Genomic DNA, 234,189 nt, shown 5'->3' with positions numbered 1-234,189 from the left:
ACCTGGCGCCCTCAGAGAAAGATTTTCACATCTGGGCAAAAGACAGTACAGAAGCAAGACTGAGTGACAGACACAAGTTGGAAACGTAGGCACTGATTTTGATTAATTTATCCCTTGAGTCTGGTTTTATAACTATAGCTATTGATTTGTTTTATTATTTAGTGGAATATGTAGCAATCAATCATATTTCCATCTAGCTAACCATGATTATTAATATTTTAAACTAGTTTTAAGATGGATTGGCTGGTGAGTGCAATGGGTCTGCTCTCTAAGCCAGCAAGAACGGAGTATGCCCAGGTTACATGGAATGAATTATTGCCACTGGACAATCTGATGAAATCTACATCAGCCATTAGAATATAAATCCAGCAGTAGGAATACAGTGCTGTCAGGGGACAAAGATTTCCTGCTTTGAATATGAATACACTGGCTTTGCCTCTGCATTTATTGAACAGAAGGACATAGTTATTTTGTGACAGTAAAAGTATAGGAGTTAAATCAGTGAAGTTCACATAATGGTAGATGGAAACCTTACAGCAACATATGTATTTTTAACACAATGTATGTGGAAAGCCGTTACCTTCCTGCCAAGAGCGAAGTTCAGGATTTGGTGTCGCAGCAGCAGGAGTCAGCAACCTCACAACCAGACAGCAGTGTGGGAAAGCATTGTGCTCAACTACAAGGGATGTGTTCATTTGCAGGGGAAAGACTGAAAGTCTTGGCAGGTAATTAAAAGGGGAAATGATTTTCAAATACAATATTTTGTTTTGAAATGCAACTGTTTTTTTCTATTGGATGCCAAAAATTTCTGAAGAATGCAGTATCCTCTAACTAATTGTATCTGTGCTCTGAGGGAAGAAACAGAGCTATTGTTCTGCTCACAGCATGAGCTATTTATATATTAGTCTGTGTTGCACTCTTTTCTGTAATGATCGTCTTCCACCTAAGCAAATCTCCAATCCATTTAAAATAATCAAATGAAGATAGTTTCTTGCTTTCTTATACCAAGCTGGTATTCATATAAAGTATCGTCCAGGTTACTTGGATTTAGTACGAAGTAATACTTGCAGGCCTCTAGGCTAAAAAATCCTCACAATTCTGTAAAGTCACTGAAAGACCAAACCCCTTCCTCTTTGAATGAATGGAAGCAGGAAGTAGCAACAAGAAGGTGGTCACCCTTGCAAGAAACAAAAAGCGATATACTACTTCTGCTAACAAGAACTGTAGCCATTTCTGTCATGATTTGAGTAACTGATAACTGGTCATTGACTTAGTGGCACTGTACATTTCAGACAGAAACAGGGAAAGCTACTATTTGTTCTTGTAAACCTTGCTTGTTTGGCAAGCAGGAAAGAATTCCCAATGTGCAAATAATGTGGTGTTCACCATCTACACTTGAGATTTGCATTTGTGTAGCTATGCTGGTCTTTGGGGACTGACCAACTGCTAGAGAAATTACCATTACTGGAAGGTCTGTGTCACCCTGTGCTTGTCCCTTATCTCTTTATTTTGTCATTTTATAGCATATAAATATTTATTATATATGACATGACATATACATATGACATACCATTGTCACTCTTTTCTTCCTATTCCTTTATGTTGCTTAACCTTTCAGTTCCCATATGTAACTTCACATCCTATCAAAATGCTACTTAAATATTATTTCTCATTTCCTTACACATCATTTCACTAAATTTTGAAGATTATTTATCATTCATATAGATAATAATTTATGTCTTTACAATATCTGAGTTGATGCTTTTATTTATATCTGGCATTTCTGGGACTTGGACATATAAAGTATCTACCGGTTGTGCATATTTTTGGGATATGGGGCATTGTTTTAGTAGAAAATCTAGTTTCAGTGCTTGATTTTTCTTGATTTGTTTTTCTGTAGTTGGAGATTGCTCCAACTAGTATAAATGAAGTCTTTCCACTGACTTCAGCAAGAGTCAGGTTAATCCTTTTAGAAGGAAGTTAATAGCACGGAGAGAGACTCTTTCTGTATATTTCTGCCCAGGTTTGCAAACAAATGGCTAGACAGTCCTTTATTTCTCTGCTGCTGCTCTGAAAGGCAGGACATCCTGCTTTTCAAAACCAAAGATATTAGGCCTACCCCAACCCAGTACAATTATCATACTCAGATAGGAAATGGTGAGGTTTTTTCTGTAGATTGTCTAAAAATGAGGTTTCTGCAGTAGAACATAGGTCACTGTGAAACACTAGCCTCGTGAAAGAAAGATTTTTTTTGATATTTCGTTTATATTTTGTGATGGAGACTAAAACCAGTGAAAAGAATTTCAGCAAAACAATGAAGATCTGCAGGTAATGAAAGCTGGTCACTTGTGTATGCACACCTCTGCTGCTGCTCCTTTTCAAGTACCATTCAGGGATTCACTTCTCCCTTTATGAGACAGAAATCTGAAATGGCAGGGGAAGAGCCTTCTATTCTTCTCCTCTGTTTCTTTCATGCAGGTTCAGTGTCTTGGACAGAATAGCAAGCATCTCTTCTTCATTGCAAGTAAATTGCTTCATAGAAATTTGCAGTCATTACTCACTGAACTGATTAGAAATGCCATCAGTGCGTCTCAGAACATTTGTACTGTTGCCAATTCAAAGTACTTAGTGGCTTTGAAAATAAAGCACAAAATACACAGAGACTCCTGCAGTTACAAGATTATAGGTGTCAAAGTTCTGATTTTTTTCTTATTGTAATGGTTGCTCTCTCCAGAGAGTTTTAGGACTTAAGTGAAATTGCTTTCAGTCATGACACCTGGTTACTTTCCTATAATCCTGTTACATAAAAATGAAGTTTGTTCTAGCAAAGATGGTATCTATTCCAGTGAAGATGAAACCAGATCATTCTCAAATTTATGTTTTTAAGCCTGGACAGGAGGGTGTGGAGAGACATGGGAATAAAAGAAGTGGGACTGGAGCTAAAATGTGATGTAGAGAATATGAAGAGTATGAGAAAAGGCACATGAAAATAGAACCAGTAGACATAGTGGATGTTGGAGATAAAATTAAGTACAGGAAATCTGGGGACAGAGTGAAGTGGGTTGAGGGAAACATAGGCTACTGTAGGGAGGACTGAGTACTGCGCACATTGTTCTGTGCGCCGCAAGTCAAGGCTACACGATAGTTGTGTTGTTGATGTGTGGAGAATTCCTTATATATTCTAGAGATCCCTGTGCATGCTCAGAGCAACTACTTTTTGGAGTTTTTTGTGCACTGGCAGCTGGCTGTCAGGACTGCTTTCAAGTTTATAATGGCAGCTTTTGAGATGTCAGTGGCAGATGTCTATGCAAAACAAGCACTAAGGTAAGAGAAGGGGGGCAGGACGGATGAAAGAGAATGCAAGAGAAAAGATACAGAAAAAGAATGCAGGAAATTAGGAGGTAAGTAGATGTAGGGCTTTATCTGACAGTCTAGGCCAAAGGCTTTTACTCTCTTACAATCTTAGCAACACTAACTATGCAGGGTAGATAGGTAGAATTAAGACGTTACTTTTTAATGCACTACTGCCCCAGCTAGTTGCCCTACCCTTCTGCTGAAGTTGTTACACCCTGAGGGAGAGGAGACGGGAACCATACCTGTTTCCCTGTATAGCGTGGCAATTAGCTTTAACCACTAGTGAGGGCAGTGAGGCAGGTGAGTCAGATGCCTATAGTTTCTTCTGCCACACCTCCTACGAGGACGGTACCCTCTGGCAGATGGGAGGGAGAACGCGGTGTAGTCTGTAATTTTTTTTAAATCAGCACAGCCAGATCAGTCAGGCTTCTCTTCACTAATTTTTGCTGTCCTATGAATCGTCCTGCTTTAAGGCAGCTGTGTGTATATTCATATGTTGGTGCTAGATTTGGAAGGCTGCAACCAAGTGAGAGAGAAAAAAGGGTGGCATAAAAATGGAAGGGTATAGGTGGCAGCTTCTGCCTGCTCATGGAAAGAAAAGCTTTCTCTTAGGTGCCAGTGAGAAACTTTACATTTCTGCATGTGCATTTAAGGTTGAATTTTGATCCTGGGCTGGCTTTCTTATGGAGAACCAAAAAAAAGAGACAGTCGATTAAACTAGTATGTAACATACGGAATATTTCTGACACCGAGAAGATCAAAGTGCACCATCAAATGAGATGAATAATTTTGACAGATGTAAAGATAAAAAAAGAAGAGGCCACTCATAAATTCCAACTGGTTTAATCGTGGAATTCCTCACTGATTTCTTTTTGTGTAGCTTCTTGTTACTTACTTTGCCAAATCGTTGATTGATCAACTAAACTGTTCTCTAAGTCAAGCACAGCATTTTTTAAGGTCTGTTTCAGCACAGTATAAAATAATTAGAGCTATAAACAAGAAAGAAGCAGGAATGCCACAAACCCCCACATATCTATTACTTGTCATCTGTAGAGTCTAGCTGTTACCACAGAAGCATGTTAAAATTAAATGCTGAGCTTTATTTAACATACTTATTTGTTCTGTCCTTCTTTGCCTTTACCATTCTTGTTTCAAAGCTCTTTTGTTCACTTCACAACATGGCATATTCATGGTCATGTAGATACTTATAATCCACAATAAATTGCTGTACAATTATACTTAGCTTTTAAAAACAAGCAAATGTTCAGTTGGAGCTTTTGTAGCCACTACATAGGTGGCTGTTACAGTTCATGAAGTATTTTGCAGGACAGATATTAATTTCCAGCAGTTTGTAGACCATACAGAATTTAGGATAAATGTCTACTAGAAATTAAAAAGCAAAATAATAAAAAAGAGGAGGGAAGTATGTAATTGAAATTCGATATTAGCATGACTTCGTGTCATTAGCATTGTCATGCAATATTTTGTTTTAAAAATTAATTTATCTTTTTTATAATTCATCAAACCAGTTTATTTTGCCCACCAATAAGCTCTCCATAGAAACAGTCGTATCTTAGTAACATACCAAGAATAGAGTTCAGGGAATACACTGCATCTGTGTATACTACCCTTAAAGAGACATTTGTAGTTGTTAAAGGGAATAAAGGGAAAGTTAAAAGGGAAAGTTGTCTTTCCGCAATTGTAGTGGCCACAGCGCTGTAACGCAACATGTCTCGGTGCTTCCTAGATTGATCTCCTAACATGTGAGATACAGGTCACTTCTACCTGCGTTATTCCTTGGCCTTTGTGGGAGCATATCAGCAAAGATGTCAAACTGCTGTCCGTTACAGCTGAGGTTTTATTTTTGGTTTTGTTTTAATCGGATACTAGCGAATGAACTACACAGACACTCTTTGCTTTTGGCCATTGTCAGCTGAATTCAAAACTGTTTTGGCTACTGCCTGATTTTTTTCCTAGTCTTTCTACATAGAAAAATCTTGACAATCTTATCACTGGTGTCACCCTGTGCGGATCTGTAGTTGCTCTGTTGGGCACTACTTTTCCACCATGTCAGAGTCCAGCTGGACGACTCCAGATGACCCTAGCTTTACCAGCTCTCTTACTGTTTTGCCTCTCTCCTTTTTGCTCTCCCGTGGTTGCTGTAGGGCCCCTGTTTGTCCTCTGGCACCTAACTTTGTTCTCTCTGTTCCTTCCCCGCGCAGCGTGCTCTCTGAACTGATCCAGGGCAACGATTACAATGACATTTGAGCTTCTCTGCAGCACCGTGTCGATATTTACACTGAGCTGATTATTAGCAAGTTAAGCATATGACTACACTGTAAAACCTACTTAGTTTAACCGGTGCGTCAGGGGAAAAGAAGCAGGAAGCAAAGAATGGTGCAGGGGCTATGTATACCTTACGTGTTTGACCTGGGCCTTAGCCCCAGATTGGGTGGGAGCCCTGCTATTATTTTGTCCAGTTAGAAAGGGACAAGACATGCTTTTCAGCTGATTCTTAGACCGCTTTTTAGTTTATTAATTGCTGCATCCCAGCCGAGAGTAATGTCTGCCTTGGCTGGAATTCTTCTCTGATTCAGAATAACCCAGGCCATTTAACACTACTGTAGAGGAGAGGGTGTCCTAATCCTGGCCCTCCACAGAGGCTTTTAAGATGTCAAGCAACAGAACATCCTACCTCAGGTTTTGATTAAGGGAAAGAGTAGTTATCAGTTTTGGTTTCAGGCCCAGACTAACTGAGGGAATGAAGACAGAGTCAAGATATCTCTTGTCTCAGCATGCAGTTATTAAAAGAACATGTCTGGAGGCAAAGAAGAGGCCTAGGAACCAGGAGAAACCAGGCCGATTTAAAAAGAAACTCTCTTTCCCTCTCTGTGGGGAGAGTGAGGCAGAGAGGAAGCATCTGCTGAAGCATGGTTTTAAAAATTCTGTATTTGTGTAGTTAATCAAAATTTGCAGCACCGGCAGGCGAGCTATTTCAGAATAAGAAATGGGGACACTGGGAGGGGTCTTTTTTTCGTTCCAGGGGGATGTTAGGGTACTATGAACCGCCGCTGATGTTTTAGGAGGCTGAGGTGTGAAAAAAAGCAGAAGAGTTTTAGAAGCCATGGGGGCTTTTACACCCTTCTCTCACAACCTATGTTTGCCCACCCCAGCCTAGAGATGCTCTTCCCTCAGTTCTCTTTGGCTGCGGCATCTCCATGCTCAGGTCTTATGTAGCTGTCAGTCCTCACTCTACAGCCTGCATCATCTTTCGGCAGCCACAGTTTGCTTCCTTTACCTTCCACGCGGATGGTAATGGGGCAGATAAGGGACCTTTTCCTGGTGGTGAGCATGGATGTGGGAAAAGGAAGAAGACAGAGCACTGATAGGAGAGCAGGAAGGCCCGCAGCAATATTGAAAGGTGGTCTATATGGAGGGAAGAGATTCAGCCTAAAGCAGCTGGTCTCCTCTCCTAGGCCCTTAGCGGAATTGGCAGATTGCTGCCCTCCGCAGCTGTCAAAGGCTGTGTCTACGTTAGCAATTTGTCTCAAAGCAATAGTGCAGTTTGGAGGAAAATCCTGTCATTGTCTCCATTTACCAGGTGGTGTTTCAGTTCTCGGAGTGGTTTTGGTGCATACAAACTAAAGTCCTTAAGGAGGAAATTAAAACAGAAGCTCTGCTTCAAATCTGCTCCACGTGCACCCTAGTGCTAATGGGGACAGTAGGTTCCAAAATAGCGTGTGAGCTGCACAGTCACAAGGTCCTCCAGCACATACCTAACACTTCTTCTCCTCAGAAAGCTTTGAAACACATGTGTAGCGGAGGTGTTTGGCTCCAGGGACCAGGCTAAATATAATCCAGAATAAGCCCCCAAAACACATATCATGGAAAAATGAGGTGCCTCAGTATCAACTGTTTCATTCTACTGATCCACTCCTAATGTGCTGAATTACTTTCTCACGAAAATACTGCCTATTTTGCCTGTACCTTGAGCTGGCTTTGGGATATGGCAAATCTAACATAAACATGTACCTAGAATGTTTCTTGTATCTGGTAGGGGGGATGTGCACCAAGTTCCATTATATATGTTAGCTTTTAAGACAGTGCTTTCATCACTATTAATGTTGCTCATCTTAACTTGAATGGAAGAGATACAGGAAAATCTGCCAGCAATCACAGTAGTAGGCATGCTGGTACCGTAGCCGAGGATACAGGGAGAGCTGTGGAATTGTACCCCAAAATGGGTAAAGGCACATGGGCTGAAAGCTGCATTTAGTAAGATGCCTATCCACCAAGAAAGAAAAAAAAAAGACAGGCATTGCTGCGTGAATAACTGTGACAATATAATTGTCTCCTAAATGGAAGCTACTACATGCCTGCTACAAGAATAGAAGAAACCAAACAATGTTTAAGCCAGAATGATGAATAGATGTAGCAGTCAATACTTACTAATATAATTACAAAATGATATAAATTCTTAACTGTTGTATTGTCTTCTTTTTTCACTTTTCCTATGATTTCCATTTATTTATGAGCTTCTTTATTTGCATAGCTCAGTGACAACACTGATCTAAGCTCCTGCAAGTACTGTGTGCTCTGTGCTGCTACTGTCACAGTCAAGGTTTAGTTGTAGCTACTCCTAGGAGCCATAATGTGCCCCCATCCCTCACATATCCTACTGTGAATTGAAAACATGTTCTAACAAAATGTTATGAAAGAGCATGCAAGATTACAAAGACATTTTTTGGTATGGAAAATTCTCGTGTTCTTTAGGAAGCTGTGATTTGTACAGTTTAATCTTTTTTTCTTACCATGTCAGATAAACCTAGACATTCTGCTCTCAGATGATAGCATGTTGGGAGATCTGAGAGAAACAGGGAGCTGCTGGAACATATTGCAGAAGCCTAAAGCACTTAGCAACAGAGAGAGTGTGGGATGCAGCGACAGAAGCCAGAATGTGGAAACAAGTGACATCGAGGCGGCTGTTTGGGAAAGAAGAGCTTTTACTTTGTGTATAATTTCAGTAATTCTAAAGAACTTCACAGTGTGGGAGGTCACTGTGGTCTCTGACTCTGCATATATTCTTCTCTGTGTGACTGTTTTTCAAGCTCCTATGATAATTATTACCCAAGAGTGCTGGATGTATTAATTTCCTTTTGTATTTCCTGTTTCTCTCAAAACCCAGAGAAGTAAAATTAAGATACTTGTTTTGCTTCAATTTATGCTGTTAAAACATACGCATGTGACATGCGCTATGAAGAGATGCGTATCAGGAAATAGCTTGATTGCAGAGCTTGATTCTCCACATACTAATATAACTCTCTTTCTGCATACAGTGAAGCAGCATTCTTATTTTGTAATAGGTCCAGTCTTTAAAATCATAATGTGTTCTGGAGTGATACAAGCATTCACCTTGATGACTTTTAGTGCTTTGTACTAGAGCATCCTGGTAGTGTACACTAATGATGGATGTCAAATAACTAGTAAAGAGAAGATGGCTGAGGTGCTGACCAGGGTAAACAGGGTTGAGATAAAGAAAAATGTCTCCGACATCACAGGGACTTTTAGAAGGGGATTCAGAAATCAGACTGTTTCTAAGCTCTGCAGGTCCCACTGAGGTAGAAATGATCTGGAGAACTGGAATTTTACTCAGCAATTGCTGGAAACTATTTTACGGAATGCATATGCATATGCATCTGCAAATGCAAAACCCTCGCTTCCTCTGAACAGTTATTGTGCACTTTAAATTGAGCGGTTGCACAGCTGTAGGGTTGAAACAAAGGCCATAGGCTATACAGGATGCTTAAGGAATTCGGAAACCTTATCATAAATGTTACATTTTGTATTTAATGAGGGTTGAACTAGCCATTAGCTTGTATTTTCTTTTTCCTCTCTTTAAATCTCTCTTGTGGTTTGCATTATTCAGTAATCTAATTGTGACCACTTTTTAGGTATTCTCTACTGAAAATAATAGTCAAAGGAAATGATAGAGATGTACTAAATTGTGATAATAACAGAGGTGCTACAGAAATGCACAGAAGAGAAAACAAGATTAATAAATTCATATATAATCATGATGCCTGAGCAACTATTAGTATTGAAAGCTAACAAATTTAACTACTCATTGAATAGTCCAGAGTAGAATAGTTTCAGAGTACTGTTGATATTCTTTAACCCCACATGTGACCTGTCATTGGGTAACCAGCCTTTTAAAGGGAATTGGATTCAGCCTAAATAGTGATCAACTGTTTACTTCCAAAATGCTGCAGTAATTTCAGTTATTAAAATGCAGTAATCACCTTACACTAAGTGGCAAAATGAAAAAAGTAAAATAAAATTAAATGAAATAAAAAAAGGAGACAAAATGAAGTCAGTAGATCAAAGCTGGGTAAGAAACATATTACCAAGAAAATTAATAAATTACAGAGACATCCCTAGACTGTAAGGGAGGTGTAGCGTAGGCAAGGCATTATCAAATCATTCAGGCTACAACAGGGTGAACCTGAAAAGTCATCCCATGACACTTACAAACAGCGATCTCTTCAAGCCTTCCAAAACACACTGGGACCTCTTACAGCTCATTAATGAAGAGAAGATGATCTTGGCCTGAACCTCCCTAGCTCCCTTTGCTTAGGAACAACGCTGAAGAAATGCTCCGCCATTTATACCCTCAGGGCAAAACACTTTCCTTGAGGAAGTTTCCCACAGGTCCCTGTCTGCAAACTTCTCAGGGACTAAGCGCCAGACTGTGTCTCTACATTTTAATGTCTCTTTTCCATATTAATAGCTGCTACAGAGCCCCAGAGAGGAAGGATCACCTGTTGAAGAGGTTTAAAGACCTGAAATTCCAGCACCATTGCTAAAACATATGCCTTGACCTACTCCCACTTCATGTTTTTCCTTTCTTCTTACTTTCTTCTTCTATTGCTCTCAGCTACTGCTTTTCGCTTCTTCTAAGGAAGACTATTATCTCATTATCTCAGATCTCTGCTGTACCCAGCATACATAATTGCCACCATCAACCTTGAATTCTCTGACTCAGAAAAAGTAAGTCAGAGGCTTGAGGGAGCTCCACCTGCTCTGCGGAGATCTGCCAACCCCCTCACCTTCCCATTCAGCACTCCCACTCTCTGCCTTCTACTCCAACTGCTTCTCCGACAAACATCTTAAATAATGGAATTTGTAGGAGCAGTAACATTAGCCCCCACCTTTGCCTCTGCTGAAAATCTTCATTTTTATTTTTAAATGGTGCAAAAGCTTTTCCAAAGACAAAAAAGAAACATTTCAGGATGCTACCGATACCATATTCTTCACGATAACAAATAAAGACCCTTTTCCCTAGAAAACTTGCCGGGAACCTGCCTTTTAATGTGTGAAGGCAGCCAGCATCACTATCACACAGGGAGCTGGTGCTAGATACTCGTCAGGGTTGCTGTTATCAAAGGAAAGTTTGCCCGGTTTTAGATCTGAGAAACTGAGGCCTAGGGTCTGCCACAGCTAACTTAATCTTGTTGCTTGCCCAAAAACCCAAACCGCAACAAGCATACATATGAAAGTGGAAGTATCTCTTTTAGGAAGAATTCTAAACAAGGTATTATTTTTTCTTTTTCATGTATTTGCCTCTTCTGTCCAGACTGTCTCTCACAGTTCTCCTGAGCAGCCTCTGGGGCTGTACGTGAGAGACCTACTTCCATCAGTGTTCAAGGCATGATTTCTCTTCTCTTAAGGGAAGACTCCCCTCCTGAGACCCTACTCTTAAACATCACAGGCACTTAGGATGCTGCAGCCCACTTTCCTTTCTTTTCCTCTGCTGTTCCTTGTGACTTCTCCCCTTCATCCCTTTGTTCTGTCTTCGCCTCCTTGCCCAGTGCTTTCTGTGGATTCCTATATTCTCTCTGGGCTCCCTCCTCTTCTCCCCCCAAAAAAGAATACCAGTTGCATGCTCTTTTCCACCCAGTACAACTACAACAGAAGTTGTACTATCAGCTACTACAGTTCCTTCTCCCTGTATGCCAGATGCCACATCTTACAGCCCTTGAGCTTTCCAAGGCAAATCGCAGTCTCTGACTGCATCCCACTAGCAACAGTCTCTCCCATCTTGTCATCTCCGTATTTTTATGTTCCCAGATTCTTTACTTTGTGCACCTGTGGGACTATGAATACTGGCCATTAAATGTGCACCCACACTATGCAAAGTAGTACCTTATCAGAAATACACAACATGATCCCAGATACACTGACTTCAGAGACAGACTGTTCTGGTACGTCCTTCTGCTGTAATTACATTGTTTTCGTATTTCCACACAGCACAGCGCTATGCCAAGTGGCTAAGCCTGTTTAGAGCTGGCTCAGATGCTGCATCTGATGTCAGATCAGGCAACAGAGTCATCTGACCTCTCACTGAAATTGGGATTTGGCGTTATAGCACTGGTCAACTCATTTCCTTTTCATCTTACACTTCCCTGAAAACACACCAATTTGCACTGTCCCTGAACTATCAGGCTCTTGCGAACTATAGATATATAGGTGCTGAAAAGCCAGAGAGGAGAAGCACATTCTTTGGAGCATGCAAGTTGCTGAGTGACGGGTAGGTGGGTATTGCTGGGATATCTGAAAGAACAGCAGGAGCAGTATTATAGTAGGATGGACATTATTCTCAGACATTCTTCAATATGTGTTTTAAGAAATTATTACGGGTTCTCTGGAGCAACCATGCACATCTGCAGCACAGATAAGGGCAGGCTCTCTATTCTCTCAGTCCCTGCAAATGATTGTAGGAAAACAGTGTGAACAGAGCCATCACACTGAATCTTCCCGTCTGACTGATCTGCTGCCTACCAACCGAGCTGCACAGACAAGTGGTCTCTGGCTTAGGGTCAGCATTTACATGTAGATGGTCTATGGAGAGTAGCCTGGAAAAAATGGAGGCTCCTAGGAAGAGACCTGATGCATTAAGTTTGTTATTTTAAGGAAATAAACCAAAGATCTAAAGAAAAGGACACTGTAATTCCAGAGCTGAAGAACACTTTTTGTAGCAGAGCTTCATGATGTGGTCCTTTTTTCTTCACTAAATCATGAGACAAACTACAAACCAGGGGCATAGGCCCTATTTGTAAACTTTAACCTTGAAACAGATACGACACCATATGCAACGCATTGGTATGTTTTGTTAGGTATTTGTAATCACTGCAGTTTTGTCATCTATGTTAATGGCACTGAGGAGACACTGAAAATCTTCTCTTTAGCTCTTTAAGACAGACAGAAGATGTAGTTCTTTGACAAGTAAGAAGTGTTTAATTTGTGGCATAAAGTTTGTAAGCAATTTCTCTCTCCTCTCTCTGCAAAGAAAAGTGGAGGTAGCAGTGGTGTCTTTGGAGGCTTTTTCTTCAAGTATAGATATTTTAAAAAGCAGCTCTCCAGAAATTGCATAGTTCTTTCTCATATCGCTTCAAAAAATTTTGTTTCCTAATTAGCAAAGTAGGCTATGGCTATATTAACAAGGAAAGCAGTGCAATCGGAGCAGATCTGTACTGTCCCAGGGACCAAATGTTCACATAATGCACATTTTGGGGTTTTTACTTTGAACTTGTTCTAGTCTGTTCCTAGAGACTGAATCTCCAGTACCAGTTGGAGGATGTCCGGTGTGCTCACGGAGTGCACATTTCAGCTTAGTTCCATTCAGAGGGAGTTCAGCCCATGCACTCAAGATCACTCCATAAGATGAAACAAGTGCAGGAGCTGGGAATGCTTCAAAAGTGCACTCTTGATCACAACCAGATTGCTAATGTAGATGCACCCATAATCTCAAATCTACAAATTAGCTTGGGATTTTTTAATTCATGTTTGATACCTAGTGATTATGTTTCTGATGACTAAATTATATTTAAGTTACCTTTGTGCTAACTCAGATGGATGTATAATGCTTTAGTTCAGTGAAGTTGCATCTACCTTCTCTAAGGAATCACTCTGTCAGTCTTGTAATGGAATTACACAGGTACAACATAAAAAAATTTGCTCCTTTAAGGATAATTTATTAAGCAACTCTATTGCTAACAATACAGAAGAAGGAATAAAGTCTAGCTCACTTTCATTCTACAAAGGTAAATACCATGCCTTTGTCTCTAAATGTAATAGATATGCCAGAGTATATAAAGTAGATCCACTGAGTAAAAAATAGCCATTTTAATATATCCATATCTAATAGATGAAGCGCCATATGTCCACATGAAAGCATTCTAGCAAAATTTGGTAGCAAGCAAAACTTGCTACCAAAATTTCATCTACATTTGTGTGGCTAAGGTCTACACGCCTTTTATTACTGCATCAATTAAACATGGCAAAGTGCTGATAGCAATTTCTGGTTTTCCTAAAGTGCCATCATATGGAGAAAAGGCAATAGTTTGATCTTTCTAGTTTGGAATTCTGAGGGAGAAAAGGGTAAAGATTACAATTTTATTTAGAGTATCTCTTGGATGAAAATAAAAAATGTAAAGAACAGACTGATAGTATGCTGACCAGAAATGTATGTAGTTGTATCTATAATGTATATCATTGTCTTTTGTGTTTTATAAAATGGCAATACAAATTGCTGTGCTAAAGGAATGGATGGTACTATTAGTATATTTGTAAGCAGCTAATAGATGGGTTCAGAGTAATCTTTGGAGAATGGGAAGTCAAAGTCTCTTGTTCATTAGAAAATGGATACTGTAAGGGTTGTCAGCTTGGTGGTTTAACACTTCAACAGAATGAAAAAACTGCAAGAATTAGGACCTATTGCCTTTTTTCTCTAAAAACCTATAATAGGGATATTGCAAACAGACCTCAAAAATGTCATGTATAAGATCTCAAATTAATAAGATGATCGAAGGATTCTTCATCCTTCACATAACTTTCCAAAAATCACATCACTGTTAAATAGGGATTCCCAACAGACTATATATATTCCAGATTAGTTGCCGATACTGCTTTATTCATTTTTGCTTTGTTATGTAGCTTCAAAGTGTATGTTAAGGCTCACAAGCTAAACTTTACTGAATTACAAATAACCAAGACCTTTATTCCGTTATTGTTTTGGTATTTTATATAGGTATGTATCTTTTACTGCTTCCCTTTCTCTGCATTCCTTTTTGTTCATCTCAAAAGAGAGAGCTCTCAGCCTAAAGTTTCATGAGTCCTGCTCAGTCCTGGAATATTACTGCATCTGAGTTCTCTCTGCATCAGAGAGAAGTTCAAATGTACAGCTAATAAACTTCACTTACTCTGCCTATTAAGAGAGGTATGTTTACAATTTTGTGGAGGGTCTTTCAGTCCGAAGAATAAGGATTAAATTATCTCATTCTGATTGATAAAACAGTGTTTCCAAGTTACTCTATTGACATGTAATATCATTTTAATAAAGTTTTATAAAATTCTGAAGTATTTTTAAAGTAGACTAAATGTTGTTAAATATAAGCCCTAGCCAAAACTTCCAGTAAAAAGACAATCTGAATAAAATCAAAACAGAAAAAAATCCTAGGCATTAGATAGATAGAAATAATAAAAATGCATAGCAAACAAGGGTGGCTCAGAAAAAGAAGAAAGAAATATAAAAGTATTAGCTATTTCAAACCTATTGCAGTCAAAACTAGAAATCACTTGCCACACTGATTATGAGATGCAGGACCAAACACCAGGAAGAGTAATTTTTTTTTTTTATTTAATAAAGGCACTCCACTCCCATTAAGCATTTGCATACTATTATTCCTTTTGAAACTAATAGTGAAAATAATGGTCTGCCCTTTGAAGTGTTAAGGAAAAAAGGGCTAAAGGAAGGCTTACTTCAACCATATTAGCTCTAACAGATCTACTTCTGCTCTCCAGCTTAATTTCTGCAGGCTTACGTATCAGTGACAATCAGTGGTTTACCACCAAAAGAAGTCAGAATCCCTGCAGGAAACACCTGCACTTCTACCCATTCTTGTCAGCAGCTGGTTGCAAGTCTGGGATTTTAATCTTCCTTCTAGCAACTATTTACTCTTCTTTAGTGTCATTATACTTTTTGATATTGTAGCTTTTCCTACAGCCCTACTAGGGATTTAATGATCCAGTATCTGCATTTCTATAGATATACTGATAAACATATAATCCTGTTTCTGGACAGTTTTTATTTTATAAAACATAATCGGGCAACAGCACCAATTGCTCTAAAAAGAAATTATTCTAATTTTTACTTAAACTGAAATAAAGCCAACATGCCCATGTTCCACTCTTCTAGAAACTAGACAAATAACCTTCCCACATGTATGTAGAATGCAAAACAATTACTTGTTCTCAAACATTAATTTTCTAAAATTCTAAAGTACTGAGATAAAAGCCCACAATGACATAATTACATATATCATTATTAGAAATAATATTGTGAGAAATAATATATGTCAAGGTAATATAATAATATCTGCCAAAAGCTCAGAATGGTATATATTACTAGAAAGAATAACCTAGAAAATATAATTACATAGAATAATAAAAAAAAGTATTGTTGAAAAATATGAAATATCCAAATAACTATGTGAAGACAAAGATATTTTTTCTACTTCCTTGAATAAGCAAGGCTTAATAACCAACAAATAACTACTCTTCCACATTGAGTAATTTTCTACTGCTGACTTTTAAGCTGCTAAATCTCCTAGTCCAAGGTCAGGCTACTGCCCGAAACAATTTCTGTCAGCTGCTTGAACAAACCTCAATCAGCAGATACTTTGACCTTGGAGTGAAATATTCTGGCAAGTGAATGAGAAACTAATAAGAATGGAAAATGGAAGCAATGATGCCAAAAAGTTTCATACTGTAATGCAATAAGAAATGGCCTGAACAGAAATGCATTGATCTAAAAATATTGGAGGTCATCACCAGGTTATTTTAGGTCTCCCTTTGTTTGTTGCCAATGGTTAATTCCTAGAAGAGTCTATTTTGATCCTGTGAGTACTCCCAGACCAAATGCACAACAGAGAAAGTGTTATGATAAGGATCCATTTGGCTACTCAGGAATTATATATACAAACAATAGTGTTCTTTCCCCAAGATTATTTCTGTCTATCTACAGCATTTGTAGCAGCTCAGAATTATAACAGCAAATGTGCAGCAGGAGAGCACGAATAAAAATACACTTCCATATTTGGCTTAAAGAGAGATTTGGGGAGGTCTTCAGAACTAATTTATTTCTTGGAATAGGCTATGCTTCCTCGCATTTAAAGTTTGTCTTGAGAATCTTTATGACATGAAGAAAATGGATGATGGTTTTAAACAAAACATGTCACTACTCTTTTCCAAAATCAAATCTTAACTACTAGATGCCTAGCAATCAGCTAAACCAGAATTCATTTCTGTGCTCCCTCTCTGCTGCTTCTTTTCTCACATTCCATAGAAAATAGAGCCGTCTTGCCTGTCTCTCTGCTCAATAGATTGGATGTTGTCTTTAGCTCAGGCCTCTCTCTAGGTTTTTATACATACAGCTAAGTGTTCTGCATTTTTATTGTGTTTCCAAGATGCAGCTTTCATGCACATCACTAAAAATCTTGTTCAGACTTTCTCCTTTTAATGAGTGGAAGGGATTTACAGGGCTTTTGTGGAAGACTTCTTTACTATTGCTCTAAACTAGCCTTAGGCATAGCTTCTTCATTAGAAGAAGCCCTACAGCTTCCTGAGGTTTGAGACAAGATCTTTGAGTGAGACAAGAAGTTTACCTCCATGGTCTGTCTAGTGAACCAAAATTAGTACATCCTCAGAAGAAATATTTGCAGGTCCCTGGAAGTCCTTCCAAAATAAGCTATATCAATTAATGTCTACTTGAGTAGAATGTACTTGTAAACTGGAATAAGGCATATCTTAATCAAATAAAGAAAATAACAGAAATTTTAGGCAAACTATCTCATTGAAGCAATAGTTCTATCTTTTGGAAAGTCACTAGTGGACTTTAATGTGTCCAACTGTTACCTTAGGTACTTAAGTCCGTAAAGCAGATCTCAGAATCTGTCGCGTTTCAACTTAAAACTCTTACAAACTGCTGCATCTCCCTTCCCAAAGACTGGTTAACCCACTCAATGCATAACAATACAGCCTGAGTGGGTGACTCAAATCTCACAGATTGTTCACACAAATATTACACATTCCTACACTTACTTTGGAGGGGAGAAAAAAAATCAACTCAACAAGATCACTTCTCCCATATAACACATTTTCTGCAAATCAACTGAAATTCATCTATATGCCTAAGAATATTTCCCTAATGATAAAAAGAAACTGAGAAAACCTTTTTGTGAGCATTCACACTCACATTAAAAAAAAAAAATTACTTCTATATTATAACCTGAAAGCTTACACTTCATCTCTAGAATTTGGCACTGAAACCTTTCATATGATAGAACCAAAACACAGTGACAACTGTCACCCCAAACGCGAACGCAGCTCTGTAAGAACCTGGCAGTTGCACAGTTCTCAGTCATGGCAGTTCTTTCTCGTGTTGATCACTCTTTTCCCTTCCTCTTACTACACTGACGCACTAGATCAGAAAGGAAGCCAAGAACCGTTTTTGAGTAAAAACTTAGCATTTTCCTTCTCTTAGCATTCACTTGTGTTAAAACTCTCCCAGATCTGCTTTTGGTGTATCTTAAAGGACCATCAGTTGCTTGTCAAAAGATTCACAAGCTTCAGCTACTTTATTAATGTATGTTCCAGAGTACAGAGGCCATTCCATTGTTTGCCAAATTTTGTATACTGCTCAGTGACAGGAACAGGGCTGGAATAGTGTACAAACGTGTGTCACCATCTCAGCAAAGGACTCAATCTGCTGCTTTGTTTGAAAAGCTATCTGTGTTGTGTCCTAAATAAGCCATTTCCACCATCTTTTCACATTTCCCTACCTTTCCAGTCAAGCATGTACCTTCCTAATTCATGACGTTTCTTCATGGTAGAGGAAAAAATACAAATGCTGTCAAAATATGACAGTGTGTATCTCACCTCCTTACTAACTTTTCCATTGAAAGGCAGGTGGTAGCCCTTAGTTAAGGTAAGGAATCCACAAATTCTGTTTGAATATAAAGGCAGATTTAAGCAAGGCATCTGAGTCTAAAGACACTCACTATCAGTAAGCCACAAGCAGCTCTACCAAACAGCCCTAAAACATGACGGACAGAAGGATGGGAAGGAAATTATGACAGTATAATCCCTAATAGCTACCCATAAAAGCCCTGTATTCTTATATCTGTCTCATCAGTTGTAGGTATAGGCAAGTGCCACAGATTGCAATAGCAATAAACTTGCACATCTGCTTCTCCTCTCTGCTTCCCGTACAGTTAGTTATTTCAAAGGTACATTGATTCCAGCAAGTGGTTTGCCTCTTGTAAGCTTAGTACAAGTTCTTCCTTTTTCTCCTCCCATTGGACAACTTCATCACATTTATAAAGTGTGCTCCTGGCATTCAGCAACTTAGTTCACCTCTTCCAGCTATCTGATGGCTTTTTAAGGACCTTTATCAGGCAACTTAGAGCTATTCTTTTGTATCTCATCTGATTCCCCTATACCATGTGAATAGCAAACGCTGTACTGTCATATAAGACATTTTGTTTCCTTGACCTTGTTGTCCTTGCCTAACTCACAAACTGAATTTCTCCATAAGAATCAGCACACACCTGCCACTGCTTCTTTCTCTAGTTACTTCTCTTTTTTAAATGCAACAATTTACTCCCACTCAAAGGGGGAGAACTGTGGATTCTCACTGGCACTTAAAACCAGGCAGGCATACCGTAAGTAGAGTAAATGCAGATCCCAGTTCTGAATATGCTAGTCCATAAATATGTTAAACATTATTTTAAAGTCCCATGTCTTCATTGGCCTATCAGCCTGAAGACACAAAGTGATGGCTCAGAATCACCTCAACTCAGACTTTTTTTTCTAAAAGCGTCAAGGAAGAGATGACATAAATTTAGCTCTTTCATCTCTGGGAACTGTCAAGTTACCTTGCAGAAGCCTGGTAATACAGCTTCCATGACTGCCTCTGTCTGTGAATATCAAACAGCAAAATCTATAGGCACCATAATTCAGGTGTACATGTGCTACAAGCATCCTAGCAAGGGATCTGAACATGCATCTCAGAATTACTCATAGGAAACAAACTTTGACTGATGTACTAAATAGGACTTGGCAGACGTTACCTCAGCCCCTGCACCCTGATACCACTGGACACTCTTCCTGCCCAACTCTGCTGTGGTCTTACAGCGTTTCCCCCCTTTGTTTGCTCTTAGTAACCACTGCTGTTCACACAAGTGGAACTGACACACGAGAAGTAAGCAGGCAGCTTGATGAGTTAGCAGCAAAGTTTTTCCCCTTTCCGACTCAAGCATACTCTTAGCCCTACAGCTATGAGAGCAGACACTTCCTATATGGGTTTTTACTAAGTTAACTCTTTGTGGGTCCTTCTGTTTCTGAGGCAGCTTCCTCCTATCTGACCTGGCAGTATTAAATCACAGGTTGCTATGACCTCTCTGCTTGGGTCAATGGATTTACCTAAATTCCATTTCTTGGGATCCTGTCTGTGCCAACCCTCCATAAGCTCACCTACTTTCTCCCTAATTTTACCATAATTCAGATTACTATCTAAATGTCCGCCTACCAATGATGAATAAATCATTAGCCTTCCAATCAAAAAATCACATTTTTTTAGGGTGTAGGGACATATGTAATTCAAAGAATCGCTATAAACTTTCCAAGTCATACAGGTACTGGTATGTAAACTCCAATTTTGAGGAAATTCTCCTATTGTGGTTGCAACTTCAATAGCCATCACTCTCTTACTGTTTTGTATACATCAAGCTTTCCTCTGTAAACATCAGATTATGCACACTGTAGGCTTCTGAAGAATCTATAATCTTTTGGAAGTTAAAAAGTTCTATTCATTTAACTATAAGCCTTTCTGACTTTTGGACCCATTAAATGTTTGACCCATTAAATGTTAGATGGAGACTATCTGAAGTGTAAATTTGAGTTTTCTGCAGAACAGTAAAACAGGAATCAGTATCGTAAGCATCCAAAATTGAAATAACATACACGCCATCATGCTTGCTGCGGTGTGGTTCCTTGCTGTGGTTCTCCACGGCTTTCCACGCTGGGTGCTGAGAGGGTCAGAACTGCCCTCCTTTTACACTAAACCTCCACGTAGCGTAGGGAGTGCATACTCGGACCCTGTCGAGCTCTGGCCCAGGAATTTTAGACTGAACACTTTTCATGAGCTGGCTGATCAGCTATGCCCTGGTTAAGCTCCCAGTGGTTAAAGCTTTATCTTTACATAGTTCTGTAATCTTCCCCTTTGGGAAATGGCTATACTCCCTTTCTCTTATCATTCTCTTTGACTCAGTTTGTTTCTGTGGCTGAAACACTAACTCAAACTGCTGATGTTACATTCAGTACACCATCTGCTAGCCAAATATTAGAGATATGCAAAGTTTTACTCAGCAGTCTCGTTTCCAGTCTCTCAAGTTCCCCTTGAAGCTTCTAGGCACTGCTGCTTTGTTAAGGGCACGTTTCTTCCTCCCCCTGAATGTGAAGATCAGCCCTTTGGGATACAGCACCATCTAGTGAAGCAAACTAGCTCAGAGCTTCATAGGGACTTGAAAGGGATGCCACCAGCAGCACTCACAGTGGCACAAGCTGCCTTTCACAAGAGGCCAGTGTTTATTAGTCATCTGGAATCCATCACAGGAAGCTCTTTGGTTAGCGTGGCAAAGCACAGGCAAAATCTTTAAATGTAGCAGTAATTGCTCCCCAAGCCAAGTTCTCGTATTTCAGTTGTCTTGTAAAATTTGCCTCTGTACCCAGTGATTTCTAAATCCCAGCATCAGCACCTTTGTGCCATGTGTTTTCATTGCAGGGTTTTCTACTGCCTCCACAGAAATCTGAGGAACCCGCTCCCTCTTGCAGTCAGCCATTTGCTCCCATCTAAATGCACAGCCACTGTCGCTGGAATTAACTCCATGCATATGAATCCCCTGTAATGATTCCTGCCAACACCTTCCCATAGTCACACGATACCTGTAGGGCGATGGATCCACACAACTCCCAGCAGGTAACAATACAAAATCAGTGTGTAACATGAGTCAGACACGTTAGTCATAAATTAATTAAAATTTTTGCATATTCCCCATAGTATCTAAGTGATTCCCACATCATTTCTCTGGCCTGGCTAATGCAGTATTTTCTGGTTCCCATCATTCAGCATACCGATGCTGCATCTCTCCTGTCATTCAAAGGATAGTTCCTTCACTATCATCTATGAATTACCTGCATGCACTTTTCAGGTACTTCTTTGCTTTACCCCTCCCTATTGATCCTTTTCCATTCAATGTCAAGAAACTGCCTCCAACTGGCCCTGGCTGCTGGGATTCATTGCCCACTCACCACATTTCTAAGCTTTCACTTTCATGTTTTCAATTAAGCTGTCCCTTATGCTCATCATGACGATGAACACAGCAACATAGCCAGTTTCCTTCACATCCCTCCCAAACCCCTTTACCATAATGCCTATAAGGAACTTGAAAACACATAGGCTGCTATGACTGCCTCCTATAACATTGATGAAGACGGCCTGGTCATTTCCCAGTTTGCCACCTTATTGTTTTTAATAGACAGATAAAACCGTTTAGCGGGTTAGCACACTTTCTTCTTTTATCTGTAGTCGTGCAGTAGGCTGGCTCAGTGATGCAATCAGCAAGTTCAAAACGACATCCCTGGTGAAATACGTTATTGCAAAACCATCCCATAAGGTACGTCCTGCCCTCATCCAAGCTTCCTCCAGCAGCCGTCGCACAGCAAACCACCTCCGTACTGCAACGCCTTTTGCCAGCGGCGGTGCTAGCCGCTGCCGTGACGCTTCTTCGACTGCCTCTCGGCACTTTGCAGCCTCAGAGAGAGAATCATAGAATCATTTAGGTTGGAAAAGACCTTCAAGATCATCCGAGTCCAACCATCAACCATGCCCACTAAACCATGTTATGGAGTACCCCGCCTATGCGCTTTTTGAATACCTTCAGGGATGGCGACTCAACCACTTCCCTGAACAGCCTATTCCAATGTCTGACAACCCTCTCAGTAAAGAAATTTTTCCTAATATCGAACCTAAATCTCCCTTGCCGCAACTTGAGGCCATTTCCTCTCGTCCTATCGCTAGTTACTTGATAGAAGAGACCAGCACCCACCTCACTACAACCTCCTTTCAGGTGGTTGTAGAGAGCTGTAAGGTCTCCCCTCAGCCTCCTTTTCTCCAGACTGAACAACCCCAGTTCCCTCAGCCGCTCCTCACAAGACTTGTGCTCCAGGCCCCTCACCAGCTTGGTTGCCCTTCTCTGAACACGCTCCAGCACCTCAATGTCTTTCTTGTAGTGAGGGGCCCAAAACTGAACACGGGACTCGAGGTGCGGCCTCACCAGTGCCGAGTACAGGGGAACAATCACCTCCCAGCCTCTGCTGGCCACACTATTTCTGACACAGGAAAAAAGCCCTCTCACCCGCTGGCGTTGAGGTGCGAGGACTCGCGGCTCGCACCCCTCCACCTGTGCGAGACCCCTCGCTCGCCCCCCGCCCTCCCGGGGGGGGGCTACAACCCGACCCCTGCCCCGACGACCCCTTCGCCGGGGTCTGAGGGCAGATTTCATCCCTGAAGCGGGTGGGGGGTTCAGCGGGGAGCCGTCAGCCCCGCAACCCGGCCCCAGAGGCCTCCGCCGCCCCGCCGGGCCGTTGCCCGCGGCCGTTGCCTGGCGACGCCGGCGCTTTCCCGCCGCGGCCGGGCCCGGAGCATGGCGGAACCCGCCGGGCCGCCCCCGCCGGCCGTTTTCTTCGGGGCCGTAGCGCCGGGTAACCCGGTGGTAGACAGCTTGGAAGCCGAGCTGCGGGACGTCCTGGGCTCCCTGCGGCGGCTGGGAGGCGAGGGGGAGGCCGAGCCGCAGCAGCACGACCTGCACCGCCGCGGGTAGGGGCCGTCTCCTCATCGTCCCCGCGTCGCCAACCGCTCCGGGAACCACTCGCCGTTCCCGCCTGCCCCTGCCTCGAAACCTCCCCTTCCCTCACCGCTCCCCTCTTTCTTCCTTCGCTCTCCGCCTCCAGCCCCTTCCCCTCGGCCTCCCCTTCCCTCACCCGCGTCCCACAGGCCGGGCAGCCCCTTCCCTCCCTGTTGTCCACCTGGCTCAGCTGTGTGCCAAAACGCCCGCAATCCGCCCTCCCCCCCCCCCCTTTGTTTTTTTAATAATTACCCCCCCCCTCCAAAACCTGAACACCCCCCATTTTTCAGCACTTCCTAGAAGTGAAGGCTTCATGGGAAAACACAAGGTGGTGTGGAAGTTGGCAGCACCGCTGTTGGCTGTATCAGAGCTGCCTGAGCTTTCTGGTAGGAAAATCCCTTCCCGGCGCTGGAGCAACTGGCAGCCCACCAGCATGTGGTACTGCGTGCGAGGGTGAACACGTGTGGGCACGTACGTGCCTTCAAAAGATGCGCTCGCAGTAGGGCTACATGAGGATAACGCCACACAGCTCTTTTTGTGCATATGTCTCTGTCTACGTTGGTGTATTTTTATACACATAGATGCAGGCAGAGCATATGGCAAGTATAATTGCGCATATTTGTTTGCTCGCATACATGCATATCTGTGGGTATGCATAAATCTAGATTTTGTAATGCAGTTAAGACAGAGCAACTGGAATGGGTGTATGATTCATAGTGCGTGCATATGTCTTGTACAGACTGTGCATTTCTCATGTAGCTCTCCCTATTGCATTTAGGCACATTATGAGGTAAGAGTTCAACTGCTTCTTTTAAGGTAAATGGTTGGTTTTCTATCGTTATCATCTGAGCAGTGTCCTATTCTAAATTTACAACATAAAACCCAAAAGTTTCCCAGGTTACCAAAATTGAATTCAAAACCAGCACAGGAGTTAGGTTACAGAGTGGTTAGTTTATCTCTTAGGTGCAGCTTCTACCCTTATGTATTTCACTCAGTACTTTCCTAGATGTAGTCCACAAATGACCCTTCCCCAAAGGAGCTGTATACGTTTTCAGGAGGTACTCAGATTCTGCAGCCTGGCATTTGTCTGCACTGGAGATATCTCCTTTTCTAAGCTATCTGGATTTCTAATTTATTTATGTGGCATGTTCATCTTCATGTCTAGGTCTAGATCTATCATACAGGTATCAGTCCCCAGGCTTTTTCCTCTAGTGTTTTGAATCTCAGTATGTTGGCTTTTTATATTGCTTCAGCAGCTGATTTCAGTGCTTTGCTATTTTTAAGCCTTTCTGTAGCTTCAGACTTTTTTTTTTGCTTTAGCTGCTCTGTACTCTTTACTTTGAAAGTTATCCCCTCTAGGCCCCTTAGAAGAAGGAATGCCACTCAGCTGCTTCAGACACCAACAAAATTGCTGATAATGAACACATTTATTGTATCTTCTACACATTCATCGTATCTTCTGGTTGGGAGTTGGGCACCCTGAATCTGATCTGTTTGCAATGTCATGCCAAGTTACCAGTTTTGTGAACAGTGTCTCCAAGCCTTTCTTTACTTTGCCCTCTGGAATATTTTGACCTGATTAGGCTCTGCCTTATTCAAACTGGTATTCTGTGTGTGTGACCCATGTCCACACATAACCTGGTTGGCATGAGAGCATTTTCTCATCCGAAGAATTCTGCAGTGTTCATCATGGAGTTGAGAACTAACGCTACCTCGGTCTTGATCACAGAAGTTACTGGTAGTGATGATCCATACCAAAATTCCAGAGCATTGAGAACATCGTGTAACACGAAGCTCCCAGTAGCTCTGCATCCTCCCATGTTCTTCATTTGTATAGGGGCAGTACAGAGGTAGAAGACTGAAAATCTGATTATTAGCGTATGTTCAGGCAGCTAGCAAAGTCATGAGTATTTATTTGTGATTGTGAAATTTCAGGGTTGTTTCTCCCTTGCCTCATTGTTTGATAACTCAAAAATGGAGTGTGGGCTGCTTGTAGAACCAGCCTTAGTCTAGTTGTTCCTAAGAATTTCTGAAGGTAATGGCTATTACAGATGCTTTCCTAAATGCTCTAAAGACTGCTTGCTGTGTCATTTGTCAAGCTACTTCTCCTGGCATGGGTTGACATCAAAGTGTTCTTGTTATTTGAGGAGCAAGAAAACCAGCTTCCACATGGCAAGTATGTTCAGTTTAGAAAAATAAAATTGTCAGCTTCCTTCCTCCAATGCTGTCAGCCTTTGGTGTTGATAAGTCAACAGTAAGGCTGTAATTTAGGTACTTAGAATGTTCTAATGTAAAAAATAAAAATTACCGAGGACCTGCCCTGTACTGGAATCATGAATCTTTTCAATCAGAAGAAGTAGCAATCAAAAGTATTTTTCCCTCAACTAAACAAGAAGCTGTTTTACCCCAATTCTCTGGGCAACGGGGCCATCAAAAGATTACCTTGAACTATTGATTTTCTCTCATGTAGTGTGGCTTAGCCACCCTTATTTAATGACATCTTTTGATCAGTATCAGAGAATTCTTTACTGCCTGTAGTAAAGACTTTTGGCCCAGAAGTATAGCCATGTGGGCCTTACTTACCCTGTGCACACTATTATAGGTTGACCTTAGGGAAATTTTTTTTATTATTCATAGAGTGGTTGGAAATAATGAAACTTCACCTCTGAGCTCCAACAGCGCAGTATTTTTTTAAGAATTCACTTGCTTAACTTGTTATTCTGGTGTCCTACAGCCTGTTTAAAGGAAAGGCTGATGAGCTGTTTGGGAAGTGTCTCACCTTCTTTGTCTGTGTCAAAGAAACATTCCTGTGTCATGAACTTACTTGTAGTTAGTCATGGCATTGTAGCAGATATGGTTTACCTTAATCTTCCCATTGAAGTTGAAAGTCTAGTCAGATTTGTCACTACTTTACTAAACTAGTTTATTACAGATTTGTTAGTCGCTTATCACATCTAAGAATCTCATGTTAATATGAACATTCAAAACAAAAAATGAAGATGACCGTCACTGGGGACTTTCCAGCTGATCAGTCTTAAAGAAATTTATTAGTCTCACCTTCCAGAGCTTTATCCACAGTCATTCTTACTATCAGTAACTTTACAGCCCTACAACCTGATAATTACCTTTTTTTTTCCTTCTTTCTCCCTCCACCCCAGAGTATCCATCAAACCTCTTGGACTCTGTAAGTCTTTTCCTAACCTTCTTCCTTTGATGGTCCAAGGGAACTCTGCTCAGATGCGTAACAGAGTCCTTCGCTCTGCAGCCTGTTTTGGGTTTGTGTGGCCGGGTTTTGATGGCAGGGGAGGGGCTGCAGGGCCAGCTCCTGTGAGAAGCTGCTAGAAGCTTCCCCGGCTTCAAGCCGGACCCACCTCTGGCCCAAGGCCGAGCCCATCAGTGACAGTGGTAACACCTGTGGGAGAGCAGATTTAAGAGGGGAAACCTGCAGTGGGGGAAGAGATTGGAGTGTGAAGCCTCTGTGCAGATACCCAGGTCAGTGAAGAAGGGGAGGAGGGTTGCTGGAGGAGGGGATGCCCCTGCAGCCCATGGTGAGATGGCAGGCTGTGTCCCCCCAGCCCATGGAGGGGAGCGGGGGAGCAGATGCCCGCCTGCAGCCAGGGGAGAGAGGAGCCCATGCTGGAACAGGGGGGACGGATGCCCCCCAAGATGGCCGGGACTCCGTGGGAAAGCCCGCGCTGGAGCAGGCTGTGCCTGAAGGACTGCAGCCCGTGGGAAGGGACCCACGCTGGAGCAGTTCGGGAAGAACTGCAGCCTGTGGGAAGGACCCATGTTGGAGAAGTTTGTGGAGGGCTGTCTCCCATGGGAGGGACCCCACGGTGGAGCAGGGGATGAGGGAGGAGTCCTGCTCCTGAAGAGGAAGGAGCAGCAGAGACAACGTGTGATGAACTGACCCCAACCCCCATTGCCCATCCTCCTGCGCTGCTGGGGGAGGAGGGAGAGAATTCAGGAGTGAAGTTAAGCCCAGGAAGAAGGGAGGGGTGGGTAAAGGTGTTTTGAGATTCAGTTTTACTTCCTATTATCCTTGTTTTGATTTGATTGGTAGTAAATTAAATTGATTTTGTTTCTTCCCCAAGTTGAGCCTGAGTTTTGCCTGTGACCATAAGTGGGGAGTGATCCCTCCCTGTCCTTGTTTCGACCCATGAGCAAGTGTTTCTTTATATTTCCTCCTCATCTCACTGGGGCTGGAGGCGGGAGTGAGCGAGCGAGCGGCTTTGTGGTGCTTTGTTACCGGCTGGGCTTAAACCATGACGTAGCCTCTTTGCAGATTTATGCCTACTAACTGGAGTGGGTACTTCTCTCAGTATAAATCAGCAGCCACCCAGGCTGTTAATTGCTTATGGATGGACTAGGAGGCACTCATTCCCCATTTGGAAGGTGCTCTTCGTTAAACTGGGCTATGGTTTCCTTTAAAAACATAATGCCTTAGAATGTTTTACCCAGATTGTTGCTTTTGGCCTAGTTTGTGCTGTTACTGCATTTTTCATTTAGGATACACCTCTAGAATGTCCTACTTATTTCTTCGCTACTTACTTTCAAGAACTAAGAATTGTGCCGAGATGGTACTTTTAGAAAAAAAGGATTATGACTGTTGTAATTCTTTGGTGTAAAGATCATTTTGACTGGTTTCTCATACAGCCATCTGTTTCACCTTGAAATGTGAAGGTGGCTTACAGCCTTCTGTGTGGAAAAAATTATGGTACTTATTGTGCTTTTTTTTTTGCTGGGAGTTGTCTTACAAGCTGAAATGAAGAGCTGTCTGTGAGACTGTGAGAATGGATTCCAAGTTCCTGAATGTCAGAAAACAGTTTAAGAAAGTGTCTTGCATTCTAGTCTACCATCACTGTCTTGAGAGATTGAAAAGTTCCGCTACCTCACACTAGTAAGGATAAGGTTTACATGTGAGAATTCAGCTAGAAGGTGATTTTCAAACATTAATTCCTCTCTCTTCAGTTGTTTTCCTTCCTTATAAATTGCTACCTATGAATAATTTAGCTGTTGTGGTTTCACAAGGCACTCTTTACTGAGGTTTCTGTACAAGTGATTTGTTAAGAGAATAAATGTAAGAGAGGCCTGGAACTGTCAACACTGTCAATACTATTAATAATTTGGTAACAGGATTCTTTTCTGAAAAATCCCTGTGCTTATTATCAGTCTGTCTGATCAATTATTGTTTTCCACTTTGAATATAGCTTTCTTGAAGAAGTCTAGGGTGGGCAAGTTGTACACATGAGGGCACTAGCCCATCAAAGAGCAGTCAGAAGGGACTATAATACTGGTGTGATGTAGTCAGTTCCTCTGTAGAGGAGGCTAACTGCTTAGAGCCAGTTACCTTTTATGGGAGGCTTGCTGGTTCTGCCAAGTAAGTAATTTGTTAGACAAAGTCATCCTTGATGACAGCTGTGGCTAGAATAACAGGCAGAGGCAACAGAAGAGCATTGCGACTATTGCCATAAAATCCTTTCTATTTTAACCAATGTGTCATTTGCTTCTCTCTGAATCCTACCCTTTATGATTTAAAATTCCTGAACATTTCATGCCAAATGCAGTTCATGCTAGAGGCTTTGTAATGACTTTCTTTTGTGATTCGTGGTATAGCTCTGTATACCATAGCTCTGTATACTTTATAGCTCTATGGTTTATTCCATGGCTACCAGTTCCCAACTTTGCTGCTACCTGGCATGCATTGATATTTTGGGATCTTTTTTCCTGCTCTTAGCATTTGTAGTTTCCAGTCCAATAATTGCTGTGAGCTGTAATTCACTGAGTTTCTTTAAAATATCAAATTGCTTCTTCAAACAGAATTTTTCAAATACTAGCTGAAAGGTGCGGCAGATTTTCCCCTTGTGACCATGTTTGAAAAATGCAAGGGGATTAATACTAAGACATTTTAATAAGAATTTACACAGAAGAAAATTCATCCTATTTTAAACGTGTGTTAAAAACTCGTGACAGAAATGAAACCCAGAAATGTCCGTGGCTGCCTGTTAAATCCAGTTTTAATGATCACTTGTTTTGAAGTATGTAGAGGTTCAAATAGATTTGGAAGAAAGGAGTTTTCACAATTTGAAGTTTTCCTGATTTGTTTACTTGTTATATCTTGTTTACAGTTTAATCTGAAACCTTTTCTCCTGTATCTTTTTTAGAGCAAATACTTTGTTTAATATTTGGATCAAATATAAGCCTCGACTGCCAGAGTGGTATTACAATGAAAAACTTCTGAAAGTTGGTGATTCCCTTGCTCAGATCAAAGTAAGTCATATGAAAACAGAAAAGGCTCAGTCACAGTCTTTGTTTCATTATGTTTCTATGCCACTTTAATTTTTAATCATATTTTCACTGGAAGCTATTTAGAAAGTAACAAAAACTTTTACAAAATAATTCCAGTGAGAGCTGGTGGTTTGTATCTCTTTCTTATTATTGTAAAATTGCTCTGATTTTTTGATATATTTTCTATATCTGTATTTTCTATGCACCCATTGCCTTTTTAAACACCCCAAAATCTTTCTTTAATATTTGTTTGATGTTTCAGCGTGGTAGAGTACAATATCTGACTGTGCCTATAGGTGCTGCTTAAGTACAAATTGATAATGAGAGCAGTGGTGGTTTGTTCCACTGAAATGTCAACTCAGTGCTCAGTTAACCAAACATGAATGTAAAGAATGGTCAGGGGAGGAACAGAGAACAAAAACCAGAGTGCAATTACACATCATACAACTGTATGTATCAATGATGCTCCTGCATCTTGAATTCTGTGTGCACTTCTGGTCTCCTCCAAAAAAGTAAATTGCAACTAAAAAAGATTCAGGAGCTAGATTGTTGAAGACTTTGAGAGTATTTGGGGGATGTTTCATTACGTGATAACTCTTTTATTTTTATACTCTTACCTAGACACCTGTTATTGGCTACTGTTGGAGAATGTCTGTTATTAGCTACTGTTGGAGATGGGATACGGGGCTAGTAACTATTGGTCTGACTCAATAAGGCTGGTTTTATGTTATATTCTTACATAATAATTGTCCTTTGTGTCTGCTGGGAAAAAAGCCCTCAAAGGTGTGCTACTTATTACCTCAGCGATATTTGTGTCAGAAGATCATGTCGTAAAATCTGGGGCTTTCAAGGGTAATTACTAAACAACACTCGGAAGCAGCTCAGAGATGTACAGTTGAAAGCTAGTTGCAAGTCATTCCTTTTAGGATTGAAGAAGGGTGTGTGGTCCTGAGTGATACAGTTATAAAGCAGAAATACTGAAGGATTACAGAATTATAGGTTAATTTATTATAAAGGTTCAGTACTTGAAAAGTTGCTTGAGAGAACACACTATAAGTTTGTAGAGAATTAGCATAACTTAGAGTAAGGGACAGCTGCTGAATAGATGTTATCTGTTTAGTGTGATTTTGTGTTTGTAATGATCCGTCAGTGGATTTTTCTACTTTTTGGCACAAACATGAGAAGATATTTATTTGGTCAATAATACTTTCTTAGCTTAAAACTCTGGCTATTTAGTCTGTCTGGGTTACGAGGCAGTCAAGTATATATTTTAACTGTGTCCTTCAGTCTTTCAGGCCTATGTCAGGCATAGATTTTTGATATTAGTCTTTGAAAAAGTTGATTGTAATAGAAAAATTGTATTTATAGCACAAAGTTTAGTGAAAGCCTATAACTTATTAGTAGATTTCTTCCATGCTTTTGGATAGGTTTCTGTAAGTTCTACTTAAATTTTGAACATAATGGGAATAAGAAGTTAAATGAAGTTTGTATCTTTTTCAGAATGGGAGTATTCAATTTTAATTCCCCCCCACCCTGGAAAGAACAGATAACTGACATTGCGTTTAAATTGAAAATAATTTTTAAGAACAGTCTATTGACTTTTGCATTAGGAAAGCAGTTTATTGCCAGTTGTCACCTGTATTCACCGTTTTTCATTCTGTGCAGCAGATGACACTATTAGATTCTGTCTTTTCCCCTAGAAAAGAAGAGGGCATAATTGGAAATGTATCAAGATAGCTTGAGGGGCCATCTTTTGGAGGAACACATCCAGTGAAACTGTTCTTCCACTATTATGTCCTTTGCTTATGGAATCCAGCAAGGATAAATGCTATTTTATGCTATTTATGGAAAGTGTATATATGTGGCTACTAGGTGAGCTTTTCCACAGACCACAGCAAAGGTATGAGTATTATGCAGATGTTACAAAGTCTTGCATATCTTTCACTGCATCTGCCCTAAAGAATTCCACAGAAGTGGCCTGCCTTCTGAATAAAGAACAGCAAGTTGAAGCTAAACTTCAGCAGCACTCAACACTTATGGGTAGGTTGCAGAAGGCATATAGAAGAGTCCATAACTGTGGATCCATTGTAATTGGAGGTATAGGCTCATGGTGTAGGTTTAGGAATACTCACAGAAATTCTTAAGCTTCAATAACTGCATTTGTTAATAGCTTCTTTATTGACTAGGCAATTCCATTCATGTTTTCTTCATGTTCATGTTCTCCTCAAGTTTTCATAGCTTCTGGGCCCTAGGAATTGCTTAGAATATTGCATGAAGCTTTTAGTGCTTGGGAACTGCTGCTCTCACAGCATACTCAGTAAGGTTATTTCAAACGCATCAAACCCTTCTCTATGTACTTTACATTGGCTTCCTGTAGCACAACTCAAATGTAGTAATTTGGTCCTTATGTTCAAGGTGCTTAATGACCTGGCCCTAGATTGCAGAAAAATAGTCTAGAATTCTGAGTAAAGACTTCTGCTTGCGACTTCAATCCTCCAGTGGAATGTGGTTTTCTGCAGTAAAGATGAAGTTATCAGTGTCGTTGAAAAAGTTGTTTTGCTGGCCAGCCTAAAACTTCGAAATGAGCTCTCTGTGGAACTCACATTTCTATGTGCGTTTCTTTGACTTTACAAACTTAGTTTTCATTCTATGAATTTTTTTCCCTGGAGAAAAAAGGAACTAAAAACATGAGATGGATGTTAGTTACAGATTTTAATGCATTACTGGAAAGATGAATGTGGTGTAACACCAAGTTAAGCAGGCTAGAGCCTATTCCATAAGTATCCCTCTTGACTCCTGGTTGAAAACTACTGGTGATTATTTCAAATTTTAAGCCACCTCTATGTTATATAATACTTAATGGTGCGTAGTCTTTAAAAATGACTTATTGAATATGAGTAGTCAATGGGTAAGCAGCAACTTAACTTTCTGTCCTCCTGCTATTTTTTTAATGCCTTCTCACTTTAGATTCCTTCCTATTATACATCTGCTATGTATCTTTTAGGACACACCTAAATTCATTATGTCATATATCTGGAAAGGAGTTAGCGCATTAGTCATCATACTCATCAGTACTGACTCATTTTTTTTCCCCTCCCTCTCTGCCTGTATCTGCCTGTTATCTCTGGTCATATACATATATTTTAAACTGTTTGGGAGAGAAATTACCTTTTTGTTCTATATCAGTAACTAGGTTAATAGTATTCTGATACATGACTTTGGATTCAAAGAGTTATCACAGCCTGAATCTAGCTACTAGATGATACAAATGACTGACTGCCCATAGCTGTCTGTGGAAAGTAAAAGTTTCTGTGTATGGCTGCTGCTTTCACACAGCGAAGAGGACAATAGGGCCATGTGAGTTAGACTCCTCAGATGATTAAAAATTCAAGGTAAGTGTTAGTGTGGTGGTAGAAATTTATATTAAAAAAAGTGAGTGCGAGGAAATACTTCTGAATTTCTGTGATTAAACATTAAAGGATCATTTTGTACAAATACACATTGGTTACTTTTTCCCCCAGAATTTATCATGATTGGGGGTGTGTGTGTGTGTGTGTGTAGAATTAGTGAAGTTGGTAGAGAAACCTCTAAATAATCTTTGCTGCAGGAAGTGGTGGAGGTGATTCAGTAAATGGCACTTCCTCATCTGAGTCAGAGCTGAACCATAGACTCAGCATGATGTTAGAGTGGCTCAACGTGCTGCTGGGGAGATCTATTTTGAATGAGACATAAAGCTCAACATCCTGTTTCTTAACAGTTCTTAAAGACCCAGTGGCAATTTCTGGTCTATTAATGCTGACTTCTTGGCCACATGTAAATTCCAGTTGTCACTTGTTCAATTTTTTTTTAGTGCGTCTTATTCTTCCTCTTCTCTTCATCTCTGCTTCTATTAAAAAAAGGGGGTTGACATCAGGGAAATGGGAGAGAGAAGTGATGATGTCTGTATATTTTTTTGTAAAGTTCTACATTATGAAGTACTTTTCTCAGAAGTGTAGTATCATTATCGTTATTTTGCAAAGCTGCAGGACATTCCAGGAACCCTTTGAGTTTATTACATTAGCCCAGGATCATACTTTGCAATTGTTCTTTGATATGTCATATTTATGATTAAAATAAACAGAAACTCCCAAACCACAAGCTCTTCTGTTAAGTACTTCAACCTTTTATATAGTGAGTGTTCACATGAGAAATTACATTGCTAAATGTTTGTACAAAACTTTAGTGTTTTACTTCCAGCTGCTCTTTCACACTGATAAATTTTTTTACATAAAGATAATAAAAATAATATGTTTTATAGAAATAGAAGTGTAATATACAAACTACAAAAAGAACATATTATTCTTTCTTCAGGAATATAAGTTGGCACTTCTGCAGTGCTATGGAAGATACCTTCAGCAGTTCGTTTCTGTAAACCTTGATGATATAAATGATGTGCATCAATTTAAATCCACCTTTTTTCCAAATGGTTTCAGAGACAAAAATGCAGCACTTACGGTAGGTTGTTTTTTTTTTTTTTGTTTGTTTGTTTTTTTTTGTCAAAGACATTCACAGATTCAAAATAAGTAGCCTATTTTATCTCCACAAATGTACTTCATATTAATTAAATATTAATATTAACTAATCTTTAATAGTTTGTCAATATAGATTGTGTTGAGATTTAACAGTCATATGTATGATGTGAACATCCAGAGTTGGTGTACATTTCTGAGGATATAAGTGCTTATGCTGTTGTGGCATAAGCCAACTATTATCAACTTAATGTTAAAAAGGCAACTTTTTCTGAACGGGTTATTCTGTAACTGTCTACAGCATTTTTTGCTCTGAAACAGTTGCTATTAACTGCTGTCAGAATCAGGATGTGGGCAAAACTTGATAACTGTCCTGCAATTGTAGAAATTTCTGTGTGGTGTGATCTAAGAACTGGGCGGAGCACAGGAGAATTAAAACATTGTACTGTAGTTTGTACTATAAACGTGCAAAAATACTAAATGTAAAAAAAGGTCATGACAGTAAAAAAGCAGCAATGCATTACTATCAATAGCTTATTTGCTCACTACGAACAAAAGAGGCAGCATGCTGAATAGTTTTATAAGTGCTCTAAGCTCTGGGAAGCTGAGTGACCTCAAGAGTATGTTGGCATCTTTTTGTGTTAATTGCATATCAAGGTAGGGGCTTGCAATTTATCATTTCTTATCCATGGAAGAGAGTGCTTGGGTAGGTATAGGGGGAATGCTAAAAACGTGTTAGATGTTACCTTAAGCAGTTCTTTGCTGAGAAGCTCTGTTTTCAGTACATGGTGGATTTTTCAAAATAAACTAATGCAAGTTATTCTGTGATCAAGAACAAAAAAGGAAACTGCCTGCATCTCCTGTGTATTGAGCTAATCAAATTCATATTCTTCTAGTCAGAGTTAGATTGTAAATAGGTGTTTAGTGAGGAGAAAGAAGCAGACAGTTCACTTAAAAGCTAGAAGCAGATGTCATGATAGAAGAGATACTCTGTTTATATCTCTCTCTCTCTCTTTCAAACGTAGTTCAGCTTCCTAGAGAGAATATGATCAAAGACTATGTTAATCCATTTTATTTTGGTTTTTAAAAAAATGCCTTGTAAATAAATTTGAAGTTCCAGAGATGGTTTCTCCTGTTTTCTATATGTCTGCCTAGACCTTGAACCAATCATAGTGCCAGATGTTATCACGAGTCTATACTAAAATGCCTGTTTTATAACTTGGCATTTAGATACTGAGATATCCTTAAATTTTCAGATATGGAATCTAGCCTGACAATGATCTCTACAATTGGAAATCGATAATGATAATGTGTCAAATGATTACATCTAAAGGCTTTATATGTAAATTTTTTTTGCCAGGTTTCTGCAGCTAGCTTTTGTTTTTTAATGTAACACTAAGGAGATCATAGAAATGGAGTTCCAGGGCTTGAAACTTCCAGTTTCAGTGAGTTAAATGCAAAAAATAATACAATTTCAAATATTACCAGGTTAGTAGGCTTCTGAGAGGTTGATAGGTAACTGACTGGCTGTGTCCCACTTAGCTTGCTTTCTCACATGTTGGTTTCTTCAGGTGATGCTGTACTCTAGATGAGCCTGAGATCACATTATGTGAGGTATTACAAGGAAGAGAAGGAGCAAAGCATCTGTAGAAAAGAAAAGTTATGAGTGAGAAATAAGATATCTGTGATACAGATGGAGAAGTGCAGAAAAGTTAAGACTTGCCTTAATTTCCAGAGGACTTCTACAGAGAAGCCAAGAATTAAATCCAGATTCTTTGAATATCGGTTTAATGCCTCATTCAACCTTTCTTCCTACGCCCCTTTCAGCAGCTCTAGTACACTAGGTGCATTTTTGTCCTGTGACACAGTGGAAACGGACCCAGGCTAATGGTACAGCAGCCTTAAAGCTTTAGCACTTTCTCCATATTCTAATGCTCCTTTCAGTGTCATGCTGATTTTTTTTTTCTGGTATGCTTGATCTTTTCATACTTACCATTTTGTTCTACTTTGCTGATGTGAAACTGACATATGCATCTATTTTAACTGTATACATTAATTTAATGTATGTTTCCATGTATTTTAGTTCCGTGCTTTGCAAGAGAGAAATGTTTGCATTTATCAGATGATTTGCAGCCGTGACAGAAATCTTCAGAATCAAGAGTCCCTGCAGACTTGTTTCAATGTCTTGTCCTCATTACGACTCACTATGCAAGTGGCTCTACCTCAGGAGAATTTGTGTTGGCTTATCTACAATGGTACCTCAGGCTTTCCATTTACATTTCTTTGCTAAGCAAACCTGTGGAGGGAAACTTTATACTTATTCTTTAAGGTCAACCTAAGGGTAATGAATAAATCTCTAGATAGTCTTCAACCACAGCAGGTTTTTTTGTAATTTTTTGTTTTTCTAAAATAAGGGATTTTTACATTGAAGCTTCTACATAGTATGCCTTTTTCAGGTGGACTGTTGTAAAAGTAATAGGTTTTTCATCATAACTGATCAGAGTGTACTAATAAAATGAAATCTAACAGTATAATAAGGGCATTTTTTGAGTGAACTCTAATTAAAAAAAAAAAGTCAAGATTTTTTGGTCAATAAAATGTTTGTGTTAATGAGTTTTGTTTGGTTGGGGTTTTTTGGGGGTTTTTTTTCTCCCAAAAAGGGCATTGCAGATGTAATGTCAATCTTTTTCTACTTATATCTTTGTATTTTTTTAAATGAACTTTAAGGCTAGAGTTAATAATAAAACTATTCTAAAAAATACTATATGACATTTAAGAATTTGAATCTATATGATTTTAGTGTGCTACTTACAAATGCTTGAAGTAGCAAAAAAATTGAGGAAAAAATGGAACTTCTGTGAACTAGATACACAGAGAATTGTGTATCAAGATTTTTATTTCAAGAACAACAACAGTATATTTTTGCTTTAAAAGGCAATGTTATTTAGTCAAAAGTTAAAAGACTGTTATTAATTTTTTCTACTGTGGTCAATGGTTGCAATATAAATTGAGGAGATGTGTTTTTAATTTAATTGTGGAAAATTTACTTTCTCCAAGGTATAATTGGTCAAAATTCTTACTGGGACTGCCATTGCCCTCAGTCCCTACTTTTGAGGTGTGTTTTTTTGTTTGTTTCTATGGGAGAAGAATTAAAACTACAATATACTCACCTGCCATTCTCAAGTCCCACTACCTGTGTGCGAGGCAGGTCTTTGTACCAAGCCTAGCCAATAGTCTAATCTGATTAGAAGTAGGCAATAACTCAGATTTTCCCCAGTTACTGAGCATTTTTCTGCAATTTCTGGAGTAGATTTTGTGCCTCATTACACATTTGACTGATAAAAAGAAATCTTCCTAATGCTTGCTCCATTCTTGCTTATTGGCATAATAACACCCTTCTAGCTAAGACAGTTGATGTTGTGATGTCTCCTGCTGCCACAGGTGTCCCTTTCTGAACATTTAAACAGACAGAAGAATAGACTTTTTTTTTTTTCCCCCAGAACTGCACTATCTTTTATACTTCCAGGGCTGATTTTTGAAAAGCAATTTTGTGACATAGCCTAAATTAAGTAAAATTTTGACAGGATTTTATTTGTAAGTCACTTTGATGCTCTTGAAAACTCTAGTCACAATCAATTTTCTTCATTTCACTTATCATACTTAATATCACATAATAGTGGTGTTGTCTGCGAGGACAGTGCCATGACAGACTAAAAGAATCATGTAAGGTAAGGTCTGTGAGGAGAGCTAATATTTTCTTTAAAGAGGATAAAAATAAGATTTTTTTTTTTCTCTATCAGTTACTTAAAAATTTGCTATGTTGAGACAATGCTGATTTTCTGACCGACTCTTACAAGTACATTTCAAAAAGATTTCATTCTTTTGTTATACTACTTCATTGTGTAGGTATTTTTGAAGCTAACATCGCCCAAGAATTTAAGGGCTTCATCTTCTCTAATTTAAAAGTAGTTACAGAAAAATCATTAGTTTATTTTTCAGCCTCTGGAGATAACCCAGATATTAAGAAAAATTTTCAGTTGGTTAGCTTAACAGATTTAATGTAGGATTATGGAACTTGCCTGTTTTTCATTTATTTTAATTTATTTTTGCAGGTACTATTCATATTTACACCATATGCAGACATTTGATGATGATAGGTCAGTCAGCTAAGGTATGGCAAAATAAATAGAAACATTTGAAAAATTTGCAGAAGATTGGAAAATGCACCCGTATTTTGCATAACACTGTACCCTGACTTTTCTATTTCAATGTCATTGCCAATAGCAGCACTTTGTCACAAGGGAATAAAATGTCTAGGTTGCAAAATGGCCGATTTCTAAGCCCTTCTGCCTTTATGACTCTGTTCCTTCCTCAGCTGTGGGATAGACCCCAGCATAATGTCTTGCTGGTCTTAGAGATGGGGTATGTTAGACTGTTTCAGAGGATTCTAGATGCTTGGTTTTGGACAACTATAGCAAGTCCCAAGAATTGGCCTTTTGTTTCTTAAAATGTGGAAATGTACTGACACCTGGTGGCTAGGTTTTTAGTTGTAAATGCTTGATAAAAATGATCTGGCCTTCACCCTGCCCTTTTCTTTTTAACTATGAATGTAATTTTTGTTTGTCTTGGCTTTACTTTTTTCTCCTAGAACTTGTACATAGTCTGACTCAGCCTTAATCCGGTATATTTTCTTATCTGTTGGTTATATTAATCTTTCATGGAGCAGGAAAGATATTTTTTATTTTTTCTTTGAACATATTTTATTGAACTCAGAAGTGATTTAGCACCTCCTTTAACAGAGGAGTTGATCATAGGTATTTCAGATTCTTTAAATTCAGACAAAAAGAAAACTTGTATATTGACTTAATTTAGGAGTAAGGTTGTGCATATTTTGTGTACCTCAGGGAACAGCTGACCCAAAGAAAATACAAGGGGAAGATATTGTTCAATCAATTTAGTAGGACTAATTCTTAAAATTAAACTGCTGCAATGACTATGTTGGCCCTAAAGTTAAGAGCCAATAGTATAGTTCCATAGTTGTAAATTATTCTAAGCGCAGGCTGTCACCAAAGAAGGCAGACTCCATTGCATCCCAAATAAGCTTGCCGATCTAGCTGAAAACTAACTTAGAAAAAAAATGGTCACCAGAGCTGATACAAAGGAGAGGGATAACTCTCAAGAGCAGATGAGAGAGAAGGGTTGGACCTCTGTCTGGTGGCAAGGCTGTAGTGAACTGGAGTGGATAAGGTAGTTTGGAGGCTAAAATATAATGCTTGACCACAGTTTCAGATGGGAAAAACCCGATAATATGCAGGAGGAATGCTTTGTAGTCAATAAAACATGTTAAAAATTAATACAATTTCTGTGATATCCCCCCCCCCCCCCCTTTTTTAATTTGTCCTACCAGGTGAGGATAAGTCTTTGTATGTGTCCTTTAGTAATAGGAAGTATATTTATATAGGTTAAAATGCATTCAGTTTGAAACTGGATTTCTTTAATACAGGTGCTGGAATACTTACTGTGGGCCAGTATATGTATGGAATCATCCATTCCACTCTTATCTGTACATTACTTGACATGGAGAGCCACCCTGTATACTGCAGTTTCTCAGTGTTATTTTGATTGTCAAGCCAGCATTCATGGAGAGGTATCCTGATTTATCATACGTAGTATTTCAGATGCAATCAAATGGGAAATAAATATTTATTTAAACATTGCTGCTTATTATCAGATCATATGTGTTTAGAGTTCTGCCCATATTCCAACATTTAACTGCAAAGTGGAGGTGTGTCTCAACATGTAAATGAGTAATCAGTTCAAAGTTAAATACAATAGTACTTTTAATATAATCGTAGTCATAGACTTCTAGCATTAAGTAGTGGCTAGCCCCCATGCATATATCCAAAAAGTATTTTGCTAAGGTTTTCTTTTCCTTTTCAATTGTTGTTCGTGACCTGGCTTTCATTGCAGCTCTTTGCAGTTGTCTGAATTTAAGAATGATGTGATTCTAAAATTAAATACCAACATACAGAATATGAAATGAGTATAATGTTTTTTTTCAATACTTTGGACAGATATTTGCTCGCCGTGGTCTGATTAAAATTGATGAACTGAAGCAATTAGAAAATACCAGTTCTTCGCTGGAAAATTCAGAGACAAAAAGGGTTTTTAGAGAGGCCACTCTAAAGGTATCATTCTGCAATTAATTATAAATGGGTAGAGTAGTTACAATCTCTATGAAAAGAACACATAACACAGTTATTTACTTACTTTTTTTTTTGTGTGTCAGATGTCAGTAATGATTTTCAAGAGAGCAGTATATGAATCCAGAAGAAAACCAAAAAGCTTCTTTCGACCTAAGTTAAGAGTTAGCCTGAAAGAAGGACAAAATGTAAGTCTAACATTTTGTGTAGTCCTTCTCTTTGTTTATGATTTGCATGTGATGAATATGTGGTATAATTCTGTATAATACACATGGTGCTATTCACAAGAAGAAAGTTTTACTTTTTCAGTTTCATAGGTAACATAACTTATTATTAAAACTCAGGACAAACTTGAAAGGAGAGAAGGTGTCGTAATTATTACTTTAGAAAATACTGATTTTTGCTAGTGTTTTTTTTCCTTTAGCTATAAAAAAAAAGAGAAATCTTGTTCAAATTCATACTAAGTGTATCAGAGTCCTGAGTTTGCCCTGCTGTGTTAAATTACTGTGAAGATAAAGGTGTACTTTGGAAAAAAGTTACTGTGTTTTTAAATGTTTTTGTACTTGCATTAGAGAACTCTCTTAGGTCTTGAGAGATTGTTTTTGAAGGCCACTTACTTTTTCTGCAAGGTACTGTGAATTAGAGAAGGGCATCCAGGATACATAGTAGACTTTTAAGGAAGTAATGAATTTCCTCAAATTTCTCTCTTTCCTTGTGTTCTTTACAGCCAGTATCAAAAAGGAGTGATCCATTTTATTATAAATAATCGAAGAAAATGCTTCTTTTGTGTGAGTGCATTGTCCCTTTTTTGGTCAGCATGGAGACTTTAATATTTCAAACTTTAGTAGTTAAGTTTATCTTTATGCCATTATGCTACTATGTGGGTTTGTAACGGTTACGCATCTTACTTAGATTGTATCATCCATTTTTGGTCATAGGTCAGTAGGTCTTTTGAATTCAAGACCTTTCCTAGATGCAGGACTGCACAGATAGAATAGAAAGTTCTCATTTTGATTTTACTGCACCAAAGAGGATGCTTCTATCTGAGTGGTTATTCCCTCTGTGATGGACAGATGGTTGTTCTGCTTTCCTACTGTTTGCAACTGTGATTTAAAGAAATTTAATTCCTGCAGTATTCCATAGGAAGCTGGTGGAGAGGAGCGACTGAAAGTACTAATCAGCAAGCTCCCAAAACCACACTCTTACTGAGTACTGTTGCCTGCTCATTGGGATGCTTTGCACCCGTGTAAGCAAAAGATTGCAATCTCTTTGCACTGTAACACCCTCTTGTGATAAAAAGCATTATTATGTGAAATGTTGTTAGCTGATGGTGATATAAATATAGTTAGTCTGGCTTTATGGAATAAATTATTTTCTTTTGCAAATACTGCATTATGAAGAATTACTGTTATTGCAGTATCATAGGAGTAAAGATGTTGGTTGCATGGGACTTCTGGAAGTCATTTAGTCCAGCCTCTGACTTGAAGCATGAGTTTTGCCAAAGATATATCAAATCAGCTGTGGCTTTGTCTTCAAAACCTTCAATGAAGGAGATTCTGTAGTCAATCTAGATAACCTCTTTCAGTACTGCACTACCCTCCTAATTAACATACTTTTCCTAATGTCCAGTCTGCAAGTCATCCCTGATGCTTTCAGAGTCATCTGAAATGAAGTCATATAGTGCAGTCCCCCAAAGTTGAAACTGTGGTAATTACTCCTTGTTGTACTATCTGTTTCTACTCAGAAGAGTTTGGCTTCTTTCCCTTGATAAGTCTTCTTCTAGTACTTGTGAGCAGCTATTAGGTCACCCATTAACCTCTTCTTTGCTAGACTAAGGCATCCTCAGCCTATTCTTTTACATTTTATGCCCCTAACCATCTTGGTAGACCTCCATGGGACCCTGTCCTGTTTCTTAGCATCCTTCTTACACAGAAGAGCCCCAAAGTGGACATAGTACTCTAGGTGGAGCCTCACGAGTTCCAAGTAAGGGAAGGAAATAACCTCTCAGTGTGCTCTACACTTCTAGTGTAACCCAGTCTGCAGTTTGCTGCCTTTGTGACAAGAGGACACTGCTGGCTCAAGTTTAACAACCAGATCTTTTTTGACAGCGCTGCTACTCCAAAAGTTGGTTTCCAGTCTGTACAGATGTGTTCCTCCCCAGATGTAGAGCTTGGCACTTCTCCCAGTAGAACTACATCCTCAAGTTTTTCAAGGTCTCCTTGGACTGAAATTCCATCATCCTTTAATTCTCATGATGTAGATATAGATCCATTACATAGGTACCTCATAATATAATTGCAAAATTGGGGAATCTCTTTGCATGTTTTGAAAGGCAAAAGAAAAGAGATACTACAAAGTGACATCTTTGTCACAGTTTATCTGATGCTAGAACAGATTCAAACATTTAGAGCTGAATGAATAGGTTAAATCTGGATTTTTTTGTTCATAATTATCTAATTTGTTCATAAAATACTTCGGGATAAGCTACACAAAAACATGTACTGCACTAGGTACAGTAAAAGCCAAATAATTTGAAATAAGAATGATGTATTTTCTGTTTTAAATAATTGTTTAATAATGATATAATTTTTATTGAATTATTTCTTTGCCATTAATCTATATTATGTTGGTTTTTTTAAAGAAAATTGGTTGTATTAGAAAGACTTACCAGAAGCAATGAGATTGCTCATTGGAACTGCTTATGGTTAATATTAAAATAATGATGAAGTTATACCTATGAGTTACAGATATGATGTGATTGTACTGAACACTTCTGTTACATAAGTTATTCATCAAAGCTTTTTAAAAGATTATCTGATACTTCAGTTTCAAATCATTGACTTGAATTGTAATTAATATTAAACAGCTGTGTGGACAGCACAATTTATCTGTTCCAAACCTCACTTACTGGAAATTTCCCATTATCCAAGATAGGGCCCAAACCTCAACATGTTCAAGTATGTGTGGTTTGCATATATAAAGGTACTTTTCAACTTTCTTAAAGTCAATTGATTCTGGAAGACTTAAGTACTTCTGAATGGTGATCATCTGAAAGCCTTGCTGAACAATTAGGATATTAGGAACTCAGCATGCTTTCAAATAGGGTGTTTGCTCATCAGGCACCTGCCCTGTAACTAGGAACCCATGTCTGTCACATGGTAGGAATCGCATGCATCTGATCTCCAGAAGCTTGACAAATCTTCAGTAATTGATTTTGTTCTGCAGTGTCTGTTTGACTTCCTGACAAAACTGAATGCCTGAAGTTAACAACAAATTGCTAGAAATTACACTGTTCATAACTCCCCCACCAAAAGTCTTTTGCTTCTAAAATGTGCTAGAACAGTTTTCATTATCTTATTTAAGAAGGAATCGTATTGAATTTTCATATTTGTTTCTGCATGCCTTTTGTAGTCTTACAAGATTTGTTGAATGATGTAAAATCTGAAAGCACTGTTTTAATAATTATTTCAGAATATTTTGTAGGTTTATTAAGTGTCAAGTAAATGCAAAAATATGGGACATTTAGTTTTGCCTAATGTTTTGACTTTCCAAACAATCTCCTTTAATTATAGAACATCTACAATGTAATATCACAATAGAATAGTTATATTTAGAGCTCAGTCCAGCATGTTACAGGGCACATTATGCTTGGACTAGCAAAAAATTAAAGCTTTTCCTTCTCTTCTAGTATGTATGCAGTGGAATTTGATTTTGTACTTAAATCACCTTGAAAAATGGAAACAAGCTAGTCTAATCTATTTAGTTAAAGTTACCTTTCATTTTGAGTTTCTTCTGCACCAGTGCAATGTTTGTTTTCTAAACATTGACAAGACAATGCTTATGCAAAAATATTAGTAGTAGTAAATTACATGCCCATTCTGCTCTGCATTTTGACGAAGGTATTTAAACAAACCCTGCAATTTGTGCTTAGCCTGTCCTGGAATATACGTGATGTATATTGCTTTCTGCTTGCATAGATCTGATTTCTAGATTGGGATTATAAAAACAAATCCGCAGTGTGGGGAAAAAGATACATTGAATACAATGACACAAGATATTAAAAAAAAAATGTATAGTTTGCTTTGAAATTTTTTTAGTCTGTGAACATCATATTATGAGGATTTACTAAAAAAAAAGAAAATTTGTTCTGGAGTTATTTTGTTAGGATAATGTGCATCACAGGATCACAGAAGGGTTGAGGTTGGAAGTGACCTCTGGAGATCATCTGGTCCAACCCCCCTGCTGAAGCAGGGCCACCTAGAGCCGGCTGCCCAGGACCATGTCCCGTTGGCTTTTGAATGCCTCCAAGGATGGAGACTCCACAACCTCTCTGGGCAACCTCTGCCAGTGCTTGGTCACCCTCCCAGTGAAAAAGTGTTTCCTGATATTTAGAGGGAACCTCTGGTTTTTCAGTTTGTGCCGCTTGCCTCTGGTCCTGTCACTGGGCACCACTGAAAAGAGCCTGGATCCATCCTCTGTGTACCCTCCTTTCGGGTATTTACGTACATTGATGGATCCCCCTGAGCCTTCTCTTCTCCAGGCTGAACAGTCCCATCCCTCTCAGCCTTTCCCCATAGGAGAGATGCTCCAGTTCCTTAAACATCTTGGAGGCCCTTTGTTGGACTCTCTCCAGTATAACTGTGTCTCTCACTGGGGAGCCCAGAACTGGACCCAGTATGCCAGGTGTGGCCTCACCGGTAGAGGGGAAGGATCCCCTCCCTTGACCTGCTGGCTGTACTTTGTCTAATGCAGCCCAGGGTACTGTGAGCCTTTTTTGCTGCAAGGACGCACTGCTGGCTCATGTTCATCTTGGTGTCCACCAGGACCCCCGAGTCCTTCTCTGCGAAGCTGCTTTCCAGCTGGGTGGCCCCCCAGCATGTGCTGGTGTATGGGTTTGTTTCTTCCCAAGTGCAGGTCTTTGCACTTTTCCTTGTTGAATGTCACGAGGTTCCTATCAACCTGTCGAGGTCCCTCTGGATGGCAGCATGACCCTCTGGTGTATCAGCCGCTCCTCCCAGTTTTGTGTCATCTGCAAACTTGCTGGGGGTTATGGGAGGCAGTGCCAAAGGCCTTACTGAAGTATAGGTAGACAACATCCACTGTTCTCCCCTAATCGACCAGGCGAGTGATTTTGACGTAGAAGCGTATGAAGTTGGTGAAGCATGATTTCCCCTTTGAATCCATGCTGACTACTTCTGATGGTTTTGTTGTCCTTTGTGTGCCTCAAAATGGTTTCCAGGGTTAGCTGCTCCATCAGGATCCAAAATGAAATATATTTTGTGTTTACTTTTACTATAGTCCCAGCAGAAACAGTTCCTCTTTCTTTGGAAAAGACAGGTAGCTATAGTATTGATGAGGCTCACTTATTATGTAAGTTATTTGAAAACAAAAATAACCCTTTAGCTTTATTACTCTAAATGCTGTCAGATATTGTACAGATCAGTCTTTTTTTTCCATCAGGTACACATCTGAGCTTGTCTGTAAGTATTACTTTGGAAGCTAAAATAAAGGATGAGGATCCAGCAAAGCAAGAAGGAAATTCCCAAGTTTTTGCCTAGTTAAATGTGCCTAGAAACCTATCTAAAGGGGTTTTATTTGGGAAAGTGCTGAATAAATAGAACTGAAATGTTGATGGATTATAAGCAACATTTCAAAGTACTGTATCTCTGATTTACTTTATGTCTGGTAGTGGTTTGGTAACCATGTAAACAGAACATTGAAATAAAATTTTAAAATATTTTCTTATATAGATTTCTGATTTCTTAGCTGTCAATAGTGCAAATATATTTTTGTGTGTTCTGTCTTGTACTTTTATGCTGTTTGAAATGTGCAAGTGGGGGAATATAACTGTTTTACTTTCACTGTAGTGCTGAACATCCTGATCTTTTTCTGATTTTCTGCAAAGTGTGTAGACCTTGGGTCTTTATGGTCAAGTCTGTATCATTATAAGGAGAAATCTGGGTGGCTTTAAACTAAATGGCTTAATACTCTCAGTCATAATTTCTATTGTATTGTTTTCTAAGTAAAATACCATGCAGTAGTGTGTCTGGTTGCTATGAAATTATGGCACTTCTTAAGTACTGTACTTACTTAGCATGAGGCTTTGCTATGCCTTTGAAGCATGAAATTCATAACAACAATATATTTTACAGTAGTTTATTTTCTGTTTTAAACGTGTACTTACTTTCTGATGGACAACTGTTTTGAAAGACATCTTGCTTTACTCTAACTCGGTTTAGATATTACAAGGCTTACATTACCTTTTCTTACTCAGTTGCCATGGCCTCGCACTACTACTGAACGGCTGCTGACAGAAATGTTTGATGGTGTTGCAGCTCAGTTCCTTGCCATCTTGGAAGCTTTGTCTGATAGTAGCAGGCGTGTGTTGCACCCTGCTCCACCTGTTCCTGATGAAATTGAAATTCGTGATGTCATTTCGGAGCTTTTTTTTGCAGGCCTGGAAATCCTCTCAGGTAACAGCATAAAGAAGCAAAAAGAGTGTTGGTGAGGAGCCCAGACCTCCATTTTATTATTTTTTTCTTTGCTATAGAAGAGAACTTGCCTGAAGGCATATGTTTCATTTCTAACAATAGCACCTGTAAAAGCAGGCAATCTTTCTTATCTTCATAAAATTTAAGATAAAAATCTGGGTTGATCTCTGTGGTCTATTATATCAGTAAAAATCTACAGTAACTTACACATGTCTTTTCTGAATACAGTGGAGTTCACTTCCTTCATAGCAGCCCATAGGGTGCTGTGCCTTGGATTTGTGGCTAAAACAGCGTTGATAACACACCAGTGTTTTGGCTATTGCTGAGCAGTGCTTGCAGAGCATCAAGGCTGTCTCTCCAACCCTCCTCCCCGCCAAGGCCAGTAGGCTGGGGGTGGGCAGGAGGCTGGGAGAGGACACAGCTGGGACAGCTGACCCCAACTCATCAGACAGCTCTTCTGTGCCATAGGATGTCATGCTCAGCAATAAAACCTGGGGCTAAGGGAGAGGATGGGGGGACTTTAGTGGTCATGGCGTTTGTCTTCCCAAGCAACTGCTGCATGTTCCGAGGCCCTGCTTTTCAGGAAGTGGCTGGATATCTGCCTGCCTATGGGAAACAGTGAATGAATTCCTTTTTTGCTTTGCTTGCACACGCAGCTTTTGCTTTTCTTGTTAAACTGCCTTTATTGCAACCTAAGAGCTTTTCTACCTTATTTTCTCCCTCTGCCCTGTTGAGGAGGGGGAGTGAGAGAGTAGCTGGGTGGGGGTCTGGAAGCCAGGCAAGGTCAACACACCATGGTGTTTCATGTATTTTTTTCAAAAAAATCACTCAGATTTAAAAACTTGAGAAAAACGTTGGACTTGATTCCTTCCAAACCTTTTTTGCTGGGCCCTGGACTGAATATAGCTATAAGCATAGAGATATTTTGTTAATAAAAGAATACATAGAGACTAAATACACTTCAGAATCATATTTCCTTGATATGATTGCTGGCTAATTGGAATATGACAAGTCAAATACAATGTAAACTGATTTAACGAATTGTCTTTATTAAAGGTGGAGTAAGCAGTACTGGTATTCAAGGAAGTGATTGCACTGATAATTTTGGTATAATTAATGCTTCATCAACCCTTCTGCAGTTGATACTAACAGGTAAACCAGCTTTGAATTTTCAAAGGATTCTGTGCCCGGTGATGCAAATGCTTGGTGAGGAGAATTTGTTTTCACGTTTAGTAGCAGTTCTGTGCATAAAGGGACTGCAAAATGCTGTCCTGTTTGCGTGAGAAATGCTTGTTTATACATATAATGTTAAGGCATTCAAAAGGGGTTATATACAGATATCATTACGATTTTCTTAACCCAAGTATTATTTAAATAGCATATAGTAATATATGGACATTGTAATCGCAGTTCATCTAGATGAGTTAATGCCCCTAAACAATCATTCAAAGGCCAAATTCTGCAATGATGTCCTGGTACGTTCTTATGGAAGAGAAGTGGGATGCAGTAACAGAAGGACTGTCATAAGCTTGTTGAGATCCTTGGACCAATCATTGTGCTGCTTTGGAAAATAACAGCTGTCTATTACTAAGTTAATATTGCTAACTGAGTGACCACGTGGCCAAGTAATATGACAATGATTGTGGCATATTCTTAGGACTGCAGGACACTGCTGACTGTATTAGCTAAGTCACTTGCTTAGAGTTCCAAGGACCAGGAAATCCCTTTTCTGCCTTATTGTGATTTGGATAAACTTGAAGAGTGAGAAAATAGACTCTCTATATGTACACGCACATTTTCTGATACAGTAATGAGAAACGCTCATGTAACTTGCAAAAAATTGTTCATGTTTCTATGCTTTTTTAAAATCTAAATTTCTGGTAAGAAGGGTCATTATGGGGTGATACCCAGATTTAAGATCTTCCTGCAACAGGAAGGACTAGATCCTTGATATTCTCTACACAGCTACATTAATATCAATAATAGTACAGCCTCTTTGGAATGTAACAGGACATTACCGATGCATCATTAAAGTAGTATGTAAGCATAGACATTACAGCAAAATAACAAAGCTATTGTATCTTGTAGAGCTATTAAAACTTCCTTCAAGATTATGCTTACTGTTCAAAAACATATGTGGAGTTTTATCTTTGTATTTATCAGTACCCAAATTATTAAATTAAACTAAACTTAAATTAAAATTCTGATTATACATATATATATATATATATATATATATATATATATATATATATAAACCAGATAAAATATTTTTGTCATCACTGCAGGAGAAAAGAGGGTGTCTGGAGATGCTGCTGTGAAATTCATAAAATTAGCTTTCAGCTATGAAGAATGGGATGTGTTTCATTCTGCTATTGAATTTGTTGTTAATTTTCTTCAGGTAATCCGGATGCTGTTTAGACATTCTTTATGTAGTCTTTTCCTATGAGCGTAAGGAAGAGTCAAAGTACATATTTTTAAGACAAACTTCTGTTGTTTTTTCTCTCAATTAGGCTCAAGATGACCCAACATGGAAGAAAGCTGAAATGGAACTCAAACTTCTTACACTGATGCAACCTTTACTGTTTCCAAGGAAATTTAAACGTGGTTTTTCTGCTAGTGAAAATAATACTAAAGAAGCTAGGATGCCTCATGGTTCTGAAAAGAAGCAAACATTTAGAAGTGGGTGTTCAGTTATAGCTGTGTTTGCATTTCAAATATGTTTTTCAGCAAGAAATTTTGTTTATTATTTAAAAACTATGTAATATGGTGCATGCAGTATTCTATGACAAAAACTAGCAACTGAGAAACTGACACCTATTGAATTTTGTCCAGTTTTCATTTGCTAAAACATAACTTCATACCATTTCCCTCAAGTATGAAAATGCCTCATGTATGTTAAACATACATCAGGTTATATGCACAGAAGTAAAATGAATGGATGTTTTCAGACAGGTTTTCAGGAAACAAGTGAAACAGATGTGTTTGACTTATGTAAAATTTCTTGACATCAAAGCAAGAAAAACTTGTTAAAGCAACTGTAATTTAATTCTATGACATTCCAAAAAACTGCAAATATCTTAAACTCTCTGTTTCCAAAAATAGAAATGCTCACTTTTCACAGAAGTGAATAAACTTGGGAATATCTGTCCCCTTTGTATTTACTGTTTATTAGACTGTATTATCTGTTGGCATAAATTGGTAAGTCAGTTCACTCAGATGTTATCAAACATAGGTTTGTAACTAGAAATAACGTCTTGCCTTGCCTTTTCTTTCTTTTCTATAAACAATGAATGCAGACAATTCCCTAAAGCATGGAGAGCCTTCTCATGATCTTATTATTTTGGCAACAACAGTGTTTTCCTATGTCTCCACATCTAAGCAGGTAATACCAGAATTAGAGACATTTCTTCTCAATGACTCACTTAATCTGTAATGAATGCATATAATTGAAGACCAAAGGAATCGGTTGCACGATTAACAAACTGCAAGAATATAAAAAATGTACTTATGAAATGTGATCATTTTCTGTTTTGTTTTGGTTTTTTTTAATATTTGTTTTTTGGTTTGTTTTTTTTTTTTTTGGTGGTGGTGCTATGTAATCAGGCTACTTTAAAAATGTTTAATAGATATTAAATCTATTTGGAAGACCATAGGGCTAACTGCACATTTCAGTTAATCAAGCAGAGATTGAATTTCTGTAAGTATATTACTTTTAGGTGGGCAAATACACTCAGCTGTAGAAAACACTTTTGCAATATTTGTAGATATGGGAGCAGTTACCCTAAGGAATGATAATAGCAGCGGTATGCCTGCAATTTAAGGTAAATTCTCACTGCAAACAAGCAGCAGCAACAACAAAACCATAGAGAGTGGGACTTTTTGTGCTGAAGTCTCTAATACAGAATAATCCCATTATATATCTGATGGCTTATTCCCAGAGTAACCACTTTTAGCTTACTTGCTCAAACTGAGACTTCTCTTAATGTGCTACTGTGAGGGGGGGAAAAAATTACAGTGCAATGTCTCCACTAGCATTTACATTAAAATAGTTTGTGATCCAAAAGACTAATGAAAAATTTTCCTTAGTAAAAAAACCTGTTCTCCTAACATGGCATACATCTTAACTGCAAAATTTATTTTAGATATAACTTGAATATTGCCCCAGTTTGGGTGTAGCTGGGGCACACACATTTTTAGCTTTAGTGTAATATTTTCAGTCGAAATATCTTGCCTGTGAGGAGTTATACCTTTAGACAGCATGATTTGTCAGCTTTTTGACGTGACCGCTGTATCATGGAGACAGGTTACCTGGATTTAAACTCTTCTGGTTCTTCTACACTTTCCCACAAATCTCCTCGGTACCTAATCTGTCCCAGGAAGAAGGATGAATTCTCCCCTGATTAACAGAGAATTCACTGATGGTGAAGTTACATGATATAGCTGAGCCAATCTAACAGCTTGCTGCCACAAAATAAGTGGCAGAAGTCATCTTGATTTACTTCTTTTTTCAGTCTTTTTCTCCCCCCACTTCTCAATATCTCTGAAATCTTACACTCATACACATACAAGTATACAGATAGTGTGGATATAGCAGGCTTGAGTTTCATTGCACCTGAGATACTAGTCCAACTCTGGTATAAATGGGGATAAAGGTGTGTACTGATCCTTAATCACTCTTCAGAATGTGTTTAACACAGTGTAGACAGACTCTATTGCCTTTTAAAATGTATTAATTAGGAGGTTAACTGAACAGAGTTTTGAATTTGATAATTATTCTTTTCACAAGATGCAGATATGTTTTAACATTTCTTTCAGCTGTTAGATACTCCACTCCAACCTTTTTTCCAGTTGTTAAAGTTGTTCACTGCTCCCTCACCTGAGATGCACCAACAACCCATGGAAGTATTCTGTCAATGCAAAATGAAACCTAGTAATTTAGATCATCTTCTGCAAATATTTAAATACTGCAATAAAAAAAAAAATTAATAAAAAAACCCCAATCTGTTAAATTTCATTACTTAGTCTCCCCAGGATGTATCGATTATTCTAGCATTTCAAAGATAGTTAATTTGCTTGTCTCTCCCATGTAACTTTCATCTCACTGCTTTCCTTGTATGTGTTACTTTAAAGAGCTTGACAATAAAAAAAAGAAAAAAAAAAAAAACCAACCCACCACTAAAACCACTTGTATTGTTGGGAGAAGAAAAGCTTAGGTGGTCTACCAGAAATTACTTAAAAATATTTCTTAAGCTTTCAAAATGTTGTCATCCCTCATAAGGAAGTTAAATATGAAAAGGGTTTATTTACTTTGGAAAATTTTGAGACTGTTTATGTATGGAGTGTTTATATACATACCTGTTTCTACAAATACATTGTTTTTTCTTTCCAGAATATCCAACCTGACAAAGAAATACTTGTTGATGTACTAATGTTTTTGTGGCAGAGGTGTAAAACAGGACTTCAGCGAATCCAAATGAGTGGAAGTGACTACTTAAAATACATCCACAAATACAAAGCTTACCAAGTACTCCTTTATTTTAATGTATCTCTCTTAATATGAATGCAATCTGTTATAGTAAAGCCAAGATAAAATATTGGTATCCAGTCTAAGTACATTTTCTTATGGTAAAATGCAGATAAATCTTCTTCACTGAAAATGAGAATTTGTATATACACTTTGAACACACTGTGCTCCCATATGCCAGTATCAAAATATCTCTTAGCCTTTTCCCAGTAAAGTAACCCATTCTCTGCCAGTGGGCCATGGTGAAAAGAAGTGAAAATAGTGAAAGCATTCGGGCATGAAGTAAGAAGAAGCATTTGGTGTGTTGTGGTGGAAAATATCAATATATTTCAAGAAAGTTCCCTAGGTCTGTTGAAGAAAGTGGCAAAAATCTCACAGCTTAAGAGAAGGGGGTCAATAGTATTTGGTCCACTGGATAGAGCCCCAGCCTTACCTTGAGCTTTTTCTGAGACTGAGAGGCTCTTGGTGAAATGCAGTCTTCTGAAGGATAATTTATACTAGTTTCTCTGGGCTGCCAGTTGATGCTAACCAAACAGTTTCTGGAGGAGGTAATTTTGTGGCCCTGATCCCAATAGTAAAATTGTTCAGAGATTCCCCAGAATGTAGTGTGCGGTTATGTTCCTCTGCGTGTGGCACAGGAGCATTCTCTTTTGTAGTGTTTAAGTGGGAACATACGGGAATAAATGAGAGGCAAATGATCAAATCTGCTGGAAGGCTTACCACACTATGACAAGTGTCACTGTATCTTAGTCTGGTGGCACTCAGAAAAAGAAGGCAAATCCAAGAAAGGTTTTGTGTCCATGTTTATCAATCTTTTTAAACAATTTTGAGTGCAAAACCCTATCTACCTCTGTAATACATAAATATCTTCCAAAAATTTGTCTTGATTCTGTCTTGATTCTTTTTCTTTCCCCTCCCCCCATTTTTAGTGGATTCATGTACTCTGGATAATAAATGAAGTAATTCAGAAGAGCAGTATAGCAGACACTAATGTTGTAATGCTGGCAGAGATAACCTTACATCTAGCTGCAATATTGGAAAACATAGCTGATTCTACAAGTAAATCTCAGAAAAAAGCAGGTAAACCTTTCAACAAAATTTAGTTTTCTTTCAAGAATGACTTTCAAGATTGGAACTTTTCTGAGTTGAAAACTTTGACCAATAAACATATTTAAAAATTACTGTAAAGAGATTGTTGAGAGTAGAATGATTTTTTTGTACACACAATTTCATCCATGATCAGAGCTAATGAAACCTGGTTTTCAAAGGATTTATGCCTTATTTCCTTACATTTCCAGTTGTACTGAAGTAACCCTATTTTGAATCACATCTTTTATGACTCACCCTCCTCAGAGGTCTTCTACATGTCTTTTAGCCCCTTCAGACTAGCTTCAGATCACTCCTATAGTCTCTGAATATTGGCTAGGCAGATGGCAGTATGCGCTGCAACTCATTTAGAGCATTCAAGTGGTGGTTGACTAGTGGCAGGCCAAACAGAAGAGGGAAATATTGAGGTCATACTGAAGCTTTTGCTTTTATTGGGTTATTACTTTGGATGTCTTGTCTACACAAGTCTTGATTTTTGTATAAGAATTCAATTATCTTTGAACTTGAACTTATGTTGGCTGACATTCTTGAGATATAATGCAATCACAATCACATTAAACAAATTTCCTTCCAAAACCTGTCTAATGCTGTAAAATATTAATATTTAGACATACTTTTATAAGTTCTCTGTTGTTGTGGATGTAGTATCTTGAAATATGAATCATAGTTCTCATAAATGTTTTACAGTAACTAGAGAGTAGATTTTAAGGACCCTTTTAGAGCATATTTAGGAACAGAAGAAAATGACAATACCTTTTGCTCTTTTGAAAGTAAGAAAATCTTGGAACGCTGCTATTCTTTATAAAGGTAGAGTAGGTATTGTTTTCTGTGATGTTATGAAAATCATACTGTTCTGACGGAGATTGGATGAAACCTCATTGTAGCATCACTGCTATTCTTTTTCATTCAGTTAAAATATGTCTTCTTGGAGGAAAAAAAGCTGAATAGGTAGGAGCCATTGGTCAAAACAGGCTGATAAAGAGCCAGTCAAGCACATGTTTATGCTGAGAAGAGTCTTTTTACTGAATGAATGCTGAATGAATATGCATTTTCTTATTTATGAGAAAGAGAGAGTGAACAAGCAGAAATAAACAGGCAAAAGTGGCACAAGGAGTACAGGAGTGACTAGAAGGATGTCCCTCTCAAAGGGCAAAAAATGAATTTATTTTGGTGAAAAAATAAAATGTTGATGGGTTATAGTGCTGTAACAAAGAACAAAGAAACTGCTTCCTCTTGTTTTGGAAAGGAAAACACAGTTCTGGATGCATTTTTGTAAATGAAAATAATTTAAACAATCCAAATGAATGGTAAAAGGGTGATAATACCCCTTCAAGGAATATTAAATTGAGATAGTATATATAATAAAAATATAACCTCACGTATTTAAAAATTCTTCTGTAAGTTAAATTAGCATTAAACCCACTGTGAATTAGACAACCATAGATTTGAATTGATTTAAAAATGGAAAATTGATATGAATGCTACAACAATGTGAGAAACTACAAAATGAGACCAAGTTTCATTGGCTTGGATATAGTGTTGCTGTGAAATATAGGGTACATTTAAAAATACTAAGTTATTGGATAACCATATACTGAATTAGTATAATTGTACATATGTAGCTATTGTGTTTAAACCCTGAAAAGCTTTTCAGGAAACAATATCATTACTTCTTATAGTCAAGTACTGCAGAACTGAATTCTTGCCAGACTCTTAAATTAGTAGTAGAGCTAATCAAACGGTACAAAATTTTCTGAGTATATTTCATTTTTACTTTCTGATTTTCTTCCCATAAAAAAGGAAAAAGAAGTGCCTTAGTCTCGCAGGATGAAACCTGTGATGTGCCTGAAATACTGATGGTAATGTCTAATTTGTTTTCATTAATACAGTGGTTTTTGAATAGCATAAGAACACTTATTTCTGCTTGAAACTTTTCATACAATTTTGTATTTAGTTTTATAAAGCTGAAATGTTTCACACAATCATGCTAGTGCAGAGGAAAAAAGCAAAGATATTTTTTCAAATGAAATAAAGTCTGAGAGTTTTCCTGTAGTCTTTTTTAGTAATCTGTGATATGGAAGAAGTTTTATTTGAAACTTTTTTTACGGTGCGGTCATACTGATTTCCATTGTACACTCGTTTTTATGTCAATGTGTAGTACCAGCTTTACATGGTTTAACAGGACTTTTTTTAAAGATTGTACAAACTTTAGTCCCTGCTTCATTTAGGAAAATTTTTTGGATTGTGCTTTTGCTTGTTTGTTTTTGCAAGGGTGATGTGGAATAGATGGAACATCCTGAGTGTCCTTCCTTTGTTCAGTGTGTTCAGTGCTCAGCACTTTGCAGAAATGTTCAATCAAATAGTTCAAAATTACTTATTAAAACACATTAAGAAGAAAAGACATACATTAGTCTGAGGATTCAGGAATTTTGTCAATGATATGTCTTAATGCTTGCACACATGGAGGAGCTTTAATTCAGTTACAGTCTACTTAAAGGTGTTTTTTTCTGAAAAATCAATGTTTTCTTAACAGCATCTAATGGAACACTGAAAAACTGCTTGTGAAAAATACTGTGTTTGTCAACTTAATTCTCAAAGTTCAGTTTCATTCTGCTGTAAACTCTGAGTTAGTAAATTGTTTTTTGAGAGCTGAAGGAAAATCAGTCCTAAATTAATAAAAAACAACTTGAAATTTAAAACATTGATATTAGTACATGAAAGCATGGGGAACAGTGCCTGTGTAAAGATTATTTGACAGTGTTTAAACTGCAACAGCTAAAAATAATAGCACTTTACTTTTGATAGTCCATATTATAGCTTTTAATGCTGTTATCTAATAAAACATGGTTCTATGTATTTTCATGTCAGAAAAGTCCTACAGAACAATTACAAGTTGCTTATGAAAGTCTTGAAAATGCAATTAATGGAATGAACACATCTCGCTCAATGACCCTTCTACCAGATGGAAAGTCAATATTTGACAACTGCTGTACAAAGGTAAAGTCTACAAAAGGCTAGGCTGCAACAAAATCGATAAATAATATATTGGATTTTGATGACACGACTCATATTTTCTTCATACTTAGAAATCTTAGCATTATCAAATGTACCTCATCTTCCTGCCCCATGAAAGAAGAGAATAGAAAAAATAGATCTCTGTGTAGCAGAAATAGCATTTTTCTCTTTCAGTATTAAACTATGAACTCTTTTAGGTTTTCTTTGCCATTTCCTTTTGGAAAGAATTATAATTTGTATCTTTCTCCTATAAAATAAAAGCAGAAGTCCTTTTCATATTTATTGTTTGCAACTGTTTATTATTAAAATTAATTTTTGCTGTTGAAGGGAGTTCAGAATTTCTAAATATTATCATTCTACACCAATATGATCTTTGTTTTGTGGACTGGTAACACAATAAAACATTTTTCCGCAGTTTCATATTTATTATTAATCCATTTTCCTATTGATTCTCAGGTTTTGTCTAGTTTTCTTTGTCCATTATCCATGCTTTCTCTGTCTAGTCATTCTCCTTCCTTACATGCTTTTTTGAATGACTGCATATTACAGATATGACAAATCTCAGTGTTTGTTAATTTACTGAAATAATAATATCAGTATCCAGACAAATGCAGTAAGCTAAGTAATAAAAGTTCGTGTTTGCTTAATTGCCACTTCTTATTTATTAGGTGGACTCAAATGATCAGAATTTGAATTCTGTTTTGGGATGTGCTAATGATAAGACAGGAACAGGTAATGGTTTTTTAATGGATTTACACTTGGAGCTCATTCAGACCCAACATCGAGTAGCTGTGAAACTTCTTAAAATGACGCAAGGTAGGTTTTGGTAAAGCTAAATGGTCTTCATAGCCTGATTAGAGTCCTCTGTTAATATATTTTGTAATATTAAGAAAAAAAAGGAGTATCTACTTTCTGAAGAGGAGCTGATGTTGGGCAGTTTGTATGTCACGTACAGACAAAAATAATGTACTGAATTTGCAGAATTTAGATTTACCACATGATACTAGTCTCTAACCTCTACTCAACCAATGCGAGTTAAACTTTGCTAACAACTACTGGATTTGATTCCTAGACAGTTTGTTGTGGTATTTCAGTTGTAATATTAACTGTTACAGTGCCAGTAAGGGAGAATTGGGGGATGCTCTGCAAATTTTTTTTCTGTAATGCTGATTTTCTCTCTGGAGAATGACTTGAATAGTTTATTCAATGCTCTTTGTAATCTGAATTTCTACTCCTGTGAAGTTGTCCTTAGCTCTTCCCAGTCAGCAGATATCCCACTCTTGCCAAATGCCTTCTGAAGAAACTCTAGTTGGTCTCCCATTCCTAGTGGGTTTTTTTTTAAATTAAAAGCTAGTATTAGTATGACACTGTGGAGCTCCTCTGTGCACTGCTCCCTATGATCAAACAAGATCCTTCTTTTCCTGTGATGTTAGTGTAACTGCTAAAGATGTTAGAGCATGAAGGTGGAATATTTTTAGTGGCATGATCAGTCCAAGAGTTTCGCCTTAAACCAAAGCAAAGAACATGGGATGGAGCAGAGCTTTACTACAAAACTACATGTTAACTCCTCTCACTGAAATTTTCTCAATAGCACTATCAGAATGAATAACTCAGGATTTCCTTCCCACATAGGTGCTCAAAAGGATAACAGAAGTCTTAAGTCTGGCAAGTCTCATGTGAAGAATAATAAAGATTTCCATTATTTAACAGGTAAGGCTTATTAATTAACATTTTAGAAGTATAATAAATTATTGCTTCTGTTTTATAAATGTCTTAAAATATCTATTTTACAGAGGCACTTATAATGAGAAAAATAAAAAAGAATAAGCTATCCAGAGCAATCTTTTTGATGCAAAAGGCTGCACAGAAGTTCCCTGAAGAGTTAACCACTTCTTCCCAAAGGCAGCTACTGGAGGTAATAAAAAAAAATCTTATGGTAGAAATTCTGTCTTATTATTATAGTTTTACATGTTCTGTAGAATTAAAACTTGGATTACTCCTTCTTATAAAAAGAAGAAAAAATGGAAGGAACTTGAGGGACATTGGGTGTTTTTAACTTCTGTTTTCAAATTTTCCCTGAGAATTTTCATTATGATGAAAGACTAAAGTAACTTAAAACAAGGAAAGAGTACAGCCCCAAATTTTGTGCATACATGCAGATTGTAGGAAACCTGAAAGTAGATATGATCTTTCTTTTTATGCTTAATCAGCTAGACTTTGCAGTTATGAACCTATGCCTTGCCAAAATGTAATGCAGATTTCCTTCTCCCCATTTCAACCTTCAACATCCTTCGTTTTCCGAGATCTGTAAGAGTCTTAGATTACTTTGGCTGGTGATGATGACATGGGCTTCTTTTTATTCTTACTAGATAAACAGTTTAGAAGTTGGAGATTTTGGAATTTATTGAGGCTAAAAGTAAATTCTTCATGGGCTCATTTCGAAGTCTTTTGAAATCAGTGGGAGTCTTTCCATTGAGCTTTGTACCAGCATCTTCCATGCAAATTGCCTTCTTATCAGTGGGGCATAAAATTTCTTTATAGCCTGTACAACAGATAACAGAACCTGCAATTGTCACTATGTAATACATGAAAAAGTATTTTAAACAAGAAGTTACTAGAAAGTGTTTTTAAGTGCTACAAATTTGGAAGCATGATAATTAACACACGTATCTTTTATATCAGAAGAATGCAAAAACTGGGTCAGAAAAGACATATACTAAAAATCTCACATATTTGTAAACCACTAAAAATCTCATATATTTGTAAAATATGTGGTATTTATGAATATAAGATGTAGTGATATGGTATGAAAGTTGGAACTGGAGCGAAGACTTACAAGCAATTCCCAAGAAACATGTGGTTATCCCAAACAAACATTTGCAAAGGCCTTATACTGACCTTCACTATATTTTGATTCTGTGCACTTTTCACAGAGAAAGATGTAGGTAAAATAATGTAATATATTTGCAGCCAGTTGCCAGAAAATGTCAGAACTAACTTTGCCTGGACAAACTTAGCATGATCTTTGATATTTGTACAATGATGAAATATTTAATTACATGCTTAATTAAGTTTCATCCTTGAGGTGGATGGTGGTCACTTCATGAACAGCATATCCATACCTTTGTTTTCATGCTTCTGTGTAGGGGATTTTGCCTTTTTTATTGTAGAATATCCAAGAGGTCTATACAGAATTACTTATATCTTCTGGTCTTTTCTACTGTACTCAGCACAATATGATATAAGTCTCTTCTTATTATGCTGCAAAATAGGAAAGCAGGGGTTTTGGTTTTTTTTAAAGAAACATACAAATAACCTTTTCTCATGCAGTAAACCACCAGGCAGGTATGGAAGCTTCTGAGTCATATGTGTATACTCGTTTATATCACACTACTTAACTACTTGAGCTACTGTGTCCCCTTTATTTATTTATTTGTTTTTTTTATTTCTCTCACAGTTTCATTCTTCCTTCCTGTCCTATATGTCTAGTTGGACATCCAGGTCTTTACAGAATTGGGTACACTGGTAGTTCTTGTTGGCCAGCTGTAAAATTGAATTAATGTGATTAAGCTAATACTACAGGGCAAGTCTGTGGCAGAGGCAGGGATGAAATGTGTTTTTTTTATAGTGACATTTGGCTTCCTCAGCCATAAGATTATTCTTTCTCCTCTTGCAACACTGCCACATATATAATCTCCCAAGTTCTGCAGTTAATGAAGTACAGGTCACGCAGTACCACTCTCAGTCACAACACTACCTTTATCCAAACTGGGTTCCATCCTTGCACTAATAAGAAATATGTCCTCAGAGAAGGACTCTGTAATTCTTTTAATTAAGAATTGTATCATAGTACAGCTTACCATAAAGAAGTACAATTTTTAAGGAAGCAATGAAGTTTCTAATTACCGATTGCAAAAGTTGAATGGTTGTGTGAGGGAAAGAGTCATTCCATATCTCTTTATCTTATATCCTTCCTTAAACATTTCTCACTAGGATGGATGCAACCCTAATCTAAAGGGGGAGGGAGTGGGGTGAAGTGAGGGGCTGTGCAGATGATTAGCTATGTGATGTGATTAAAGCTCTATTAAATCTTAGCTCCCTGTCTCACTGCAAATCTGTGGCTAGTTTTTGGTCACTTTTGAATGTGAGATACAAGGCTTATTCAATCTGTGATCTGACCCAGTATGGTTGTTCTTACAGCCTTATGAATGTATGAGGACAGAAACAAGGAACTCTTAAGGTGCAAGATTATAGGACTGTCACTTAACTTGGCATTTTCTTTCCAGTTTATCTTTCAGACTCAATTCGGCCTAAATCCTTGGTCCAGTGTATAGTACTAAAAGACTTCAAATAAAAACCCTAGTTGTAGGAATATGTCATCTCTCTTCTCCCAAAAGCATGTAATTTGTCCAAGGCATCCTCGATCTCTTCATCTCTGGGAGCTGGCCTTTTTGGCTTTGATTTGCACTGGACAGCTGCCACAACTAAAGATACATAAGTACAAAGTACTTAATGTTAAATTTCCAGGTTAAGTTTCTCTTACCCTGACAACACAAACAAAGTGAAGAAACCTACCCATTTGCCATTCAGTCCAGTAAGAAAAAATGTACCCTGATCTCCAACCAAATGGCCACACAATCACTATGTGCAGGAGGCCCACACATTTTTGGAAGACACTAATAGACTGTCAGTCAGCTCTCAGCTCTCTCCAGCTAACCAAGGGAAGTGGCTTAGCCCTACTTTTTTCTGGGCCTGCATTCTCCTCCCTTTTCTTTATTTCTGGACTTTATTTCTTTCCTCTGTTTCTGGAGTACAGAAAATTGGTCTAACCACTTCCACAGCTCCTTCAGAAATTCCACAGGTTAGGTGTCCAGCTCTCTCCTAAATAAGAGTTTATCTTTTTTGTTTCTTGTTGGAGCTAATCACTGGTTGACACTAATTGCTAATCAATGTTATTTGTGATCACTCTCTTTTCCTATAGGGCCTTCCAAAATTGGATACACCTCAGCCCTGCCTCTTTCATATGCAGCTCTGCATTCTCTTTATTGTATATTATGAAATTAATCTGCGTATGTAAGGCTTACACAAAGTACCACTCATCCTCATTTAGGATGTAAGATGATATGAAAAATCTATAAAAATTTTCTACACAGTAGTGAATTTTTGTAAGATCATTTTGAAAACCATTTATAAGTGTTAAATCTGTCTGATTGTTATGTCTTAATAGTTTTTCCCTTTTGTTTTAATTTAATTCATAGGAAGCACTAACTTTAATTGAGCAAGTTGAAGCTGAACAAAGTGCATTGTATCACAGTCTCAAAGAAGCTTTGAGCAGCAAGAAAAAAAGCAGAACTCCTCCTCCTCCTCTATTACTTTCTAGATCACATTGCTCCATGACATTTAAACCAGCCCCATTCTCTTCAGATATTCAGGTAATGTTTTTCATGATGACTGCATAAGAAATAACTAAACAATACACAGGAGAGCAAAAGTTGTTTCAACAGTGGTTATACCATCACAGTTTTCTCTGTTGTTCTTGGGAATATTATGTTATTCTGACCTAATTAAGTAGGCTTTTTTTTTTTCCTCTGAGTCAATTGCGACTCACTGTTTTGATCTTCACATTTACATGAAACTTTCTTCATTTCATGCATCATGTTCCTTGGTGCTTCTGTTGTATAACACTTATTTATTCTTCTTGTGAAAAGTTCATTCTCTTGCTTAGGGGCTGACATACTCCTAGTTACCCCCTGAAAAGATGCAAGGCTGTTGCATCATGTGATGCAAGAAAGTACCACACACAAGTGTCTGTTAATGAAGTGCTGAAGTGCCATAGTTCAGGTGGAAAAATCTACCTCCTATTTAACATGTAGAATCACAGAACTACTCGGATCATAAGGGATTTTAGGAGAGGTCTCTAGTCCAACCTTCTGTTCAAAGTAGGGTTGGCTGTGAGATTAGACAAGGTTGCTCAGGGCTTTGTCCAGTCAGTTCTGAAAACCTCCAAGGATGGAGACTGAACAGCTTCTCTGGGCAACCTGTTCCAACAGGGCAACTTGGTCATGGAGAAAACTTTTTTCCTTATGTACAGTTGGAATCTCTCTTACTTCAGTTTAGGTCTATTGTTTTTCATCCTTCTGCCATGCACTACTGTGAAAAGCCTGGCTACATCTTCTTCATCACTTGCTTGCAAGCACTCAAGGGCTCCTGGTAGGTCCCCTGGAGCTACCTCTTCTCCAGGAAGAATAAGCCCAGCTCTCTCAGCCTCTTCTCGCAGGGCTAGTGCTCCAGCTCCTGACCATCTTGGTGGTCCTCTGCTGTAATCACTCTAGTTGTTCAATATTTCTTGTTAGCATGATGGGCGGCAGGAGGGAAACTGGACATGGTATCTAGATGTAGTCTAATGAGTGCTGAGCAGAGGGTGATAATCACATTCCTCAATCTCCTAACTGTACTTCTGTTAATACAGTTCAAGATGCTTTTAGGCTGCTTTGCTGCCATGGCACACTGCTGGCTCATGTTCAGCTCGCTGTCTAACGTGACCCCCAGATCCTTTTAGTGCTGATCTCTGGTCCATCAGTCCCCAGCCTATATCCTTGCAAGGGATTCTTCCTTCCCAGGTGCAAGACTTTGCATTTGTCCTTGTTAAATTTCATGGGGTTCCTGTGGGCCCGTTCCTCTGGGGTCTCTAAGTCCCTCTGAATAGCAATCCTGCCTTCAATGATATCAACTGTTTTCCCTCAATTTGGCATCATCTGCAAACCTGGTGAGTGTGTGCTCACTTTTTTCCTTGGGTCATTGCTAAAGATATTAAACAGGACAGGTCCCAGGATAGTGCCCTGCAGTGCTCCGCTTGTTACTACCCTCCAGGTAGAGTACAAACCATTAACAACTACTCTCTGAGTCTGACCTTCCAACCGTTGTTTTACCCGTTTATCTATTCACACCCCCATACTATATCATCCTAACTTGGATATAAGAATACTGGGAGGCAGTGTTGCAAAAAGTGCCTTGCTAAGGTCGAAATAAATGGCATCTACTCCTCTCCCCTCTGCAAATCAAGTAATTTTGTCATAGAGGCCAATCATGGTGGTCAGCCACAATTTGCCCTTGGTAAATCCATGCTGACTGTTACAAATCACCTTATTGTCCTTCATATGTCCAGAAAGGGTTCAAACAAACTGAAGTATGAAAAATTCACTAGCTGCAGTTTTCTTGAGAGAAATTTTCAGAGTGATTTTGAAAGCTTTTTCAAAATAATGATGTGTATAAAACCAGTAGAAACTCAAATCTTACTAATAGTGGTAAGAATATTTCTGTGAATGGTTGTTTTATAACTTGCAGTTTTATTGCGGTTTGATTAGTGAATTTCAAAGTAATTAATTAGGGTAAAGTTCTTTCTTTTTATCCCTAATAAAAATAAAATTAAAAAAAAATTAATTCTTTAAAGTCTGGTAGTTCATCTGTTTTGGAGCGTGTTAATACTTCATTTTGGTCGATACAGGAGAGTGATTATAACATGTTGGGCCACTAGATGGCACAACGTGATTATTAGTCTTACAGTTTGAGCCCAGCTAGTCTAGAAGAATTTTTTTCTAAAGGCACACATAGCTGTTGAGCGGACGTGAAAGGTATTGTTTTATGAAGAACTTTTTAACTGGAAATGGATACTTAGGATTTAATTACACATACATAGTTCTTGTACTAGAAGTCAAAGTATCTCTAAAATTTCCTGATCTTAAAGTTGCTCATTTGCTGAAAACAATCTCCTCTATTTCAATATCTCCTTCTGAAAAAGTCAGGATTCATTGCAAGATAAATCACATCTATTACAAGAAAAATGAACGTTTTAGCTGTGCAGAATTTTTTTACGTTGAAAAATGACCTCATCTGCCAAACCACAGGTCTGTTTAAATGTCTACTGAAGGTAAATAGATTTAGTACAGTTTTTTTTGTAGAAGTTTAATGCAAGAGAACTTCATCAGATGCATAACTTACTGAAATTCATCTGCCCAGTTCTGCAGAGATGAAATCAAAATTAGTTGCCATGTTTGATCTCACTGGACACGACTGAGCAGTGATCCAGGAATGCATGCTCACATTCTTCCTTGGTTAAAGATACTGGAAAGTCTAGATGATATGCCCAATGTGATTATCAGCAGTTTGATGACATTAAACACCCATTGATTTCAACAGGAACTAAGAACATGGCTTGTTTAGAAAATATTACTGCATTACTTCATATCTGCATTTCTGTTGCCTGCTTTTAAGGATCTGTCCTCAAGTAGTTTGCTGAATCACAACCTGATGTCAACTTCAGAAGAATACCATTGCAAGGATCAAATAATGGATGTCTATATAAATAATATATAAATAATAATTTTATTTTAATATTTATTTTATTATTTTAATAAAGTCTAGATGACTTTAAATCTACAGGATGACATATAGAGGAGTTTATGCTTTAGGATAGGTTTGAGGTATAGGGTAGCTCAAGGTAGGAGATAGGATCATGGAGAGTCATCTGCTTTTATTGCCACTGCAGTATACCAAGTTCTCCAGCTAAATCAATTAATGTTTCTAGTGCAGGTAGACTATACGTTTTTATAACTAAGGTTTGGTTTTTTTTTCAGAGACTGTTTTCACAAAATTAGTACATTCTACATTAGGCAAAAGTTGGAAATGCTATTATGTATCAATTAATTTTGTTCTTGTTTTCTTCAAAGGTTTCGTGGTACAGTATTTTGGGCTCTGTAGCAGGAGGAAGTAATATGAAAGTAAGGTTAAATAACAATAAACTTCCAAATGCAGGAGAAGAGGTAAGACAGAAGTAGAACTCCTTTAGGTCATTCTCTCTTCCTTCAAAAAACCCCAACTTTCTAAATGTATACATCTGATGTCTTTTTTTGATCAGGTAACTGGCCAAGCCTTTGACAACCCTTTTGATCTTTATTTTAAGCAATTGAAATTTTTCTAGGCTGAAGGCATACCAAAACCCAAAAAACGTTCTAGGAACCTTTTTTGAATAATGAATTAAATGATTCAAAAGCTTCATGTTAGACCAGTTTCTGTCCCTTCTGTTATAAGTCTGTTTTTTGAGCAACATCTAAGAAATACAAAAGGAAAAGAAAGTATATGATGTATTTATAGTGTGCCCCAGTCACTACTCCTTCCAGGGATTCAAAAAAAGAGAAATTCTAAAAAGATAGAAAATTTAATATTTTTCTTAATTGTGTAACTTCTATCAGCTATTTCTTCTTAACAAGACCTTACCTTACTTAATTCTGGCAACATGATAATATAACTCCTTCAATAACCTTCATGTTCAGACACAACTGACTTCTAGGTTCACGCTCGTTCCCTTTCATGCTGTGAACATGTGGCATGACAAATCATCCCACACATCTTTGATTACTTATGACTGATCATGTGACTGTGTTGGTACTCTTTTATATTATCTCTTCATTACAATTTGACGTTTTATTTTCTGAATTTGTTTGGGTTTTTTTGGGTTTGTGTTAGTGTAGTTTTTTTCCCTTTGGATCACACTCTGATGTTCCTGCACAGACTGAGTGAGTTCTGTTTTTCACTCACTTATGCATGCTATTGCATTGTCCATCTGAAGGATGACTGTGATCCATTGAAATACTCTGCATTTTGGGGTTTTAAGAAAGGGGCAAAAAAGCTTCAGCACATCTTCAGCAAATGTTACTGTAGTCTCAGACCTGAGTGATCATTTTTATATCTGGAAATCTTCATGAAAAGTTCTGTTCTCTGCAGGGCAGGTCTCTGTTTTGTGACAGGAGAATGATCTCAACCTCTTTAGCCCAGTGTTTCAAGCTTTCCTGGTTTTGTGAGCAAGCTCTATACTAACACCGATAGTCTTGTCTTTGGTGATGGAGAGGAAATCTTTCCTTTTGCGCCTGTTCCCCTATCTCCTCCTCAAAAAGGAAGGTGTATACAAAAAGCAGGTGTGTGTAGCTACTGGCAGGAGAGGCTTTGATGTTATTCTTAATATTCATATTATCAAATCCAGAGAATCAAGCTTCCTGCGATGTCCAGTGAGCTGGTTTCAATATGCTATCCTGCTCCAGGTGAATTAAGTGTTTCATTGGAGACTTTCACCCCACTGCTAGATGTTCTTTCTGTGGACTTGCTGCAATCAATCCAAGCCACTGACTGTCTTAGCTCTGGCAGGCACTGGAGATGCGCAGACCTGTGGTTAACCATATGCCTCAGCAACGGAACTTCTGGTTGCTTTAGGATATGCTTTTGCAAAATGCTGATCTGCAGGCAAAGTCACTATCTGCCTGCTCCATGGAAAAGGTTTGGAATTCTTGGTGGTGGAATGATCTATCAACTTATCAACATGAGAAAAGCTTGCTCTAAAGGGATACTACAGACTGTCTTACAGTAATTTCTGGTCTGCTGCTTCAGGATTCAGACCCAGCATTTGAAGGGATTTCTGTTGTTCAGAGGTCTCCTTATGAAGGCCAGACAGTATTTGAATAAGAGCACTGCAGTGATGCTGCATTATGATGATCTCGTTTCTCATGTTGTGCCTCAGTCACTGTGTCGCTTGTTTGTTATTTAAGACCCTAAAACTTCCCTTTGTGTAAGTTGTCCTGGTTATGGAGGGGAAGGTGGAAAAGCCTGTTAGGAGTGAGCTGTGACATTAAAGTGCAGGTGGGCAATTACTTGAAGGAAAAGCAAAGAGAAGATCTTGAAAATCTTGTTTGTTTCACAAACTCCAAAGTCCTGTTAATGGTGCTGAGAGGACCTGAGACATCCTCTGCCCATAAGAACCTAATATTACGTGGAAACGTGACATGTCTGTTAATCTAGGTTGTACTTTGATTGTATCCAAGACCATTAAATAATTTATTTACCAATAAGGTTTTAGAATTTGAGATTTGCTTTTGGTATGTACAGTGGGTGTAACTAGTAAGTATTTTTATTGATAGATACCAGCTGATGGGAAAAGCCTCTTGGAAGTACAAGGCTTAGATCCCAATGAGAAATACATATTTGCAGTCGCAGCATATTCTTCTGATGGAAAACTTATTGGTGATGGCATTGGGGAAACGACTAAGCCAATCCTTGCTTATCTACCTCTTTCTGCTACTACTGTTCGAGCCTATCTAACTCAGGTAGGGTTTGATAATAAACACATACATACTTTAGTTTGGTTGTAATGACTTGTTTTCACTGGTAGCTCTAAAGCATCTGGTAAAAACTCAAGACTTTCCTGCCAAAAGCTTGATAAGCACAAATCACAATTTTAACATAACAAAAGGTAAATTTGAGTAACTCAATTTTTAATTGAAAATTATTGGAAATTCCAGTTTAAGGGGAATGATGTCTATCAGCTAGTTTTCTTATTCCTGTTTTTCACTCTGCATTTAACTTCTTTTTTATAATTTTTTTTTTTTTTTTTTCATTTTTGTGGTTGACACCAAGTGTTAGAAATCATCTTATTAGTCATTACAGTATGGGATGAAAAATGTGATTGAACTTACCAGGTATCAAATCCGACCATTTTCATATTGAAATTATTTTTGTAGTGGCTTGTGGAAGACCACAGAGGCTCTGTCAGACCTTTATCATAATTTTCTGTATTCTTAATAAAGAAAATTTAAAGCAGATTGTGGCAGGAAGTGAATTGTCTAGCCCTATAGATCAGATCATGGGGAACAGTTAGAAGAGTTCCTAAAAACTTCCAGAGTAAGAGGTATCCACATGAATTTATGCCTACTTGTGCGGCTCCGTTTACATCCCATTATCCAGAGCAGCAGGGCATTCTGCAGTATTAACAAAAGGAAAATAAACCTAGATGAAATAATATGCCTTCAAAAACTGCAGTACAATACCTGTAAAGCATTCCACAGAGGGCTGTTAGACCCTTGGTTAACAGTCAGAAAGTCCTGTGCCTTCTCTGGCACTAATTCTGAAGGCAAACTAATATTAGTAGGATCAGATTGCTACTACAGGTGTTTTATTCAAATACGTCAGAATATACTTACAGAAATTGTAAATTTACATGTTGTGGGGAGGTTTAAAACCTTTCTTTATACTATAATCATATTTGGCTTGGTTATTTGATGAACATGGAAACTTGCTAATTTTTTTTCTTTTGTTGGGTTTTTTTTTTTTTTTTTTTGTAGGTAGCCTATCAGACTGGCAACTATACATTAGCCAGAGAAGCATTTTCACCACTGTGGGATTATTTTGTTTCAAATTCTTCTCCACTGCCTGCCAATGCAGCTGTTATTTCTGCAAGTAGTAATTTGACTATATCTGAAAACAGGTAACTGGTAAAAACAAAATTAAAATACTAGTTAATTATAGATGTGAACATTTTATTTTAAAGAATACCAGGTTGTGAAATTTTATTCAGACTTGTGATATGAAAAACATTCTGGAAAAAAAAAAGGTGAGAAATATGTTATAAAAATATAGTTGTTTATAATTAGCAGAGGAATTTTTTTTTATTTATGGAACTGCTAGCATTTACACACCTAATTCTTTATGTTTGTTTTCTTCAGATAATTGGGAAACATTTATAAAGTGGCTATTAATTCTGTGTGATGCATTTTCATATGCAAAATAAGTAATATGCCCTGGATTCTTGACTTTCCAATTAAGATAGCAGTAGAGTTCAGAAATTGTGAAAATTTTGTCAAGAACACCACCCAAAATGGGTAAAAGCTTGCTAATTTTGTTTTGGGGTGGCTATATAAATGTGCCAATAATCTTTGCGTATACTAAAGTGCTTAGAAGATATATTTAAAATTAATTAATTTATAAATAAATTTCAAATGCTCAACCATAATATTATGGGTTATTCATGATGACAAAGCCCAGCTAGAAATTTTGCGATTACATTCACTGAAATTCAGTAGATCCAAATGCAAAAATAGATCAACACTTAATTAATTCCCAGTTAAAAGAAAGAGACCTGTATGAAATAACAGACATGAAATACTATAATAAAAAATAGCTTTAAATATTAGTCAACTGCTTATAATTTGATAATGAATTATCATCCAGTATAACTGAACACAAATCATCATCTTGTGTGGAACTCTTTTTAGACTAATTCTTCATTAGGAAAGTTTTGGCAAACTTGTGGAAGAGGTATGAAAAAATTTTGCAGCATCTCCATTTCAATTTGACAGACTGGCTTAGTGTTGAAACCATAATGACAAGAAGCAACCTTATTGCATGTGTGTTAATAGTTCTTGAATGTGTCAAGAATTAAAGAAGAAATAAAGAAATGAAGATCTTTGTTTCAAGAAGTAAATACAGGGGGAATTCGTAAAAGTTTTGTCGGAATACTTCCATTTCCTCTTTACAGACAGAATAACCAGTAATCAGCTATCCTGAGACATATAATGTAGCTAGCGTTTTCTCTATATTTTTTTAATATACTTGCAGCAGAGCCCAGGGTTTTCTCATGGTAATGCTGTTTGGACGCAAGCAGATAGTGTAGGCTTGTGCGTGCTTTGAATCCTGTTACAGGAGAAAGTAATGTGTCTAAACGTACTTCTTGTTATTTGGGGCTCAGCCAGACCACTGGTGTGTATCCTGTCTGTCCTTCAAGTGCCACCCCGTGTCTGATACTAGGCATACAGATTGACCGAGGGTCTTGATGTTACATGCCATAAGAGCATTTGGGATTTACCGGCAGCCTGTGGACTGCATCGATGCAGGCAGATAATCACTAGACATCCTATTTCATGACTATGTGGATGTTTTAAATCCATCCCTGGCCTAGGCAATAAAGCAGGAATGCAAGTGTGGTCATTGTGCTTTTATTTTTGCACTTGTTTTTCATTAATCTTTTTTCCTAATCGGTTCTTTTTTTTTTCTTTTTAAACACATGCAGCTCCAGAGATAACATTTGAATGAAGCCACTTGCAGATAAATCAAATGAAGACAGAAAATTTTAAATAGCTGTGCAAAGCAGTTTCAGGGATTTTGCTTTTCTAACAGTTATGTCCAAGCCTAATTTTTTTTTTTTTTTTTTTTTTTTTTTTTTTTACAATTAATATGGAAGATTCTCAAAGCTGCAGTATCAGAGCTGAAATAAGGCAGTTTCAGTTCTACTGATTGGTAGCTAAGAAATTAGATGGACTAGGCTGAAAGGACATAGGACTTAGAGACAGTAGAGGGAGCTGGAAGGAAAGGAAACCTTTTGTTTCCAGATGGAAGCCCTGTTGATACCTTGGTAATGTCAAGTATGTGAATGTGCCTATTTGATCTTCCTTCTTGAGTATCAATCTCTTTTAAGAAATACAATGGAGGAGAAGGAGGAATTCATTTCTTATACTTCAACATCATAGGTTTTTTCCTGTAACAAAAACATTAAAAAAAACAACAACAACAAAAAAACAAGGACAAAATGCCCTTCTACCCCCAGGGAAGAGAAAAAGCAAACAACAAAAAAGCAGGCAGAAGAAAAGAGATTCTTTTGAGGCTTGTAATACAAGACATCGGTGATGAAAAGGAGTCTGTTACCAATACTTGGTAATGGACTTCACAACTGCATGCGTCATTGTCAGAATACAGAAAAATAATGTGTAAAAGGAGACAGTTAATAAATAAGTTGTAGCATCTCAAGTTTCAAAGTAAGTTTCACTGGATTAGATGAAACAACTAAGGAAAAGCTGTCTTAGGATGGTAGAAGGTGGCCAACAATTTGAAAAGGAGTCTTATACCTTTTATATATTTTTTTATGTTAGGAATTTTAAGCAATTTTTTCAGTTTTACGTATAAATCTTATTTCCAGAAGTAGCTACAGTAATCCTTTTTGTCCATAATTTTAAAATTAAAGACTGCACTTTAATATAATGCCGTTTCAGGCATGCAATATCTGAATCATCATTAACATGCTTTTACCGTTCTTTTGCTTTTTTATTTTGTAGGTTACGTTTTGAAGCTGTATCTCAGACTTCTCCTATTACCTTGCACCTTTTTCTGAGGAATATATTTGCTGTCTGTGACATTAATGTTGTGGAAGGAGCACTCTTCTGTGATTCCATCTGTTCCAATGAGATACTTTATAAGGAACAAGTATGTGTGGCTTAATATACTGGATTTGATTTTACTTTTTGATCAGCTTTATTTCATCATTGCAAGATAGATGTTGCAATGTACTAATCCTATTTACAGAATACTTCATTTTCTGTGAGTTATCTGGTCTTTCTTTCTGAAGTATTTTAGTAGCTATTGGTTATTTTGTATCCTGGTAGAAAGATGGTTTCTGAATCAGTTATTGCCTAATCCAAAGCCCAGTGATTCCAGCTGAGGAAGGATTTTCTTTGACTTCAGTGGTGGTAGACTATAATTTAAGAAGCATAATCATTGTTATTTTTGTCCTACTAAGATGCATCTTGGATTTTTAATTCTAAACATTTCTGATATTTAATACATGTATTTCCATTAATACTGAACTTCTGATGGAGTTTCATGGTTTAATATACTAAGTTTCTTTTATTTCAGACTTATAGTATAAGGGCATGTTAATGACACAAAAAGCTTTCTCTTTTATTTGGATGGTCAAGCTTTGCCTCTTGTATTATTACGTTCCTATTCTCCTCTTTCTTTGCTGAAGTAGTTGTCTCGTAAAAATGTGAGCAGTTGATTACTCTGACTTTACTGGATCTGCTTACACATGCAAGGACTGCAGCAGGTAACTGGAAGGGAAAGGAAGGAATTGTTATCCTCTCCTTACCTAGTCTGAGAGGTCAGCATGTGAAATTTCCATTCCACACAGGTTGAGGTTGTTAACCAGGCTTTGTAAATCATATGGGTAAATTCAGAGGGCACAATTAGGTCAAGGACAATCATTTCCTTTAGAATAATGTATGATGTTGTATTTGTTTATATACTTCTAACAGGTGTCAAAGTAAATTAATTTTTAGACTTTTATCTTACTTGCTGCTTATACTGCTTTTTAAACTGCCATAACATCTGCCTTCTTTCACTCTCAAATGATTTAAAACAACAGAATTCATATTTGAATCAAAATGTGGTTTTCTTTTACAGGTTGCTAGATTAGCAGAATGCGAAAGAATGACTGTGGCAATTGAACTTAGCAGTTGGTTGAATGATTCAAGTTACACCCTGCAGTCTGTTGTACAATGTTATGGTCTCCTTGCCCCGATTATTTATCACAAGATTTCTTCAGTGCCAGTAGTTCAGGTGAGAGCATTTTAAGACAAAGCAGCTGGCATCCAAGTCCTGCTGTTGTAGTGACTCAAATTAAACTTATAGTGGAATGTACAGCGGGAGAGCTAAATATCTAGGTTTTAAGTTCTTAGTAGCTGCTGAAAGAAAAGCCTTTTATGGTTTTATGTGTTCCTAATGCGTATATGTTCAGTGTAAGCTGCACAGATTCTACTCTCAGATATGCTAAAGTAACTGCAGAATATTGATTGTTTCTTCAGGATGATTTGTTGGTATTTTTAAACTATAGGAGAATCTATGATGTAACTTCTACTTGAATGCTATTTGCAGATGGCAATTTTGAGGAAAGAAAAACAGTATTTGCCTATGGCTTTTTTTTGGAATGTTTGCTTCATATACAGTTTTTTTTTTCTTCCTAAAAAAAGAAGGCTATTCAATGTTTTGATAATGCAGTCTTTAGTTTCCAGGCATGTGCTCCTTTCCAGAAGCAAGCACCTTCTCTTTGAGAACAGAGTACCTGAATCCTTTCCTGCCATTTCTGAAGCAGCAGATGTGCTTTTTTCGATTCAGCAAGGATACAGTAGAAACATGCAACTTTTTTCCCGTAATTAGGTATTTTTGTCAGGGAGCAGCAGTATGAGCATGTTCGCTCTGTGGGGAAGGATGAGGTGACTGCAGTGCAGGCAAGGCACAGACTAGCAGCATCTGAGCGTGGCAGACAGCGGGGCGTTGGTAAGAGGATCCACCGAGAGTCCAGAGAAGGTGAAGTTATTGGGCTGGCCCAGGGTCCATGCAGGAGGAAAAGTCAGGAGCTGCAGGAGCTGGAGCCAGAGACTGGAGACAAGGCTCCAACACAAGTGCAAGGTTCATCCAGGAGACGACTGAAGACCAGCACACCAATACCAGAGCTCAAGCAGGGACTGAAGGCTTGTGTCTGAGCTTAATTGGGACTGCGGGGCCCCTGGGCAGAAGATGTGAGAGAAGGCCACAAGTGAGGCTGCTCAGGGAATGACTATCGGGGCGCTCAGGGCCCTGAGAAAAGTTTTTAGGAGTGTTTAGGAAAAAAAAAAATCTATTTACATACACGGATAGCATCTTGCTTAAGAAGTCATTGGCTGTGATGACCTACTAAAGGCATGGCATGGCATGGCTAGCCACTGGAAACAGCTCCTGTTTCAGATTTCCTAATTAAAGGGGAAAATAATTTAGTTGCATGTTCTTTTCATGTCTGATAGACAAAAATGGGGGAAAGAAGTCTCTTTATTTTTAGAGCATACTGGAAACATTTTTCTTTCATTTAAAATTCTGACCAGCTAGATATATTTTTTAGCAGTCCTCTACTAGGAGTATGTCATCTCACTGAATTAAGCATTCTTTGATTTCATGTTAATTAAATCAGCAAAAATATCCATCATGTATCTGTAATTTAATATCTGTGATTTTATGTGAACATGTCATTTATTCCAAAAGGCTGTGGTTTAAATCCTGACACCGTTAAATTAAATGGAAATTTTATTATTGGCTTTTATAGGGCTAGCATTTCCTCCTATCCATTAGATTGCAAAGTATTTTTAAAGTTTGCCATCAGATACAATAGGCGGTACAGAGGTACAAGCTTGTAAGTGTGTTGTGGGCTCCAAACTTTGTTTTAACCCTTGTATTTACAGATCCTCATTAAGTGCTTGGCTGTCCTTCAAGAAATTCCAAGTGCTGCTTTGCAGAGGAGGCAGGAAGGATGTTATGAGAGTATTCAGCACATGATAGCTTGTACTTCATTTTATACAGCAAAGGTATGGTGTGTATTATTGTGCTTACAGCTTAGTTTAAGATATAGCTCCTGCCATTTGGAGAAAAAAAAAAAAAAAAGATTTAGTAAGCTGGCTGTCAGAGTAGTATCTTAGAGAACTGGCACTCTTAAATAGTAAAGGTATAGAAATATTTATTAGTGTCTTTGTACCAGTGCATTTTATATAATAATGACGTTTTGACTTTATAATTGAGAATTTTCATTTGTTCAGAAAATAGACTGTAACTATGAGTCCATGACATGAAATCTGTATTTTATATCTTTGTGTGTATTTTTACATTTAAGGTAGTACTATTTTCAGTAAGGCCTATATGTAATATATAAATTTAAAAGTTTAATTACTGCAAATAGGCCATATTTGTAGTTTTAATCAGATTAGCATATCTGGCTTATTTGCGAAGTAGATACAAGTGACTTTATACCATTTAGTCCCACATGCTGGCAGGATACAAACACCTTGACTTTTAACCATAATACATATCTGTAGGTCGCTTTATGATTCAGAAACTCAATCTATTTAGTGAGATAAGGAGAGAAGTGGTACCGGTAGGATTTTTTTTCCTGAGGTATAGAGAGTTAAAATACCCGCCACGATAAACGTATGCTGCCGAAAAAGTCAGCTTTCCCCTGTCTTCGGGTGCACCTCGGCTAAGGCTGAGCTGTGGCTGATGCTGTATCGGTGATCCCTCACCCCGCTCTCTGTAGGAGCCGGATCTCTGCGCTCACTTCACAAGATCAGCCTCAAATATCCTTAAAAGTGCACTGCAAGAAGACCCGGTCTTCATTCTTTCTGTGAAGAAGAGTTTTTTAAGCCTTAGCGTTGTCATTTTCTTCATATTAATCAATTGTGTCATGGCCGTGAGGGCAGCGTCGGGCCACGGCGAGGGCCGGGGAGCCAGGAGCTGAGGGCGATGACATGGCCGGCCAGGGCAGCACCCGGCCGTCAGGTTCAACCAGGAGCCCCGATCGTCGGGGGAGTTTGCGGTGACGAGGCAGGTCTGAGCCGAAGCCTGGAGGTCGATCCGCAGGCCGGGATCGGGTCCGGTGAGGCTAGCTGGGGCCAGGCACAGCCAGCAGCGGGCTGGTCCACGGCGATGGGAGCAGTGTGAGGTCAAGCTGAGGGGTCAGCCCGCGCGTCAGGAGTCGGGACCAGCGGACCCATCGCCAGGCCCAGGCACGGCGTGGAGCGCGCGTGGGGACCGGCGTTCCCGCCACGTAGGAGCTGGCGGGGACGGTAGGCTGAGGCACGAGCTGAGGGCGAGCTCCTGGCCCCATGGCGGGAGGGACAAGGTGGAGGCTATCAAGGCCAAAAAAGCCTATTAGGAACCTCGAAACCTTGACATGGTGCGTGTTTGTTGGTGGATTCCCCAGCTAAATGGCTGCTTATACTGCTCGGGGGTTTTTTATTTTTTTTAATTTTTCCCTTAGAGCTAGCATTTCAATAGAATAGCATACGGAATATCAAACAGAATGAGTGAATTGCAAGTGTTTCTGATTAATCCATGGTATATGGTTTTCTGCTGAGTTACAGTCAGGCCATGTACTGTATTTATCCTAAAGTGATCTATACGCTTATGTTGTATCCCAAAGACAAACATCCTAACGTGAAGTTACCTTGCATATAGCAGAAGCACTTTGGCCTTTAGAGCTCTATCTAGAGAAGATAAAGCCATCTAAAAACATTCCCTACACTGTTCATTTATAAATTCCATAATTTAAAAAATAAATTTCACCAGTCCTTTCACTAATACAGTTGGGATTTTCAGATGTGCACTTGATACCAGAGAGGTAAGTGAGGATCATTTAGTTACCCTTTATTTTCTTTGATAGCAGTACTGCCTGAGAACAGGGAGAATGTCAATCACAGCCATAGATACTTCTGGTTAAATCTTTCTATTCTCTGAGGGATAGGTTAAGCAGAAGTAGAACACATAGATAACATATCTGCAATTCCAATTATTTTACAGGTCTATAGTCTTGTTTTTTATATAGAAGGAAACATAAGTATTGGCTAATTAACTTCCATTTATAATATTAATGCATTTTGACAATTATAAGTAGAAAATAATGAAACATTATGTGTTATGCAAAACAAAAGTATATAACAGGTGATTCTCTAATAGGTACTACGTTCCTGGAAAGAATATGAACTAGCAGTAATTATTGTTAACTACGGGAAAAAATTGTTGGATTCCTCACCAACAACCTCACCCTGCCTGTCAGGAGCTCTAGAAACTGAAGAAACGGACACTAACAAAGAAGTTAAAGTAATTGCTCTGATTTTTACTTTTTATTTTCTCTAAATACTGTGTTCTATTATTTTGAAGACTACATTTATAAACTTTTTGTTTTAGAAGTGATTGTATAGAATAAGAGTTTCCTTGTCGAATAAGAGTTCCCAGAGTACAGCTGAGAGGCTTCTATTTAATTGTAGCCATCTTAGTTAAGACCAGTTGCAGACTGCAGTGGGTACAGGGTCTCATCTTGTTGAACTAGAGAGGGGTTAGCAATACTACAGTTCAGAGCCATGAGGATCCTGCAGATATTTATACAAGCATCCCCAACTGATCTTCACATATAGTTTCCAGGAATGCTTTATTGGACAGAAAAAATAATTAAAGAATTGTATGAGTAAAGAGGAGCAAAAATATCCTATACTATGTAGACATTTAGCCTCTCCTTTCATGTTGCAGCTGCTTGAAACAGAGTCATAATAAGAGAGTAACTTAGGAATTGTCTAGACTGAAAAATATTTCTCGACGGAGGAAGAACTTTCAGCCACAAAGACCTTAATACTTAAATTACAAAGAGATGTAGCAGGTTGTGAGGATTTCTTGCAATTCAGAATCGGAGTAAAGTGTTGATTTTCCATACTTTTCTGTCTGTTTTTTCTTTAAATCATTTTAGAAGAGATTTTAATGGAGAGGAGATTTGAAAAAGAGGAAAGAAAGTAGGAATAATGAGAGAGGAAGAAAGGAAGCAGTGTGAGCATGGAACAGAGATATATTAAAGAGAGGGTCAAAAAGTCAATCAGCTTACAGGGAAGGATTTCTGTAAGAAAATTTGTAGGACAGTAATAGGATCCAGGACAAAATTTTCTCCGTTGTTTATTGCTGAGTTTGTGTTAGCTGCTCCCAGGTTCATACCGAAAAAGAAAGGAATCTAAGATCATAGGAACAATATAATATCTTGAGCCAAGTAGGGCTGACTGAAAATTACACTTTCACTGAAGTGAAAAAAAAAGAACTTTCTTTCCAGAGAAAGATTTTTATTTCTGTAGGCAGTAAATAATCTACAAAAGATTACTTTTTTCTGGAAAACAACATATTTTGTCAAACAATCTGTTCAAATATGTTGTTGTAGTAGTAGCATGTGGGACTTCCCTAAAAATTTATTTGGTGGCAGAGCAACTCCACTCACTCCCTTGCAGACCTTTCAAGAATGAATCATGACCAGGTTTTTGAAGCCATACTAAAAAATTTATGAACATCAATTTCATTTCACTTGAATAGAAAAATAAGACAATACTGATGAAATTATCAGATACAGAATTAGAAGACTTGGGATCTAACCTAAACTCCTCTATTGATCTGCTGGTTTTAGTTAGGTAAAAGCTAAGTTTTCATAACTAAGTATTGGATATTTCAGACCCCTTCTGCAAAGACATCCCATTTAGCTGCAATGGAAAAAGCAACAGAAAATCTAAGTGCTCTTGAATCAAATCTCCTCAGACTGACAAAACCAGGTGGGTGTACTATTAAAACACTTCTCACCTTTTTCTATGGAACTTTCTATGGTTTATTTGTAAAAATTATTTACCTAAGAAGTACTTTTATTTCATGTATCTTCCATGATAAATCAACCAAAATCATAATTTCGGTGGTCTTATTTATACCTGGTAGTGATGTGTATAATGACTTTTATTCATCTTTTTCATAATTTCCACCAAAACACTCATTCCTTCTTAGAAAGGAATGGTCTTTTTTGTTCTATTCTGCAAATATATATGTTCTCCCAATCTGTGTAAATTGGGTTCCATGTTATTTGGGCTTGCTTTATCTTCCTAAATCAGAAAATGCAGTGGCAAAGACCATTGTCCTTTTACAGCATGCCTTACTATCCTTCCAGTGCTAGTAGTAATGACCACTGCAGGAAATTTTAGTGGAGAAAAGGCTTCCTGAAGAAAGCTAACAGAAATTATCCTTTTTGTGAAAGGAATTGGATGTATACTAACATTTAATTACCTTGTAACTCAGGAATGAACATATCAACTTATATATATCTTATATCTTAGAGTCTGGATTAAAGCACAAGAATTTTCAGGCTAATAGTTCTGCCGAACTTAGATGAATTAATAAGTAGGACTTATAAAGGAAATTTGATTAGAACTTAAAGCCACTACTGATTTTTTCCCATTATATCTACATGGCATCTTGTACTCCTTGGAGCATGGACAGAATCATAGAATAATTTAGGTTGGAAGGCATTTATTCCAACCCCCTGCTTAAAATACATACAATTAGATCAGGTTGCTCTGGGACTTGTCCAGTCAAGTTTTGAATGTCTCTGAAGAAAGAGATTTTGCAACCTTGATGGGCAACTTGTTCCAGTAGTTGACCACCCTTATGGTTGAAAAGATTTTCTTTGTATCTATTTGGACTTTTATGATTTCCAGCTTGTATCTATTGCCTCTTGTCCTATCAGTGAGGACAGTCTGTCTCCACATTTTGTATTCCTCCTGTTAGGTACCTGTAGACTCCTCTCAGCCTTCTCTTCTTAAGACTGAATAAACCCAGTTCTCACAGCCTCTTCTTGCTTTGCCATGCACTCTAGCTCCTTATCATTTTGGTGGCCCTTCACTGGACTTAACTCCAGTATGTCAGTGTCTGGTACTATAGTGTCCAAAACCAAACACAGTTATCTCGATGTGGTCTCACAAGTGCTTAGCAGCGGGGAATAGTCACTTCCCTTGACCTGCTGGCTATGCTGTTTCTAATACAGCCCAGTAAGCAACCGGTCTTTGCTGACTCATGTTCCAGTTATCGCCCATCATCTCTGTATATGCATTTGTCTTAGAAGAGAAAGCATTTCTGTAATAAATAGGATAAAAAGAGTGACGCAAAAATTCCATTCATCTGTGCACTGATCGTTCATTTTTTGCTGCTGACATTGATGCCTGCATTCCTGCAGAACAAGATACAGAATGAATTCTGTAAGTTAATTGAAAATTACATTGATTACTTCATAAAATGATGTTCCATTCTTAATAGGAAGTTAAATTAATGGGTTGATCAGTTAGAGAACACATTTTCAGTAATTGGCAAATACTTGACGGCTGAAGTCTGCTCTGTTGCTGAAGTAGTGTATTCATCAATAAGTTTCAGGATACAAATTGAAGAGGATTCTTTTGCTGAGGCCATGCAAAACAAATAACAAAGCTTACAGCTATCCTTACAAATATGTGTAAGTGGTTTAGGACAATGTGCATACTCGTAGGGCATGCTGTTAAAAATATTTTGGAAAAAAACCTTGTCATAGGCAATTCTTAACAGTGGATCAACACTTAGCAATCCATTGATGATGGTCTATGAGAAAAATGAAAAAGAGCTGAATCTGCCTCTTTCATAAGAAACTGAGAAAAACAAAATATTTCATACACAGTACGATTTAAATTTGGAAATTTCAAATGTTTTCCCATTTAAAACTTTTTGGGAGGTATTATTCTTTGTGAAAATGCTCATTTGAAGCAATATATTTTTGAACTTGTCAAATAGGAGAGAGTACTATTAAAGGGTGTGACTTGTCCTAAAAATAAAATAAAAAAAAAAATCTGTTCGTCCTGCTGGCTGTCCTATTTAATTGGACCTGATTTGCATTCAACAGACTTCAACTAACTGCTACCACTGGAGGGTGTAGCTATCGATCCACTATCACAACTCGTTGTTCCAGAGTGCATTTTTAACCTCGCTTTTTTCAGGGACTAGCTGCATTGATCTTTTTCAACCACAGAACTTGCCCAGCAGAAAATTTGTAGCTCAGGTTTCTTTACTGAGGCAAAATAGCAACTAGCAAATGTAACATTGTTCTGGTGCTCATCAGCTGGTAACGCAGTTGTGTTCAACTCTCGGAAGCTTGAATCCAAGTTATTGTTCTCCTATATATTAGTTATACTATTTATATCTATATATTGTATATATTATTTACACCTATATTTAATAAATTATTTATAGAATAGAAATATAAATACTTAGGTGAAGAAAAAAAAAATTCCTTTACCTACTTATGCTATCCGTATGCTGAGCATGTATGTAAGCATTAGTCACCAGTAGCATCATGCATACAGTTCATGCTATATAGCTTTAAATACATTTTTGGACATGTCCTCACTGCACATCCTCCTCCACAGATGATTTGTGTGGACCTTTGTTAGACCTCTGATGAACTGCAGACATCCTGCTCATTAGTCTAGTAGCTGGAAGTTCATCAGTCACATCCATAAGCTCTTCATTATTTAAGTGGCACAGCTACTTATGTTAGAAGAAAAGAGCAAGCTTTTGAATTTCTCTCTGGATGACAGTGAGAGATTTAAAAGCAAACTCTGTGCTAAAGAAGGATTTTTCTAGTCTTCAGTTATGATTCCAGATAGAGTTTCTGTTGTACACTATCACTGCTTATCATAATGGATTTGATTTGGTTATTGATGTAGTTCATGGATCAGAGCTTACAGGACAGGAAGATCCTTTGTTCCTCTACCCTGTAATTTCATGTTGGACATCAAGCAATGCTTATCGAGAAGGTAGGATAATTGGTGTTTATTTTAATTGTAAAGGCTGCTTTACTTCAGAAGGTTGCCAGTAAAGCTATTTACTTCTTGCTTGGAATAAGGTCTCAGAAACTTTCTCTTAATTTTGTTCTCAAATATACATAATCAAGTAAAACAGCTTAAAAGAATTTCTTAATATAGTCACATTTAGAAGCGTATGAAATACTTGCAACAAATTATTTTAGATGTTGATGTTAAGTATATGAAATTTAATATTTTAAGTAATTTGAATAATGTTTATTTTCTAATAACCTTAAAAACGAGCTCATTTTTTTTAAAGTTGTGTCGGATTTTCAAAGATTCTGTTTGTGTGGAATGTTCTTTTTAAATTGAGATACCCCATTTCTACATTAAATTATGTTACTGAAAGAGGAATTCACAAAAGTCTGAGTACACTTGCATTTTTGAAAGAGGATTTAAGATTCTGGTATGTAGCCTTTGCCACTGCCTTATTTTTTTTTACTGATGTTCAAAATATCAATGGAGCCTAGCCTGTAAAATTAGCATAGCTTTCAGATAGGATAAATACATGTTTATTTCTTGATGGTAAAAAATTATGAAGGCAGCCAAACAGCAAAAGCAGTTTGCAAACAATTAAAAAGCTGCCTAAAATCTAGGCAACGCAGCTCCACTGCTGCAATGAGAACTGTGATGCTTGTACACTAATGTGACTGTCACTGAGAAGAGCAGCCTAAGTGAATAGGATGCAGTTACTGTGTTTATACTTTATTCTTTTTTCAGGGTTTTCAGGCATGTGTACAATTAGGCATGTTGAATATTGTTATAAAATATTTTTGCGTTATGTACTGCATGATACAAAAATAGTTTCAAGCCTGTTTTCTCAGTCCCTAGAATGTTTGTCATTCTAGGAGTGTAAATAGAGTGAACTTGTGATTCTGGATACTGGGTCACAAGAAGGAGTATTTAGCAACTGCTGTTGCATATCATGACCTATCTGATTTTGGTATCGGTATGCCTTTTCTTCATCAGCATGCAACATGAGATCAATATGTGCTTTGAGACATACATAGCTGTAATTATAGCTGAATTCAGAAACCTGTTACAGCATAAATACAAAACCTGTGTTAATTATTTGTTACTTTATTGCAGTGATGAAATTCAGGAAGAAATCACGTTTTCTTGAGTTCTTTGTTCAAGTTTTGCACAAAATCCTGAACGAAGAGAAATTTCAATGTGTTCTGGAATGGGCAGGCAATGTGCAAGTTTACTTGAAGAGGTAGATCTCTATTATAGTAGTGGTGAAAAAATACTACTTAGGTTCACCAATGTCACAGTTACAGCAGAAACTGTAAATTGTACCTGGTAGAAGACCCATCTGGAGCCATTTCTATGGCTCCTAGTCTGCAGAAGTTTCATGAACACAGAGGATTATATAGCTACAGAAAATACTGTATTGTGACCTCTTTATACATGGAGACTTCTCCCTTGGCTGTATGTGTTCAAAAGTACTGTCTACCATCAGCAGTTTCTTTCCAGGATTTTCCTTTTCACAGACACCACTTGGTAATATGGCCATTTGCCATATTGCTATGAGGCAGTGGGATAACTTAGAGAAGTACGTTGGGTTAAATCAAAAGCAAACTGATCAGGGCCTACTGTAGTGTCTAAAAAAAAATTCTATACTGAAAAGATAAGCAGAACCAAATTGTAGACACTTACTTAAAAGGATCCCAAAGAAATTTAACTATAGCTTTGTTAAACCCGCACACCAGTATTTCTAAAACTTGAAAGGCAAATAATCAATGAAAAGGAGATACATTATAGGGAACAGGAACTGCTGTTACAAAAGACCAAAAAATTTGGACATGAAGAAGTTCTTTGCAGAATCCCGTAGTAGAATTTGGGTACTGAAGCAAACTGTTTTGTTTTACTAGGAGTTAGGAAGGTGAGATAGTTATTACCTATAAATTCAGATTTCTATAATAAACCTCCAAAGTGAGCACCTCCTATTTTCTGAAGGAGAAGAAGGAAAGAAAACCTGCTGAATTTAAAACTCCCAATGAAATAGGAGTTGCATGTGCTCTGCTCTACCTGTTCCCAAAGATAACCCTTTAACTATGAAAAGAGTTTAACATGATGATGATGATGATGATTTTAACGTTTTTGTTTGTCAGGAGGAACGACCACCTTCTTGGTATCAATGGAATTTCAACACAAGAAACACTTTCTCCCACTCTGCCAGAAGGCATGGATAGATACACTACAGAAGCTGTGGAGTTTCAGAAAGTGAGTTTTATTTTTCAGGAGTCATGTATGTCTTCACTGGGCAGCAATACCATAAGCACAAAAATAAATTTTTAAAAGCTGTCTCATAAAAACCTCATCTAGAGACATGCATAATTACTAAAATTTGGGATACAAACTTTAGTCCTCAGCTCACCTCAGCACGCCTAAAACCAGGAAGAAATGTTGGCATGGGATTTATCTGAAAGACCAACAATTGTGAGGAATTTGAGATTAGTCAGAGTAATGCATTCCAAAATCAATGAAAACTTGCCTTTCATCAGATCCCTTTAAAAAAAACCAATATGTTAATAGAAAATGCCTTGGGTACCATCACATTAAGAAAAGGAGATCAGTTTAGGCCTTTTGATACAATATGTTGTACTTACATTTTTTTCATGAGTAGTTGTTCATTAATAACTCCTTGTGCAGATATTCTAATTGCACAATAAAGGCTTTTTGTACAGAATTCTTTTAAAATAAATTTTTGCTTTCATTGGAAGGTGAGAATAATCTTAATGGATTTGTATTGTTTTGGAGGAAGAGTTTTCTTCCTCATAATCCTCTAGTAATGCTGTAACACTGCTAGCATCTGAGATAGATTAGGAAAAGGGTTTTCTGTCTCAGTTTTTGCATTGCAAAGTTTTACTATTTATAGTAATAGGAAAAGAACTATTGTTATTTTTGAGATGAACAACACTGGTATATGAAAGAAAATATTTGGGGACCTGGCTGGCTTCTTAGTGTCAGGCATTTGAATATACCTTCCAGAAAAATTGTAAAGCTTTCTGGAATATTAAATATTTCTTTTGCTGTCTTATTTTGACAAATAGTTCCAGAATTTATTTTCTGTTCTCTTCCTGCATAAACCAAACTGCTGTATACCTTAAGTAATTGATAATGTAGGTATAAATAAGTATTTGAAATATATTTAAGATTTTCATGGAAGATTTTTTTAAAGACTATGGAGACCTCACCTTTAAAGAAACCAGAGGCATCAACTTTGAAGAAACCAAGAAAAGAAGCCTTGAGTCCAATTCGAAAAAGACAGACTCTTAGACAGTATTTCATGAAACATCCCAACATAATGGAATCTCCAGAAGCACAAAGGTAAATGAACACAAGTTGTCAGGTTCATATACAGAACAAAAATATTTTGTCTGATATTTAGTTTACAAGTGTGTATTTTAAAACTTTTTTCTATCAAAAGGACAAATTTGTTCACAGTCCACTTACTCTTCTGTTTTAGTTTGGTATAAAATTGGCTTCCACTCAAGAGAACAAAATCTGTCTCATTTCTATTTCAGAGAATAACTGTTGAAGGTTTTGAAGTCTTTGTATTAATAATCAAAGACTGTATTTCAGTTGTGTTAGCCTGAGCATGTTGATTCGTCATGGTGGAAAAGCTATGTTAATCTGCATACTATAATGCTTTTCAAACTCTGTTGGGGAGCTTACCTGTTAAAAATCTAATAAAGGATGTTTATTTGTTCCTGATGTTCAGGTAGTTTCAGAGTGGTTTTTGTTATCCTTTTGCTAGTCTTTTTGGATTATGTGTTCTGTAGCTTTTGGAAAACTGTTTCTTGAGAGAAACAAATGAAAATTCATTCACCTCTTCTTTTGGCAGATAATTGTATATATTTGGTTAACTCACTAGTAACGGTACCTTCTGATCTAAAAGAATTTGTATTATTGATTACCTGGTGCTTTGGTCATTTATGCTTCCAGCAATTAGCAAGTAGAAAACTAGAAATAGCTGAATATAAGCAATGACATAGCTGATTTGGGAAGTCTTTTAAATAAAGAACCTCAAAAAATTCTTCCATACACTATCTTCTAAATATTTACCTAAACTGTCCATTTTTCCTCCTCGACAGAAAACACCTGCCTTGCTTAACGTGTTTTTCATGGCTTTCAGTGGGAGAGAGGATGTTTAACTTATCCTGGGCTTTTTGCTTTTTCAGCTACTCTTTCGTATCTTACATAATAACATTGCTGTATAATACAATCATCATTGTATATGGTATACTGTTCTGCCCACATTTTAAAGGTGGAAAACAGGCAGAAAAATAATTTAGATTGATAAAGGGATTAGTTTACAGTTTCTAAAAAAGAAAAAATGAGATTTGATTTGACTACAGCACTGTATGTGTGCCAGGTAATACAGAATTGTTGATCTGGCAGAGAAACAAAAAAAAAATCTATGGCTGGAAATTAAAGCCAGGCCTCCAAATTTGAAATAAAATGTTTTCTTCACACTGAGGATGATTAGGTACCAAAACACAGCAATAAAAAGAATGATCCAAATTTATAGTATAATAGTAGACCCTCCATCTCCTGAACAGACTGTGTGAAACATATTGTATTTGCTATAATAATCTGTTTGGATGATTCAGGTACAAAAAACTTCAGACACAGAGCTAAACTCTTTGTAAGTACTAAGACAAATATCTTATGGAAGTTGTTAAAATATAAGCTAGGATTTAGTGTGTGTTAAGTGCGCTTAAAGAGGGAAAACACAATTGCTTTTCTTGATGGCAGCAAAAATCCTTTTGCTAGAAATACGTCACATGCTTCTGAGTTAATACAAGTCTGTGGGTATGCAATGGGATACTTCTGTGTGTCATTACCAAGATTTTCTTTTCTAGAGCTTAAAGAAAACACAGTTTCATGTTTTGCTACTTCATTTATTTTGGTTTAGGAAATGCAAGAAAGAGTTGCAAAAAGTAGCTCATCGCACCTTAGTGGTACTGCTGAATCCAATTGTGAGTAATTACTTAAACCGAAAGAAGTTTCATCAAATATGTCTTGAAGAGATGCCCTGGAGGTCTCAGATGAATATCTATCTGGCAGTTGCACACTACAACTTATTTAAAAAGAAACTGGAAGAGCAATATAACATTGGAATTTGTGGTTCACAGCATCTGGACAGGTATACCTTACTTCGTTATTAGTGACTGCTATTAATATAGGTTATTATGTTATTGCCATTAATGCAAACAGATCTGAATTACAATATCATCAGTCAGTTTGTCATATGAACAGTTCAGCTTCCAAATGCAAATTGATTTAATATGTAACAAGTTTTGCTTTCCATCATATGGCTGGTGATGTGCACTTTTTTGGTTGCTCGCTTGGCTGGTGAGATGAAAGTTTTGAAATATACTATACTGTGCTATTTTTTGATTCCTTATAACTTTTGGCTATCATTTGTTAATTCTGATTCCTAAAGCTGCTGGAAAGTAATCAAAACTCACTTTTGAGAAACGGAATTTTGTTTGTGTATATCAAAATCCTTTTTAATGTTATAGCTGGGGTTTTTTTGTGCTTTCTTCTTTTTCTCCCTTTCTGCAGTTACAATATTTTGGATCCTGAATTATTCTCATTAAGTAATTCTGGCACTGTAGTGGTGAGAGAAGCTGTAGAGAGTAACATGAGAACACCAATTCCTCCCCTCCTTAAAAAGTCAGGAGTGACTGAAGAACAAACTCGTAAGAACTTCTAAGGGGTGAACAACTACAATCAGTTTCAACTTAACTTTTTCTTTCTCTTAATTTCTGCCTTGACCTCCATCATTAGTCCTCCACATCACCTTTGGAAAAACACTCAAGCCTATTCAAAGATAAGGTGTTTCTGGATTTCAAAAGTGTCCTCCGTATTTTCTCTTTTTGGCATACCTAGTCTAAAAGAAGTAATAGTCAATAATGGGGCATTTATAATAACTCTGAGCATTGTTTATTGTATGGATAAATACGTTACTTTTTATTAAGTGGTTATTCTTTATCTTTAGTAACAAGTTTATAAATTGTAATAAATCAGTGATACTAGCTTTTGGTTTGCAGAAGCCACACTACCTAGACCTATTAAATTGATAATATTCCAGATTATTCTAAATGCAATGATAATTGTGATCGGTTTCTGTGGTTGTTAATTGGTCTGTAGTTTCCTTCTGATTTCCTAACAGGTCAATAATTTCCTGGGTAATTCTGTAAGTCTTTCTTAAAATGTTAGACTGATTTTTTAATTATCTTTCAAATTTTAAGTAGAATAATTTAGGTTTCCTTCTCTACTGCTTGCTCCCCAGTGTTTTCCTGTAGCAGAGGCTACCTCAGGGTCAACTTTTTATCTTCTACCACTTTTACTTCAATTCTGTCTTTCACATTTGACAGTTCTATCATCCCAGCTATTTTCATTAACATACTTTGAGGTTTCAACAGGAGCCAAAAGGCTCCTCTTTGTAGGTAACTGTGAAATACAGGACTTTGATTACTTCAGATGTTGGTGATAACATACGAGTCAATGCAAAGCAGTCCTCCTAGCCACCATAAGTTCAAGAAGAAATCACAAGCCTGGTCTTTCAAGTAGCGCTTGAGGGAACACATTCTTGCCACAGCTGTAGCGAGCAAAATTCTCCTATCATTCCGTGTAGGACTTCCTTAGGTAGGAATCAACCATCCTCTTTGCCTTTTCCAGGGAGGTGTGACAAAAACTAGCAGTTGAATTCACTGGTTCTCTTTGCAACAGCTTACTTTTAGTTATACTCATTTGTCTTGATACTTACAAGTCACTGAGAACTGAGTCACTGAAAGTTGCTGAAAACTAATGAAAATCCTGTTTACTACCTCCTAGCCTTTGCAGCAATTCTGAATGAAAGAATTTCATGAAGTGTGTAGTTTGTCATAGAGTTCAGATACTGTTTAGCTTGAAATTAGTTTCTGCCTGAAACCTATAGCTCAGTTATTACTGTATCCCACTACCATGACCCTTTGTGTTTCGCCTTGGAGGATATTTGGTATTGAATAAAATAATGAAGCAATTCTACACATACCACAGAATTTGTCAGAAATCTTCCCTTCTTCCTAACTTCTCCTTTTAAGAGGCCTCAGTTTCAGAAAGGTTCTTAGGAGCTTGCCACACAGTGATTTCTTCCTAAAACTTAACTTCTATGAGGGTTGTGTTTTGGCTTTGAGGCTGAAAACTGTTTGGTACGTGTTATTATTTTGCTCAAACTTTTTTTTTATCCCTGCTTCTCCCAATGCTGAAGTAAAAGCATCTTATATTTTAAATATCATAACCTTATAAATATGATAACCTTCACATTGGCATTTCCTAACATTTAAGTGTTTAGCTGCCACAGGAAAATCCTAGCAGGCTGATAATATTTTTTTATTATTATTTTTTTGAGAACTTTAACTCGTTTTTAACCAGTGAACTTTTTTTCTTCAGGCACAGAGAAATCTTCTGAGCACAGCATTAAACTCAGTGGAACAGATACTCCTCAAACTCAAACGACAAACGATACAGAAATACCCATCTCTTATTCCCCCAAAGAATACAACCAGTTTCTGCCAAACACCATTTTATTGCAGCATTTTACAAAAATCTTTTTGCATTTAAGAAGAGCGGTGGTAAGATACACTTTCTTATTAAACATTTTATTTATTTCTAAGCATTGCATTACAGTACTTACTACTTTCTACATTTAAAAAACCCACACTTCAGAAACTTCATAAAAATTTCAGTGGGGAGAAAGCAATGATTTCTCATCTTCCGCAAAATATCCAAGTGCCGTGTATGAAATGTCAGGCATATCACCTATCATAATGCATATTTCTATCAAACATATAATAATTTTTATAAATTTTTTATTTTTCATTTAGTCTTTGTAACTTTCCTTCTCATGTTTGTTAAATCTTTCTGAAAATACTTGCAGACTTACCTTTCCCTTTACAGGTCTTAGTGAATGTCTCGGTAGTATAAACAGAAGGACCAGTGATTGAATGGAAATGCAGACTGACTACTCCTCCCATAAACCCTTCTAAAACCAAGTAAAAACACATGTATAGGTGGTGTGAATTAATTTTTATTTCTTATTCTCACACCAAAAGCAACAATTAAATTCAATTATAAATTAGTGCTTCTATGAAAATTTCAAAATTAAGGTTCTATAATACTTTATAAAAATTGAAATATTGAATGATTTGTTATTAAGGATGATCCATAGACTTCAATTTTGAAAGATTACTTATACCCAAGCTTTGCAATAAAAGAAGGAAGCTTTTAATTTCTTTATTTCCAAAGTGTAATTATATTTTGAATGATATGAATAGGTTCTTGCTCACCGTGGTGGCCACTGGACGTTGCTTCAAAATGCTTGTCGAGAACTTTGGAACTATACTCAAGAATTACAGTTGCTTGCTAACCATTCATATTCCCATACGGATGCATTTCCCATTACCAGGGATTTTCTTAGGAACACCATCTGGTTGCCTTTTTATTTGGCATCAGACATGATCATTGATATGATAACTGAACTACAAGCAAGCAGGTCTCTTAAGGTAAAAATTATTTTTATTAAGACAGTATACTCTTTATTATCACATCTTCAGTAGAGAGAGTTTTCTTTCTCCTGCATTATATTCTGTTATCTCCAAGTTATTGTCTGTAGCAAGTTTTTAGAGGATTACAGTATTTTCTAATCTTTATAATTTGATTTGTCCTAAAAAAAGTTTGAAAATAACAGGTAGAATAATGTTTCTTCACTGTAGATTGTGGATCCTGAAGGAGACTTCTGCATTCCCAGTTGTTTAGGAGGTATTATGGATGAGAATGGTGGTTCTAGTCTCCATCCGCAGTCTCCCCTGGATGACGTGAACGTGGTTGACTTGAAATGGATATGTAATCTGATTCTTAAAACAATAGAATTGTTATATCAAATGAAGAAGTGGGAAGCACTGGTACACATAGCTGTACAATTTAACATATTTACACAGTAAGTTACACCAACTCTAATAAAAAAATAAAAAGCAACACTATGTAGTTAAATATACTGTTATTTTGCTTAATTACTATACTTTGCTTTTTTCAGTGAGAGATACACAGAACAAGTGAGTCCGCTGCTGGTGTATGCTCAGAGGCAGCTGCTGGAAAGGATACAGCAATTCAGTGGCCCAGACAGCCATGAATCTCATTTCATAAAATATCTGTCTGATAATGCACATAAGGTGAACCACAGATTTCTATTTTGGGCACTGACTCTTAATGTGAACTAAATATGGAGAAGTACTTTCACTGATTAGATTAATATGTTTTTTCATAATGTTCACAAATAGTAAATTATAATGAATTAATGGACATAATTGATTGAATTGCATGAAGAGGCTTATATGACGTGATTCCAACAGCAGCAGAGGTCTGGACTTGATGACCCAGAGAACATTTCTTCCATGCATAATGTACCCATTCCATATTATGAGCCTAAATGTAATTTCATGTTAGTTCTTGATGCCGCTCTTTTAACCTGAAAACATTTATTTGGATATTGTGCAGTCTTTGTGATTAATTAAAGTTAAATACAAAGAGATTGCTTTGTTTCTGCATTGGAACACTGCTCCTAATGACCAAAATTAATCAAACTGAGTTAACCTGAGCACTGACAATACCAATAAAAAACTTGAAAAACTTGATCACCACCAAAAAAAAAAGTTCCTCATTAAAAGCCGTGGCTCTATGTATTTAGTAAACTGACATTGCCACTTGGAAATTTTTCATGGAATTAGCTATTAAAAATTAGGATTTTCCTTTTTTTTAACCTAAGGTTTATTTCTAAGAAGTTTTGCTAAAGTCAGTCGCATGGTTGATACTTTTAATACGTTTCTATTACTAATATAAACACAGGACTTGAAGGAGCAGGGGGGGAAGTGGGATTTGGAATTCCAAACGAGTTTGTTCTGAACACAAACATGAGGTTCAGGAGCCACTGCCTGGCCTGGAGACAGCACGCTGCTGCCCAGGGCGTGCAGGGGCTCAGGAGGCACCCCTGGCTTGCGAAGGGCGGCTGAGGCGCTCCGTCTGGTCTCCCTGTAAGGCTGTTCCCTGCTGGCTTCTTTCAGGCTCTGCCCTCGAGAGCGGAGTCCTTTGTCTAAAAAAAGGGCAGTGTGGCAAACCATCGCATACTGCTGTAATCTGAGCAATGTGGACAATTAATCATAGTTTTGAAGGACAACTTGCAGCATAAAGACTAATGTTAGTTAATAGTAATAAGGATCGTTCAAAAAAGACATCGTCAAGTTAGAAATTTGGAGGGTATGGCTACATTTCACAATGCAGTGCCATTCAGAGAGTCTAGAACTAGCTCTGAATTGGTTCCTTTGCTTCTGAAGTGATGTAGCTACATTAGCAAAATAAAATGTCTGTGCTGGATTAGCCCTTTATAGAAGTCTGGAAGTTTGCTTCTCTGACGGGGTTAGACTGCTGCTGTTATCTGTATAGAACTGTTTTGTATATTCCTATGCAGCATTACATTGTGCTTTACAGGCAGTGTGCTCTTCAGGCATACTTATACTGACAGGTTCTTTGCAAGTATGCATTTATACACACAAAAAAATGTGAAATATTTGCTGAACATCGAGTTGCTCGTGATTATGGCAAATACCAAATAAGATACAAGTTTACTTCATTAACATCTGAACACTTAAATCCAATATTTAGGTGTTGTGAATATTTCACCTCTTGCTGACAAGGGTACTAGTTATGGGTCATTGGTGTCTTTGTCAATTAGTCCTCTTTTATTTTGTCATATGACTGAGTATTTAGATACTTAAGTTTAAGCACCAAACATTGATTTTTCTGAATATTATTCAATTATTATGAAACAAACCTTGCTTTTTAGATGAGTTGCAGAAACTACATAGGGCAGAAATTACAGCTGCCTGTTGCCCATTCTGCTAGTGAACGGATTTTTCCTGGATGCTTTTTCTATCCTGAGATGAAAAATGATTACACAGGTCAGAGCACATTTCAGTATCGTGAGTTCTCTTTTCTCCCAAACCCTTTCCTTTTTTTCATACTGGGATATTTCTTTTTTTCTTCCTTATAGTAGGTCTTCCACTGCTCCTACAATCTGTTTCTTCTAATATAAACTCAGTTTTGTCTTCAGATTATTATTCTTGATATTTTGGATGGGTAGTAATGTTGTCAAGACCTTTCCAAATATATTCAGACTGTATCTGAAAGCAGAGAAAAGCAGTTGTCATCCAGATGCCAGATGACCTACAGTATGTTGAGTGAGCTTGGTGGTCTTGGCCCAGTTTTCCATCAGTATTGCTGGATATTCAGCAATATACCCAGAAGTTAATGTGAGCATGCACTGTTATCTATAGAATCAATAGAAAAACTGAAGTGAACTATAAGGTGACAAAACACCTCTTTTACCCACAGTTGTTCTTTTCAGTCAGGATTAAAATGTTATAGTCATTAATGGAAGTTTGTAAAGCATAGCTCCTCCTATCACAGATACGTCAACGCATTGTACAGAAGGCTTTGTGTTGAATTCAGCTGAGGAAAGTCATTAAACAATAAATAATGCTGTACGTAAGGAGAGCAGGTAATATTATGCATTCAGTGGAGAGAGCATGCCAACTCAGAGGTTTAGTCCACAGAAACTATGGTAATTGTAGTAAATAGGATCGGCAGTTGTAGTAAAAGATTTGTTTCCAGACGTCAGACACCAGAATTCAGAGCAGAGAGCTGACCTGAGCTGAGGCATGCCCAGGGCAGATGGAATTCAGGGAATACAGATGTCACATGACAACTAAAAGGTAACACTGAAAAAGATGTAAATGCTCAGATGTGTTCCTGGTGGTTAATAATTTTGCTTTAATTCATAATCCAACAGGAAACAAAGGTGCCAATTATGTTAATACATTTTAGTTTTGAAGTTGTGGAATTGTTTAAATATATGTTTTGCAGGGTGATTTACTAAAAATAGGTATTTATGTAATGCAAAATTGTTTCCTTAATTATTAATTCCTTTTAGATCATAGTCAAGCAAAAGCCCTGGTTCATGTACCTCTTGATGTGAATGATACACTGAAATGTTTTAGAGAAACTCTACAAAAATCTAAATATCACAGCAGAGCACTGAGACACAGCAGAAAACTGCTTGCATTGTTTCTTGCACACACACAAGGTGAGTTATTTATTGTAGTGTTTCTCACTTAAAGCGTATATGCAGTTAAAATAGTAAAGAGTGAAAGGAATAGTTTTTTTTTAATTCAAGTTTTAGGTGTTATTGACAATTAGAAAAAACATAGAATATAAAGTTACATATGACGTTCTGTAAGCACAAGCTCTAAGCCTGATTTCCTATGATTTGTGTCTCACAGTTGGATGGTAAATTTTTTTGTCACGCAGCTGTGTCACTTGTCTCTCTGCAGCCAAACCTCTGTCAGAGGACTGACTGGCAGATCTTCCCAAGTTTATTTCCTCTAACAGAGCACTTATTTTCATTTGGTTGCACTGACCAATGAGTTATGTCCAATGAGTTTAATTAGGAGACACCCAGACAGAATCATAGCATAGGAAACCAGATAAAAATAGAGTACACAGGAATTGTATATTTGTTCAAGTAATGTGGTGTGGAAATATTTGTGGTGCTGGAAATAGTATAATACTTTTCCAAACTGATCATATAAACCACTTTTCTGGTCTAGAAAATGCTGGAAGAGCAATCAGCAGTCATATCTCTTCAAATAGAAAGCTGGAATTTAATGTGGGAGATGAACTGATATTTCTACCAACACCATGTGACCTTTCTCAAGAAAAATTTAATTTCTCCTGTATGGTTGAGAGTAAACCCATACCACAGTCACAGCTTTCAGTAATTATCTCTTCCTATGAACAAACAATTGGTAATTTTTTTTTCATTAATTTCTGTTTACAGCTAAGATGTAATATCATTCTACCTATCTGTGTTCATATATGTTTATTCCGGTGTTATTTTCCTCTGTCAGACAGCAGTAACTGTCTGAAAGCTGGTTTCTAGAAATAGACAACCTTCTTTCTGTTGATTCAGAAAATCTGCATTAGATCCTAAACAAGCCACTAGTTGGTTCATAACCTCTACAGTTATGTTATCTTATGAAAAAGCATTACTTCAGTGGTGTTATACTGATGAATCCCAAATTAAAAATCTGTAGTGTAATGTTTAGCAGATTAATTTTAATTCCATGATAGTGGTTTTTTTTTCCTACCAAACAGACCTTTTGGATTCTGTGCATTTGAATTTGAGACCTGGTTGCTTGGCTTACAGCTTACATTCTAGTAGGGCTTTACTCATACAGTTACAGCTCAGCACTACTACCTGGTTTTGCTGTATGACAAAATAGGTGAAATGTAGCAGGTCAACAGATGCCGTAAGTGGTTTTGTTAGAAGTAAGGGATCCAGAAATGAGCCAGGGATAGGGCTACTGTGCTGTATGCAGGCAGTGTTGTTTAGCAGGGCCAGTGGCCTGCTTCCCAGTTTATCTCTTGAAGAGGAAGAAATTTGACAGGCTGAAAAAGGTCTGAAAAAACAAAAATACAAAAGTTTAGGTAAACAGGTCCATAAATACATCCTACTCTAGTTTTTAAAGTTAGTAGAAATAAGAAATTTTATATTTGAAGGTAAAATATACAAGCCTAATAAATCTTTCAAAAATATTCATGCATTGAATTACATGTGAATGCATGTCTACTTCTCATGCAAAATTTGTTCAAGATTCAGTGACTGATTTAATGACGTGACAATATTTTTTTCTAATTGATTAAAAAATAAATAACAGGAATCCTTGAAATAAACAACCAGAGAGACCTCAAAGTTCAGGCTCTACATGAACTTGGAAATCTTCACTTTTACACTGGAAACAAAAGGTATATAGTTACTGGATTAAAAAAGAGCATTGTTACATTATTTTTTAATTGGCATTCATAAACCCTTCACCTGTCTTGTAAGTTCTTGTGCTGTCCTCAAGTCCATGTAACTTCTTTCATCTAACTCACTATTAGCTATATTTTCAGAGGCTTTTTTTCTGGAAATTGTTTATTTTTCTTAGCTAGCTAATTGCAATTAAGCAAATTAATTAAGCATCTCTATGTGTTTTTAAGTAGCAATATCTATTGCTTGACAATTGAATTTTAGTATAAGTCCCAGTAAGTCTGTTGACCAGGAATGGTATCTTTTTGTATTGTAGAAACTGTATTTCAGTTTTTGACCTAATCAGAATTACTTATATCTCATGCAATAAAAGTAAAAGGAAGCGAGTCTTCCACTTTGGAAAATGTCAGCAATATGATGAGAACATTTTTTATGTGTTACAGAGCTGCTTTTAAATATTGGTGTCAAGCCCTTGATGAAACACTCAACATTGCTGATGCTCTTAACAACTGGCAAGAGTTAGGTTTTCTAAAAAATGCTACAGACTGCTTTGCAGTTGGAAGATCAACTGATATTAGTCAGAAATTTCTTTCTCAGGTTGGAGTTTGGGGATGTTTACATGCAGCAGTCTTAGTGGCTAAGATAGCTCAGTAAGTATTTTATCTATATGTGTACTTCTTTCATATTTTAAACAAATTGCTCATCCAGAACAGTAAGCAACTTGAAACTAAAGTAAAACCACTAAGGAGTTGCTATAAAAAAGACTCATCAAAAGCAGAGGAGTTTTTTCTTTCAGGAAGAAAGTTGGTCTTTTGGAGAATATTGTTTGTTCCCTTTTCTTGAGTGCTCATCTTTGATCGTAATTGCAGCTGTATATTATATGGAGAGATCATTGAAATAAAATGATAAAAAGTCATAAGCACAAGGATTTTATGGTCATATTGATTTTCAATTGAAATATCACATCTCCCAAGTCATTGCACATATTAAATATTCATGTATCTTGAGGGCAGATTTACTGCCTAAAGTACTCATTTTCTGGTGAATTACAACTAAATGAAATTTGAATTACTGTATTAAAGTCTAGCATCAATAAATATTTCTGTCCAGTACTCTTTGACTGCTGGTAAAACACTATGGATGTAATTCTGAGCTGTTTCTCAATGTATTGTACAATATAAAAATGTACAAAATATGAAATTTAGAAATATCTAAACCAGGTCTAAATGACCTTAGAAGCATTATACCCATGAAGGGGCAGAGCTTCATCTGAGTAACCTGTCTTACCTGAGAAGCAGGTCATATTAATAGCACTGTAAAATATCTGTAAACCAAGGTAGCTTTGAAAGTATTAGCATGGGTATTTCAGGATGAAATGGCATTGCCACATTCAGAATTAGCACCCAAGAGGAAAAGGAGTTAAGTTTAAGTTGATCCTAAACCACAGCTCTTCCAATTCTGAGCTGTGGTGTAGTCTTGGGTCCCATTAGGCAAGACCCAACCCCTAGCTGCTTTTACAGGGGCTTGTGGCACATATTTGGTGCACTGTGTACTATCCCTTTACTGCTAATGTGTCCATTCCAAATCCTGATGGGGATCTGGAGGGAGCTATCCTCTTGGCTTCTCCCTCAGGCGGATCTTTTTCTATTCAGACCTGACTTGGGCTGTTAAACATCTTTCCTTTGAGTTGCTCTTTCTAGAGCAATTTAGTCTCAGGCTGTAAAATGCAGATTAAAGGATTCTAATATTGTATTAAAGATTTCTAATATTGTAGATCAGATGAGTACCCTGCTACCTGGATGGCTTAAAGCTCTGATGAAGTACTCTGTGGGATTCATTTAATCTATCTAGACACCTACCATGTGAAAGTCCACAGGTGCTAGTTATCTTAGGCTTCCTTTATGGAAGGAATTCCACTTTTAAGGTGGGAATTGCTTGACCTGCTTTATCTTTCTAGTTTGTTCTGAGATGAGTTTTGCCTTTCGATTGCCTGTTTCTCTCCCTTAACTTTAAAGAGAATCTAGACAACTCCCTTTGTCTAGGTCTGTCTTTGGTCAAATGCTTCTTTCTTTGCATGGCATGGCTGTGCACCTATCTACAGAACAGGCAGCTGTTTTCCAATATGGAAACCATCCAGATTATGTTAGTATCATTATTATACTAAATAGAAAAAAGAGTTTGAATAATTTGTATTGATGGGCACATTCCTATTTCTTATTATTTGTTGTACTTTAGGTATATAACGACATCAAAGATGAGATTAAGAACTAAATACTGCTATTTTTCTGCTATACTTTTTAAGGTAAGAATACAACTTCAGTTAGAATTTGTGAAGTTGACAAATTGCTTCTAAAATTTAAATCTCAATAACCCTCTATTAAAATATTTCTCTTTTCATTTTGATTGTAAAGGAAAACTGGAGATCAGAGGTAATTGACAATTTATGCACATCAGATTAGATGTTTTTATTCTCTGTTTTTTAACATTATTCCTGTATTATAGCCTAAAAATTATCACTTCAATAAGAGGCTAGTGTCTTAGAGAAATAATGAAATACTGAAAAGTGAAGATGGCTAAAATATTTGGCAGTCAAATATATTTTTCTTCTCTTGAAGTGTTCTGCTTAGGAAGAGCTGGATGGCATCAACAATAGCAGAGTGCTCCCTCTCAGATCTGTACAGAGTCTTCACAGATTGTCATAAATTTTCAACCAGGAGAACAGACTCTTCAGAAAAAGAATTTTTTTTAATCTTTTTTAGCATTGAAAGATACTGGTTTGTAATACTAAAATCTCAGCTCTGTAGGAAGTTTGCTCTAAAAATAGAGGATAGTCAAAATTATTCGGTTTCATTTACAAAGAAAATAAGATCATTAAAATTAAGTTTGCAAACTTTCAGAAACCAGCTATAGAGGAAAAAAGGGTTTCAGTTTATTTCTTTTAAAAGGAAATTTTAAGATACCAGTAACAAAAGTGATACAGGAAAAAGAACTGCAAGTATTCTGGCAGTCATATTCCACTGGGGTCAATGCTTACTCATCCAAGCGCAGCGTCAGGAAGTTAGCTGGCTTCTTCCAGAACAAACCAATGCCACTTTCTAACATTTTGTGCCAGCCATGGTTGCGACTGTGTGACCTGTGCTAGGTTATGTTTAAAACCTCGTTAAGTTCAGCAAAGGGAGAACAAGTTGAAGAATTAAAGGTAAAGGAGAATTTTGACTAGCTTCTAGCACTGTAATTGCTGGTGGTACAAAGCTGAACAATTTTGATTCCTCCTTTTGACAGAAATAGTAGTAAGCATTTGCTCCAGTTGTATAATGGTAGAAATAATTGTGACTGGGCTGAAGTGGGTCTGATATTAATTGGGATAGGAGCAGCTTGCAGGCTGAGCGTCTTGAAAAATATAATCAATTACTGTCACTGTATCTTGTGAAGTTCAAGCCCATAATTTTTTCCTTGATTTGGAAAGCTTTTCTAACCTTATTTAAATTCCACCTCTGGTATAGGCTGTAGGCTTGTTAATATCTCAGATCTGAGTATGTAAATGCATATTTCTCTAGCATATCATTGCTAATTACAGCAAGATAAACACAATTGGGAAGGAATATCCAACATCAGAGACCATGTTAGCACTCCTCCCTTTTCAAAGGAGGAACATTTAAGTTACTTCCTTAAAGTTCACATCAGTTTTAAGTTATATGATTTAAGCTGCACTAGCTGACCTAGTTAAAGGTGTAACTAGGGTGGAACTAGTTTTTAACTGGCCTTAAAGTCAGCAACTCTCCCAGAAACAATGGCTGAGGTGATGACAGGGCAAGGACTTGCTAAGTAAAATCAAACTAGCTTTCGTAGCTTGTGGGGAAAATAAAAAGATTTTTCCTCTTATGGAAGACATTTTCCATGAAACATCTTCGGACTGGTAAAGAAATGTTTGAACACACCCCCAGAATCATCTCAAATTTTTCCTATGCATTTTCCTTGACTATGGAGATGTTTGAATAAATTATCAAGTTCTTTCTGTCTGCTGATCAGAGGCTTATCCTAAGAATTATCTAAGAAGTCTTTGTGAGAACCCCTAGTGATTTATTAGGTTTTTTTCCAGTGCTTCCAGAGATTTCCTTGGGATGCTTTGACTTGGAATCTGAGAGAAACGCTATTTGCTCTTTAGGAAGATTTTTCATTATCTGGGGAGTATTTGCTGAGGAATCTTTCCTGATTATTTTTCTACACCTAGATTAGTTTTTCTCTTGCTTGTTCTATGAAATACTGTCCTTAGACTATTTACAGCCTGTTCTTTTTTCCTCCTTCAAGTTCACACATAAAGCATTTTTTCTGAAACAGATTTTTCATGGGTTTATCTGGAAAAAACTGGATACTTAAGACATTGAGTTTCATTTATGAAGTCATTTATGAGTCTCAAGGGTTGAAGTTTATTATAGTGTTTCACTAATGCCTATACTTCTTTTCACAAGTAGTTCATTATTTTTACTTTCAGACCCTGTTTAGAGTTTCTCTTCCACATCCGACATCTGACTGTGACTTTGCACAATATGAAACAAGTATGCTTATTCCTGGTATTGACTTGTTCTCTGATCGCTACAGAGCTGATATCTCTACTGTAGTGGCAAGTCTGAATTTCCTTATGTTTGAACTACATTGTGCAAAACAAAATTTAATAGTAAGTATTATTTTTATACTCTGGAAATCAATTTTAAGACATTGAGTCTTTTTTTTTGTGTGTGTGTGTGAGTGTACTTATGAGATACCTCAGAAGCTCTAGCAAAATACCTGTATGGTTAGGTTCTGTGGCACTGCAATAGAGGCAAGGTATAACTTGCTGCCTACAATTTTTAGAATATAGAGGATACTTGTTTATTCAGGAAGATGACAATACATGGTCCACTAAGCTTAGGCATTTTAGAGGAAATTTCCTGTTGTATACAGTTTGAAATATACCATACTGAGAATTACTTTAAATGTGGTATGTCCAGAATGCTTTCAATAATGTTACTTCCACATTCAGTAAATAAAAGTCCCTTCTGCTTTTCTCCTTCTCACATTCTCTTATTCTTCTGTATGGAGTGTTTTTACAGCTTCCCTCTTATGTTGATCATGTGCTTATTTCCTCCATTTAATGACTGACCACTTCCACTTTAATAGAACTTCTTTCAAAGGTGCAGTGCTATACATTAGAATAAATAGATTGAATTGCTTACTAGTACTGAAAAAGGTGCAATTCTACCTCTGTTCCTGTTTGGGCCTGTATGCTCTAACAGATTTTCATGTCAGGCGATTATTGTATACCTCTATAAATCAACTCTCAGCATGACAGAAAACTCCCCAGCAGAAAAAGTAGATCGTTTTCTCCTGCTTTAATGAGTTGAATCCACTTATTGAAAAGTCCTGCGAGTGACAGAGCCAGTGCAAGGGAGGGGAAAAGATCACGTGGCTGGCGGCAGGGGAGTAAGAAAAGGTTGGGGTAGAGATGGAAGAGGAGTTAGAGAGGAGGAGGCAGCAAGATGTTACGCCCTTTTTGTCAGCGAGCCATTCGTTGCATTGATTTCTTCTGGAACTTCAGGCTAAGTGTCTGTCTTACCGCCTGTTGTTGCTTCTTCCCACCATCCTGCTTTACTGGAGTTCACTTTGTTGTTAAGCTTTGTCTGACTGCCCTCGCTATGGGAGATCAAGTGAGATCAAGGAGCAGTTACCTGGAGGCAGGGACACTCAATCTGACTGCTTGCTTCACGTGGCCGTGCACATTTTTGATTCTTTCTACACTTGTACTAGCAGAATATAGATCCAGGTCATAGATCATGGTCAAAGCAATTGCAGTTTCAGCAGGATGAGAGCTTCATTTCCACTGAAGGCTCAATGTGTGGGAATGTTTTGGATGGTGGGCACTAAGTTGATTTGACACTTAAATCAAAATACATCAAGAATCAAGTTTTATTAAAAATAAAACTTCAAAGACTAATTCTGTTGAACTACCTCAAATATCAGTTGGAAACTGTATGGGTACAATCAAAACATTTGCCTCGAGCATTTTTAATCCAAATTCAGAAGTATTAAGCTACTTTATGAAAACTAAAAGTGCTTTTGACAAAAAAGTAACAATGCTGTTAGCATTTTCCAAGCTCGGGGACATTTTAAAGTGAAGAAAAATGTAAAAGCTGAACAGTAATTAAATTTTGGAAGTTCTTTTATTTTCAATAAACAAATACATCTGTTATGAAAGAATGTGCTTTTTCTGAAATATTATATAATAATAAATACAGTGTTTGTATACTTTACTAGAACTCAGTTTTAAAATGTTTTTTGTTAGTTGCCCCTACAAAAACTTTCAATTTGAAATGAATGCAAATAAATTTGTCCATAAGCCTCATCACCATCCAGTTTTTTTACAACTGGTATCATTTCACTTAGTTGCAGGATTTCATTGTGTTTATTTTATAAAGCTTACAGAATTCTATTATTCTGTTACTTATACTGAAAAAATTATAGCATCAAAATGCAGACAGTTTTAGAAATTCTTTATATGAATATATTTCCAGTAGGTTTACTCACTAATGGTATAGTAAAAAACCCCGTCTTGAACACAAGGAATAATTTGCGGAAACTTCAGTTTCTACATTGTGAATCACATACAAGGTAGTATAAGGGGCTAGCTTTAGCTAGCTGAAGAACTTTTCAACACATTCATCCTTCATAGAGCGTAAGAGAAGTAGTGGTGGTATGTGGCAGTGAAAGCAGTACTCCTATATTATCTCTATATTTGTGATATATAATTGCAGTGTACATTTCTATAATTGTACCCTTTATGAGTTTTATAACTAGATGACCTAATATTTTCCTACAGATTTTACCATTGTTCACATTATACCAATACATTGTTTCTGAGATTTGTAAGGACCCAGCTAAATGTATTGAAGGAAGAATCTTCAAGGTAATCAAACAAACTTTCTTTTTATGACAGCACATTGTATTTCAAATAAGCATTTCATTTCTTTGTTTAATGTAGTAAATTTAATATTTCCTCATATGTGACTACTATGAAAAGTAATGCTTTAAAGTCCAGCTGTTGCTTAGTGTTTCTTAGCACAATAGACTGTAGAATAGGACTACTTTCTAAATGCCGTTATTATTTATATTCTCAATTTTAGTAGGATGTAGAGTTATTTATACAGTTTTACGGTTCATGTCCTACAGAGACTGTTAAGTACTTCCATCCTTTGTTCCTATTCTCCATTTAACAAGCATCCTCCTTAACGATACTATCATAAGATTTTTCCTCTCAGATCCAAACTTTTTACTTGGTATTTTTTTATCTTGTTCCATCGTTCTTTTAAATGTTTTCTTAAGTGCAAAACATAAATGACTTTTTGTCTACAATGTTCACTTCTGGATTTATCAGTATCATGGTGGAACCAGGCTGTCAGACTTCTGGGAACAGACTTTTGTCATTTCACTAATGTTTGCTTGTTGGTTTTGTTTTGGTTTTTTTAATCCCTTTTTTTAAAAGGGTTCTAACTTGAAGTAAGAGTCAAAGTATTATTGGTTTTAGGTATTTTCAGGAAGTGCTGGTACAGGTTAGGGAGAGTAGCTGACTACTACAAGACTAAGATGAATAAAATCTATGAAACAGATTTTGATAAGAGGCTGATCTTGTACTGATACTCAAAGCTCTAGCCAGATGAATTAAGTTCTTTTCCTTTGTCAGGAGCAAGTTTTTGAAGAATACCTTTTTGGTTTGTTTTTTTTTTCACTTTTGTTTCTCAAAGTGAAAGACCCATCTTTGAGATTTCACTTATTTACTATAAAATGTCAAAGATTTCTTTCTATTGAAGAACATTCTCCATCAATGTACTACTACTCAGTAGCCAAATCCACTTGAAAACTACCTTTGAATACATTTTATTTTGAGCAAAAAGAATAACTGAAAATTATTTACGTCAAAGGCTGTGTTATTTTTTCACAGGTTAAAGTACTTACAGATATAGGATTTTTCACGGAGGCCTTTCATGAACTGGCTTTGCTTAACTGTGGAGAGAGAATTCCATGGAGAATACCTGCAGGATACAGAAAAATTGAACAAATGAAGGTAAACAGCATTAAAGTATAACATTGAACTGTAACACTCAATTCTCTTCATGAAGCTGCACATACTCCACATCTGCAGGTTATTACACATTCCTAAAAAATTCCAAATTTCTTTCAGTAGGCAGGTCAAATAGTAGGCATTGAATGACATTAATTTCTCTCACTGAACAGCAGGAACAAAAATAAATTTTGAAACCTGCGTGCTGTCTGTTTTATACAGTAAGTGATGCAAATATACTGCTGGAAAAATAATGAGTGAGTTCATATGTAGACATAAAAAATATAGATAGAGTTCTTGCCCCATTAATGGAAAAAAAAAAGCCAGGAGCAGGGTAGCTGAGGGGGAGCTGGAGACCGGCCCTGCTGTGGCATCGCTGGGGCAGGGACTGACGGTCCCGGGGGGCTGACGTGGGGTCCTGGGACCTGGGCAGGGTGGGGGGAGCCCCCAGAGATGCTGGGCCGTAAGAGCTATTGGTGCCCTCAGAGCCTTAATAGTCACATCGCAGCAGGTCAGTCTCTGATTTTCTCCATATCTGAAGCCAAATGGTGATCTTACCTTGATCACTAATGTGCTACAAGGTTATGAAGCTGTTAACAATTGACCTGGGCTCCTTTGTCTTACCTGTGAGCATACCTGTGCAGGCAGATACAGTCCACAGCTATCAGGCAAGCCTCCCCCATAACAATTATGTAGCCTTTCCTTGTTTTCCAAGTCCATACCAAAATAATCTAATGAGTTATTACTAGACAGATGTAATCAAGGTCTCCCTTACCTGGGTGGTGCTTTTGGGAAGGTGTCACCCCATGACAAAGTATGTGTGCCAGCACTAGGGAGCTGGACTGAACGTGTGACAGAAGACTAGTGGGAGAGGTAGGGACACCCCTTTTGATAGCAGCGTGGATTTAACTTGATTGTACAGCATGTTCTATACATGCAATAGGAGGATATTTATAATCTGGTTGATAATTACAGGCTGGTGCTGAAAGGGGAATTCTTAACCCACCTCCATGACTTCACATTTGGTTCCCTTACCCTGTGTTGTAGACAGTGAAGCTGGCACTGCAGAGCAAATAGAGTTTAATGAGCTAATTTGAAGGGAACTCTCTCCCCTTCCACCTCAGCAAACCCTGAGAGGGAGTTTCCAGCCGACCCGTGGCCTGACTGTCCTTACATTGCAGCCTCACAATAGCTATAACCAGCACAGAGCAGCAGTATCTTTTTTGGCAATAGCCAACAAATCTATGAATAAGCTAATTAATAAGGGGATAATTACAATACATTTATGATAGTATGTCAAATGTTTGCATTTATAAAAACAGAAATATGGACAAGCACTCCTTCTAGAACAACCTGCAGTGGTACTAGGTTTTAAATTAAACAGGAATTTAATAAAAGTAAAATTAAAGTATTTATCAAGAAAGATGACCTTTTTAATTTGCCAATGACACTTTCATACTAACTGCATGGGAAGATAAGAAACTGAAATCTAGTGTTTTTCCTTAGAGCATAAGCTACATTACATTCTCGCTAGGTTGAGCCATTAAGGGTTATCAGCATCCTCACTGGAGTTGCTTCTGCGAAGCTTCCCTGTTCATGGCTACAGTAGAATGCATTTACTCCTTACTGCTGCTAGTCAGGTTAAAATGCATCTTGATGTCCTTTCCTTAGTCTGTATATTGTCTGAGGAGCTCACAGAGTTAGGCTGAGGTCTGGTTGATTTGTCACTTGTCTTTTTCTAACTGGATTCACACGTGAGTGTTTGGGTGAACAGCAGAGGAGGTTCAGCATTAGGTGTCTGGCTGGAGTGTGATGTGTGTAGAAGCTAAGTACTTGCTGGTCTTCCGAACAGCTCTCAAAATAAGAAGGACCCATGTTCCAGGGAATGATGGAGATGATAGAGGGCTACATCTGGAGTACAGAATTAATAAAAGAGTCAATAAAAACCCACATAGAATCCAAGTGACAGTTGCGTGTAGAGCTCTCAGTTATGACAAAGGCTGGAAATGATCTTTAGCTCTGCCTTTTCCTTCCCCTCAGTAGACTGATTTGTCTCCTGATGAAAAGGAAAAGGGTTTTTGAGCAAGGACTAGAATTAGGGTTAGGGTTCAGAAAATTGAAGCATATATAAGTGAAGAAATAGTTGTTTTAAGAGCCCTCAAGGAGTCTGAGGTCTCAAGTTGATCTTGGCTTGTAGCTCTTCTTTTCATTCCATTCACAGATCTGTGCTCTGGTCAATAGCAGAGGAGGCAAGTGCTAAATCTGGAGTTAAGTTTGGGATTCAGAAATGTAAAGAACATGAAGACAATTGATGGTTGGTGTCTACAGAGCTCCTAGAATTTGGAAAAGGATTTTTGTTGGTTTATGCCTTTTTCTTCCCTTGCTTCAAGTTGAATAGTCCTGGTGAATGGCATAGGTATAGGGATAGTTTTGGGTCTTGGGTTATGGTTCAGAAATGTAGAGCCTGTAGAAGCCCAGTAGTTGTTGGTATTTTCAGAGCCTTCAAAGTATAGTTGGAAATGCACTACACTTGTCCACTGCTCTGCTAACACACTTATTTTATACTCATATGGTAACACATTACTTATTTTTGGTTTTGTCCATTTTACAGGCCTTACTGAAGTTTGACTCCTCAAAATCTCTCCTGACTGTTACAAATTTACAGGTAAAAAAAATCTGAAAGAGCTAAAAATTTTATGCTAGACATAAATATTTATTTCTCTGGCAACAATTAGAGATTATTTGGTTCAGAAAATATACTTGTTATTAGTAAAAACCAGTAAATAGACAACATACTCTCCTCAACAGTTTACCATTTCCTAAATTTTAAATTTTATGGCTGACCTTTCAAGGGAGAGGCAAGTACCATTATCACCATTTTTCAGATGAGAGACCAAATATGCACAAATCTGTGACTTGTCTGTGCAAAGCATACTAGTAGAATTATTCAGGTTTTGTCATGATATGTAGGGTCTGGTGTTTATCCTGCTAAAATACCAAGAACATCAGTCATCTAGCCTTATAATTTCTATCAATCAGAGCTGTCCTCATAGATTTGTCCTAATTCAGAATGGGGTTGAAGTCTATTTCTGGGGGGGGGAAGGTGAATCTGTAAACCAGTTAATGAACAGTCATTTCTCATTTTAATTAAAATCACATGTTCATCAATGACTTCTTTTTTGTTTTTCAGTTTTAATCATTTTTTTTCATTTGCCTTGTCACAGATCCATTGAGCCAGTAGAGGTAAATGTTAGCAGAATGTGGAAAAGAAGCTGTACCATAAAAACAAATTGATAAAGTAGAAAAAACCCCACTTTTTTCCTCCACTTTTCTCTCTTTTGTTTACAGGAAGCTTGTGTGTCTCCTACAGCAGTCGATATTATAAGACACAAATGAGATGTCTATCTTGACAGCTTTTGATCTAACTAGTTTCAGATTTATTTTGAAGTTGTGCTTTATCTTGAGCTTTTGATTTGAACACTTCACAGTCTATATGGGGCTCTTATTGGTCTCCTTATGATTTTGCAAAGCTGTGTAGACTTTCAACTTCTAAATTTATTAATCTAAAGTGAGAATATTAAAATCAAGATAAAACAAGGGTGCTATAATGAATAACAAAAAGATTCTATGAAATACACTACAATGGTCTCATACAAGAATTTTTTTCCTTGCTTAATCCTTTTAGTTAGGGTAAATTGTAACAACAGACTTTCCTTTGAGTTGAGATTTCTGAACTACAGATTTACCTACATATTTTTTGTGACCACCTTAGCTCAAAGGGTGCTATGGACAATGCAGAAAACTAGAACTCAGAGTAATAGCTATAACTTCATAGATGCACCTTCTAGTGGAAAACTGATCACTGAGGCTGTAGGAAGTGCTACTAAGGGGTGAATTAAGTTTGGAAAGGAAAACAGCAAGTCATCCATAATGGCTAAGACCTTAGTACTAATATTAATGTTAATTGTTGATAAACATTGTTACTGATAGAAGCAGAATATGCCTTGAACAAGAAAAATGTAAAATATATCATTTCAAATAGTCCCAATTGTTAACTTTTTTGTAGGTACTGGAAGACATATTTAATTGGAGTCTGTCTTTAACAATGGTGCCGCTGTGCAACCAACAAATTATGAATAAATTAACATTAGCTAAAATGCATTTCATCATTTGCCTTTCTGCCACAATAAATAATATACCTGAAAAAGTAGAAAAACACATCTATTCTGTTGATAACAACAGCTTGAAGGAGCCAAGCAGAATTACAGCATCACATGTAAAAGGTAATTACAAGGGTGGTGGAAAAGTGCATTTATTCTACAACTTGTTTCAAGCATAGATTTTCCACTTTTAACTCCATATGCATTAACATGTCATATTATAAAGAATATTCATATTAAATGTTGCTGGGAAAATCAGTCATTATTGAAATAATAAGCATTAAGATTTTTGAATATTTTTTTAGCTAATATCTCTAATATTATTAGAGCTGTATTCCATTCTTCCTCACTTATTTTGATATTGAAAGTCCCAGTTATAAATAGAGAAAAAAGGGGCATATTCATCAAATTACTGAGAATGCTTTGGTTCTGCATCTATTAACCTAGAATCATAGAATCATTTAGGTTGGAAAAGACCTTTAAGATCATCAAGTCCAACTGTTAACCTCTGAAATTTCATCTAAAATGTATTTTACAGTTGAAACTGATAAAAATTCAAGACAACAGGAACAAAGAGGCACAATGGTGCAGCTCGTTGACTGTAAAGATGAATTAAATATGGCCATGCTGAAGGTAATTTTGGGTTTTAGGAAAAAAGGCTTAAGAAACTGCAGATTGATCTAAAAACATTGCTAATGCTTTCAGTGTAACAAATTATGATGGGAGGATGGCATGAGTAAGACGACTAGAAATTTCTCTTTCCAATCTGATTGTAATCTTACTAGCCATACATGAAGTCTTGGTGTTTTGGTGCAGTTTTTCAAACGGTCTCCCTGGGAAATATTGTCATGATCAGATCTCAGTATGACTGTTTCAGCATCAAGGGTAAAGACTGAATGGGATTTCAAGGATAAAATCATCTTTCAGAGGCTGGCGCCTGTACAACTTGTCAGAGACCCTTTGATGGGGCAGCATGCTCTACATATAAATGGAAAACTATTCTCTACCATATGTAAATGTGACAAATTTTTCATGTTCCTCTTTCTTATACTTTATTTTGGAGAAAACATACCACAGCTTATTAGCTTCTTTGTTTGAAGGGAGTTGGTTTGTTTCTTTATTTGTTTGTTTCTTCATTTAGTATTTGTTTTGTTTAATTGTAATTCATGCTTGGCAGTTTCGCATCACAAAAAGACCAAAATTGAGGGCTGACATACTCTTCTTTCAGAGGCATCTTCCGCTTTGGACGTATCTACTTTTGGCCATTGTTACAAACAAAGTAATGTACAAAATACATCTGGAGAAATGGAGGATGATTTCGTATGGTAATTGGTATATGCCATACACTAGAAACTTGAAAGTTGTAGTATAGCTTGAAAACAGCATCTTGAAAATAACTAAAATAGAAATGTTAAATTAATTTGAATGGGGCTTGTTTAAGAGACATATTTCTTACCCTTCTGATTTTTCTTTAACCATTCTATTCTTTTGGGGTTTTTTGGGTAGAGCTCTGAATTCATTGAGGAAACTGGTCAAAAAAAGATATTGGATGATACAAACCGTTGAATTATTTTTGAATTCTGCTGAGAACTCTGTGATTGAGATTTTATTTAAAATTAACTTTCTTTTAGACTTGGTTTTTACAGCTTCTTACACCTTTGTTTGTCGGAAAGACTGTAAATTGCAGTTGAACTTTCAGGATACATACTGCACTCAAGGATCTGTCAAAGTATAGAAAAGAACGTAATACTTGAAACGTGTTTGGTGTTGTATTTTAATGTTATATTTTATTGTTTAAAATTACTAAGCATAGTAAGAAGTATAGAATAAAATTACCAAGTATAGCTGTAAGATAATGATAAGAATGCAAAATTATTGAGTAATATTACTAAGCCTTAAAATATGTAGTTAAGCATAAATTGCAATAGTACAGGTACAGTTAAGATGTTGCTACTTTCAACACATTGAATCTGTAAACCTGAAAAAAGCAAAATTAACCTCCCGTGCTATTTATAGAAAAGGCGTATTGTATTCAAGTTGATTTGGTTTAGGGTGCGATGGATAGTAGGCTGTAAGAGAATAAAATACTTTTTAAGAAATTTTTATTTCTTTCATTATTATTTGAAATCATACAATGCTGTGTTCTTCTCTAGGGAATTTTATTGACAGAAGCTGAAGAAAGTCTTAGCCATCTTGTGCAGAACATACAGGACAAATACGATGGGGAGGTATCTCGGTGTTCTGCTGAAGATTTAGAGGCTCTTATTGAGGCCAAACTTCAGCTTGCTGCTATTTCTCAGCAAAGGCATCAAGCAGCTTTCAGGTAAGTAATATTATGAACGCCCTTATGTTGCACAGCCTTGACTGCAGAAGATTAAAAAAAAAAAAAAAAAAATCCAGCAATTTTTTCTTTGAATTCTTTACATCTACATTAATATTCTAAATCTTAGTAACCAACCATAACAACCCCAGTAGTATATCTACAAATGTAAGTTACACTGGAATTTCATTTTTTATTATTGCTTTATTTTACTTTTTAAAAGATCATCAGTTATTGGCCTATGATTTCTCTGAGGTGTTTTTGTGATAGTGTTATACAAAAACAAAGAAAAAGCTGCAATGCTCACTGTTTTTGTTAAAGTCTGGATATGTTAGGTCATGCGTTTTTTATAATTTTAAAGTGTACAGCAAAGCACTAATGTTACCTCTGAACTCCTGAATTCTGCTTTGTTCTAGAATGCCCTGTATTACTGTCCTAAAAGAACATTTCCTCTTGATGTACTTATTGGTGTTGGATTAAAATGTTAAAATTATATTTTTAAAATTAATTTGTTTAAAAAGCATTGATATAACCTTTAACATATTAGAATAGAATTTAGCAGGCATTAGTTATTTGTTAGCGATAGTGTGTAAAATACTATTGTATTTACATGATCTGCCAGATATTTTCTCCAAATTATAATTTCCAAATTCTGTGATTTTGGGGGGGGACTCTGAATTCTTTTGGAGAACTTAATGAAATTACAATTGTGCAGTTCTTTGAATATATGGGGCATACAGAAACTTATTAACTCTTTAAGATGTTAAATTCTGAACGTGTTTTTGATCTTTTAGCTAGGAGGATTCTTCTGTTTAGCATACCTGTGATTTTAGATTAATTTGTATAAGAAGGCTAATAGTTTAAAAATACATCATTTTTATTAGTGTCAAGCTCTTTTTATCTAATTTTTTATTAGGTTGAAAAATCTTTGAGGGTACAAATTTTTAACTAGAGATGCAGCGTATAGAGGTGTAGCACTGTTACTTGCCAGACTGTATTGAGATTAGGTAGAATGTAATCAGTATTTGTAACTTTTGTTAGGTCTAATCTGACTGAATACATGAAAATTATTACAGTAAATGTTACATTTTAATAAGCACCAAGCAAAATGCAAAATTAACATGTTTTTATTGTTGGAATACTGGTGAAGATTGCTGTAATGCTCTTACTGATGAAGCAGTAGGTGATTCAGCAGGTCAACAGAAAAATCAGTCTCAATTTTTTTTTTTTTCCTTTTTACCCAATTAACAAAAAATAAATGTTTTCTTCTATGTCAAAAGCAAACTATCTTCATTCTCCCAGCTGTCTCAGATGAATAAACAAACCTCCAAATCAGAGAGCCTTTAAATAGCACAATTCCTTTTTAGCTGCTATGGTAGAGCAATAGAAAAATAAAATTAACAAGGACAGGAGCTTCACAGTGCTGTATAGAGTACTGAACTGAAGACAGTAAGAGTGCTGCAGCATGCTCTTTCACCTGGGTTTTGTTTATGTTATTTTGAAAGATAGAAGTTTCCCAAAAGTTCAGATATTAGAGCTGTAATAATTTAGTAGAAATGTCATTAGTGAAGATGTGAAGTAAGAACTTGTAGGCTATTTGTGGACATTTCTCATTGTGAAATATCAATATATTTCAGTGCCTTTTGAATTAGATTAATTTACCATAAATTTGTCAAAGAGAAAACAACAAATCATTGGACAGTGACCTCATCATGCTTTTGAGTGCCATGTGGATTTTATAAAATTATTGTATTAGTAACTAAGGACCAGTATTCCAGACTTATGAAATATCCGGTGCATAAACCTGGTTTAGCTTGATCCTAGGTTTGCTAAAAGCTGTTTTAGTAGAGTTCTGACACAGACTCTCTCGCCCTGCTAAACTGGTTCCAGTATGCAGGCCATTTTTGGTGCAGGACCCTTCTTTTTGACTTGCAGTTATATCCTGAGTGTAGTTTCTCTTTGGCTTATAACTTGCCTTAGACTGAAGAAACTTTTTTTAGAGTATCAAGGGTTCCAATGGATGTCAAGCATTTTATGGTTCCTTTTTTGGGAGACTCAAATTTTTCATAGGTGTTTAATGGGCCTTATATATTGATAGTGGGCAGATAGCAGGAAAAAACCCCCACCAACAAACAAAGCAAGGGTTTGGGATTTTTTAACCTATTTTGCAATTTTATTGCACTGCCATCCATGGAAACTGCTGATATATCTGCCTCAGATACAAATGAAACATTCCTTCAGACAGCTGAATGTTTCCTGCCTGCCAGCCTAGAAATCAAACTTTGCATGATATTACAGAAATTCATCATTTTTTTTCCTTTGGCGAAATGACTTAGTGGTGAAATTGTTATAGTCAGCTGTACTTCCCTATTTTGATCATCTTGTCACTTTCTGATTCAGCTGATGAAAGGATGTGTATTTTGTCAGGGGAAATATATAGACGCATCACTCTTACTGACAGCAGAAGAGGGTCACAAAAATTTCATCAGGGGAAGCTTCTACATTACAGCTTCTGTCTTGCAAAAAATTTATGCCTCAGAATAAGTTTATGTATAGGACTAATTCTGTTGATCTCAAGGACAGTACTTACATGGTGTCCCCTCTAAGTATGTGAGCTTTCTAATTACCCAAATACATGCTTGTCTGCTTAAAACAATACCTATAAGAGTCTTTGGGCTTGTGGTCTACATTTTACTCATGAAATTTATGTGTAAGCATATAGGTAAAAATGGCCTCATTTTCAGAATTGCTAAATGTTGACAACAGCAGTAAACTGGAGGCAGTGGTGCTCAGGAAGTTAGGTTAATATCTCTTAAAAGCCTGCATATACTCTTGGGTGCTGCACCTTCTCCAACTTACTTGAGAAATGTTAGCTGTAGCATCTCAAAGAATGTTTTGAGAAATGTCAGGTTTTTGCTGTAATTTTAACCTTGATGCCTGGTTTCAGGGGAAAACTCTTCTTAATAAAAAGAAAGAAAAGCAGTTGGGATATTTCATTGCGTTATCCTTTCTGTCTGTGTTGCATTTATAAGCAGATTCTGTTTCATCTTTTCCATTGTTAGAGAGAAGGTTATCATCAAATTCAACATTGATTTATTCTGGTTTCATTTAGTCAAATAAAACTGAGGTAAAGGGATGATGAAGGAGATTCATAAGGATTGAATTCTGGGAGCTGAAAGACAAGATATTAACAGTTTTGGTTCTCATTGTTACTTTGGGGTCGTTTTGTGCTGAATTGGTGTAATCCATCCAAGTCTGCTTCACAAAACCACCAAGCAGGACAGAATCAGAAATGACAGGAAGGCTTTAACTACCCTTTTATGTCTGGAGGTTATCCATCCTGTGCTTAGATACATGTTGGCAGAATAATGTGAGTAGTTTCAGAGTAGTGCTGCTCTTGTTCTGACTTCTTTGTGCATGATCAAGAACTTTGCCTTTACAACGATTAGTCTAGAACTTCTCAAAAGCAGTAAATTCACACAGAGCCTGAATCTCTCTTGCATTAAAAGCTCTTTACAGTGTTCTGGCAGTGTGAAAAGGACTTACGGTGTTCACAAATTTTTTTTTTCTTTTTTTTTTTTTTCTTCATAGCAGCCAGTCTCTATGTAAAAAGACAGCATAGATGAGAATTTTGGTTATACATTTTTAACAATCAACCTGCTGAAAAATCTTTTAAGAGGTGAGCTAGGGATACCCTCAGGTACTTTTGCATCATTAGGAAAATCTGTTTCAGCGGGTAGAGAATAAGTAGAATTGTAAAAAAAAAAAAAAACCCAACCCCAAAAATGTTTTAGGGAAGAGGTAGGAAAGTAGAGATTTACAGTTGTAGGGGAAAATGTACAATTACAGATGGGAAACTAATACCATCAGACATTGCTTTTGGCAGTTCTCAGAATATTTTGAGTAGCGTGTTCTTTGGGCAACAAATCCTGTTGTGAAAAAGATCCTACTATGTTGGTTTTGCAAGTGTCTTCATATCATGAAAATAATAGTATTCACAAAGTCTGCTGTTATACATTTTTATAGATGTCATGAAAATTGAGTGGTATATCTGAAAGCTTTAAAAAGACAGGATAAAAAGGAAAAACCCCTAGTAGTTAATATTTTAAGAAACCTGAAATATTTTGAGATCCCAACTCATAATTTTTTGAAATGTGGGGTTGAATGCTGCACCAGTCCTAACAGTGTCTGTATCTTTCTAGATGCTGTTTGGAGTGAATTCCAGAAAAGGATTTATGAGGGGGAGCGGGGGGCAGTGGGCTCAGTGCCATGCGATTGCTTACTGACAAGGTTTTGCCAGGATGGCAGATGGCTCAATTTTTGGTTGATGGTGTTTACTAAGATCCTGTGAGTATTTGGTCATGTGGATTTAACAGAATGTTTAACATATAGCCTGGAAAGGCTTTAAGGAGGAAGGTGTTTTCTTGTCTCTCCAGTTGTGGATGAGATACAGAACTCTCCTATTTTGCCATTTTCGGTATTTTTACATCTTCTAATTTCTAAAAGCCCATCCCTGAAGACAGATATGTGTAACTGAAGCTTATAGTGGAGTTCTGTTTTGATTGCTCCAACAGATTTATCTTGGTTTATCCATTATTATCAGGGTATGTCTGTTACTGGCAAAACTTTTTCTCTTACTGCTGTTTTCTCACTTTCATACTGCAGTGCCTACAAATTACAGAATATAATCCAAGTGCAATTTTTTTGTTCTACTGACGCAAAAATTGATAACTGCTGACAGACATCTCTGACATAATCAGAAATGAAGTAACCATTATAATAAAAGCATAAAATGGCAAATATCATTAGTATTTTTTAATAACATTGTTCTGTATCACAGTGTTGCTTTGGCTTTCTCTGCAATCCGACTTCTCCAAAATGCAGAAATTTTTAGGACAGAAGTGACACATTTTCAAGAAGAAAAGGATGAAAGGGAGTGTTTGGTATGTGTGGATATTTGTTTCAAACTACTGTTGCTTAGTATATGAAGTCTTGTATTGAGTGATTTTCAGAATACTAGAACATAGCAGTCATCTGTATTATGTGGTTACCATTAACCTGGGGAGAAAGTGATGTGTGACATGCTTCAGATACCTGCTTGCCTATAGTATATTCAATATGTCTATAATCATAATTTTAATTTGTATGTGATTAGGAATTACAGTTTTTGTTTGTATACTCTCAAATGGCAGCATTGAAAATCTTTTGTTTAAAAACACCCAAACAAACAGAAAGTGAAAAAATAGGTATCAGGTGAAAATCTTGTATTATTCAGTTAAGGTATTTTAGGTTTTTTGATTGAAAACCTACTTCAGAGTATTGTCTTTCAAAGAGCCAGACCAACCACTTCACGTCATTGCTGTGTTCCAAATTCAGCAAGATTTCAGCTGACTTCTGTTGTCTAACACATAGGGATACTGACCTATACTTTGGAAAACCAACGTGCAAAACCTATTGGTAATACACCACACACTCACTCTCCAGCGTGCAGTAAGTCAAACTGACTGACATGGACAGAGCAATTGAGCAGTGAGGCCAGATTTGTAACACACATAACGAGACTGGACTTTTCTTGCGTGCAGTGTAGTTATTCTCTGTCTGTGTTGCATATCAGGGTCTTCTGTCTTTTTGCACTTGCTCCTACATTTTCTTAGGACTGCCCTGTAGCCAGTAACTGAGTTATGGCTATTGTTTTTGACTCATTTGCATCAATGCAAGTCACTCATGATTTTTTGTATAACACAGGTGGTGCACTGTCCATTTATTGCTTGCTAGAACAAATCTTTAGAATATAGACTATAGAATTTTAGTAATAGAAAGACTGTTCATAATACGTGAAGATGGCACAGGGAGTTGAGGTAAGAATTCTCCCAAACACTTCCAGTACTATATTACATTAATATTTGTTTCTAATCACCAGAAACACTAAAAAACTAGAAATCAAAAATGAAAAATTTCTTTCTAATCGCTAGTGAGGTACCTGAACTTGATATTGATCCTGCTCTACAATTAGACTTTTATGTGCATTAGAGTTTTGTGTAATGTGCCTGTTTGAGGAATAAAATCCAAACTATTAGAATTACTCTCCATGATGCATATAGTATATGGATGTATTTATGGACTGTCCCATAAAAACTGGTTTAATTATCATTTGTTACAATTCTTTTTTTTTTTTTCCTATAGATTAGAAGTTAAATAATAAACAGCCTCCTGTTATTAAAAAATGTGTATCTACCCTTCAAATAAACTTTTGGTTATAATTATGTTATTATTTGTAATATATTTGTATTAGTTTGATTTATTTTTAGGCTGACACTGCTCTGTTGCTTTGTTTGTAATAAAGTAGTTGACTCGGAAAGTAACATTTCTCTTGCTTTTGGAAATTATTAGGATGCTTACGTTGAAGATGTTCGACTGCCTCACAGTATAACAGCACAAGATCACATGAATGTACATCTGTGGCTAAGGTGTCGTACAATGTTAGTGACTGCGCTAGTAACACAGATACATGGTGTTGGTGATATGGAAGGTATTAATCTTTTTTGGTTTAGACTTTTGGATTATAATGGGCAAGTGAGCCTATTCAGACACAATTCTTATTTATAAATAAAAAATATTAACATTAGTTTGGGGGCTGTATTATCACTGGGCAATTATTTGTATTAAATTCATCCAATGCAATAAGGAAAATACATTCCTGAGTACAATCTCTCCCTAGAGCATGTAAACACAAAGCATTATAATTATTTTAATTTAATGATAATTATCTTTTGATAAATCACTTGTGTGTGAAAGTTTCAAATGTTCTAATGTAATTAAGTATGCCTGTTTGAAAAAACAGTTGCTACACACTTCTAGTTTCAAAAGTCTCAAAAGTTTTTTTCACTTTTTATATCTCCAATAAATGAAATGTTCCTATATATCCCCCCAAAATGGTCCAGATTCTTTTTTTTTAAAGAATTTAAGCGAGACTACAAAATACATTTATTGCAGTTTGATTGTAAATAAAATGTTTTTCATTCCTTAGTTCTATGAACTTGGTATAAACTCTGACGCTCACTTAAGTATCAAAATCACAGTCTAGGTCTGTAGCCAAACTCTTATTTAATCTCTTCTGGATAATTCCTGTGAAGGCTGTTACTATTTTGGGATGATAACTAAGACCAGATTTTTGAATATGTAGAATATGTTTTATGGGTGAGAATGACATCTGATCTACAAAATCTAATTATTTCTTCTGGTGGCTTACATATAAAAAATGTATTTGCATGAACTTAAACCAAGTGCAGTTTAAAAACTAAGTAGTTTTTCTTTCTTTTTAAAGTGAATTTGGCACAGAATCGATGAAATGGTAAATGTGGAATCTATAATGTCAGATTTTCTGTAACTTTTTAGTGTGGAAGTGACTTCTTAAGAATGGTAGAAGATACTGTAAAGTCTTTTCTATTGTATTTTTACTATTATGTATTCCCTTCTTTTAGAAAATGATGTGGCTGAACGCAGAAGTGTGATAAAAGAAGTAATACTAGAGGCAGAAGCCTTTGGTGACAGCGAGACTCAGGCTGAAATGATGGTGCAAGCTGCAATTCTTGACCTGCAAGAAAAACGTCCCGTGGCAGGCATTAAACTTCTATTGCAGGTTTGAGCACAAAGGAGAAACTGTTCGCTTTTCTTTGATGCATTTTTCATGTAGTCAGAACAGCTGATGCCAGCATTAAATAAGCTTGAAATAGTGCCTCTAAAATAGATTTTTTTTTTTCACTTTGTGTGATTTGTCCTCATAAATAGACAGCAAAAGTTGTAACTACTTTGGTTTATGTTGTCTATGTCCAAACAGAATATCATCAGTTTACTCCAAGAGGATACATTTATTTCCCCTCCAGCTTCTTTGACTCTTGTGAAAAGTATCCTTCTGCTGGCAGACATACTAACACTGCAAACAGGAGAGGATACAGAACATTGCTCTTCTACAGCGGAACCATTAAACTTACTAATTTTGGCACATGAGCTTACCATTAAAGCCGTGAGTATATGTTGGTGATTTACACAGCATTTGCAAATCCTTTCAATAATCTTAACTATCTATTCTGGAAGCTATTGTAACAATTTATTAAAAAGGGCTATTCCTATTAACTGATCACTTCAGTTTTCCCTAGATCACATGGTGTAAAGAGTAATTCATCTTGCCAAACTTATTTATGCATATTCATCATGAATACTCATGTATGTGGTCTGGTATTTTCATACAGTTTAAAAATATTGAATAGTTGCAAAATGTACATCCATATGTGAAAACTGAAGAAGGTAGTTTGACTTTACAGCATGTCCCCATCGCCTTTTTTACACGAATGAAAAGTTTGACTGGTCCACATGTTATTTTCTTTTTCTTTTCTGGCCTTTGTTGGATGTCACATTTCTTTGTAGAAATGACAGTTTCTTTCTAGGGCTTGGGTTACTTGGGAGATCTATTTCTTAAAGACTGATTTGAGGGAGCTTGCTTTTAGAAACCAAAGCCTAAACATTAATAAATTTGATCAAGAGTTCATTGAAATTGTTCATTTGCTTACCAAACTCCTCCGCAAAGAAGACAAGTACAAACTGAAGTAAAGGAGTTCAGGAGCACCAAGCCCTTTTCTAGTGCTCTTTTACAAGACACATTTGAGTTCCAGGCTTTTGCTATACGTAACTTACTTTTTCAAATTGCTGTTTAATTTGCTGTCTGCAACTTGATTTTACAAAGCATACTCTTTTCATAGATTTTTGTTTGCGGAGAAACCATTGAACGGCAAATAGAAGACAGTACATTGACTTGCCTGGTCCTACCTACAAAAAATATCTACTTGCCACATATCAACTTGCTAGCCCAAGTCAAAATGAGAATTGGTAAGAAAAATGCAAGTCATTGTTATTTTTAATTTTTCATTAATTTTCATTCATATTTCATGCAACAGCAGATAAACTGATGCATCAGAAGTGAATGTAGTAAATCAATTGTTTTCATTATACAAATAAAATACTTGGAAAATCAACAGTAGATGCTTGTTTGGCTCCATGCAATGTGTGTGAGCAAGGTACAATTCTTATGGGAACTATGATCAACAAAGGCTTAAATATTAATGTTATAACTTGATGAAACTAATGGGAACTTCAATTTTTTTAAGTGGTAGTTAACAATCTTTTCCAACTTCTGTACAAAGCATTCATTCTGTGAAAACTTCCTGTATATGTTCCATCTCTCTGGAAGCAGTTATCTGGGAACTAACTAAGGTATCAAATCGTATGGAATAATAGTGATAGTTTTCTATCCCAATAAAATACATAATGTCTATTATTATTGTCACCCTTTAATTGAACAACTTTTCTTGCTAACTTTTCTTTATATAGAAACTTGGAAATATGCTGAATAGTAACAAAAGATAACGTTTAAGATCTGTCAGACCTGTTGCTGTATAGCAAATATAGGGAAAGGGATATTGTCTCCATGTTCCTTCTGCTAAACTTAATTTGGTGTATATCAGATTTCTAATGGACTAGAATATCTAGAAATCACTTACTGCACTTTGGTTCGCATTGTGGAGCAGCCTCAGAGTGTTCTGGATTCTTTTTCAGGAAGATATGCTCCAGGAGCACATTGGTGCATCCCAACCACTACTTTGTATTCAGCCTTTAGGACTAGAATAGCGGTAGTCCGAAGTAAACACTCTGAAATGCATCTGCTGTGGCTGTCAGGCCTTTAACACCAGCTGGTTTGCTCTAGAGATCCACTTTTATTGTGCTTTTTACTGCTTGTCAGTGCAGGCATGGCCAGACTCACTCATACTAATGGCCACGCTTGACCAGTTCCAGTTTCTGAATCCACATTTTTAGGAAGAGCCTATGAATACAGATGAATATTGGGGAATACAGGTTAAGACGTATGCAATACGTCAAAGAAGCCTTTAGCACTGGTTAGTACAAAAGGCGTTTGGGAATTTGGAAATCCTCAGAGAGGTTTGTTTTGCCTACGACTGCCAGGTGAAATGAAGTTATGAAATGGCTTACTGCTAGACTTTCCAGATAGTTTGTGAAAGGGTTGATTTGTGTAGCCTGAGCTTCTTCTGGATGGCCTAGGTAAACCTCAATGGCATCATAAAGTAGTGAAACAACATTATAGTTCTGTATTTATATCCCTTAATCACTCAGATTTTTGAGAATTGGATTGTAGCAGTAGATACGTAATAGCATTTATCTAAGGAAGTTTCTTCTTTTTGCATAAATTGGTTTTCTATTATATAATTTACTAAAACTGTCTTTTTTTTTTTTTTTTTTTTTTCCTTAGGACTCACATTAGCTGAAAAAGTAGCTTGTACACCTGCAAGAGGAGATCCACTGCAATGGCTACGTGCTGTCAAACATTTAGAATCAGCATTGGAGCTTTGCAGAGCATCTGCAACAAAAAAATTAGATATGGAAGCTGAACTTCTTTTTCAGATAGGTAAATAAAACCCAGTTTGTACATCATGATTGCCTTCCTAGGCAGTGTTATGCATGTGGCCTCTCTTAAAATGGAGACATTTCACTGTAAATATAGAACAGATTTGGATATTTCTCACCCTGTCTAGCTGCAGGACTCTCTCTCTCTGTGTTATCAGGGATCAAAGGGTGTAGCCAATGAGATTAAGGACACTGTAGAAAGCTAATCAGCTTCTTTGCATCAGTCTGAACTAAAGAAGATGAAAGGCTCAAAGTATTTCTAAATGATTTAACAAAGCTAATGAATTACACATTGTTCGCATGCATTTGGATTTTAGTGGCATTACGTTTTGCACCAGGCGGTGTTGGTTTGTTAGGATTCCAGCCAGAAAGGCACTCAAGACTCTGTAAAGTATCTCTTAAAATGCCATTTATTGGAGTTAACACTATAAAGAAAAAGAGTGTAAATAATCTTACGTCCCTACAGATGCTGAGAACTCCAAGTTGTGCAGTATTGAACGTGCTTCCAATAGGGGAGTGGCACAACACGCAGATCCTGGCTGTGGAAAGGTTGCCTCATTTTGGTCTTTTGAGCTGTTAGAGGATTTTCTTAAAATAAAACAATTCTATTCATCATTTCTACTGTCAAACAAAAAGCATATTCGCATACGAACTTCTTGCTGCACTTTTACAGAAAGGGCAGGTGGTGGAATCGCTGGTACTGAGAAGATGCTGCCAGCAGGCTCTTGCGTTACAGCTAGCTGGCTACGTGGATGCTGTGGGCAAAGGATGCGCACAGCACAACACAGGCCCGAAGGCCGCACTGCACGGGCGGCATGGCACAGCGCTGTGCCTGTGCATTAACTCCTCCACGTACAACGGTCTTCTAGTTAGGATCACTACATGTTAGGAGTCATTATGATTCCAAAGTTTGGTTATTTTAGCTACTCTGTGAAGTGATTTGCTATACAAGCATTGTGCATTACATTTTAAACAAACCGGAAAAGATTTTGCTTATTGGGAAGAGAATAGGTAGTGCGCTATGTTGTTCAACTTCCCTGGAGGGAAAAACAGGTTGGGTCTTACAGAAAAAAAAAAAAAAAATCTTGCAAATCTGCTTTCTGTATTTCTTTCTTAGGTAAGGTAGAACGCCAGATAACTGAAGCAGGCAATAACAGATCATCTCGAGCTGTTGAAACCCTCTTGGAAGCTATAAAACTCAGCCAGCAACATGATCAAAAACTTGAGTAAGAAACTAGCTATATAACTTCCAAAAGAATTTTAATCACACATGAATATAGTGTTTTGACAGTTTTCTGAGATTTGGTGTGGGACTTCTATTATGAAGTATCTTTTATGTTTTGGAGAGTTTTCTTCTGTTGCAATATAGAAGAGCTACTGTATATTTATTCACTTACTTAAAACAAATGCTGAGAACATGATTTAAAAGCATATTTTAGAGTATACAAAGTTACAGATTTCTCTTCTATTTCCAAATTTGTACCCTCTCTGTCAACGCCAGGAACAGAGCTATCAATTAAACTGGGGTTTTATTCATATTTCAGAAGATGAGCAGTGGTCTGCCCCCTTCCAGATAATTGAAATCCAGCTTGAAAAGGTTAGCAGCCAGAAACAGTCAGAAGAAAGAGGCAGAAGGAGTATAGGAAATGTGTTTGTAACAGATATCAGGACAGTGACTTTGGCATTAGTTATCAGCATAGAAGATGCCTGAAGAGCTGAGCCAAACCAGCCAATAAATTCTGTCAAGCAGCTCTGATCCATTGGACTTTAGTTTTTTTTAGTTTCTTGACCAGTCTTAATGAATAATGTGCCACGTCTGGTTACAGACAGTGTAAAGGCAGCAATTTACCTTGCTTGTTTGCGTATGCTGTTACTTAAGTTAATGAACCAGAACTCTGAACATAGAAGCAGCAGCATAGTAATAAACCTCTACAGGCAGTCAGCATGATGGAAGATAGTACAGAAATGGACTGTGGTGATGTTTTGCAAGTTTAATTTGCTACACTCTTATTTAATTTACTACCCTCTTTCTAAAAGAATGTACAGCAACATTGATGGACCTTGGCTTTCTTACTTTAGAGAACTAAACATCCCAATCACCTTTATATAAGCCCGCTGATATCTATGGGATTGTTTAATTAAAGTTGTTTCTTGATGTCTCAAAACCTTTTTTGTTAGCAAGACTAGAAAGTTAACTAAATTGTCACCAACTAAGTGTAGAACTTGCCATCTTCCCACTTAGTTTGCCCTATCTTGAACTGCACAGCAGTCTTTGACTTTTGTATTTTGCTTTACACAAATCATACCGAAGCTGGAGTTTATTGTACTACATAAACAGCTAACCCTGTGCAATATGACTCTGGCCAGAACAGTAACTACGTGAGCAGGAGTTTGTTGCTATGCTTAGGAAAGCTAATTCATAGGGCAAGACCTGGAGAGCTCTACAGAGCCAGGAGGAACCTGCGCAAAAAGACTGTTCTAAACCTACAGGGAATAGAAATGTTGGAGAAGTTCTCCAGATAGAGTGATTTTTAGCAGGTTGAGGGAATTAATTCTGCCCCTTTACTCCACGGTGGTGAGACCCCACCTACAGTACTGTGTTCTGCTCTGGGGTCCTCAGCACAGGGAAGACATGGACCTGCTGGAGTGGGTCCAGAGGAGGGACACGAAAATATTCAGAGAGATGGAGCACCTCTCCTGTGAGGACAGGCTGAGAGAGTTGGGGTTGTTCAGCCTGGAGGGGAGAAGGCTCCGGGGAGACCTTACAGCAGCCTTTCAACACTTAAAGGCAGCTTATAAGAAAGATGGGGACAGACTTTTTAACAGGGCTTGTAGCAATAGGACAAGGGGTAATGGTTTTAAAGTAAAAGAGGGTAGATTCAGACTAGATATAAGGAAGAAGTCTTTTTACTACAAATCTACAATTTGTAGATGCCCTAACCCTGGAAACATTCAAGGTCAGGCTGGACAGGGCTCTGAGCAACCTGATCTAGTTGAAGATGTCACTGCTCACTGCAGGGGAGTTGGACTAGGTGACCTTTAAAGGTCCCTTCCAACCCAACCCATTCTATGATTCTATGATTTTTGCCTGGTTTATAATACTACTATACTACTGTAAAAATAACTGAAAGGAGAAGGAAGTATAGGAGGAGAACAGGAATTGGTGAGCATAGTCTGTCTGAAGATGTAGAGTGTTCTGGTACAGAATTCGGAACTGAGAAGGTTCCTCAGCTGAGCCCTATGAAGAAACGAGAGACTGTTTTCGTCACTGTGGGTACTTACGCTGATTCTTGGAAGAGTTTGACTGAAGACTCATATCCAAATTCAGCCAGCCATGTTTCAGGAAAACCAGGACAATGAATGCCTTAACTTGAGAAAGGAAGAGGAACCCATACAGGTTCTGTACAGAAAGATCACTTCCCTTACAGAATTACAGTTTTCTTACTAAATGTTTGCAATTTATTTATGGAATATTTGTAACATAATGCAAATTGTATTTGACGTACTCTTAAATCAATGTGTTATTTCTTACACATACCATAGGGATGTTTTAGACATAGTAAGACTTTAAAACAGGATCACATGGCTTTCTGAAAGAAGGTACACTTTAAGTAGATGATGAGGGCTGGATGAATGATTTATTTGGTGAGGCTGTCTGGCTAGTCTTACGCAGGAGTCGGATTGTATCATTGTAATGCTTACTTCGATAGTAACATTGATTGATCTGTGTGTTGTTTCTTACAGGTTAATAAGAAGATCATACCTTGAAATAGCACTATTATATTTGCATTTTGCCACAAATAATGAGGATGTGTCACAGCCAGATAAGATGGTGCCTTCCAAATCAAACGTATGTTTTCTATCTTTTGGGTAGTGGCCTCTTCAAAGCAGGAAATATATTTCTGCTAGAACATCGTGCACCTTGCCAGACTATTACTTACAGTGCCTTATAAATCATACTGATACTGAAAATCCTACTAGAAAAATCACACAAAGAAATCATAGAGAACAGCAGTAGAATTTTATCTTGTTTAATGTTATTTCTCATGTTTATTGCATTGAATGATAACATTTAAAATATTTTTCTGTATAAAATAGGAAGAAACAGAACCAACAGAGTTTTCATTTCTGATTATGTACTAATTAATTTGTACCTTGCAAAGAAATCGTAACATTCAATCCTGTTTTTTAAGTGCTAATATTTATACTTTAACAAATTTCAATTTTTCAGTACAAATATGAGTGACAGCATGAGAAACATAAAAGGCTTTAACCACGTTAAAGTGGCTAAAAGCCATAGATTCAAAGTATAATGTGTAACATAAGAGAAAGGAGGTAATTAAGATTCCAGAAAATGGAAAATTATAGCAAAACTGTATACAATAGTGACCATAGTATGAGCTGATGTGAGAAAATTTTTACAGGAGCAGCCAATTATTATGGTCTGGATAATTTTTTTTCAATTTTAGCAATTAATCCATGGATTTACAATCAATGCTGATTTTTACAACTTGCAAATAAAACAATAATTCTGTAAGTAGGAGGACTTTTTTCTATATTTAAAATATATTTCACCATAATATATTTGGAATCCTAATTATGAACTGGTGTATAATTTTAGAACTCTTCTGGAGAGCGCTCTTCTCCCGAGGAGGCTCTGAAATCAGAAGGCTACAAAGTACAGTCCTGGATTGCAGTAAGAGCAGCTACACAGGTTGGTGCGATATTCTGAAGAAGTAATTTTGGGGGTTTTTTAATTTCATCTTATGCTACTTACACATGCAAACAAGACAATGCAAACAAGACAAGAATTAAGGTTTCCTGAAATTTCTAGCATGGGTCTCATTTGAGGAAATGAAAATTACACTGAGTAGTGCATTTCATCTCTCTTGGACAGATCTGACTCTGTTTACCTCAACTTTGATTCAGTGCAAATAAAACAGCACACTGCCTGATATGTGTGCACATGTATTTGACATGTGGTTAGACATCAGTGGCATACAGGCGAGGATATCTGATTTGAAATCACTATGTAGTAATTAAGCTGTCAGCAGTAATGATTTATTTAAGTATAGTATGTACCATATGTCAGAGAGAAATAGAATATTTTCCTGACTTTAAAAAATATGGTATATTGAGTAATTAATTTTTTGTCATCATCTTGGTAATCTCAGATTTTAAAATCTATGTAAATATTGTAGTGAACTGCTTCTGAATAAAATAAATATTATTTTTAGGTCAGTGAAGCTGTGCTTGCTTCTCAGCTATTAATTGGAATTAAGAGTGTTAAAGAACACAGCATGAAGGACACAGTGCAACAGAAAATCCCAGAATTTGCTTCCATGGATCTTCTTGCTTCGTACAGAGATTTCTTATCTGGTATTCCTTTATACCTAGTAATATTAGAACATTAAATAACTAACAAACTATATATGCCATGTAATCTAGTAACACATTTAATACCTAATTTTCATTTATGAAAAATTACAAGTCAAATTTGCAAAGTAAAAGCAAAATCCTCGTCCTGCATAGCAGCACAAAATATTGAGTAGAGTAATGGGTCTTTAACTATCAGCCTGTGCATGTGTTCAACAGGTTAAGAAAAATTGCATTGTTTGCATACTGTGGCTTAGAAAGACAGAGTGCTCATACTGCCATACTTTTAGAAAAACAGATGGACCTTTGTCACAGGACTTCCCCAGACTGCTAGAATAGGTCTTGACCCCCCTATCAGTCATCACTGCTTTTTTTTCAAACACTGATTTAGAACAGATTTTTTTTCCCTAGGTATATTAGCTTTTCCTTGGAGATTTTCAGTTTTAATTTTGATTTTGCAAAGACATGTTGGTGTTGAATAGCTTGTCTCTCCCTGCCCGCCCCCCCCCCCCCCCCCCCCCCCCCGCAAAACCCCAAACAAACACCAAAACCAACAAACCCAATCTCTTGCAGTCATCTGCCTGGATACTGTATCTAAAAGTCAAAGTCAGTAAAATAAAAAAATTTTCACTGTCTTTCCAGTCCAATGGATTATCATTTAGAGATGCTTCCATTAGCTTGATAGAACTTTGCCTTTCCCTGGTTTATTTCCAACTTCTGTGTTTATTTTACAGCTAATGGAGTTGATGAAATGGAATTTTTTGATTTAAAAAAAAAACCCAAAAAACAATGAAACTAGGAATTCTGGGATAGTGGTTGCCAGATGTTATATGAACACTAAGGCAAAAGATCTATATTTATTTTTAAGCTGGGAACCATTAATTTAGTGACAAAATTTCGGTTCAGTGGCTTAATTTCAGTCATCCCAAGTGACTGACAAAGATTGAATTGCTCTGCCTGATAGTTGCTGGCAAAGCTGAGCAATGTCTGCTTACTGTACAGTGTTTAAACATATGTGTTTTGATTGGTTTATGAAAACAAGTGTTGTATGCTAAGACTTTCCATCAATCTGATTGTTTTGTACTAGCTCCATTTGCTTATAATTACAGATCATTTCTTCTTTTAGCAAATGCAGCAGGTGTTTCTCCTGATAGTTCTGTTAAGCAATATAAAGAATAGAAATTGTAGAAAAGCAATAGTAGGCCAAAATATATAAAGGTAAATTGAAATGGAAATGATCAGCACAGCATGCTAAATATTTTCTGTAAAACCATTAGTGAAACACATTGTTTAAGTTTCATCTATAAACAATGTGGCCATTTAAACTAAATTATTTTTTTACAATTGACAGTGAAATATCAGGAATAATGGAGACATTCAGATTTTGTAGAAGAACACATAATTATTTTCTGGAAGTTTACTATTAGGAATTACTGTAACATAATGTTTGTTCAGTTGGGAATGAGAAACAGAGCAGAAGGATTGTGTGGGCTTTTGAGAGCGCCATGTACAGTGAAAAAAATGTTGAATATAAACAGTGATATAAAGATAACTACTGATTTTTTTTCCTCTTTTTGCATAAGTATAACTTTTAGGCAGCACCAAAAAAAAAAAAAGATTTTTTAGTTCATAGTCAAGAACACATTTAATTGATAATGTGCTTAATATTTAAAAGGGACTGGATTGAAGCTAACAATAAACATTTCAGAGTACCTAACTCTTCTGAGTTCAGGTCTATATGACTGGGAAGTTCAACAGCTTCATCAGCTTATGACTGATGACTCCTAGTATTGTTTCCACTTAGTAAATATCTGCTATTGAACAATGTATAGAAATAATGGCTTTATATTTAAATTCAGAGAGAGAGCGAGAGCACCTTGCTCTCTACCCCTTTTAGCTTCTTGCAAGGACCAGTCAGATTCCTGGCCATGATCTGAGAAATATATTCTTTAGTAGTTCAACTAATATTAAAGCAGAATAGAAAGAATTTTCCTCTTATGAAAAACATAATCAGGTTCACAAGTCAGATTTTTTTAGTTACAGATTAGTCAATTCCAACACAATGCGGAAATAGCTTTTGAATTGCAACCATTCACTTAATGTGTATTGTTGAACTGTTATTGGATTTGCAGATGGATACAATGCTGCATCTGAAAGTCCCAAAGCATCTTCTACTGAAAACAAAAAAATCATACAAGATGAGCAGAGCCAAAGTGAAAGAACAGAAAGTCTTGCCACCAAGGCCAGCCAGAGGAAAGAGACAATAACATGGGTTCACTTAATTCGCTACCACAGTTATTTAAAAAGACTTAATAACACAAACCTCCTATTTGGTATGAATATTTTTTTCCTTCTAGAAAACTGCCATAGGTGAGATATTGTTCTTGGGGGCCAACAGTGTCAGATTCAAAGGCCATCGTCTGAGTCTCATTTTGAGTTTCTTTCAAGTGCATAAATGTGAAAAAATCTTCACTGAAATCAAGAGTTATGTCAGTTTACAAGTATTGCAAGTGAGGATGTTATTACCTGTTTTCATAATTATTCATAAGCCTTCATGATACCAGGAAAAGCATCCGTCAAAATTTAATTGCTATTACTATATCTGAAGCATTTTTTAAAAAGTCATAATCTATATTTATTTTAGTTCTAGATACATCAGACTTAAGTCACATCAGAAAAAAATCTGTTCAGTCTGGGGGCCTGTTTGCGAGAACTGAGTGTAGTGTGAACGGGAAGGCTGAGCATTATTGAATGTGTTTTCCCTAAAACCCCAGATGTTATGTGCATACTTGGTTTATTTAACTGTAAACAAAAGACAGTAATAGATAGCACCTTTCAAAGACAGTAAGAATCCATTGATTTCAGGGCTCTAATACTCTGCATCTACTTCTGAAGGCCAGCTGCCGCATATACAAGTGACGACCTGATAGGTGAGAACAGAACGAGGTTGTACATAGAGGTGCTGCCTGGAGAGAAACCTAGCAACTCTGACAATAGCAATTTTGGAGAGGGTTGGGGTTTTTTGCTTGCAGCGCCAAATGAAAGGGAAGTATTCTACCTCACCACAGAACTATAAGGACAGTAAGGTATCTACAAGTAGGTGTCAAAATATGCATGTATATCTCAGCTGTAATTACCAGTGATGGAGCGTAGGCAGCGACTCGGCTGATCAGCCAGTAGCTGTCTAAATTAGGGTCTTAACAGCTCTTAGAGCTTCTTTTGACCATATTGAATAAATATGCATTTATTCTAGAGGGTGTTTAGACATCTAGTGAACATACTGATGCTTACACATCTAAACTTAAGTACCTAAACCTCAAAACTGCACCTTCCGTTTTGTGCTACTTTATAATGTCTAGACAGAGCTCGTTTCATTATCAGATCTCCAGTGCAAAATTGCAATACAAATAGCATAACCTAGTAATAGTTAAGGACAATCGGTATAACTGTTGGAAATGCATTTATTTGATATTGAATCGATTTACGTATTTTACTATATTTTCAAAATTTATTGAGTAGCTGTAGAAACTTTACTTTTTAGTGGCAAATGATGAGGTAATAAAAATCTCTTTTCAAAGCTGCCCCTAACTCAGGACGTGGATCATTTTCTGCAAGAGATGGACACCTTAGTTCTGTTTTTGACACAGGGATTGTTCTACGCATAGCAGAAATGCATTCCTTTCTTAAAAAATATTTGTTTGAATATTCAATGTGTTGTCCTGAGAATTTCCCAGAAGAGCTACATGATGTAGAATTGCCACTTGGTAGGCCAGCTGATTCTTCAAAGGTACTTATTTTCTTTCTGATGTTTCAAAAATATGTATTATACTCGCATTTCGCTCAGATTCTTGCTAGTTCCAATGGTGATATTTCTGAGAGCACTATAGAAGAATGAAATTAATTATGCAGAGGATCAGTGCAAAACCAAAATTCTGTGCAAGCAGTGAAGGAGACAGTTAACCAACGCAAATATCCTTGTGTTATTCACTCCTGCAAAAATGATCTCTATCCCTTGCCCAGTGTGTTTAAACCCTAGAATATTAAGCAGAATGATATTTAAGAAGATTTTATTATTAGTTAATTAAGTTGGCTGTGCTATTTGGTAGGACTGAGGCTTTTAATCTTGTAGATCTCCATGTTTCATACCAAAAATGTCCTGGTGTTTGCTTTGTAATTTGTATGTAAAAGCCTCTATATTGTTAATTTGGTCTATAATAAAAACATGATTTAAAAAAAATATAATTAATATTTTCTCAAAATTTGTTGAAGGCCTTGTGTGCCAATTTTTTTACTGATTTTCAGCTGGCTAGAAAATCAATCTTTTCAGATCTCTGGCTTGCGAACAGCCTATTTGAGCTTTCAAATGTAGGCAGCTCAGAGTATATTACTCAGAGAAATCTTGAATTGGAATTCTGGAGCCTACACTGACCATGGCATATGTATTGAATATTGAATGGTAGAAGTCTTTGAAGATTCAATGTAAAAATAATGGTCTTCAAAGTTTCTCCATCCCACTTCTCACATTAATAATTATCCTAACACTAAAAAATTAAAATGACAGGGTTACTCTCTGTGGTTTATTTTTTACTTATTATGTTCAGTATTAGATGGAGACGGGGGAGCCTTGAGGAGTGGGAACTTGTTATCTTATAAAAATGAATTAAAATACTTTTGTGAAAGTAGCTTTTCTAGAGTTGGTGAACTTTCTGCAGTGTTGGACAGCATATCATTACTCATTTCCCAACAAAGAGCTGACTGTGCCACTGAATAAATTGTAAATATATGGTATGTGACATTTATAACAGCCATCGTATATCAAAAATTATTTTACTCTGTCTGCTCTTTTTTTGACATAATTAGTATTACACTGTCCTAGAATAATAAGCTTCAGAGCTTACTGTCATGTTCGTGACAGGTGCAAGCTGCATAATCATGTGTTAGCTTCACTGTTGTAGACAGCTAACAAGCATAAAGCTCTTACTTTTTTTAATTCTAAGCTTCATTGATTTTTATCACAACATTTTTGGAAGCTTTAACTATTCAGAAGGCTGTGTAAGTTCTTTTAAAAATGTTACTGTAATTTGATACTGGGATTTTTAACAGTACAAATAGGTAAACTTTTTGAAAGAATGATTTTTATGTACAATGTTTTGCTTACAGGTGTCTTTGTAATTCTATTTTTGACTCTTGAAGTTTTTTTCAGCTCTGCTGAACAAAGAATCCAAATTACATTAAGGCGGCTATAATTAAAACTGTGTGTCCTTTTACATTTTGCATCCTTTTTTTTTATTCCACTCCATGATAGTATGTAGGACTGGAAACACTTAACTAAGACAGTTTGTTGTTTTCAGGCTTTTGAGAAAGTTGAATAGATAAATATTTATGTATGTAATTCAGCAACCCTCCAGTTTGACTAGAGCAGTTGTAATGTCCTTCCTCAGAAAGATTCAATATTATGTAAATAACAAAAGATGCAGTTCAGTGAAAAAGAAAACACACCATATGTTTTAGAAAGAAATACGTGTCGTAAAATGGACTTTTAAGAGCTCTAGTTCAGGGGCATGGCATAAATTACGTTGTTCCCACCTCCATATATATGTTTTCTCATAATTTTGTTCACGCTCCATGCTAGCAGGATAGGGGGTGATTCATTGCCAAACTACAGAGCCTGAATGTAAAAGGTCCTTGTAGCAGGTGAGTGACGCATGCACACCTCACGGCGTACCCTGCGTTACGGCCACTGTTGTCACCGCCTCAGGGTTTAGAGTCTCTGTGGCAGGGATCACCCCCAGTTAACTGTCCCACGCCGTACTGAAGGCATACCCACGTGCTGAAATGCACGACTTCATCTTTATATTCAGCTCTACTATATTTTGATGCGGGATGGGAACTGGCTTTGCGAAGTAAGATTATGTCACTGTGAAAAATCTTCTGCTCACCTGCGTTTACTGTCCTGTATCGGTCATGAGCTGTATTTTCTGAAAATAAAGTGCATAAAATTCTCCAGGTTTTTTCAGCAAAGAACATTCAAAATTAAAGAAGAACTAACTCCCCAGGCAGCTGTTTTCAGTGTCCACATTTTGGAGACACTAACAACATTTTCAAATAGCTTCAGCAGTCCCCCTAAAGGTCGCTGTTTGGCCTCCTCTGTTCTTTGCAGATCTGCGTAACAGTTTAAAAAGTAGAAATGGTATGGTGCTGTTCAGCCTTTAAATCAAATATTTTACAACTTTAGAAAAAGCTTTTATTCATGAATGAATGTTCCTCCACAGTATTCCTCCATTACTTCCCTGGTAAATGACAGCCAAACAGTAACTATTTGATGAATAGCCTGCTAATGTTCCATATATATTTTAGTAAATATGACATATGACAAATCCTCACAAATTAAGTGACTGAATTTTCAGTATGTATCACCCTTTGTTAGTTACACAGCTAATGAGAAAACAAATAGGTAAACATAAATAAAGCATTAGTCTGACATTCAGTTTACTATTCTAATTATCAATATGTATAGCTGACAAATTACTTTTTCAGCACTAAATTTGGTATGGTCAGCAAGTCAAATAATATCTTTTAAGAAAAAAAGTAATGCCATAAGGAAGATAAGTCAAAGGTAACAATTATTGTCACTGTAGGTGTCTCTAAGTCGGCCCAGAGGTCCTTTGTGTTACCTTTAGAAATGTCTCATGATGTGAACTTTGAAAAGCCTTAACTTGGTAAAATGGACACCTTTTAAAATTACCCATTTATCTAAATAAGCATATATTTGTGCAGGAGCGAATGTCATACAGATTCTAGTAGACACTAGATTATAACAGATTTTGCATATTACACTAGAAAAAATACAAAATTTTCTTCTGTGTTTCAGATGTCTCTTGAAATTACTGGAATTACATCAAAGATGTCACATGTGAGAACAGCTTCTCTGGTGTCTGTCATTGCAGAAGCAAACAGTCAGATGGAGAGTAGGGCAACAAATGCTTCAAATAAGGAAATTAATATTCAGTGGTACATTCCTTCTCTGGCAAAGCCATCAAACGATACAGAGACTAAGGTATAACTACACCAAAGCAGTTCCTTAGGTATTGGAACAAATAAGGTCTTATTTCCAATGAATATTTGTGCTACGACTGATTAGCTTTTTAATTGAATTATACATATGCTGATTGGCAAGCTGGACAGCAGGGAGCTGTATATTTACTGTGCTGCAAACCTGCTACACAGGACAAACAGAACGCCCCGACAGTTTTTTGGTGGCAGGCCAAAGAAATACTTTGTTCACCATATAGAGCTTCCAGGCCATGTTGTATTCATGCCTGTTGCAGGTCCTTGATGTCTTTAAGATCTCCACTCTGTTAGGTTTGCTCAGAGCTGACCAATACATTCAAACAATACTGTTTGGTGGGAGGCTGTTGGAAAAGCAGATGCATGTATACAGGAAAAATGGGATTTTGTAAACTTCATTTCCCTAAGAAATCAGACGAAATATGAAAGATGAGAGAGATTGGAGAGTTGCAGGAAAGCAAGAGATTAGGACATGGAATTTGTTTTATTTTTAAACAAGGGAACAGCAGGTTCGTGGGTAAAAGTTCTGCTACTGCAATAGAAATCCATGATCTCCAAACTTTTTGGCATAGCAGATCAGTGTCAAAATTTCCACTAGACCCTTTTCATCTCTATTAGTGAGCTGATAGAAGCCCTGTGAAGTTAGTGCAAATAATTGTACTTTTGAATATAGTTTTGCAGGTTACTTTAGCATGACTTTACAGATCATTAGAGATCCAGAGACAACTCTTGAAAACAACTAATATGTGAATACTATATTCTTGACATTCTCCATGTAGTCAAAATATTCAGCTACCGCTAGGAAGCACATTTTCAATCATAATAGCAAATTATTTCAGTGAAAGGTGAGAATATTCTATTTCATTTTCTTGTGCTCTTACATTGATACAGCTTTATTAGATGGGTGAGTTATGTGCACTTCATGCATTTAAATCTAGTATGATGACAGCCAATTTAGCAAATTTATAGCAAATTTAACTAATTATATATAGCAAATATATATAGCAAATATAACTAATTACATAGGGCCTTTGGAAATTCAGTAAAAGCTCTGTGTTCAGCCTACCTGAAGTTGGAACTTTGGACATGAGCATAAGTGGGATTGATTGACCAGGATCAGGACAACACTGGGATTTTGATGGTGACTCTATAGGGTATAATTAATTTTCAAACCTGTGTAAATTATATCCATAATTAAATTACTTTAAAACCTATAAAAACTGAGTATAGTACAAATTCATGAGGCCACACTCCCCCCTTTTTTGAGAGTCAGTTATTTAAGTCTTCATCAGTACACTGTATTTGATAGTCGTTATAATCTAGTATCACTGAAATAGCTCAGGTCTACTATAGCATACTGCATTATAGCTTACCCATTCCATCTCTTTCACAGGTTTTGCTGCTTTATGCTTATAATACAAAGCCTGTCAAGATTAGCAACATCAAGATTTTCAGTTCAATGTCTATGTTTTCAGGCCACTTGTGGATTCCGTTGGCTAGGTAAATAATTATTGACTTTATGCTGTTATTTCATGCTATATTAAAGATCAGTCAACCATTTAGGATGAGAGAAAATAAAGTACAAAATATCAAAGAACTGTAAATCTTTAAAAGTATTCATTTTTGCTTTTCAGAAATTTTTCACTATAAAAACTGTAAGATGTTGTGCACAGCATTAAACCCATCCAAACATATGCCTTTTCAGTACATTAGCATTTTAGTTTTGATTCTTAAAGAACTGAGTAACACACGCTGATTATATTACACTGGCGTAGCAACGTAAGAAAATGCTAGCAAATCTAAGAAGGAGTCCCAGCAGTTATTCCCGTTCTCTCACTGGATCAGCTGCTTTCTCCATCCCATATTACAACTCTGAGCATGCAAGAATTTTTCTCAGTTGTAGCCCCAGACTCAGCCCTTCATTTTACATCCTATGGTGTTTTTCATCACTTCTTCCTTGTCATTCATCTAGTCTCAGGATTTTTGGAACTGCTGAGCAGGTGGAGGGGAAGGAATAGCGGGCCAAGAAGAGTTGCAGCCCCTGCCACCCTTGTCCTGGTTGGATGAGAAAAATCTTTTCTTAGAGAGGCATGCTTAAAATACTGCTTACCATTTTTAGTGCAAGAAGCAAATGCATTCCGTATTTTCACTTTCTTTAATGGAAAACATATTTTGTAAAATTATGAGATCAGTCTTGAAAAAGAAAATGTAGAACTTAATCAATATGTAATAAAAGCTAGGTCAGTTTAATTATGTCCTGGGAACAACAAATATTGTTGTTTTATAAGAGCAATAATGAAAAAAATCTTGTCTTCTTGCAGAGTTATTTCTTTACAGAAGAAATTATCTAATCTGAAGCAGCAAGTTGAAATGTTGATGCAAAGTTCTAAAAGCTTGTCTTCAGCTTCAGAACCTACAAGTTTTCTTGAAGAAAGTGGAACTTTGAAAAAAATTCCTTCAATAAAAACCAAAATTAATGTTGCAAAAGTGCATCTTGATGAAAAAACAGAAGTAAGTGAGAACAGTTCTGCTCTTAAATATGTCTGACTTGATTTAAGATGTCTGTTTTGGGTAAATAAATGACATGTAACTTGGAAGGCAGACATAAAAGATTAAACTTCCCTCAACCTTTTCAAGAAATGTTGAAATATTTTCACTTTTCATTTAATATTTAACTTTTTCTTTGCCTTATATATTGCTTGTCGCTTTACAAAAATATCAGGCATCTTCAGCCTTCCACTTGAAAAATAAAGGCTACACCTTCAGGTACATAGATTTGAAAACTGATGCCTAATTTATAGTAATCTACATCTGAAAATGCTTGGTAGAGTGCTAAATTAGCATGGTGATCAACCCAAAAGTGCTTTTTAAAAATCAGTTACACATCTTCAATGCAAAATGGGCAGTGATGGTTTCTGAAACAAGAACCTTCTAATAACATTATTGAGAGAGGACTAAAACTGGCAGTGAATTTATTTTCATTTTCTCTACGCCACCTTCCTCTTGTCTTTCTATTAGCAAGGCTGAATATGGTCCGCAACCAAATAACTCCCCCCACATACGCACACAAAAGAGGTAATTTCAGAATTTTCCATGTGGTCTGTTTGAGATAATGTCATTGGAATAGAATGTTGCCACAGCATAACTGCTGCTTGATAAATGCCAAGGCAAAATAGACGTTTATTTTCAAAGTGGGAGACATTTATCATGTGACAGGATTCTCTTTATATCTATTATATGAAATGATTAATGATGTAGAGGCTGTCATTTTGTCTGATGGATGCTGTGAAATAGTGACAATTGTGCACTGTGCCATTATTACGAGGCTGTATTTTGACCAGCTTGGAGAACAAATGATGTTTTGGCCAATCACAGTGTTTTCAGGAGGGTAGACAGAGCTGTCCTTTAGTGGGTGGTTCTGATTACCTGAAGGGTTTTGCTCAAACTTTCATTAATATATGTCAGTAATTGGAAAAACAATGTTTAGAATACTAACAAGATTAACGTGCTATGCATTATACATGTATAAATATCATCCTGTCAAGAGTGTTTGTTTATAATGTCTTCAGTAAACATGTAGCAAAAGTGTGCTCACTCACTGGATTTAATACCTGAGCCAGGGGCAATTTTGCCTCAGTAGAAGCTGCAAGGTTTGGGCTCTTGTGTTTGTACAGCAAACACAACTATTTGTGCTGCAGAAAATTTATATTCATCAGCTAAGGTTTATTTTGCTGTGAATTCAATTAGAATAACCTCAAACTTGATTGTTCTGAAAAATTTTGTAGAGCTAAGCCATCTATTAGCTTATCAGAGGGGATTGATAGTACAGCATTGGTTTTTTCTTGTTTTATACCATTAGGAAATGGCTAAATGGTGTTTATCTGAAGTCAAAGCACTGCTGTCTGTTGTTCCAGCTCTGTCCTTGCCATTAACTGAGGTATGCTGTTCTCATTAATAGTAAAAATCTGTTTTCTAAAAGAAAACAATTGTTCAGTTAAACTGAAACATGTATTATACCACTAGGTATCTTCCCATTTTTTTCCTCATACATCGTTGGGCTTTCTGTTTGGGTTTTATTTTTTCATCTTTACAAATAAAACACAAATGTGCATGATTACAAACTGTGAATATCTTCACTGTTCATTAGAATCACCTTATTATACATACAAAAATGTTTTAAAAATGAATCTCACTCACAATGGGTTCATCTCGGTTATCTGCCATTCTCTGGTCATTGTTTACACAGACTCCGGTGAATTTCCACGGTGCAATCGCCAGATGCAATTTCCTTCCATCCCTGTGTTTTTACAGTTATTCAGGCTTTCCTTCTATTTTCTTTAGCTTTCTCTGCCTTGCCCATGACATGTCCTGAGAGATAGCATGCCATTTTTTTGTCCATGCTGTTGTGTTCAACTTGTTACCCAGTTGTAGCCAGTATCCCAGAGGAGACGATGGGAACCGGCCCATAGCAGGCCGCAGTACTCTTCAGGGTTCTCGGCCACCCGAGGGGGATCAGGAAAGGACCACAGCTGCCAGGGCTCAAGGAACTCCAAGGAAGATTTTGGAATCCACCGTAACGTATAACTCCCCCCCATTAATCCTCAAATATCTTGCCTGTAATTGTTCACAATGGAATAATGGATAAGGCATCCACTGTACTCTTCTTTTCCAGTCAGGTAGCTCTTCCTCCCAGAACAGAATCCCGAGTTTTATCTGGGACCGGTTTGGCTAGTGGCCTGTTATAGAAGAGGTTATCTGTAATGCTGTCCTGTGCGTCCTGCAGTCTGGTACCTAGGAGTACATACTTCCCTTTTATACATCTTGCACCATCCTTGCCACCCCTTGTTAGCCGTCCTGAAGGTCTCTCTCATATGACTCCCAGACCTTCATATCACCCAATCTGGCTTTATCAATGCATCAGAATACATACACGTTCATTCTGCAAATCCCTACTTTTCACAGTCCCACTGAAATATCTTCCATGGTAGAGAGATTTGACAGATACCTAGGGAAAGGTACAGCCGAGCTTTCATAGAATCACGTGGACCTCCTGGACCTGTTTTATATTCTCGTGAATTCCTCTTCACTTTGCCTGCTTCTTTTTGTGGGTCTACGATGAAAGTGAGGGAGCAGATTTAAGGGTGTCCTTCCAGTAAGAATATGATGTTAACTGCTCTGTTTTGTTCTGGCTAAATGCCATAACAAGCTAAAATGTTTCAACAGGTGGAACAATGGGGTTTTCATCACAAAGTTTCAGGCAGAGACTTCAAACTAAGATCCTATTAGATATGGCAGATTTGGTTGAGCAAGTGAAGCTTAATCCTTCAAGACGCTGAGTATCTTCATTCTTTTCTGAAGCCAGCAGAACTTGTAGTGTCCAGCACTTCATGACATATTGCATATTTCTAAGTAGTATTTCCAAACTTTCAAATAAGTTGTACGTGTGCATTACCCAGTCTCCTTGTCTAGAGGTGGAAAGCTCCGAGTGGGACTTACGTATACCATAGGGTAGTACATTCCCTTTGTTTTCAAGCATGCAGGAGAAAGCAGCAGATACATTGCTTATATGTAGTGTTACATAATTTTTCCCCACCACACACTTTTTTGTTGCTCGTCTTCTTGTAAATTAATTGGACAAAGTCAGTTCTCATTTGTGGTATTTGTTTTCTTATTCTCTGAGCTGTCACACTTTTAACTCCTATCATGTTTCCAGCTTCTCTCCTTTGATTCTCTTTTTTCTGTTCACATGTCTTACAGTGCTTTTGATTCAGCACTGAATTATATTTCTAAGTGGAAAAAGTGCATTTGTATTGAATTATTCATTTAAAATTATTTGACTGTTCATGTTTTAAGAATAAAAACTGATCAGCTGCCTTTGTTTTTAAAGCTCTTCAATGAATAGCTATGTTCTTGAGGGAGATAATAAAGCATAGTCTTTGGGAGATCCAATCTTAAATGTTAAAAGTAAATTTATAAATAAAATAATTGCATTAAAAATTAACCTCCCTAGATAGCCTGTTCCAAGCTTCTCTTCCCTTAGTTAGTTTTTCTTAATCTCTAAATCAGCTAAATAGTTCTTTTCCATGTCCAATGGACATAAAGACCAGTTCATCATTGCCCTCATTTTCACCTTTTAGTTAGCTCAATTCTTTCAACTTCTCATCTTAGGAAAAGCTTTCCAAGTTACTAATTGTTCCTGCTGCTCTTCTCTGATATCTGTATTTTACCTACAGATGATCAGGGTAAACTTTGTGAGCAAGACTGTTCACAGAAATCTCCTCCCCTTTATCCTGTTTTACTAGTTTCCTGCAAGAGATGTCATTAACCACAAATTTATATTGAAGCAATGAGTATTTCTAAATTATTCATTGGTTGTAGGTCAGAAATCTGGCTTTAATATGGAGCTATTTGTATATATGTACTTTTTGGTACCTGTAAGCTTAATAAAGTTATTTATTTGGGGTTTTTTTTCCTTTTTTTTTTCAGATCCCGTTTGATGTTACTTTGCAATCAATAGCAAGTTTGAAAGATATGTTTGATCCTGCAAATGGATGTATAATAACTGAAGAAAGTCTCTTCAATTGGATCATTTCTCTGTTTCACTAAATTCTATTTTTGCAATAACTTAATCAGTTGCTGAGTGCTATAGATTTAGACTTAAGTTCTGGTGTTAATCAACCAACCTCATTAATCACACCAGGATTTGGCTCCTAATGTGTTTTATTATTTTAATTTTTAGCTTATTTCTAATTATAAAAAAATTAATAGTTTTTAAAATGAAAATACACTTTTAGGAACTAAATGTATTAAAAATAGTTTCTTAATAAGAGGATTAAAATTTTGATTTATTCAATCATCTATAATTAAGTGAGTTTGTTGGGGGTTTTCTAGCTTTTCAATAATTTCTTGTTGTTCAGAAAAGCTGAATAAGCTTGTAACCTTCTAGCATCTGCTAATAGATACTGCTGTTCCCCGAAGTTTTGTTCTCATCAGCAATTTTTTAATTGCTTTTGCAGTTATCAAAAGTTGTTTTTTTTTCTGAGGTTGGGAAATTTTTTTGGCCTAAAATCATCACTGAGTTTGTTCTTTTACACTTTTATTTGGAAACTAGCATATCAGACTTTTCTATCTTTTGTTAAAGAAAAACACATCACGGTTTGTTGAGGGTGAAAACGATCATTCAGATGTCTCCATAATTTCAAAGCATTTTTCTGGGGGTGGCGCAGGAAGCCATTTTAAAAAATAAAATGGTTCCATATAGAACATTTTTGGACATCATTCTAAAATGCTAACAAAACCTCTATTTATGTTGTTAATGCTGTAAATATTGAAGTGCTGAAGAAACCTGATGAGTCCTAACAACAGCCACCTGAGGCAATATGCTTGTCCGGTGTTAGAGATGGGGAATTTGACACGAAAAAGTGCGTGAGTTGCACAAGGCCGCACGAGAGAGTGCTGACGGCCCTTTGGTTTTGCTCACATCACAAGGCCAGGCGCTTCCTCGCCAGTCACAGTAATTTGTTTGCAACAAACAGCAAAAAAACCCAGGACGTTTGGGCGGGAGCCTCTGAGACTTGGCCTATCCCTAGCTATGCTTCTGTGTAGCCATGAAAATTCAGGACTAATAGTAACCATTCTTGGGTTCAGTTTCTGAGAAAAATAAACAACTGGGGTGAAACGCCAGCCCCTTTCACTAGAGTCAGGCTCTCCCTGTGCTGTAGCCTGGTGGTAAAACGATAAAATATTTTGAGCTGTTTGGAAATTGCAGCTTTACCTTGGCTTGTGCTTTTCAGAGAAATGTTACCTGGTTGAGTGAAGTTTCTTCTATGGAGGGGGAGAGAGAGAGGGAGGTAAAAGATTCAGCATAATGAGCATCTCAAATGTGATCAGTAACAGGAAGAAATAGGGTGAGGTTTTCTGCTATTTTTCTTTATTCCTATAAAAGAAAGAAGACTGGATGTATTTGTGTAGCTTTTTAAAAGCTGAGCTCTTTTTTATTTTGTGTAGCCTTTTCTGGAATGCTGTAGATTAGCAGGAAAATTAGAAGGATTATGAAACAATGATAAAAAGAAAGTAAAAACTGAGTAATTGATAGGGAAGATATTTTTGCAAGATAATTTTAAAACTGAGTTAGAATGGTTATTTAACTCAACGGCCTAACGGCAAGTTTGGAGGAGATATTCCTTAGCATTAATCTTTTGATTAAAAGAATTTATTGCTCTGCAATTCTTCAAAAAGTGGGAAACATAAAAATTGACATTACTCATTTTTCTTTTACAAGGAACAAGTAGAAAATTGCAGGTTTTTTCGGAAAAGCTATCCAGTCTTTCCTTGTGCTTTGTAAAAAGTATAAACCCTTTTCTCTTTGGGGTCACCTTGATGATTATCATAGGACTTTTGTGCAGCTTAATCAATATTTGTAAAACACTCTATAGCATCAGCTGAAAATGGAAGTAAAGTTCTATTAAAGACGAGGTGTTTCTTCAGTGCTGCCAGTCTGGACCTTGTTATAATTCCTATACTTGAAAGAGAAATATTAAATAAAATCCTTTACATATGCATTGAAAATATGTTGCACTCTCTAAGATATTTTTGTTGAAACAAAAATATTATCCTACCATTTCCTTTAACACAGCGCAGTAAGATAATAACATTGAAATGTTGACCTCACTGTATCCATAGCAGCAGATTTTACTCTCATAAACACAGGATTAATTATTCAATGCAGGTTTTAGAAGAAAACATTGGAGAAAACATTATTCTTTTAGCATATAATTAAACTCCTTAGTTAAAATCTGCTTGTAAGGAAGGAAGCTCATATCTAAACGTCTCCAGTAATTGCACAGAAAAGAAGTATAAAGCTAATTGCGAAGTAAATTGCTTCTTGTTTTATCTATTGTAGTAGTTTGGGTGGGTTTTTCCTTAGCAATGCATGCAGACTAAAGCTTTCAATACGTGAGACTAGAATAAATGTGTCAGCACCACGCTCAATTAAATTTGTAGAGAATACTTGTCTGTGTCACCATCTCCAAAATAAAAAAGGAAGAGGGGAAAAGCACTTTCTTTGATTTCCCAGTCTGAAGTGTAAGGGGAGGGCCCTCCTGCTATGTGAAGGTCTGCTCTGTGATCTGCCCCCTACAACACTGCCGAAGGGCTACTTACCGCCTCGACAGCTTTGAACCACTGGCATGTTTACCAATTCTTTTCAAATTTTAACTGAAATATTTCTCCATTCCACATCTGTGAAAGGAACGGGTAGTGTTTCCCTATCTGATAAGTTGTGGGATGGGGCAAGGAGAGAGAGCGAGCGCGCGCTGCGAGGACAAATTGAAAGGATTCTGAAATGAATGACATTTTATCTTCAGTGCATCCCCTGGGTGAGGGACAAGAAGGATCCTGCACGGGCTAAAGAGCAGTAAAAAAGGGTGGTTGGTTTGTTTGGTTTTTTAAATTCCTTTGGTATTGTCTGTTCTGTGAACTGAATGAAGTAAGCGTCCTGAGAACAAAACCAGCTTCTGGTCCTGTAATTAATTACTGCATCATCAAGAATGTGCTAGGGCTCAAACTGAAACTGAACAGGGAGCTTAATGTTGGCAGGTCTGAATGGGTTTTAGAATACTTCATTTTTTCAAATACTGTTTCAATATAGTTTTAAGTTATATTGCTGCCTTGATAGAGAGTTGTATATTCAAGGCATTCACCAGATTTGTCTCATGCCTACAAATATATAGCAACCTGAAATTATTTCTGGTTAAATTAATTTTATGATGTGGAAATTAGTAATTTCACACAGATTTATTCAATTGTATGTGATTGGTTTTTAAATTCCACTACAGCTCCAATTCACGCTCATTTTTTGTTGGCCTAAGTATATTTATCCAGTTTTTGGATGACATTGGTCTAACAAAATAGTCCTAGTAATTAGCCTCACTATGCCTCAGTTCTTTATCTGAAGATAACAGTAACCCCCTCATCAGTGAGGGATTTGAAGTTTTCTGCATCAACATTTGGAAAATATTTTCAGATCCTTGAATGAAAGAGGCAGGGAATTTAGGTTATTATTCAGTTGAGACACAATGTAAAAGGGATAGTCATTTGTTTCCAAATCCATTTTCAGTGAAATCCAAGAAGAAAGATTTTTAAAAAGAATAATGATGGAACTAGAATTAATTGTTGGAATTACAGGCTAATATGCTGAACTAATTAAGCCAGCAAAGAGTTCCATTTATGTTTGCCAAAGATTTTATTTGAGTTAAAGATACTGAGTACATCATCAAATGAGAGAAGTGAAAATATGAAGCATAGGTTAATCTTTAAAATAGAGTGGGTGAAAGGGTCCAGATGCAAGTGCTGAAGTCAAATATTTACCACTGCAATTTAATTTTCCACTGTGAAACCCCAGAGATAATTAGAATTATTCTCATTTATCTCCCATGTCAGCATGATTTAGGATTCCACTTAACGTGCAAAGAAAAAAAAGTACGTGTTGAAGCGAATTACACCAAAAAAATCTCCGTGTCACACAGTGGAAAACCAGAATACGCTACATAAGAAATCATCACAAGGTGACGGATCCGGCTCTATAGTCTATCTGGGCTGTTCTCAGGACAGCTCTGTGGAGGGTGAACCTCTGTAAAGAGCCAGTTCACCTTCAGGGCTGGTTTCGCTCCTGGCCAGACACCCAGCACTGAACATTTCGGCAGCCACCAAAAAATAACAATGTCCTGGGCAAAGCTCCTGGATCCTTGGCAGTCGTGTGTTCTCCACGCCGAGGCCTGGGGGGGTCGGCATAGGAGCCTCTGCGGTGGGTTCTCCACGTGGGAGAACTGCAAGTGCCTGATGGCTCTCACGGCTGCTCTGCAACGCGGGAGCAGAATGAGGTCCGTGCTTCACGCTTCGCACCTTGCTTCATGGATACTGGCGTCATATAGCTAGAATATGGCAGAGCTAGAGGTAAACATCAAGATTCCATTTATCCTATAAAATTACTGTATACATTTTATTATCATACAACATGTAGTGTATTAATTAGCGCTGTTACGTTCTTACGATTCCACTACCAAGTGGAATAATACCAACTATTTCAAAACTGATTTAAAGAACAATTATAACCGTGAAGAAATGTAGGCTGTTTTTTCCCCAGCGTCCTGACTGGGCTTATCCCCCAGGAACTCTGCGGCTCATCCTTCAGAACCTCGTGTCACTGCTGCTACACTGAAAACCTTTTTTATGGGCAAAGAGGAAATCAATGTAAGTTTAAAGCCAAAAATTTATTAGTAGAATTGAAATCTTAGCCTAATCCAAGAGTCACTATTAATCCAGGTCTAATTATTATGGGAAAAGAAAGAATACTTCTATGCAGAAAAAGTTTAAATTATAATAATAGTAATACAGTTAAAGTGATTATATAAATTGTTACTATTTTCACTCTTGTTCACCTGTATAATGCTCACACTTCTGCTCCCCTGGGTCTGAAGGTCAGTGGTTTCAGGCTTGTGTGTGTGAGGAGCTGCTAGGGAAAGTCATCACATCTGGAGTCATGGGCCAGGAAGAATATGATGTTTTCTTCTCCCTCACTCTAGGATCAATTTGGGGTAATTTTCATATGTTTAACACACTTTTATATCTTGCTCTTTCTTCGTGGGTTTGCAGTTCCATATTACACCTAAATCCAATCTATATGGTGTTTTACGTATGTTAGGTACTTGGTTTTAGTTCTCTTTGTCACCCATGAAAACTGTTTTTGTCCAGCACCAGCTCTGCGAATCTTTAACTGCCGGTGAGTCATTTATAGCCGTGAGGTCTCCAGCGCTGGGGATGTGCCCCATCCCTTCTCATCCCACGCCCGTACTCCTCTGCTGCCTCCTCAGCCTCCACTTCTTGACGCCTCTGCTGTCCTGCCCAGACTGCATTTCTCTACGTTGCATCATTATGTCAGTTGTGAGGCAACCACCGTTTTTTTTTCTTCTCAGTGGTAGGAAATTGATTGGAATTTTTAATCTGTTTTAAAATCTGAATGTGCATGTAGCAATAAGCTTGATGAAAGGAGTGCATCCTGCACTTGGAAGATGGAAATTGTTATTACCTGGTGGAGGGCTGTACAAAATCATTAGTCACAGGCTGTATATTTGGCTGAGGTTCCCAGAGATGGGCCGATTCTCCTCATTTGGAAAGCTCTGTGGAGAGGATTTCCCTTCCACCTGCAAGGCAGTTTCCCTCCAAACCAGATCTGTCTGTCTCAGGTGTGAGGGAACTTTCTCAGGGAGATTGTTTCACAGCCTTGCACAGTTGCTTGGAAAGCCCTGCCTTGTGCAGGCGGCCTTCCTCCTCTTCAGCGGCAGCACCGCTCTAAGAATTGGGCTAAGACTAAGACGAAGAACCGCTTTAAGAATTGGGCTTCTTGCTGCAGTCCTTTCCGCAAAGGTGATACAACCAAGATGTCCCAGTGGTTTCTTATAAATACCAAGAAGAAACACAGCACAGTCACTGGCATAAAAAAACACCAATAAAGGTCCTAGCAGCAGGAAAAACTGATTTAATTGAGGGGGTGTCAGAGAACGAAGCAAAAAAATGCTGGTCGTGTTTACTTAAAAACCTGAAAATTTCAAATTGCTCAGCTTCAAGGCTTGAGGGCTTGGAAGGCAGGTACTCGCCTTCCTGTCTGTAAACACAGTTACGCTCCACAGTGAGGAGATAAAGAAAAAAGCCAGAGGATGTTGCTACGGGAAAGAAAAAGCTTTTGATTCTATGTACTGAAGGTAGAACAGAGTATTGGCCTTAGAAGTGACACATGATTGGTCTAAAAGCAATTTAGGACAATAAAGTGGAGTGGGGGATAGAAGACTTGTAGGAATGCTGTAGATCCCGTAAGGCTCAGGTATCTGAGAAGACAGGTGATAAATGATATATAACATGACTAATGATTGGTTAATGAGGATGAATAGATGCAATAAAGACACGATCCTCATTGCTGTAGGGAAATAATAATGGCATTTTGTATAACAGTGACGTGAGTTTCTTTCCTGATTCTGAGTTCACTTATACAGACTAGAAATGAAATGAACCTGGAGAATCCAAACTCCATCTGCAAAGGAAAGTGAAGGGGGCATTTCAGACCTACCGATTCTGAGGCTACATAAGGGAAAGACTCATTTGAAACCAGGTCTCTACCGAAACAGTTTTGCTACAGTTTTCACATCAAATATCCCTTTACAGACAATCTTTTACTAAATAATTTTCTACTTAGGTTTAGAAAGCAGAGGCGGTGAAAATACATACTACCTTTGAGGAAGTGCTAGCTTTTGTTTCACCAGATGAGAATTTAAAAAAACCCCTTTTTTCTGTAAAATTGGGCATGACCCAAACAACAGCTCTATTCCAAGCCAGGACACAGATGCAACAATTCTGTGTGACTTGATGTTACTGGAAGTAAGCACAAAGGGTGTAAGGGGGTGTGTTACAAGTGGGTATGTTGTTAACACAAAGTCTGTAATTAAAAACGGACTTGAGCTGACAGGTACAGATCAGGGGCTTGCTTCTCAGTCCGGGATGTGTTTATCGCTATTCTTTATTATGATCTGTCCCCAAGATGTCCCAGGGAAGAACAAGGACTGGCCCAGCTGTGCTGGGTGCTCTTTACTGAAAACACAGCCCTTTCTCCAAGTTGACCATTTAAAACGCGGCAGGTCCCGGACCCGGCGCCCCTCAAAACCAACCTATCGCGGGGAGCACGATCGATTCCTTAACCCGTGGCTGGCGTCAGCTTCTCCCCGGCGGTTTCCAGGCGGTGCTCTGGGGCCGGTGTCCCCTCAACCCCCACCCCCGACACGATCCCCTCTCCCCAGAGGCCCCGAGCGGGCGGCACACGCTGACCAGCCAGACCTCCAGGTCCGGCACTCCGGGCCCCCTCAGACACCCACACTCGGTCCAGACCCTCAGCCGGGCCCGCCCGGGCAAAGGCAAAGCCTCCGCCGGGGTGTGCCGGCCGGCCGGCCGCCGCTCCCCGGGGCTGTCGCCTCAGAACCGGGCGACACCGCAGGGAACGGCCCGAAAGGCGGGAACGGCGCGCGCTCCCGCCCCCCCCCCCCCCTTCCTTCCGGGCCACCGTAGACGCCGCGGGGGGTGGACGCGAAGGCGCGCGCGCGGGGGCTGTTGGGACGGGTGGCGAAGTTGGGCCGCGGCGCGGCAAACCGGCCCGCGAGGGAGGGCGCGCGGCAAAGGGCGGCGCTCATTGGCCGGCGAAGGGCGTGCGGACCCCGTCGAGAACTGGGAGCAGGAAGGTCTCAGCCAATCGCGGTGGCCGGCGCCTGAGGAGGGGCCCCGATCCCTCAGGAGGCGCCGGGGGCCGCTGAGGGGAAGGGGGCTCGGGCTCGGCCCGGTGCCCGCCCCGGCAGGTGGGTTAACGGCGGTCGGCGGTGGAGGGAGAGCCCGGAACGCGGGGGCGGCCCGCAGCGGGGTCCCGCCTTGAGCGGGAGCGCGGGGCCGGGCGGTTGGCGGCGCCGTGGGGCGCGGAGAGCGGCTCGTCCCGCGGCCTCCGGGGCTGAAGGGGGGGAGCGGGGAGAGAAGGCCCGTGAGGGGCGGAAGGAGTAGGGAAGGAGCGGGGAGCAGCTCCGCGGGGTGATGGCTTGGGTAACGGCCGAGGGAGGCGGTTGTGGAACTTGAGCGTCCCGGGTAGTTTTGTTCAGTGTTGTGCACCTCTCAGACGTTCTCGGCAGTGAGAATTCGTGGCCCAGAGCTGTGTGGAAGCGTCCCGGAAACTTTTGGCTAAAGGGTGGTTCCGCTTTCAGGTGAAGGAAAGCCTTTTGAGTCCTTGTTTGTTGCTGGTTTAAAATTACCCAGAGTTAAAAGCTGAGAATAAACTTTACACACCTGGAATCGATTAGCCTGGTTTTAACTCTTAAAACGGCGTCGGTCCAAACAAATAGTAGTACCTTGGTGGTCTTTTTGGTTTTTTAATGTTGTGTAAGTTGCGTTGAAAGGTGACTCATTGTCGCTCGTGTTCTTCCGTTAAAGTTTTAGTTTAAAGGATTCTCGGATGACTCCTTTAAGGTGGTGAGAGAAACGCTGAAGTGAGTCCTTTAGGTCCAAACTTCCAGCCTTCCCCTCCCAACAGTCGGTTTGATTCTGGTTTGTGTACCTCCATCTGCTGGTGGGAAATGAGTCCCTGAGATGCTCACGGCTTCGTGTTAGGCAGCTGTAAACTCTGTGGAGATACAAGCATCATTTTAGTCTCTTGATACCGTAGAGGGGCTGGCTTTTCCTTTGTGAAAAGGAAAGCATACCTTTCCTGCAAGAATTCAAGTAACAAAAGTGCGGAGTGTCTGCTGCTTTCAGTAGTATATTCAGCTGAACAGTACTAATTGTGTAACTCTCCAATTAAATGTCCCTGTTATCAAGAAAACAATATTAAATAGTATACGGGAAATTACTTTTCATTTGTGAAGTTGCTTGTTGTATATTTTTATTTTTTATTAATATGTATTTTCATTTTTTATTTATTTCTGCAAAAACAGGTGCAGCCATGCAAGAAAGCATACGTTTTGCTTCATCAGGAGATGACGTTAAAATATGGGATTCCTCATCTCTAACTGTGGTGGAGCAGTTCAACCCACATACACCCCCACATCCAGTCAGCTCACTATGTTGGGCCAGCAATAGTATCCTTTACAGTTTCAGCCATAGTTTTGTGGGCGTTCTGCAAAATTTCAGTGAATTTTTTTTATTAAAGTGTCTGTAAATCACAGGCCTGATACAGTTTTGAAGTCTTGTATAAAAAGATTTGTATGTATTGTGAAGAAAATGTTGTGGTTCTCTGTGTTGAAGTGATTTACAAAATGAACTCATGCTGGTAAATGCTTCTGAAGAAGTTTCTCTTCCTTTAGGAGGCTAACACTTTTTTAATGATTATGATATGCTTGAATTGCCTACCAACTGTAAAGCTTACTCATTTGTTTCTTCGATAGTTGATTACAATATTAACTTTCAAGGCAGTGCTTAATTTACTGACAAGGTTGAACAAAACAATTGCTCGTGTAGTAAAATTCTATACATAGTGTAGAGAGGAAAACTGTAATGAAAGATTTGTTTGTTTGTTTCCCTTGAACAGCTTCTCATGGATTCTGATAGTCTTTGATAGTGTACACTTACCTCTTTGTCTGTAGGCCCTGGTTTTCTTTGCGCTGTTTGTAGCATTTACAGAGGAAGCACAAACGTGTTGGATGTGTAGGAAAACATCCATAGGATGGTGGTGATTTATGCATGAAAATGGATCTGGCCTGTTTAGACCTTTCACCTCTGTCTTGGAAGCCTATTACAGAATAGTGATATGAGGTGCCAGGTGTTAGGTAAATATACGAGAAATTTCATGAAAACAATGGACTGTCAGGGGAACAGCTTGACTGTCATGGGAACAGGCAGTGATGTCTGATCTTGATGTAAAAGAAGGACAAGATGCTGACACCTAACAGTTAGGTCCTGCAAGTTCTGAATCTCTGTCCTCTAAGTCTGCAAATAAGTGGATGTATGAGAGAAAAGTTAAAATAAATAGAGCACAAATGAATGTTTTAGGTATGGAGCTTACAAAGAAATTGGAGCATAGATATAGTATTTTTATACGTATATACACTTATATGTGTTGTTTAGTAAACTTTAGCAACAGACAGTCTGTCTTGTAATGCTTTCTTCTGCCTAGACTCCTCTCCATCCCCCAAAACTGCAACAATGAACTATCTTACTCCTATATGCTTTTGAATGTTTGTTAGGGGTAGAGCATTGGGTTTGGTACTGCATGATTCTATAAGCTAAAATGGTGCCTTAAAATAATGAAAGAAATAGCAAGCGCTAATCTGCCTATCAGTTCTTTAGTGTTAAGTCCAGCCAATTAACCTGTATTCTTAAATAAACAAATATAAAATCATAATGAGCATTGCCCTGAAGACATACAGGACGTGGATCTAAATGATTACTTGATCCGCTTGTTGGGGGTGCAGAGGCAGTTTCCCTGCTCTGTACTTCTATATTGAAGGCTTTTCTTACTACTTTGAGGGAGTTGGTGTCGTAAAAGGTTCTTTTTGGGGGTTTTGTTTTTCTCCCCTCGGTACAGAGGGAGACAAATTAGCAAACATTTATTGTACTCGAGAAACTATATAGTGAAATAGTTTAACGTTTGTCACCAACAGGTTCTTTAAATCCAGAGTCTGCTAACAGCAACAGACATTCCTTTGAACTTTAGTGATAAATGGGGCTCTTACTTGGGAGTGGTGGGGAAACAAAATTGTAGAGCAGATAAGCTGCCTTAGTGGTGAAGAGCTCTTAAATAATATCTGCCAGATATTTCTTCTCTTCTCTCGGAAAGAAATTGCTTTTCCTTGTATTGGGAAGTAAGGGCTGTAGTTAATGCAAGAGCTTTTTAATGAAAGCTTGGAAAATAGCCTTATGTTTCTATTTCTAGGTCCCTTCAAGGTACAGTACTTTAGACTGTTTAGCCAATCTGTCTTCTGTTCGGTAGGGGAAACTTACTGTTGCTTTTATTAATCACCAGTATAATACAATTATGGTCCATAACTTGTGACTAAGATAGATACCTGGCCACTGCTTCTGCTGCTGGTGATAAAATAGTTGTTTCAAGCTGTAAAAGCAAACCTGTTCCACTCTTTGAAATAGCTGAAGGAGTAAGTATGAGTAATGCTGGTCCCTGTTTTTACCCACCCCCCCTCCACCTTGTGTACTGTTTGTATCACATCTGTTCTGCATATTGGGGTCAATTTAATTTTACTGTTGTTAGAGTTATGACATGTATGTAAAAACATTTTTTTGTGCATAGTTAAATACATATAAAGACTGAGGGGAATAGTGGTTTTGAAATAGTTCGACCAGTAAGAGAATACAAATGCAGTTGTACTAGCCTCTGATGCTGGTAGCTTTCTGCTAGGGGAATTTGCCTGTTGAGCCGCAGTGTGATAGCCCAAGGCAGGCAGTGGTTTGAACTTGATCTAATGTGTAGGCGATGGAACAGAGCTCAAGTCTGAACTTCGTTTTCCACCTTGAATTGTCAGTATTATGCATGCCTGTGCATTGTACACCGAACAACTTAAAGAGTCTATCTAAAGGTTGTTCTTGGAGTGCACATGCAGTAGCTTCTGGAAATGTGTGAAATAGTAGCACTTCTGTTATGGTCAGGGTTTTTTTCCTGTTAAGTGGAAGCGTGGCACTATAAACTCTTCAGAAAGCTGGACTTAGTTTTAGAAGAGTCTCTTGTCGTGGTTGTTTGAATGATTTGTTAGTGTTCTAAACCATTCTAATTATTCTCCTTGGATAGCTATTGTAATGCTAATTTGGACTGGAAATTTTCAGAAAAGGTGTTCAAACCTGGCTTTTAGGTTGCTGAAGCAAACGCTTTCAAAGGTGAAGTGTTTGTCCTGGAGATTTCGCTAAATCTGATCTGTAACTAATGCAATCATTTCCAATTTTTCCATGTCAATAATTAGATGGACTTGTTTTTTCTTAGTTCAAATCTCAGGAACTTAAAAGTGAATTTTCAACATGATAGAACTGAATAATAATTTGTCCTCGATGTAGATCTATCATTAAGATTGACATTTTTTTCAAAAGCTGGTACTTCAGTGATTATTTTAAAAAGAATCACTTTACCGAATTATGAGGTTTGCTGCTATAATATTCTTTGTAATGTTTAGGGAATGTGAAGTACATGACTTAGACAACTTCTTGATTTTCTTTTAAGGAGTTTTTTTCTAAACTTAGCATTTTCTTTTAAAAACTCAGTACCCGAATAGAAGTCTATGATTGCACTTTAGGGAGCTATAATTTAAAGGGAAAATACATATTGAAGGAAAAGGTGCTAAAAAAAATTTGGAATGGGAAAATGTGAGCATTTGAGAGTTTATTAATTAATATATTTAGATCTTAAAGTCTATTAAACATATGTCCAAACTAGACTGGATTTTAAATGCCTTTTGACTGTAGTGTAGCAATGGTTCCGTTGGTCAGTGGGACTATTTGTGTTAATGAAGATGAAAACACACATCAATATGCTTTTAAGTAATTTGAATAAATCCCTGCATTATCTTTAACATACCTTTTTTTCCCTTCTCCATCAGGCAAAACAGACATGTGTGAGCTTGAATTCTAGTTCTTCATATATTGCGAGTGGAGGCCTTGATAACACAGTTAATATCTGGGATCTGAAATCCAGAAGGGTTTACCGTAGCCTTAAGGTAAGTTTGGCTGAGGAAGAGCTGTAGCTTTCATGAGTTACAGGTTTTGCTGCCAACTGTAAAAAAAAAAAAAAACAAACAAAAAAACCCCAAAAAAACCCCCAAAACTTTCTCGAAGTCATGTATCTGCAGGATCAAGTTCGCAGATAGGAGCTAGCACACATGTGTCTTGTTCAAGTTTGTGTTCTTTATGTGCTGTAAATAGCAAATTTAATTTAACAAGCATACTTAACTTGATGTCTGCGGAGTACAGTTCTATAATAAAGTATGTTTAAATTTTCAGAATAGGCTTCTTATTTTGCGAATTTGTATTGATACTCTCTGATGGGGATTTCTTCCAGGGGCAGCATTTCGGATAATTGCTGTTTCCGACACATCAAACAAAACACTTTTGTATTTGTAGAATACTGTAGTAGAACTAATGTTATGCAAAACTGAGACATGGTTGTCGTCTTCTAACTGATCTAGTATGAATTCTCTAAAACCTTGTTGTGATGCACAAAACTTAGGATGGTCTAGTATATTTCCACGATGCCTTCAGTAGATGATTTGCCCTCATTTAGGATCACTGTTAAGAGGCTATAAAACTTTAGCTTTGATTTATTCTTTTTTTTCTTGGACTTTTAAAGTTACAGTTTGAAACAAAACTACTGAGTAGCTAATACAATACTTTAAATATCTTTTTCTCCTTTTTTGGGCTAGGAGTACTCGATTGTCTTCCCCTGTATATTCAGTAAACACAATATCATCATTGCAAATGACTATACTAAAAAGCTATTTGGTAATTATAGGTGTTAATGCTAAAAGTGACAGAAGGGGAAGTTGGCAGTAGTACATCAGATTCACAGAAAGTCTATTCAAATATCACTGGTTTCTGTAAGACTTTACTTTTAAAATAACATTAATGACACCTGTGGTAGATGCCTCTATGGTTCTGTCATTAAAATATTATATATAATTACAGCATCATCTTTACTAATTTATTAAAACAATCTTCTGAAAAGAATCACACAGTGGTTAAAATATAATGGCTGATCTTCAGTGTGTTCTGCTGCTGTTTTCTGGGATATTCCATAATAACTCTTAAATAATCTTTTTAAATGTTACAGCTGGTTAGAAAAAAACCCATCAAACTGAAGTTTTCTGCAAAAGCACGAATTAGGAAGGAATATGGTTATCCTGAATGTCTTTAACCCTCTCCCTCTAACCTCTCTCCCCCACAGGATCATAAAGATGAAGTCACATGTATTACATATAATTGGAATGATTGCTACATTGCTTCTGGATCTTTGAGTGGTGAAATTATCCTACACAGTGTTACCACCAATTTATCAAGTACTCCCTTTGGTTATGGCAGCCGTCAGGTAGGCTATCTGTATTAAGTTCCTTTCAGGTATGAAGCTTTAGTTCACACTGTTTAGAAGTTGAAAGTACATATCAAGAGCTTTTAAGTTTTGTTAATCTGTTTCCTTTTAATTTTTAAGAGTGCAGTTACAGAAAAGAAAAAACTAGACCATTGTGTGTATTCTAGTCTTAAACAATAGGTAACATTGAAATACAAATTTCTCAAGTACCTTTACTTATGTACAAGTTACAGCAAATTTTACTTTGTAGACTCTGGTTCCTCAAGAACAAACTTCTACACATCTTAAAACTGAACAAAAACCAGTTGGCTTTACAAACCAAAGCAGGATTTCAATGCACAACTCAATGCATATTGTTGCAAAGAGCAAAGACCATGTAGCCTGTGTTCTGACTTACCCAAAGTAATCAAATGTTCACCTGAACACAGCCATCTGTACAGTAGGGGTGTATATAAGCCTGCATTTGGAAATAATAAATTAATTTAATCTGGAGATGAAAATTGCACAGCTGCTCAAACTGAAAAGCGATGAGATTTTATATTACCTACTTAGCTGTTTAGGCAAGATTTTGGATAACTAGTTTGAAGGAAAACTGTGCAAAAGACAAACACAAACCATATGTGCTACTTAAGGGCCTTGGTAGGGTTTTCCACTGGAATTCCTTCTTGTAGACTCAAAAGATACTGGAGAATTAGTGGATATCATTAGGGGAATTCCCTTGATATAAGGGCATCTGCAGTAGTAAATGAGCTGTGTTTTCCCATTGGAAGTTCCAGTGTGCATTCTTAGTGTGAACGTTGTCTTAGGCACAGCCAAGTGTTTGCGTTCTAGGCATTCTTTTATTTTTTACTGAGTCATTTTTACAGTGATAAGAGCTGCCTAGGGGATGCAGAACCATTGCTTTGGTCATAAACCTGACCTTTAATATTGCAGGGAATACTGAAGTTGTGACTTACTCATTTTCTGTTACTGCAGCAGCTTTTTCAGTCCTAGATTGCAGATAGAGTATAAAGTTAAATTTTTCTCCTGTCTAGCACGAACAATATAACTTGATGAAGAATCTCTTACAACTTTATAGCATCACGGGAATTGTGGTATACTTCCTGTTGAAAAATCTCTGTTAAATTCAAACTGTCTCTGCTCTTGGGTGCTGCAGTGTCTTTGATCCATCACCATAGCCTCATACTTATATTGAAGCAAAATTGTACTTCATACCTGGTTTGATCTTAAAAATCCATCTATATAGTCGGTTCATTTTTCTGATTTGATTGTTATGATCTTATGAAAAACGTGGATGTGAGGCAGGAGGTACAGGCATATCCATGGCTGGATTACACAGCTGAGGTGAATATCCAGAGTGGGGGCTATGTTGCTAGTTAACTGGAAGATGAAAAAATTCTTATGAGGATGATTTGCATCAACCTGTTTGATATATTCAAGTCTTTCCACCAAAAAGTGATTAGGAATAAGTGATGCAGTGAATAGCTATTTTGGCAGATGAAATCAAGAGGCCTACTGCAAAGCTGATTGACCTTTAAGATGGATAAGGATATTTGAAGTGTTAAATCAAAGTCATTGCAAGCACAGAGCTACTGTTCACTTTCTAAAGGGCCTGTAACATTTTCTAAAGGGGGGCAGTTATTTGATTGCAGCCTTAATTTAAAATGCAATCGAGCTGTAATTGTGTAATGGGATGAGTACTTGGATGTCCCAGTTTATCAGCTTATTTTATATCCTAAAAATTATTTTTGCTCTTATGCGCTAAAGTAGCTTTATTTTTTGTTTTGGGTTTTAACTGGTACTTGTAGAGAATTGCAGGATTAATTGTGCAGTGAAGCAAATATCTGAAGACTTGTGTAATTCTGTTTAAATTTAAAAAGCCTTTACTCGATTTATAGTTTAGGGGCCCGGTTTTCGAAGAGTAAGCTTGAATAGATCCACAGTGTATTGTCCTGCTTGATCCTGGCACTAGCTGTCTGGCTTAGTAAGGGTTACCACTCCCTAGTAACTTTTTGTACAACTGGGGAATGTGAGGTCAAACTAACCTTATAAAATTTAGCTTGTCTCTGTTTGAGCATGTTGGAATGTAGTTTCCTTGCCACTTAATTTCTGATATTGTATAGACTCTACAAGTAGTAGAATAGCGCAAGGTTGCAGTGTTTTCTGTGACTATAAACAATTTTCTTTTCATATAAGTTTTGGCCTATATTCTATTAATTGATTTTGATTTAGAAACACCTTTGTGCTTTACTACAGTTGAGTTCTTGCACAGAGCTGTTTGCAGATCCCATAATTTGTCTTTGCTGTTGGTATTCATTTAGACTACCAGATTCTTATCTGCTTGCTGTTGTGAAGATGAATTAAGGTTTGTTTCGAAACATAATGTTTGTTTAAGTCTTCACTGCCTGGTGCTGTTCTCCTAGCAACAGGATTTAGTTTAGTTGTTTGAACAGCTGGCTAATTTGTAGAGAAGTGTGATGAGTTCTGGTAACTCCATAGAGTGAAATAGCTTTTAAAAGCTGAAGACTATCAACTGTGTTTACATCCGCCTTTTCACTTATAAGGCTCACCAAGGTATAAAGGAGATTAAGAAACTGTACTATCTTTAAATAAGGTAATCAATGACGCTAGACTACTTTTGGTTTAGTTTTGGGCTTTTCTCTTGGTTTCCAGTGGTGAAAGGCCTTAAGTGTAGCTAGTCCTTCTCAGCAACAGACCAACCATTTTCTGAAGTGCACTGTTCCTTGTTCAGCTGTCTTATTGTGAAGCTTAAAGATAAAATGTACTTTTATTTTCTACAGAAAATCTACTCCAATCACTGCGAAGGCAAAAAGATGTATATGGCTTTTTGTGCTACTTTGACTGGTAAAGTGTTCCAAAGAGGACTTAATTTTCTCTTTGTGGGTTCAGCACTTTGCGCTAAATGTTTTCTGGTAGTTCTCTGTGTGCAGAATTTCCAGAGATCTTCAGGAGTTGTACTTCTGAAGCAAGTTTCACTACATCTTAATATCTGCCTTTTTTTTTTTTTTGTTCAATTTTGACAGATTAGTTCCAAAACATGACTCCTTCCAAATAATTGCATCATTCCTAACAATCTTGAAATGAGTTTAGTATTAATGACTAAAATAATTAGAAAACAGATGACCCCTTCCCACTTCGATTCAGACATTTACTTATGCATATTTGAGTTTCACCTAGTGAATGGCTATGCTGACTTAAAATAAAGCAAGTATCTTAAATATTGCCCTAGATCCAATTCAGGTAAGATACTTAAGCTTGCCTAGTCAGATTTTTCCTGGTGAAACATGTCCTACACCTTTGCCATTTGATTTTGTGGATGAAATTGTAATCTGTAAACATTCTCGGGCTTCTTTTCAGAAAAGTACCAATGTTTAACTCGTCTCCCACATCCTTAGCTAATTTTTTTCTTGTAACTAGTAAACCTTGCAGTTAAACCGTGTGGGTTGTGTGCCCATTTTAGGCTTGGGATTCCTATTGCTGACAGTACAAAGGCCAAGGAACTGTATTGGGGCTGTTTTCAGCTAGGCTGGGTTGGAGGCCTTAGTGTTCAAAATCTGAGTAACAGAACTTTTGTTTCTAAACTGTAACTTAAGAAAAGGGACAGGAAATGACAAATGAAGTTCAGCTTCTTCAGGGGAAAAACCTGACTAGGAGTGTACCAAAGTTCTGTGTGACTTCATCATGCCAAGCAAAAATTGACTTTTTTTTTAAAGACTATTTGGTGAAGACTGACTACGTGTTAGTTTCTTGTCACTAAGATAGACAAAAACATTAGAAAATATAAGAAATAAGATAAAGAAACATGTATTGAAATTATAAATAGATTATAGAATCTGATCTAGAATATTATGCGTGACAGCTCAAAAATGTTTACAGAATTAGGATTGACAGAGGTACAGAGGGGTTAGAAGTAGGTAAGAAGTCTGGTAAAAAGAAAGGAACTGAAGAAAACAGAAAACCTCTTAAATAACAACATAAAGGGATACACAGTTAAACAGTAATGTTCAGTGACATAAACATAACATAAAAACATTTTCTCTGAACACACAGTTGATCATGATGATTTTTGATTTTTAGCATTGTCTTTGGCAATAAATGTAATCAGAGGGAGAAGGCTGGAAAAGTAACTTGAGAATTACAAGAAAAGGAATATTATAAAGGAGATAAGTTTTGGTTTTAATTGATTGGAAGAGACTTATTCCTAGCATTAGATTATCCTGGATCCATCTCCTGTGGTGGGTGAGGAGCGGTCCCTTTTACCTTTTTCAGAACTTCAGTATCAAACACTTTCATTCATACGCTGTAGGACTAAATAGCTCCAACGTCTGATCAAGTGTAGTAGTTCATCTCTTCCTGTACATGGAGTCCCATTCCCTTGCAGCACTGGGTCACAAAAAAGAAAATTTTCTGTGTATACTTGTCAGATTTCGTAGTGGTTGTATGTGTATTTTAACTTCACTCCAGTGAATGCATGTTGGTTTTTTGTTTGTTTTGTTATAAAGTTCATGTAGAGTTAAGTCAACATTTTAAAGATAAAGACAGAATGCTGCTTGATGAAGCCTAATCTCATTTGAAAATACAGTTTCTAATTTGCTCTTTGATTACGGATGGGGTGGGAAATGAGGAAAATGTAGCTAAGACTTATTGCAAGTGATGTGGTTTGACCACCTGCATCTTAATCCTTGATGCTTTCCCATATGAGGCTTGGTTGTCTGCTGTCTCTAACTGTGCGAAGCTAAAGGCTATATTTTTTCACCTAGATGTTTCTCAGGTAAAGTATTTTCTGTAGAAAACTTCAAATTTAAGTGACTCACTCTGGGAGGAGAAATGTTTTGGTTTTGTCTTGTCAAGCAGCCTTTCAGAAATGAGGTTCTTTCGTGCCTCCAGCTGTCTGGGCAAGAATTTGAAACTTGGACATGTAGCATACTGTCAGGGACGCCAATATGATGCATTTGGCTGTCTCATAAAAGTGTGCACAGATTTAGGTGCTTCCATTCCTTGAGTCTGATATAACAATTGCATTGTTGCAAGTGAAGTTTGTTGCTAACCTAATTCAGTGAAAGTGAGGAGTGAATAGGATTTTCTCCACACCTCACACCTCCTTCATCGGCAACCTGAAATTAAACTGTGAAGCTGCTCTGAGGAAGCACCATGACTTCAATGAGAAGTGGGGAACAGGTGTAATATGGGGAAGGTATATATATGAAAAAACAACTGAGAACTAGCCTTGGGCCTGTGAGACTGGAAGGAAAAATGAGAAAAGAAAATGGGAGACTTGGCAGGATAGCAAAGGATGTTTGAGGAGAGCTAGGAGAGAGTAATTGTGGTAGGCAGGAGGACAGAGGAGGGAGAAAATGGACCATGAGCAGATGCCAGGGCAGTAAGGAGGGTATCTGGAGGAGAAGAAGTGAGATAACTGTGAGGAGCAGGCATGTTTCCCGTGTAGCTCATGTATGTAATTGAAGCTGTTATTCCTGATTGTCTCAATATTTCTTTTTTCAATGTAAATAAACTGAAAAATGCTGATAAAAATGTCTCCATTGTATCCAGTAGAGGACCATATTAATTGTAAACAGTCATCTTCTGTCCTGTTTGAATATGCAGTTGAGCGTGCTGCTTCTTTGTGGAGCAATTAGGCTTCCAGTGAGACATGCAATACAAGTGCTAGAAATTACGTTGGAGGCATATGAACCAACAAATATCTCCATTGAAATGAAGTGAAAGAGAGAAATAGGATAAAAATCCAGTACAGTGCATTGTGTTGTGGATTACACTAGAATAATATAATAGCTTTTTGAGAGCATTTTCAGACAAATAAAATGTAATGGCTCTCATCTGTCTGGACTTGAGTAAAGCACTTGATTCAGTGCCTGGTGAGAAAATATTAGAGAGGATGGAGGTTTAGAAAGGAATTGAGGATGTGTAAGAAATAGGCTGTAGGAAAGAAGACAGTAGGTAATATTGAAAGAACAGTATTTGTTTGGGTTATCAGTAGTTAATCTTGTTTAATATTTTCAGTAATGGTTATGATATGAGAAGTAGAGGTATGATGAGACACAGTTGGAAGGTATTGCCTGTAAGAGAGGATTGTGACTATCTAAAAATGATTGAAATAATAGACGTGAGAACAACAATGATAGTATAGAAATCAAGGTACCAGGCTTAGGTCACAAGTGAGGCTTTTTGTATTGGACTAGGATTTGAAAATTCCCAAGGGAAAGAATGACTTGGGCTTCGTGATCATAAAATGGCAATGAGCAACCAAAACAGGCTGGATCACAAAAAAGAAAATGCAGTCTAGGATACGTCAGGATGAGTATAAAATGGGTGAAGTGTTACTGCCTTTGTAAGGCAGTAGCAAAATTGTTTTATGATGATACAAGATTCTGGTTGTCCATATTCAGGAAAGATTCAAGCTGGGAGAGTTACAAAGAAACTGTGATGGTACTGAAAAACCAGTCTTAGGAAACTGAGTCTTGCTTATTGTTTATAGCAAAATAAGCCTGAAAGAAGGTGAGGTGGCTGTTTATTAAAACAGGGAAAAGCAGCACTGGGGAGTTAGGAAACAATTTTAAGTGTAAGGGTGTTGTTGTCATGGAGGTGAATTAGTGCAAATGGGTCATCAACAAAATTAATCTGGAAATTGAGTATTGTGATTTAGTATTAGAGCAGATAGGTTCTGAAACATCCTCTGAAGCAAGATGGTGGAAACAAAATGCTTACCTGCTTCTGAAAGGCAAATTAAGTTCCTGTATTACATGGCTCTGCGATAGCAAGGCTGCATGTGATAAACCAGGCATATTACCCTCTTCTGTGGTCCTAGCTCTCAGGGTGAAGTCTGTTCTTCTGCAGGACCTCCATACTTGCAGTCTGTGTGTCTTATCAAATTGCCTTATATCCAACTACTTAAAATCAGTGGAGGGGAATTAAGTGTAACATTCTTGGCAGGAGACCAATGAATGAAATACTGTAGCTTTTCACTCCTTCGATTTTAGGTGTGGCGTGGTCTTTTTTTTGTAGTGGGTATGATGGCATGATACTTGCTGACAAACCAAGAAACTTTTCTAGAAGAAACAAAAAGTCTGCCACCTGACAGCACAAATGGCATTGTAATGTGAAATGACCTTTTTTTTTAATTTTTATTTTTTAGAGTGGCTAGCCTGTGTAAACTACTTTAACTTAATGTAACATCTGTATTCCTGATGTGGTGTGTATGTTTATAAAATAAATTAATATGGTGTTTAATAGTGGTACTACAATTCATTTTTTATGTCTGTTTTACAGCCTATTCGACACTTGAAATATTCAACCTTTAAGAAATCCTTGCTGGGCAGTGTTTCTGACAGTGGAAATGTAACTCTATGGGATGTAAATAGCCAGAACCCATATCATAATTTTGAAAATACTCATAAAGCACCAGCTTCAGAAATCTGCTTTTCTCCAGTCAATAAGCTGCTGCTTGTAACTGTAGGTTTGGATAAAAGAATTATTCTCTATGACACTTCAAGTAAAAAGTGAGTATTTTAAAGACTTTGATTTTATAGGATCCTTATTTGGTTTTTATAAACTGAAAAAGCATGCCTAACTATGAAATATTTAATTCAGACCACATTCAGAATGGTTGAAGTGGTGGCATATCGCTAACAAAGAACCTGTGCCAAGGTCCGTTTTGCTTTTTTATTTAACTAACAAACCAACCCAGATGAACAATCAAAAAACTCAAGGCGTGTGGGAACTAATTGAGGTGCTACGTATGAGTGACCTCTCCCAAGTGCTTGTGTGTGGGCTTTTCTTGTTGATACAGAGCAATTGGCTTCTGTAAGGAGCAGTGCAGCCTGCGAGGACCTGCACCCACCTGAGCTTAGCTTGTCTGCTTTTCTAGTTCAAGGTACAAGACACAACTGTGGTGCAGAGTTGCTGAGATAGTGAGCCTTAAATATGGGAGAGCATTGGCTGAAGAAGCAGAAAGCATGGGGTGTAGGTGATGGGACTGTGTAGTAAGAGGGTAGGATGGCAAGTGGTTTCATGGGAATTTGGTTCTAGTGCGAGCTGTGCTTTCACTTTAGCTGAATAGAAGCAGGAGTCTGGCTCTAGTTTGGAGGGGTGGAGCAGAAGGATGCAAACTAGGACCTGAAGTTCTTCCTAGACTTGTGGGAAAGTTAGAGTTGATAGGCTTGGGAAACTACAGGATGTATGTAGTATGATTGCTGCTGGAAGTGATGATACTAGTAAATAATTTAGGTGCCAGAACTGCTGTTATGAGGCAATTTGATCCTGTCCTGGTGAAATCTTTTTGACCATATGCAGTCTTTAATTTAAGTGTAAACACTTAGTATACTGGAACAGGCTCCCCAGGGAAGTGGTCATGGCTCCAAGGCTGTCAGATTTCAAGGAGCACCTGGATGATGCTTTTAGTCACGTAGTTTGGTTTTTAGGTAGTCCTGCAAGGAGCAGGGAGTTGAACTCGATGATCCTCATGGGTTCCTTCCAACTTGAGATATTCTGTCATTATATAAGCCTAATCCACTGGTTACTTGGACTGGAGAAGTGGAACTACTGACCTGTAGCTGAATTATGAAAGCTTTTATATTTGTTTTTTAGATAACTCTATGTTTTGAAAAGTCTAACTTTTGAACCCTAAAAGCTTCTTTATCCTCACCTTTCTCCTGTTTGAAGGTTACTGACAACAATAGTAGCTGATTTTCCTCTGACAACAGTAGACTTCATGCCTGATGGTACTACTTTGGCTATAGGATGTTCCCGGGGAAAAATCTGCCAGTATGACTTAAGACAACTGACATCACCAGTGAAAACAGTTATTGCTCACAAAGGCTGTGTGAAATGCATACGTCTTCAGTTCAGTAGCACTTTTTCCAAGGTAAAAAAAAAATTTCCTTTTTATTGCTCAATATGCAGATTAATGAAGGCAAAGCATTAAGTTCTAAAAAAATGTTAGCATTCAGTTTCTAAGCATTATAGATGCCAACAAAAGTGGTTCATACCAACATAGAAATTATAAACTACTCAGTCTTAAGTGCCATTTTAGGGCGTTTTATTGTGGAATTCCCCCATACCCAGCCTCAGTATAGAAATGAGTGAAACTTCAGTCTTAAGTTTCCTGGTGTGAATGTGCTGCCATTGCAGATCAGTTTGTGGCACCTTAGATTCATTTGTAGGCAGTAGCAGAAAGGTCTGTAATGGCCCATCCACTTAGGGGAAGACACAGAGCTGCCTGTCTTGAGGTGTTTTGCATGGTCTTATATATGGCCTTTTGCAGGCACATATAAATGGTGGAGAAGTTGATTAAATAATAAAAGCTTACGAGGTTCTTCCAAGACTTAATTAGGCTCTACTGTATCCAGAAACCCCACGTGTCCATTCAGTGGAGAAGGAGAGAACCTTTGAAGGGGATTCTTCACTGCTCTGGGACTTTACTCCTCTTCTAGCACACTTGCTGTTAGTGGTTGACTATTGCTTTACAATTTGGAGCCCCTGATAATGTAATCTCTTATTTTTCCTATGCCTAAGCCTAGGATCAAAATTGGCTTGTGCCAGGTCACTCCATTGGTACCTTAAGTTCTGTTGCTATTCTTTTGCAGGTCCACACAGTATTCATATAATAATACAGATGTTTCCCACGTTCTTTGAAGTTACATTAAGATACTTTTTTTAATATTTGTAAGGGCATATCTCCTAGGCAACCTTTGCAACTTGAACTGTATTTTTTTTTTCTAGTATTTTGAAACAGAAAGAATATTGGCTTATATTTTTACTTTTAGCTGAAGGAATAATAACTTCTTTTAATTTGTTCTATTTTTTTCTTCAGTCTAACCTTACGGGTTCTTCAAATAAACCTGCTTCCAAAAGAGTAGAAGTCAAAGCTGGTAGTAATCTTGGAGGAATTCAAAATCCTGGCATCAAAAACATTGCCTCTCAAGCATCAGCAACAGTTTCATCTCATCTGACGCTGCCAAATGAGAATAAGGGAGGAGATGTTCTTCAGGAGAAAACAGGTAGTGTCTTCTGCCTCCTCTTATAATCATATTTGGCATAACGTAACAGGTGGAAGGAATATTTCGTATCTTGACCATTACAGTATAAAAATTTCACTGAGGGAAGGGAATTTCTTTGGAAGAACTGCATGTTCATGTGTGCACATCTGCACCTTCTTTTCCCTCCCCTACTGCATTAGGCATGAGACTGTGAGAAGTGAATTGGGTCGTACTACAAGCTTTAGACACATGAAATCTAAAATTCTGGACTTGAAAGTAAAAGTATGTATTTAAAGGAGAAAACTCTATGGTGATATTGTGGGGCTGTCTCTTGCTTTCTGACTTCCCGTAGATTGTCCTTATGTACATAATGTATTTTCTGACACAATGTCTGTATGGAGTGCAGAGCTAATGGTTTGTAATTCTATTAATAAACAGAAGTAACAGACCTCACCTAAAAAAAACCCCAACCAAACAAAACACAGGAAAAAAAAAAAAACCCTAGTCCAAAAACCCAAGCAAGAACTGAACTGTATTTTTGTGTGAGGCATGATTCCAATATCACATGGTAGGAAAGATGTTAAATATAGTTGCAAGTATGATTAGTTGTATAACTGTACTTGCTATTTACGCTTCTGAAATTAACAAGTTCTTTATAAGAATTCTGAGCATTATTCTAAAATTCTGCCACTATATGAAATGTACTTTTAAAATTTTATTTAATTCAGGGGTTCTGAAAATATGGTCAAATCAGTAACACTGTTAGTTTGATTCTTGAAAAAGAATCCTCAAGCCGTTTTAATGCAACAGCACTTTCCCCCTCCTTTTTTAAATAAGGAGAAATACATTTAGCAACAGTAATTAGGCAATAAGCCACTGCAGTTCATAGAGATGTGTATTAATGACCTCCCCTGGGTATGCAGTGAACTACAAGGTGAAGTAGAACGCTTCCTATGTATGCAAGAAGTGTTGCTAATCAGCATTACTGAATGGTGTGGAAAATTTTTATTTCAATTAAAATATGATTTATTATCTTTATTTGAAGATGTAAGGGGTAACAGCCATTAAACAGGACCATGCATAATAAATGTTTTAAGGAAATAAAGGCTTACCAAGTAAACCAAATATTTTTCATTAAACTGAGAGTTCACTTTAGAAGTAAAGACCTCTGTATACCTCAGAAGGTACAGTCTTTAAACTTAAAAATGGGAATGGATGAGAGACCACAAGCTATATTTGTTCTGTGGAAGCTCTTCTAGACCCTGATTATGGGGTTTAACTTCAGAGAAATAAAGGGCATTCAGTAAAGTGATCTGATAGCATATTTAAAACAAAAAAAAATCTGTTCATGCAGCTTATAAATGGTCTGGGGCTTTTTGTCACAGGTATTTTAAAGTACAAAAGAATAAATGGAGTCAGGGTGTGTGAAGAATTTTGAATGTACTTTGAGCTGGCTTCCCATAAACTTCTATTTAACAGTCATCCTCTGGTTTAGGTACTTATTACATCTAGATTATGGGGAACGGGTAAAAATACACAAAAGACATTTTGCTCTATTTTATATTATGTTTTTTCTGTGTAGATCCTCTGTAGATTCTGGCACAGGTTGATACTGCACTTCTAGTTTGACTCAGTACGCCAAGTATTTACTTAACTAGCAAGTGCCATCCTATGTATGTGTCACAACTGATGTATCTGAAGGTGTGGAAAATGTGATATATTAATACATTTAGAAGTGAAATCTTAAACATGACTCAAGTTCCAGTTTATGTAAATACTTGGACATGATGGATTGTAGTCATCCACACAGTCACATTTGGATCACTTGAACAAGTAATCCCACATAGAGAAGTAGTGACAGGTTTTTATGAACAGTGGTTTGTTTATCTTATTTATTTTTTTTTTTAAATTAAAGTAGGTACAAAATAAAGCTTTTGTATGTACAGGTGATTTATTTATAGGAGAATTATTTATGTATTGCACAGCATTAATGTTCTTTGCCTAGATCTTAACTTATACAAGCAAAATCTAGGTACTTTTAGAGTTAGGAGTTCAGTGAGGGCAGAATAGCAGCTTGCTTACAGTCCTGATCTGGTTTTCAAACATATTAAATTGTGAAAGGTATTTAGGTGGTTATCGTAGCAGTTCAATTCACTTCTCCATGTATTCCTTATCTAAAAACTGTAGTTTGAATAATTACTGATGGTTTTTTGGACTTAAGATATACTTCCATTATTCAGACAACTGTTCCTGCTACCATGCATACAAAAGCTAACTTATTTTTCCCTGGATAGGGTCAGGGAGGGGGCTTGAGGGTGGAGTGGGGAAAGGTCTAGGAACAAGTTTCTTCTGTCTCCAACTGTAACCTCACTCTGATTTCCTAATGTTAGGATATTCTCTGCTTATTTCTAATATCGGGTAAGCTTTAAAGTAGATGTTTCATAGGATTTCTGTTAGAATGCTTAATGGCCCCAGTGAAGCAGGTTTCTTTTCTTGCAGAATAAATTTAAATTTTCATCATCTGAATGTGGTTACTTTCTTAGCAGAAGGTGCATTCACTAGTTTTCATTTCAGCTGATACACCATAAATTTGCTGCATCCATCATGTAGATTTTTCTGAAAATGAGTGCATTCTCCAGTTTGACAACTCTCCTTTTTAAAAAGAGGAAAGCGATCCGAGTGTATCTTATTTTTGTTAGTAAGTATCTTAGCTTTTAGTTGTATTCACCTGCATTGACAGCCCAAATGAGGAAGTTGAAGTTGACCCTCTGACTGGAATCCGTAGAAGGTTCTAAAGTGCTTGCTGGACTTACCAGGCATCATACTGGCTGTGGGATTGTTTAGGTAAAATGTATGTTATTTTGGGAAAATGTCAATTACTAACTGAATGTTACTGTCCTTTTAAGGCTTTCCCCATAGTGGCAGCTTGGATGTGATTCCATCTAAAGAAACAGATCATGGGAAAAGTGCTGATTTAAATAATCTTGATGGTTTGGGTCGAAGTAGTTTAGGAGATGTGTTTTCTCCAGTCAGAGATGGTAAGTTGCCAATACTGAAATTTGTAAATCATCATTTATCTGCATGTAGCATGATATTTTGACATTTGTGTGTTACCAACCGCTGTACCTACTTGGTATTTTAATTTGTCTTTGATTATGAACTTGATGCAATGATACGAATATTGATGTAGGTTTCATTAAATAAACACTTAGTTTGTCTGTGTTTTGGTGTTTTGTAGATATTATTGCAAGTAAAGTGAATGAAGACCCTCAAGGAAAAGGAGATGGTAAACATACTTTCAGTACACTTTTCTTTGTCAGTGGTAGGCCTTTGGAGGCCTATGCTAGTTCTTACATGCTAATTTTGTCGTACTATTGAAAATAAACAAACAATGAAAGCAGACACTGAAAGAAATGAACTTTTCTGGAAATTGTCTAACACATTGAGGTGGTAAGACACAACACGGTAACAGGAAATCAAGAGTGTCGTCCTAAAGTGATTTTGTTTTTCCTTTATGCAATTTATAGTGATATATAGAGGCTTTTCATGTTTTATTACTTTAATAAGGACAGTGACAGGGTAAGTTGGATTTAAGGATTTAGTTTTTGCGGGGTGCATTTTTGGGTGATTTTTTTGTTGTTGTTGTGTTGTTTATTTGTTTTGTGTGGGTGTACAGGTGTTTTCAGTATGGGTTTGATTTGTTGTGTGTGCTTGTTTTTTGTCCTGCATGTTTCACCTTTCCCTTTTCATTTTAGGTCTGGATTTTCAGCCCTACCTTTTGGGTTTGGATTTTCTCCCACAGCTCCCTACTGCCTTTCCAGTAAAAAGAAGCCCAGTGGGCAGTAGCGCACAACCGGTACGGTCTAGCCCGTTACATGCACTTGTGGGATCTCCAATTAAGGAAGAGGAAGAACATTCAGAGACTGACACTAAGAAAATAAATCTTGGAAAACAAGAATCTAAAGAAGTCTTAAAGCAGGTATACTACACTAATTCTTGTTATGAGTGGTCATCTTAGAATCTTGACAGAATACTACTACTTGAAGGAAAAATCCTTAATAGCGTCCCAGCTAATCTTATTTTGCAGCTCTGTTCACACTATTGACACAAATCTGTAAAATGTTGTTCAGTTTAAGCGCATCGGCCTTCAGCAATGCAAGATAAATGTTATGTTTCTCTTAAGTAAGCTCAGGTTACAAAAGTTCACAGGAACAAAACCGGGCTAGCCTGAGGAATATTTTGATTTTTCTAGTAAATCAAGAATGGTAATAAGCTGGTTGCACCAGTATGATTGTTCGTTGCTTATTAGGTCAATTCCACCCTCTTCTTTCCCTATCCTTCATCTCTCTCTTCTTCCTTCTTGAGATACCTTTGATAGGCTTCTGCTGAGACCATATCTCCTGTTGTATTGCTTTTGAGAAGTCTGAGTTTGCTAGGAATGATGTTTGTAACTTCACCGCAAAATGTTTGATATGAAAACTAAGAGGCCCATGCTTTTTGCACTCCTTTCTGTGTCTGCACACTTGAGGCAATTTTTAATATTTTAGCAATCAGTTTTTAAGATGTCTTGCTAGGAAATGAAAAGCATATGTTTGTGAGTAGATTCCTAAAACCAAAAATGTTTGAAAGTGTGTTCCTGAAAACTTAGCTTTCAAGTGCAATTAGATAATTGTAATAAGTAGAGTTCACCTTCCTTTTTTTTTAAAAAATTATTATTTTTATTGTCAGCTTTCAAAATCAAGCTCATCAAGTGCAGAATCTGTAACTTTAAGTCCTCCACCACCATCCACTGCTGTAAAGGCTCCTGATACAAATGAGAGGCTAGTGAAGAATATTCAGGCTCATCCTACTTATGATCTACCAGTAAATGGTACTACCTCAACAAGTAAGTTGATCATTTTGGCTCAGTTTTAGGCATGGTTGATTGTGAACTGATGTGAAACCTGATAAAATGGCCTTAGCATTAAAACAGAACATCCAGTCTTGATTCTTCTGTAAATCCAGTTAGCCCTCCTAGAACATCTCTAATTGCCTCTGAAAAGACTCATTCTAGATCTAATTATTTTTTTTTTTACTAGATGATATTTGAGATAAAATATTGACAAGCCTCAAGACAAATAAAAAAACCCTTTTGTACTCCATTACACTGATTTTGTAAAAAAATTTATTTATTTTATTTTTAATTGTAAAGGTCCAAAGGTAACATCACCTGTCACTGCTGGAGTTGCCAGTTCATTGTCAGAAAAAATAGTAGAAACCATTGGGAGTAGCAGACCAAATGCACCTCTGACATCAATCCAAATAAACTTCATTCAGAATATGATACAAGAAACAATGGATGACTTCAGGTACTGGTATTCATGCAGAACATTTTTGTTTTCAATGACATGTTTTCTTAGTAAGAAGTTTTAGCATTTGCTTTAACAAATTTCTACTTGCATTAGGAAATGACACCATTAATAGCCCTAATCTTGGAAATCTAGGTATGAAACTTTATTTTTAATAGCTCTGAATGACTAATTAGACTGTTGTCTCTGAGGGCTGTTAATGCATGGCTTTGCTAACATGTTTTCAGAATGAGTGTTTGAATACTACTCGGATGGTAAATTTATCTGCATAACGAGGTCCTTACTGCTTTCCTGAAGCCTTGTGCTGATTGTTTCCCTCCCTGCTCATCCCCTGTCCTAGCAGGAGAAATTTCTTTTAAAGTTGACATTGTGGAGAGTTTGATCTAGACAGTTGACTTGTATTTGCTTTGATTGTTGTTAGCTTGGCATATGTAAGGTGAAATACTGTATGTATTTCTACTGGTGAAGCTTTACATTAAAATAATGTCTGTGCTGTAAATGATAGTTGGTGTCAGAATACTTTGTGGATACCTAACTAACATTGCACTTGTCATGAAAGAAGTAAGTCAAATTAGCATGGATTTAGAGTGGAGTTTGAAGGAGATAGAGCAGTTGAGGGAGTTGTATCTATGGGATCACTTCCGAACCCATGTTTAAGATTAAGTAGGTTGATGGCAATGGTGGAGGGGAAAAGGATTGCTGGGCAGGGAAGGTGTTGCTGACTTGATGACAAAAACCAATGCAAAACTAGCTTAGTAGGTCTGTGTGCTATGGCTGTTCTGTATCTGCCAACAGAAAAAGACATTGAATGTTATTAAATGTATTTAAATAAGAATACAGTATAGTAAAACTCCCCTGGGATTTTTTGGTGATAATCGCACATCTGATTAAAACCTGTAACTTTCATATGACTTAAAGTGCACTTTACGGATTGCAGATGTGTTTTCTTTAAAGTCTGCATTCAGGCATCCCAGTGTTGGGAGGTGTGCTTGTCAGTCTTGTACTTCTAGTATCTCAGATCTGGAGCCTCAGAGATGGTGTTTCTCTTCTGACCCACGCTTCTTGGAGTGGCTGGAAGGCTCTGCTGGCCCTTTTCCCAGTTGTAAATTGTGGATACATTCAAACTGAATGTGAAAGATGGATTGTACTGAGGTCAGTAAGAGGGAAGGGAGCCATTGCAAGCTTCTCATTGATAAAAATACCTTTCACCCTCTGGAATCTGAGGAAAGGATTTTTACTGTTCTTGCCTGAAATCATTCCTCTTCAAGTAATGGGGAAAAAAGAGGACCTGAGAAAAGGACCAGGAGGCATATATAACTCATTTGTTTCCAAAAAGCTGCTTGTTTCTTGAACTTCCTGTCTTTGGGAGATAACCTACATCTTTGGGTTTCTAAGCTGCCAGCTGGCATCTATGCTCGATATACTCGAAGATTGTTTGCCTTCAATAGGAGTTCTGAAGCACAGTAACCTGTGGAAATAGAAAGTGAAGAATATATTCCCTTTGGGTTTGCTATATGTTTTAGGAAAGGAGAATGAAATAAAATCTGTGTGCGTCTACTTAAGAAACGCCTTATTTCTCAGACCGTTGGTACCCATAGCACAGTGTTCAGTCTCAGACAGTTGCACTGTGATGTGCTGTTCAGGAAGAGCATAGGAGCTTGCCTGCTTTTCTGTGAGCTGTTCTCCTTGTTCTTCCTCAGCATCTGGAACACTTCGTATTAGTGTAGTGTTCAGAGAGTATTTCCAAGCTTGGTTCTTGTAGCGTGGAATAGTTGTCTGTGAATTGACAAATTCATGTCAATTCATGGACAGCTCTGCCACTACATCTTATGTAGATTAACCTGGAGCATTCTGTGGGCTTGAGGATAACGTGTCATTTATCACGGTTGATGTTTTGGGCCCTCTTTCAAAAGAGTGCTGAAAGTGATGTACTGAAAAGCTGCATCTTCAGTTACAGATAAATATCTTTCTCTGTGGTACTTGTGATCAAGGGACTGAAAATCAGCTTTGAATAGTAAAAATGAGAGAAGTTTACAGCTTGCAAGTGAAAAAAAAAATCTTTATATTGCCATTTATATTGATATTTATATTTCTAAACAGAAAAAATCCTGTCTTTTTATACACTGAAAAAATGGTACTTATGAAAGTCAACGTCGTAACAAAAGCATTCCAGAAAATAAGTGGTAGAGGAGTATGTTTCATGGCTTGAGGGTTTTTAGACTCATGTTTCACAATGTCATGAAGGTGAGGAATTGTCAAGTTCTGGGTGCTGAAGATTGGAGAGAATTACAGCTTCCTAAATAAAACTAAGGACTGTCTTTATGCAATTCTTCCCCCCAGAGAAGCATGCCATCGAGATATTGTGAATTTGCAAGTGGAGATGATCAAGCAGTTCCATGTGCAGTTGGTATGTACAAAGAGCATGGTGGGAAATACATTCGGTTTTCATTTTTAGTAATACCAAGGCATGCCAACTTCTTCTCTCAAAACCGAAAGTCAATTTTGCTTATTAAGAGCAAGAAAGGGAGGATTAGATGTGAAGGAGGGGGAAACTATGAATTGGAATCTGTTAAACTGTTTTATGCTTGAGAAATAAAGGGAACTTATGCGTTGGGTAGATATCATGAATTCCATATTTCAGGAGTTATAAAAAGACAAAAGGGAAACAAATTCATCTGTCCTTTGGAAAGGACCAAGAGCTGGGGTAAGGAGGAGATAGATAGAATTCAAATAGAAAGCTTCACTTATAGGTACTGCATGCATACTGAACTGTGTTCTGTGTTCTTTAACTTCACCTTTTTATGAATCTTTGTTCTTTTGATCTGCATTAAAAAGACCTTTTCTCAGCACTGAACATCTTAATGGAACCTGCATTAGTAGATTCTCATCCTGAAGAAGTGCAAAATATCCTTTGATAAAATATTCACTAATGTATTAATGATCAAAATACAGTATGTCAGCATAAAAAAAAATAATCTCGCTTTTCTTGTCAAAAGTTTTTAAAAACAGTGTTATCTAGGTTATTTAATTTTCAAAAGGGATATGAAAATGGATAGGATAAAACTGGAATAATTAACTTTATAGCTACTGATTGGGACTTTCTTCTTTTCTCTAGAATGAAATGCACGCTTTACTTGAAAGATATTCTGTAAATGAAAGCTTAGTAGCTGAAATTGAGAGACTACGAGAGGAAAACAAAAGACTGAGGACTCACTTTTGAAAGATTTACACTGCTATTCTTATTAGCATGAACTCACTACAGGTGGTGTGTTGCTTAAGACAGATCATCCCTCATCACTGAAGTATTGTATGAAGACCTGCTATTATTTTGAACATGAATCTTTTCTTCTAAATGGTGTAAGATACTATATGTAATTATAAAATTTGTAACAGATAAACACTGTGTAAAGAATATTTGCATACTCATGCTAACTGCCTTGAAATTCATCCTTCTAACAGAAAAACTAAAAGGATAAGTACATTATCAGAGTTTTAGCAATATGTGAAGTGCCTTTTTGTAAACAAAATCAAACCAGGAGGATGCCTTTTTCTGTAAGAATTTTTTGATATACCTACTTTTCTATCTGCTGCTTTATTTTACTGCTGTCAGAAACAATCACTGTAGCTTGCCTTTCGGATACTTTTCTTGGAGAAAAAGGAGAGAGAAAGCTCATCTTCTGCATGACGTGAAGCCTTGTTTATAAGGAGCTGGAAAGTACAGTATTCAGTTAACTTTGTTCACATGGCAACTCTTCTATCCTGAGTAAAACTAGAGCTTGAAAATATTCCCAAATTCAGTGCCATGATCTTTCTTGCTATATTTGTAAGTCTGAAATCTGTGCTTGTCTGCTGTGAACTTTGTTGCAAATGCTACTTCAACTGCACAATGAGACTTTTGTTACAACTTTAGCTATGAAACTAGAATTCTTTTTATTTACACATATTTGAATATTGTCATAACTTGTCCAATTTGAATGCAGCTGTAGACTTCAAAATGTAAGTGTACTCAGCCATTAATAATATAGCATTGTGTAAATGCGCTCTTTCGGTCTTTGACTCAAGCATCTTTTGCACCCCCCCGCCACCCCTTCCTTTTTATTCGTAGTGAACAACACTTAATATTGAGCAGTTGTGTTGTGGTTTTGAATCTTGTTGGTTTAGTGTTATTGTAGCCTTTCTGAGATAGCTGCATACCAAATCTAACTAGTATCTTAGTTGTATGATTAACATAGCAAACAGTAAAGAGAAATCATTGCTTCAGTAGCATAATGGTATGATACTTGTATGTAAACATTTTTGAAATGAAGCTCAGTATGAAGTCCTGACTCTGCTGAAGCTCATGGGAGGTTTGGCTTGGCCTTTATTTGTGCCAAGAGATTAAATTAAATTAAAACTTCAATTTTAAATTAATTTAAAAATTAAATTAAAATTTTAAATTAAATTAAAAATTTCTCTGAGAGACTTCTACAAGTGCTTCTTGCTATTTAAATTGTTCGGAGGCTTCTTGATTTTCCCACTAATATTTGGTTGTTTCTTTTCACATAGAACTCAAACAAGGAAAGTCTGAGAACATGGTGAGTTAATTAGTTACAACATCTAGTGTTTAAATCCATGATGGCACTCTTCTCCTAAATGAGAAAGCCATAATATATAGTGTAACTTATTTTTATATGCTGTAAAACTAAAAAAACAACCCTATCTATACCTTTTCCCTATCTTTAACTGTTTTTTCTAATAAAAGACTTCCTTTTTTTTCATGTTGGTTAATGACAAATACAATCTTGTAGCAAAATGAGGGTGTTCAAGTAGTCTTTGATATTAGGGGCAGGACTTTAAATGTCTGCAGTTCTACGGCTTTTATAAGCTTTTAAAAATATTTCTATATTGCATATAACTTCATGGTGAAAGGAAGCAAAGTAAGTTTTTTTTTTTTTTTTTTTTTAGTAACTTGACACACAAGGTAGAGAACTTATAAAAGTTCGTAGGATGTGTAAGCTTGACACATTGACCGCACAGTTCGTGAAGACAATAGTGTTGACGGTTGCAAAAATATCTTGCCGTTCTTCTACATGCTTTGCAGTGTTAATGAAGTAACCTTGCATATTTGCATCTCTTGATTTGTTACCAAGTGCTCTTGCTAGTATACCCAGATGACAGCAGGGAATTAGACAAGTATCTTGGGTATTTGGCTTGTAGATAATTTGTTTTCTTGACTCAGAGCTGTATAATGTTTTTCTTAATTCCCAAATGGAGGTGATTATAGCAAAAGTGATTAAAAGGAGGTATTTTGGCCTTTTTTTAAAGGTTTTTAGGGCTTTTTCCCATATCTCAGGATTACTGTAGCGCAAGTGGCTACACATGCTCTGTGGAGACCCAATATGCCTATTACTACAGGGGTATGTTTTTTGCCTTGTACACAAAGCTGATTTGTATGTTAAAATAAAGCTTGTTTTATCCTTTTTGAGGAAAAAAATGGTGTGGTGACCTACTTATTAAAGAGAATAATCTATATTGTGATTGTTCTACCTCAGCAGGCAAGTGCCTGATCCAAAGAATATTTAGGGATCTACCTAAAATTCTTCAGTAATCCCCCCCCCCTCCCCGCCTCTGTGGCTTCATGTCGACCATCAAATCATTTTCACAGAAATGTTCATATTACGTCATGCTTCTGGAGTAAAGAACAGATGTACAGTTCCTCCTTCCAACTTGGAAACTGTTACAGTCATGACAGAGGGATCATGTTCATAGCTAAAAATAATGTTCAAGCAGATGTTTTGGGTGGGGGGAATTATCTTGTCACCTAAAGCTCCTGGTGAGTTGGAGATCCTGCATCTTCGTAATACTTAACTTATGGATGCTTCTTTTTTTAATTCCCTTCTCTCTCATGTACGTAAGACTTTCTGTGATGGCAAGTTTATTTGCATTTTCAAGGTATGTAGGCTTTTGTCATGGTTTTAAGCCAGCTGCCAACAAAGCACCACGAAGCTGGTTGCTCACTCCTCCCCCCTGTGGTGGGAGAGGGAGGCAAAAATATAAAGAAACGCTCGTGGGTTGAGACAAGGACAGGGAGGGATCACTCCCCACTTATGGTCACGGGCAAAAGACAGGCTCAACTTGGGGAAGAAACAAAATCAATTTAACTTGTTACTAATCAAATCAAAACAAGGATAATAGGAAGTAAAACTGAATCTCAAAACACCTTTACCCACCCCTCCCTTCTTCCTGGGCTTGACTTTGCTCCCGATTTTCTCTTCCTTCTCCCCCAGCGGCGCAGGAGGACGGGGAATGGGGGTTGAGGTCAGTTCATCACACGTTGTCTCTGCCGCTCCTTCCTCCTCAGGAGCAGGACTCCTCCCTCATCCCCTGCTCCACCGTGGGGTCCCTCCCATGGGAGACAGCCCTCCACAAACTTCTCCAACATGGGTCCTTCCCCCAGGCTGCAGTTCTTCCCGAACTGCTCCAGCGTGGGTCCCTTCCGTGGGCTGCAGTCCTTCAGGCACAGCCTGCTCCAGCGCGGGCTTTCCCACGGAGTCCCGGCCATCTTGGGGGGCATCTGCTCCCGTGCTCCTCTCCATGGGCTGGGGGGGGACAGCCTGCCGTCTCACCACGGGCTGCAGGGGCATCCCCTCCTCCCCCGCCTTCCTCACTGACTTCGGTGTCTGCAGAGGGGTTCCTCTCACATCCCACTCCTCTGTCCGCTGCAGGTTTTCCAGCAGGTGGGTTTTCTTTTTTTTTTTTTTTTTTCCCCTTCTTAAACCTGTTCTCCCAGAGGTGCTACCACTGTCGCTGATGGGCTCGGCCTTGGCCAGTGGCAGGTCGTCTTGGAGCCGGGGAAGCTTCTAGCAGCTTCTCACAGGAGCTGGCCCTGCAGCCCCTCCCCTGCCATCAAACCCCCACCACACAAACCCAAAACAGCTTTGAAAACTGATTTTTGACTAATTAATTTATTCTCATAAAAATGCAAAATGTGAGCGTATCCTTACTTCCTGGCAACAGCCCACCAGTACCTGATCCACACGCTCTGCTGTTCATAAACACCACAACAATGATGAATTTGGAAGTTCATCCCTGCCCCTTCTGTATGAGGAACAGGACGTAAGGAAGGGAAGAATATGCTTTACAGACTGCATTGCCAAACTGTAGAGTTCCTTGCTAGCAGATACCCTGGATACTAAAACTTAAGATGAAAAACAGTCACAGATTATTTGGAAATAAAGATAACAGATCTGATACTGCTGAGTACTTAAGACTGACAGGTGACGTGCTATACACTTGCCAGCCGGTGTACTTGTGTCTGTGTGATCATCACTGGTGTGCGGCAAGAGCTGCACCTTCTGGTCTGGTTCGGTACGGCCAGTTTTGCATTACCTCTTGCAGTGCATCTGGGGGCTGCTGATTAACAAAATCTCTATGAACAAACTATGGAAAGAATCTCATACTCTTCCTTAAGCATCCTGTGCCAGGCACTGGCAAAGATAAGATACGAGGCTAGAGGGACAAGAATAAAAAAATTCTGAAGTGTTTTCAAGATAAACTGTGAACTTAGCTGTAAGTCTGAATGTCGCCCTGTAGACAAGAAAGTACAGACAGTACCTGTGTTCTCACACTTCACGTTTTCATACTTGTCTCTGGCACAGCTATAGTACAAGGAAACATAACAGTGGAATCATACTCAATGAAGATTTCAAAAGTAATTGTAAACGCATCCTTTTTAGTTCATTTTGGCAGTCCAAACAGTGATACGATTGTGGGACTAAGAGCCATGAGAAACAATCATTCAGGTGTGGACAATGATCTGTCATATCCAGTATCACGTCTGTATCAGTTGCCAATAGCAGTTTCTGCTAAATAGTCGCTTTTACTGAAGTTGGGGGCTGATACGAGATGTTTTCATTTCTTCCTGTGGAAAGCTAGCCTATGGTTAGAATGCATACCTAATGTTTTCAAAATAAACTTGACAGCAGCTTTTTGGGGGCAGTGCATATAATAAAGTGTGGATTTTCAAGAGCATCTTTATGAGATGGAGGGGGTGATGACACAAGAAAAATTATTCTTGGTCCAGAAGGCACCTCAGATTTGAAAGCAAGTTTCGAAAGCTCCATTAAATCTGCAGAAACTTCCAGGTTATTCTCTCTTCACTTGGTTTCAGGCAACTGGTGACTAAAGCAAAGGGAAGAGAAGTGTAGACTGTTGATATTTATTCCTTAGCCTCAGTGGTACATAAAACACTTAGAACTAAACTCAAGTAGCAAGTGTCGTTCTTTTATCTGGGCAAACTGTATCAGGACTGGAGATGTTTCGCAGAGCAACAACTGTGCCTTTTTTTTTTTTGGACTGTGCCCATCTTGAAGCAGTTCTGGTCTCCAAATGCTGCTGCAGCATGAACAGTAATGCCCATGGTGTTTTGGGGCTCCACCATGCCAGAATTTTCTAAGTGTCTGGCTTGGGGCTCTACAATCAGCTAATTAGTGTCCTAAGCCATCCACTCTCCATCATGTACTAGCACTAGCAGATCTCGGAAACAACTTCCCAGCTTTGTATCACCTGCTGTTCCACATAGGCACTGGCCTAGCTGTAGACACGACTGCCTTTGGAGGGAGTTTAAAACTGTCATTATACCTCTGAGGATCACGTGAAATCTGTTCTAGCTGTAGAAACTTCTGTTGTTCTTATTAGCAGAATACTGTTCTCCCTTAGTCCTAACAGGTGCGAGTTGCAGCACAAATGGTTGTGCATTGGGATCTACATCTCTTGAATTCATCACTTGTCCTCTCATTCTAGCTGAAAATACCAAGGCTCATGTAATTGAAAATTATTATGGTTCCCATCCAATTTCTTACACTACAAAGTTCTGTCCCTGTGTGGAAATTACTGAGAGACAATGCTTTTTCAGCCTATTATTTTGCAAGAATGATAATTCTGATTTATTCTTTTCAGAATTTGTATTTGTAATTTCTTATTCAATCCCTACTTGTCCTCTGAGTAATGGAGAAGGAAAGAAATTACACAGAGAAAAGGACACATGAGAAAAGAACACAATTTCCTATACAGGTTATTTACATACAAGTGCCTTCACAAGTTATAAAAACAAGTATTAGCTAAATACAGGGCAGAAGTGTTTCAGAATTCATTTTTAAAAATCAGTGCTATAAATAAATACTAGTGCTCAGTTGCATTACTAGAGCACTACTTACCAGAATGGCTGAATACCCAGAGGTGTCCAGCTGGAGATATTTTTTATAATTATCAAGTTGCAGAGGGTGAGCTGTGTTTCTGAATAGTGAGTTCTTTATATTTTCATAAGATCTCAGGCTGGCCAATCAAAAATTAGGGCAAACAAACCCAATTAATCATTTTTTTTTGAAAGTTTCAGGCTAAGTAGATGCGACTTGTCCCCCTAATTTCATGGCTGCTAAACTCAAGCAGTTCTGGGTTTATGCTGTTCAGTTCTCATCACTGAACTTCCTTATCAGTCAAAATGCTGATGCAATTTGTTATCCAAGTCTACCCAAATAAACAAAATGGTGCAAGATCTATCTAGTGCTTTAATAGTCAGAGCGCTTTTGTCTGCTGCTTACTATGATCCACTCAAGTTTTAAATTTCCAACATTACACAAGCATCTGCAGACTTGTCCTATAATTATTTTATTACTGAAGTCTGTTCTCTTGACAAGAGAAGTCAGCAAGTCTTAAAAATTAAGGCAAATTTAAATTAAATAGACCCTGCAGCCTCATGCCACAGTACACAAAATTCTTCCCGTGCCACGTTGGCCTTAAAGGAATCGCATGTGGTGCTGGAGCTCACACTCCCGCTCTTCCTCTCACTGTGGGGAAGGAATGTTACTGTGCTGCGTCCAAAATATTTGTCCCCCGAGCCCGATGTCTTATCAGCTCCTCTGGCTGTGGGAAAGACGCTGACTCCTTGCCTCTCAGCAATGGCAGAAGCAATTCCAAGTCTCCTTCCCCTCAGAGGCATTTGGCCCCGCTCCTGGACCCCTTCTCCGGGGCGGTGCACAGCAAAGTCTCCTTGTGCCAGCACCCGGACCCTGCCGCAGGGCTTCCTTCCCCACAGACCGAGGTCACACCGTTCACGGAGGCAGGTACAGGGTACAGGTGGGGCTCGCGAATATCTACATAAATGCCATTGCTTGTTTCCATAGTAACTGTGATGCTTCAGAAAGGAAAAGACAAAAAAGCCAGGGACAACAGGAGACATGCAGGGAGGCGAAGGCACTTCAGTGACACGTATCCGAGTTGCCCTGTGCTATTCTGAAGTGACAGAAAACCCAACTGTGAGAGACAAGTGTTCTCCAGCGATGATACTATGATTTCTGTAACTGCCCATCCCATAGTTGATTTTGCTATTTATTTTGTTTAGTTTGGGGTTTTTTAAAGGTTACTTTCTACACCAGCTGTTAGGCAAACAGCAATGGCATTGGTGTGACTGTTCGGTATCTCCACCTGTAAGTGCAATACAGATGCCAGTGGTACCAATGCTTTGAAAGCTACGCCATGCTTTTTAGGAATACAGGAATTTTTGTATAAAACCCACATGGGTGTACCACTGGGACTGAACAAGATAAGCATTGCTCTACCTTTTGAAAAACCTTTATCCTTGTAAAGTTGAAACGTACTTCAATTTCATGTAGTTAATTGAGAGTACTTAAGCGATGCTGACATGTTTAATGCCAAGTCAAGACATGTAGCGTATGCATTTATTTCACTGTTTAAAGCAGCTGACTTGTGTTTCTGCCTTATTTAAGTGGCAGTTGTGTGGCAAACTTCCTGGGAACAGTTATCTCCTACTGAGCGAGGGAAGTGGTAACTTGTCAGTATTTCAATCCCAACAATGACCAAGGCTTTTATACTTGCACAAATGACAAAAGTCTCTCCACCACCTAACAATCAACTTTGTCAAGAGGTCTTACTCAGTGCAAGGCAAAGAAACGGAAGTATTTCACATCTAGTCCTTAGATTTCACCAATGATTTATTTGCTCTGCTTGTGGCTTTTGCCTGTTTCCACCGGTTCAGTCTCTGCATGCATAGTACCAGAATCACTAGGAAGAGCACTGAGCAGGACTGTGGAGGTTTGTCTTTCTGAGAGATTCGGTGTTGATTACGATGCTGTCAATCGGTTTAGCAGCTTCCTTTCTGGACAGAGAGTTTGACTAGAGGGGAGAGTCCACCTTTCAGATTACTGCGTTGTGCCTATCTTGCCCTCCTTTCCCAGGAATTGACACTGCGCTGGAGAAACCTGACTGTACTTGTTGATCACAGCCAGCATCCTTGGGAAGGAGGGAGAAGGAGAGACAGACCTAATGATGACTGAGCAATTAACCTGGTTCACCTGCTAATCTGCTTTGAAGATGGGGACCTTGAAGCTGATCTGCAATTGAAGAGAACACCCTAACTACTGGCACAACAGCTCCTCTCAAGTGAGATGCTGAAAAAAAAAAATCCCTCTAATGTCTCCTTACACAGCAGATCAGCTGTTTCATATTTTTCTACACTGAAGCTGCTTTTCTGGCCTTCGCTCTTCCTAGTAAATTGCTAGGTAGTAACCTATCCTAGGGACCGCGAGGCTCGGCTAATAGAACCCAGCTCCAGCTGCGGAGGAAAAGATGGAGACATTTCTTGCCACTGTTGCTGTGTGTTAAGAGCATCTAGGAACGAAAACAACTGTCAGAGGATTTACAGCCCTTGCCACACACTGAGTCACAGCACTGAGGATTCAATAACGGGAGCCCTCCAGGTCCTTGAAACGCTTCTTTCAATGAGCAGCCACTCCATCACACCAAGGCTAAGCGTAAACAAACTTTTCTATCCATACACTTACCTCAGCCGCCTGTTGGGTTTTCCCGATAATGCCATGGCATGCTCCAGAGGAGAAAGCGGCAGAGTCGGCTACTCCTGGCAGTGCTATTTCAGCATCAGGGATCAAACTTATGTCCATGAGGGTGCGATCCCTTGAGGGGTCGAACTTCGGAGGGCTCGTCTGAGGGCTTTTTAAAAATAAAAGAAATGAGTTCCTGTGGGGTGGTGTGATGAACAGGGGCGTGGGAGAGGCGGCGGGAAGGATGGAGCTGAACGTGGCCGGGGTGGGGGGGAACGAGCGGGACCTCTGCTCAGCTTGAGGGGACGCGAAGCGGCCATTCTGCGGGGCCGGGCCCTCCCTTCAGAACGTTCTGCGCCCGCAGCCCACACGCTGAGGCGGGCGAATCCTCCTTTTCCCGCCTCACGGCTCCCGAACCCGCACGGCCAGAGCCTGTCCCCCTCCCCGGAGAACCTCTCTCTCCCCGGGGGGAGCCGCTCCCGCCGGTGAGGGCGGGACGGGACGGGACGGTCTGTGGGGACGGCGTGGCGGGAGGGAGGGAGGGCAGGCGATGAGGGCGGGCGGCCGGGGGTGCCCCTGTGTGTGTGGGGGGGTGCTGGGGCGCGCTCCCCTGCCAGGCAGGAGCTAAGCCCCGCTGGGTTTCGCATCCCAGAGCCGCGTTGTCTGTCAGTTTCACGAGGGATCACAGGTGTAACTCTTGGCAACGCCGTCCCTAGCGCCGGGCTTCTGGTCTTCGAGCCGCGCTGACAGAAACTCGGTATGACGGACCGGCCTCCCGCCACCCGGCGTCTCTCCGACTCCGGCCGCTTGGCGGGCGGGCAGGGAGGCAGGCATGGAAGGAGGGAAGGAGGCAGGGAGGGAGGGAAGGCGGCAGGCAGGGAGGGAAGGCGGCAGGCAGGGAGGGAAGAAGGAGGCAGGCGGTCGGGCGGGCAGTACCTCCCGGCCCCCGCAGAGGGCAGGCCCGCCCCGCGCCTCCGCGTTCCCTCAGCGGCGGCCTCCGCCCCGCGGGTGGGCCCGGCTCCTCGCCTGTCCTCCCCGCTCCACCCGCGGCCGTGGGGGGGGGGATAAATTCCGGGCTCGGAGGAGCGCGGGTGAGCGGGTTTGCGAAGGTGTCGGACGGGGAGCGGGGGGATAGGCGGGCTGGGTGCGGGGGGAGCGGTGATGGCCGCGGTCGGTAAGGGATGGAGGAGCGGGAGCAGCGCCGGGCGGGTAAGGCTTTCCTTCAGGAGTCGGCGCGGCGCTGGTGGTGTGTAGCAGGTTGTGTCCTGTTTGAGGAAGCCTCTTAAATAAATGTCCGTTCCCGCGCTTACGCTGAAGAGATGCAAAGTAAATCAGGTTTCGTTTTAGGGTTTTAGGTGGAAGCGGTATCGCGGTGTTAAACGCGTTTCAAAGAGCTTTAATGATTATTATTTTTTTTTAATTGATAATTGTTCTTGGTCATTGGTAGATGACATATTCACCAGGACATATGTTGTTTTCTAGGGATGGAAGGAAGAAGTGAAAGAAGAAATAGGATGCTACCAGATGCTCTCTTTTGCCTTGGCTCACTTCCTTCCACTGTGAAAATAGTAAACTTCCTAAGACTAAGAGCAAGGGAGCAAGGGAAAAAGAAGTCTAAACTATTTTAGTGAGTATTTTTAACCTCTCTGATAGAGAACCAGACCTTCTCTAACCCAGTATTTTTGTATTTACACAGCTCTAATAGTAGAGTGAGACTGCACATGACCCTATAGTCAAAGCCCCGGACGATTTTCGACCTTGTGGGGTACCCTGCTTCAACTCTTGGCTGCGGTGAATGGTTATGTAGTGGAGCTCAAGCAGGTCAAACAGAAAGATTAGTCAGTATTTCTGTTTCAATTCAGGTAGAGCAGGGACTAGAAATAAAATTCTCCCCATTGCTGAGAAGTGCCCTAAGAACATGTCTTCTTTGTCATAAGCTTTTGGTAATTGTCGAACTCGCTCTCATTTGCCAGAAAAGTTACCTTAAGTCTTGAAATAGTCACAGGATGGGAGAACTATTCCCTGCTTAATGCGAGGTTTGACAGCTGTCAGGGAACAGCCATCCTTGTTAATGTCGCATCTGTGTGAGATAACCAAGAGAAAGTGCTAGATGTGACTCTGGGTTGGCTGGGCTGCATCAGCATGCATGGGAGTGCTCGCTCTGGTGGAATTAGGGCTCTGTACGGCTCAGTCCTTTCTTTGAGAGGAGTGGAAACGTACAGTCTCACCTTCTCCTTCCCTTTGACGTGGGTTTTGAAGGGATTTGAAGACAGCATCTCTCAACTCCAAAAGGAGAAGTCTTGCTTACAGAATCTATGCTCCTTGATGGCTACCACTCTGCGGCAGACATAAAGAGATATATATATAAATATATATATATATATATATATGTTGGTTCTGGTCCTGTGAATGAGCCCAGTCATGGGATAGTCTTATTTAGTGCCTTCCAGAGCTTGGATGGAAACTGGCATGAGGTTGCTCAGTGTTGTCAGGATTTTAGTAGTTCTTCATGTACCTTGCAGGAGAGCGTGGGGGTCTGTCAAGTGCTTAGGGGGGGCTGGGTGGCAACTTTAGCACTTACCTTTTGGACATAGATGCTTAAAGGAGCATTAAAGTACCTAACAGTCTTGGAGCTTTCACGTAGATTCAGACACTTGTTTTCGCTTGTTGGAAATTCAGGTCAGGCTGTTCTTTACAGGTTAAAGGAGTTACCGATGTGATAGGAAAAAAAAATCTACAGAGGTGATGATACCCAGAATAAGGCCAGATGACCTTAAAGCTAATTATACAGGGTGAGAAATTGTGATCGGAGTTGTTATTTGTGGCTACAATTTAAGGTATCAATTGGATTCTGAGCTATCTTGACTATCTTGTTTGTATCTTTTAATAATAACAAAATTTCCTATCAGCTTCTGGTCAGTAAGAGAGGGAATAGAAGTAAAGGCAACAGTGAGGTTTTAAAGCCTCTGTCTCACTAGTTGCCACTCTTTCAGGCTTCAGTGCTTATTAGAGCACAGCAGAGCATGTCCTCAGAGCTGAATCACCTTTTTCTTGTTTTGTAGCCGTTTCAACTTGACAGGAGTTTTCTTTTGAGACTGTGTTTATGTGTGAAATGGCTGTAGTTCAGGAAGGGAGAGGAAATTCATGTTCATTTTTGAAGACAGTGGATTCTGTGATCATTCACACCCTTTTCAGGAGTGAGTGGGATGGCTTTGTGGATGCCACAGGGGGGACTGGCTTCTCCTGGGGTAGTCTCTTAGTTTTGATAGCATGCAGCTGGGATGGGAGCTGTGGTCCTAGGGTGAAAAAAAAATCTCAGTAGGTGGTATAGGTATTACAAAGGTCTTTGCTCCTCTCATTTATTGAGAGAGAGACTTCGAACTAAGCTTTGTGTTGAGTGAAGAGCTGAGAGGTGGAGGAGAGAGCAACATACCTGGGTAACGTGTTCAAGAGGATCTTCACCGATGAGCCTTTGGGTTGCTGTCCTATAACAGCACTATGGGTAGGAGAAGATGTGTGGAGATGTGTCCACGGTAGCATCATAGGTGTGACGCAAGAAGAAGTTTGATGGTTGGTGCTTCTAGGTGCTATGGAAGAGGCAAGGAGAAATGTGTGTGGGTGTATGTCCTCCACCTGTGTGCAGAAGGGCTCACTGGTCAGAGGTGTGGTGATGCATGCTTTCTCACATGCTGTGGCTGGAGGGGGGCCTTGGACACTGACAACTGAATGTAGCATTTGAGACTTTATTTGGCTACCTTCCTACTGTGGCTGGCTTACGAAAGTGTCCTCCTTGACACTTGGAGAAGGGGATGGATGCTGAACTTGGCTGGCTAGCCTTGCTGGGCCCCCTCTCCAGCCAGTGAGGAGACATCGGTTGTGTGGGGACAAATGGGAGCGTAATTCCCTGGGAGAATGTTTCTCTCCATTGGGGGTATGGCTGGAAGTCCAGGCAGATAATTCAAGAGCTCAGAGTTGGGTAGTACATACACATCCTCCCCTTCATCCGTTTGCAGTCATGTCCTGGCTCGTCTCAGGTTTGTTGCCTGTCCTGAACATTGCTGTTTAATAGTACGCTTAAAGGAATGAGGACAAGGAAGGAGCAAGGTGCCTGTGAAGTCACAAAGGAGTCATTTTCACATGACTGGAAGACCTTTTTCTCCCCTTTTCTGATTCTTTCCTACAGTCTATGGACTGTTTTTATGTTTCATTTGTTTATTAATGGTGACGGCCATTGGCATTTAAAACAGAAACAAGAAAACACCCACATTTCATCTGACATTAAGCAAAAGCAATGATTCAGGGTTCATATATTTTAATGATGTTGGTTAAAGCAGTGTATGTGCATATTTCTTTATAAGTTATTGTGAATATTTATTTTTAAAACATTTTTCTTCATCCTAGCTACTTTACGATGGCTTTTATTTATTCTTCATCTATCACTGTGCTGATGTTGAGCTTCTGCTTTTTTTTTTCTAGAAAATCTAGTAGAGTGCTATTCTGTTTACTTGGAGAAAAGTAGTATATTTCTGACTAAATAGGCTGAAATAATGCAATAAAGAAGTGTCACAAATGTTCATAAAAACAAGGTTTGTCAGCTTGAGAAAGAGGTACTGCTGCTTTACTCTGTGTTTCTGAATTGTTAGGGTAAAGTCCTGGCTTAAGCACTGTGGTCTGGATTAATACTCTGTTTCTGATGTTAGCTAGAACCTAGTGCCTCAGGAAAGCATGAGACATGGTGTTGTGAGTAATTACTGAATAACCAGCCCAGAAGGAAGGTTTTCCTTGGGTCTGTTGGACAAAGATTTGCTTTCTGTATTTCTTAATATTTTTTTTTTAGATTTATCTTCTACTTTAAAACAGTATAATGGGGAATGTTTCACATTCAATGTAAATGACTTCCTGTTTTTACTCTTAACAGTGGTCTATAGGAACATCGTGGTTTTTGACAATTAACTTGGAGTTCAGTGATTTTTATTTTTTATTTTTTTTTTTCCCCTAAAAACAAGATCATCCTAGTTTATGGTAGTTTCATTGTGTGGATTTTCTGTAAAAACAGAGTAGAGTGGCACCTTCTTTACCTTCCCTGTAGCTTTTCTTAATGTGTATTTCTAGTGTGTGCCCCCTTATTTGTTTCCTTTCACTGTGACCTTTCATTACCATGTAATGGGGGAGGGAGCTTAAAATGGTTTCAAGAGACCATTTCTTAACGTGAAGACTCTCCAGGGCTGTCAGAAATAACTAACAATTAATGCAAGTACCATTCTAATGCTTGTTTGGAGTTGAGTCATACTGATGCTTGTAGCATGAATTTGTAGTAGAGGGAAAACAGGCACCGTGTCCTTGGAGCAATACAGTTTTGGGTCTGAAGAACCATAAAGGAGATCTTAAGTGGGTGAAACCCAGGAGGAGGTAGTAAATAAAACAAGACTGAATGCTAATGGGTGTTTGGTATGAGAGAATTAAGCTGAGTAATCTGAGGAGGTGTTGAAGCAGAGGAAAACAGAAACAAAGTCAAATGTATGCTTGAGACCATATGTGAAGGTTGATGGTTAGTTGGTTTGAAATGTATTACGAAAGCAAGCAGAGATGAACCCGTGGTTATAATTGAAAATACACCACCTAAAATGTGGCTGAGGCAGGGCAGAATAATGAACCCTAATTTCCTTAAGCTGCATGAGATAAACAACTTGTAAATAAATTTGAAACAAGTTAGGATATTATCCTGTTTTAAGGAACAGCAGCTTTTAAAAGTGAAAAGTATTATGTTCATTTTATTTCTTGATTGCTCGGCTGAAGACAAATGGCTGGATTTTGCTCTCAGAGATCGTAAAGCTGCATTATGGGAAGTTATCAGGTTAGCCTGAAATTAGGGGAGAGACATAACGAACTGGTACAAAACGTGAGAGTTTCATAGTCTCGGAATGAGTGTTATAATGGAAATACTTGGGAGACCGCTTTAACTTCTAGATGGTGTTTTCTGAGAGAAGTATAGACGCACTGCTACAACAGTGGAAGCCATGAAAACCACCAAGGCTGAGACAGAAAACCCATGATTAATTTTGTTATCTTAATAGTCATGTGGTGATCCACACAAAGCACTAGAGAATTTTAATTTTGAATGAATTGTTACTTTACATGCATTCTTTCTAAGTAATAAAGCTGAAATTATTTGTAACAGAGCTCAACTGAAGTAGGTGGATCTATACCAGTGGAGGATTTGTTCTTCAGGTTTCCTGTTCTGTATTCATTAGAACAATTGGGAAACTGTTATTTCCATAATATAATGCACTGGTTGTTTTGAGAGCTCATTCCCAAGCAATGTGCTAATTGGCGTTGAAATAGTGCTGTGCATTGGTGCCCCCTTGTGATTTGGAGTTACGGATGATCATATTTATTAGTGGCTTCAGAAGTTAAACCTCTCATGCATGTTTTAACTGTGCTTCTGTAAGGGGGGAGTGAATAAATGCATCATATTTTGAAACACGGAGTTCAGAGAGGTTGTTCTCTGTTACAAGATGGCTGGGCAAGTCAGACTTGCAGCGGAGCTTTCCTTGCAGGCTCCCATGCTAAAGTTTTTCGAGCACTGATTTTGCAGTAAACTAGAAACCATTTAGCAACTTCTAGTTGAAAAGCAAGACGGACGCTTAGAAGGAGGAGCATAGCATATAAACAAATGCCTGAAACTTAAAAACCGAGTTGCACCTCACAGTTTTTCTGCATGTTCTGTTGCCAAGATGCTATGCTTTTATATTGATAGTGCTTCACTACATTGTTGGGTTTTGGAGCTGGAAAGAGTTTGGACTTTTTACAGCTTAGTAAAGGACAGTGAGCACTTCAGCAGTTTGGAATTTAGATTGAAAATTTTAACTGGATATTCCTGAGAAGCTCATCAGGGACACAAAATTGATTAAGACCTTCCTTCCTCACCGCCACCCCCCAAGTTTAGATTTCTGAATCAACTTCATTAGATGAATGACTGTTCTTAACTTTTCAGATTTGCTCAGACTGTCTCCAGAGTAAGGAAGACGATATTGCACTGGATTTCATTTGGTTCGTGTCAGTGATTTCACGACTGCAAGAACAGGGAATGTGTTTCGTTTTCAAATTAAAGGTTACGTTTTGGTGAGGTCCCACACTCAAGGAGCGATTTCTCCAGCAGTTTCTACAGTGAACGAAAGCCTGGTGCGTGGTTGTGTGCCAAGATTGATGGTTGTGTTCCGGCTGCTGAAACTCTCCTGTCTCGGACTCATGTCATCTCTGGGCCAACTCTTAACATGAGAGACATCGAAGGTATAAAACTGGTGGGTAATTAGATGTTTTACTGATGAATATTGATTCAATTATATAATTTAACTATAATATCTGCAAATGGGAGTGAAGTGCAGAGTGAAAGAGGCATTGTAGGCCTCTATCTGTGAAACGTGAATTAATTCGAACAATATAGAGAACATTAGAGACTTCGGCAGTATTTTTGTGAGTGCTATATGTGCCTCATTTTAATTGCTTGATGCTATTCTGCCAAGCTGCCTGAAATTAAATAAAAGGGAACTTACAATGGAACAAACAGGAAATGAAATAATAAATGGAGTAAGATGCCTCTGGCGAGAATGGCGAGGGATGTGCAGTAATGTTTGAGAAGTTATTAGATGTGAGAGTCCCACCTGTGTGCTCCAGAAGCCTTGTTTTTCTCACACCTGTATAAAACTGCATCATGGAGAGGAGTGAAGGTGGGAAAGGCTGTATGCATGAGTAGCAGGGGCTGGAAGCACAGGCTTTCAGAATAGGATATGGAATGAGTGTTGTGTTATACCTATTCCTTCCCTCCTTCTGTATCGCTCACTCTGGCGAGTTTGGATTGGATGGGACATAACCACAACAAACAAAGAAACAAAAATTTGTGAATATCCGAGTCAACAAAGTCTGCTTTCCTATAGTATTGCTCTCCCTTGAGCCACCCACCCAAGTTGATATCCATCGTCCCCCGCTCCTCAGTTGCCCTTACACTTCAGTACCTCTCGTTTTCCTCCAGTTCCCCACCATTACTTGCAGTCTCCCCACCCATCCCTGAAAACAGTGAGCAGTACTCCTTGTATGCTCTGAGCCCTGTGCTGTAGATGGTTGAAACTCTGTCAGGCTCAGTATTTGCTGGAAGAGCACAACCTGTCAGACTGCATCGTATGTTTTCAGCCATCTTACATTAGTCCAGGAGGATGGGCAGTTTTGGCTAACTTTGTAGGTTGTGGGTAAACTTCATACTGTGCAAAGATCATCGGCAATTAAGACTTGTCTGGGTTCCCTCTTCTGTAAGGTGCAGGTGTTGCTATCATCGTTAGGGCTTCTTAAGCTGTTTCTTCTAGTGCCATCAAAAATGGAAGCACTTGCATAGGCTAGTTATCATCGCTTTTACTGCTACACTGCCTGACGCTGGTCAACTGGGAGAAATTTGTCCCTTCATAAATGGAATTTTAGTATAAGATGGAATTGTTTGCATTGCTCCTTCTGAAATGTATGGGCTTTGCAGTGCCACAGCTGGGTTAAGGTGTTGTGTTCAGCATGCTACCGGGATTCGGAGTGTAGAGAGAGAACCAGTCTGCTGCCTACCAGGCTGGCATATACTGTTAGTCAGTTTTCTGAACACAATTGTATGTTAAGCCTTATGTTTACATCTTAGTCAATGTGCCTCTTCCCGCCCCCGCGCCCCCCCCCAATACAGTGGAGTTAGCATTTCTGCTGACTGCAGCTCCCACTGGAGCTGATTGAGCTGGTATTTCTGTTCTCTAAGCCTCCTGTTTGTGGTTTCCATAAAGCTGAAAGTAGTTCTTGGTGCTGATCATGGTTTTTTTCTGGCCTAAAATTTCATCCCAATTTCATCTGTACCAGATAACCCTTCTTGAGTTTATCTAGTCTTTTCCAAAATAAAAAGAAAGCTCTATCTGTGAAGTTTGCTTAATTCTAAATAGTCTCTGATATTTCTGCTAGAGTAAACATCTTTTGCTCTACTTGTAGTCTACTTTTTGGAGTGAGTTTAATATGGGACTCAAGGTATCAAAAACATTTGGCTTATTGAGCTGTAAGATGGAAATACTCCTTTTCTATCAGGCCTGCAAGCTCCCTCCTGGTAAGCTGTAGTAAACTCTTAAGGATTGGGATTGAAGCTTTTCATGCCAGCTGCCTTTTTTGTTTGTTGTCTCATCAAAATGTTTAGGGTTCTTTTTGAGAATGAATTTCTGGGGAAAAAAATATATTGTTTTGTCACTTGCAACCACAGTGTCATGGGCTTTGCAGGGTAGGTTTGGCAGAAGCTTGCATTTTTAGAGGAAAATGGTTCTTTTGCTGCTTCTATTTAATTCTTGCCAAGTTTAGAAGTCTCTGAAAAATGTGTGCCAGTAGTAAAATGCTGAAAGCTTACCTGTCATCTCTCTGCAATTAAACAGCGGATGTCCCATCCTCGCTGAGCAAGCAAGAATGTTGCATCCCAGGATTACTGGGAGCTCAAACAGACTTTCCTAAGCAGTTCCCCGTTGCTGCAGGCTGAGGTTAAATTGCATCCTGAAACAGAAAAGGGAGCTTCTGTTTCCAAAGCACCAAGTGACCATCAGGTTGTCTAAATGCAGAAGAAGTACAAGCCAGGCTGTGCCAGGAGGTGGGAAGAGGGAAGGAATGAGACGGTAGGGATTTGGACAGGGGCCCTGGTGACTCAGGGTGGGAACGGGAGGGAGGTTGCCTTGGAAGACAGAAGCTCGATGAGAAGATGCTGTGGCTGCTCAGAGATGTGTCTCTGAATCTCTTTTTAGGTCCTCAACCCTCACCTCTCTCTGGTTTCTATAAGGGGCTACACAAGCATGAGAAAGGGATCCCTGTGAGAGCCTAAATTCTGTCTTTGGAGCAGGGGTTGAGTACCAGGTCTTGCACATTGATTTCTGCCTGCCTGCATAGCACGAGTGCAGCCACTGCATTTGCACTTTGAGTTCTCTCACGCAGAGATAAGTGTCTGTTGGCACTGAGATGGAGAGAGTGTTTATACTTTTTGTCTGGTAAAGTGTTCATGTGTACCTTATTTGAGCTCTGATTATATATATATTTTTACTCTGTTCTTGTATTGTTTTGGGAAAACATGTTGCTATTAGTAGACATGCACCTGAGACATGGTTTAAATAGGATGGAAGTTATCTGAAACAAGAATTGTCTTGAGGTTTTTTTTTTAATATGCCTTCAAAGTGTTTTGATTCATGTTTTATGTGATTGAGTTTTTAGTGTGGGTTTTACCAGTTCCATACAGGAGGCAGCAAATACAAATGGTGCGATCTAAAAGCTCAGCCAGTCTAAATTCCTGCTGAACTGCTGCATTAAACACCAGTTTCACTGATTGCGCTCGTGGATCCTGCTGACCTGTTAAGCTCCACTGCTTTATCCTCGACTGCATCATTTCTAAGTATGTTTGGTAAAGCCTTGAGGCTTTGCCAGGGCTTCTGTCGGGAACTGTATGTATACCTAACAAGTCACAGTCACAGTCCTGGAGGGTTTGCCATCTGAATTGAGGAAGGCACAGCAGATAAGTGACAAACATGAGCAGAGGGAAAAGAAGAGGTGAGAATGGGATGGCATGGTCAGATGTGGCTTGGTTTGGTGTTGAAGTTGGTGGGCAGGGCCACCCTGTCATCAGGTTAAGTCTCTGCTAGCAGGGTCAGGCACCCCATATATTCTTCTACAGGTGAAGCCTCTTGTCAGAAACAGCTTAGCTCCATCCCAGCATCAGTCAAATCATTTCCCCTGTTTCCTTTTACTGAAAAGCTGCTCTAGAACTGAACTCTTTAGCAGTCAAACCCCTGTAATTTTGAGTTTAAATTTATTCATGTGCATATTAATAAATGCCCATGTATTGCTCTTTGTCCTCTGGTTTGAAGGACTGTTCTTTCTCATCTTGGCTTAGACAAATCCAGTGTTTTTTACATGAAAAAACAAGGCTTTTACCTCCTGAGCATGCTTTTCAGTAGAGTTGTTGCTGCAAGCATGCCTCTGTAGACGCACCTGAAATACCTTTGAGCTCACTAGTTGGCAGACTGTTGGCAGCAGAGTCACCCCGGTGTAGAGGTCAGTGCCAGGTAACCAGTTTAATGCTCAGGAAGTTTGTTGGGTGGAATTTGCTGTTTGTGCCATGTGCTGTGTTGGCCTAGCTGTGCTGCCAGCTGCACCCAGGATTTTGAGGAGGCTGAAGAATCCATATTCCTTTAGGCTTTCCCCCCCAAATATCACCCATGCTTGTGTGAGTATCCTAGGGGTTTTATGCACTTGCCCAAGTTTGTTTTTCCTTGGCGGGCTGACCAGAATCATTCATGCTGTCCATACTTAAAGCACTCCACATGCCTGGACGATGTTGCCGATGGCATCCTCGTCGCTGCCTGTGATGTACGGTGTGTGTTGTGTGTCTGCTTGCATTGTTTCTTAGATGGCTTTAAGAAGATCCCAACCTGCAGAAGAGAGGAGGAGGCTGCTCCTTTGTGGGGAGCTGTGGTCATGCCCAGGCAGAGCAGCCTCTCTGTGAGCAGGGAGGGGAGTCTGTAGCTGAAGAAGAAAGAGACTGTAGTGGAGAGCATGGAGAGTAGTGGCCTCCAAGAGGCCACTGTAAGAGTTTGTTGCCATTCAGAAAGCTCCGGAATAATCAAGTCAAGAAGCAGAGAACTGCCCTTGTAGAGGTTCAGTGGGCAAGGGGAGCCCAGGGTATAGTCCCTCCTTACTTCTGTTGTCTTCCCTACTCAGTCTGAGTATTCTAGTTTTGTTTCTGATAGAACCTAGCTTTCTTGAACTTGAAGACCTAAGTCTGCTGTAGAAAACTTGTGGTCTTCTTCAGAAGGTTCACTGTAATGTGATCTACCTCAAAGCTCTGGCCAACCTCAGGGCCCTTCTCCAAAACAGTTCTGAAAGCATCATCAGTTGCATTTGCCTGTTCTCGTATCTGCACTTTCTTGGTCTCATGATGGTGCCGTGGTGATAGTTTGGAATCATCCTGCACTGTAGCAATTCTTACAGGTGCTGCATCTTGCACTGTTAAACCTTGTCTTTTGTTCATTGTCATGCTTTTCTTCCTTTCTGATGCTCAGCTCCAGTTGAGCAGACCAGTCCGAAGGAACTTCCTTAGTAAGGAGCTTTCTGCCTGGTACTTTCCACTTACTCTTGTTTCTCCTTTAAGTAGTTTATCTGATTTATACATTTTATACTTTTGCTGACTTTTTCCACTTTTTCCAGTTTAGCCTATGTAGTACTTTGGCAAATGACTTATTAAAATCCAGATAGATTACATTCACATTTTTTGTGGGAATAAAATAGAAAAGAAAGATTTTGGACTAGTGTGACATTATCTGTCTTCTGTAATTCATTTGATTTCCTTTGTTTTCCATTCTTTCCTCAAGATTTGTGTGCTATCTGTAGATGACTGATCTGTCTGTACTACCAAAATGACTTTTTTCCCTCTGTCTTTCCTCTCAAGTACAGGCACCATATTTGGTTTTCTTCAGTCATGTGGTACTTCGTCATTTGATGGATTTATTTAATATCCATGCTATCAGACTGGCAATTTCATGTACCAGTTCTTCTGGTGTTCTGTGATTAAGATTGTTCTGCCACCCAGACTTGACAGCAATAAGCTCTTTGGATTTTCCTTCCATCTCAGTAATTTCTATCTCTGAGAACTCATTCTTATTAGCTGTCATGTGTCTGGTCCACTATTCAGCATCAGTTTGTTTTTTTGAAAATGAGTGGAGATAGTAATTTGTTTTGGGAGCTGTGTATACATTTCATGTGAAGTCTACCCTACTCAAATTAACTTCATGCTTCTTTAATGTACTGGGTGGTGGTTTTATTGGGTGTGGGGGTTTTTGTTTGTTTGTTTGTTTTTAAATAATTAAAATGTGGCTAAAGGACTGTCTCATACTCCATATTCTCTTTACAGTCCGTCTGGTTCATTTTCAGCAATAGTGCCATCATCTCTGTATCTCCGGAACTCTGAGGACATAGGTGCTTGTGAGTTTTAGGACAGAACAAGGAATTCAGCAGTTACCCTCTCCCATGTTTGAGATCTCTTTTTACTGTTTCTCCTTCACTTGCAGTAAGTAGCCAGTTGGGGCTGGACCCTTCTCTTACAAGACTTTCTTCCTTTGGGGCAGAGGCTGATTTAATACCTCTGGCACTGCTTCCTTCAAAAAACTCAACTTCACTACACAAACATCATGGAGGGTCTCTGCTTTTTTAATGTATTTGTGGAAGTAAAGAAATTGATTGTGGGAGAGCAGAAGGATGATGTGGGTTGCCTTGCAAATAAAAAGACAATGAGAGCAAGTGCATGCACCTCTGTAACAAGTATGATGGACTGCAGATAGATCTTTTCATTAATCTGGAGCTAGATACTTCTTTTAGTGTTGGGCCTTTTGTGACTTACTGTGGAAGAAGCCCAATATTTCTGAAATACTCCAGAGCAGCTCCATTGCCAGTGGAGCAGATCACAAAATAAAACCCAGAATTTTAAAGTGTTTCTGTGGAAGAGTTTGAATGCATTGATATATCTTTCTGGGTTTTTTTAGAAGTCTAGCAATTAGAGGCTTTGCAGACTTTCAATGTCAGCTTTTTCTTTCTGAAGAAAGTTCACACACAAAGGATGGTCTGATCTTGGAGTGGGTGCAGAAGCAGTGTGCTTTTTCAAAAATTTTAGCCAGCTGTAATTGCTCCGTGCCAAGGACCGAGCTATACAATGAGTCCTGAATTAATCTAAACTGCACCAGTCCAATTCTGTGTGGACAATTCATGGATGCTTTGTTACCTTCTGCAAGCAAATTAAAACTGCAGAGCAGCAGGGAGGTGTTTTTAGTTTTCATTCAGTGTTTCTGTGGAAGCACAAAAATTAAGAAAGGGTGCCTAGCTTAAAAGGGCACAGAAACAATTGCAAGTGGGATGCTGCAGTTGCTAGCTTTACTCAAAGGTCCGTGTCTGCTGCCGTGGGTAAGATGTGTTCACTGTGAACCATCCACCTGAGAAACTGAAGCAGTCTGGAAGCTGAAGAAGTTTGTGACCTGAGGAAGAGGATGAGGGCTTTACTGTAATAGCCCAATCATAAGTCAGCTCTCCAGCCTGGTTTGGTGTTTTCAGCATCACACAGAGTCTGCCAATTGCCCTTTCTCCTCCTCCGAAGAGGGACAGAGGAAGATACAGAAGTGGAGGTGAGCAGTTAACTGCTCATTGTGAGAGGAGGTTGGGAAAGTAGGAATAAGGAGATAGTGCTGAGCAGTGGGAGAAAGATGACCACATCTTGTGTCCCAGTGCAAGAATACAATTGGGTTTCAGCTATCAGTGTGTGATCAGACTACAAAAGAAGATGGCAGAGCTGGGCTTGTGAAGAACCTGCTCAGTTCTGGCAGGGTTTGGTAGCTCTGCTGCTGTGAGATTCAGACTGAGCTATGCTGTTCCCGAGTCATCTCGGCAGTGCTGCTGTTTCTAGACATTGCCTGACCTTCTGAGCCCTGGTAGGGCCAGGTCGGCTCCATGAAGAGCTGCTTGGGTTTCTAAGTAGTTTTTCAGGTTGGAGCACCGACCCCTGAAATAAATCCAGATTTTCATGCTGTGCTAATGCTGAGTTAGCCAGTCTTCCCAGGACTGGAGTGCTGAAGGATCCCATGCAGATCCACCTGTGTCTTTGCAGGTATCACTACAGGTCTGTTAGGGCCCAATCAGGGCAGGAGATGAGTCCCTGGGAACCAGAGCTGACTCCACGTGGATTGTGGTCTTGCTCAGAAAGCCACACCTTTTTCCATAATACCTTATCATTAAGGTTCAGGTACCCTAACCTCAATTTTATTGCAGAAAATGGAGATTAGTTCCAAAAGTAACTGGGGAAAGCAGTGTTCTCCGAGTAAACTGCACGCACTGTAAAACAAAGGCAAGTTGGACTAGTTGGAGCTGCATCTGCAGTAGGTGGCTGTTTTGTCCTACCAAGACGTGTGTGTGTGTGTGTGTGTGTGTGTGTGTATGATGGTTTTTTTAGATGACATTCAGTATGTTTATGGAAGAAGTCTTCTGATAGGTAGAGGTGAGCCTATAGCAAGAGTGTTCTGATACATGTTTTCAGCTGTCTGTTTTCTTAGTATTCAGGAAAGGATAAGTGTTTGATTATGTGTGTATTCTGTACCATGACCATGTTATACAAATGCTAGGTAGGCTTCAAGCTTCTGTGGCTCACTTATGAGGAGCCAACAGAACTTAACGGGATTTTTCCTTTTTTCACTATAGATGCAATCGACTCTCTTTCTACCTTCAGGATCATCTGAGAAAGCAAATCTAACTAGCTCCCTGCTATTGCAGGTCCTCCATGCCCATTGACAGTCCCCTTGATCTCTGACTGTCCCTGTTTCACACCAGATTTGTGTCTTCCATTGTTCTGCTCTACAACTGGAGATTGTTGTAGGGTGTTGGGAAGTTTTACATCTGTGGTAAATGTGAGCATGAAGAATAGATGATTTGTGGATGCAGAAAGAATGCAGTTACTTGTTTTCTATTTGAGTATCAAAACACAGTCTCAGCCTGTAATATACACTGGAGGCATAGCCCTTTAAGCATGAGTTGAAGTCCTTGCTAAATTTTTACATTTGCTTTCTTCTGTTCTGTCCATATTGCCTCAGCTTCATGTGGACTGAATTTTAGCTGCTCTGCTTAGCCAAAACTATAAAAGCAATTAGCTGTTCCTCTGGATGGTCAGGCATGTAGGAGAGAGCATGATAAGAAATTGCCACTGAGGTGGTTGTAGCGCACATCATCTCTGTGTATGCATTGACAGAAATGGATGTCCAAGAAGAGCTCCCTGTCAAGAGCGCTCAGCTGAAAATGTTTCCTTTACAGGTGCCTGTAACTGTCACTTGCTGTGAAGAGAGAGAAATGAAGCAACTGCAATTCTGTAACCTGTATAGTTGGGTTTTGTGGTTTGGTTTGTTTTTTTTTTTTTTCTCTGTTGGTGGGAGGAAATGGTGGAGCAGTTTTGTAAACACTACTAAAGCTCAGTGTCTGGAGTGGCACTGGATTTGATAAAAAACCTTATCAGAAACCCTGCAGTTTACAGGATTCAATAGAACTATGAGGTTGATTAGGTAAACGGTATTTAAAAGGCTGGAGAGGATGACCAGCAATGTTTGTTCTCTTTCATTAAAGACGAATCAACAGCAGGATGCAGAACTTTGCAATTCAGAAGTTTCAGGCTATGGTAGCAAATTAGAAGATCAAATTACAGCAGTACTTTAATTTAAAAAACAAAACAAAACAAACCCCACAAAACACATGGAAAGGTGGTACTCTAGGATATTATAATTTCCTTTGTCTGAAAATATCAGTTTGATATATAAATGGTATCATTTATGAATGAGAACCTGCCGAGTTGTATTTATGTTGGTGTGAGAATTTCATTTCTCTTCCAGTTTTGTTTACTGGAGGCCATCACAGTTTGTACAAGCAGCTATGTGTGTGTGATAATGACTAATAGGGTGCCCGTTATTGGTATATGTATATTGAATCTCTTAAAGCTATTAGTTTAAATGCTTTAGGTGTATTATTAAAAATGTAGAATTAGATTCTTGCTTAAATAGATAACAAACATAACCTCAAGGAAATAAAATATTTTATAATGTATTAGAATCTTATGGATGCTTAAACTAAAACTGTGTTTGCAAACAAGTTTTTTTTAAATCTGATTAGCTCTTCGTTGGAGTCTCTGCTCTGTAATGTTTGGATTGCCAGAGACCACAGGGAATATCTCTTTCCGTTGTAATTAAAATTGAACAGGGGCATGTTTATGTTACATCTTTGAAAGCCCCTCTTTGAAAGCATGCAAGAGAGCCCCCTTCAGCAAGGGAAATGCTGTAGGCAAATGTAGTGTATATTGATACAAGCATATGTTTTTTAACGAAGAAAGCTTAGAGACCAAAGTTTGACATCAGCAGAGATAACTGAAATGACAATTTCTTAGGCAAATGCACCAACCTAAAATCTATATAATTGATTACGACATGAAGACAATGAAATAAAGGTTAAGAATTGCAAAATCTCATCAACCAAAAGCTCTGAAGTGGTTGGAGGGAGAGGGGTTGTGTGGAGCAGGGTGGATAATTATTCAGACGCCTGTGATCTCTCCAGCACAAACTCTGTTCTGTGCTGCCACTGAGATCAGAATTGCTTAGCCTTTTGCAGCCTTACTGCTGTAAATGCGCTTGAGAAATCATGGTTATATTGTGAAGGTGACCAGGTTTTAAGTTCAGTAAACCATCCCCCTCATCCCTATAAGCTAAAACCAAGTGGTTTTCTTTCTGGTCCTGTTTTGAGAGCTTGGAGTCTGTTCTGCTGCTCCTTAACATCCCCAGAGCTCTGTGTTGCTGTCACAAGGGTTGTTTTCCTCTCTTGCCCCGCTCTAATTTGTAATTCCTCGTGGGTGATGCTGCGACGTTTAACTTCTGCCTGAGATTTGAGACTCTGGGTATACTGTTCGGTCTCGGTTTCTTTCCTAAAACTTTGTGGTGTTGCACTTGGATGCTGTTCGGCATTGCACTGGGTGTCCCTGGAGGGTTTTGGGGGTGGGAAGCTGCAGTGGTGGCCTCTGAGTAGACTGGCCAGCTCCAGAGGATCCACTGCAGGACGCAGCTAAGCCCATCGGCCATGGCTGTTGCACCTCTGTAAAAAACTTTTTTAAAAGGGAGCAAAAAATGCCAGACAGAGAGAGGAGGAGGGAAAGAGTGTGACAAACAGCAGAGGGAAACAGAGGTCAGAGGAGGAGGAGGAGGAGGAGGAGATGCTTCATGGTGCCTGAGCAGATACTGCAGCCTGAGGAGGAGCCCACGCTGGAGACGAAATTCTTCCTGAAGGACAGTGGCCTTTGGGGAGAGCCCCCACCAGAGCAGGAGAAGACAGTGAGAGGGAAACGGTGGCGGAGAGGAACCGCTGCGTCCTGACTGTAATGCCCCCGTCCCCCTATTCCCCCTGTGCCGCTCAGGGGTGGGGGGGGTGGAGGAGTCTGGAGGAGTGAAGTTGAGTCTGGGAGGGAAGGGAGGAAGGGTGTTGCTTTAATGTTTGTCTATGTTTCTTTGGCAATAAATTGAATGAATTTTCCCCATATCGGATCCGTCTTGCCTGTGAAGGTAATTGGTAAGCAATATCTCTGCCTTTATCTCCACCCACAAACCTTCTCATCCTATTTCCTCCCCGTGTCCCGCTGAGGAGGAAAAGTGAGCAAGCGGCTGTTTGTCAGGGTTAACCCACCACAAGCATAAAGTTCTGGAGGAATAGGCAGATACTGATCTGCCTTCTTATGGCAAGAAACTTTAGCAGTGTGTTATGCCACTCGTTGCATGTTAGGAACAATTATTCTATGAAAAGCAACAGCAGCACAGATTTTATTCTAAAAAATAACAGTATGAAATAGTCTTATACTGCTTTTAATTTCAATACATTTTATTTTATCTGGAATTTTGATTAATCTGTATTATCTCTCGTCTTCCCCCATTACTGTGGGTAGTTGAGAATTCAGTCCCGTGGCTGGGCAGGTCGGGGCTGTGGGGAGCCGGAGATCAGTCCTGCTGCTGCATCGCTGGGGCAGGCACTGATGGTCCTGGGGGGCTGACATGGGGTCCTGGGACCTGGGCAGGGTGGGGGGAACCCCGGGGGTCCAGGCAGGGACTGATGGTGCTGGGGGTGCCCTTGGGATCCTGACAAAGCCTGTCTGATATTTTATTGAAGTTTGTGACAAAAAACTTAGAGCAGTTTAAAAAAAATAATTCTGTTGTAAAGTTGCAGTGACTTCAGTGAGTTTATGGATGGCATTAACTCTACAAGTATCTGTTTGCATGATTTGGACTTTTGATTTTAGGAGGTATTTCTCCTAAGTTCAGTATAAAGCAGGATGAGACATTAGGGATGTTCGCAACATGAAACAGATGGCTGTTTCTTTGGAGGAAGCTAGTCAGAGAATTGCAGCTCTGTCTAATTAAGCAGTTGACAGGTTGAGTCTCTCATCTTTTCTGAGCAGTCTGCAGCAAAATTTAAAACCCTAATCCTGGAAATAGTTAATTATAAGCATAATTTTGGCCATGCAAGTTGTTTCTTTCATTGAACTGAATGGGATTTCTCCAGTGATCAGTCATGTGTGCTGAGGTGTTTCCAGGGTTTGCATCTTTAATCTGTAAAGATCTAGAGTAAGGTTTCTCAGGCTCAGGGATTCTAATTTCTGTTGACTTCCTGTGATATTGAAGGCCCTAAAGCCAAAGTACTGAGAAAAATGTGGACACTTCACCTCCACAAACTTCAGGAGCCTAAGCCCACTTTTAAGTACTCAGCTGTTGACATTCTACCCTTATTGCTGAATGTGCAGGTTTTTCAAAAGTATTTTTGTTTCTAGCAGGACTTTCAGAGGCACCAGGACAGGTGAGTTATCTAACCACCAGGTATATGAAAGGAGGATAGTTTCAGTTACTAAAAATGCTTTTAATATCCACCAGGTGCCTCTACGTCTTCTGAGCTCAGTTTGAAATGAGATTAAGCCCAAGTAACTTCCAGCATTTTGGGGAAATTTGACTTTGATAAGGATTTTGAAACTTCCCTGAAAAAGTTTGTTGAGGCAGAAGAAGTGTTGCTTCAGTTTTGGGCAAGGGAAGGTGGTTTGCTCATGGCAGGAAGCAGGGTATAGAAGAAGGATGAAAAGCATATGAACTTGTCTTTTCTGTTCTGCTTTGCCTTTGAAAAGCGTAGGTGTATCCATTAAAATACATTGGGTTTTATCTTCCTCATTTTGAAATCTACGAATTTAAAATAGCGGCACTTAAACCTTTTGCTCCTAGTTTCAATTCTAGAAATACTTGTTTGAAGGACTGCGTACTTGTACCGCTTTCTCCTTCAAGTTGCTGAGAACAGAATGACAGCAACACTTAACATTTTCCGTCCACATGAGGAAACTTCAGCATTTCTCTCTCTCATGTTATGGATGAGCATAATGAGTAAAGTGGAGATTGAGGTTTGCTGAATTATAAAACATAGCTGTTTGATCTTGTATGAGTTTGTTGATCTGATTTGTAGTGGATCAAAAAAGGGCCATTTCTCATTATTTTGTGCTTTCCTAGATGACATGTTGCGGTATAGCTGAAGTGTGCTATTACTATGAGAAGTATGGAGAAAGCCATAGGTTTTCTGTCCTCTGGCAGTACGTGTAAAATAAAAATGAACCAATAAAATTAGGACGGGGTGGTATATATTCTAATCTATGTAAAGGTTTTGTTTTGAACACGTGCATTTCAAATTATCTCTAAGAACAGCAAAGCTTTTAATATATGGCTTCTATTGACCTGTGTTGATTTTTTTTTTTTTTTTTATTAACAGGTTGTTGCTTAACATTATAATTCATAGTTCATTGATATAACACTGTCAAATGTTCTGCAGTGCTTTCCACAGTTTAACAAAACAAAATTTAAGACATTGCTAAAGGACTGGTATCTGTCTCTAGAGCAACTAGGTGAGAATTACTGCAGAGATGTATCTCTTCAAAGCACCCAGCCTTCTTGGTGAAGTGCGGATATATTTGATAAAGGTACACACCTCACTTTGGTTTTTATAAATGTCTGTGTCTTTCTGCTTAGTTCTTCTAAATGTGAGATGTAGGAAATGGAACAGATGTTTGGATAACTACTTACTGAGCTCATGGAAGAAATGCGTAAAGTGGTGTGTTCATCGTTATAATGAAACTGTCATTACATTTGCTTGTGAGGTTTGAATTGGGTTCTTAACAGGAGCATGTTCAACAGGCAAAAAAAATATTAAATGGCATAAAACATCATGTGATGTTCGGATAATGAAAAATGTATCACTTAACAGTGTTTGCATTATTCAGAGTTATACACGTACAAGTGTCTGCTCTAATCCCTTGCCAGTATGTTGTCTTGGTAACCAGCTACCTGCACACCTGCTCGGCTTCTGCAAGTGAGGGAAAATGGATGGTTATTGGCCACAAATATATTGAAATGGAATATAAAAATCTAGCAGAATATTAATATTTAATAAGGCTGTGCCTTCTAACTTCAGTGTTTAGTCTCTAGCAGCAAGTTTTATACCTGAACAAAAAGAGATTTGACATCATTTGCGTTGCTTCTTTCTGCAAAGCAGGGAGAAGTCAAATTCGAATTTGTACCTGAAGATCCTGTAACACAAAGGAAGAATATCAGCGGTGTGTATACTAAAATAATACTGTGTTATGCTAGTGGCAGTCTGTTGAGTGAATGTTTTGGACTAATTAATAAATGTTGAGGAATTAATCACTTTTCAAAACAGTTCCCGTTTGTCACTGAACTAAATTGTCAGTTCCATACAGGTGCTGATCTGAGAACCAGAAACTGGGAGGGAAGATAAAATGCTGGTAGGACTAGCCCTGAAAATATCTTCTGCTTTGGCTGAACTTCATTGGCAGATATTTACCTTGAAATAATTTCTCCTGGTATAAATACAACCTTTTTCTGAATCCCAAGAACTTAACACTGGGCCTTTAGGAGGTGATAAAGAAGGCATAGAGGCTTGTGTGGGCTTTTTGTTCTTTAAACGCCAACTTACAAATAACTGCTAGAAAAATGGGATTTTTGACTGACTAGTATCTCATAACTAGATCTAGAACAATCTAAAGAAAGCAAAAAGGTGAGTAAAATACCTAAACAGGTGAGAATAGGTACCGAAACAGTCTTTTGGCACAGAGGCACCTGGTGCGCAATAGCAGCCAGAAGTAAGCCAGAGAAGCTATGGGCTTGTGGTATGTATGATGCTGCGTGCAAACTGATTGTACCCCACTAGGAAATGTCTTCCTAATGCAGGGCCAGAGTGAGCTTGCACTTACTGACTGCTGTAGTTGTAAACCTTTGCTGATAAATATGTATATACATACATATGTATAGCCACAGATGACAAATAAAATTTATAATGCTGAAAAGGGCAACTACTTGAAGTTAACCAAATGCTTATTTAGTTTACAGATTGTCTATTGGCTATGATAATGCATGACAGTCCAGTATTTCTGAAGTCGTGGATATTCTAGACATCCATTCATATAGTATTACATACAGTTCTGAAGGTATAGAGGAGGCCTGGGCAAGATTTTGAATCACGGGGCCACATTACTTTAGAAGGATTTCTCCTTGCATTACAAAAATGGAATGCATTCATGCCATTGTTCATTCTTTCAGTTGTGTTCTAAAATATTAAGCATTAGGAAATGAAAAGTTACATGGAGTTAGAAAACCAGCTTTTTTTTAAAAGGCAGCCTGAACCTGTATTCATGTTAAGGTGCAAGTGGCTCGTTCTAATAACTACCCTGCGGTGCTCCTTTAAAAATGCCCTTTACATCAGTTGGCTTTGTAATGCAGGGTCTTACATAAATTTCTGGTACAAAGAGTTGAACTGTGTGATCTGGTAAGGAGGAATTCAGCTTCCAAAAAAAGGGCAGGAAATTTATTTTCTAAATTATATGTAAACATCTTGTGTTCAAAAGCTGGGTTTAGTCTTATTGTTTCTGTTCATATTTCAGTAGCCTTGACAGCACGCTAGGTGCTGCCCACGCAGAGAAAGGCAATTTCATTGCCCTAATGTATAGATCCCATTGCACAAGACACATGGCAAAAACAAATGAATCATCGCAGGAAGAGTTTCAAACTTGAGCTATATTTACTCCTGTGCTTGCTCAGAAGTTTTTACAAGATCGGCGATATAAGATGAGCTGGGTCTTTTTTTAGAACTCTGTGTGTGGGTATGTGTGTAATTTATATACATACACAAATATAAAAACGGAGTCCTGTAGATTTCACGTGGCCAAGGCTAGCTGTTAATATAAGTCTCTAAGGGTAAATCTAATGTTATTGTATTGGCAGTTCTGAAGGCTGGAGGTCATAATAGCTTTATAGGAATTATGATTTTCTTTCTTTTTGTAATTCTCTGATACTGTAGAAATATACTTGTTCAGGTATACTGCTTTTGGCATTAGAATGATAGGCTTGGACAAGTGGAAGGACAATTTTGATTGTATTGTGCTTTATGGGTTATGTGGTATCAAGCCCAAAGATTTTGTTAACTTTCAGATTTACACCTCGGGATAAAAGTGGATTTACTTTCACAGGAATGTGAACTTAATAAGATGACAACATTTTGAAGTATAAATTCAAACCCTGTAGTTGAGAAGTATGAGAAAGCACTGCTCTCGCTTTTGGATTGGTTATTCCATCTCGGCCATGTGGGAAGGGTGTGTGCAACAGTGAATCTAGTTAAAATTACACCCTTACTCATCCCGCTCCCCTCTCCTCAGCCACGCGGAGACACAGCCGGAGGGCTGGGTCCAGCGCCGCGTTTATTTCCCAGTACAAGATACGGACTTACTGGAGTGAGTCCAGCAAAGGGCCAGGAAGACGATGAAAGGGCTTGGAGCATCCGACACGTGAGGAGAGGCTGAGCGAGCTGGGAGTGTTCATTCAGCCTGGAGAAGGGAAGCTCAGGGGGATCCTGTCCACGTGCGTAAATACCTGACGGGAGGAAGTAAAAAAGACGGAGCCAGGCTCTTCTCCGTGGAGCCCAGCGACAGGACAAGAGGAAACAGGCACAAACTGCAACACAGGAAATTCTGTTTGAATTCATTAAAAATTTATTCTTTAAGGGTGATTGAACACTGGACGAGGCTGCCCGCAGAGTTTGTGGCATCTCCATCCTTGGACATATTCAAAACCTGACTGGACGCAGCCCTGAGCAACCTGCTGTAGTTGACCTTGCTTTGAGCAGGGTGTTTAGACGAGGTGGCCTTCAGAGATCCCTTCCAACATGAATGATTTTGTTAAATTAGTCAGAAAAAAATTGGTAATTGTTTGTATCAGTTCTGTTTACTTTTTCATCCTGTTGAAGCATAAGCAGTTTCTCTCTCATGTTAATGAACTGATGGTGGTCACTGTTAATATAACACCGGCATCCAAAGGTTATGTTTAAAGACAAGCACGTACATTAAACAAATACCTGTATTTGAATGATGTGCTTAAACTCCAAGGTTCTTTCATTCCTAAAAGCTGAGTGTATACTTGCTTCATTGCTAGGTAAGGGCTTAGGAAATCGGAATCTCCAGCACGCTGAAATGAATCCCTTCATGCCCACCCGCAGCGCGCTGGGAGCACGGCAGTGCTGCACGTGGCGACTTTGGGCACAGGTGTGTGTCCAACTCCCTCGGCTTTGGGAAATTCTAGTTATTATCACCAGAGGACGTTATAAATTCCCTTCCAACAGCACTCTGTCTATCTGCTGGGCAAAGTATGCAGGCAGGGTTTTGCAGCCAGCCAGTCCCAAGATGGGTCTGAAGGTCTTTTTTTTTTTCCATGTTCTGCTGAACTATTTCTGCCTGTAGCTTTAATTAAAACGTGAAAGCTTTTAAAAATGTTTGTCGATTATAAACTGTGGATGTCAAGAGTCAGATCAAAAGGAAAACAGTGAAATAAAAGGGCAATATTTAAGGGCTGTATTTTCAGAACTAACCTCTCTGCCTGTGTTTCATCTCGAGCCTGTAATCACCAGCAGCTGTGAGCGAGAGGGGATACGAACATTATTATTTTAGTGTACAAACCTAGTTCTGAATAAACCCTTTCTTGCAGATGTGTTTCTGAGCACCAACAGAAAAACTCATTGTGAAGTGTTAGCACTGTTTTATTATGCAGGATTGTCGTTGAGAGTGCACTATGGAAAGGAGCAATTTGCTTGTATAAGGGTAGAATAAAGTGCCTTCAAGTTAAAAAAAAACTGTAACAAAAAACCCAAAACAACAAAAGAAAACCAAAGTCATAACAGAAGTCATAACTATACTGTCTAGAATGCTGCTTAGGACAGAAATTAAGTAATTTTGTGCTAAGATGGAAGTTAGGCATGCAGCTTCAAGAGGAATGTGTATTTTCACTACAGTACTCTTTGAAGTACCAGTGTAAATGTGGAAGTGACTACCAGCTCCAGGTGGGCAATTTTGGCAAATCAAGATTAATTTGATTCCCACATCTCATTGCATTGCTGAGTATGACTTCCTCTGCAGTTTTGCTCAGATTTTAGAGCTCATTGTGATTATTTGAGCATTTTGCTGGATCCATTTCTGGACTTCTGAGCATATAACCTCTAGAAGTAACTTCAGATGCAGTTTCGTCCAGAAGAGAACTTCTGAAGTGATGTATAATGGGGACAAGTGTATGGGCATTACTTTTGCTTCTCATTAGATCTTTGGTCTGTGGTTGTTTCAGAAGCATGAGGAGATACTAGTAATTTTTCATAGGTTGTGTATATGCTGTGTAGCGACAGCTTTACCTGTAAAGAAGTTGCTAATCATGGTCTAACATAAAGCCTTCCTGAAACAGTTAAGTAAGTCTAAACTAGTTTCCTTAAATATATTTTAATCCATGTGATAATACTTCTATTAATCAAAACTCTAAAGATGAAATTTGATGGCTGTGCATGGAAAATTGAGATATAGGAAGGGGAGAGTGGTCTGTATGCAGTAATTTTGGTCAGTGGTTGCAGACAACGATGCAGCTGTGAAGATCAGATTGAACAGAATTTCCTCTATACCTATTTTCCATTGGAGTAATTGATGTGACGGAGGCAAGATTAGCCTTTAACTTTTGTATGGTGTCAGCAGCATATTTAAGCACACACTTATGTTTCTTCCTGTTACCAAGCCATTAGAGAGATAGGTGGTAACCACCAAATTAAAGCAGTTTTTCAGTGGTGGTGGCTCATCAGCTGATTCCTGCGCTGGGGCTGGGTGCTGGAGCAACGTTAGCTGTGCAGGTGTTCTCTGCTCCGTTCTGACTGAATGATCCTCTGGGTTTGGGACCTGTCACCCCAAATCCAGACAAGTAAGGATGAGGCTGGTTTGGATGTTATTAGTTTCCTAGTCTAATGGCTTGTCAGTGTATATGCATCAAGCGTGCTGGCCTTATTCCTTCTTTATTTCCAGTGACTCAAATTTGACATTGCTGCCTGAAGAATGTTTATTTTCTTTAAGGAGAAATGTTTCTGAAAAAGTTTGTCTTTCAAAGATGAGATCATGAGTGAAAATAGCACTGCAGCTATTTTACCACTGACTATACTGATAAGCTTTCTATCTTTTCTTTGGTCATCACTGTAGTAAATTTGTTAGGATTAAAAATGAAATGATCAGTACAATCTGTAAAAGAAAAAAAGACAGTTATGGGTTTGACTCTATGAGCAAAGCCCCAGTGAAATGTTGAAGGTGAATAAGTTTTATACTGGTAATTCTAGAGGATATTTGGTTTGATTTTAAGACCAGGCTAGACTTTGATTTTAGTGATGCATCTGGAAACCACACAGCACAGATGAAGTCTTTATGAATTGGTCTGCTTATTTTACTGTAGTTGTGTTCTTCTCTGTACTGCTCCCCTCTCCACGTCCATTTGGAAAATGGTTGGTGTAAATCACTGGTCATACGAGGGAAGGAAAAATGGCATTTTCAAATGAAATGTAAATGTTTCAAAATGGTCATCATTGGTGGAAGCCCTGCACTTTATGTTATCGAGATATACTCAATGATAAATGTTAGTTATATTGATCTGATTTAGTATTTTTATGGGATATGCAGTCTTTATTAGCAGACCTTGAGAAAGCATGAAACAAAAGCCCCCACTTTCAGATTAGCATATAGTTAAAATCTAATTAAGGCAGTACCCATTATACAGGGTTATAATTTACAATTTAAAACAATTGCCTTGTAAATCAACTAAATATGCATTAAAACAAACAAAAAAACCTTAACAATTCTTGACCTTTTAAAATCGGAGTAATCAATCCAGGCTTGTTTTCTGCTTTAATGCATCCTGGCACCTCAAGTTTAAATGCCAAGTGGTGTTTCTTTTCTCTCGTGTGGGTCTGAGGACATTTGTCGTAGAAGTTAAGCAGAATGACAGCTTGCTTTGTCTGATAGGTAGAGCTCTTGACTGTGCTGTTTTTACTTTCCTCCATAATAAGTCGTTAATAGAAATTCACTGGCCTGCAGGGCAGAGTTAATTTGTCACAAATACTGAGTTGAAGTAACAGGAATGGAATGCAGTAGAACAATAGGGAGGGATTTTTTGGATGTGGGCTCTTTTTGACTTGGTGATATCAAACATTTTCCAGTAAAGAAGTTCTGTCTTAACACAGTGAAATTTCCTTGCTTTTAAGTAATCATGCTGTGTTTGAAAAAGTATGTTCACTGCTGTATGTTTGAACAAAGGGAAAAATTGGAGATTTTTTTTCCCTTATGTTTCTGTATTGCATAGTCAAATATTTCAATGCTATTGAAAATATTTTTGTGTATGAATCAGTGTTTCATAAGAGTTGCTATTAATCAAGCAATATTCTGAGAAAAAATATCTTTACTTGCTTGGGGTTTTTTGTTGTTGTTTCCCAGTTGGAAAATGTGATTTTCTTTTTCAGGATTTAAATTATCCAGGTTTCACTCTTAAGGTGCTTTTTGCTCAATTTGAATAGTCTAATACTATCATTTTCAAAACCAGAAAATGCTCATAACAGGAATTATTTTTGAAAAAAAAGTAAAAGATGTAAATACCCTAATGCAAAAATTGCAAAGCAAGACTAGGACCCATGGCAGTATCTTAAGAAAGTTTATGCAGGCCTTACATGCAAGAAGTAAATTGTTCCAAACTCGCTCTCCTGATAGTAGCTAGTCTTTTAGATCCTACATTGGTTTTTAATTGGCTGAGTGAAGAAACCCTATTTATTTTCTGAGTTCCTAAATTAATGTAAGCTGTTAGAGCTGCAGTGTTGGTATACTATTATTTAAATGGATATTCCGTATCAGACTTTGCCATTTTTTAAAGATTAAGTTTTTATTTCTGTCATGCTGATGAGATGGGCATTTTTTTAACCTGGCTGTGTTTAAAAAAATATATATTTTGCTGTTGTCATTTTTCATGTCATGCTTCTGTGATTTAAATACTTAAGATCTTTGAAAAACTTTTTATATATACCTTAGAAAAACAGTTTTATTTGTGATGTGTGGTGAGAAAACAAGTCTGGTCTAAAATGGCAGACTGTGTCTGTGCTTAGTGCTCAGATTGTCTCCCATAAGAAGCTATACCTTAAGTGATTATCAAGGAGATGGCAGCATGTTTTCTGCCATCTTCATTCCAAGCTGTATTTGTTGACAGGAGGTAGGAATGCAGTTGTAGTTTCTAGGACTGTGTGTGAGGTAGAAATGTAATGTTATCTAAAATGAGGTGCAAGTTCCTTGGATAAAGGCATAGACTTCCTATTGTAAAATTAAGCTTGAATTTACTGCCTGTGGTTAACATTTGACAGACTTTCTAGCCTCCCTAGAATGAAGATGAAATGGAAGAGATCTGTTGGAAATCCTCAGAACTGTTGTTGATCCAACTGAAGTCGATCCAATGGTGGTGAAAATTTGTTGTAGGATAGTTATTTCTGGTGTTTATAAAAGAAAGAAGCAAGCTTGGTCTTTCAAACATAAATATCTATTTCTGTAAAGCATAAGTACCTATTTTCAGGGGGAAGAATTGTGAAGAAAAAATGGTGCCTTCTTCCAAAGATATCCCTGCCAATGGCAGGGGGTTGGGCTAGATGACCTTTAAAGGTCCCTTCCAACCCAAACCATTCTAAGATATTATGTAAGTGAGGACATGTTACGTACCAAGCTTCATCTTAAGCAGGAGGTCATCAAAATACCCTTGTGAATGTTTGCAGTTGGCACTGTCTTAAACCTTTTGGGATCTCAGCCTAAGGTGGGAACAAAAGGACAAATGAACAGTAAATTTCACTTCAGAATGGCATAAGACAAAGCAAATTATGTAGCTTGATACTGGCTTGCATGTATATAAAATTGCACTACACTATACACTTCAATTATAAGAGAAAAGAAAATGTTTCATTTCACGAAGTACCTCAAAGAGTGAGATGTTTAGAAAATACTTCCAGCACCACAGTAACCTTTACGAGTTTTGATAGCACTTGAAATACTCCCCTAACTATGGTTTTATTTGTTGCTTATTATAATCTGTGTTCTTGATGGTAATTCTGCAAGACAGAACCAGAAGATGACATGCCTTCCCACTGCTTGATATAAATCTCCTCTGATACAAAATGAGTTGAGCTGCAGTGAACTTAAATTCTAATGCTGAAGACATCAGGCGACCTGCTGTTTAGTATCAGAAAGTTTTAACTTTGGCTTACTCCCACATCTTCCTTGTTCCAGTGTAAGTTAAATTGGCACCTCACCATGGCTAATGACAAAAAACTGTTTCTATTTGCAAACAGGGAAGTTGTATGATCAAAAGTCACTAATAACAGGCATTGCACCAAGTCAGTGCATGCGATGTAGTTGCAGGCTTCACTCAGCTAATGAATAATCCCAGTCCTATGTAAAGAAAGATGTAAAAATTATCAAATAGTTTTGACCATATGGATGTGATATTCTGCCTTTAGGAGAAACAGTCAGTATTTTTCTCAGGCTCTTAATCTCTATGATGTCAGAATGTATTCTCTATATATATAGTGAATATTATATTATGTAATTATTTTCTACAATACATATTCATCCTTTCATCAATTACTTTTACTTTGAAAATAATGACCTTTCATTGATTGATAAGGTATCACAGCTTCCTTCCTTTCTCTACTCTATGAACTTTTATGTAATGAACTGAAGTAAATGATAATTAGTCTTTCATTTAAGCCTTTCAGAGGCTTAAATGGTCTAGGTTCTTCTCCAATTTTCATCTAATCAGCAGAAGAAAATTTTGAAGTCTTTACCTTTCTGCTAGAAGTCTGATCCTGCTGAATAATTCTGTTTCTTAAACTTTGCAGGATTTAGATGATTGGCTAATTGTGGGAGGATACATGAGTTGTGCTTCTTAGCTGGGGCAGGTGTAGCTCATCTCTAGTGAGCTGCCTTCAGTCCCTTCCACCTGTGGAAAGAGGGGATCTAATCTGGATCTGTCTCCATGGTAACTGAAAAAAAAAGCTGAAATCAGGCACTGCAGCTGGTGGGGAATTTCAGCCCTCCCAATGGGGATGGTGAAGAGGGGCTAAGGAAAAATGAATTTCTGTTTTGTATCCAATGGGGTGTCTTGCAGTTCTTGATTTGAAGCTGTCATTTTCTTGTTTAACTACACAAAGCAAGTATAGTCTGACTCTAGAAAACATTGCCTGTTTGTGTGCCTTCAATCCATAGTACTTTGTCCTCTTTATCATTGAGATACTAACTTTGTAGTAAGGCTAAAGTCATTATATCTTAAGTCCTCCAGCCCCTCTTTCCCACAGCCTATTTTTCAGTCGGCTGTTGCTAAATCCCATCGTTTAGAGTCTGTGGATTTATGTGGAGTTGTGTGTTGGGCAGAGCTCATCCCATGATGATCACATGCTTAAAGGTAATGCTCAATTCTAACTCTGAGCAGGATGAAGAAGGTCCATCGCATCCAAGGAGAGTCTTTAAATGCATTGAGAATTCAGTGGTGTGCTTCTTGGTTCATTTGAAAGAGCTAGTTATAGTCCTGGGTTAAACTAGTTGCAAGGTTAATTTATTTATATTTCTGTTATTCATCTGATAGGGCACTAATTTTGTATTAAAATTATATCCTTGGTTTACATTGGGAGATTGAGAAATGAAAAATTTTGAAAGTATAGTGAGAATCTCCCAGTCTGCTCCTTTCCTACTTTTCTTGGATTTTACATTAGTGAGTTGTATTGACTGCTGATTTTTTTAATATTGATTATAGTTCAGATTATAGTTCTCTGAAGGTGGTCCTACATCATGCATAGTTGTAATTTTAGCTAAAGGTTTTCTGGCATGTTGATAGTTGGCTCCTAGCAAAAGTCTCAACTTGGGAAAAGAAGCTTTACCACTTGGTTCTGATTTTAGTAGCTGCTATTCTGAATTATTATGGAAAGGGTAAGAGAAAGACAGTTTGTTGGTCAAAATCTTGATAAAGCACCTTGTTTTGTGATTGACAATTACTTCCAAAGAGGTATGAAAAGTATTTGCCTGTCTTTTTATGTTCTGTATATTAGTGTATTGCTATAAATTTTTTAAACAAAGGTGAGTTTTATTGTTGACATTTTAGATGTTGAAGTGTGTTACACATATGGACAGTGTCTTGGGGTGTTGGCAACATAGTTTAAACAAATTACAGTTACTGTGGTTTCATAAATTAATTTGAGCAAATTGGTTTGTTTGGACTTTGTGGACCTGCTTTCAGCATGTGGGACTCGATGATCTCAAAGGTCTTTTCCAACCTAGACAATTCTATGATTCTATGTTTTGTTGCTGCAAGCATTGGGAACACTTTCAAGAAACTGCAGTGAGAATGTGATGGAGGACAACAAAAATATAATGTAAAGAAAAAGATTTCTACAGTTCTCTAAATGCAGATGTAAGGGTTTTGCTGATCTGTCTGCACAGATTCACATATTGCCTGGCTGGAAAGGACCTGTTGTCTAGTTTAATTTCTTCTTTGATGTTATCTGCAAAATGGAAGGTACAGTAAACTTTTTTTTGTTAATAAATAATATTTCTGTGTCCTTTCTCTGGCAAAGTTCAGTATTAGTTGTTAATGTGATAATTAAGCTGTTTTAAAATAGTTTTCCTTATGTTGGAATGGATGGATATATGATGCATATGAATATTCAAACTGTGGTATTTTCCTTCTATTTATAACCTTTCTTTGGTCATTGGATCCTTGATCTTGAATATATTTATTTATTTTTGCGATGTTTGTAAAGAACACCTCCAGAGATTGTTAACATTTGTCAGCTCTTGGAATGACAGCTCCAGTCACTATAGAAGACAAGTAATTTTCCTCTTGAAGAAAAGGGATGCTAATCTCCACCTACAGTAACATGTTTTGAGAAACATAATGCACTAAGAAAATGTACCAATTACTTGCCTGAAAATTGCTTCCCTTCTGGAAGATAGACAATCATAACATTTTTGGACTTTTTTTTTTTTTACTAGTTTCATAACATAACTCCCTCTTTTGCAAAGTAAAACTTCACGTTTCCAAGAACAGATGAATGTTCTATCAACTGTTGGAGCATTGTTGTACTTTGGCATGGCATTTCAGATTTCAGTCCAGGTTATGACCCTTGTCCAGGCTCTGTAACTAGAAAACAAATAGGCTCTGCTTTATTAAGAGAATGAATAAGTAATGAGCCAGTATGGCTCCTATATGCTCCCATGTATTTTACTTACACAGCTGTGAGGGTGGTTCTTACACTGTAGCCTGTGATGGGCAGCTTTTATTGGTGGGAAGCTGGTTTTCAGATGTAGTTTCTTAACTGGCTTTCAGAAGCCCATTACTGATTTCTACCTACAAGTAATGTAGGGATAGTAGGTGGAAAGTGTATGTATGCGTGTATATCTCAATGTAATTATTTGCATATACTAAATATACTAAGCCAAAAGAGTGAGGAAAATGGCAATTATATTAATGAAGTTGCTTAATTGCGTATAATGAAATTTTTAATTTACTGCAACCTACTGAAACTATGATTGACCTAATAAAGATTATACCCTGTTGCTTGTATTGTTTCCTACTTAAATCAGCAGGAGTATATTAAAAAAACCTGCTTAATTGTTGAGAAATTAGATTGAGATGTAGAAGGAAAATAAAAACACAATAATATAAAAATTGACTCTATTTAATAAGCAGTTAGACAAAACTATATTTTTTTAAGATGTTTTGTGCCACAGGCTTATGGCATTAGCAAATGAGTCATATCAAGTCACTTGGAAAGATTTCTAACATTTCAGCTGGAAGCCATTCACAGGCATGTTGTCTGAAAATAAAGGACTCTGTTGGTTTCATCCCCAGCCTCATGGGCCTCTTAAGGGGCAGAAAGATGTGCAGTAAATGGTCTTGAAGGGCAAGGGGGAGCAAAGGAGAGAAAAGGCTTAATTATAGTTCAGTCTAAGGACCTGTTCTGTGATTAACAGGCCATTAAGCTACACCAATGAGTAGTTCCTTCCCAGGGCAATTTTTGCTGTGGGACTAAATGGAAAGAGGAATGTTGGAGTTGTCTGGCCCCTTTCTGCTACGCGCTTCCTCCCATCCCACCACTGTGCTTTCCTGGTGCTCAGAGCCGCCTGCGAAACATGTTCCTCCTTCCTCTGCTGCCATCACTTCTGCAGCCTTGTCTCTTCATGTCCTTGTGAGACCCCGCTTCGTTAGCAACGTAGCCGTTAGCTGCTGTTGCCCTCTACGAGGGAATAGACAAAGGGAACTGCAGAGGTGGAAGGAGATGAGAAAAGTTTCAGCTGAAGTTTGAGTCCCGTGCAGAGTTGCAGAAACAACAGGCTTCTAGTAGGATGTAATTGAGGCAATTAGGAAAAAAGTCATGCCAGCATAAAGGCTGGAACATCTGTTTAATGGTTTAGAAGAAGTTTAACGTTCGACTTCACTAATGGCACTGAAACTTTTTATCATTAATGTTCACTAAAGAATGACTCACTCTCTGATGTCTTAACGACTTTTTGAGAAGGAGTCTTCCAGCTGGAGCTCTGCAACTGTTGCATTTGAAGTAATAACACTCCTGGAGAATTCCAGCAGGATAAAACCTATTTTGGGGGGGTTTGTTATGCATATTTTTGGCATTTGACTAATCCAGTTCTACTTCTTGTTACTGGGCCCACTTATTGTCTGTATTGGTACCGTGTGCTAGTGCACAACTCCATCATAAGAACTGAAACATTTCAAATGCTAAAGAAAAGTTCTATTTAAATTCTCTTGTACTTTGTTTATATGTGGGGAAGTACACAGCTGAAGTAAAGACTTTGTGTAAGGAGGATTGCTGTATTAACTGTAAGCCTGGCAATCCAATTAACTGTTTAACAATTTGAATATTTTTTTCCAGAAACACTTCCCCCCCCCCCCCCCCCCTTAGCAATTTTCATCATCCCTCTGTTACTTTTAAGCTAGCTGTATCTTTGGAAAAGTAATAAAAGCTTATTTCCTGTGTAACTTGGTTTGTATACTCATGGCTGTCACATTAATCTAGTGTTAGTATTAGATTTTAATAAAAGGCTACATAGCAAGAAGAAAGAGGCTTGCTGATAGTGTAGAATATTCCATATAATTTAGTTTTTTTATTTTTAATATTTATGTTTTTGGTGTATTGGGAGTGTTATTGGACTTTGCCAAACATCTTTTATAAAAAAACCTCAAACAAACAAAATCCCAAATACAGTAGTTATGTTGAGGCAATATTAAGGCAGTAAAAAAAGAAAAAAGCTGAAAGGGTAGAAATCTGCAAAAAGCTCATCTTTTGCCTGGCTTTGGGATTCAGAGAAAGGAAGAAAGTATTAACAGTAAAGTTACGTTGGTTACAGGCAGTTGCATTTTCCATTTTAAGTTCTCATGAAATTTTGCATATTTTGGGGGGTTAACATAAAACAGCATTTAAGAATGGATTTTGGGGGCATGTGTGTTAGAACTCTCCTGGCAGGTTTATATAGGGCATGCTTGTATAATTAATTACCACCACAGTGCCTCCCTTCTCTCTGCTTCCACGTCCAGTGGGTTTGAGGCAATCTGATGGCCTTCCACTTCTTGGTAGACAAATGAATCGGTTCAGGTTGCTTCTTACCTCTGGGGCTGCAGTTCGCCTGGTCTTGTGTTTAAGATGACAGGTACATCTTGTTGGGCGAGACTATTGTAAGAAAGAATATGGCTGAGATGGTACTACTTTAAACAAACAAGCGATTCACCTATGCCCTGCTCTTGCAGGGGAGAAGGATCTGTCTGTTAGTAAGTCCTGAAAGTTACTGCCATTGCCTTATTTGGCATCTATCATGTAAGCTGTTATGCCTTTTTTAAAAAATTACATTATAGTTTTAATGAAAACAAGGGGGAACCCTTCCTCCCTTCCCAAAGAACTGTTAAAATCAGTATCTTCATATGTAAACTTAATTTAGTATCTACTATTGGGGGAGGAGAGGAAGGAAGGTAAAGACAAGAAGAAATTCAGTTTGCTGGTGAATTTCTTGTGTCCATCAGCTAACAAATCTTCTAAACCCTGCCAGTAGTGGATGTTCAAAGTTAATGTGGCTCCTGAAGATCCATGTTTTAACAGTGCTTGTTATACTGGCCACCCCAAATTCCACTGAAGCCAGTTGTTTTTGTGTATCGCAGCACCTCTGGAAATTAAGATAAAGAGAATGGCTGAACTTAGACCGTGTGCAGAGTTACGGGCTTGTGATACCTTGAGACCGCGATCAGTGCAGAGGCTTCTTTCCTATTCTCCAAGCTGGAATTTTTTTTGTTTTTTAAACATTTTCTACAGGGACAGTGATCTAGTACAAGTTTACAAAAGGATGAGTTTGAACACGCGCTAAAGATACGCAACAGCCTAGGGGTGAGAACAATGACTATTGCTATGAATTCCCAACAATTTAGTTCATTAATAAGAAAATGAGATGGGGATCTGTGTGTGCACATCCATATGCGTACTCTCAGTCTTTCTAGTTAGTGTGGGTTTTGTGGATACTTGTAGAATGTATACATGCTACTTCTGTTAGAAAAATGTTTCTTTGCTGTCTCTCACTGCTTACAGGTTCTTGTCACTGTCTGTTTATACATTGGTTTCAGGTCTTAGGGGAATTAGCTGTAATTTATTCTGTGAATGTAGTGTGTGAAGTAGTGTAGGGAAACAACACTAAGTCATAATTAAGTACAGCTATAGTAAGCTCCATGTGTTTCTAAAAGCCAATAGTAACAGTAAAGTTCAGGGCTGTGACACTTTTTTTTTCTTACAGATTTACAGTAATCTGAGCAAAGTTCCTTGGAATCCGGCTCCTTGGAAGTGTCAAGGTTAAAAAACCCCAACAAAGCTCTACTTTTCTTTCCTTTTATCACTTTCTAACAGCAAGAATAGAAGACAGATGGTTCAGTTTTTCCAACATACTTGCATAGGACTTAAAATGCAATTGATTATATTCTTGAGAGAGATTTACTTTAGAATTATATTTTGAGTTTTGGAGGTCTCAATACTCTTTGCAAAATGACTACTGCTAGTCTGTTCCACTTTCAACAGAAAATATTTCTGTCTGCTTATGTTTGAGAGAGTGCACGAAATGTAGTTTGTTTGCCTGGGAGCCTTAAAAGCAAAGCAGAGTTCTTGTATGCTGGGGAGACGAGGCAGGGTGAAAGCGTCACCGATATGGTTTGTGTGTGTCCTTTTGTGGGGTTTATAACCTCCTTTGGTTTATCAGAGGCAGGTCCTGCTGAGGGGGGGACTCTGCTTTTATAGCCAAGATTCACACTTGCATTGTCCAGCTGGGCTTTTGATTTCAGGGGTTGCTATTGTTAAAATCTGGTTTGGTAGGTGAGCAAGAACGGTGCTGGTTATGGATTACTTTGAGTTAGTGGCTGTTAGGAGGGGAAAGTGGCTTTTATCTCTTCTGGAAAACTTGATATGAGAGTCAATGAAATGTCATAAAAACTGCATAATGATGTTAAAATAGTATATATCATTGGTAACCTCAGGATATCTTCATGTCTAGTTCATGATGGATGGGCTCATGTGGGAGAGGAGAGGAAAAAGCAGCAGTCTGCTGCCCATCTTAAATTTCTAAATGCCATACAAGGTGTGCAAGAAATAGAGGAAGAGCTGAAATCCTTATCAGGTAGTCAAAGTTATATGCTATAACAAATTTGATGAAGTGATTCAGAGGCTTGAATATTTATATTGCCTTATTAATAGGAGTGACATTGGTTTATCAAGGTTGTATATGCTCTGGGGTCCAGACTGCAGTGGAATTTGAGTGTGCAAGTCTGAGTAATGATTAAAAGGGAAAAAAGGGATTTTATGTTGATCTTCCCTTGTACCTAGCATGATTATTGTAAATGACAGAGGGGTAGAAAGAGGAAGAGAAAGATTGCTGTTGTATTGGCTGATCCTGATGAATGTCATCCTTAGGCATTTAGGGAAATGGGTGAAATATTCATGTTCAAGAAAACATTGAGGGAGGGTGAATTTTCAGAAAGATGGAAAAAGGTAAAGAGAATGGAAGTGAAAGAGGAGCATCAGAGAATTGCAGACAATTTACCTGACTTCAAGTGCTGGAGCTCACAATCTTTGGCAAATACTTTGGAAAAAAAAAAAAAACAACAAAAAACCGCACCCAAACCCCAAAGAGGGAAGTAACCTCATCTAACGTCTGGGGAGAGCTGTGGGGTCTCTGCTGCTGGAAGTCCTAGTTGGAGAAGTTATGTGGATGTCTGTAGCAGAAGTGATTGAGCCTGCCAGGGGCAGGGGCTGGATTAAATGACCTTTTGAGACCTTCTTAATGTGTCTTCTTGTTTTCTGGAAAGTTTTCTTTAAAGAGAAAAAAAAAAAAAGAGAAAAATAAACATTTATGAGTCAACCAAAAATGTTAGAGCAGTATTCCTCAGTAATATCCAGTGTGGCCTTTTAATATGAGATTGCTTCTGGTATTTCTCACTCATCTGTTTACCAATTACTATCATTATCTTGATTGTTTTTTCCTAGGGAAAACCAGAACAAAATCCCACCCTAAGTCATGAAATTTCTTATGGGAAGAGAAATGTCAAAAATGTAATTCGTTTGGGAAATTTAATTGCCGAGTCCTTTTCTTGGTCTTCCCTGCAGTGTGTCATAGGTATTTTACTCTAGTCTTTCAGAAAACAGTGTAAAGTAACAAAGTGTATAAGGCGTCCGTTTTCCATTAGCTCTATTGTTAACTGCATATTCTGTTTATAGGGACTTGCTGTAGCATAGCATGGTCCAAATATTTTATATTCAGGAAGCAGCATTTTATCTCATTTACATGACAGGGAACATTTTTTAAAAACCTTTATGTTGAGTTACTGTCAAGGCAGCAAAGCATATCACTGGTAACTTTATTGCTGTTATCTAGCTAAATATTATTCATTTTATTTTTTTTAACTGGCTTCATACTTTTGAGATGTGTATCACTATGCTTAAGAAATCTTTTGGGGTATTTTTATATTGACATTCTTCCTTTGTCTGCTTTTTTCAAATGTATGTGCATTAGGGGACGAAAGTTGTAAATTTAAAAATATTAGATGGCACACAGCAGTGACATGAGCATTTTTCTGTAAAATGCATCCTTTAATCTGATTTGTTGCCTGCCTGCTTAAGGAAATGAGGCATATGCCGTTATTCTGTCTCTATCTGTGCTCTATCTGTGCTCTAATTAATAGCTTTTGGATCTTTTGGCCAGTTTAAAGCAAGATCTTGAAATTGTTGAGGTCTTAGAGGTTGTATGAAAATGGGTGTTGACATGGAGTGGAGATGCATGTTAATGCCCCCATTGTGAAGAAGGAAGGGAGAGTTCTGCTCTTATCACCTTTATTGTCAGTATTTATTGTTGGAAGGAGCTAGAGGCATCGCTGTTCGGAAGAAGAGGGAACAAGATAAGAGTACTGTGTTGAGGAGTCTAGGAATAAACTTGGATATATAATGGCATGGCTCTGGGGATGAAGGGAGAATATGAGCTATTACAATGGCAGATGTTAGGAATATGAAGGAAAACGGGATTGTGAGGGACACGGGAGACGCCAGGCTAATTCGTTTAGCTGCTCAAAGAACAGTAAGCTCTTTTACTTGTTCTTCTGTTCCTGAAATAGTTACTTCTGTTGACTGAAATTCAGTCACAGATGACCAGACATTGACTGCAAATTAATCAAAAAAGACTATGGTAATGTTTATGAGCTTCTGATTATGCTTTGGTTGTACTGAAGAGACTTTCATAATACAGTAGAGAAAACTTTGTGCCCTGCATCCCATTTCCCTTCTGAAATTATTCCTGGCCACTATGGCACTTCTGTGGTTGCATTTCCCATTTCTTCTAGCCTTTCCTTTAAGAAATGTTAGTAATCACTCACTCTTCTGTAACAAGCATTGAAGAACACCTGGGGGGGGGCAGGGAGACTTTAAGGTGTATGTTTTCAATCACATCACTCATACAAGGGTCCAGCCTTGCAAATCCACAGACAAAATTAAAAGTAGAAATAAGGCATAACAGGTTATTATCTATATCCAGCACATGGTATTAGGCAGATTGCACATCTGATCTCACTGACTAGCAACCCTTGTATTACAGCAATTTATATTCCTAAGAATATTCTGAGTGAAAATAACTATTCTTACAAAAATTACTTGGAGGAGGGAAGAGGTCTTGGGTGAAAGAGGAGATCTGAGATACGATATGTCTCGTATTTGCACATTGTTTCCTTTCTATGTATTAAGTTTCAGCTGAGATATTTTAAAACTAGTAACAAGTGATCTCCCCTGAAAGAGTACCTGCCGTGGTTTAATGCTGGCCAGCAACTCAGCACCACACAGCAGCTGTCTCACTTCCCCCCCACACAGTGGGATGGGGGAGAGAATTGGGGAAAAAAAAAGTAAAACTTGTGCATTGAGATAAATAGAGTTTAATAGGACAGAACAGGAAAGGAAAATAATAATAGACTATACAAAACAAGTGATGTACGATACAATTGCTCACCACCTGCTGACTGATGCCCAGCCAGTCCTGAGCCGTAGCGTCCCCTGGCCAACTCCCCCCAGTTTATATACTGGACACGATGTCATATGGTATGGAATACCCCTTTGGCCAGTTTGGGTTAGCTGTCCTGTCCCCTCCCAACTTCTTGCACACCCCCAGCCTCTGCTGGCAGGGCAGTATGCGAAGCTGAAAAGTCCTTGACTTCATATAAACACTGCTTAGCAACAACTAAAACGTCAGTGTGTTATCGGCATTCTTCTCATCCTAAATCCAAAAGGCAGCACTATACCAGATACTAGGAAGAAAATTAACTTTATTCCAGCTGAAACCAGCACAGTACCTAAGGTATTTTATACATCCGTGAGTGAAATGTTTAAACTTTTTTATTTCATATATAATTTAATGGAACCATATCATAATAGTTTCCTCATCTTTCTCCAAGATTGGTATGGTTCTACCCGTTTATGAGATGGAGGAATAGATAAGAGATGTCATCTGCTATAGCCAGGATTATGGATTGTTACATGCTCTGCAACTCATCTGAATCTTAAGTGTGTTTTACAGCTGTGTGAAGAAGTGTTTTGGGCAAGAACTGAGCAAATTCTTATCAACTAGCTTAGTCTGAAAGTGAAGAAATCTAACAATGTCAAAATTCATATTTTTCCCCCCCCTCTAATTAAAAGATTTGACTTTTTTTTTTTTTTTTTTGAAAGGATAAAAGACAAGGAGCAAGACTAACATCTCAGAATGCTACCATAACAAATTCCTGAATAACGTAACTCATCCAGAAAGTGTTGAACCCTCTGAATAATACCAGAAAATCATCAAATCTTTTGTTTCAGAAAGCTCTGAAGTTCTACAGGACTGGAGATCTGATCTCCATTCCACAGGAAGATCTCCATTTTGCCCACCACTCATTGTGAATTACTTGCCATATGCTGTGATTAACTTTCAGGTGTTCTCAAGGTGAATTGTGTTACCGTTGCTCTTCATAGAGCAAACTGTCATAAAAGCATCTTTCCTGCAAAATGCATAATTCATACTTATGATCTCATGATTTACATAAAATGAAGTCAAGGACTGAAGTCCTCTATCTTAAAGATATCTGCTTTCAAAACAAATCCAGGACCATGAATAAGATTATTAGCTGTCCAGATGATAAGCACCCATGAATCCTTGAGCCTTGGGTGACATAAAGCTACATTATCACCTTTTCGCAATGCAGCTCTCTATATGTTGGCAACATTGAAAGATACCACTTGTGCTGGCGCAATAACAGATAATATAGTTGATCAGTAGTTTGCATGTTGAAGGTAATTCATAGTAATTTTTCATATCGTTCAGCAATTTCATAGAATATGATAGGACTCTTTGTGTTCAACTTTCCCAGTCACTGCTTTGAAACTTCACAGTAAAATTGAAATTAGTGAGACAAATGAAGCCTCATCTTTTATTCTACTGCAGATCATGTTGATATTACCATAAGGTTAATTAAATTGTATAGCCACAGAAGCCAAACACTAGATAAACATTATCATTTCTATGCTAGGAGGATATGACCTCTGTTTATGTTCTTATCAAAATATCCATGAAATCTGTTACCTGTGGCCATCATTCGGAATTGCAGAGAGCAAGACTCCTCAAAGAATATGAGAGTAGTAATCTAGTCGTGTCAAAAGTCCAATTCATTGAACTCTGCTAGCCTGAAGATATAGTCTGATATAATGAAGATTTTTTTTTCTATTTCTGTGTGTTCCAGTGTGAACCACCTAGCCTCAGTCAGCTAGTTTCTTGTGTGTTCCTTTTATGTTTTCATCACTTCCAGAAGAAATTGTTTCTACAAAGTGCTTATACTGGGTCTCTGCTCTGAATTTATTCCTGGATAAGCCTTTCTTTCTCTATTGAGTATTGAGGAGCCACAGGAAGTTAGCTGCCTATCTAAGGACCTAAGCTTCAGTGGTGTGAATATCCATCCTTTCTGGAAACCAGACAAACCTTTAAAAAACAAAACAAAACTTAAATTTTTCAAGATGGGATTGTTACACAAATCACTTCTGCCTTTTTTTTTTTTTTTATGTGTGTGTGTGATTGTTGTTAATACCCTCAGATTTTGAAGTAGTATCTGTGCAGTATCTGTACAGTAGTACTATAGTATCAGCTCAATGCAAGGAGTAGAAGTACGGTTAATTATTTCTTATGATACCATACTGAGAAGTACTTGTTATCACATGTAGCTGAATGAGGTTTGTTGCAGACAGATGATGCAAATTGCAGGCAGGAGATAATGCAAAAAACATTGGTAGAAGAGAGATTCAGGACATGTTGGGAAAGTTACTGCTCAGGTTTAGTTGCTCTGACAGACCTGTGATAAAGGCTGTGGTGGTTGTTGCAATCTCAGTCAAAACCTGGTAATTAAGACCACGAGTGGTCCTTAATTATTGTTAATGCTTTGACTATCTGATAACCCAGTATTAAACTAGAAGAACTTTTCAGAGACTTCAGATTAAAAAAAACCCCAAAGCTCTCAGATGGAAGGGAAACTTAAAGTCAACAACCAAATAAATCATTGGAAAGAGCATTCTTGGCTTCATCGATATACTATACTCAGGGAATTTATTATGCGAGCAATAACAATTTCATGTGTAGTCCCTGAGGAACCATGACTGTTGAGGAGACCTCAGCTTCATTTCCAGCTCTATGAAAAACTAGCAGGCAAAAGCATTTTGGACAGATAACAAGAAGCCCAAAGTAAAATGATACAGATCCCATAGGGAACTGGACCCATGGTAGTCATGTAAAACTGCAGAATAAATCTGCCTTGTCAGTAGGGAAATATAGGTGAATCCAAAAGAATGGATCATGTAGCAAATTGATACCACAGTCATGAGCACAACCCTGTCCTTAGGCATCCAGCCTGGAGCACAACTTGAATAGATCATGCTATCTCACATTCAGTAAACTTACAGCAAGCCTGAAGGCTATTTGTGTTCTGTGAAGATCTAAGTGTTCTTTAGCATTGTCTGTTTTTACAACATTTCAGGCTATTGGCCTGACCTTTAATCCTCAGTTGGCCTGTTCAGCATTTGAAATACCTGAATACTTGGTTCAGCTTTATATGGGGTGATCACTTTGATCCTAGATCAAAGATACAAGCACAAAACTGTTTTAATTAAAATGTTGTGGTGTATTTCAGAGATATGTTGGTAGAGTTTTCCAGCTTGCCTGATTCTGTCAGATTGTAGAAGCAAAGTCTTGAAAGTTAATGCTCTTTTCCTCTCTTTCCCCAGACTGCTGTTTACAAGAGCTGAAAATTGTTCATGTTTTCAGTGTGTGAAATGCAGCTCCCTTTGAACATATCCTAGGGGATGTAGCTGGGAAAAGGCTATCTTGCTTAATGTCTAATTAAAGTCTTGTAGTTTTTTAAAGCTCTGCCTTTCACTGTAGTGGAAAACTTCCAAGGTTTCTGAATTCTGAAGTTTGCAAGCAGAAGCTGAGCAAGTTTCTGGGAGCCTGGCTTGAGGGACCAAACCTCCATGAAGTTTGGTCCTTTTCAGATTTTTTTTTTCCCCTGTGCTTCCCATGAGAATTAAACAGTACAAACGGCCTGTTGTGGGTTTGGAATTTTTTTGGTTGTCTTGTTTTGTGTGTGTGTGCAGCATGCTGGTGTTGTGGGGGTTTTTTTTGTTGTTTGTTTTTTTCTCAGGGTCCTGCTTCTTCTGAAAATTGATAGTGTGTTCCTTGGCATATAGCTTTTGTTCATGCGAGAAACTTTCATGCCAATTGTCTTCATTAGAAAAAAGACTGATGACTTTCCAGAAATAAGGTGCCCTGTCTGCAATACTAGGTACCACAGGTTAATGTCAGCCTCTGTCTAAAATGTGAATGCACTAAGTTGTCAAATCAATGACTCGTGCAAGTGTGGTACTGAATGGGTGTTGTCAGCACAAGGGAGACTCAGTATTGGATTTCAGGAACTAGAAGGTTGTTACTCCTATAAAGGTGAGGTGTTTATAGCCACAGAACTGACAGAAGAAGATTGTGAGTTTGCTTAGGTATTTATTAGTTTCCAGTGCACTCTGTTTGGGTAGAATTTCAATGGAAGAGTGCCTACAGTGAAAATAAATCAATGGTCTTCGCTGGAAGCCAGAAGGCAGGACTTGAGAATGACCATTCCGTACTTGCCTTATTTCTTACATTCTTTCTCTGAGCAGGAGCTGTTTTCTGCTGGTTTAGGTGGCCTCTTGATCTGATGCAGAAAAGAATGTTGCCTGAATGATGTTTGGGAGGTTCATCACCTGTGCTGGGTCTGCTGTCTTGACCAGGACCTGACCTGGAGTGCTGGATCTCAAGGGTGTAGAACCCTGAGAAGATCACAGGGACATCATTGCTGCTGCTTTTGCTGGTCAGTCTGTAACTTGTTATGAGGCTGGGCTTCCAGCCCCTGTCGTCTTTGCCTCCAGGAGTATGGCCTCTGAGCTGGACATTGATCTCTGGAACACTCAGGCCTGTACTACCATGGGTCCATTATGTGGCTTCTTTATTCAGTCCAGCAGCACTGTCATTAAGTATGGGGCTGGTAGTATCACCCTGTTTGTCTTTCCCATTCTGCCACGTAGCAACCTGCTCAAATGAAATTAGCGTTATCACTCTGCTTGCTAAGGATAAGGAAGCTCTGAGTCAGGGAGAAATGTTCTTCCAACCTCAGGTAGGGTCGCCTTTGTTGCAGACCAGCGGCTGTGCTCAGGCTGCAGAAGCTGTGCTTCCAGAAGCTCTCTTGGGGCATACGTGGTAGCTGTGCCTCTTGGAATTGGCAATTGCTCCACACCAGGTGTGCAAGAGTGACCTGAGGGTCTCCTCAGTAACTTCTCCCATTGGAGATCGGGTAGCACAGAAAGTATTTGAAGAAATTGAATTCCAAACAGGAGCAAGACAAACGTCTCCCCTTTGATACTGTTTCACCAAAGGAGCAGTAAAAGTCAGTGGGACTTTGCCTCAGGACTTTGGTTCAAAACTCCCATCTTCAAAGGTAGTAGGTAATGCTCTACCTGCAGGAGACTGTAGGAGAGACCTACCACCTGCATGGGCTTCTTCAGATGGGTTTTGCTTCTCAAGCAGGGGGTCTTTTACGACACTGAAGTTGTTATTGCTGGGTTTGGTTTGATTGCTTTTTTTACTGGCCTTCAGCTTGTTTTTTGTAGGGGTAGAGAATCTATAGCTAAGTGGTTATTTATTTGAATCTTGTTGTCTTTGTCAGTTATTGTGCAAAACACAATGTATGACACTGAGCATGAGGGCAGAATTTTTCATTAACTGTCTTAAGTCCAGTGAACCTCCCCAGATAATCCCTCTCCTTCCTGGCTTTGTGGGGAAGAAAAATAAGGTAATTGTGCTTTCAGGGATGTCAGTAGAAATATTTCAGAATTTAGATGAAGAACAATTGAACGTTTTGGTTTAGCTCTATGCTCTGTTCTTATTTGTTCTAGATTTGATTTTCTCCCTTGTCTTCTGTAGCAAAAGGAATCTTTAAGCTTTTTCCCTGCTCCTCTCCCCCCAACACCTTCATGAGACTGTTCTTTCCCTCTGGGTATTTTCTTGGTAATACGTGTTTTTGTTAGTTTTACTTTTGAAATGGGATCACAGGTTTGGTGATATTGACTGAGCACATAATTAAAAAACCTACAGTGGCTAGGCTTTGTGTTTCACATTATGCAAGCAGTCTACAAAGATCACCACTTAGCTAAAGCAACTGTGAAGTATTCCTCTAAGAGATTAAAAGGTTACTTAAAAATATGTTTGCATGGTTAAGAATTTTAGATCGGTGCAGCCTCCCTAGTCATGAATGATAATCGAAACAGGAGTCAGGATTGATCAGTGGATTTCCGTGCTCCTCTGCACCTCAACTGTTTTTAATTTCCAGCCTAACACATTTGAAGATCACTTTGAAGTTATGGTATCAAGATGGACCTTTTTCCACTGGGTAACTTTTGGAGTAGGCCACGGCATGCAAAGATAAGCTATAAGCTGGTGTTGCCAAACTTTCGTAGTTGGTACCTTTTCCCCCCCTATTTGAATGTTTTCATGGCACTCTCTCAAAATATTAGCTGATTATTCTTTCTCTGTAAATAAGTGGATAGATACAACTTTATAATACTTTTCCTTTTGTAGGTAACAACATAGAAAAAAATGTGCATTCAGACAAAATGTACTTGAATTTTAATTAAATTCAAAGGTTTCTGTCTTTCCCCTAGTAGTACTTCTTGTTAATGAGATAGATGAGTCTGCTTGGAGTCACAAATCTGTTTAGGAGCAGTGGGAAGTTCCAGACATAAAAGTAGCTCATTCTCAGTACTCAGCACATTACTGTACTTGTTTTCAACAACAGCTTTTCCAGAAAATTCTGCTTCGTGCAGATATGAAGAAGTACAAAAAGAAGCATTGTTGGAACATGTGGTGAAAGGATAATGTACATCCTTATTCATAGCATATCCAAACCATGTATAGTTGAAGTAGAAAAAGCAGCATTGTTGGAACATGTGGTGAAAGGGTAATGTACATCCTTATCTCATTGCATACCCAAACCACGTATAGTTGTTGTCTTCCTGTAATTTGAGTAATTCATCAAAAGAGCAGCCATGCATCTTGTACACCTTGTAGTTCTGTGGTTTTTGTTGATCTGTTCTTCAACAATATGAACATAAATTAATGTCCTTCTAATGTGAGGATCATCCTCAGGGAAGAATGCTTCGCATATGGTCTTCAGTTTGAACAGCTGTCTGAAAAGCTTTGATTAAGCTGCATGGGTGCTAGCATCTTTTAGAACTGTCCTTTCAGGTCATTCAGATTCAAGTAAGCATTGCATCAACGTGTGCTAGATTCATGTTGTCCAAGGTACCCTTTATGACTGTCAGACTGAGAGGAAGTGAGCAGCCTGGCTTGAAGATAGTAGGGTTGTTGCTGTCTAGCATGTGCAACTCTTTGTGCTAATCTAGGGAGAAAGGCTTTAACTTTGGTTTACCAGAAATGGAGACCAAAGCCCAAAGAGAAGTGGAGGAATAAGGGCCAGAGAAGTACTTGAATGGCAGAATTATAAGTGAGCCTTTCACACTTTCCCTGGTGGCCCATCTCAAGTACCTGTACAGAAACACACAGTGCATAGGAAGCAAAAAGGAGGAATAAGAAGTCTGTGTACCATCACAGGACCTTTTTAGGGTCACAGAAGTGTGGTGTGGGATAGCTCACGCAAATGATGTGCTGCAGTGGATGAATACCGACTCTTTAGAAGTACTGGCTGGTAAGATGGAAGGCTTGTGCTCCACACCAAATAGTGGCTTGAATTTGCAAAGCCAGATTTGTTTTGGAAAGAGTAACAAGCCGGTCAAGGTCAAAGGAGAGTCCAACATGAATGTGTCTCAGTGAGCATCTACTGCAGACTGCCTGATTGAGCAAAGGAATTGTATGAAGCCTTCTTTAGAGAGCTGGAGGAAGCTTGATTGAAAACACTGTTTCTTGTGAGTGACTTCGACCTGTCAACATCTGCTGGAAGGGTAACGTGGTGTGACACAAGCAATCGAGAAGATATTTGGAATGTGCTGAGGATGTTTTTTGATGCAAATGCTGGCCCCATCAATCAAAGAAGAAGGTGGTCTGCTGGACCTACTGCTCATGAGCAAAGAGGACCTGGTGAAGCGTGTGAGGGTCTGTGGTAGCCCTGGCTACACAGCCATGAGGTGATGGAGTTTGGGATCATGAGGGAAGTGAGGAAGGTGAATAGCAGGATTTGGACCCTGGACTTCAGGGTTCTGTAATATCTTGGTGGCTAAACTGATGAGATACTGATTAGGCAGACTATAAGGTAGGTGGAAAACTGGCTTGACTGCTGGGTTCAAAGGCGTAGGGTCAGTGGTCTGAAGTCCAGCTGGTCGCCAGGTACTGGTGACCTAGTAGTTTCATATGGCTAAGTGCTGGAACTGGTACTGCTTAACATCTTCATAATAACCTGTATGATTCTATGGCGTGCAAACTCAGTAAATTTGCCCTATGTCGCTCTTTTGGAGGGAAGTGGTCAATTTGCTGGAGCACAGGGCTGCCATTCAGAGTGTTCTCAGCAAGGCTGAGGAAATAGGCTCAGAGGAACCTTGCCTTCAGCAAAGGCAAATGCAAATTCCTGCAGTTAGGATGGAACAGCCCCATGCAACACTGACAACTGCCTGGCTAGAAAGCAGCTTTGCAGAACACCAAGATAAAAAGAGAGCTGAAGCATAAAAAGCTGAGGGCTGGATTGACTCAGTATAGAGAACAGAAGACTGAAGGGGAAGTCTGAGGGGCAACTCTAGTTGCTGTCTTCAGTTGTCTAAAGGGAGATGATAGAGAAGTCGGAGCAAGACTCTTCTTGGAGGTGCTTATTAGAAGGAGAAGAGAAAACAACCAAAAGCTGCAGCAAAGGAAGTTCAATCGGGGAGGGGGGAAAAATAATTATGGTGGTCAGCATCGGAAAAGGTGGTTAGGTTATGATACCTCCGCTCTGGCAATGTTAGAAACTCAGTAAGATCCTCAGCAAGTTAATCTAACATCAGAGTTGCCTCTTTTTGGAGTGAGGAGTTGTACATTCCTGAAGACCCTTTCAACCCAAATTATTGTATGTTTCTAATACTTTTCAGTTCATCAACTGAGTTTTCTCCATCTAAGAACTAGTTATTTGGGGTTTGGGTTTTTTTGGTCCTTTCTGCTTCTTTTGGGAAATTCATTCATGCAGATATACTAGATTAGGTCAGATCAGAGATGTGATAAGCTCAGTCTGTTGGTGGCCTAGAAGTAGGTGCTTAGAGCAGAGCGAATATACACATGCCTGTATTTGTGTTTCCCCAGGACAGTGTCTTAGCCTTCTGTGGTTTGCAGCTCAGGGTTGTCATGTGCTAGAAGAGAATGAGTCTTTATGATAAAATTTCATAGAAGTGCTCCACACAGACACTTTCTTCTTGTAGTTCTTAATACTTTGTCAACACCTATAAATTTAGCATATCCAAAGAAAGGCAAAAACAAGTTGTGACAGCAAAGGCATGGATAAAATTTAGGACTGACATTTTTGCAGACACACAATTCCTTTTAAAAACTGAAATCTGTTAAAGAAATTGAGAACATCATATTTGTTAATCAGCATTGTGTTGTCACTCTCCATATTTATTATGAAACACATTTTTATAACCATGAAATAAATGAGTAAATGAATAAATAAAAAAGAACTTGGCTGTGGATGAGTAATCAAAGCAATTCAGCCAGCTGATCCATACCAGATGTCAGCAGATTTTTATTTTAAACCATGAGTAAGGCATTTTGAAATTTATCTTTACTTTTCAGATACTCTGGGTGAATATTTCTACTTTTACTGCTTCTGCTTCTTTTGCCAAGGATCTGAATCAATGCTATAAAAATTGTAAAAGGAACACAGAAGATTTCCATTTCTCTTGTTCTAGCATATTACCATGTAGTGGAAGTGGGCACAGCCCGGGCTAGTGTTGAATCTGAGTTAAAGGACAGCATTGTCAGCCAATTTATTGCTCATTCCTGCATTGCTTTAAGACTTACGATTTTCTGACATTGGATAATGGGTATCCAAAAGTAATGATGATACCCTCTTCCAGCAGACATTCTGCTTCAGAAGAAGTGTTCACAGGCAGAGTCTGCATTTTGAAGGTATTTGAGATGCTGTATTGTGTGCCTGTATGTCCAAAGACAATCGTTAAGTAAGCAGTACAGTGCAAGTGAGGGCCTGTGTAGAAAGCCACTTATCTTTTAGTTCTCTTTCATTCTACATAGTATTTGTAGTATGAAGAAGTAATTCTGTAATCCTCGGAATTGTTGGTGTGCGAATATCTTGTTCCTTCATCTGTTACTTGGGCAGGTTTGAAAACAGAATAAGGTAGAGACTTTACTTTCACTGTTGCCTATGCTAAGATATACTGAACAAGTTGTGCTTTTAGGTAGATTTTTTTTTTGTAAATCCTGTTAGCTGATAGATTTGGGACAATAACACAGTCACAGTATTTTTCCTGGGGATGCAGCGATTCCTGCTGTATCTCAAAGCACTTCAGGCATACACAGTGCTCCGAGGGCAAAAACGACAGGTCTTGTGCCAAAGCATGCAACTCGGTAAGTGCGCTTTGTGTGTTTTAACTCTAGTGATTGCAGATGCCCGTCTGTACGGGGGGGAGCCTGCTGCCTGCAAGGTGCTTACTGCACCGCTAATATTACTGAGGGCTTCAAGAGCTTTGTGCCTGCCTGGGAACGCAGATAACTGGTTCAGGGGAGGGTGAGGACAGATGATAACAATACAAGTCCAGTGGCATTTAAATGATGTTGAGTTTATCTCCTTTTTATGTACACCGAACATAGGTGAATTTAGCTTTTTTTTTTTTTTTTTTTTTTTTATCCTCCTACCATTGTTCTGTGTGCTTGGACATCACTCTCCCACCTTAGTTGGCGTCTTTGACAGTCCTGGCAAGATTGATGCAGTATCTTTTTGAAAGGTTATGCCAGAGGTTTCTCCACCCTGCTTTGTACTTCCTTCCCAGTGCTGCAGGGGTTTTGGCTGCCGGGCTCATGGCAGAAGCGTGCTTTCAGGCAGATGAAGCCACTCTTGAGGGATAACAGACCAAAAGAGAGGGAGCAGTTACAGAAAAGAGTTAAAGATGGTTATTAAATGCTAATAGTTCCTTCTGAGTGCTTGTAGAGGGTTGCGCCACAGCTTATTTGATGCAGAAGACCTCAATGTTGAATAAAATTGGGGAGTTGATTTTTTTAATCAAAGATATCAGGGTTTTTCAGTCATTACTGAACACTACAACTTGCAGTAGATCTTTACAACTTGCAGTAGAGTTTGTGGAAAATGTTTGAAATGCCATGGAAGTGAGATTAATAGGCGCTTTGACAAAATTTGAAAATACAGTTGATGTAAGTGAATGTGGTGAACACTGGTATCTTTTAAGTTTAGTCTCAGAGAATTCAAGTTTTTGACTGTATTTGCATCTCACTATTTAGATTTAAGAAGAGATTAGTGCCAGAGGGATTCACTCAAACATCCTATCTGCTTTCCATCTTACAAAAAAAAAAAAAAAAAAAAAAAAAATCACTTCCCAAATCGGTTGCTGAAGACCAGCTAGAAGCTTGATGCATTCACAGAGATCCAGGCTCTCGTTCTGCTGACGTAGAGCACCAAGGCATCGGTTTCCAGGGAGCACATCTCACTCTGCCTTAGCTGCCAAAACCGGTCACTTAGGCATTAATGATGGCTAATGTTTTGCAGGTGTTGTCCTTTGTATCTTACCTGGTTTAATAACATTCTCACTTCTCAAATGTAAGGATTTTAGAGGACAGCAGTGAAAGAATTTTGTTTGGTGGGTTTTTTTCCCTTTTCCTCCCTAGATTTGTATGTGCTGGCACCTGTAGCTGTGCTGGGGAATTACTCAAGTGCTGTGGTACCCTCAAATTTTATTCCCTATTGTAAGTGCTTGTGGATGGGCTTCCTACCTTGACATCTTTTTGGCCCACAACTGGAATACAGAGTGCTAGAAAAGGAAAATTTTGTCTGCAAACTAGAGGTACCAGAACTTTAGTTCAGGGTTAGTGTTTCTTAGCTGGAATACAGTCATGCCAGTCACTATCCATGCAACACTAAAAATGCACATACAATACTATAACCAAACCGAAACGTCCCCATTGAGATGGCCTCCCCAGGTCTGTTTAGTTTGTTGTGTTGTTTAAGTCAATCTCCCTTTAACTCATTATTAGTTCTAGCTATGGTACTAATTATATTTTCTTGTAAGATTTGTTTTTTGAGAGCAGATTGGTGGTAAAAGTATGCTGAGAAATTCTCTGCTTAAAAGGAAGACTTTCTTGCTGAATTTTATTTGCATTTCTGTTTAGCTGTTCTGGATCTTGACATATGTTTTTAAGGAGGTAGAAATCAGCATTGCTGCTTCCAGAAAGTTTCAGTGAATATTTTTGTCATTCTGCATGCTTCTGAACAGACACCTGCATTAGTGACTGAGGGTACGCTGGCTCATGCATGAATTCAAGTTAATTAGTCAAGTAGAGACTGCAGTTCTTGTTTTTATTCAGAAAATGGAATTTTTTACAAAGGGCAAAAATTTTTCTTTTGAAGCAGCAGCTAAGGTGTCGATAGACTTTCTATGTGTATATATTTATATACTGCCGTTTATAGGCTACATCCAGCTCTCCCCACTCAAAACTGCAATGTCTTGCTGTGTTAGACATGAAGCCATGCAATCCAAATACCCTCTTCTGAAATCCTTGGTACAGAACTATATTGAGTAGTAAAATTTAGGTTTTGTGATACCTTGCAAAACTAATCTTGTAAACATAAATTAGCTAAACATTAAGTTTTCAATGGCTTTTTTAACAAGAGCTTTTTCAGTTGAATGGTTTGTTAAATTTTGTAGCAGTTCTGAAATAAAAATATCCACTGCATTTTCTTAATTGATTATGGAAATTGAGTACAACTTAATGTTATGCTCGAAAGAAAACAAATCTAGAAGCAGCAGCTCACCCCAAGCAGTGGTCTGATGGAAACCAAACATTTTGAAAACAACTTAGTGTTATGGGAAGAGAAATTATGCTCAGCACAGTTCCTTTTGCCATGTTGACTGGCATCTGCTCTGTGGGGAGCAATTTGCCTGTCCTGCCAAGGAGAAAAAAGTATGGTAACGCACTGGCAGCTGCTAACGGCAGTGACTCAGCTACCAGAAAGATGTGGAGAGAAAACACATCTATTCTCTGAGCAAAATTATATAAAGGCTCCATTCCTTTTGGTTAGAGATCTTATCCTTTCCTGTCTTGAAGTGCTCAGAATCAGAAGACACAGATAGGGATATTCTGCTATTGTTTTGTTGATATCTCCTGTTTCTGAATCTACGTGGTGATTGGGAGCACAGCTGAAGAGCAAGCTAGCTGACATTTCAGCAGAGCATATATTGACCACTGGTTTTCCTTCTGTATCGCTGCTTCATGGAAGTACTGCTCTGCTGCATTGTCTGAGGGAAAAGATTTAAATATCAATTCATACCATTCATGTCTTTGACTACAAGTTTTTGAAGTCAATTGAATTGATAGTTATCTCTTGCTAACTTTTATCTCTCTGACTTGTATTTGAACACTGCATGGCCATAATGAGGAGAAGGTGATAAGGCCATTGCCAGACAGACACCATCTCCGTGCGTTTAACAGAGCTGAGGTTTGATTCTGCTGCTGCCCACATTATTGTGTCATGGGGTTTTTTGCCTTCCTCTCCACCTTGTTGTTCCTCTGCGGCCGGCCATGACTTAGGTGCTGCCGGTTGCCGTTAGTGCTCAGGATTTGTGAGCCAGCTTTCATGGCAGGTAGCGCATTCCTGGTGAGAATTAGATGTACAAAGGGTCCTGGATTATCACTTGGTGCTGGTGTGGTCATGAAAAGCATGTGGTCGCATTGTAGGGACTGATTATTTCTCAAGAAGTCCATTCACTAGCAAGGAAATACTGAGGAAACACTATAAAAAAAAAATTAAAGTATTAACAGTGGTGATTTTTCAGTTAAGCTTCAGAGAAAGTATGACAGTATCCTCCCCTCTCCCTCCAAAAGTACCCTCAAGATAAATCCAGTGTTACAGTAGAGGAGGAATTTTTATTGACTCCACTTGGAATGGTTGCTTATTTATGCCTGGCTAATCCTGGGTGGCACTTGAGCAATGTCAATGGGAGCTCAACAGAAAACAGCGTTTGTGTGTAGTTCTTAAAGTGATGTTTTTATCAGGTGCTTTAGCCTATGTTAGACTCTTGATTAATTCCATGTTGTAACAAAACCTAAAATATTCTTCTGGCTGTTGATTTTTGTGTTTGCGTATGTTTTTGATTTTTGTCACACAATAAAATAGACCATTTTCTCAGTATTTTGTATAATGGCGGAGCAGAATGTTACGACTCTATCTACTTGGCAAAATGTCTTGCTGAGATATAAATAGATTTCTAATGACTGTCAGGCTCTGTGCCTAAGATATTTCCTTGTAGA

The 234,189-nt window shown here is 38.2% G+C and overlaps 2 protein-coding genes across 8 annotated transcripts; both read left to right on the top strand.

Moving 5' to 3' along the window:
• Nucleotides 1-23,174: 23,174 nt before the first annotated feature.
• Nucleotides 23,175-139,465, top strand: CFAP54 (cilia and flagella associated protein 54). The gene is made up of 69 exons (XM_030003187.1): nt 23,175-23,347; nt 29,540-29,645; nt 34,014-34,157; nt 36,255-36,426; nt 38,284-38,342; nt 39,675-39,818; nt 40,246-40,359; nt 40,461-40,562; nt 46,649-46,847; nt 47,922-48,017; nt 49,154-49,266; nt 49,379-49,547; nt 50,165-50,250; nt 52,258-52,392; nt 53,322-53,472; nt 55,300-55,358; nt 56,368-56,496; nt 57,183-57,330; nt 58,147-58,224; nt 58,308-58,429; nt 61,773-61,946; nt 65,241-65,333; nt 67,479-67,664; nt 68,679-68,821; nt 71,442-71,589; nt 72,565-72,720; nt 74,373-74,495; nt 76,636-76,779; nt 78,161-78,257; nt 81,219-81,308; nt 82,446-82,572; nt 83,471-83,582; nt 84,541-84,689; nt 86,281-86,511; nt 86,934-87,070; nt 88,806-88,987; nt 89,690-89,917; nt 90,128-90,351; nt 90,448-90,583; nt 92,251-92,365; nt 93,397-93,549; nt 94,073-94,270; nt 95,183-95,270; nt 95,718-95,924; nt 97,510-97,576; nt 99,767-99,949; nt 102,128-102,214; nt 103,247-103,369; nt 105,978-106,031; nt 107,433-107,649; nt 108,065-108,159; nt 109,680-109,849; nt 114,687-114,789; nt 116,237-116,375; nt 117,328-117,485; nt 117,684-117,869; nt 118,603-118,729; nt 120,165-120,320; nt 121,437-121,545; nt 124,064-124,169; nt 124,941-125,033; nt 125,557-125,698; nt 127,828-128,028; nt 129,274-129,482; nt 132,567-132,752; nt 134,157-134,263; nt 135,085-135,274; nt 136,623-136,700; nt 139,250-139,465. The coding sequence occupies exons 1-69, from the start codon at nt 23,175-23,177 to the stop codon at nt 139,367-139,369; spliced, it is 9,546 nt and encodes a 3,181-aa protein (XP_029859047.1). The 3' UTR covers nt 139,370-139,465.
• Nucleotides 139,466-147,026: 7,561 nt separating this feature from the next.
• NEDD1 (NEDD1 gamma-tubulin ring complex targeting factor) lies at nt 147,027-174,193 on the top strand. Of its 7 annotated transcripts, none has more exons than XM_030003077.2 (15): nt 147,027-147,156; nt 148,276-148,419; nt 150,338-150,432; nt 151,879-151,995; nt 153,219-153,359; nt 160,665-160,894; nt 162,057-162,258; nt 163,207-163,393; nt 166,279-166,410; nt 166,611-166,658; nt 167,128-167,351; nt 168,101-168,257; nt 168,564-168,720; nt 171,061-171,127; nt 171,836-174,193. In XM_030003077.2, exons 2-15 carry the CDS (start codon nt 148,284-148,286, stop codon nt 171,938-171,940), a joined length of 1,998 nt encoding a protein of 665 aa, XP_029858937.1. In that variant the 5' UTR covers nt 147,027-147,156; nt 148,276-148,283; the 3' UTR covers nt 171,941-174,193. The 7 variants fall into 7 exon arrangements, with proteins under 7 accessions (XP_029858937.1, XP_040976477.1, XP_029858940.1 ...); XM_030003078.2 differs by having other exon boundaries at nt 147,059-147,152; XM_030003081.2 differs by lacking the exon at nt 147,027-147,156 and adding an exon at nt 147,186-147,308.
• Nucleotides 174,194-234,189: the final 59,996 nt, after the last annotated feature.

The sequence above is a fragment of the Aquila chrysaetos genome, chromosome 26 (genome assembly GCF_900496995.4).
Source record: "Aquila chrysaetos chrysaetos chromosome 26, bAquChr1.4, whole genome shotgun sequence".
NCBI lineage: Eukaryota > Metazoa > Chordata > Aves > Accipitriformes > Accipitridae > Aquila > Aquila chrysaetos.
The sequence above is the reverse complement of the archived record's forward strand: the minus strand, read 5'-3'. Positions and strand labels throughout refer to the sequence as shown.

Coding starts and splice junctions, on each gene's coding strand:
- CFAP54 (XM_030003187.1), top strand. CDS start 23,175: ATGGCGGAACCCGCCGGGCCGCCCCCGCCGGCCGTTTTCTTCGGGGCC. Junction 93,550..94,072: donor GTTTCTTGCACACACACAAG/GTGAGTTATTTA, acceptor TTTCTGGTCTAG/AAAATGCTGGAAGAGCAATC. Junction 117,870..118,602: donor ATGAGCTTACCATTAAAGCC/GTGAGTATATGT, acceptor CTCTTTTCATAG/ATTTTTGTTTGCGGAGAAAC.
- NEDD1 (XM_030003077.2), top strand. CDS start 148,284: ATGCAAGAAAGCATACGTTTTGCTTCATCAGGAGATGACGTTAAAATA. Junction 160,895..162,056: donor TATGACACTTCAAGTAAAAA/GTGAGTATTTTA, acceptor TCCTGTTTGAAG/GTTACTGACAACAATAGTAG. Junction 163,394..166,278: donor TGTTCTTCAGGAGAAAACAG/GTAGTGTCTTCT, acceptor TGTCCTTTTAAG/GCTTTCCCCATAGTGGCAGC.